General features: G+C 47.9%; 1 protein-coding gene and 1 non-coding gene across 2 annotated transcripts; one reads left to right on the forward strand and one right to left on the reverse strand.

Moving 5' to 3' along the window:
* The first annotated feature begins 79045 nt into the window (after positions 1–79045).
* ino80db (INO80 complex subunit Db) lies at positions 79046–205455 on the forward strand. Its single transcript, XM_038787283.1, is given in 12 exon segments — positions 79046–79192; positions 103239–103485; positions 106352–106587; positions 106590–106621; positions 106623–107145; positions 127921–128026; positions 166034–166258; positions 171223–171332; positions 175241–175374; positions 177805–178016; positions 184430–184587; positions 200872–205455. Coding segments are annotated over 12 exon segments (3189 nt in total). The 5' UTR covers positions 79046–79143; the 3' UTR covers positions 202029–205455.
* Positions 178633–178714, reverse strand: trnas-gcu. The gene has a single exon. It is a non-coding gene; the product is annotated as a tRNA-Ser (tRNA).
* Positions 205456–235515: the final 30060 nt, after the last annotated feature.

Genomic DNA, 235515 nt, shown 5'->3' on the forward strand with positions numbered 1-235515 from the left:
TCTGCTGCCGGACAGCAACAAGGCACGCCCTGGCGTATCTGGACGAGGGTTAGGAGGTGAACGGTGTGCAGCAGCAGCCCGTACAGGAAACCCGTCCGCATAGTGCGAAAAGGCACGGAGGGCATTTCTGCGAGGCAACTAGAATTGTGGGGCACCAGCCCGCGAGGAGGTTTTGGGGCCTGGGACCAATGTGGAATTCCGTCCGGGCAGGGGTTCGCCCAGACGGGATATAACCGCACACCTGCACGTCCTCCAAACCGCGAGTTCCATCGGGTTCGAGAACGACTGTTTTGAAGTCTCGGATGGCATTGGCTGCGAGCCGGATGTCAACCGCCACACATTGTGCAAACTCATGGGGTGTCATCGAGCCCACTCCTCCGCCACCCAGCATGTCCCCGATCCTGGTCACCCCCGGCAACCACAGCTCGCTCCTCCCCCAGCCACTCAAAATGGTATTGGTGGAGGTGCGGATTCCTGAGCAGCGTCTCCCTTACGACCGTCACCAGTCCTGACAGGGGGGAGCTGCGGTGCGAGCCGACGATGTTCCAGACTTTCAGCAGGTCCTAGTAAAAGACAGGCAGCGCTTGCAGAGCGTAACGAAGACCCTGCAGATCTAGGAACAGGAGCTGCACGTCATAATTCAGGCCGTGCAGCTGGTGGAAGAAATGCGTCACCCGGGCACACCATTGTGGTGGGGGCTCAACGTAAAGGTATTGTTGCAGGGTCTGAAGGCGGAAGGTCACCACCTGGGTGCGAAGGCACACCAGCGCCTGGCCGCCCTCCCTAAGCGGGAGACTCAGAACCTCAGCAGCGAACCAGCGACCCAGCGACCCTGCGACCCAGCGACCCAGCGACCCAGCGACCCAGCGACCCTGCGACCCAGCGACCCAGCGACCCTGCGACCCTGCGACCCAGTGACCCAGCGACCCAGTGCAGTCTCTTGTCCCAGAAGAACTCTTACAAGCATTCTCTGGATCTTCTTCACAAAGTCAGGGGGAGGGGTCAAAGTGACCCCTTTGTTGTGGATAGCACTGTGGCTTCACAGCGCCAGGATCCCAGGTTCGATTCCCGGCTTGGGTCACTGTCTGTGTGGAGTCTGCACATCCTCCCCGTGTCTGGGTGTGTTTCCTCCGGGTGCTCCGGTTTCCTCTCACAGTCCAAAGACGTGCAGGTTAGGTGGATTGGCCATGATAAATTGCCCTTAGTGTCCAAAACGGTTAGGAAGGGTTATTGGGTTACGGGTATTAGGGTGGAAGTGAGGGCTTAATTGGGTTGGTGCAGACTCGATGGGCCAAATGGCCTCCTTCTGCACTGTATGTTCTATGTTCTATGACAGGGGTGGGCAAACTACGGCCCGCGGGCCGCATGCGGCCCGCCAAAGGTATTTCTGCGGCCCACCAAGTCATTAAAAAAAAAAAAAAAAAAAATTCCTTTAAAAAAATTGTGAGTCTGCCCTCAGTCCTTCTAGTCGCAGGCAGGCTCAATTGTAAGTCTATTAAAGCCACAGTTTACTTCCTATTGTCTCTCGAGTGAATTGATGGTCACATCAAGGGGCATCTCCCCGGTCGTGATACTTTCCCCCAGGAGCCCCGCATGGTCGCTCACCAGGACATCCCAGAACGCGCTAAAGAACTCCACGGTCTGCCCGTCCAGCCCTGGGGTTTTCTCCCTGGACAGGCTGTCGAGGGTGCCGCTCAGCTCCCCCAGGCTTATAGGGGTATCAAGCCTCCCGGCGCCCTCCGGCCGACCTCCGGCAGGTCCTCCCACAAAACTATGCAAGCATCCTCGGTCGACGGATGCAGAGAGAAAAGGGCACTGTAGAAGCTTCGGATTTGGGCTTGATTCTCCTCCGGATCCGAGACAAGGGACCTGTCATTGTCCAGCAGCATGAGGAGCTGCTGACGGACCCCGCACCTTTTTTCCAGTGAGTATAAGAAGGGGGAGCAGCGGTCCATGTCCGTAAGGATCTGGATCCACGACCTCACATACGCGCCCGTGACCCAACAAGTTGCAGGTCCCGTAGGCCACGAGGGAGTCCACCATCTCGCTGCAGATGGACCCAAAATCATCCCCCGTGCTCCCCCACCGAGCAGCCGTCCTCCTCTGGGCAGTCGCCGTCTGGGATCGAGTCCTCCGCCACATTGAGCGTGGTGGACGGCACGGTCCCACCAACCAGCCCTGGGTCTGACTCGAAACCCACCCCCCGGATCGTCGACAGCCGGGTTCCTCGCAGACTCCTCTAATTGTATCAGGTCAGAGGGAGGTGTCGGCTCAGATCCCTTGTGATGCCGGGAAACCTGATAGACCCGGGAACTGTTCCGGAAAGAACAGGGTGGAGATAGGGACTCCTGGCGTCGGAGGCTGGGATGGAGAGGGGAGGCGCTCCTCTTCACCACCAACCAATGACCCCGAGGTCATGGAGCCGTCACAGCCCTCCGGCGTTGCAAAAAGGAAGGCCACTGGGGTGCACAATGGCACCGGGAGTAATGGGCCCTTGGGGGTCTCGCTCGCACCCGGCCCCGAGGCGTCCTGCTCGGGGGGCTGCGACAGCTCAGGAGTAGACTGATGATGGACTTTGTCTAATCTCATCCGGGGGCACGATGTAATGTCGGGGGACAGGGGTCGTGGCGCCACCCTCTCCGCACCGGGGGGGGGGTCATGATATTTCTCTCCCCTCCCTCCAAGGAGTGCCACCACTTGCAGGGGTGGCCTGCGCTGAAGAAACCTCCATCCTCACAACGCCCCCCCCCCCCCTTCCCTCAACACTTTGCCCCCGGGTTCGAGATGTTGCCATCTTCCGCGCGGGTCTGGAAGCATGTACATCACCGCTCCCCACTGCCCCCCCACCCCCCCTTTCTTGACCTGTGCCAAAACGATGCCGGGGCCAGTACCCGACGCTGAGGCGTCAATGTGCCCGGGATGAGCTTGAGAGTCCGCGGTGGCCCCCAGGCCGGAGGTCCGGGGATGCAGGGGTCTCCAGGCTGACGGGGTCGGAGGTATCTGGAACCATTCCCTGCTTTGCCTTCTTTCGGGTCTTGCGGCCTGGTGGATGCCCTCTCATCCTCCACTCTGGTAGCCGATTGGCCTGTCGGAGCCGGCATGGTGTCCCCCTGTAAGGTTGGGGTGGTAATGCCAATGGAGGGAGAGGGACAGCGGTGCCAGCTGCAGCCGTCTTGGTGTCAGTGGTGGCTTTGGAAGCGTGGCAGTTCTTCCGCACGTGCCCCACCTTCTTGCAGGCGTGGCACCTCATGCCATCCGCAGAACAGAAGATGTGGAAGGTCGCCCCTAGATGGGAGACCTCGAATCCCTCCCTCTAATATATCCTCCCAGGCCAAGCAGATGAAAGCCTGTAGTTGGAGGTGGGAGAGGAGGAGCTCGGTGGGGAGGTACGGTGGGACATTGGACAATATGACCCGCTCGGCAGTGGTCCCAAGAGGGTTCACTGCAAGGGGCAGCACGGTGGCGCAGTGGTTACAATTGTTGCCTCACGGCACCGAGGTCCCTGGTTCGATCCCGGCTCTGGGTCACTGTCCGTGTGGATTTTGCACATCCTCCCCATGTTTGTGTGGGTTTTGCCCCCACAACCCAAAGGATGTGCAGGGTGTCATAATATACACACAGGTATATGATGGTGCACAGACAGGCAGTGATTGACTCACAGGATGACCAGTGAACACACAGAACACAGCAGCCAATCGCTAGACAGGACACGGCCACTATAAAGCCAGAGGGCACTAGTTTTCCCGCTCTCTTGGGATGCAGCCTCTGAGACAGTTAGAGCCTGTGAGCAACAACTAGAACATCCACCATGTGGTAGGAAGATAGTCTGGTCAGGTTAGCCTCAGGTCTCCAGTCAACTCAGCATAGTGTCAACCCACAGTTAAAGTATGTATAATAGTTAAGAGTTCAGTAAAATAGAGTTGCATTTCTTCAAGTGTTGGAAGCCTGTCTCTCTCACTGCTACAGTAAAACACAGTCCTCGCAGACCCAGCTTACCATACCCACCACATCACAGGGTAGGTGGATTGGCCACGCTGAATTTCCCCTTAATTGGAAAAAATGAATTGGGTACTCTAAAAAAAAATTTTTTTAAAGATGGGGTTACAGGGTTATGGAAATAGGAAAAAAAAAAGAGGGTCCACTGCCACGTGGGTCCTGCTCACTGCGAACCCCTTTTCAAGGGCGAGGTGAACTGCCCTCTCGACCCTCAGGAAGAACACGACTTTCCCGTACATTCGAGAGGCAGCCACAATGGCCAAGCGGCCGACGATCCTGGCTATCGCGGTAACGCACGCCTCTATGGTGATGGTGGGGTGAACGTAGCACTTTACGCCCAACTTTTGGGTCAGCAATCGGAAAGGTGGCGGGTCTGTAGTGGAGTAGTGGAGGCCGAAGAAGCCACCACCCCCCGCATAGGTGGCTGTGGTCGGCCCCGCCACTGGGGTAGGTGGAGTGGCCATCAGGGCAAGTGCCACGCCCACCCAAATGTGGGCTTTACAGTGTCGTAATAAAAAGAGAACAGACAGTGGGGGAGGGGACAATATGGGAAGAGCGAGGTGGAATGACGTACTCTCCGCCTAGGAATATACAGAGGAGCGAGACAAGGAAGGAAAGAGAGAGCAAGGGACACACTGGGAGGAGGTCAGCAACACAGGAGGGTGGAATGGTGCCTGAAGTGGGAGACTCCTGAGACACCGGTGAAGCTGGAGGGTGGGAGGATTGGGGAGTGTTGTGTTATTGACCCTGGGGTAATACGGACTGCAACTGGATGCAGTTAGACTGGAAAGCAGACTCCAAACTAGACGTTGGTTCAAAATGTGCTAACTCTAACTAACTAGACCAGACTATTAGACCAGACTAGCTCTGAGCCACGTGTAGAAGGTGCTAAATGATATATACACCTTGACTGTCACTACAGTTGTCACCAGTGGAAAGAGGCGTAGTGCTGATGCCTGGTGTGTTTTATAGTAGAAAGCCCTCCTCTAGTGTTCTGTCTAGTGATTGGTTGTGTTCTATCCTGTGTGTTGATTGGCTAACCTGGGTGTCTATCACTGCCTGTCATTACCTCATGATGTCCATGAGTGCATATTATGACATCCCGCCCCTTTAAAAAAAATTTTGTCGGTTGCTTGGAGCATATACAACACATATATATATATATACACACAGATATAACTATTTACAGTGAATGGCGAGTGAATGCATTTGTACATGTAAGGTGTCTAGCATGCAGATACAGAATAATATGTACAAAAGAAATGTCTATAAGTCCAATCTCTGGGGCTGGCGTTGGATCCTTGCCAACCGCCGGAGAGGTGGAGGTGGGGACGACGGCGCCTTGACAGGCGGGATTGCAGCCAGAGTGGTGGCCTCGTGGAGCAAGGTGTCCGGATAAGGCATAACGACAGCTGGAAAAGTGAGATCCAGTGGTGGGCAGGCAAGTTTGCGTAGTGCCCTTCTGTTGCACCTGACAATGAAGCCATCAGCCATACGAACCACAAACAATCTGGGAGCAGTCTGTCGAACAACAACAGCTGGAGTTGACCAGCCTCCATCAGGTAACTTGATGTGAACAGCATCTTCCGGAGAGAGCACAGGCAGATCAGTAGCATGAGCATCGTATGTCAGCTTTTGCCGGTTTTCTGAGTTGCTGCACCTTTTGCAGCACTGGGAGGTGATCCAGGTCTGGTAAATGAATGGCCGGAACAGTCGTCCTCTGGATCCGTGGTGCTGCCAGGATAAGAATCCAGTATCCCTTGCTGCACACACCGAACGCGTTTGCGTTGGAACTGGGATCACTGGCCCACGATCGGAGGTGCAGACCTGCACAAGGCTGCATAATAGCCAGGTTTCCCACAATTTAAACATCGCCTGCCTCTTGCAGGCCATTGCCACTTTAAGTGGGCGGTGCCGCAGTTCAGGCACGTCATGACGTTGACGTCATTACGCTCTGTTGCACGTTCTGGGTGAGTGTGTTTAGCACTCAATTTGGCTCTGTTTTGTTACTTAGCTCTGGAGTCGCCAGGTATCGTTTAAGATACCGCCACAAGTTTCAAGGTCAAGTTCAAAGCAATAAACCATACACCAATTAGTAAGTTCAAACAACTAAGTTTATTATAATACAATTATAATACTACCCATGCACAACGCTAAGATGATTAAACTATTCCTACCACTAAATAAACCAATACTTATCTCAAAGGGAACTGCCGGATCAGGGACAAGGCCTCTTGCTCTGCTCTGGTCTGCAGACTTCAGGTTGGTACGGGTTAAAAAGGGGTCAGGAGTGTCTATCTCTGGTAGTGATCGTTGTGAGACACTTACTTGCTGGCGGCTGCTGTCCTAAACCTCTCCTCTCTCTCATTCAAGGTCCTCTTTGGCAAAAGCTGATCGAGATGCTGGTCCAGAGAGGAGGGCTGGTTAAGAAGAACAAACTATGTGTGGGACCTGTCTTTTATAGGTCCCAGGGCTTCACGCCCTTTTGGGCGGACCCCTTTACCTGCTCGGAATCGATTGGGTCTCTTCCCAATCTATTTGTTTGAATCCCCCCAATACCCAGGCTATCTCTCGGCTACTGGGCGGGCCTTCAGGTGCTTTGTTTTCAAACCTAGCTGGTGCCGGGGTGTCTGGTTTCCCATACACTGTTGCAATCACTTCTCTATTTGTGTCCATTGTCCCTGGGATCGTTCCATTGCTATGTTAACTATCCCGGAGATTGCCTCATTAGTATGCGGAATGTTCGTTTCGGTGCTGTCTGCTCTCTTAGCAGACATAATACACTGGCTTGGTGCAGCCTGCTTGTGCTGTAAACATTGTCCATTTTAACCTGCAAGCTTTGCGTTCCTCCATTTTGTATTTAGGGAATGGCCAACTTCAGTGGCTACAGCTCCATGCGTCATCGCACATGCGCAGTGCTGTCAGCCACCCTCCGCACCTGCCCAGTCTCGTCTTCGGCCGCTTCATTCTCCCGTCCCTGCTGCGCATGCGTGGGACCCCGGGAAAAGCGCGCGAAATGGCCGCCTTCATCGATACTAAGGCGCCGCATCCGGGCGATGGCCTGTACACTCTCTGCCTCGTGGGAGGCAAGTTGGTCCTGTTCTGCCGATTTAAAGCTGGAATAGCGACTTTTTTCCTGTTCATGCACTTTACACGTCTCGATTGCGACTGGCAGGGTCATGTGTTTTATTTTCAGGAGCTGCTCCCGCAGGGCATCGGAGTGGACCCCAAACACGATCTGATCCCTGATGAGGGAACCAGCGGTGTTACCGTAGTTGCAGGATTGCGCTATTATACGGAGATGAGTTAGAAAGGATTGGAAAGGCTCATCCTTACCCTGAAGGCGTTGCTGGAAGACATAGCGCTCAAAGCTCTCGTTTGTTTCGACTTCACAGTGACTGTCAAATGTGGCTAGAACGGTCTTGAATTTGGTCTTGTCCTCGGCGTCGGCAAAAGTGAGTGAGTTGAAGATTTGGATGGCCTGGTCCCCCGCAGTCGATAGGAGCAACGCGATTTTTCTGGCATCGGATGCATCCTCGAGGCCCAAGGCCTCAATGTAGAGAAGGAACTTCTGCTTGAAGACCCGCCAGTTGGCGCGGAGATTGCCGGAGGTGCGTAGCTGTGGAGGGGCCTGGATCTTCTCCATACCGCTGGAAGTTACTTGCTGGTCGTCACTGAATTATTCAAGGTAAATTACTTAGATGAAGTAGATGCCTGGTATCATGTCGTGTTATTGACCCTGGGTAACACGGACTGCAACTGGATGCAGTTAGACTGGAAAGTAGATTCCAAACTTAGGTATTGGTTCAAGACGATTTATTGAACTTCTGTAACAGTGAACACAGCTGGCTGTGGGTTGACACTCTACTAATCTAAGTGTGCTAACTATAACTAACCAGACCAGACTAGCTCTGATCCACGTGTAGAAGGTGCTGACTGATATACACACCCTGACTGTCACTACAGTTGTCACCAGTGGAAAGAGGCGGAGTGCTGATGCCTGGTGGGTTTTATAGTTGGAAGCCTCCCTCTAGTGTTCTGTCTAGTCATTGGTTGTGTTCTATCCTGTGTGTTGATTGGCTAACCTGGGTGTCTATCACTGCCTGTCTTTACCTCATGATGTGCACGAGTGCATATTATGACAGGGAGTAAAGGCAGATCTTCTTCCCAGGAAGGGGCCCAGCACAAAAATACAGTCCGTGCTCTCCCCCTAGGTCAACCATACTGAGGTAAGTGACACTGGTTTAAAGAAGTCTTCGGCCCAAGTTGGGCTCAGCAAAATACAGTCTGTGCTCCACTCTCGAACGACCACCAAATGGAACCAATCTCCTCCCTGCTGGTGTATGGGGGTCTTCATCCCGGGAGGGGCCCAGCAATCACTTGATATCCCCGTCCTGAAACAAGCTCACCAGATGGAATGAAGAAGGCCTGACAGATGGGAGAAGTGGGCAGGGCCGGGCCCAAAGCCCAGGAGGAGCCCAGCAAACAAACAGTATAAAGGGGCTTTATTCGCACCTTGTTTTTGCAGCCACCTTCGTGTTGTTGTTGTTATTTCTTTCCTCCTTCTTCTCTCCGTCCTCTCTCCTTCCCTTTCACTCTCCTCCCTCTCTCCTTCCTTTCCTGCAGGCAAGTCAGCAACAGCCAGCACTGGAAATAACACTCAGCAACAGAGACAGAGAGCAGCTGCAGCCACTCAAGGTGGATTGGCCACGCTAAATTGCCCCTTAATTGGGAAAAAAAAGAATTGGGTACTCTAAATTTATAAAACAAAAGTGAAATTGGAACAGAATACCAGAAGACGTGAATAAACTTGCAGCATGGGTCTTTAATTAGAAATTTTATTTCAATATATACAAATGTGAAGTGGTGCATTTTGGTCAAAATACCAAAGCAAAAAGAAGGTAGGAAGAATAAGGAAACCTCATATTACCTGGAGATCGTGAATCTCAATGCGCTAGAGAATAAGGCATCCAGGGCTACATTTGCTATTAACAGAGAAGCATGTCGATACGGCCAGAAGATATATCAAACCATGCACTGAAGTTTAATTCTAGAGACATGGAATTTAAAAGCAGGGAAGTCATGTTAAGCTTGTATAGGACCTGCATAGGTCACACTTGGAGTACACTATGCAAAGTTCTGGCTTCTACATTTTAATAATGATGTTGAGGCACTGGGGAATGTGCAAATAAAAAGATTCACAAGAATAACACCAGACTTGAGCAGTTCTAACAATGAGAAAAGTTAGATTTTTCCCGAGAAAAGGAGACTGGATTTAATGTGGATAGCAGTGATGTTGTCCAACAGCTGGAAAACTGGTGGAAACCTCCCATCCCCCCAGTGATGGGCTGAATTAAATGAAAAAGCTCAGAGGTGACTTGATAAAGTAATGAAAGTGTTTGTTAGGGTAGATCTGGATTTCCACTTTTACAGGTTTCAAAAGCGAGGGGCCATAAATATAACACAATCACCAGGAGAGAATTTCATAGAAACCTTGATAGCCGGAGAGTGGTTAGAGTATGGAACACATAGTAATAATGAGTAGTTGAGGCAAATAGCAGAGCTGCATTCAAGGGGAATCCTTGGGGAACTAAATAGAAGATATCCTGACAGGATTAGAGGAAGAGGGGGATGGGAGAAGGCTCTTGTGGAGCATAAACACTGACATAGTGCAATTAGGTTGACTGGCCTGTTTCTGCTGTGCAGTTGAAATACTGAACTGCGATATTGAATTGCAGCTTAAGTCATGCATTTAATTAGCAAAAATCATTCTGATGTCAGTGAAAGATAACTGTCCAAAATTATTTTACGACAGTCCGCATCAATACTTGGTCCAGTTAAATTACTCACCCATTAAAACAAACAGATCAGCATGTGTACAAATTGATATAATATCACTCATGACTACAGGATGCCCCAAAGTGTGTTAATATCAAAGAAATAGTTTATGACATGCAGTCATTTGTTTTCTGAAAATATACTTGATTCATACAATTTTTAAAAGTACATTACATAACAGCTCAAATTTGACATTATAAAAAGTGCAAAACAATACAGTAGGTGACACTCTGAGATCCCTCGCTACTTTTAGCTGTTATATTTCCAATTTTCATTTTGTTTCAAATGTACAGCGCAAGGGATTTTACATGGATTCCAGTCCCTTGGTGTACTTTTGGCGGGAGGGCCTTTGACCTTTCTACATCGAGCTTGCGCTGCCCCAGGCTTTAGTGTGTCCCTCAGCACGTCATCCTGGAGTGTGTCAGCCTACAGCATTGAGTTATTGACAGCTTCTTGCACTGGAAGGCCAACACGATTTGGGGAGACCAAAGAGCATCTTTCACCAAGTAGATGGTCCTCCAGCAGAAGTTCATGTTTATGGAGGTGATGCGACCATCAATTCACTCAAGACACGAGTGGAAGTAAACTGTGGCTTTAATTGACTTACAACTGAGCCTGCCAGCGACCAGAAGAACTGAGGGCAGGCTCACAAGACCTCAGCACTTTATACTTCCGGCAGTGGGAGGAGCCATGGGCGGAGCCAAGAGTGGAGCCCTATACAAGCTCCTCATCTCCCCCTGTGGGCAGAGCCATGCAACGGCTCACAGATGGAGCCCACAGGGACACAGTGATACACAGTGTGAATTATACGCATTATACATTCACCACAGGAGGAGGGGGCTGAAGGGTGGGTCAGTAAATTTGCTGATGACAGCAAGATTGCTGGAGTAGTGGATGAGGTGGGGGGCTGTTGTAGGCTGCAAAGAGACATTGATAGGATGCAGAGCTGGGCCGAAAAATGGCAGATGGAGTTTAACCCTGATAAGTGCGAGGTGATTCATTTTGGTGGAAACATTTGAATGCGGATTACAGGGTCAATGGCAGGGCTCTGAGGAATGTGGAGGAACAGAGAGATCCTGGGCTTCATGTCCACAGATCTCTGAAGTTGCCACTCAAGTGGATAGAGCCGTGACAAAGGCCGATAGTGTGTTCGTGTTTATTAACAGGGGGCTTGAGTTTAAGAGCCGCGGGGTTATGCTGCAACTGTACATGACCCTGGTGAGACCACATTTGGAGTATTGTGTGCAGTTCTGGTCACCTCATTATAGGAAGGATGTGGAAGCATTGGAAAGGGTGCAAAGGCGATTTACCAGGATGCTGCCTGGTTTGCAGGATAGGTCTTATGAGGAAAGGGTGATGGAGCTAATGCTTTTCTCTTTGGAGCGGAGGAGGATGAGAGGTGACTTAATAGAGGTTTATAAGATGATGAGGGGGATAGATAGAGTGGACGTTCAGAGACTATTTTCTCGGGTGGATGTAGCTGTTATAAGGGGGCATAACTATAAGGTTCAGGGTGGGAGATATAGGGGGATGTCCAAGGTAGGTTCTTTACTCAGAGAGTGGTTCGGGTGTGGAATGGACTGCCTGCTGTGATAGTGGAGTCGGACACTTTAGGAACTTTCAAGCAGTTATTGGATAGGCACATGGAGCACACCAGAATGGCAGGGAGTGGGATAGCTTGATCTTGGTTTCGGACAATGCTCGGCACAACATTGAGGGCTGAAGGGTTTGTTCTGTGCTGTACTGTTCTATGTTCTATGTTCTATCTCAGTGTGCACCCCTGGGAGCAGCCCATGGGGCATTAAGCCCTGTGTTAAGGAGCTGGCCAGGATGAACTTCTAAATACCCACTGCATTCTAAACCTGCTTTGCAATGGCACATTCCAGAGGAGATGGGCCAATAGTCTTTTCCCTGTTGCTTCAATGCAGGAAGTATCTGATGAGAACAGTCCTTCTCACCACCAGCCAAACTATGTCTTGGCATTCATTTGAAAATTCTGGTGATGAGGAATTCTGCCAAAACAAATAAAAACAGACAATGCTGGATAAACTCAGCAGGGCTGGCAGCATCTGTGGAGAGAGAAACAGCGTTAACATTTTGAGTCCGTACCACACTTCATCAGATCTGTCATACGGACCTGAAATGTTGGGCAGCATTTTCCAGCTCTTCCCGCTGACAGGATTTTCCGGCACCAACGAAGTTGACCATCCACTGCGGGTTCCCCAGCGGTGTGGCAAACAAGCAATTCCACAACGAGCGCATCAGATCTAAGATCTGCAGCCTGCCACATCCAGCCGTGAATGGTGATGGACAATTCAACAACTGTTGCTCTTTTTAAAGAGTGAAATACTATCCCACCAGCGTCACCAATAATGTTGCCAAATTAATTAGATCTGGCAGTTATTAATGATAATATTGCTTTTCAGAGTCGCCAGGTATCAAATGATACCACCACAATGCTTTACTCTGGATATCAATTAAAGACCAAACAACCAGTTAGTCAGTTCAAGTTCAAAGATAGTTTATTTATACACAAGGATTACTTCGACATGCAACATAAAACACTACAAGTTAAATTACACCTAACAACTACAATAACCTATACTTAACTTCAGGGAAACCAGCTCTGTGCAGATGGACAAGGCCTTTGTTCGGATCTTGCGTGGCTGGGTGGAAGAAGTGGCTTCGTTTCTGCTGGGCTCATCCGTCTGGTAGCGATTGTTGGTCTTGAACTTGTCTTCTGGTCGTAATGCTACACTTGGTTTGAGGCGTAGGCTGGGGCCAAGAGAGACCGAACACATGGCTGTGACTCTTTTTATTCCTCTGGGATTTCGCGCTCTTTGGGGCAGTCCTTAGCTTTGGACCCAATAATGGATCACTGCCATCGATTTTGGCCAATAAAGGGGCGTGTGCCTTGATGGCTGGGCGTGTCCTGAGCGGTCATTGACCTTGGCTGTTTGGGCTTTCTTAACAAAGGGAGTGGCGCTGGTTAGTCTGCATCTGTATCGGTTACCTGAGTACAGTCCTTTTGTTTTGGGAAATGGGCCATTAGGATGCAAACGAGCAGGGGTTTCGATCGCATCTAGCTATCTGGGCTGCAAATACACACACAAGCTCTGAGTGTGCCTGAGTCCTGGGTTGGTCATAATTCCCATGGTCCTTTGCAGGTGGCCATCTGAGATGGCTATACAACTCACTGAAGGAAGAGGCTCCACAAATATCCCTATCCTCAATCCGCAATGATGGAAGAGTCTAGCATGTATGCGCAAAAGTCAAGCCTGAGACATTTGCAACAACCTTCAGCCAGAAGTGCCGAGTTGATAATCATCTCAGACTCCTGAGGTCCCCAGCATCACAGAAGTCAGTCTTCAAACAATACGATTCACTCCACGTGATATCAAGAAAAGGCTGAAGGCACTGGATACTGCTAGGCTATGGTTCCTGACTTGTGCTCCAAAACTTGTCGCACCCCTCCCCAAGCTGTCCCAGTACAGCTACAACACTGGCATCTACCTGGCAATGTTGAAAATTGTCCAGGTATCTCCTGTACACAAGAAACAGGACAAATCCAACCCAGCCAACTACCATCCAATCAGTCTACTCTCCACTATCAGCAAAGGGATGGAAGAGTCATCAACAGTACTATCAAGCGGCACTTATTCAGCTCACGGACACCTGCTCACGGACACTCAGTTTGGGTTCTGCCAGGTTCTTCAGCTCCTGACCTCATTATAACCTTGGTTCAAACATAGACAAAAGAGGTGAATGTGAGAGGTGAGGTGAGAGTGACTGCCCTTGACATCAAAGCAGCATTTGACCGAGTATGGCATCAAGGAACCCTATCGAAACTGGAGTCAATGGGAATCAGGGGGAAATCCCTCCGCTGGTTAAAGTCACACCTTATATAAAGGAAGATGGTTGTAGTGGTTGGAGGTCAATGATCTCAGCTCCAGGACATCACTGCAGTTCCTCAGGGTAGTGTCCTAGACCCAACCATATTCAGCTGCTTCATCAATGACCTCCCTTCCATCATAAGGTCAGAAGTGGGGATGTTTGCGGATGACTGCACAATGTTCAGCAACATTTGCAACTCCTCAGATAATGAAGCAGTCCATGTCAAAATGCAGCAAGACCTGGACAATATCCAGACTTGGGCTGACAAGTGGCAATGTTACATTTGCGTCACACAAGTGCCAGACAATGAACATCTCTTACATAACCACCGCCCCATGATATTCAATGGCATTACCATTGCTGAATCTACCACAATCAACATCCTGGTGGTTATCATTGATCAGAAACTGAACTGGGCTGTTTAGCACAGGGCTAATTGCTGGCTTTGAAAGCAAACCAAGGCAAGCCAGCAGCACGGTTCGATTCCCGTAACAGCCTCACCGAACAGGCGCCGGAATGTGGCGACTAGGGACTTTTCACAGTAACTTCATTTGAAGCCTACTCGTGACAATAAGCGATTTTCATTTTCATTTCATTTCATATTAATACTGAGGCTACCAGGGCAGGTCAAAGGCTAGGAGTCCTACAGCGAATAACTTACCTCCTGACCCCTCAAAGCCTGTCGACCATCTACAAAGCACAAGTCACTAGCGTATTGGAATACTCTCCACTTGCCTGGACGAGTGCAGCTCCAACAACACTCAAGAAGCTCAACAACATCCAAGACAAAGCAGCCCGCTTCATTGCTCCTCCTTCCACAATCATTCAAACCCTCCACCAAAGATGAACAATGGCATCTATGTGTACCATCTACATATGCACTGCAGGAACCGGCCAAAGTTCCTTTGACAGCACTTTCCAAACCCATGGCCACTACCACCTGGAAGAAAAAGAGCAGCAGCTACCTGGTACCCCATCACTTGGAGGTTCCCCTCCAAGTCACTCACCAACCTGACTTAGAAATATATCGCCATTATTTCACTGTTGCAAGGACAACATCTTAAAACTCCCTCCCTAACAGCACAGTGGGTGTACCTACACCTCAAAGGCTGCAGTGGTTCAATGAGGCAACTTACCACCACCTTCTGAAGGGCAACTAGGGCTGGGCAACAAATGCTGGTCTAACCAGCGACGCCCACATCCCATAAATTATTTTTTTTTTAAGCCATACAAAAGCTCAGACTTCGGTGAGACTGGAAGCTCCACCCAGCAACTCCCTGCATCTGCCATAGCAAAACCTGCCATGGTGTGGAGGCGGTGCAGAGAATTCTGGATGTTAATGCTTGTTATGTTCTTGTCATATATCCTAATTTATGGGGCAGCACGGTGGCACAGTGGTTAGCATTGCTGCCTGTGGCGCTGAGGACCTGGTTCGGATCCCGGCCCTGGGTCACTGTCCGTGTGGAGTTTGCACATTCTCCATGTGTCTGCGTGGGTTTCACCCCCACAACCCAAAGATGTGCAGGTTAGGCGGATTGGCCACGCTAAATTGCCCCTTAATTGGAAAAAAAATAATTGGGTACTCTGAATTATAAAAAAATATATATCCTAATTTATTACAGGAACACTTGTGGCTAAATCTATAAATGATTTATTAACATTAACTGTGGGTAAACTATATACAAGACAACAGATGAAAAACAGTAAAATCATGCCAAGAAACCTCTCTCTTCAACTTCCTCCAGCCAGACCCAGGTCCGCTGACTTTAATATTCACTTGTATACTCGTGAGACTCCTAGTGGTTGTTGTGTTTGGCTTTCGATGTCTTGCAAAGAAATCCACCAAACACCTAGACTTGTCCAAACCAGGATCTTTATTGAATCACACATGCTAAGTTTGCGATCTGTTACAAAGCAGGTTATCATGGAGTTTCATTGTATTCCTCTGGAATGACACCTAGCACGACTGTTCACTTGTATATCTTACTGCCATCTGCCGATGGCCGGATGTGCCCCCACTTATAATGGAGTCCCTTGTTACATGACCATTGACTTGAGACCGCATGGTGTGTTTGCACCTCCACCTACTGGTTGGCGATCGCACACCGTTCATCTATGATATTGCTTACAGGCATATTACCACATCCCCCTTCCTCACAAAACATTAAGATTTGTTTGTAACTAATATGGATCTTTTAACTTTATACAATCCTGATATTGTCTAACAATGTGAATTGGTTTAACTAGTGTGTCCATAAACATGATAGGTGCTGGTTTAACACTGTGGGCTAAACAGCTGGATTGTAATGCAGAACAAAGCCATCAGCCCGGGTTCAATTCCTGTACCGGCCTCCCGAACAGGTGCCGGAATGTGGCAACTAGGGGCTTTACACAGTAACTTCATTGAAGGCTACTTGTGACAATTAGCAATTATTATTATGATATGCCTGGCCAGTGTCTGTCTCTTTTGCACAGATCATTGTGCCTCCCTCACAGGATCAACTCTGTGACCATTTAGGCTGTTGCCAGCCTCATCGAAGACTGGTTTATGTGCCGGCCTCTTGCTCCTTCTCCTCTTTGGTCTGTGCATTTGGAAGGCCTGTGTTCATGACTGCCACGTTTGCATCACCAACCTCTTTCTTTTGCGTTTCCTGCCATGACACTGTTTGCTGCTTCTCTTTGTTTCTATTTCTGGTTTGTTAGTGGAATGAGCTAGCTCTCCCAGTCTTCTCCTCTTCTCTTTATTTTGAGAATGTGATGTCGTAGTTTCTTTTGTTTCTTGCTTTTGTGTTTTGACTTAGCAGCCTCTGGTGTGCTCAGAGGTCTGCGGAGTTTCAGGTGAACCCTGAGGGGGCGATGCGTCATCATTGGGTAGTGTGACACGTCGACTTCTGCAGCCTCACCGACATGTTGATGCGCCTCAGTCTCTGATGCTTGGTAGAGGGTTGGAACTGCAGCAACAGGTGCCGCCCTTTCATGGCTCGCAGGAGCATCGCTCACTCGCTCTTCGTCACTGGAGATTATGATGCTCTCTGTTCGTGATGATCCAGGCATTGCGTCATCTTGGTCAAATTCAAGAACGTATAAGTACTCTGTTGAATGGCATATTGAGATTGTAATCAGCTCCTCCTCTTGGTCAGTCTCGGAGTTGCCATTCATTCAGTATCCTAGTTGCTGTTATCGTATTCATCATCGATGTCTTCCCATTCATCGTCAGTGTCCTCAAGGATCTCCACGGTTTCAGTTTGGAGTCATCAAACTCTCCAACATCAGAGTCGCTGTCATCATCTGGATTATCAATGTCTTCCCACTCATCCTTAGTGTACTTGATGATCTGGGAATCGACTACAGGAAAAAATTCAAAAACCTGGAACGAGTCACCATGGGCGAGATTCTCCGCAAATGCGGAGAGTGTAAAGGCTGCCGTGAAACTGGCCGTGGAAATAGTGCGTCCCTTTTGGACGCAGGCCCGACGATCGGTGGGCACCGATCGCGGGCCTTTCCCCTCCCGAGCACAACGGTGGTGCTCCCACCCCCAAACGGGCCTCTGGATGCCCAGGTGTGCCCCAGGATGCAAGCAGGGTGTTTGCTGCCGTGAAAAATGGGCGTAAGGCCCGGCCGCTCGGCCCATCGGCCGCAGATAATCGCCGCTCGCCGTTAAAAATGGCGAGCGGCGACTCGTGACATGGGCGGCGCGGGGGGGGAGAAATAGCGGGAGGGCATGAAAAAATGCCGGGAGGCCCTCCCGCTATTCTCCCAACCGCGTGGTCAGCGGAGAATCGCGCCCGTACCTCTGGAGCCAGTTTCTCCAATATTGGGATAATTTCTTCAGTTTGTAGCTGGTCATTGGCGGATCCTTTGTGGCATCAGCAGCTTCATTTTTTCTATTTTTGAGTGCACTATCTCCAGCTCCCACTCTTCTCACTGTCCAGCATGGTCTGGGCGTCCAACTCATCATTCCGTCCAACCACTGGAGTAGCGCTTCTTGAGCCTTTTCATTGAGCCGTCGTTGCTCCTGTGAGAAAGATCTACACGTAGTTCATAGTTGTCTTCATCTGTCTCACCTTCAATGTCATCACTTCCCGCATCATTGTCAAAATCTTCAAACATATATTTGTAGTAGTCATCATCAGATTCAGCATCGTCTGCAATGATTTCTCCTGTAAAATACAACATTTCACACGGAATTATATGTTCATGTAGTAGGCTGCCAAGCTCAATGTCAGCCTTGAGTTTGGCTGCTAAATGTTGGCTTAATATTCTACGCTGTGGAATTTCAGGGGGACCGAAGAAATTAAAGAACGATTCAATTGGTACAGTTTTCGTAACTGTTCTGCAAGTGCTTCGACCTTTGTGCTTCAGTTTTGTTTGAATTGTTTTCACCATTACATATCTGCCCTCCTTCCAGTCAAATTTGTAGCCTGTGCACCCCAGGATTTGTGGTTCACCACAGAATGAATTAAGCGCTCGCAAATCTATCTGATATACTTTCGTGATCACCTCATTTGTGAAATACTCATTGGGCTTGAATTTAAACTCCAGAGTGAAGCTCCACGGCTTCTCATGCTCTGTCCATTTAACCTTCACATCTTGCAGATGCTTTAATACGGGCTCATCATGCTCCTGTAACATGTCACTGAGCACATGCATGTTCTTGAAGACTTAACCAGAATTGCGGAATGCTCGTTGGCTGATCCGCCTCCTCGTCTGATTTGTCATCCTCCACCTGGATTTCTTCCGAATCCACGTAAACCGTGCACACTGTGATATCTTGTAGGGATCTGTAGTATTCAGCTGGCCAGCTGTCTTCTGGGACACATAGTCGCTCACTAAATTCAGGGATTCACATAATCTGCTCCTATGATGGAGTCAATGTCCATGTCCTGCAATATGAATCAGTAACGTGTACCTCATGTCTTCCACGGAAAGCACAAGTTTGCATGTACCGAGGGCCTCCATTGTTCTTGTTCCGAAGTAGACCGGCAGCCCTGGCCGATTAGTAACTTTCAGCTGCGTGTTCATCTTTTGCAAAGCAGACTGACTGAGGAGGTTGGCTCTTGTTTTAGGATCAAAGTTTCATTGTAATATTGAATTGTTCAGTAACACCATTGATTCCCATCTAGTTTTAATGGTTTCCGGAGCGATCTTACTAGCTTCAGTCGAAATTAAAATTTTGTTTTAATTATTTTTGTTTGGACTCTTCTGGTCCTTGGCTGCGATGAGATCGATGAAAAACTGTTCTTCAGTATTTATCTCATCAACTACATTTACTGATCTTATATGGTCCATTGTAGGACGAGCAAAACATTGTTTTGCAAAGTGCCCAACACGGCTGCACCTGGAAGAGTCTATTCCAAAGGCCAGACATTTCCATGGGGCATGTCAAGTGCCAGACTTTTGGCACAGATATCGGTGGCGGCTCCTGTCGGCCACTTAAATTGGCCGATTGCCCTGAGACCACATTTCTTATGAATGTGTAACAGTGCTAATGCCGCTGGCGTCTTCTTCTGAGTGCCGCCAAAATCTTTTGAGCAGAGTATGCAGATTCTCTGTACAGCTATCTCGCTCGCTTGTCAAACCTTTACTGCCTGTTCCAGCACCAAATTGTCCTCCTGCCTTTCCCAGAGCTTACCATTAGCTGCACCAAAGAGAATTTGGTCACGAATCAAAGAAGATTTCAGGCACTTGAAGTTGCATGACTGGGCCTTCAGCCTCAAGTCAGTGACAAAACTGTCAAACGGTACACCAGGTTTTCGGGTATGCATACAGAACATGTATCGCTCAAACATGTTATCCTTTGTAGGGGAGCAATGCCGATAAAAGTGCATAACAACTTCATCATATTTCTTGCAATCCTCCTCATTGTCGAAAGCAAACAGATTCTACAGTTCAATTGCTTGTGGACCTGCCACCGTTAGCAATGTGATTCGCCTTTCATCAGGCTGGGCTAGGGTCGAAACATTGAGATTGAACTGCTGCTTGAATGCCGCCAGTTTTCATCTACATTACCGGATATCTGAAGCTGGTGAGGGGCTCTCAGTCCAACCATCTCAAGCTTCAGCATCTTCTAGTGCGTTGAGTCGCCTCAGGTTGCAGTTCACCAGATCGGTCTGTCAGCCGAATGCTTAACGTTGTCACTGCCGTTGTTACCTTCAAATGTTTAGCATTCATGGTACCATGCTGTTTTTGGCTTTTGATAACTTGCAACTGAATCCACCAAACACCTTAACTAGTCCAAACCAGGATCTTTATTGAATCACACGTGGTAAGATAGCGATCTGTTACAGAGCAGGTTATCTTTTTTTATCTTCTTTTTTCTTAAATTTAGAGTATCCAATTCATTTTTTTTTCCAATTAAGGGGTAATTTAGCGTGCCCAATCCACCTGAACATCTTTGGGTTGTGGGGGTGAAACCCAGGCAAACACGGGGAGAACGTGCAAACTCTACACGGCAGTGACCCAGGGTCGGTATCGAACCTGGGACCTCAGTGCCGTGAGGCAGCAGTGCTACCACTGTGCCACTGTGCTGCCCTGCAGAGCAGGTTATCATGGAGTTTCTCTGTACTCCTCTGGAACTACACCGAGCATGAATGTCCACCTGTATGTCTTACAACCATCTCTGACAACCATGGCACTATGTGCCCCCACTTACATTGGACTCCCTTGTCACATGATCACTGTCTTGACCACGTGGTGTATCTTTTTAAAAAATAAATTTAGAGTACCCAATTATTTTTTTCCAATTAAGGGGCTATTTAGCATGGCCAATCCACCTACCCTGCACATCTAGAACATAGAACATAGAACAGTACAGCACAGAACAGGCCCTTCGGCCCTCGATGTTGCGCCGAACAATGATCACCCTACTCAACCCCACGTATCCACCCGTAACCCAACAACCCCCCACTTAACCTTACTTTTTAAGGACACTACGGGCAATTTAGCATGGCCAATCCACCTAACCCGCACATCTTTGGACTGTGGGAGGAAACCGGAGCACCCGGAGGAAACCCACGCACACACGGGGAGGACGTGCAGACTCCGCACAGACAGTGACCCAGCCGGGAACCGAACCTGGGACCCTGGAGCTGTGAAGCATTTATGCTAACCACCATGCTACCGTGCTGCCATCTTTGGGTTGTGTGGGTGAAACCCACGCAGAAATGGGTCAAAATATGCAAACTCCACACGGACAGTGACCCAAGGCTGGGATTCAAACCCGGATCCTCAGCACCGCAGTCCCAGTGCTGACCACTGCACCACATGCTGCCCTCACATGGTGTATCTTCACCACCACCTACTGGTTGGAGATCGCACACGATCCATCTATGATATTGCTTACAGGCATATCACCACAGTGGTCAGTCAGAGAATTACAGCACAACCATGATATCATTACATCCCCTTTCTACAAAAGAATAAATTAATACATTATCATCAGTATATTTACATGTGATATCAGTATTATGCTCAGGAACTGCTGATCTATCTGTCGCTGCAGCTTGCATTGATTCTGATGTAGATTCGTCATCCATCACGTTGTTGTGAAAGTTTTCTCTGGTTTACAAAGAGTGTGTCATGATTTTTTCTTTAAACCAACCTGTATGTCCATTGCAGGAATGAGGTGCAACTTCTTCAAGTACAATGCCTTTTTTCGGCCAATTGCCTGAATCTTCTACTCTCACAATGTCATCATTACTCAGAGGTGGTACAGTCCGAAACTCTCTATCATGTAACTGCTTTTGTTTCTCTTTAAAGTTTTGCAGTACCACTGCATTCTCTTCCTTCTTTTCAAGTATGGAAATGTCGTACGCAACTTTCTATTAATGAGTAACTCTGCTGGTGATCTATCATGTGACAATGGCGATGCTCTGTAACTCAATAGTACGTGGTATGGATCAGATTCACTGTCCATTGCTTTTTTCAACAATTGCTTAACAATATGTATACCTCTTCTGTGGCGGCCATACGCTGGTAGGTCCGTGTTTTCGGCAGCTCCCGCCGCTAATGGACTAACGTGCCTTTAAGGAGCTTTGACGGCCCCTTTTCGATGCAACCCGGCAGGCAAACGGCACTAGAAGGCTTCCCAACAGCAGTTTATGGAGGTGACCAGGAGCAGGACGGCCAAACAACGACCAGTGAGAAGCGGCAGGAACAGGCGCGGGATCAGAAAATGGCGCCGGCTTGATCAGGCAGCGTGTGCCCAGCGGTTCGCGGGAACAGCAGGAGTTCCTCAGAAGTGGCTTTGCTGACCTAAAAACGGAGAGCTAACCCCCATGAAGGCCTCAATGGAGAAAATTGTTGGAGACCCAGAAAATGCAGGAGATGATGATCACAACGAGATTGAGAAAAAGGTCTTGGATAACGAAGATGAGATACTGGCCTGGCGTCAGGGTGAGGCACACGACGCCCTAACATAAGAGGAGGCAGGAGAGGCTGGAAGACCTTGAAAACAGGTCCAGGAGGCAGAACCTGCGCAGTCTGGGTCATACCTGAGGGTGCGGAGGGGTCGGATGCGAGTGCATTTGTGAACACGTTATTGGGGACCCCGATGGGGTCAGGAGCATTCCCTCGGCCCTCTGGAACTGGATGGGGTGCACAGAGTCCTTGAAAGGAAGCCCAAAACGAATGAACCGCTGAGGGTCATGGTGGTACGGTTCCACCGCTTCTCAGATAAGGAACGAGTCCTGCGATGGGCTAAAAAGGAGTGGAGCAGCAGGTGGGAGAACAGCGGAATCCACATCTACCAGGACCTGGGAGCAGAACTGGCCAAGAGTCGCGCTGGATTCAACTGTGCTAAGGCGGCCCTCCACAGCAAAGGGGTGAAGTTTGGGCTGTTGCATCCGTGCGAGGCTGTGGGTCACGTATCAAGATCATCACCATTACTTTGATACACCGGACGAGGCGTGGACTTTTATCAAGCAAGAAAGGTTGGACTCAACCTAAAGGAAAGCCACACAGGGACGTGACTCTGGTGGGGATGGTAATTGGCAAGTAGCAAGAGAAAGATCCGCTACAGTGTGGATCATATAGACCGATATCGCTCCTGAACGTAGACATCAAACTGCTGCCAAGATATTAGCTGCTAGGATTGAGAACTGTGTCCCTGGGTTGATAGGGGAGGATCAGACAGGCTTTGTCAAGGGCAGGCAATTGAACTCCAATGTACGGAGGCTCCTAAACATCATCATGATGCCCTCAGAGGAAGGGGGAGGCAGAAGTTGCGGCGGCGATGGATGCAGAGAAGGCCTTTGACCGGGTGGAATGGAAGTACCTGTGGGAAGTGCTAAGAGAGGTTCGGATTCGGTGAGGGTTCATAGGTTGGGTCCAGCTACTCTACCAGGCCCCTGTGGCAAGTGTGTGCACGAACAGGGTGAGGTCGGAATACTTTAGGCTCCACCGGGGGACAGGCAGGGGTACCCCCTCTCCCCGTTATTATTCGCCCTTGTGATAGTCATAGAGTCATAGTCATAGAGAGCCGCTGGCTATAGCGCTGCGGACTTGAAAGAACTGGCAGGGGCTTGTTCGGGGTGGGGGTGGAGGAGCATCGGGTCTCGCTTTATGTGGATGATCGTGTTCCGGTACATTTCGGATCCCACTAGAGTGGATGGGGGGTCATGCAGATTCTGAGGGACTTTGGCAATTTCTCAGGGTACAAAACTAAACAAGAAGAAAAGCGAGACATTCGTGAAATAAGCTAAGGGCAGGAAAAGGGACTGGGGGAGCTTCCGCTGAAGTTGGTTGAGATAGAGCTTTCGGTACCTAGGGATACAGGTGGCTCGAAAGTGGGATGCCCTCCAGAAGCTTAATCTATCTCGGCTGGTAGAGCATGCGAAAGAGATCTGTAGCTACTTTCTGCTATGGTGCCGTAGGGTAAATCAGATAATTGCATCGGTTCCTCTTGTTTGCTTGCAACAATGTGCCTGCATGTGTCACAACAACTGGCCATCCTGTCAACATCCTGGTTTATACCTGGCCAGTAAACAGAGCCACAAGCTCTCCAATTACTTTTCCAATCCCAAGATGTCCTTTGTGTATCCTCTTTAATACATCCTTGCGAAGAGACTGAGGTACGACAATAGTGTTCAAAATAAGTACAACTCCATTAATGATGCTGAGTTCAGATCTTACCCTATAGAACTCCATACATTGACCTCTGGGCCAGTGTGAGTTGATGTTCCTCATCACCTCTTGAAAAGTTGGATCCTTCCTTGTCTCTTCTTGGATTTCACGTAGTTACGTATCTGATACTGGTATTATGTGGAAATAAGATAGACACGCAAATCTACATCTTCAGTAATCTCACCACCAATACTTTGCAGTGGCACTCTCGATAATGCATCTGCTAAGAACAAATATTTGCTTGGCGTGTGGATGAGATTGAAGTCATAGCGTTGTAACTTAATCATCAACCTCTGAATGCGTGGAGATATCTGGTTAAGATTTTTTTTGATAATGTTAAGCGAAGGATGATGATCTGTCTCACCTGGCCAAATGGAAGCCCATAGACGTAGTCGTGGAATTTCTCCAAGCCTACAACTAAACTCAGGCATTCTTTTTCAATTTGGGCGTATCTCTGCTCTGTTGTTGTCATAGATTGTGATGCATACGCGATTGGTTTGCAATCTGGTCATGCTTGAGATACAGAAGAACTGCTCCCAGACCATCTTTGGACGTGTCCGTTGGCACTTTAATCTGTTCAGATGGATCACAAAATGCGAAAACTGGCATGGTGGTCCGTGAAGTCTTGAGCTTCTACCACTCTTGCTCAGTCCAAGTGAAATTTGTTGTCTGCAGGAGATCACGTAGGTATGTTGTTTTTGCTGACTGGTTTGGAATGAATTTCCCGATAAAATTGATCATACCCATGACTCTTAAATTGGTTTTCTTGTTGTGTGGTTTTGGCATGTTAAGAATTGCTTGGATTTTTCAGGTTCAATGCCATGCGATGAGAGCTTGTCACCTAGGAATATGACCTCAGTTATTCCAAATTGGCACCTTTGTTTGTTGAGTTTCAGCCCATTTCTCCTGATGCTCGTTAGAACTTTAAACAACCTCATATTTTGCTCTTCTATGGTTGAGCCCCAAACTATAATATTATCATCGTACACAGGTACACATTCGATGCCTTCGATTATGTGCTCCATGGCACGGTAAAAATTTCTGATCCCGAAATTATTAATAATAATAACAATAAATAATCATCTTTATTGTCACAAGTAGGCTTACATTAACACTGCAATGACGTTACTGTGAAAATCCCCTATTCGCCACACTACGGCGCCTGTACATGGAGGGAGAATTCGGAACGTCCAAATTACCTAACAGCATGTCTTTCGGGACTTGTGGGAGGAAACCGGAGCACCTGGAGGAAACCCACTCAGACTCTGCACAGACAGTGACCCAAGCCGGGAATCGAACCTGGGACCCTCAGACTGTGAAGCAACAGTGCTAACCACTGTGCTACCGTGCCACCCACAAAGCAGTACCATCCAAATGCTGTATTGCAAATGCAGTGTTTTGTATTTATTTCCTCTAGCTTTGGTTGTCAGAAACACTGAGATGCATCAAGTTTCATAAAGAATTGTGCACTAGCCATCTCAGATGTGATTTCCTCACGCTTCGGTATTTGGTAATGTTCTCTTTTGATTTTCTTATTATGATGTTTTGGTTCCATTCATATGCAAATTTCGCCATTCTTTTTCTTTACACAAACCATGGAGTTTTCCCAGTTGGCAGGTTCTTCTATCTTTCTGATCACTTTTAATTGTGTCATTCCTTCTAGCTCCTTTTTGAGGTGATCCCAAAGAGGTGCAGGTACTCTTCTTGGTGCCTGTATGACAGGTTTTGCATCCCCTTTGAGTTGTATCTTGTAAGTGAATGGTAGTGTACCAAAACCTGTGAACACATCACTGAATTTGCTGCTAATGTTCTGAGAATGGTTGGAGTGTAGATCCAATCCATTGTGGATGCTGTATACCAACTGCACTAGACCTAATTCTTCACAGGACTGATCACCCATTAATGAATCCAAGCTCTTGGTACAATATTGAGTGAAATGGAATAAACCGTGTTTTTCACATTTAATGCTTGAACCATTATGATCGCTCAAAGATAATTTTTGATTTAATCTAATCGGCTGAATTTGTAAATTTTTTCTTTAAAATTTAGAGTACCCAATTCATTTTTTCCAATTAAGGGCAATTTAGCGTGGCCAATCCACCCACCCTGCACATCTTTGGTTTGTGGGGGTGAAACCTGAATTTTAGATTTTTAAAATCTAAATTGGCTTTGGCACCAGTGTCTAACTTCAATCGGACCACTGTACTGTTCACTTCACAACCTCATTTATTTTAAATGGAGTATCAGTTTGCATGTTTTTAAGTGTTGGAGAATTTTATGATGTCTCCAAAATATTATTCTTCGGTGTTATTACTCCAACAAACAATGATGTTTCATCACTGGAGACTGTGTCTTCCACTGTATTGACTGGGCTGGGGTTGAGCTCAGAATAACAATTCTGAGCAAAGTGATTTTTACCTTTGCATCTGAAACACACTTTCCAAACACTGGACACTGCCTTAATTTGTGTCTTTGACCACATTGTTTACACAGAAATAGTTTATCCTGATCTTCAACTTGTTTGTTGGTGTATGAGTTGCTGCAGGAACTTTCCCGCCTTTTTTTTTAAGTTCCCCGCCTTTTTGGGAAAAGGGCAGTAACCAGAATTTTCTCCTCCAAAAAGACACTGCCATTACTGAGAAACATTTTAGAATGCTGTGCTGCTAGCTAGTGAGCCTGACAAATCTTAACTGTTTGTTTCAAAGACAGCTCTGATTCCCTCAGCAACCTTCCCTCAGCTTTTTTTCATTCACACCAAACATAATCTGGTCCCGAATCATGGAAGATTCCACCGCAGAAAACATACAGGTTTGACCTTTTAACTTTAGATCAGTGATGAACTGACCTATGGATTCTTCTGTCTTCTCTAAACATGATCTAAATACATAGCTGTCATGTGCGGGTCCCTTAAGAAATGGGTGTTTAACAAATAGCTGCAGTGATGTCATTGTGTGGGTGGACCTGGAATGTGATTCTGTCTTTTACTTTTGTTTTCAGCTGGAAGCTGCTTTGTGTCTTGGTTTCATTTTCAGTTGGGGGCTGCATTCAAGCAAGGTGTATTTTGATTTGTCTCTCTGCCTACTAAAGAATGTCTCCAGATCACGTGATGATTTCAAAGTAATACCTGTTTCTGTAAGGAATGCAAACCTACTGTCTTTGTTAAAAAGGATTTTTGGAAAGGCGAATGTGCTGTCGGCGGAGGATCTTCGGCGGCGGCAGCGGCGGCGACAGAGGGGCTTGGCGGCAGTGGCGACCGAGGGGCTTGGCGGCGGCGGTGACAGAGGGGCTTGGCGGCAGCGGCGGCGGTGACAGAGGGGCTTGGCGGCAGCGGTGACAGAGGGGCTTGGCGGCAGCGGCGGCGGCGACAGAGGGGCTTGGCGGCAGCGGCGGCGGTGACAGAGGGGCTTGGCGGCAGCGGCGGCGGCGACAGAGGGGCTTGGCGGCAGCGGCGGCGGTGACAGAGGGGCTTGGCGGCGGCGGTGACAGAGGGGCTTGGCGGCGGCGGTGACAGAGGGGCTTGGCGGCAGCGGCGGCGGCGACAGAGGGGCTTGGCGGCAGCGGCGGCGGTGACAGAGGGGCTTGGCGGCGGCGGTGACAGAGGGGCTTGGCGGCGGCGGTGACAGAGGGGCTTGGCGGCGGCGGTGACAGAGGGGCTTGGCGGCAGCGGCGACAGAGGGGCTTGGCGGCAGTGGCGACAGAGGGGCTTGGCGGCAGCGGTGACAGAGGGGCTTGGCGGCAGCGGCGGCGGCCACAGAGGGGCTTGGCGGCAGCGGCGGCGGCGACAGAGGGGCTTGGCGGCAGCGGCGACAGAGGGGCTTGGCGGCAGCGGCGGCGGCAGCAGAGGGGCTTGGCGGCAGCGGCGGCAGCAGAGGGGCTCGGCGGGGCAGGATCGGTGCGGCAGCGACAGGTCCAACCCCCCCCCTCCCCCCAGCGCAGGCCAGGAGCGGCGCAGCAGCGGCAGGCCCACCCCCCCCCCCCCCCCCCACCCCCCAAACGCAGGCTAGGAGCGGTGCGGCAGGGACCGAAGGGGGGCCCAGCCGGCGGCAGCGACCAGGAGGACGCTGGATGCGAAGTGCGGCAGCGGGGACCGGCCCAACCCCCCCCCCCCCCACCCCACCCACCCAAACGGCAGCGACCACCACGTGGCAAGAACAAAGGGACTGGGCAAAAGCCTCTCTCTCTCTCTCCTGGGTGAGTGAGGAGAGAGGAAGGGGGAGAGAAAACAAAAAAGGACTTTTATTTCTTTTTTTTTAAACCCAAAAGAAAGCTGTTAAAGAGAGAGGGAGGGAAAATAGAGCCTGCAAATGGGAAGGGCACGCCATCCGAGTCTACGAGGATCTTGGAGCGGACATAACTAAGAGACGGGCTGAGTTCAACAGAGTGAAAGCAGCTCTCTACAAGAGCAAAGTGCGTTTTGGTATGCTGTACCCAGCAAAACTCTGGGTCACATACCAAAACAAGGAATATTTCTTTACAGCCCCTGCTGAGGCGAATAGGTTCGTCGAGGAGCACGGGCTGGAAAAACGCCAGGGGAGGTAGGGACGAGGGGCCCATGGCAAGGAGAAACGACACGCTGACGGGGGGGTGGGGAGGGGCGAGGCAAAGCCAGCCCCCTCCCCCCAGGCAGGAACACCCAGAGCAAAAAACAACCCACTGCCCAAGGGACCACTCCAGGTGGGAGGCCAGGCCCCAGCACGAGGGAACGGGAGTATTGGAGAAGGGAGAGCAGGCGAGAGGGGCGCAGGGTAAGGTGGAGGAGGAGCGGGCAGAAAACCGTAGAGGCCAGGCAGAGGAGAAGCGGGACAGCAACCTCCGAGAGGGGAGCCACTGTACCAGCAGGAAAGCTAGCGACGGGGGCATGCAACAAAGCAGGGCCGCGGCGCACCCCCAACAGGGGGGAAGGCGCCAGGCAGGGGAGGGGGGGATCACCCATCAAAGTCGGGAGAGCAAATGGGGACAGGAATAGGGGATAGAGGGGCAAAGGAGGGGTATACAGGGGAGGGGAGAAAAGGGAGAGAGTGGGGGGGGGGGGGGGGGGGGGGGCACTCAGGGTGCGAGAGACCAGGGAGGGGAAATGCGGGGACAAAGGGAAAAAATAGGCCAGAAAAGGAACAGGGCCACAAAGTGCCACAACCAAGGGCTCGGAACAGGGAACCGCTGCAAGCACCCACCCAGTACGGTCTGTGGGCGAAGGGGGCCCCCGGAGTGCAGGGGACTACCCGCGTGGCGGACACACAGTGGACGGCCATGGCGGGTGCCCCCGGGACAAGGGGAAACCCCGGAGCGCAGAGACCCGACCGCATGGGGAGAGCAGTGATAGTGGCCATCCTGGACGGCCCCCTAACAAAGGGAAACCCCAGAGGGCAGGGGCGCGTCCACCGGACAAATATGGTTAATCCCACAGGAGCGAGGGGGCAGAAGCCCCCCACCAGGATAATCACCTGAAACGTAAGGGGACTTAACGGCCCAGTGAAGAGAGCTAGAGTCCTCACCCACCTCAGAAACATGAGGGCCGACATAGTCATCCTCCAAGAGACGCACCTGAGGGAGCAGGACCAACTGTGGGTAAGAAAGGGCTGGGTGGGACAAACCTATCATTCCTGCTATGGGACAAGGGCCAGGGGGGTGGCAATCCTGATCGGCAAGAGGACAAGGTTTAGGGCGACAAAGACGGTTACAGACCCAGGGGGGCGGTATGTCATGGTCAGCGGGGCCCTGGATGGGGCGCCGGTAGTTCTAGTCAACGTGTACGCGCCCAACTGGGACGACACGAGCTTCATCCAAAAGACCATGGCAGAAATCCCGGACATAGCGACGCACCGACTAATCATGGGGGGGGGAGACTTCAACTGTGTACAGGATCCAAAGACGGACAGATCAAACCCCAAAACGGGGAAAACCTCAAGCATGGCAAGGGAACTCAGTCACTATATGGAGCAGATGGGAGCAGTGGACCCCTGGAGATTCGCCCACCCGGGGGAGAAATAATTCTCCTTCTTCTCCCCAGTACACAACGTGTACACCAGAATTGACTTCTTTGTGGTGGGGAAAACGGTGCTTCCAGGGATAGACAAGGTGGAATACTCCGCAATTGTGATATCAGACCACGCCCCACACTACATGGACGTGCGGCTGGAGACGGGAAGAGCCCAGCGCCCCACATGGAGGTTGGACGGTGCCTTACTAGCTGACAAGGCCTTCAGCGAAAGGATAGTGCGGGCCATAGCGGAGTACATGGAGAACAACCAAAACAGGGAGGTCTCATCCTCCACGTTCTGGGAAGCGCTTAAGGCCGTACTAAGAGGGGAAATCATTGCCTTCAAAGCGCAAAGAGATAGGGAGGAAAGGGTGGCTAGGCAGAAGCTGGTCGACTCCATACTGCAGGTAGACCGTAAATACTCCTAGGCCCCGACCGTAGAGCTCCTGGCGGAGAGCAAAGAACTACAAAGGAACTTTGACCTGCTCTCCACCAGGAAAACAGTACACCAACTCCGCTAGGAACGCGGGGCCCTGTACGAACACGGAGACAAAGCCAGCCGCCTGTTGGCACACCAGCTGAGAAAGCACCAGAGATATTGCGCAAATCAGGGGCACCGGAGGCATGTTGGAAACAGAACCAGAGAGGATTAACGAAACCTTCAAGGCCTTCTACCAAGAGCTGTACACCTCAGAGCCCCCAACGGGGAAGGCTGGGATGAACCGGTTCCTTGATGGACTGGACATACCAGTCGTGGGAGAGGGCAGAAAACGGGATCTGGAAGCACCACTAGCACTGGGAGAGATCATGGACAGCATTAGCTCCATGCAGATGGGGAAGGCGCCGGGAACGGACGGATTCCCGGCGGACTTCTACAAAAAATTCACGACAGCGCTGGCCCCGCACCTGCGGGAGATGTTCACAGACGCGCTAGCTAGGTGCACACTGCCACCCACGTTAGCACAGGCCTCAATCTTGCTGATACCTAAGAAAGACAAAGACCCAACGGAATGTGGGTCATACAGACCCATATCTCTGCTGAACGCAGACGCCAAAATACTGGCCAAAATCCTAGCCAAAAGGCTAGAAGACTGTGTACCTGAGGTGGTGACAGAGGACCAGACGGGCTTCGTCAAAGGTAGACAGCTTACCTCGAACATCAGGCGCCTGCTGAACGTGATAATGACCCCCTCCGGGGAGAGAACACAAGAGGTGATCGTCTCCCTGGACGCAGAAAAGGCCTTCGACAGAGTCGAATGGAAATACCTCATAGAGGTACTGGAGCGGTTCGGGCTTGGAACAGGGTTCACCGCTTGGGTAAAGCTCCTATACAACGCTCCCATGGCGAGTGTACGGACCAACAATACCAACTCCCAATACTTCCAGCTGCACAGGGGCACCAGACAAGGATGCCCACTGTCCCCGCTGCTGTTCGCACTAGCAATCGAACCGCTAGCAATCGCGCTCAGGGCAGCAAAAATTGGAGGGGGATCCGAAGGGGAGGCAGAGAGCACAGAGTCTCACTCTATGCAGATGATCTGCTCCTCTACATCTCGGACCCACAAAGCAGCATGGACGGAATCATCGCGCTCCTGAAAGAGTTTGGAGCCTTCTCGGGTTACAAACTCAACATGAGCAAAAGTGAGATCTTCCCAGTACACCAGCAAGGGGGGAGGGGGGGGGGGGGGGGGGGGGGGGGTGCAGCACTAGAGGGGCTGCCGTTCAAACAAGCCCGACACAAATTCCGCTACCTGGGGATCCAAATAGCCCATGACTGGAAAGGGATCCACAAATGGAACCTCACCAGCCTGACGGAGGAAGTTTAAAAGGACCTGCAAAGATGGAACACACTCCCGCTCTCCCTCGCGGGGAGAGTCCAGGCGATCAAAATGAACGTACTGCCCAGGTTCCTCTTCCTGTTTAGATCCATTCCGATCTACATCCCCAAGGCCTTTTTCAAAGCGCTGGACAAACTTATCATGGCGTTCGTATGGGGGGGGGGGGGGGGGGTAAAAATGCTAGGATCCCAAAGAAGGTCCAACAAAAAACAAAATCCAGGGGGGGGCTAGCCCTCCCGAATCTACAATTCTACCACTGGGCGGCAACAGTCGAGCGAGTAAGGGGATGGATCCAGGAGCCAGAAGCCGAGTGGGTGCGTGCGGAGGAGGCCTCCTGCGTGGAGACCTCCCTCCGGGCCCTCGCCATGGCAGCACTCCCATCCCCACCCAAAAAACACTCCAGCAGCCCAGTGGTGACAGCCACCCTCCAATCCTGGAACCAACTGCGGCAGCAATTTGGCCTGACCAAAATGTCGGACAAGGCTCCCATCTGCAACAACCATAGGTTCACACCAGCACTGACTGACGCCACCTTCAAAAGGTGGAGGCAGGACGGGGGGGGGGGGGGGTTACGGGTTCATTATGGGGGTTTGATGGCAAGCTAAAGCCCAAAACCAAACTATAAACAAATGCCTATAAACATGTGCCTCGGCCATATTGGGGAATGTAAAATATTAGGGGCAGTGCGGTAGCATGGTGGTTAGCATAAATGCTTCACAGCTCCAGGGTCCCAGGTTCGATTCCCGGCTGGGTCACTGTCTGTGCGGAGTCTGCACGTCCTCCCCGTGTGTGCGTGGGTTTCCTCCGGGTGCTCCGGTTTCCTCCCACAGTCCAAAGATGTGCGGGTTAGGTGGATTGGCTATGCTAAATTGCCCGTAGTATCCTAAAAATTAAGGTTAAGGGGGGGTTTTCTTGGGTTACGGGTATAGGGTGGATACGTGGGTTTGAGTAGGGTGATCATTGCTCGGCACAACATCGAGGGCCGAACGGCCTGTTCTGTGCTGTACTGTTCTATGTTCTATGTATGCCGGCTAAAGGGGGCAGCCACAATTGTTGTTATGAAGATGCTTACCTGTAAATATACATGTTAAATTTTTGTGTTTTCTTTTTTTCTCTCTAATAATTTGTAATTTGTCATATATAAAATATGAAAACTCAATAAAAAACATTTATAAAAAAAAAGGATTTTTGACCTTCGGATGTTGTTAGGAAAGTTATTAAGGGTTACCTATAGAATATTGTATCTGTGGGGATTATCAGTGTTGGTAGTTAAGAAGATGTTTATTGTGTGTTCATAAAAATGTTATCTAGATTCATAGAATAAATATTGTTTTTGTTTAAAATACTTTATTTCTCTGCTGCATTACACCTGTAAAGTGGGCCCTTGTGATCCCCATAACCAAAATCGATTAAACGTTGTGGCCAGGTGAACTCCATGATATACTTTGATGTTTTCTAAACCCTGGCCCATAATATAGTGTTCATAAATTTCATTCTTTCTGGGGCTGCAATGGGCATCAAATCTTTGAATGACTTCGTTAAAATTTTTACTATCGTCATCGTTTGCAAATTTATATGTGTTAAACAAAGCAATTACTTATTTCATAGAATTTACAGTGCAGAAGGAGGCCATTCGGCCCATCGAGTCTGCACCGGCTCTTGGAATGTGCACTCTACGCAAGCCCATACTTCCACCCTATCCCCATAACCCAGTAACCCCACCTAACACTAAGGGCAATTTGGACCCTGAGGGCAATTTAGCCTGGCCAATTCACCTAACCTGCACATCTTTGGACTGTGGGAGGAAACCAGAGCACCTGGAGGAAACCCACGCACATACGTGGAGAACGTGCAGACCACACACAGTGACCCAAGCCGGGATTCGAACCTGGGACCCTGGAGCTGTGAAGATTTATGCTAACCACTATGCTACCGTGCTACCTTATGGCCCTGCTGCTGTTAGGAGCATGGCTACCTTATGTGAATCTGATTGATCTTCAAAATTTACTTCAGTAAGAAACAGATTGAATTGTTGTTTACACACTTGCCAGTTGCTGTCCACATTAACATTAAAGCTGAGACTCTTAGGTGGCTTCAATGACTCCATGCTGTTAATTCCACAGTATGGAAAATATTCAGAGCTCTGAGACAGACTGATAGGTTTTATTTTTCTCAGTGTGTAATATCATCCAAACCTGGTACCATGTTATGTTCTTGACGGATGTCATAATTTTTTTATTTTAAAAAAAATTTAGATTACCCAATTATTTTTTACAATTAAGGGGCAATTTAGCATGGCCAATCCACCTACTCTGCACATTTTTTTTGGGTTGTGGGGGCGAAACCCACGCAGACACGGGGAGAATGTGCAAACTCCACACGGACAGTGACCCGGAGCCGGGATCGAACCTGGGACCTCAGCGCCGTGAGGCAGTTGTGCTAACCACTAGGCCACCATGCTACCCTGGATGTCATAATTTATTGCAAGAACACTTGAAGCTAAAGCAATAAATGATTTATTATTAACATTAACTGTGGGTAAATTATATGCAAGACAACAGATGAAAGACAGTAAAATCACACTAAGGAACTTCTCTCTTCAACTTTGTCCATTCAGTCCCCGGTTAGCTGACTTTAACATTCATTCATATACTAGTGAGACACATAGTGGTTGGTCGGTGAATGACAATACAACCATAATACTGTATTACTACAATGCTGTTTCTCCCTCAACAGATGCTGCCAGATCTGCCAAGTCACCCAGAAATTTTCTGTTTCAGTATCAAATTTCCAGCATCTGCAACATTTTGCTTTTAATCTGCTAAATTACATTGATAATCTGCTCAGGGAACCATGGTTCATGGCTCCGCGGTGCCAGAGACCCGGATTCGATTCCAGCCTTGGATGGCTGTCTATGTGGAGTTTGCACATTCTCCCCGTGTCTGCTTGGGTTTCCTCCGAAAGCTCCGTTTTCCTCCCATAATCCAAAGATGTGGAGGTTAGGTGAATTGACCATACTAAATTGCTCCTTAGTGACCAAAGATGTGGAAGTTAGGTGAATTGACCATGCTAAATTGCTCCTTAGTGACCAAAGATGTGGAGGTTAGGTGAATTGACCATGCTAAATTGCCCCTTAGTGACCAAAGATGTGTAGGTTAGGTAGTGGGAATAGGGCGGGGAGTGGGCCCAAATAGGGTGCTCTTTTGGAGGGTCTGTGCAGACTTGATGGGCCAAATGGCCTTCTTCTGCACATAAGATCTCCTCATCGGGGCCCTCAAGGGTGTTATGTCCGGACCACTGCCTGCTGGGCCTGTGGTCAAAGGTGTTTCTCTGCATATTTTTTTTTCATGAGGGGTAGGTGGTATGTGGCCTGGTCCAACTAAATAGAGTTTTTCACAGCAACATGGATAGACCCATCCTTCACAAGACAAGGAATGGAAAGAACCTCCGCACAGACTCACACTTGGTTTGTATCTATTGAGTTGTGACAATTATGAGGTTATTCTATTATTATGTTTTTGGACTGTAGCTTTAAATTTAAATCAATGAAGGTGATCATGTGACCTGTCCTGTGGTCTGTCTATCATTGGTGGTTGGATTATTAAAAATCAAAGGAAGGTTTAGATTGATATACTGAGAGGAAAGTGCAAGGTATTTATGCTTGGAGACAATGACAGTAGTCTCTGAGTTTGCAATGAGTCTTCTTTGTGTCTCCCAAAGTCCATAGAAACATCGATACAAACATAAGAATTAGGAGTAGGCCGTTTGGCTCCTCGAGCCTGCTCAACCATTTAAAGGATCATGGCTCCTCTGATTGTGGCCTCATGGCCATTACCCTCCCTTCCCCGATGCTTTTTCATTCCCTTGTTGGTGAAGAATCTATCTACTTCCTGCAAAATAGTCAAAATCCCTGTTTATACATCTTTGGGAAGAACGTTCCACAGACTGTTAGGATACGGACCAGACACCAACATTTATTCAGAACACCAAACAATTTTTTAATTTGTAAAACTGTGAGGAAAGGATAATTCACCCCAGGAGTGATGACTCCGATCAATGAGTAACTTTTATGTTAAAACAAACTTTAATTTAAATGCAGAATCATCCACATTAACAATGATCAGTTAAACAGTTCTTAAACACAGGAAACATGTAAACTTACTATCTATAACCTGTACTAATTCCAATTAAGTAACCCATTACACTTCAAATGCCACTTTTAAATAAAGTTAAAAAACAGATTACTTGCTCAGTTGTTCAGAGACTTTTTGAGAGGGAGAGACCTATTCAGGAGCAGAACCAGTACACCTCTGCTCAACCTAGCAGCATTTGGAAAAACTGCTGTTCAAGTTAAAATTCTTCTGTCTGGATTTCTGGACTCTAGATTTTGTTTATTGTCACGTGTACCAAGGTACAGTGAAAAGTATTTTTCTGCGAGCAGCTCAACAGATTATTAAGTACATGAAAATAAAATAAAATAAATACATAGTAGGGCAACACAAGGTATACAATGTAACTACATAGTCACAGGCATCGGGTGAAGCATACAGGGGTGTAGTGTTAATCAGGTCAGTCCATAATAGTGTCGTTTAGGAGTCTGGTAACAGCGGGGAAGAAGCTGTTTTAGAGTCTGTTTGTGCCTGTTCTTAGACTTTTGTATCTCCTGCCCAATGGAAGAAGTTGGAAGAGTGAGTAAGCCAGGTGGGAGGGGTCTTTGATTATCCTGTCCGCTTTCCCCAGGCAACGGGAGGTGCAGATGGAGTCATTGGATGGGAGGCAGATTTGTGTGATGGACTTGGCTGTGTTCACAACTCTCTGAAGTTTCTTGCTGTCTTGGGCCGAGCAGTTGCCAGGCTGTGATGCAGCCAGATAGGATGCTTCCTGTGGTGCATCTGTAAAAGTTGGTAAGAGTTAATGTGGACATGCCGGGACTCAAATCCTGTGGCAAATTGCAAAACTACAGACAGACCTGGTTCCTCCCATTGATTACATCATCTGTATCCCACTAAAATGTCACTTGACCTGCTTAGCTCGGACTAAATACAGCCCCTCAATATCTACTCTCCAGGGAATCTCCAGCAAAATAACAATGTTTCATTAGCCCTCCATATGTAAACAATTAAATAATAACAATAATAATTTTTATTGTCACAAGTAGGCTTACATTAACACTGCAATGAAGTTACTGTGAAAAGCTGCTAGTCACCACATTCCGGCACCTGTTCAGGTCATAGGGGGAGAATTCAGAATGTCCAATTCACCTAACAGCATGTCTTTCGAGACTTGTGGGAGGAAACCGGAGCACCCGGAGGAAACCGATGCAGACACAGGGAGGACATGCAGACTCCGCACAGACAGTGACCCAAGCTGGGAATCAAACCTGGGACCCTCTCGCTGTAAAGCAACAATGCTAACTACTGGATAAAAGAAAATTACTGCGAATGCTGGAATCTGAAACGATAGGAAAAATGCTGGAAAATCTCAGCAAGTCTGGCAGCATTTGTAGGGAGAGAAAAGAGCTAACGTTTTGAGTCCGATGACTCTTTGTCAAAGCTAACAGACAGAGAGAGTGGGAAATATTTATACTGTGGAGTGAGAATGAAAGATGAGTCATAGCCACAGAAACCCAGGGAAATCGGGTGCTAATGGCCACAGAAACCAAGGAGAAAGAGTGTTAATGGCAGTCTCCGGAGAGGACAAAAGATGTGAAAGGTCAAACAGCAGGGAAACTAACATCAGAGGATGAACTGTAGGTGTGGGGGGAGGGGAAGGGGGAAGCAAAGAGGAGAAAGGTGCAGGAAAGAAAGAAATGGTAAAAGACAGTTAAAATGAAATGAAAACAAATGGGTTGAGGTGGGGCTGATCATCTGAAGTTGTTGAATTCGATGTTCAGGCCGGAAGGCTGTAGCGTGCCTAACCGGAAGATGAGATGTTGTTCCTCCAGTTTGCGTTGCGCTTCACTGGAACATTGCAGCAGGCGAAGAACAGATATGTGGGCATGGGAGCAGGGTCTTCTGTTAAAATGGCAAGCAACAGGAAGGTCAGGATTCTGAATGCGCACAGACCAAAGATGCTCAGCAAAGCGATCACCCAGTGCTACTGTGCTTCCCTAGCAGTGGTTAGAAACAACCATGATCTCACCTTTACGGCTCTTTAATTACAGCTTTAGCTGACACACAACATTACTGCAACAAATATATACCTTAACCCAGATTTATAAAAACCTGACTGCAACAAATATGAAATATAGTATAGAACAATTTCAACATTCATCACAAGATGCATGAGAGAATCTTTCTTCCTCATCTCTGCCTTAAATGGGAGATCTCTTCTTTTGAAACTGTGTTCTTTGGCTCTGCTTGCACCCACAAGGGGAAATATTATTCCTGCATCCACCCTATCAAGTCACCTCACAATCTTTATGTTTCAATAAGATCATGTCTCATTCTTCTAAACTCCATCGGTACAGGCCCAATCCAACCACCTTTTCCCCATATGATAAACCCCGCATCCCAAGTATCAGTTGAGTGCAACGTCTCTGAACTGCTTCCAATACTACAATGATCCTTCTCAAACAAGGAGACCAAAACTGTATCAGTACTCCAGACTGGGCCGCACGGTAGCACAGTGGTTAGTACAGTTACTTCACCAGGGTTCCAGGTTTGATTCCTGGCTCGGGTCACTGTCTGTGCGGAGTCTGCACATTCTCCCTGTGTCTGCGTGGGTTTCCTTTGAGTGCTCCGGTTTCCTCCCACAGTCCAAAGATGTGCAGGTTAGATGGATTGGCCAACATAAATTGCCCTTAGTGTTAAAAAGGTTGGGTGGGGTTACGGGCGTATGTGGGGTGCTCTTTCCAAAGGCCAGTGCAGACTCGATGGGCCGAATGGCCTCCTTCTGCACTGTTAATTCTATATGTTTTCACCAATGCCCAGTACAACTGTGGCAAATATCCCTACTTTTCTATTCATTTCCCTTGTAGTAGAAAACAACATTCCATTTGCCTTCCTAATCGCTTGCTGTACCTGAATACTACCCTTTTGTGATTCATGTACCTGGACATCCAGGTCCCTCTATTCCACAAATTTCCACAATCTACCCATTTGGATAATTTAGCACTGGGATGATCTTGGGCATGCAAGGACTGCTATATGAGGAAATATTTAACAATAGGTTGCATTTGAACCCCATGGAATTAAGAAAAATGAGAGATGGTATGATTCAAACATATTACATTCTTAAGGAGTTAGATGTGGTAAATGTGAAGAGGATGTTTCCACTCAAGGGAGAGTGTAGGACCAGGGGCAGAGTGGCAGAATAAGGGGGTGCTTATTTAAGATGAATTTGAGAATGAATTTCTTCTCTCAAAGAGTGGTGAATTTTTGGAATTCTTTACCCCAGGAAGTTGTGGTGGCTGAGTTCTTGAACGTTTTCAAGGCTGAGATTGATAGGTTTTTAACCAATAGGGGAATTAAGGGTTATAGAGATTAGGCAGGAAAGTGGACATTGTGAGTGTTAGATCAGCCATGATCTTATTAAATGGTGGAGCAGGCTTAAAGGGCTAAAAGGCTTATTGCTGTTCCTATTTCATATGGTCTTAATATGCTGATTTTCTGTTGTTCCTGACAAAGTGGACAAGTTCAGACGTCCCTCTCCTGAAGTCCCAGATAGGTATTGAAGGTTCTGAGGTGTGAACAACTGTGCTAAAAACCGCCCATTTATTTCTAAAATTAAAGGGAGTTGGGGTGAAGAATAGGTAATCAGAAGTTCTATCTAAATGCCTGGTTAATATGTTTCATTTTGACATAGGAAAGCCATTTTTGAGATCAGGTTACAGGCTTCCCACAAATCAAAGAATATCATAGACAAACCGCAGTTCTGCGTAGTCAGCCAAGAGAAAGGTTGCATGACTTAGCAGGCTACCACAGCCGGATGCAAGAGCGAGACAGTGTCTCGTCAAAGAGATACATTATGCAGTCATCTAACGATTTTGGGAGATTTGTTCTGGCATGGCCGGGGGGAGGATGAATCATTGGAACAGACTTGTGGTAGATTTAAGAAATTATCTCAAAACCGAGGAAAGCATAGGGTGTCCTTATATGCCGATGACTTGCTGCTGTATGTATCGGAACCGAGTGCGTCGATAGGAGGAATATTGGAGCTACTGCGAGTATTTGGGTCTTTCTCGGGGTACAAGCTGAACCTGGACAAGAGTGAGTATTTTGTGGTGCCTCGGGTGGGGGCAGGGGTGGGGGGGCTGCCATTCTGTAGGGCAGGGACTCACTTTAGGTATCTGGGGGTGCAGGTGGCCCGAGAGTGGGGGAGGCTTCGCAGGTACAACATCATTAGTTTGGTGGGGAGAGTGAAAGCCGATCTGGCAAGGTGGGATGGTCTCCCTCTGTCACTGGCGGGTTGGGTACAGGCGGTTAAAATGAATGTGTTGCCGCGATTTCTGTTTATTTTTCAATGGGCCTACCGATTTTCTTGCCAAAGGCTTTTTTCAGGGAGATTGAGGGAAGGATTACCTCGTTCATATGGGGAGGGAAGGTGGCCAGAGTGAGAAAGGTGCTGCTACAGAGGGGAAGGCAGAAGGTGCGGAGCTGGGTCAGAGGGGTTGATTCCCAGTGAGTCAGAATGGAGGAAAGTTTGTGCAGGGGATGGGACTGAAAGCACTAGCAACAGCGCCGCTCCCGATAGCTCCGGGGAAATACTCAAGGAGTCTGGTAATAGTAGCTTCATTGAAAATCTGGAGGCAGTTTCGCCAATACTTCGGGTTGGGGGCAGGGTCAAGGGAAATGCCGATTCGGGGGAACCACAGATTTGAGCCAGGGAAGTGGGATGGAAGTTTTCAGAAATGGGAAGAGAAGGGGATTAAGACGCTAAAAGATTTGTTTCTTAGGGGTCGGTTTACAGGATTGAGGGAGCTGGAAGCGAAGTATGGGCTGGAGCAGGGAGAAATGTTTAGATACATGCAGGTTCGGGATTTTGCCAGGAAGGAGATACTGAGCTTTCCGGAGGGACCGGCCTCCACATTGCTGGAGGAGGTGCTGATGGCGAGGGGACTGGAGAAGGAGTTAGTGTCAGCGGTGTACGGAGCTAGTTTGGAAGAGGATAAGGACCACTGGAAGGGATCAAAGCAAAGTGGGAGGAAGAGCTGGGAGAGGTTATAGAGGAGGGGGTCCGGTATGAGGTGCTCTGGAGAGTAAATGCCTCACCTCATGTGCGAGGTTGGGGCTGATACAGCTCAAGGTGGTACATAGATCGCACCTCACAAGAGCGAGGATGAGCCGATTCTTTGAAGGAGTAGAAGATGTGTGTGAGCGAGGGGGGGGGGGGGGGGGGGGCTATTCACATTCATATGTTTTGGTCTTGTCCAAAGCTAGAGGATTACTGGAAGGAGGTGTTTAGGGTAATTTCCAAGGTGGTGCATGTGAAACTGGACCCGGGTCCCCGGGAGGCCATATTCGGGGTGTCGGACCAGCCAGGGTTGGAAACGGGAGCGGAGGAAGATATCGTAGCCTTCGCCTCGTTGATTGTCCGAAGACGGATCCTGCTGGGATGGAGAGCAGCCTCTCCACCCTGTGCCCTGGTGTGGTGGGGGGACCTGTTGGAATACTTGACCCTTGAGATGGTTAAGTTTGAACTGAGGGGAAGGACGGAGGGGTTCTACAATTCATGGGCATTATTCATTATGCGCTTTCAAGAACTGGATAACATCGAACATTAGTTGGGGGGGATGAGTGGGAGGGTTGGGGGGAGGTGTGTATTAAGGGTGACTATGGGTGATCCCTGATGCCTTTATGTCATTTGTTTATGTAAACATGCGGGTTAATGTTTGGGGTTTGGTGGGAGGATGGGATCGTTGTTATTGATATGGGGATTGACATATTTGTTGCTGATTATTGCTTATTGTTGGTGGGTGTAAATTCGGCAGAAAATGTGAAAAAGGAAGGGAATAAAAATTTTTTTTTTTAAACTGAGGAAAGCACCTGGAGATGGTTACTTGAACTTGTAACTCAGCAAAGGGGGAAATGGAACCTATTGGAATCTGGGAGTAACTGTGCACTGTTTGCTGTAGCAACTGCAATTCTTTGGAGAGGGGCGATGCATAATTAAAAAAATAAATAAATTTAGAGTACCCAATTATTATTTTTCCAATTAAGGGGCAATTTAACGTGGCCAAACCACCTCACCTGTACATCTTTGGGTTGTGGGGGTGAAACCCACGCAGACACAGATAGAATGTGCAACCTCCACACAGACAGTGATCTGCAGCTGGGATCGAACCCGGATCCTCAGTGCCGTAAGCAGCAGTGCTAACCACTGCATCACCATGCCACCACTGGGGGAAATGCGTAATAAGTATAAAAGGGGAATGTTTCTCTCTAAAGTTTAAAGTAAAAGTTGCCGACAGAAAATGTTGCCAATAGTGAATTTGGTCATTTGTTATCGTAAAAGTTTTAAAACATGAAATCTTGCGTCATTCTTTCAGTTAGTAACCGGCGGTTTGCATCTCTTTTGAAAGTTGTTGGTCTCTACAGGAATCATAACAGACCGTTCATGTACAGCTTAATTCAGCTGCACCAAAAGCTGGCCATCAGGGTGAAAGTGACACTGGGAATGTTTTTTTTTACCCCCTTTGCATATAAATTTGCACAACATAGCCCTGCAGTCATGGTCCATTTTCAATTGCAGAGGAGTAGGGCATGGGCCAGATCTGTGCCACCAAGAGTGCCTCACACCTGGTGACAATTTCCTTGCCCAAATTAGAGAGGGAATGTCACTCCTAGATGCCCAGTTTCTGCTTCACTATGAATGTGTGCTCTTTACAGTTTTTTGGCGTGTGCCTCCAGCCCCTCCAAACCTTAACTCGAGTACCATCATGCCACCTGATCTGATAGTGAAGGAGACAGAGAATCAGTTGGCCTAGTTTCCAAAGAACATGGCCTTGCTCTTGCCATGATTTACTTTGGCCATTGAGGCCAGTTCAAACTGGTCACAGATGCATATCGGTGTGCATATTTAGAAGGTTAAGGGGGTTAATGGGGGATCTGATCAAAGTATTCAAGATGTTAACAGGGAAAGATAGGGTAGATAAACTATTTCCACTGGTTGGAGATTCTAATAGTCTAGAAATTAGGGCTAGACTGTTCAGGAGAGATGGTGGGAAAAACATCTTCACTCAAAGGGTGGTAGAAGTTTCGAACTCTGTCCTACAAACAGCAGTTGAAGCTGGATCAGTTGTTAATTTAAATCTGAGCTCGAAGAAACCCCCCACCAGGTTAGTCACCTGGAACATAAAGGGACTTAACGGCCCAGTGAAAAGATCCAGAGGCTTTGTCCACCTGAGGAGCCTGAAGGCAGACATAGTCTACCTACAGGAGACACACTTGAAGGAGAAGGACAGATTACTGGTAAGGAAAGGATGGGTGGGATAGACGTACCATTCATGTTACGGGACGAGGGCTAGGGTAGTAGCCATACTGATCAGCAAGAGGATGAGATTTAAAGAGACCAGGACGGTTACGGACCCAGGGGCACGGTACGTCATGGTCATCGGTGTCCTGGAAGGGGCAACAGTGGTGCTGCTGAATGTGTACACTCCCAACTGGGACGACACAGACTTTATAAAAAAGACCATGGCAGAAATCCCCGACATTGACACACATCGACTGATTATGGGGGCCAACTTTAACTGCATACAGGACCCACTGACCGACCGATCAAACCCCAGAACGGGGGAAAAGACAGTCATGGCTGGGAAATTGTGAGCATTCAAGGAGCAGATGGGGGTGGTGGACACATGGAGGTTTCTGCACCCGTGAGAAAAGGAATTCTCTTTCTTCTCGCAGGTGCACAGGGTGTACATCCGCATCAACGTCTTTGCAGTGGGGAAATCGGTGCTTCCAGGAATCATAGGAGCGGAATACTCCATGATTGTCATCTGTGACCACGCTCCACATTACATGGATGTGAGGATGGAGACGGGCCGTGCCCAGCACCCACATGGTGGCTAGACATGGACCTCTTGGCCGACAAGGCCTTCTGCCAGAAAACATCGCGAGCTGTAGGCGATTACTTAAATAACAACCAAAATGGGGAAGTTTCACCCTCCACGTTCTGGGAGGCACTGAAGGCCGTGTTTAGAGGAAAGATTATAGCCTACAAGGCATGCAGAGATAGGGAAGAGAGGGCGGCCTGGCAGCAGCTGGTCGACTCCATCTTGTAGTTCGACAGAAAGTACTCCGAGGCCCCGACAGTAGAGCTGCTGGCAGAGGAAAAAGCTACAAATGGACTTCAACCTGTATCCACCAGGAAAGGAGTGTACCAACTCCGCCAAACACGGAGGACCTTCATAGAACATTGGAACAAGGCTGGCCGCCTATTGGCTCACCAGCTGAGAAAGCAGGCAGCCACGAGGGAAATAGCACAGGTAAAGGATAGCAGAGGCAGACTTGGGGAAGGATACAGCTAGAGGGGCTCCCATTTAAAATAGCCCAACATAGATTCCGATACTTGAGGATCCAAATAGCCAAAGACTAGACATGAATCCACAAGTCCTGTGACGAGCTGCGTCAGTACCTGCTCGACAAGGACATCGCCTCGAGCAGGACTACCAGCTACAACCCCAGGGGGAATGAGCAGGTGGAGAGGGAGAACGCGACGGTCTGGAAGACCATCCTACTGACCCTCCAGTCCAGGAATCTCCCGACCTCTCATTGGCAGGAGGTTCTCCCCGACGCGCTCCATGCAATTAGGTCCCTCCTATGCACCGCCACCAACCAGACCCCCCACAAACGACTATTTGTTTTCTCTAGGGGCACTACCACAGAGGCTTAGCTCCCATCCTGGTTGAGGACACCGTGCCCGGTTCTCCTCCGGAAGCACGTCCGGACACACAAAACAGACCCGCTAGTAGAGAGTGCTACTGCTTCATTCGAACCCCCAATACGCCTTTATTGAATACCCCGATGGCCATCAGGACACCGTTTCCCTCCGGGATCTGGAACCTGCAGGATCCACCACCACCCCACCACCGCCGAGGCACCCCTCACACTACACCCCACCCAACCCCCCACGCCCTGCGACCCCGCGCCTATAGGTTCCCTGCCCACGCTCGGCGCCCCCGCGCCTATAGGTTTCCTGCGCCCCCCGTTGCCCGTCGCACCGGTCAGGAATGAAGCTCGGGCCGAAACACCCCCCCCCCCCCCCCCCAGAGTCCACTCTCATACCCACACCGATCGTCACCACCCAGCCGCCCGAAGAGGCTGCAACCCCGGTGCTCCGCCGATCCCAAAGGATGACTCGGCCACCGGTCCGGCTCAACTTGTAGACCTGTCACCCCCGCCGGACTTGATTTTTTTTACAGGGGGTGAATTCATACTGTATTGTAATTCCCACTGTATTGCATTGCATTATGTCCTTGTAGGCTCTGTATGTGAGCCGTTGCACGGATCTGCCCATAGGAGGAGATGAGGAGCTTGTACAGGGCTCCACCCTTGGCCCCTCCCACTACCGGATGTATAAAGTGCTGCAGCCGTAAGCCTGCTCTCAGTTCTTCTGTTCACAGGCAGGCTCAGTTGTAAGACTATTAAAACCATAGTTTACTTCCAATCGTGTCTCTAGTGAATTGATGGTCACATCAGAACCTGACTAGCCTGATGGAGAAAGTTAAAACAGACCGACAGAGGTGGGACCCACTCCCATTCTCCCTGGAGGGGAGAGTGCAGACGATCAAAATAAACGTGCTGCCGAGGTTCCTCTTCTTGTTTAGCTCCATAGTCATCTTCATCCCCAAGACCTTCTTCCAAAATGTAGACAGCTTAATCATGCCATTTGTATGTGTGTGTAGGTGGGGGTTAGGAATCCGAGAGTTCCCAAACCAACACTGCAAAGGAGGAAAATCAAAGGCGGCCAGGCATTACCAAACCTGTAGTACTACCACTGGGCAGAAATGGTGGAGAGAGTGAGGGGATGGGTACACAAATCCAGTTCAGAATGGGTGCGGATGGAGGAGGCCTCCTGCAAAGGGATGAGCTTCCGGGCCCTGGCTACAGTAGCACTCTCATCTCCCTCGGCAAAATATGCATCAAGCCCAGTGGTAGCAGCTACACTGAAAACGTGGGCCCAATTGAGACAGCACTTCGGGCTGGTTAAAATGTTCCCCATCTTCGGCAACCACAGATTCCGACCAGCCATGCTCGACACCATATTTAAGAAATGGAGACAGGATGGGGGCACGCTGACAGTTAGGAACTTTTACATAGGGAACAGACTAGCGATGTTGAACAATCTGACGGAGGAATGGGAACTAACGACAGGACAGGAAATGAGACACCTACAGATAAAACACTTCCTCTGCAAAGAGACAGTAGGGTACCCCTGGGCAAGGAGACCACACTATTAGAGGACCTGATGAACATGGACAGTAAAGAAGGGGTCTCTGTGGGATAATATACGGAAAGCGACCAGACAATCTCCCACAGAGTCCCCCTTCTTTACTGTCCATGTTCATCAGGTCCTCTAATAGTGTGGAGTCCGGGCCCAGGGGTACCCTACTGCCTCTTTGGCTACCGGACAGAGCTTGAACACCACTAGACGAGACCAGACGGAAATGGGGGAACGAATTGGGGACAAAAGTGGATTGGGGACTCTGGAGCGAAGCATTGAGCAGGGCCAACTCCACCTCCTCCTGCGCAAAGCTCAGCCTCATGCAGTTCAAAGTGGTGCACAGAGCACACCTCACCAGAACCCGAATGAGCAGGTTCTTCCTGGAGGTGGAGGATAAATGTAAACGGTGCCAGAGGGGCCTAGCCAACCACACCCACATGTTCTGGGCATGCTCCAAGCTTGCTGGGTTCTGGACAGCCTTCTCCGAGGCAATGTCCAAGGTTGTGGGGGTGAGGATGAAGCCATGCCCAAATGTGGCAATCTTCAGGGCATCAGAGCAGCCAGAGCTACATATGGGGAAGAGGGTCAACGCCCTGGCTTTTGTTTCCCTAATCGCACGCCGGAGAATCCTGCTCGGCTGGCGATCAGCAGCAGCATTCACAGCTCCAGGCTGGCTAGCTGACCTTTTGGAATTTCACCACCTGGAAAAGATTAAATATGCCACCCAAGAGTCGGAGGAAGGCTTCCTAACTGTGTGGGGGCAGTTCGTTGGCATGTCCCAAAATCTGTTTGAGGCCAGCAACAATGAGTAGATAGGGAAACTGGAAAGTTTAAAAAAAAGAGGAAAAGAAAGACAAGGAGGAACCACAAGAACATGCAACCTGGGGGGGGGGGGGGGGGGGGGGGGGAAGAGCTGGAGAGCCACAAAAGAGGCAACCACCTCCCCCCAGCCACAGGAGGGACATGGTCAAAGCCGATTGGGGGGGCGGGGGGGGGGGGGGGGGGAGAAAAGAAAGGGGGGGAAAGGGGAACACCCCCCCCAGACCGACTTGGGAGGGCACAAGGGGGGTGGGCAGGAGGGAGGCAGGGAGAGGTGGGCTCGGGGTAGGGAAGACTGCACACCAAATTGGATGGCAGCAGACTGTATATAGGAAAATTCAAGAGAAGAAAAGGACAAACCTTTCTGTTTTGTACAGTAAATGAACACGAACGATAATGGATATAATTTTTAAAAATACCACAATTTAATTTTTAAAAAAAATCTGAGATAGATAGGATTTTGTTAAGCAAAGTTATTAGGGTCTGGGCCAAAGGTAGGTGTGTGAAGTTAGATCACAGATCAGCCATGATCTCAATCAATGGCGGGACAGGCTCGAGGTGCTGAACAGCCTACTCCTGTTCCTATGTACCTATGTGCATCAAAAGCGGGTCATAGCAGAAGATGGCCATGTTGTCCATGTACAGAAAGGCTTAGACTGGAGAATCCCGCTTCGGACACCATCAAGTAGGCTTCGTAGTCCAGAGCATGTTAAGAGTAATTCTTTATTCACAACTCATAACTATGCATATATTTACATTGGAGGGTACAGGTGTTAAGTCAGCTTTGTCTACAGGAATAGTGCCAGAAGACTGGAGGATAGCAAATGTTGTCTCCTTGTTCAAGAAGGGGAGTAAGGATAATAACCCCGGTAACTATAGACCAGTGAGCCTTACTTCTGTTGTGGGAAAAGTCTTGAAAAGGTTTATAAGAGATAGGATGTAAAATCATCTGGAAAGGAATAATATGATTAGAGATAATAATAATTTGAGTTCTTCGAGAAGGTGACCAAACAGGTTGATGAGGGTAAAGCAGTTGATGTGGTGTATATGGATTTCAGTAAAGCGTTTGATAAGGTTCCCCACGGTAGGCTATTGCAGAAAATACAGAGGCATGGGATTCAGGGTGATTTAGCAGTTTGGATCAGAAATTGGCTAGTTGATAGAAGGTAAAGGGTGGTGATTGATGGGAAATGTTCTGACTGGTGTCCAGTTACTAGTGGTGTACCGCAAGGATCTGTTTTGGGGCCATTGCGGTTTGTCATTTTTATAAATGACCTGGAGGAGGGCGTAGAAGGATGGGTGAGTAAATTTGCAGATGACACTAAAGTCGGTGGAGTTGTGGACAGTGCAGAAGGATGTTACAAGTTACAGAGGGACATTGATAAGCTGCAGAGCTGGGCTGACAGGTGGCAAATGGAGTTTAATGCAGAAAAGTGTGAGGTGATTCATTTTGGAAGGAATAACAGAAAGGCAGAGTACTGGGCTAATGGTAAGATTCTTGATAGTGTGGACGAGCTGAGAGATCTCGGTGTCCATGTCCATAGATCCCTGAAAGTTGCCACCTGAAGGTTAAGAGGTAATTGAGGCACACAAGATGATCAGAGGATTAGATAGGGTGGACATTGAGAGCCTTTTTCCTCGGATGGTGATGTCCAGCATGAGGGGACATAGCTTTAAATTGAGGGGAGATAGATATAGGACTGATGTCAGAGGTAGGTTCTTTACTCAGAGAGTAGTAAGGGCGTGGAATGCCCTGCTTGCAACAGTAGTAGACTCACCAACACGAAAGGCATTCAAATGGTCATTGGATAGACATATGGACGATAAGGTAATAGTGTAGAGGGACTTTAGAGGGGTTTCACAGGACGGCGCAACATCGAGGGCCGAAGGGCCTGTACTGCGCTGTAAAGTTCAATGTTCTAAGAATCCGCTGTTGTTAAATGTGAGAGTATTGCAAAACCCAGAAGAGTAACTTGGAATACAGATTCTGAGTGCTGTATATTTTCAATTTTATAAACTGTGAGAAAAGTACGTGAACTAGGGAGGAATAGTCCAGTATTTGTGTGAACAATTAATAAAAAAATTTATTATCTTAAAAGGAACAAAACCCACACACACAAGTGTCCCTCGTGAGACCCACGGGGACACATTAATCGATCTTTCCATGGGATACATAGAATACGGGATTCCCGCTAGTGGGCGGAGCCCACCCACCTGGGGCTCGTAAACTTGCCCTTTCAAAGCCAACCCGGACTGGGACTGGCACTTCTGGTAGTCCCAACTTTGATCTTTGAGTTGCAAGCTGCATTGCAGCCTTTACTTTACATTAACTAAATAAGTGTGATTCAACTTACCTTCTAAAGCCTCCTGAGCTTTTAGAGCAAGAAAGACTATAATACCCCACAGCACGCAAGTACACGGATGGCTATACACACTCAGTATTACACAAAATTACCCCTTGGTTCCCAACTACCTACATTCCCTGAACTCGGAGGCATTCTTTGTTCCCAAACAACATCCAATATTATGTAACTATGAGCTAAATCTAGCAAAGAATTACCCGCACTGGTTATGTGGCCATGTTTGGGGAAACCGTCTTCAGTTTCAGCAAAGGCCTAATCCGCGCGGTTCAAGTTTTGATCTTAACTGGTTGCCTGCTTAGCAATAACTTGCTTTCCGGACACTGTTTCTGCAGCTGGGTGTGGCGGATGGTAGCTGTGTGTGTTTGTCTCCCCTTTCTCCCAGTCACTGATATACCATTCTCTCCCTTTGATGTTATCCATTCTGTGGAATCGACTTTTGGAATATATGTGTCAATTTCATTATCTCCACTTTGAAATGAACTTTTCTAAACCTCCTTTGTTTTCTTCTAGTCACAAAGGCTGTTTACCTCACTGATATGCAAATTAGCATCTCAACATCTCTTCGATATCTCCCAGTTTTATTTTCTATTATGGCAATTTCATTTTTTCAATCTTAATTTTCTACAAGTCTTAACACAGATATGGAGCTACCTCCAGTCTTAGCCTTTACTAACTCTTGTCCAACTCAAGACTGACACTGACTCTGGGTGGTGTGCCTTCTTGCATCATTTTGTGAGTGTTACTGTACTCAGTCCCACATTAACCCTTTATTTACCAGTGTCTGACACAACTTAAACCTGGGTATCGCTGCTGTCTGGGGTCAGCACCTTCCAAACTTGCAACATCTCGAAGGACAAGGGCAGCAGATGCAGTGCACACCACTACCTGCAAGCTCCCCTCCGAGTCACACACCATCCTGACTTGGAACTATGTCATCGTTCCTTCACGGTCACTGGCTCAAAGTACTGGAGCTTCCTTAATAGCACAAACGGTGTACCTACACCAAATGGACTTCAGCGGTTCAAGAAGGATGCACACCACTACATTCTCAAGGGCAATCAAGGAGGGGCAATAAAAATGCGGGCCCAGTCAGTGGTGCTCAACTTCAGAAGATATGTCTGTGTTCATCTCAATGGACTCAGCAAATAATAGCACATGAACAAAAAAGGCCAGGTGGATAGCCCTGCCTGACTCCAGAATTGATGTGAAACTTTTGAATTCCTGCCTATTGAGCGTGTTGCCATGCTGTATTGTAGGAAACATAGGGACCAGTTTGCTCACAGCAAGGTTGCACAAACAGCACTATGAGATTGAGCAGCTGATTTGTTGTGATGTCAGTTGAGGATAAGTTCTTTTCAAAATAGTGCCTTGGGACCTTTTATATCTACCCAAGAGGGCAGATGGGTCCTCAGTTTTAGATGTCATCCACAAGGCCAGAACAAATTCAGACACAAACTAACAAATTGGGTATAATTACTGAAATTCACAATGCCCATTGCAGCACTGGAATTCACAGTTTAGATAAACTTTACTCATTGTCTGATGAATGCTGGCTGACTCAGCACCTTAATAAATTTTATTCAAGCTTTGGCCCTGAATAAATATAAAGGCCTGTAGCATGAACAGTGTATTTGAATGAAAAGAAAGATTCACATTTATGTGCCACCTTATGTCCCGATAGGACATCCCAAAGTACCTTACAGTCACTTAAGTACTTTTGAAGCAGTCATATTTACAATGCAATAATCATGTATTTGTACACAGCAAGGCCCCACAGGCATACCTCCTGCTGCATTCCAAAAATGATGGTTCCTTCTGCCAGTTAGCCCAAGCATTCATGTATGAGATGTGACAGTGCAAGACCAGCCAGAAGTGGAAGTATTCCTACACCTGACCTTATCTGCACACAATTCCAGTAGGGTTTGGGGTGTTAACCTCAGCTTTGTGGTCAGCACTCCTCCCTCAAAGTTAGAAGGTTGTTGGTTCAAGAAGGTTTCAGAGACTTGAACACAGAGCCTAGGCTGACACTCCAAGACAGAACAGAGGGTATCAGGCCACAAGATGACTTGAGTACATTATTATTTCAGCACCGTGTTCTGATGATAAAAAGGTGCCACTATTACTGATCTTCAAGCAAAAATCAGGACCAAAAGTTGAAAGTCCACATGGATTCTTGTTCACGGACATCCTAAAGGATATATGAATGAAGAAGAGATACAGCTGTGGCTGGAGATAGCTTGGTCAAAGTGTCGAGGCAGACTTTCGAATAACAACAACTCTACTCGTACGTGACTAGTTCCGGACACATATAACTGAGGCCACAGAAAGGATGGTTGTGCAATTGAAGGCACAGCAAGCAGTGACTCCAGATTGTCATGCCTGCCAATCACATGCCCCAATTTGTTTTTATAAACACGCCATTTAAAGCATTCATGTGGGAGGAGTAGGCCGAATGAATGGAGGCTTCACATGACTGCTTAACACCAGCAAAGGGCAAATGATGCAGCCCACCATTTCACAGGTGTGCGCGTGAGAAATTTGTGATGATTAGCGAAACATGAGACAATTGTAAATCATTCAAGAAATGCAGTATCAGCAATATTCCCAATGGCTGTGAAGTTGATGTACTATTTGAAGAAAGAGAGTTTACAGAACACCAGTGATGATGGGTGACAGCAGTGATGAGAATAATTTAAGCTCCTATGATTAGTTTCTATTGGGGCGAAAGGATCAAAGGATATGGGGGGGGGGGGGAGCGGGATCAGGCTATTGAATTGATGATCAGCCATGATCTTAATGAATGGCGGAGCAGGCTTGAAGTGCCGAATGGCCTCCTCCTGCTTCTATTTTCTATGTCTATGTTTCTATAAGACTTCATGCTGCATTGTTTTTGTCCCAGAATGGTAAATGTTAACAGTATTGTGTCTCAATTGGGTCTCAAGCTGTAATTTTCTTTTTATAAATTTAGAGTACCCAATTCATTTTTTCCAATTAAGGGGCAATTTAGCGTTGCCATCCACCTACCCTGCACATCTTTGGGTTGTGGGGGTGAAACTCACGCAAACATGGGGAGAATGTGCAAACTCCACACGGACAGTGACCCAGAGCCGGGATCGAACCTGGGACCTCAGCTCAGTGAGGCGGCAATGCTAACCACTGCGCCATCGTGCTGCCCCCTCAATCTGTAATGATCCTTGTTTACAGTTATATTTTGTGCTGTTTCATTCTGTGATAGCAAATTTTAATATTAAATACCTATATTTCTCAAATATTCTTTTTCCTGGATCTTTCTTTTTAAAATGGTAGTGTGTCTTATGGTCTGGTCCAACTTATAGCCTGGCAAATGTGGTAATTGGCTGCATGTGCTTTCGGACAATATAAATGGAAGTCTTTAAATCATTGGATAATGAGCCATGAGACTTTCTTCATCAATAACTATCTTGCAATGGCCCTTTATCTGCCCTGGTTGATGATGGGGCTGATTTCAGTTGCAATTAAATTATTCATTAATTTTACCAGTTTCTTATATGTTAATGCAGATGAGTAACAATTTTCTTTACCTTCTTTGTTCGACTCCAATTGACCCAGAAGAACCTTTGTGACACAGGAGCTAAATGTAATGATCTAAACCTGGGAGAGGATGAGCATTGGAGCTGTGACACAGAAGGTGAAGGAGTATTGAATTAGACAGAACAACACTTCAAGGACTGTTGGGTCTGACCAGGATGAAATATGGGACAATTCAAGACGTTTATGAAACAGCACTGATAGTCCATTTGGAAGGGAAACTCTTTAGCTCACCAGTACATCTATCCTCATTGATTTTCCAGTTAAGTATCCCACTTCTCCAGTCAGTGCCCCCATTTCTAGTCCACTGAACCCAGTGCCCCCATTGATGAGGTATGACCAGCAGTAAAAAGATTTGGTAAACTCCAATCGGAGAGCATTACTCGTGGCTCAGTCACCAGCAATCTTCTCCTCTGAATCAGAGTCCCACTCTGGAATCTACCTCTGTTTATCTCTCGATCCAATGATTAAAGAAGATTGTCTGGTCCTGACCACATTGTTGGTCGCGGGGCCTTATTGCTGCATTTGGGGAGATGGTGGTGTAGTAATAATAATCTTTGTTGTCACAAGTAGGCTTACATTAACACTGCAATGAAGTTACTGTGAAAAGCCCCTAGTCGCCACATTCCGGTGCCTGTTTGGGTACACAAAGGGAGAAACCAGAGCATCCGGAGGAAACCCACGCAGACACAGGGAGAATGTGTAGACTCCGCACAGACAGTGACCCAAGTGGGAATCCAACCAGGGACCCTGGTGCTGTGAAGCAACGTGCTAACCACTGTGCTACCATGCTGCCCACAATAGCACAATAAAACAATACTTGTACCACTAACAAATTGTAAACGGTTAACAACTAGAATACGAGAGCTAACACAAAATGCAACTATCCACAATTCCTCACTTGAGGCTCCCTAAGGTTGCAGTGTCATGTGGTTCTACTGCCATCTGCTGGTTGGAGGTCTAACATACTAACATACATAAATTTCTTATGCATATCATTCCAGGCATTTTCAATTCACATTCACTTGATAAGACAATTAAGACACACAGGTAAAAACATTATCAATCACTTGTTCATATACACTTTTGAATAAATCAAATAGGCAAATTGACTAAATAATAACCTCAAACTACAGTTAAGATTATAAAGCAAACTTATAAAATTAACAATTATAATATTCCTGATATTCGCATGTCCATTCCATGTTCGGCATAGGGAGCCTCTACTCTTGTAAATAACGATCAGCTGAGCTGTAACAATTTGGCATCATCGCCATGGCGAGTGTGCTCCTCCAGTGCCTGTTTCAGTTGGCTGTTGCTTCACCTGAGCTCAGCGCAAGCTGGACCACTCCTCCCGCCCATCCGGGAGACCTCGTCTTTCTCCTCCCCGCACCAACCGCCGGTCGCTACTGCCTCCCCGTTCTTTTCAGGAAAAGAGAAAACAAAATCCACCCGACCGAGTGAACGCATTGAGCTTGCTTGCGTGCTCGCCCGCATCCAAGCAGCAGTCGAAGGGACTGGAGGCGCCTGCGCAGTAGGGGGACCAGCTGCCCATCCCCCCCCCAAACCCCCCCGCCTGTAGCCGCCCGGAGCTAGCCCAGCCAGCACAGCGAGCCAGCCAGCCAACGGTAAGCGGCCGCCACAGCGCCTCCACAGCCCAGGCCTTGTATATCCACGGACTCACTTTGCAAGCGGCACCCGGGATTAGGCGCTTCCAGCCGGGCGGCGGTTTGCAAATTTAGACCGGGGATCGAGAGGTGGGTTCCGGGGTGGGCGGGTAAAGTCTCCATTTTATGTTATTTTAACCGCGCCCGCTCCGGTTTCCGCCTCCGCTTTCCCCTCCTTTATTTTATTTATGTTAAAATGTCGAGATGGTGGCGGGACTGCGGGAGGGAGGGGGTAGCGGGCCGGGAAGGGAGGGGTGGTTAAAGAGGGGGGAGGTTGTTGTCCGCTCGGCCTGAGCGGAGGGAGGGTGTTTTTTTGTGGGCTTTTATTCCGGTTGATTGTCGGATGCAGCCTCTCTTGGGCCGTGCGGCCTAACTTTCTTCCCTTTGTGTGCCGAGGGGCCACTTGACACCCACTGACCTAAACCCCCCCCCCCCCCCCCCCCCCCCGCAACTGAGAGAGCGAGAAGGCGGGCCAGAGCCTGTCGGTCTAGGCCTCATGAGGGGCAGCTTGAGGAGCTGGGAGTGCGGGGCCTCGGGTGCTCCTCCCTACCCATCCCTCCTCCCGGCTTCTTTGTCTACAGGCCGCTGGGAGGCAGGGCTGCTGGGTTTGTCGGTGCCTGTGGGCACACACACAGGGCTGTACTGTACACAGGGAATGGGTCACAGGCACAGATTTCATCCTTGACAGTCCAGTGGACCAGACAGCGACCTACTGATAGTTAGATTCCACCCACTCCCTCTCCTTACACGCAGGTATTAGTTGTACAGAGACAGTGATCCTTTTCCAGTCACACCTCCCAAGGTATGTAGTGATCTCTGTGAAACGAAACACACGTTTTGAAGATCTTTCCGTGTATTTGTACACAGAACAAACCTTAGTTGTACAGAGGTTTTCTTTTGGATTTATATACCTACAGACTTTGGTCATGCAGTGATCTTGCATTCATACTTGCATAAGTGACACAGTGGTTAGCACTGCTGCCTCACAGTGCCAGGTTCGATTCTGACCTTGGGTGACTGTGTGGAGTTTCCACGTTTTCTCACAGTACAAAGATGTGCTTCGTTCAGTGAATTGGCCATGCTAAAATTTTATTTTGGTGTCCAGAGGTGGGCAGGTTAGGTGAGGTGGTGGAATTAAGAGGACAGGGTGGTGAGTGGGCTGAACTGTGGGTGCACTTTTGGAGGGTCAGTGCAGACCCAATGAGCCAAATGTAGGGATTTAATGGATTATGTATACCTCCAGCTCCTTATTTTGAAGGTAGCTCTCTGATAATTCTATACGTACAGACTTTTGCCATATTAAAAGGTCTGCTTTAGATATGTGTGCATTTGAACTTCAGTTGTGCAGAAATTTCCCTCCTAAGCGCTTCCTCGCACATATTTTTTTAATGTGTAGAGGTGTCCACTTCAGTTAAATGTACATCTTTGCCATAAGCAATAGCAGAAGTTAGTCTTACTGCCCTATGAGAGTGCTTTGTCATTCAGTGAGATCACGGCTGAACTACAACATCAAGTCCACTTTTCCACCATGTCCCTTTGTGTCCAGAAATCTATTGATCTCAGTCTTCAATATACTCAATGGTGACCTATCCACAGGGCTCTGGGATACAGAATTCCAAAAATATAACCCTCTGAGTGAAGTCATTTCTCTCATCTTCCCTAAGTAGCTGACCCCTTTTCTGAAAACTCTTGACTCCCATAGTTCTATATAGCAACGGAAACAGTTTTTCAGCATCCACCTGCATGGTTATATATTTACACAGATCTTTGAGGAACTTCACTTGTAATTGCACTTAGATTTTGGAGAGTGAGTCAGGCAGAGATCCACCTCCCAATTATATCTGCTTGTAGCAAGAAAGAGTCCCATTATAGTTGTACAAAGGTCTTGGATAGAGTGCTATTCTTTCTGTATTTGCTTGTAGATTTTAGTTGCAGGTGAATCAATGTCCTATACAGTTGAAGTGCGAGCTTAATCCCATTAGAATTGTTCAAAGAAATCTTTCAAATCCCAGTTGTCTTGTGCTTCAGTTTCTTTTTTTTTAAATTCTAAATTTCGAGTATCCAATTCTTGTTGTCACAATTAAGGGGCAAATTAGCATGGCCAATCCACCTACCCTGCACATATTTTTGGGTTGTGGGAGTGAGTCCCATGCAGACACTGGGACATTGTGCAAACTTCACATAGACAGGGGACTGGGATCGAACCCTGATCCTCGGTGCTGTGAGGCAACAGTGCTAACCACTGCACCTCCATGCTGCCCCTTTGTGCTTCAATTTTGAACTGATTCAGAATACGTAAGTGAGTCTGACTTTGTTATAGATGAGTATATTTAGTGAAATGTGCAAGTCCTCAAGCAGGAAAATTAATATTGAGTGCTCAATCAGGCTGGACCTCTTTATTGGCAAATGAAAGTTTCATTCATGTTCAGTCTCCATCTGCTCAACGTGTTTGGAGCTGTTTAGATTTTCTTTCACCGTGACTTTATCTGATGCTGGGCTGGCTAAGCAGAAATACTGAATTGGGTGGTGATGTTAAGTGAGCCAGTCTGTCTGGTTAGTGTGAGGATTGTGCATAAGTCTCATTCCAGATCTTATGTTGTACAGAAAACGTCCGACATTGTTATGACAATAGAGCAAGCCTGAAAAGGTGCTTCAGTTGAACTTTTATTGAAGTCGATCGGAGAGAAAGTTGGTCTGTGGGTTGAATGAGAGGAGATGGGAGCCAGGTGTGATGTCTTTGCCATGGTATAGGTAACATGATGCAGTGGCTGCATCATTTAACTGGAAAGTTGTACCATTTGCACACTTTTACGAAATTCTACATAGTACATAGAACATACAGTGCAGAAGGAGGCCATTCGGCCCATCGAGTCTGCACCGACCCACTTAAGCCCTCACTTCCCCCCTATCCCCGTAACCGAAGAAGCCATCCTAACCTTTGTTTTTGGACACTAAGGGTAATTTATCATGGCCAGTCCACCTAACCTGCACGTCTTTGGACTGTGGGAGGAAACCAGAGTACCCGGAGGAAACCCACGTAGACTCGGGGAGAACGTGCAGACTCTGCACAGACAGTGACTAAGCGGGGAATCGAACCTGTGACCCTGGCGCTATGAAGCCACAGTGCCCAGTTAGTAACTTTTTAAAAAATTATTTAGAGTACCCAATTAATTTTCCCCCATTAACGGGCAATTTAGCATGGCCAATCGACCTCTCCTGCATATCTTTGGGTTGTGGGGGCGAAACCTTTGCAAACACTGGGGGATGTACAAACTTCACACGGACAGTGACCCAGATTCGGGATCGAACTTGGGACCTCGGTGCCGTGAGGCAGCAGTGCTAACCACTGCGCCACCGTGCTGTCCTTCAGTTAGTAACTTAATTGTGTATGTCAACCCAGTGAATGCAGTGACATTATGACGATGCTTTCATTCTCATTACACACTCGTTCACCCATCAACCCTGTGCTCACTGATCGTTATTTCCTGGTCTGGTAATGTGTCGATTTTGCACATTCTCATCCTCATCTTTCAAATCCCCCATGGCTTTTCCCATCTCTATCTCTGTAATCTCCTCTCGCTCAATGACCCTGCGAAAACTCTGCCTTCCTCCAACTTTGCTTGCTCCCACATCTTCACTTTGGCATTCAGCTACCTCACCATTAAAATCTGGTGTTCCTTCCTTAAACCTCTCCAGCTCTGCTCTCTTTCCTCCTATTAAGTAACTGCTCTTTGACCAAGCTTGTGGTCACTTTACAGAATACCTCCTCCCTTGGCATGGCTCAAATATTGCTCGATAACCTCCCCGTGAAGCACTTTGGGGCATTTTACTAAGTTTAAATATTTGCATGTTGTTTCAAGTTAGAATTTACTGTTATGAAAACTGAGTTTGAAGTGCAGTGGCCGAAGTTCTTATATTTACTTCACTGCTCCACTGCCATGCTGATTTGGCGTGGGATCACCCAAAGTCTAAACTAGCCTGTTTAAAACAGTGATAGTAGCGTTTCATTTTTCAGTTCTACACAGCAGTCACTGCTGAAAACTCTGCACAGAGCTAGGACATCACAATATCTGAGCAAGCTAAATGACTGCAGGGTTTCGCAAACAAAAGTCATGCACCAGCTTCATGTCCATGCTGACTTGATGCTGTTCTTTGCACAAGGTGCTGAATTAAACAGATATTTGGTTGGCCCACTTGTATACATTGAATTGTAGTATCAGGAGTAGTTGGACGCGGATCCTAGCTTGTAGGTAGGTTCCCCAAGGGGTGAGTTCCTGCTCTCGGCCAGACTCTGGCGGGGGGGGGTGGGGGGAAGAGAGACGCATGCCAGGAAGGTGGTCGCTGGTATTCTGAGAAGATTAGATGGTTCTCCGTACTTATAAACAATGGGGACAGAAAATTGACAAGCAAGTCATCTATGATCTGTTATAGCTTAGGTGCCTTGTGCACAAGACACACACGAGGGTGTGTTTCAATGCAAAAGAAGAATTGGACTGATAAGCCCCATTCCATGTGGCATTTGGACTGCATGTAGTCTGGGATTTGTATCCTGTGATTTCTTCAGTTGAGCTGCCTAGATAGATAATTTGAAGAGGATGGCACTGGCCTGATGTTAGGCGAATTGAGTTCCACTGCATCGTAAACCTATTTGATCATATTGATAATTATGTTATCATACCCATGCTGCTGTTACCTCAGCTGATCACAGCAGACCTCTCCCAAGGCTGTGAATCAAACCTTCTGGTCCATTCAGATCAGCTGCACAGTGGCATCAGCAACTGAACCATTGAGAACTATACTGTGCCTCTAATATTTGTCCTTAAATTCACTCCTTTGGTACATGGTGCATGACCACAATCAGGAGAGAATTGGTGCTTAAGCAAACCATGGTTTCATCTTAAAACAAGAGAGTTATTGGGCAGTCCCATTGTTATTGTCTTGAGATTGTCCCTGTAAAATCCCTTGCTCCTGTAATGCCGGCTCAAACTGCTTGGGCTACAATCATTTCTGGATTACCTGTTCATCCACCAAGCCCATCTGGAACATGTGAGGGTGTTGAGCAAGAACTAGAGTGGCTGCAGCCTGCTACTATTTGCTGTGTGAGCAGACACGTGAGGAACAGCAACTTTGGTAAAGTTTTGGTGGTCTGCCATTTGAATGTGGAACAGTCGTGAGGTGGCCAGCTCCTTGGCTTGGTGCTGCCATTCAGTTGGATTGTGGTTGACCTGTACTTTAACTCATTTGACCCATCATGCCTAACAAACTCTCAGAGTTTTGGATTTGCACTATGACTAACCATCGGAAAAAGGTTAGTGTCCTTCTGAGAATAGGAGAGCAAGGGTTCAGAGAAACCATACAGCCATATGAAATAAAATGTGTCCCTTAACTGTATTTTGCTGTGGATGCACATTGTCTTTTCACCTGCTTTGTTTAATATGGAAGTTGTTTTTCAAAAGTTACTAAAATTGGGCAGTCACTTGTCTTCACAGATGTGTCTAGAAGTGCCAAGGGGGAGGAATGTCAGAGGAAAGCTATGAATCACTGCCAGTTGTTTCTTACTGTGGTTTGAATTTGCGTGAAATAGTATCAGCATCACTTGCATCTGATGTCAGTGCGCAGTCCAGATGAGATGAAAGACTATTGCTGTTTATTTTCCTTTACCTCTTCCATGTTATCTTGAGGCTTGACTCTGCCAATCATCTCATCAGCACCCTCCCATCTTCCACCTTGCATAAACTTCGGCTCATCGAAAACAAGGTCTCCCAAATAATCATCTCATCTGAAAGACAGCACCCCCGTCAGTGCTACACTCAGTACTGGCAAAGGCCTTAAATTTGGGTTCATGTATCTGGAGTGAGGCTTGAACCCACAACCATCTGGCTCACGTAGGGGTGCTACATGCTGAACTGTGTCTGACAGCTCTGTGTTTGACAGGGGTGTAAGTACTGCTGTTATCGTTATCACTTTGAGGCTTGTCAGTGGTCAGCTGTTGGAAGAATCTAGATGGTGATTGTTGGTCTACCATTCAACTGTGGACAGCATTGCAGATGAACCTAATCCTGTTCACACGGTGTCTCCATACACATGCAGGGGCCATCGGCTGCAGGAATTCTGTTTCCACCCCTTCACCTCAAACCATGAGACCATGAGGTTTTTCTGAGCTATACCTCTCACTGGTACAAACATCATTGGGGAACCAAACTAATTATGCTTCTTCATTTGCCGATTCTTCCCCTCACTTTTGTCAAACACTTTGACCACTTTGAATATGACTAAGTTTGGGCACCACTCTGTGTGCTCTACCCCAATGCCATGCCAGGTTGGGGCCCCAACACTATGGATGATTTGGCACCCCAACACTATGGATGATTTGGCACTGCAAATATTCAGATAAACAGCAGCGTGCTTAGTAATGCTTGAGCCCAGATACAAAAGTGGACTGGAAAGTTAAGTGGGAAGCTATGTGGCTCTGTGTTCCAAGAGGGAGGAGTTTGAGTGCTGAGGGAGGTGAAACTGGGGAAGAGAGGGTGGTGGAGGGAGAGACTGGATTTTAACTCTTGTTCCATTTCGAGATGAAGCATCCTGTAAGACTTGTGCTGACTGTACAATTCAGGTTGCACATTGCAATGTTGTATGGCTGAGGGTCTCAAAGAACGATTGTGAACAGTGCTATTTACTTCGTAACGACCAGTGTCCTGATGAGTCTTGACAGCAATGCAGATCACACCTGACCACTAATCTGCAGGTAGGCCTGTCGGCATCATCACTCTCTTCTCCCTGTCTGTTACAGCTCTTGTATTATTCTTCAGTGTTACCCAGTTCTACTGGGTAACTTGGAAACTAACTGTTTGAGGGTGAAAGCTATCCTCCAACATTTCATTTCTTCTCTTGCGCTCTGTTACTTTGTCCCTCTGTGAGGTGAGGTCTCCTGGTGGTGCTCAACTTTGGGCTGGTGGTGCTCAACATTGTACACTAAGAATCTGATTAGAGCACTACGCTGCGCAGCACCCTGTGAGAAAATGCTCAAGTCTCAGTCCTGAGTAACTCGGCCTCTGACGCAGAACGTTTGGGGTGGGTGGGGTTCAAGTTCCACTGCATGGACCTGAATATATCATCTAGGCTAAATCACCGCGTGCCAGTACAAAGAGAGTGCTGCACTGTCTGATATGCTGTTTTTTGGATGAGACCTCAAAATGAAACCATGCCTACCATCTCAGGTAGATAGGTAAAAGTTTCCTTGATGCTAGTTCAGAAAAAAGCAGGGGTGTTCCCCTGGTTGTCTTGGCCAATGTTTCTATCTCTCATTCAACATCCAGAAACAGGTGATCTGTCCACTGATGTTTTGTGGAATCTTTTTGTGTGCAAATTTGTTACTGCACTTGTTATACCCCACTTTACAGCAGTGATGACATATCAAAAGTACTTGACAGAGCGGTCATCTGGACTCAAGTTAGCATTTTTCTCTCCTCCAGATGCGCCAGACCCGGCGATATTTTCCAGCATTTTATCTTTTGGTATCAAAGTACTCATTGGTGGTGAAACATGCGGGGTTGTCCCACCATCTAAATGCAAGTTCTAATTTCTTGGACAAATAACCCACCATTGCCTCAGTGCTTTTGTGAAAACAGGTGGTCAGCAGATAAAACCAAGGGCTATGATGCTCACTGGAATTTCCGTTGCCATTTCAATCCTGTGGATTTTTCTTTAGACCTGCACATTGTCTCTTGGGTTCTCGGGCAGGTTGTGATATGTCATTTGTGGAGTCGCTGGGCGTGCCGCACAGTGGTTAGCACTACTGACTCAACGCTGAGGACCCGGGTTCGATCCCAGCCCTGGGCTACTCTCCATGCGAAGTTTGCACATTTTCCCTGTGTCTGCATGGGTCTCACCCCACAACCCGAAGATGTGCTGGTAAGTGAATTGGCCACACTAAATTGCCCCTGAATTGGACAAAAAGAAAGAATTGGGCACTCTAAATTTATTTTAAAAACCAGTCGCTGGTACAACTTTTGACTCTGTGATTACCCTGTCTGGCTGTGAAAGCACTTGTTTGCCAATATGAAAAATGAATTGAAAATTGCTTATTGTCACGAGTAGGCTTCAATGAAGTTACTGTGAAAAGTTTCTTTTAAATAAATTTAGAGTTCATTTTTTCCAATTAAGGGGCAATTTAGCATATTCAATCCACCTACCATGTACATCTTTGGGTTGTGGAGGGCGAAACCCACGCAAACACGGGGAGAATGTGCAAACTCCACACGGACAGTGACCCAGAGCCAGGATCGAACCTGGAACCTCGCACCGTGAGACTGCAGTCCTACCACTGAGCCACTGTGCTGCCCTCCATGAGGTAGTTTTAAGATGGTCTCTAAAGAGCATTAGCATGGTCTGTTGTGTAAGATGGGCTGAGGTGGGTGATTAATGCTGGATATCTTTCTAGAAATGAGCGATAGAAGTGAAAGTTCTGGACGGCAAACTAGTTAGAAGTGGAGGAGTCAGTGATCAGCAGGTAGACCAGTAATCTATACACATTGAATAATCAACGTGTCAGGTACTGCGAAGGAAGTGAAGATTGGACTAGGCAGGTAGAAGAGGTGCAGATGTATTGACAGGTGTAATGCTTGGATCCCAAAATAGTCTAACGTCCTTTGCCATGGTTTGCACATGAAGGATTGGCACTTTTAGAATTTTGGTGGCTGGCGAGAGCTTCTGTAAAGCAACACATTCAATCACTCGACTCTTGGCTGTTCCACGCCCTGTTATACTCCTAAATTTCTGCATCACTATCTTACTAAGATCTCAAACCTGCTGCTTTTAGCTCTCTCAGATTCTAATTCCCTTTGGCTGTGAGATGTCTTGGGATATTTTACTATGTTAAAGGTTCTGTCTAAATGCAATTTGTTAATCAAATGCTGAACCCTGTCATCAGATTTTACTCTCTCCATCTCTAACTTGCTTCTGTCCGACATCATTCCAAGATTTGTGCATCATCATATTCTTGTTTCTTGTGCTCCTTTGATTTCTGTGCCTTCAGCTGCCTCGGCCTGAAACTCTAGAATTCCAATCCCCACCCTAAATGCCTCTGTGCTGTACTGATGTCTCCTTAAAGTCGATCTCTTCCAGCTTCATTATGATTCCTCATGCATCCTATATTGTTCTGTCATGTTTTGTTTATTAACGTTCCTGTGAAGCACATTGGAATTATTTGGCTAAAAGTTGCTGTGTAAGTGCACTGTGAAAAATATGTGCAGGTCACACCTTGATTACGTTGTGTGAAGGAGTGTCACTTACATAGACAATGTTCCAATAACTCTTGAGGCATAACAGGATGGTTCAGTTCTGAAAACCAGCTGCTGTCTGATATCCCGTTTGGGATGAATTCATGAAGCTAAATTGGGTTAAATTAATATGCCATTTTCAGGCAGTAGCCAAAGCCAGGCTGACTGCAGTAGTCACCACCACAAAATCAATTCCCAGCTAATAGTCCAGAGGGGACTGTTTGATGCTCTGTTCCCAAACTGTTCTTTTCTATTTGCTAGCTATGTACTAAGCTATTCTGGCCTAATCAAAAAGAACAACATCTTCAATGTAGTGTTTAAACTACTGGATTCATAATCCGGAGGCCTGGAACATAATCCAAAGAATGTTCATTCAATTTCTCCCACAGCAGTTTGAGAATTTGAGTTCAGTTCAAAATATTGGTAAACTGACCATGCAGCTGCTGGATTGTCATAGAAACTCAAACTGGCTTTCAAAATGAAACCTTGCTCAGTCTGATCGAATGTGACTCCCAATTCCAAACCAACATTGGCCGAGAAAGCCACACAGTGCATTGGAAACTCTGGATAGGAAATATGCATGCATCGTTCACAATCTCTAGTCTACTTGAGAGGAGTTTGGGTCAGTTCCCCATGGATCCATACTTCTGGATGAGCTGATAATCGACGAGTAATGTATTCAACCTAAAACAGCAAAGCTGTTCCCTTTCCCACTACTTGTGTTTCTCCACTGGATCAGCACAATATATGAAGTACAATTTGAAACTGACAAGAGTCCCACCAATGTGAAAATACTGAGGCATGTGCTTAGCAAGGGATATAATAATGAACACACTGACTCGAACTGGAGCAGAGTAACCCAGAAATCTAAATAGTGAGAACAAGTACTGGAAAAGTGCACATTAACAAACAGGAAGACTGCTTTCTCCATTTTCCCCAAAGCCTGTGATGTGGTGTTGGCATTTAATGAATAGGAATGAAGCAAATTTACCAGCTATAATGGAATTACGAACTGCAATGCAAGAAGGCAGAACCCATTGGCAAATGTTACATGGCTAGTTTCATTCTCTGCATGACTGGCAAGTCGTAGCTGTGTAGCATCTGCTTTGTAATATAATGATTTAAGGGATTTCCCACTTTGGCAAAAGCAGAGGCCAGTGGTACATTAATATTTTTTGGAAGTATTTTTCTCCGCGACTACCCCGAAGAGACAGGCTTCTATAAATTGTACATTCTGTACAATTCTGTATCTGTATTATTGTTTCAACATTTTGAGATGAAATTTGATACCGAGCCACGTGAGATATTCAGACAAGTAACCAAAGTATTGGTCAACGGGCAGAGACTTAAGAGTGAGAGGTGGATGCTTCAAGGTAGCATTTAGTGTTTGTCTGTGGGGGGGGGGAGGGGGGGGGGAGGTGAGGTGGGGAGGGGAGGAGGAGGGGGGAGGAGGAGGGGGGAGGAGGAGGGGGGAGGAGGAGGGGGAGGAGGAGGAGGGGGGAGGAGGAGGGGGAGGAGGAGGGGGGAGGAGGAGGGGGAGGAGGAGGAGGAGGGGGGAGGAGGAGGAGGGGGGGGAGAGGGGGGAGGAGGAGGGGGGAGGAGGAGGGGGGAGGAGGAGGGGGGAGGAGGAGGGGGGAGGAGGAGGGGGAGGAGGAGGAGGGGGGAGGAGGAGGGGGGAGGAGGGGGGAGGAGGAGGAGGGGGGAGGAGGGGGGAGGAGGAGGAGGGGGGAGGAGGAGGGAGGAGGAGGGGGGAGGAGGAGTGGAATATGAGGGTTCTGCTCGTTCTGTTGAATGGAGCAGTTTTGAAATAGCTTTTTCAGGGCTGAGATGATTTGGAGGAGCATTTAAATCAAACAAGAGTTTAGCACATACAGCCAGAACTCTGGAATCAGTCCACAAGGCTTTATAATTAACTAGTCAGATATCCTTTTGGAAATAATGCTTGCAATTTCAGTCACTGAGGATGTTCATGAATGGGAAAGTGGAGAGAAGTCAGGAGGTAATGGGGGGTGGACTTCAGTAAGAGAGATGTGCATCAATAGCAGATGAAACCTGAATATTAACTTAGCGCTTAAACCTGAAGAGCATGAATTTAAATTGAAGTAGAGTAGATTTAAAACAAATATTTAAAAAAACATAGCACATGGGACTGTAACTTGACATGGTTGGTACATGTGTTATTGGAATTGAAGGTGCAATTGGGTGTGAGGTCGAATGCCAGAGGATGAGAAATGTAGGTTTACAGCACCGAAGGAGCTTATTTGGTCCACTGTGTCCATGCTGGCTGCAAAACAACCATCCGGTCTATCCTATGTTCCATTTCTTGGCCCATAGCCCTGTAGTTTGTGGCACCTCAAGTGCACATCCAAATATTTTTTAAATAAAATGTGTAATGAGGGTTCCCAACTCTCGCCACCTTCTGGGTGAAAATGTTTCTCCTAATTCCCTTCCATCAACTACTTTCAAGTTGTGCCTCCTGATTATTGACCTCTCTGCTAATGGAAATAGGTCCTTTCTGCATGCTAGTAGGCCCTTAACTTGATCAACCTCAATTGCATCTCCCTTCAGCATCTTCTGTTTGAAAGAAGACAATTTCAAGCAAATCCAATCTTTGCTCAAGCTAAAATTCTCCTGCTAACATCCTCTTAAATTCTGTCCTGTTTACTTTCTGGTATGGTCAGAAAATCCTTTGGTGACACAAATTTATGCAATACTCTATTGTGGCCTAACTAGCCTTTATGCAGTTCTTTTAAAAAAAAAAAAAAAATTTTTTCGAGTACCGAATTCATTTTTTCCAATTAAGGGGCAATTTAGCATGGCCAATCCACTTACCCTGCACATCTTTGGGTTGTGGGTGCGAAACCCACGCAAACACAGGGAGAATGTGCAAACTCCACACGGACAGTGACCCAGAACCGGGATCGAACCTGGGACCTCGGCACCGTGAGGCAATAGGGCAAACCCACTGCGCCACTGTGCTGCCCTGCCTTTTATGCAGTTCTAAAGTAACCTCCCTGATCTTGCATTGAGCAGTAGAGGACAGGAAACCACCTTGACCACCTTGTTTACCGATTCTTCTACCTTCACGGATTTGTAGGTATACACTCCAAGATTCCTTGTTTCTCTACAATATCATCTTTTGTGTATTCATAATGCATTGCCTGCCACCTGTCCTGATTGAATTCCATTTGTCGTTTTTCTACCCACCTAACTAATCCTTTGGCATCTTCCTTCAGTCCACAACTTTCTCCTCACTATAAATCACATGGCCAATTTTAGGATAATCTGAAAATTTGTTCCTCCTACATTTAAACCTAAACCATTGATAGTTAATGCAAGCAGCAAGGGACCGAGTACTGAGTTCTGCAGAGCTCCACTCGAAACAGCCATGTAGTTGCAAAAACGTTTTGTCAACCGTTACCCTTTGCTTCCTGTCACTGAGCTAATTTTGAACCCAACTTGTCACTTTCCATAGAGAAAAGTAAATTACTGCGGATGCTGGAATTTGAAACAAAAACAAAATGCTGGACAATCTGAGCAGGCCTAACAGCACCTGTGGTGTCTGGATGACTCTTTGTCCAAGATTGTCCAGCATTTTCTGTTTTTGTCACTTTCCATTGTTTCTCGAGAGTCTATTTTTTGGTGAGTCTACCAGTAGACCAGTTGGTGGAGCGGGCAGACAAGTGGCAGATCAAGTTCAATGCTGAGATTTTTTATCTGAGGCAATGCAGTTTGGTAGGAAGAACATAGACAATATAATAGAAAGGGTGCAATAGCAGAGGGGCTTGGATGGATTATTGAAAGCCGCACAGGTGGAGAGGGCAGTTAGGAAAGCATACAGCATCCAGGATTTTGTTTTTTTTTAAATAAACATTTTATTGAGGTATTTTTGGTATTGAAACAACAACAAAATAAACAATGTACATGAAACTATAAACACAGTGCAAAGCCGTCTCCCTTCCTTACAGGTCCCACCTTTATTAACCCCCCTACTCTTAAGCTAAACTAACCCCTCCCCCACTTCTGCTGACGATTAATTTTCCGCGAAGAAGTCGACAAACGGTTTCCACCTCCGAGTGAACCCTAACAGTGACCCTCTCAAGGCGAACTTGATTTTCTCCAAACAGAGAAAGCTAGCCATGTCTGATGACATCTGCAAACCCCTGCCAGAATCCCCTGAGCTTTGGGCATGTCCAAAACATGTGGACATGGTTTGCTGGTCCTCCTGCACATTTTGCACACCTATCTTCCACCCCAAAGAATCTGCTCATCCGGGCCACTGTCATGTGAGCCCAGTGAACGATCTTGAATTGTATCAGGCTGAGCCTGGCACATGTTGTGCACGTGTTGACTCTACTCGACGTGTCTGCCCACAGACCATCCTCTATCGCTCCTCCTCCCACTTGTGCTTCAGCTCCTCGGTCTGCGTCTCCTCTGACCCTATAAGGTCCTTGTAAATGTCAGAGACGCTCCCTTCTCCTACCCACCCTCTGGAAACTACCCTGTCCTGAAACCCCCTTAGCGGTAGGAGTGGGAAGGTTGACACCTGTTTACGTAGGAATTCCCGCACCTGCAGATAACTGAATTTTGTTTCCCCTCGCCAACCCAAACATCCTCCTCCAGTGCCCTCGTACTCCGAAAGCTCCGCTCTTAACACTATCCCCTATCCTCTCAATCCCTGCTCTCCGCCATACTCTGGAACTTCCCATCCATACTTCCCGGGGCAAACCGGTGATTCTTACAGATTGGGGACCAAGATTTTGGCGACCAGAATTGAGGACTGTGCACCGGATGTAATTGTGGAGGACCAAACCGGATTTGTAAAGGGGAGGCAGCTGGTGGCCAACATAAGAAGGCAGCTCAATGTGATTATGACGCCCCCGGAGAGTAGGGAGGTAGAGATAGTGGTAGCCATGGATGCTGAAAAGGCTTTTGACCGGGTTACCTGGGATTATTTGTGGGAGGTACTAGGACGGTTCGGGTTCGGGGCGGGGTTCATCGACTGGGTTAGGCTATTGTATCAGGCCCCGGAGGCGAGTGTAAGGACGGACAGGACGATACCGGACTGCTTTAGACTGCACCGTGGGACAAGACTGGGCTGTCCTCTCTCCCCACTGCTGTTTGCGTTGGCCATAGAGCCGCTGGCAATTGCACTGAGAGCTTCTCGGGGCTGGAAAGGGCTGGTCTGGTGGGGTGGGGGGGGGTGGGGGTGGGTGGGGGTGGGGTTGGGGTGGGGGGGGGGGGTGGGGGGGGGGGGTGGGGTGGGGGGGGGTGGGGGGGGGGTGGGGGGGGTGGAACATAGAGTCTCGTTATACGCAGATGCTCTGCTGTTATATGTATCGGACCCAATGGTGGGGATGGATGGTATTCTGGGAACTCTGAGGGAATTTGGTCAGTTCTCCGGATACAAACTGAACATGGCTAAGAGCGAGTTGTTTGTAATTCAGGCGAGGGGGCAGGAGAGTACGCTGAAGGGGTTGCCGTTCAGGCTAGTGGGGGAGAGTTTCCAATATTTGGGGATTCGGGTGGCACGGGACTGGGGCAGGTTGCATAAGCTTAACCTGTCCCGACTGGTGGAACGAGTGAGGGAGGAGGTCCGGAGGTGGGATGCGCTCCCGCTGTTATTGGCGAGGAGGGTGCAGACTGTTAAGATGACGATTCTCTCGCGGTTCTTGTTTGTTTTTCAGTGTCTCCCCATCTTTATCCCGTGGTCCTTCTTTGAGAGGCTGAATAAAATTATTCTGGGAATTGTATGGGCAGGGAAGTCCCTGCGGGTGAAGAGGGTGATGTTTGAAAGGAGCAGAGGAGAAGGGGGGCTGGCATTGCCTAACTTCAGCAACTATTACTGGGCGGCCAACATAGCGATGATAAGGAAATGGGTGGTGGGTGCGGGGTCGGTTTGGGAGCGAATGGAGGCTGCTTTGAGTAGGGGCACTAGCTTAGCAGCTCTGGTCACGGCGCCTCTGCCGCTTCCGCCGGCACAGTACTCCACCAGCCCGATAGTGGTGGCGGCTCTTCGGATCTGGGGCCAGTGGAGGAGGCATGTAGGGGAGGTAAGAGCATCGGTGTGGACCCCAATCTGCGGCATCCACCAATTTGCCCCGGGGAACATGGACGGGGGGTATCGACTGTGGAGGAGGACAGGGATTGTGAGGATGGGGGATCTGTTCCTGGAAGGGAGCTTTCCAAGCATGAGGACGCTGGAGGAGACGTTTTAGGCTGGAGAGAGGGAATGACTTTAGATACTTGCAGGTGAAGGATTTTGTACGCAGATCTGGTGCCGTCCTTCCCACATCTCCCGCCGAAGCGGAGGCAGGACAGGGTAGTTTCTCGGGCAGAGGTTAATTTTCAGACGTCTACAAGGAGCTAATGAGAGCTGAGGATACGCAGACCGAGGACCTGAAGCTTAAGTGGGAGGAGGAGCTCGGGTGGCGGGGTGGTGGGGGGAAGCTGGAGGATGGTATTTGGGCAGAAGCCCTGAGCAGAAGTAACACGACCGCAACATGCGCCAGGCTCAGCCTGATCCAGTTTAAGGTCGTGCACCGGGCCCACATGACGGTGGCTCCGGACGAGCAGATTCTTCGGGCTGGAGGAGAAGTATGCTAGATGTGCCGGAGAGCCGGCTAACCATGTACACATGTTCTGGTCATGCCCTAAACTCCGGAGGTATTGGCAGGGATTTGCAGATGTCATATCCCGGGTATTGAAAACTGGGGTGGTAATGAGCCCGGATGGTGGCAAAACCCGGGAGTCCAGGAAGAGAGAGAGGCCGACGTTCTGGCCTTTGCTTCCCTGGTAGCTCGGCACTAGTACTGTTAGCATGGAGGGTCTCAAAGCCCCGAGGGCTGAGGTATGGCTATCTGACATGGCGAGCTTTCTTGGCCTAGAAAAGGTCAAGATCGCCTTGAAAGGTTCGCTTTTTCGGGTGTCGCCCGAAGGTGGCAGCCATTTATCGACTTCTTCGCAGACTCTCAGGGCTGGTGGGGCTGGTGGAATACCGTGCCTGCAGGAGCGGCAGAGGCGCAGTTACCAACGCCCCCAAACTGGTGCCCTTGCATGAAGCCCGCCTCACATCGCTCCATGCTGACCCCATCCCCCACCATCCACTTCCTGATGATGTCTATATTTGCTGCCCCAGTAATAGTTACTAAAATTTGGCAGCGCCAGCCCGCCCCTCTCCCCACTGCTCAAGCATTACCCTTCGTATCGTGGGGTTTTGCCCGCCCACAAGAAGCCAGTGATCACTTTGTTGACCATTTAAAAAGGACCCGCGAATAAAGATGGGGAGACACTGAAATACAAACAGGAATCTCGGAAGGACCGTCATCTTCACCATCTGCACCTTCCAGCTAATGACATGGAAGCGCGTCTCCCATCTTTGAAAATCGTCCTTCACTTTGGTCTACCAGTCGGGCCAGATTTAATTTAAGCAGCTGGTCCCATTCCCGCGCCACTTGAATGCCTAGGTTACCTAAACGTCCCCTAGTAATCTAACGGCAGCTCCCCCAATCGCCCCTCATGTCCCCTCGCCTGGACCGCAAACATCTCACTTTTCCCCATATTTAGCTAATACCCCGAAAATCCTCTATTCCCTAGATCCTCATCCGGACTTTGTTAATAGTGGCATAGAGACGAAAGCAAGGAGCTTATTATTTTTTTCTTATATAAATTTATGTATACCCCAATTCATTTTTTTCCAATTAAGGGCAATTTTAGCTGGCTACCCACCTACACTGCACATCTTTGGGTTTGTGGGGGCGAAACCCATGCACAACACGGGGAGAATGGCACCACGGACAGTGTAGCCGGGGGTCGAACCTGGGACCTCGGGCCGTGGGGCTGCAGGGCTAACCCCTGAGGCACCATGCTGCACTAAGGAGCAAGGAGATTTATCACAAGACCAAAGTTCGACCTCAGCTGGAATATTGGCACAGTTCTGGCTGCCCACTAAAAAAAGGATGTGGATGCCTTGGAGATAATACAGATGAGGTTTACAAGAATGATTCCAGGATGAGAAACTTCAGCTATGAGGATAGTTTGGAGAGATTGGAACTGTCCTCCTCGGAGAGGAGAGGGTAAAAGGAGATTTGATAAAGGTGTTTAAAAATCATGAGGGGGCTGGACAGCGTAGAAAGGACAAAACTGTTCCTGCTCATGAAAGGATCCAGAACGAGGGGGCACAGATTTTAAAGTGATTTGTAAAAGATACAAATGCGAAGAGAAACAACTTTTTCATACAGCGAGTGGTTCCAAGTCTGAATGCAGTGCCTGGAAGTGTAGTTGGAGGATGGTTTAATCGAAGGCATTCAATGAGGGCATTAGATGAAATGTGCAGGGTTATGGGGAAAAGGCATGAAAGGTCATGATGCTCTTTTGGAGAGCAGGTGCAGACACAGTGGACTGAATGGCCTCCTTCTGCACTGTAACAATTCTGTGATTCTATGTTGCGACCCAATCAAAAGCCTTGGTAAATCCATTAGAGTACATCAGAGTTCCTCTGATCAACCTCCACGGTAGCACAAGTGGTTAGCAGTGTGGCTTCACAGCGCGAGGGTCACAGGTTCGATTCCCTGCTGGGTCACTGTCTGTGTGGAGTCTGCACGTTCTCCCCGTGTCTGTGTGGGTTTACTCCGGGTGCTCCAGTTTCCTCCCACAGTCCAAAGATATGCAGGTTAGGTGGATTGGCCATGCTAAATTGCCCTTTGTGTCCAAAAAGGTTAGGAGGGGTTATTGGGTTACGGGGATAGGGTGGAAATGAGGACTTAAGTGGGTCGGTGCAGACTCGATGGGCTGAATGGCCTCCTTCTGCACTGTCTATTCTATGTTCCCTTGTTAAATCCTTCCTTAACATATTTGTGCTGACTGTTTTTGATTAATCCGTTCCCTTCCAAATGACAATTTATACTCTTAGAATTTATTCTAATCATTGGCTGACCACAAAGATTTGTTGCTTGCTTCTTTTCTCATACTTGAGGTTTTCCCTTCTTGACTGTTAATTTATTTCCCGAATGCACTTTTGTCTTAATTGGTGCCATTGAATCTACGTTCCCTTATAACGATGGAACTTTGTTTTCATTTTAACCCAGTCCTCTTGTCTCTTTCACTCACTCTGTCCACTGAAACTTGGGTCTGCTGATGAGTAAAAGTGTTGTACTCGTTACAGTGGCTAGGTTCATTTCTTTTAGCCATTGTCAACAATAACCTTTCCTCCCTGTTTAACAAGCTGTGGTTTTGACTCTCCCATGGTGAACAGCGTGAAAGCAAAGTCTGAGCAGAGTAAGGGACCTTGAGTAACTGTTGTGATGACCTTTATTTGTCTGGTGTCTGATGATCAGGTCCGGGTGCAGATACAAACACTGTTTCCCCACTGCTTTCCACAGAGGATTCGGGGATTATGGGGAGAAGGCAGGAGAATGGGATGAGAAACACGTCAGCCATGGGCTGAATGGCCTAATTCTGGTCCTCTGTCTTATGGTCTTGTGCTTCAGTGCAATTATCTAATCGAGATCTGTGGTCAGGCAGCTGATCAGGTTAACTGCCTCAGCTCTTATGAGCCAGACTTGGTACTGTCAACCTCCATGTCCCCAGGGGAAAATCATCCAGTGTTTTCCTTCCCGACCGATTTATTCAGTCAGCTCGATTGAAAGGTGCACGTATAAGAATGTATAGTGATGGTGTGCCTGTGCTTGTTCTTCTAGGTGGTAGAGGTTATGGCTTTGGGAGGTGCTGTTGAAGAAAACATGGCGCGACAGAGGATGTTACAAGTTTATTTCAACTAGTGCACACTTTGTGGGTCAGGTATTGCAATCTTTAATATTAATGGAGGCGATGTTGGTAGAATGGTGCATTCTGCTTGATTTCTGGGAAGGGCCGCAGAGCTGTATGCTTTCACTGACAGTACTGCCTACCTATTAACGACTGGTTTCTGGGCTTAGATCTTTAGAATTGTTTGGAGGCAGTTTCTATTTCAAACCTGCTTCCTTTGCAAGTGGTCAATTAACCTGGTGTGTGCGAGGGAGAAGTTCAGCAACAAAAAGGCAAAATCAATGAAACTACTGAGAAATTGTGCAGTTAATGCATTTCATGAGATTGTGGCCAGGACCTCCCTTGATTAAAGAGGATAAGCTTTCACAAATGTTTTATTTGTTAGCGTGTGGGCCAGGTTCACATTTATTGGCCACCCCGAGTTGCCCTGAGAGAGATTCAGATCCGAATGGCTTCACACAATTTCCAAGGGCAGTTGAGAATCAACTACGTCAGTGTAGGACTGGAGACACATGTTGGCCAGACAGGGTAAGAACTCCAGGTTTCCTTCCCTTCAGGTCTTTAACGAACCATTTGGGTATTTATGATGATCCGACAACTTTAGTCGCTTTTATGGCTGCCAACTATTTACTTTCAGATTTTTCTAGCAAAATTCAAATGCTGAGATTTGAACTCCATTTGCTGAATTATTGCCCCCTTAGTGCTGCCAGCGTCAGTCATTTCACTTCACTTTGCCGCTGGTGATGTCCAATGAAATCCCTGCAACATTCAAACATTTGATTATTATTTAATTTCATGGATGCCATTTGGGAATTATCACAGTTTCCGATTGGGGAAAGAGGCCTTGACAGAATGTTCACACTGAGGATGTTTTCTTAATGAGCAGCCAGTCTTAATGATCTGTTTAATTCCCAGGTAGGGGTTTGATAGGTGGTGGGAAAGTGTGGAGCTGGTGTTGGTATCTAGGTTCTGGTACTGGGTCTGTGACATCAGTTGTGGCACAGTGGGTGGCATTCTCGCCTCTGAGCCAGAAGACCGTGGGTTCAAGTCTCATTTCAGACTTGAGCACAGAATCGTGGCTGACAACACCACTGCAGTACCAAAGGACAGAATGTTGTACTGTGGTAGAATTTGTTCAAGAAGAATAATGCGCATTTATACTGTGCCCTTTAACTTTGTGAAATGTCCCAACAAGCATGAGTGTGATCAGACTGGTGAACAAAAACTTAGTCAAACTGGTAGTCTTTTCAAGCAGAAGAGAGCAGTGGAGAGGTCTCAGGAGAGAAGTCAGCACCACAAATGGCAAAATCAATGCAAACTACTGAGAAATTGTGCACCTGTGCAGTTAATGCCTTTCATGAGATTGTGGCCTTGACCTCCCTTGATTGAAGAGGATAAGCTTTCACAAATGTTTTATTTGTTAGCGTGTGGGCCAGGTTCACATTTATTGGCCACTCCTAGTTGCCCTGAGAGAGATTCAGGTCTGAATGGCTGTCACACAATTTCCAAGGGCAGTTAGGAATCAACTATGTCAGTGTAGGGAGTGGAGACACATGTTGGCCAGACAGGTGGTAAGAACTCCAGGTTTCCTTCCCTTCAGGTCTTTAACGAACCATTTGGTATTTATAATGATCCGACAACTTTAGTCGCTTTATGGCTGCCAACTATTTATTTTCAGATTTTTCTAGCAAAATTCAAATGCTGGGATTTGAACTCCATTTGGCTGAATCCTGTCTGTTTTTTAATGTTACTTGCCCCAGTTCACTATAAACAAGTCGGACATGCCACTGTTCTAAATGCAACTGGGGATTAAAGGCTGTCACTACAAACATTTTCCTGCTGCTGTCCATATTTTCTGGCTCTGTGGCTTCATTGAATCTTTCGAGAGTTACCTGGAGTATTTTAGGAAAGGGTATTAATTATACACACACTCGATCAGATTTGTTCACAGATTGCAGCAAGATGGAATGGTGTGATATGGTCCTGAATTCGCATGAACTGTGACAAAACACAGTTTTTTTTTTGGATTATAGATTTTCCCTCCTAAACCTGGGGTTACATAACACTAGTGTTACAGGCTCATTTGTAAAAGGCAACTATTTTAAGAAATTATAAAGAATATCATAAGACCTGTAACTGCTTAATCCTATGTCTTTTCTCATGATATTGACGTTTTGAGACTAACATTAGTACACAACACTTGGAAAAGTGCTTTGAGTTCCTCTGAAGAAGGAAAGTTTCGAATTGTACAATGGCGGGTGGCATCTCGTTTTCACTTTCTGTCTAGGAGGGAACTAAGTTTTCCTTATCAAATCTGAACCTATGGCGGTGCAGTGGTTAGCACTGCTGCCTCACGACTTGAGGACCTGGGTCGATCACGGCCCCAGGTCACTGTCCTTGCGGAGTTTGCACATTCTCCCCATGTCTGCATGGGTCTCAACCCCCACAACCCAAAGCTGTGCAGGGTACGTGAATTGGCCATGCTAAATTGCTCCTAAATTGGAACAAAAATGGTACTTTAAATTTATTTTAAAAATCAAACCTGACCTGCATGTGACTCCAGTCCCACCAATGAGATTGATTCCTGAGCTGCTGTCCTGAGCTAGCTGAACATGCCCCGCAAGTGATAATAATGGCGGTCTTGTCACTGACTCTCACCCCTGATGGTTAGCTACTTGGGAACAATAGTATAGTGTTATGTTACTGGGCTAGTAAATCCAGAGGCCTGGACTAATGATTTGGAAATTAAGTTCAAACCCAACCTCTGCAGCTGGGGAGTTTAAATTCGAGTTAATTAAATAAAGCTAGCATTAATGATGTACAGGAACTTACCTCATTGGAAGCACTAGGTATGTTTTTTGTCTCCTTATTTGAAATAAAGATACATTGCATTAGAAACAGTTCAGAAAGATTCATATGACTCATTTCTGTGATAAGCTTCTTTTCTGAAAGCTGAGACTGGACAAGTTGGGCCGAGACCCATGGGATTTAGTGAATGAGAGGTGATCATGTAGAATATGTAAGATTCTGAGGGGGTATATAGAGGGTACGGTACCAGACGGATGTTTCCACATATGGGAGAGAGGATAATAGCGGTGGACAGTTTAAGAATACGAGGTCAAACTCCTTTAAGATGAGAATAATTTTCTCTGAAGGTCGGTAGTATGTGTATGACTTCCGCAGAAAGCAGCGGAGGCAGGGTCATTGAATCTAGTCGAAGCAGAGGTTCTGGCAGGCTTTGGTAGGCAAGGGAGTTGTGGGTTATGGGGGGGACAGATGACAAAGTGGATTGGGACCACAACCAGATCAGCCGTGATCTTGTTGAAGGAGGAATGTTGATGATCGAGAAGGCTCAAAGGACTGATTGGCCGTTGCCTGCTCTTGAGTCTATATTCCTAGACCATGTAACTATCTGATTGTCAGAATAAAAACCAACTAATTCACCAGTGTCATTTCAAGAAAATCTGCCGCTCTTACGCAATCTGACCTCTTTGTAACAGCCACAACAAGTAGTTCTGTCTTAATTGCCCTCTGGAATCATTTTGGAGGGGCAGGTTAAATGAGCATTAAATGCGATCTTGCCAGTAACACTTTCATCCTCTGAATGCGTTGTTAAAAGCGTAGGTTTGTACTCCGACCTCTGTGGTGGGACTTGAACTCTGGACCTTGTCGTTCAGAAGTGATGGATGCTATCACAGAGCCAGCACAGAGAGAGCTGGCAGATGGGCTGTCATCAGGGACTCTCTTCATCATACTGTTGGAAATATTTGCATTAATGTGACTTGTTGTCAACCTGACTTTTTTTTTGTTCCTGGCTGAACAACGGTGACAACGACGATGAGAGCTGGCTGGTTGAAGCCGCTGAGTGCGATATGTTGGGGCAGCTGAATTGACATCATAGAGGCAGTCATTAACACACAGGACGCTACAGCAATCCTGTCAGCCCAGCAATGTGTGTGTACTCTCTTTCATGACTCTGGGCTCTGTGACAGTCTTGAATCAGTTCATGCAGTGATGTGATTAATATTTATTCTCTCTATCAGATTTATATTTATTCATATCCTCGTCTCTTGAGGAAGTTATCGTATATGGGTGGCATGGTAGCACAGTGGTTTGCACTGTTGCTTCACGGCAAACAGTGATCCGGGTCCGATTTCCCGGCTTGGGTCACTGTCTGTGTGTAGTCTGCCCGTTCTCCCCATGTCTGCGTGGGTTTCCTCCGGATGTTCTGTTTTTCTCCCACAAAAGTGAAAGCCGTGCTTGTCAGGGTGAATTGGACATTCTGAATTCTCCCTCAGTGTATCTGAACAAGCACCGCAGTGTGGCGACTAGGGGATTTTCACAGTAACTTCATTACAGTATGAATGTAAGCCTGCTTGTGAGACTAATAAAGATTATAATTATCTACTGGTAGAATGTGTCCTCATAATTGTCACCAAACAGAATCTGACCTTTGAATTTGTGCACAATTTTTTTTATGGCCAGAAGGGAGCATCTGATCTGTTTTTGGAAGGACACCCTCTATCAAATATAAACTTATATTTATATTCCATCCTGCAAGTCACAATGTCGCAGTTAAAAGAAAAACATTAACTACAAGGGTAGTTCTCCCACTGTGTTCAAGTGAATTCTCCCTCTGTGTACCTGAATGGGTGCCGGAATGTGTCGACTAGGGGATTTTCACAGTAACTTCATTGCGGTGTTAATGTAAGCCTACTTGTGACACTGATAAAGATTATTATTATTATTAAGGTAAGAAGAAAATATTAGGAGGGGGGTGATCAAAAGGAAAGTCAGAAATGGATTTTAAGGAGAGCCTTCAAAGGAAGTGGGAAATGTAGAGAGGTTGGGGGAGGGAATTCCAGAGCATGAGGCATTAAGAGCTGAATGCCAACATGATGTGGCAAAAGGAGGGGGCAATGCAGAAGAAAGGAGAGTTGTGTCTTTGTTGAGTCTGGAGTCTTTAGTCTGGGGTTTTATAAAAATATATGGAGTGGCATGGCCTCATTTAAATGAGAGGGTGGATTAGCAGGGCTAAATGGAGAACAGGGTGCAGGCAGCAGAGTTTGGGGCGAGCTGGTATACAGATCCTGTACATTTGAGAGGCCAGCCAGGTGAATTGGCATGAAGTGAATTGTGAGCAGCAGGTGCTCAGGCTGATATTATGGAAGAGGAACCCAAATAAGGGCAGTTGAAATAAAGCAGAGATATTGGAAGGGAATGTAATGGTCAATACTGTTGGTGGCTGCAGAAAGGGTAGAGGAAGTGCAGCGAAGTCAGATTGCAATGCATTGCAAGTACTGTAAGGAGTCAAAATTAAAAAAAAAAATTGCTGTGGTATGTAGGCTTTCCTGGCAAAAGCCAACATTTACTGCCCATTCCCAATTGCCGGTGGTTTCACGGCGTTCAGCACTGTTCGCAACTCCTCGGATGCTGAAACGGGATGTGTTTAGGTGCAGTGAGATCTGGACAGTATCTGGGTTTTGGCTAGCGGGTAGCATTCGCACCGTACAGGTGCTGGGCAGTGGGCATCTCTAGCGGGAGAGGGTCTGGCGTTGCCCTTGATGTTCATAGTGTACCACCCACTGTCAGCAACCTGGGGTGTTGGCTGGAGGCTGAGCTGGACTGCCCATGTGGGTGCTGTGGCTGCAAGAGCAGGTTGGAGGCTTGGAGTCCTGCGGTGAGTAACTTGAGTCCTGACTCAAAGTCTGTCCACAATCTATGGGGTGTGCGTGTCGTGAGTAGCTTTCCGCTTGTCTGGATGAATGCATCTCCGGCAAAGTTCTGGAGGCTCGGCGCCATCTGGCATACGGTGGGCGGTCTGTTTGATTGGCACTCCTTCCACAAACATTCACTTTCACCACCACCAATGAACAGTAGCAGCAGTACGTACCATTTACAAGATACTCTGCAGGACTCACCAAGGCTCCTTTTAGGCAGCACCTTCCAAGCCCATGGCAACTACCATCTAGAAGGACAAGTGCAGCAGATTCCTGGAACACCACCACATGCACCATCCTGACTTGGAAATAAATCACTGTTTCTTCACTACTGTTGGGTCAAAATCCTAGAACCCCTCGCCTAACAGCACTGTGGTTGTACCTACACTATTGGTCTTGCAGCAGTTCAAAAAGGCGGCTCACCACCACCGTCTCGATGACAATTAGAGTTGGGCAATAAATGCTGGCCGGGCCTGCAAATAAATATTTTTAAAAATTGCCCATGCAAAGGTTGTGCAGGTCAACTCCTTTTGCTGCTGTAATCCATGTGGTGTAGGGCCAACCTGAATGGAGTTGGGGATTAACAGCATTAATTTCGGAGGTGACGATATATTCTTGGGATTTGGAAACGAAGGATAGGTTGGAGTTTGCGAGGATAAAAGGTTCAGGCGTTTTTGCGGGAATATGTTTTCTTTATTGGGAAGGAGGAGAATTGTATCCGAGAAGAGGGAACCATTTAAAATATCAGCTAGCACGGAGGGCTATAGAGAAGTTGAATGGTCAGCTGTTTTGTGTCACTTGATGCGGAACTAGAGATGGATCTTGTGGACAAGATCAGCTTGGCGGGCGAGTGAGAGGAGAAACTTTGTAGGGAGGCAATGTATTAAATCTAAGTGGTGTCACCATAGAGTTGGCAAACTATATGGGAGGTTTAGCCAGTGGTAACTGTGTGTTAATTGCATTTAATTTGAGGCAGGTGGTGGACTCTTAGACACTGACTGCAGTTTTTGGTTTAGGGGGTGCTTGCTTGAATCTGTAACTGTCAATGAATTTGTATGGAAGTATGTAAAAATTGGCTCCAGTTATCCTTTTATCGACTGGCTTTCTGGAATAGAGCTAGCAACACCCTTTTAAAATCGGAGGTGAATTGCAGGATTATCTGTATGTAGTCGTGGCAATGGTGCCCTTTCACGTGGGCTCACTTATTTGGCTAGTATCCGATTGAGACAGCCCAAGATCAGGTTTCCTACTCCTGATGATTATCCATGACCCTGGCTGGAAAATGAATGTGTAACGAGGAAAAGGTTGCATTGGCATTTCAATAGTACTTGCAGCTGAGGCTCATTAACAACAAGAGGCCAATAGAACATACAGTGCAGAAGGAGGCCATTCGACCATCGAGTCTGCGCCGACCCACTTAAACCCTCACTTCCACCCTATCCCCGTAACCCAGTTACCCCTCCGAACTCTTTTGGGTACTAAGGGCAATTTATCATGGCCAATCCACCTAACCTGCACGGCATTGGACTGTGGGAGGAAACGGGAGGACCCGGAGGAAACCCACGCAGACACGGGGAGAACTCCTGCAGATTCCTCGCAGACAGTGTCCCAGCGGAGAATCGAACCTGGGACCCTGGTGCTGTGAAGCCACAGTGCTAGCCACTTGTGCTATCGTGAGTTACTGGAGGATGAAGGGAGCCTGAGGAAGGGAGAAAATGGATGGGAAACAGAGCAGGAGGGTTTCTTGTGTGAGTTGTGTGAGGTATAAACCAAAGAAAAGGGAACACGTCTTTCACACCATTGAAGGCTTGCTCATAGCTAATTCATCTGGCTTTTATTACATGCAATCTAGTTGCTACATCATGAAAATGAAAATCGCTTATTGTCACAAGTAGGCTTCAATGAAGTTACTGTGAAAAGCCCGTAGACGCCAAATTCCGGCGCCTGTTCAGGGAGGCTGGTACAGGAATTGAACCGTGCTGCTGGCCTGCCTGGGTCTGCTTTAAAAGCCAGCGATTTAGCCCAGTGTGCTAAACCAGCCCCTATCAGGCACCGGTGGTGAATGTAAGGACCAACCGGGTTCGATCAGAGTATTTTAGTCTCTGCAGGGGGAAAAGGCAGGGGTGTCCACTCTCCCCACTACTGTTTGCCCTGGCCATAGAGCCTTTGGCAATGGTGCTGAGGGCATTGAACATTTGGTGGGGGCTAGTGAGAGGGGGGGTGGAACATAGGGTCTCCTCTACGTTGATGATTTACTCCTTTTATATAACAGACCCGTTGGGGAGAATCGCAGGAATTATGGGAATACTGGAGGAATTTGGCCGGTTCTCAGGTTACAAACTGAATATGGGCAAGAATATTGGGCAGCGTGGGTAGCACAAGTGGATAGCACTGTGGCTTCACAGCGCCAGGGTCACACGTTCGATTCCCTGCTGGGTCACTGTCTGTGCGGAGTCTGCACGTTCGCCCCGTGTCTGCGTGGGTTTCTTCCAGGTGCTCCAGTTGCCTCCCACAGTCCAAAGTTGAGCAGGTTAGGTGGATTGGCCATGATAAATTGCCCTTAGTGACCAAAAAGGTTAGGAGGGATTACAGGGATAGGGTGGAAGTGAGGGCTCAAGTGGGTCAGTGCAGAATGGCCTCCTTCTGCACTGTTTGTTCTATGTAAGTGAGGTTTTTGCGATCCAGGCAAGGGGGGAGGAGTGGAGACTGAGGGAGATGCCGTTCAAAGTGGTGGGAAGGAATTTTACGTACCTGGGGATTCGGGTGGCAAGGGACTAGGGGCAGCTTCATAAACTAAATTTGGGCAGGGTGATTGAGCAAATGAAAGGGCACTTCCCTAGGTGGGATGTACTCCCGCTGTCATTGGCGGGGAGGGTACAGACTGTGAAGATGACAGTCCTCCTGACATTGCTGTTTGTGTTTCAGTGTCTCCCAATCTTCGTCCCCATGGCATTTTATAGGAAGGTGAATGCGACGATCTCGGGTTTTATCTGGGCTGGGAAAGCCCTGAGGGTGAAGGTCCTTCTTGAGCGGGGGTGCGGTGAGGGGGGCTTGGCCCTTCCGAACTTTATTAACTATTATTGGGCGGCCAATATTTTGATGATTAGGAAATGGGTAGTGGGGGAGGGGTTGGTGTTGGAGCGAGTGGAGGCAGCATCTTGTAAAGGCACGAGTCTGAAGGCTCAACTAACGGCAACTTTGCCGTTCTCGCCGGCTAGTTACTCCACAAGTCCAGTGATAGTGGCAGCCCTGAGAATGTGGGGGCAACGGAGGCAACACATGAGACTGGAGGGAGCGTCGGTATGGTCACTGATCTGTGATAATCACAAGTTTTCTCTGGGGAGGATTTAGAGATGGCAGTGGTTAGAGATTTGGGGATCTCTTCATTGAGGAGGGTTTCCTGAGCTTGGAGGAGCCAGAGGAGGAGTTTGAGTTACCGGGTGGGAACGGATTGCAGTTCCTGCGGGTACGGGATTTTGTCCAAAGGCAGGTTCCAAGCTTCCCTCGCCTTCCTCTAAGGGACTACAGGATAAAGTGATGTCTAAAACAGGGGTTGGGGAGGGGAGGGTCTCTGAAATATATAAGGAACTGATGGAGTGAGAAGGGGTCCCAATCGGGGAGGTGAAGAGGAAGTGGGAGGAAGAATTGGGAGGGGAGTTGGAAGTCGGACTATGGGAGAAGGCCCTGAGGAGAGTCAATGCATCCTTGTCATGTACCAGGCTCAGCATGATCAGTTCAAGGTGGTCCAAAGGGCTCACATGATGGTGGCCCGGATGAGTAGGTTTTTTGAGGAGGTGTAGGACAGGTGTGGGCGGTGCAGGGAAGCCCAGCGAATCATATACCTATGTTTTGGGCGTGTCCGAAGCTGAGGGGATTTTGGCAGGGATTCTCGTATGTCATATTAGAGGTCCTGGAAGGAAGGGTGACTCTGAATCCAGAGGTGGCAATATTTGGAGTGTCGGAAGATCTGGGAGCCCAGCGGGGGGACGAGAGGCCGATGTTTTGGCCTTTGCCTCCCTGATGGCCCAGAGACGGATTTTGCTGGGATGAAGGGACTCGGAGCCTCCAAAGCCTGGGTTTGTGGGTCAGTGAAACGGCAGGGTTTCTTAGGCTAGAGAAGATTAGGTTCGCCTTAAGGGGTTCACTGCAGGGGTTCGCTCGGAGGTGGCAGCCTTTCATCGACTTATTTAAGGAAAACTGACCGTCAGCAGGAGGGGGTGGGGGGCATGGAAGTGAAGAATAAGGGCAGGGAATCTTAATATATGGGTAGCTAGGAGTTAGAGCGGGGGGAAGTTGGATACGTTATTGTGGGGTTTTTGTGTGTGTTGGACTGCTCTGTTTAGAATGTTCAAATGTTAGAATTAGAAATGCCTCAATAAAATATTTTCTAAAGTACGTCATTTGCTGTAGAGCACTTTGACATGTGCTGAAGTTGTAAACAATGCGATTATGAATACAAGTTTATTCATTTTTGTACTGTGGCTGTCACTTGATTGGAATCACTTAGGGTAAGGGGGGCAGTGGTATCAGACTTGTATTGGATAAATTCACAGCATTGAGCTACCTTGCGCGCATTAAACTATTAAATAATAAGCCCAGAGTGGGTAACCACTGCAATTTACAGATGACACTGCTACGACTCTCGCCAACGTTTACAGATGCACGCACCATTGAAAGCATTCTTTCTGGTTGTATCACAGCTTGATATGGTTCCTGCTCTGCTCAAGACTGCAGGAAACTACAAAAGGTCGTGAATGTAGCCCAGTCCACCGTGCAAACCAGCCTCCCATCCATTGACTCAGTCTATAATTCACGCTGACTTGGAAAGGCAACCAGCATAATTAAGGACCCCACGCACCACGGACATACTCTCTTCCACCGTCTTCCGTCAGGAAAAAGATACAAAAGTTTGAGGTCACGTACCAACCGACTCAAGAACAGCTTCTTCCCTGCTGCCAACAGACTTTTGAATGGACCTACCTCGTATTAAGTTGATCTTTTCTCTACATCCTAGTTATGACTGTAACATTACATTCTGTAGTCTCTCTTTCCTTCCCTATGTACGGTATGCGTTGTCTGTATAGCATGCAAGCAACAAAACTTTTCACTATATTAATACATGTGACAATAATAAATCAAAGCTTTGAGTAGATCTCTGTAAGGTAAGGTAAAGTTGCCATAGTCCCACATGACCATAGACTGATTTCACCTTTTGAGGGGGGAGAGCTGACTGGTGGTTTAACCTGAGGATCACCGCACCTCAGGTGAGGGGCAAGGTTGAGAAGGCCGGGCCTTCATGAATAGCCTCAGTATGGGAATTGAACCCACGCTGCTGGCCTTGTTCTGCATCGTAAACCAGCTGTCTAGCCCACTGAGTTGAATCGACCCCCATTGCAATTAAATCATTGACTTGTTATCATCAAGTGCTTTTAAAACTTTTTGAAAGATAGACTTTTAATCACATTTGTTGTATAATTTTTATTAGACTGTGAATTGAACTTTTTCCAGCGACTGTTAAATGTGTGCACATACTGAGTGGCTGTTTTTGTGTCCTATTACTCGCAATAGCTGAATTATCATCTTTGTGGTTCCAAAGTGGAATTAATAGCTTTGCAGAAGCGTTACTCTGAATATTCACATTTTCCTGAAGCAAATTTTGAAAGGTTCAATATTTTCTTCGGTGCTATTTAACCAGCAGCCTTCTGAAAGGAGTTTACACTGAGTTGTCGCTGGTGCACGCAGCACAGTGGTTAGCACTGTAGATTCACAGCGCCAGGGTCCCAGGTTCGATTCCCAGCTTGGGTCACTGTCTGTGCGGAGTCTGTATGTTCTCTCCGTGTCTGCATGGGTTTCCTCCGGGAGCTCCGGTTTATATGTCCCGAAAGACGTGCTGTTAGGTAATTTGGACATTCTGAATTCTCCCTCTGTGTATCCGAACAAGCGCCGGAATGTGGCGACTAGGGGCTTTTCACAGTAACTTCATTGCAGTGTTAATGTAAGCCTACTTATGACAATAAATATTATTATAATAGTCTCGGAGGCCTCGTAAGATTTTAACCCACTCGTGTTGCAGTTAAACCTGTTGTCCACAAGGATTTTAATAAGGATCAACGGAACATGGGTGAGCATCGTGCACTACATTTACCCGAAGCGAGAAAGAAAGCTAGCAAAGCTGTACAATGCAATGGTGAAGTAGCTATGCATATGGGCTTGTCATTGCTGGTGGTTGCCATGCAAATAACGTGAAATTATGTCCAAAGTGTGTTGCATAGAGGTTTTCTTTTACAAGATCGAAGTATATGGAAATAAATAACTTCTATTCAGAGTTAGATGGATTTTTGATAGACAATGGAGTTTAGGGGAATTGAGACTACAACCGGTTCAGCCGTGATCTTATTGAAAGGCAGAGCAGACTCAAAGGGCCGAATGGCCTGTTCCTAAATCCCATGTTTCTGCACCTGACCTTGCACAACAGCAGGACGCCTGTAGAGCTTGACAGCCAAGGAAATACTTTTGAAGTGTTGTCACTGTTGTTCTGAAGGTAATTTGACAGCCAATTTGCACACAGCAAATTCCCACGAACTGCAGTGAAATAGTCTGTGCTTTAGTGATGTTGATTGAAGGGCAAAAATTGACTGGACTATGGGGAGAATGCCCAGTTGGGTCATTCTGTCTTTTGCATCCAAAACTGATTGTCATGATTGTATATGCACTGTCGTCATCCGTTGCAATGGTGATGCCAATGATTTAATAGATAATTGATTAGGCTGCCGAGGAGATGAACATTTGAAGCCAGGAAAGGGGAGCTGCACTCCGTGAGTTAATGGCACAATACTTAACAAAACCAAAACGTGGATCTTGATGTGAAATTAATAAACAATTAGTATTTGGTGTGGTATTGCCAGTGATAGATGAATGCACACACGCATAAGTTTTTTTTTGTTGGTCTAGATGAGAAAATCCACACGGGTAGTACATGGGTGTGTGGGTATACACATACATGCAATGGGACAGTATACTGAATGCATGTTTTGTATATACAGTATGTGAATAATGTATGTTGTCTCTGTGTTGAATATGTGACTTTTTTAATCAATTATTCACATTTATGAATGAGGTGCTGTTTGCTGTGTAACCTGCTGTTCTCTTGTCCCTGCATAGTAGACGTTATATTGTGCCTTATTTATCTCTATGGGGTGCCTGCAATGGATTGCTTTTTAAAATAAATTTAGAGTACCCAATTAATTTTTTCCAATTAAGGGGCAATTTAGTGTGGCCAATCCACCTACCCTGCACATCTTTTGGGTTGTGGGGGCGAAACCCATGCATACATAGGGAGAATGCGCAAATGTCACACGGACAATGACCCAGAGCCGGGATTGAACCTGGGACCTTGGCGCCGTGAGACAGCAGTGCTAATCACTGTGCCGCCCGCAATGGATTACTTTTTGAAATGTTTTCTAGTAAGTATTAATTTGACTGAATACAGACGTATGAATTAGGAGTAAGGCACTCGCCCCCTCGAAACCTCAACCCCGCATCCCTGCCTACCCCAATAACCTTTCATTCCCTTGTTACTCAAGAATCTGTCTAGCCCAGCCTTAAAAATATTCAGAAACTCTGCCTCCACCATGATTTGAGGAGGTGAGTTCCAGAGACTCATGACTGAGAAAAAAATTCTCCTCATCTCTGTATGAAATGAGTGACCTCCTATTTTTAAACCGTGACCTCTAGTTCTAGATATGCCCACAGTAGGAACACTCGCTCCATATCCACCCTGTCAAGTCTTCTCAGGGCATTCAAGGTTTCAATCAAGTCACCTCTTACTCTTCAAAATTCCAGTGAATTGTCGCATTTATGCCTTCAATAAAGATACCAATACTGTGCACAGTACTCCGGATGTGGTCTCACTAGTGCCCACATAACTGCTGCATAAACTCCTGACTTTTGAATTCCGTTCTCCTTGCAATAAATAATGACATTCTATCAGCTTCCCTGATTACCTGCTGTACCTGCATACTAGTCTTTTATGATTCATGCACTAGGACACCCAGATCCTTCTGAATTAGTTCCTCAATCTTTCACCATTTAGTTTATTTTTTATCCTTCCTGTGAAAGTGGATCATTTAACATATGCCGCATTATACTCCATTTGCCAGATTTTTGCCCACTCACAACTTTTTTTAAATAAATATTTTTATTCTCCTTTTTCATATTTTCTCAAAATTTACAACAACAGATAATCAACAATAACAACCAGTATAATGGCAATCCCATAGCCAACAATCCCCTTATCCCACCACCCTCAAACAGCTCCCAATTTTTTGAATACAAAACGGCAATGAAAAAGAATCATTAATAACTTATACATTCCAAACTGCACCCTCTCCCCAATGTTCGATTTCATCCAATTCATGAAAATGCATGATGAACAAGGCCCATGAGGTGTAGAACCCTTCCACCCTCCCCGTCAGCTCAAACTTTACTTTCTTGAGGGTTAAGAACTTCAGCTGATCCCCCCCCCCCCCCTCCCCCCGCCACGCCAAGGCATAGGGTGGAGAAGCCGACCTCCAACCCAACAGAATTTGCCTTTGGGCGATTCCCAAGGGGAAGGCCAAGACATCTACCTCCACACCCGCTTCCAACCCTGACGGATCCGACACCCCGAATATGGCTTCCACTCGCTTAACTTAGCTATGTCCCTTTGTAGCCTCATATCCTCTTCACAGTTTACTTTCCTTTCTTTGTGTATTTTAATGTATTTGTTCTAAACTTATATTAAATGTTACTAAACAGAAACTATTCAGGAGCTAACTCCCCAACACACAACTATGCAGTTTGTACAAATTTTTCCCTTTTTCACCCCCCCCCTCGCGCCGAATAGCTCCTCAAAGACAACCACGAACACCCCCCACCTTGCCTCGAAGCCCTCTGCTGAACCTCTTAATTCGTTCGTGACCTTTTCTAGCTAAGAAAACCACAAGTTCCCCAGTCAGGTCGCCACCCCTGGCGGCGTTTCTGGCTGCCACTCCAACAGAATTCTTCGCTGGGCAATCAGAGAGGCAAAGGCCCCAACGTTGGTCCTCCTCCCCTACATCAACTCCGGCTTCTCTGATATCCAAAAAATCGCCACTATCCTTGTTAACACTGTGGGCATACCCGCCCAGAATCTCTCCAACTTTCCGCAGCCCCAGAATGTATGTGCGTGATACGCTGGTCCCCGCCCACACTTCTCACACCCGTCTGTCACTCCCTGGAAGAACCCACTCATTCTTGCCCGAGATCATATGTACCCTGTGGACAACCTTGAACTGTATCTGGCTCATCCTTGCGCATGAGGAGGTCACATTTTGGAACTCTTTCCAAACATTCCGCATGAAGTCCCTTACCTAACCTAAACTCACTTCCTCTGGGGAGCTCTACCCTCTCTTTTAGTTCCTCTATACTGGCAAATCCCTCACCTTCTCTCCGCTTCTTCTATGTACCCCACCCCCTTGAAACCGTCGTTTTCGCACAGTGGCGCCAGCACCAACATCCCTTCTATCCTGAAATGCCTCCTCAGCTGATTCCAGACCGTTACTGTGGACTTTACCATCGCGCTCTCCGCATATGTCTGTGGCGCTGTCGGCAATGCCGCTGTCACCATAGCCTTCAAGCTGGACCCCCAACAGAATTCTTCCTCCGTCTAAACCCATTCTGCCCCCTCCTTCTCACCGCGACCTAACCTTCTCCACGTTTGCCACCCAGTAATAGTGTAGCAGGTTGAACAACGCCACCCCTCCCTTCTGTCTCTGTAACAGGATCCTCTTAACCCGTGGCGCCTTCCCTACCCATACAAAGTCTGAGATAATCATATCCAGTTTTTGAACGAAGGCCCTCGGTACAAAGATCGGAAGTGTCTGGAATCTAACAGGAACCTCGGCAGGATGTACATCTTCACCGCTTGGACCCTCCCTGCCAAAGTCGGGTGTAATGAGTCCCATCTCTTCAGATCCTCCCTCACCTCCTCCATCAGCTTTGTTAGATTCCATTTATGTAGCATCATATGTAGCACCCATTCCCTCGCTACCTGAATCCCCAGATATCTAAACCTGTCTCTCGCCGACCCAACCTTTTCACTGGGAATACTTCACTTTCCCCTCCATTTAGCTTATAGCTCAAGAACGCCCTAAACTTCCCAGTTTAGCAGACGCATGATCCTCTCCATGCTTTCCAGTGGGTCGGAAACATACAATAGTAGGTCGTCTGCGTACAGTGACACCCAATGCTCCCTTCGTCCCCTCGTAATCCCTAGCCGTTCTCTGGACCCCCTTAAGCCATTGCCACAGGCTCTATTGCTAACGCAAACAACAGCGGCAGTGGGCACCCCTACCACCTTCTCCTGTGCAGTTTTGTGAGCCCATGTCGTTGGTCCACACACTCTCTCCTTCGGTGCCACATATAACAGGCCACAGACTTCGGCCTAAACACGAACCTTCCCAAGACCTCAAACAGGTACCGCCAATCCACCTGGTCAAATGCCTTCTCCGCATCCATTTAAAAAAAAATAATTTTTATTGAGATTTTCAAAAACATATCAAAAACAGAAAATAACAACAAGAAAACAGTATTAACAACAACAACAAAAGAAAAACACAATAACCCGCAAAACCAAACACCCACCCCCCGGGTTGCTGCTGCTGCTGGCCTATTTTCCTACCGTTCTGCCAGGAAGTCCAGGAAAGGCTGCCACCGCCTAAAGAAACCCTGTACTGATCCCCTCAGGGCAAATTTCACCCTCTCCAATTTAATAAACCCCGCCATATCATTGATCCAGGCCTCCACGCTTGGGGGCCTCGCATCCTTCCATTGAAGCAAAATCCTCCGCCGGGCTACTAGGGACGCAAAGGCCAGAACACCGGCCTCTTTCGCCTTCTGCACTCCCGGCTCCACTGCAACCCCAAAAATTGCGAGTCCCCAGCCTGGCTTGACCCTGGATCCTACCACCCTCAACACCGTCCTTGCTACCCCCTTCCAAAACTCCCCCAGCGCTGGGCATGCCCAGAACATATGGGCGTGGTTCACTGGGCTCCCCGAGCACCTAGCACACCTGTCTTCGCTCCCAAAAAACCTACTCATCTTCGTCCCGGTCATGTGGGCCCTGTGCAGCACCTTGAACTGTATGAGGCTAAGCCTCGCACAGGAAAAGGAGGAATTCACTCTTTCCAGGGCATCCGCCCACGTCCCCTCCTCAATCTCCTCACCCAGCTCCTCCTCCCATTTACCCTCAGCTCCTCCACCGAGGCCTCATCCACCTCCTGCATGATGTGGTACACGTCTGAAATCCTTACCCACTTACGCACCATCGCTGCGTTGGCAGCCCAGTAGTACCCACAGAGGTTGGGCAACGCCAGACCCCCCCTTTCCCTGCCCCGCTCCAAAAACACACTTCTCACCCTCGGAGTCCCATGCGCCCATACAAATCCTGTAATACTCCTGTTAACCCTCCTAAAAAAGGCCTTCGGGATAAGGATGGGGAGGCACTGGAACAGGAACAAAAACCTCTGGAGCACCGTCATCTTGATGGACTGCACCCTGCCCGCCAGCGACAGCGGCAACATGTCCCATCTTTTAAACTCCTCCTCCATTTGCTCCACCAGCCTAGTGAGGTTAAGCTTGTGAAGGGACCCCCAGCTCCTAGCCACCTGGGCTCCCAGGTACCGAAAGCTCCTCCCTGCCCTTTTCAGCGGGAGCCTACCAATCCCCTCCTCTTGATCCCCCGGGTGCACGACGAACAGCTCACTCTTACCCAGGTTGAGCTTGTATCCAGAAAAGCCCCCAAATTCCCTAAGGATCTTCATCACCTCCGGCATTCCCCCCACTGGGTCCGCCACATATAGCAACAAGTCATCTGCGTATAAGACACTCGGTGCTCCTCCCCACCCCGCACCAGACCCCTCCAATTCCTCGACTCCCTCAATGCCAGGGGCTCAATTGCCAACGCAAAGAGCACAGGGGACACCCTTGTCTCGTCCCCCGGTACAACCGAAGGTACTCCGATCTCCTCCTATTCGTGGCTACGCTCACCATCAGGGCCTCGTATAACAGCCTCACCCAACTGACAAACCCCTCCCCAAACCTATCCAACACCTCTCACAGATACCCCCACTCAACCCTATCAAAGGCCTTCTCCGTGTCTAATGCTACCACTATCTCCGCCTCCCCTTCTACCACCGGCATCATTATGACATTCAGAAGCCTACGTATATTGGTGTTCAACTGCCTTCCCTTCACAAACCCCGTCTGGTCCTCATGAATGACCCCCGGCACACAGTCCTCTATCCTTGAGGCCAAGATCTTTGCCAACAGCTTGGCATCCACATTTAACAATGAGATCGGCCTATATGATCCACACTGCAGGGGGTCCTTGTCCCGTTTAACGATCAAGGAAATCAGCGCCCGTGACATAGTCGGGGGCAAAGCCCCCCCCCCCCCCCCCCCCCCCGCCTCGTTAAAGGTCCTAACCAGCAGGGGACCCAACAGGTCTGCATACATTTTATAAAATTCGACCGGACACCCATCCGGCCCCGGCGCCTTCCCCGACTGCATGCTGCCTATCCCTTTGACCAGCTCAATCGGCGCCCCCAGCCCCTCCACCTGTCCCTCCTCCACCTTCGGAAATCGCAGCCTGTCCAAAAAGTGCCTGCATCGTCCCAATTTGGGGCATAGACATTCACCAGCACCACCCGCTCCCCTTGCAACTTGCCGCTCACCATCACATACCTCCCTCCACTGTCAGCCACCACCGTTGATGCCTCAAACGACACCCTTTTTCCCACCAGAATCGCCACCCCCCCGATTTTTTTTGCATCCAGCCCCGAATGAAACACCTGGCCTACCCAGCCCTTCCTCAGTCTAACCTGGTCCGCCATCTTCAGGTGCGTCTTCTGAAGCATAGTCACGTCCGCCTTCAGCCCCTTCAGGTGCGTAAACACCCGGGCCTGTTTGACCGGCCCATTCAGCCCCCTCACATTCCAAGTTATCAGCCGGATCGGAGGGCTCCCTGTCCCCCTCCCCTACCGACTAGCCATAACCCGTCCCCTGCCCGTCCCAGGCCAGCGCCCCCCACTCGGTCCGTTCCCCACGGCGGCAAACCCCCACCCCGGCCCCCCCTGCATACTCCAGCTCCTCCCTGGCCATTTCAGCAGCAACCCGGTACCCCCCCCCCCCCCAAGGCTAGGAGCCCTCCCAGCACTCCCGTGAGCCAGCTAACTTCTGCTCACCCCGGCGACTCCCGCCACACCTCTGACCATCCCCCCCCCCCCCAACGTGGGGCTACTCCTCCTCCCCCAGGCCCATCAGCAGACCCTCCTTCTCCCCCTCCTGCTTTCGCGCGGGAAAAAAGCCCGCGCTTCTCAGCTCCGACCCCGCCCCCATCCACCCACAACGCGGGAAACAGAAGAAAAGCCCGTGCTTTCCCTCTGCCTGACCCCACCCAAGCAAAAAAGACAGCACCCCACCCGCCCAAGAAACAACCCACAACCAACTTAAAACAGCATAAAACAGAGACCCTTCCCACCAAAGGTTAACACAGTTATTTACAAACCCCCGACCCTCAGTCAGAGTCCAACTTCTCAGCCTGCACAAAGGCCCACGCCTCCTCCGGGGGCTCAAAATAAAAGTGCCGGTCCTTGTAAGTGACCTACAGACGCGTCGGCTGTAACATGCCAAACTTCATGTTGGGGATCCTCTCGGAAGGAGCGATCACAATATGGTGGAATTTAAAATACAGATGGAGGGTGAGAAAGTAAAATCAAATACTAGTGTTTTGCGTTTAAACAAAGGAGAGTACAATGGGATGAGAGAAGAACTAGCTAAGGTAGACTGGGAGCTAAGACTTTATGGTGGAACAGTTGAGGAACAGTGGAGAACCTTCCAAGCGATTTTTCACAGTGCTCAGCAAAGGTTTATACCAACAAAAAGGAAGGACGGTAGAAAGAGGGAAAATCGACCGTGGATATCTATGGAAATAAGGGAGAGTATCAAATTGAAGGAAAAAGCATATAAAGTGGCAAAGATTGCTGGGAGATTAGAGGACTGGGAAATCTTGAGGGGGCAACAGAAAGCTACTAAAAAAGCTATAAAGAAGAGTAAGGTAGAGAATGAGAGTAAACTTGCTCAGAATATAAAAACAGACAGTAAAAGTTTTTACAAATATATAAGACAAAAAAGAGTGGCTAAGGTAAATATTGGTCCTTCAGAGGATGAGAAGGGAGTTTTAATAATGGGAAATGAAGAAATGGCTGAGGAACTGAACAGGTTTTTTGGGTCGGTCTTCACAGTGGAAGACACAAATAACATGCCAGCGACTGATAGAAATGAGGCTATGACAGGTGAGGACCTTGAGAGGATTGTTATCACTAAGGAGGTAGTGATGGGCAAGCTAATGGGGCTAAAGGTAGACAAGTCTCCTGGCCCTGATGGAATGCATCCCAGAGTGCTAAAAGAGATGGCTAGGGAAATTGCAGATGCACTAGTGATAATTTACCGAAATTCACTAGACTCTGGGGTGGTCCCGGTGGATTGGAAATTAGCAAACGTGACGCCACTGTTTAAAAAAGGAGGTAGGCAGAAAGCAGGAAATTATAGGCCAGTGAGCTTAACTTCGGTATTAGGGAAGATGCTGGAATCTATCATCAAGGAAGAAATTGCGAGGCATCTGGATAGAAATTGTCCCATTGGGCAGACGCAGCATGGGTTCGTAAAGGGCAGGTCATGCCTAACTAATTTAATGGAATTTTTTGAGGACATTACCAGTGCAGTAGATAACGGGGAGCCGATGGATGTGGTATATCTGGATTTCCAGAAAGCCTTTGACAAGGTGCCACACAAAAGGTTGCTGCATAAGATAAAGATGCATGGCATTAAGGGTAAAGTATGGATAGAGGATTGGTTAATTAATAGAAAGCAAAGAGTGGGGATTAATGGGTGTTTCTCTGGTTGGCAATCAGTAGCTATTGGTGTCCCTCAGGGATCCGTGTTGGGCCCACAATTGTTTACAATTTACATAGATGATTTGGAGTTGTGGACCAAGGGCAATGTGTCCAAGTTTGCAGATGACACTAAGATGAGTGGTAAAGCGAAAAGTGCAGAGGATACTGGAAGTCTGCAGAGGGATTTGGATAGGTTAAGTGAATGGGCTAGGGTCTGGCAGATGGAATACAATGTTGACAAATGTGAGGTTATCCATTTTGGTAGGAATAACAGCAAACGGGATTATTATTTAAACGATAAAATATTAAAGCATGCCGCTGTTCAGAGAGACTTGGGTGTGCTAGTGCATGAGTCACAGAAGGTTGGTTTACAAGTGCAACAGGTGATTAAGAAGGCAAATGGAATTTTGTCCTTCATTGCTAGAGGGATGGAGTTTAAGACTAGGGAGGTTATGTTGCAATTGTATACGGTGTTAGTGAGACCACACCTGGAGTATTGTGTTCAGTTTTGGTCTCCTTACTTGAGAAAGGACGTACTGGCGCTGGAGGGTGTGCAGAGGAGATTCACTAGGTTAATCCCAGAGCTGAAGGGGTTGGATTATGAGGAGAGGTTGAGTAGACTGGGACTGTACTCATTGGAATTTAGAAGGATGAGGGGGGATCTTATAGAAACATTTAAAATTATGAAGGGAATAGATAGGATAGATGCGGGCAGGTTGTTTCCACTGGCGGGTGACAGCAGAACTAGGAGACAGTCCTAAATCTACTTCCCCTTATTTTGAGGCTGAGTTTAGGAGGAACTTCTTCACCCAAAGGGTTGTGAATCTATGGAATTCCTTGCCCAGTGAAGCAGTTGAGGCTCCTTCATTACATGTTTTTAAGGTAAAGATAGATAGTTTTTTGAAGAATAAAGGGATTAAGGGTTATGGTGTTTGGGCCGGAAAGTGGAGCTGAGTCCACAAAAGATCAGCCATGATCTAATTGAATGGCGGAGCAGGCTCGAGGGGCCAGGTGGCCTACTCCTGTTCCTAGTTCTTATGTTCACACTCTTTCTGTGGAGCACCACCTTCGTCCGGTTGTACCCGGCCCTCCGCTTAGCCACCTCCGCACTCCAGTCCTGGTAGATCCGCACTACCGTGTTCTCCCACTTGCTGCTCCGCTCCTTCTTGGCCCACCTAAGCACGCACTCTCAGTCAATGAACCGCACCAGCACCGCCCATGGTGGCTCATTCGGCTTGGGCCTCCTGGCCAGTATTCTATGGGCCCCCTCTAGCTCCAGGGGCCCCTGGAAGGACCCAGCTCCCATCAGCGAGTTCAACAAAACGACCACATAGGCCCCCAGGTCTGACCCCTCCAGCCCCTCCGTGAGGCCCAGGATCTGCAAATTCTTCTGCCTCGACTGGTTCTCCATCTCCTCGAACCGCTCCTGCCACTTCTTATGGAGTGCCTCATGCATCTCCACCTTTACCGCGAGGGCCGCGGCCTCATCCTCTCTTTCGGAGGCTTGTTGTCGGAGCTCCCAGATCTCCACCCCCTGGGCTGCCTGCGTTGCCAGCAGCTTGTCCGCATTTGCCTTCAGCGAGTCTAGCAGCTCCACTTTTAGCTCCTGAAAACATCGCTGGAGAGTCTCCTGCTGCACCTGCGCCCACTGCCTCCATTCCTCGAGGCCTCTGCCAGACGCCGTCTTGATTCTCTTCCCCCGCTTTTTCTTAGGCGCTGCCACCGCTATTTTGCTAGCCCCACTCTTGGTCAACACCATAGACCACTGAGGATCCGCTGCAGACACCTTCCCACGTCGGGACCATCGAGCAAGTACCGCTGGGGGCCCTTAAAAGAGCCCAAAAGTCCGTTCCTGGCGGGAGCTGCCGAACGTGCGGCTTAGCTCCGCATTGCTGCAACCGGAAGTCCCTTCTCCGCATCCATGGACACCACTACTTCCGGTACCTGAGCTCTTGACGGGGTCATGACCACATTTAACAGTCTCTTTATATTACTAGAAAGTTGCCTGCCCTTTACGAACCCTGTCTGGTCCTCCTTAACAATCCCTGGGACACATCTTTCCAACCTTCCTGCCACCAAATTCGCAAGCACTTTCACATCCGTCAGCGATATCCGCCTAGACGACAGATGTTCCACTGGGTATTTCCCCTTCTTTGGCATTAATGTGATCATTGCCTGCGCCATCGTCTCCGGCAGCTCCCCCATCTCCAACGTCTCATTAAACGCCTCTAAGATATGTGGTGCCAGGTCCGTTGCAAACTCCTTATAAAATCTGCTGGGTAACCATCGGGCCCCGGGGCCTTCCCCGAGTTCACGTCCCTTATACTGTCCAATACCTCCCTAGCCACAAGGGCTCCTCTAGCGCCTGCCTCTTCTCTTCCTCCAAATGTGGAAACTACAGTTTGTCCAAAAACCGTCCCAGGTCCCCCTCTTCAATCCTCAGGTCCGCCCTGTACAGCTCCTTCTAATTCCTAAGCGCCTTGTTTATCTTCCCCGGCTCCTGACACCAGTCTGTATCTATCTGCCCTTGGCTCTAGGACACAATTAAAATCTCTTCCCATAATTAACTGGTGCGTGGCCAAGTCTGGGATCGCTGCCAGCAATCCCCTCATAAACCCTACATCGTCCTAATTCGGTGCATTTACCAGTACTACCGGTGTCCCCTCTAATACCCCACTCAGCATCGCATATGTTCCACTTGAGCCCCTCATTCCTTTGCTTTCACAAACCCCATTTTCTTGCTCATCAAAATGGCCACCCCAGCGACTTTGAATCAAACCCCGAGTGGAAAACCTGTCTCACCTATCCCGTTCTTAGTCTAACCTGGTCCTTCACACGGAGATGCGTCTCCTGCAGAAAGACTACCTCTGCTTTTAAATTCCTTTGTTGCGCAAAGCCCCGAGATCGCTTCACCGGTCCATTGAGCCCTCGTACGTTCCATGTTATCTGCCGTATTGAGGGCTTACACCTCCATTCCCCTCCACCGTCCTCTCCTTTTGTCTCTACCCACATTAAATTCATCCTGTACCTGACCCATCCAAGGTGGCTCCTTTCTCCGCTGCTGACCATGTTTCTTCTCCAACCTCACCGTGCCGCATTTCCTCCCATCTCAATTAATGATATCGTAGTTATGGATCCTCTCGGAAGGAGCGATCACAGTATGGTTGAATTTAAAATAAAGATAGAGGGTGAGAAGGTAAAATCCAATACCAGTGTCTTGTGCTTAAACAAAGGACACTGCAATGGGATGAGGGAGGCGTTGGCAAAGGTAGACTGGGGGCAAAGACTTTATGGTTTGGCAATAGAGAAACAGTGGTGGGCCTTTCAAGCGATTTTTCACAGTGCTCAGCAAAAGTTTATATATATATTTAATCTTTAGCGTCACATGTAGGTTTACATTAACATTGCAATTAAGTAACTGAATATCCCCTAGTCGCAACACCACTGCGCCTGTTCGGGTACACTGAGGGAGAATTCAGAATGTCCAAATCATCTAGCAAGGATGTGTTTCGGGATTTGTGGAAGGAAACCGGAGCACTCGGAGAAAACCCAGGCAGGCACTGGGAGAGTGCGCAGACTCCGCACAGACAGTGATCCAAATGACCCAAGCCGGGAATTGAACCCGAATTGAAAGAAAAAGCATTCAAAGCGGCAAACATTAGTGGGAAACTGGAACATTGTGAAATCTTTAAATGTCAACAGAAAGCCACAAAAAAGCTATCAAGAAAAGTAAGATAGATTATGAGAGTAAACGTGCTCAGAATATAAAACAGGTAGCAAACATTTCTATAAATCTATTAAATTAAAAAGAGTGGCAAAGTGAACTTTGGTCCTTGCGAGGATGAGAAGGGGGATTTAATAATGGGAAATGAGGAAATGGCCGAGGCATTGAATGGGTATTTTGTTTTGGTCTTCACAGTGGAAATGAAAATGAAAAAATGAAATTAAAATTGCTTATTGTCACAAGTAGACTTGAAATTAAGTTACTTGAAAAGCCCCTCGTCACCACATTCCAGCGCCTGTTTGGGGAGGCTGGTACGGCAATTGAACCGTGCTACTGGCCTGCCTTGGTCTGCTTTAAAAGCTAGCTCTTTAGCCCTGTGCGTACATAACATGCCAGTAATTGATGTAAAGGAAGCTATGGCACATGAGGATCTAAAACCGATCATCATCACTAAGGAGGTAGTGTTGGGCAAACTAATGAGGCTAAAGGTAGATAAGTCTCCTGACCCTGATGGAATGCATTCGAGGGTACTAAAAGATAAGGTTGGGGGGGGGGGAATAGCAAATGCGCTTGTGATGATTTACAAAAATTTGCTGAACTCTGGGGTGGTTCTGGTAGATTGGAAAACAGCAAATGTGATGCCACTGTTTAAAAAAGGGATAGACAAAAGGTGAGTGACGAGAGGCCGGTTAGTTTAACTTCTGCGTGAGAAAATGCTTGAATCTGTCATCAAGGAAGAAATAGTGAGAAATCGGGATATACATTGTCCCATTGGGCAGATACAGCATGGGTTCATGAGCAGGTCATGTTTATCGAATTTATTGGATTTCTTTGAGGACATTATGGGTGCGGTGGACAACGGGGAACCGGTGGATGTGGTGTGTCTGGATTTCCAAAAGGCATTTGACAAGGCGCCGCACAAAAGGCTGCTGCATAAGATAAAGGTGCATGGCATTACGGGTAATATATTAGCATGGATAGAGGATTGGGTAACTAATAGAAAGCAAAGAGTGGGGATAAATGGATGTTTTTTTGGATGGTGATCAGTGGCTAGTGGTGTGCCTCTGGATCAGTTTTGGACTGGGACCTCAATTGTTTACAATTTTCAGAGATGATTTGAGTTTAGGAACAAGTGCAATGTGTCAAAGGGTTTCAGGTGACACTATAAGATGAAATGGTAGAGTAAACTGCAGAGGACACAAAGCCTGCAGAGGGATATAAATTTAGTGAATGGGCAAGGGGTCTGGCAGATGGAGTACAATGTTGGTAAATGTGAGGTCATCCATGTTGGTAGGAATAACAGTAAAATGACTATTTAACCTGGTAAAAAAAATGGCAGCATGCTGCTGTGCAGAGGGACCGGGTGTCCTCGTGCATGAATCACAAAAAAGTTGGTTTGCTGGTGGCAGCAGGTAATTATGAAGGCAAATGGAAATTTGGTCCTTCATTGCTGGAGGGATTGAGTTCAAAAACACGGAGGTTAGGTCGCATTTGGATAAGGAGCTAGTGAGGCCACACCTGGAGTACTGTGTACCATTTTGGTCTCATAACTGGAGAAAAGGACGATATACTGGCACTGGAGGGGGTGCAGAGAAGATTCACTAAGTTGAATTCCAGAGTTGAGAGATGGCTTATGGGGAGAAACTGAGTAGCACTGGCACTATTACTCATGCAATTTAGAAGAATGAGAAACATGTAAAATTATGAAGGGAATAGATAAGATAGAAGTAAGGGACGTTGTTTCCACTGGCGGAATGAAAACTAGAACTGATGGGGCCATAGCCTCAAAATAGGGGGAGCAGATTTCAGACTGAGTTGAGGAGGAACTGCTTCATCCAAAGGGTTGTGAATCTGTGGAATTACTTGTCCAGTGAAGCAGTTGAGGCTATCTTGTTGAATGATTTTCAGGCAAAGATAGATAGATTTTTGAACGGTAAAGGAATTAAGGGTTATGGAGTGGGCAAGTAAGTGGAGCTGAGTCCACAGAAAGATCAGCCATGATCTTATTGAATGGCGGAGCTGGCTCGAGGGGCCAGATGACCTACTTCTGCTCCTTGTTCTTGTGTAACCCAGTTGCTTCTACATCCGTGCTTCCCGAACTGTAGGTCATCTCTCCCTAATGTGCTAATACTATGATTAATTAACAGAGCCAACCCACCACCTTTTCTTAACTTCCTGTCCTTACTGAATGTCACACATTCTTCAAAATTAATATCCCAATCTATATCATCCTTGTGATCAATGTAGGAATTTTAGATGTATTGTATTATAGGTGTTATTTGTAGTAAGGGTTAAAAGCCTGGGTTTGAGTGTGTTTGACTGCTGCAGTCATGTTTTAAAAGAATCTCCAAATGAAAGTTTGGAGTGAGGTGTGCAATTAAACCATCATAAAACACTTGGGCGAATGCAATTTTTTTGGATGCTTCAGTGGTATTTGGACAGACTGAGTGAGTGGACACATGATGGCAGATACAGTATAACATGGATAAATGTGAGGTTATTCTCTTCGGTAACAAAAATAGGAAGACAGATTATTAATTGAATTAAATTGGGAGAGGCGACGAAACCTTGATGTCCTTGTGCATTAGTCACTGAAATTAAGCACACTGGTACAGCAGGCAGTAAAGAAGGCAAATGGTATGTTGGCCTTCATAGCGAGAGGATTTGAGTTTAGGAATAGATATGTTTTACTGCAATTGCATAGGGCATTGGTGAGGCCACACCTTGAGTATTGTGTACAGTTTTGGTGACCTTATCTGAGCAAGGATGCTCTTGCTATGGAGGGAGTGCAGCGAAGGCTTGCCAGGCTGATTCCTGGGATGGCAGGACTGTCATATGGGGAGCGGCAAGGGGTTCGAATCCCGGCCCTGGGTCACTGTCCATGTGGAGTTTGCACATTCTCCACGTGTCTGCGTGGGTTTCGCCCTCACAACCCAAAGATGTGCAGGGTAGGTGGATTGGCCACGTTAAATTACCCCTTAATTGGAAAAAATAATTGTGTACTCTAAATTGATTTAAAAAAAGGATTGTCATATGGGGAGAGACTAAGTCAGTTGGGATTATATTCATTGGAGTTTAGAAGAGAGAGAAAGGATCTCATGGAAACTCATAAATTTCTAACAGGATTAGACAGGGTAGATTCAGAAAGAATGCCCCCGATGGTGGGGTAGTCGAGAATTAGGGGTCATAGTTTGAGGATTTTAAGTCTGAGGTGAGGAGAAATTTCTTCACCCAGAGAGTGGTGAATCTGTGGAATTCACTACCAAATAAAGCTGTTGAGACCAAAATATTGTGTAATTTCAAGAAGGAAGTAGATATAGCCCCTGGAGCTAAAGGGATCAAAGCATATGAGGGAAGACGGGATCAGGGTATTGAACTTGATGATTAGCCATGATCATGATTGGCAGAGCAGACCCGAAGGGCCTTCTCCTGCTTCTATTTTCTATATTTCTTGATGAAATCACTCCTGGAGCGGGGTATCCTTTCCTCACTGTTTTACAAAATTAAAATAAAATATTGCGTCTCTGTCCAGTATCGCAGCCACTGTTGGGGGTCTGGTCTGGGATCGTAATACCCTGTAACCATGTCGCTATAATGGCTATCAGATCGTACTTATTAATTTATGTTTGCATTATTGGTTCAACTCTTCTTTTTCTTTGATTTGAATGTTCCGTACGTTTAGATACAGATTCTTTAGTTTTGTCTTTTTATTATTTTTGTCACGTTTAGCCTTATCTGTTGATTTGCTCTTCAATTTGTATTCTGTCCCTCCCTGTCATGATCTGTTTATCATTTCCTTTATTAGTCCCTATCTCTCTTGCCCTGTCTCCAGCTATTTGGTTCACCACATATTCTCAGATTTGATCTTTGCCCCATTATTATATTTGAAACCCTGTCTCACTGAGCTAAATCGCTGGCTTTTAAAGCAGACCAAGCAGGCCAGCAGCACGGTTCGATTCCCGTACCAGCCTCCCCGGACAGGCGCCGGAATGTGGCGACTAGGGGCTTTTCACAGTAACTTCATTGAAGCCTACTCGTGACAATAAGCGATTTTCATTTCATTTTATTTTCATACTTTCCTTGTTATGCAGCTCACTAGAACAACAACTCCTGCACACAATGAAAATGCACAAGTTCTCAGTTGAGTTGCATTGATGAATGTAGCTGAGGTAGGTGTATGCTCAAGCTCAATGGCAGATGCTCCTAGAAGATAGGGGCTGAAGTCCATTGCTTGGCCAAAGTTGAACAAGCGTTAATCTATATTTAACTGTGATAAACTTGAGCTGGGAGTCTGATGCAGGTGCTAAGTTTGCTGAACTGTATAATGTCTCAACACTGTGTCTTGAAACTGTAAAAATTCAGCCCATCAGACTGAACTTCCTGAGTCTGGCCTCCCCTCTTCAAGATCTTGATCAGTCATACTTCTCAGTTTATGTTCTGGGAACAGGGGTTGGTAGTGAAACTAATGTTAAACTCTGGATTGAGCTGGATCCCATGACCAGTCCTCCGGGTCAAGGTTCCTCCTAATATTGTACTGACAATGCCCTTGAGTCTAATCTCAGGCAAGTGAGGATAAAACAGGCCCATCCTAAACCAATTTTCAGCCAATTAAGTACTTTTGAAGTGTCATCACTGTTGTAGTGGAGGAAATAGTTTGTGTACAACAAGTTTCCACAAATCTACAATTATTGACCAGACCATCTAAATTTTAGAGGTTGGCTGAGAGAAACAAATACTGTCTCGGGTGCCACGGAGTACTCATCTCCAAAATAGTGCCACAGGATCTTTTGGTTCTGCCTGAGGGGGCAGGCGGCGCTTCGGTTTAACATCCAGACCGTATGATGGCACCTCTGACAATAGCAGCACTCGCCCACTTGGCCTGGATTTTGTGTTCAAGTCCTGAACCTTCTGACTCATGTCCAATTGTTACCCACTGAGCCATGGGTATAGAGCAGCATTTGAGTATGCTTCCTCCAGATCACAATCCCGCGATACCTGCTCAAAACGGCATCAGTGCAGATGTCGGGCAAGGAGAGGGTCAAGTTCAGTTGTGATTTCCCCCCCCCCCACATACTTGTTGGATTAGCTCGTAAATGGTTTGTGTTCAAATAAAACCACAGATGATCCATTTGGATGAGCTAGTCAAGGGCTGTCGCTGTTTAGAGCTGTGCCTTAAGAGAACAAACTGGGGGTGAGATTCCATCATGTCCTCTTCTATTCACATGGCTGTTGTTGACCCCAGTTGCACCGTAATTGCCTTTTTTCAGTCGCAGCTTGTACCTAACACTCTGCCTTGCCGTTTCTCTGCAGCTAATGTTCACAAGGAGAAGAATCACGTGATGTATGAAGGCAAACACATACACTTCTCAGAGGTCGATAACAAGCCACTGTGCTCCTACAGTCCCAAGCTCTGCAAACAGCGCCGACTCAACGGCTACGCATTCTGCATCCGCCACGTTCTGGAGGACAAAACTGCCCCTTTCAAGCAATGTGAATTTGTAGCCAAGTACAACAGCCAGCGGTGCACGAACCCTATCCCGAAATCTGAAGACCGAAGGCAAGTCGACCTTTTATAAACTGTGTAAAAGCAGGAAAGGTGGGAGAGTGTCATTTTAACCATACACACCCATCTGAAAACTGATGAGATTGAATGTAATGTTGCTTTTACACACATGTGATTTTACCAGTCAACGGTAATATTGGACAGGGTGTAAATCTGATGTCCTGCACGATGAGTTAACTAACGTATCTCCAGTTTCTCAGATCACATTGAATCAATGCAATAAAATGATTTCTAAAAAGGCTCGAGTGGATGGAATCTCGCTAGTTACATGCTAGTGTGCGTAATTATTTTATTGGTAGCAAAGAGCTACTGCTCTTTTCGGCCGCATTTGGAGTATTGCGTACAGTTCTGGTCGCCTCATTATAGGAAGGACGTGGAAGCTTTGGAACGGGTACAGAGGAGATTTACCAGGATGTTGCCTGGTATGGAGGGAAAATCTTATGAGGAAAGGCTGATGGACTTGAGGTTGTTTTTGTTAGAGAGAAGAAGGTTAAGAGGTGACTTAATAGAGGCATACAAAATGATCAGAGGGTTAGATAGGGTGGACAGTGAGTGCCTTCTCCCGCGGATGGAGGTGGCTAGCACGAGGGGACATAGCCTTAAATTGAGGGGTAATAGATATAGGACAGACGTCAGAGGTAGGTTTTTTACGCAAAGAGTGGTGAGGCCGTGGAATGCCCTACCTGCAACAGTAGTGAACTCGCTAACATTGAGGGCATTTAAAAGTTTATTGGATAAGCATATGGATGATAATGGCATAGTGTAGGTTAGTTGGCCTTTAGTTTTTGACTTCCCATGTCGGTGCAACATCGTGGGCCGAAGGGCCTGTACTGCGCTGTATCGTTCTATGTTCTATGTTCTATGCTGTGTGAACCGTGTGTCATCAAATTGTTTGGATTGTTGCCTATTGCAACAATGTTTGTGAGCTTGTGAAAAAGGGATTGCGTTGAGAATGAAGAAACCGAGAAAGACCTCTAATTGAGTTTGTGTTTATTATAAAGCTGAACCTTGCCCGTTTCTACTTAAATGGAATTCTAAATTCTATGGGATTAATGGTCTCCTGAATGGGGAAAAAAAGTGAGCTTACTTTTCACAAAAGCCTGCTTCGAACAGTTGGCTAATCATTGTGTTATTGTTAGAATCATAGGTAATTGAAGAAGCTCTGAGCGTTGACCAGGGTACCACATACTTTGTTTGTATCTGCTCTTCACTCCACTGCCTGCTAACATGGTTGCCCCCTTGCTGTTCCCTTGTTTTACAAGGATACACATTTTATCTTAAAATAATTTATTTGGTTGCACCAACACATGACTTCTTCGCTCTTGTTTCTTAATCTGAGGTCGGAGTTATTTTGTCATATTTATTTTCTCTCTCTCACATCTTGGTGACCTAAATTGTTGAAGTATCCACATTGTTATTTGCACTGTTGCCCCACATCTTCTTTTCAACTGTTCCACTGGGCCATTGTGTTGTGCAGCTCAGAGTGTCAGTGCCATTTGTTGCTGAAAGAATTTGGGAAAACTCAACGAGTATGTACATGCACCTTTCTCCCTGCTTACTACCCCACCAAATGGTAAAGCATGTCGATGCGGACTGGCTTGAGGACAGTTTTTTCCCTTTTGTGTTTCCCTGCTGCCTTTCCAAGAGCTTGCATTGTCCATTTGGTTTTCATATTGCACAACACGTTTATTATATGTCTAATTCATCCTAGCTTTTTTCCACCACCAGTGGTTGCTCCATATCCAGCAGTACCTCATCATTGCACGGTGGTTTGCAGATCTTTTTGAATGGTGGACTCCGCTACCGAAATTGGTGCATACTCCATCCTAACCCTGAAAAGCCAGCACCAGCCACTTGAGCGAAAGTTAATATTGCAGAATTATATTTAGCTCATTCAGGTCCAGCAACAGAAATAACATGTGAATAAGTCAACAGTAGCGAAAGAAAAAATCTTTACAAACACAAATCTTGGCTGGACATTTTTCTTTCTGCAGCAATGAAGAGCTGAGGGGGTGGTCAAGGTCAAGGTCTTCAAAGTGATGATCTAGGGAAGGTGTTTCCATTTATTAGTGGGCCCAAAACCTGGGGATATATATGTAACTATATATAGAAGACAGTCACTCATCAATCCAATAGGGGATTCTAGAGAAATATCTTTACCTGCAGAGTGGTTCAAATGTGAAAATCATTGCCTCATGGAATAGTTGGGACAAATGGTGCAGATGAATCTAAGGGTGGGTTTAAGATAAACCCATGAAGAGAGAAAGGAGTAGAAGGTTATGTGATGGGGTTAGATAAGTTATGGTGCGAGGAGAGTTAGGTGATCTTTAGCAAAGGCACAGACTTGCTGGGTTAAGTGCCTATTTCATACAAGTTCTGTGTAATTCGTGATACACAACTCAAAGCTCTAGCCACAATCTCCAAGTTGGGAGGAGACATTTAATTGGAACTGCTGTAATCTTTTTCATGGTAGAAATGGAGTAGCTGTCCATCTGGAGTTTGCACATTCTCCCTAGTGTCTGCGTGGATCTGACCCCCACACCCAAAAATATGTGCAGGGTATTGTGGAATGGCCACACTAAGTGCCCCTTAATTAGAAAAAAAAAATTGGTTACTCTACATTAGAAAACAAAAAAAAGAAGTGGATGTAGCAGAAAATGTCTCCACGTCCACCATGTCATGTTTCTGAATCTTGGATGAGAGCAATGGCAGTGCTGGGATATTTATGCCAAGTTAGATCATGGTCCTGGCACCCAGTGCCCTAAGAATATGGAGCTCACCTGGAGCAAGGTCTTGTACTTTGTGTTGTAGTGATTGTTCCCTTACTGTGCTGATTCTTTCTTTCTTCCTTCTCTGACAGATACTGCAACAGTCACCTGCAAGTCCTCGGTTTGGTGCCCAAAAAGGAGCGGAAGAAAAAGAATGAGCAGCTAGAGGACGTGCGCTCCAGACTGCACCCTGATGCTACCATGGCAGTCAGCCTGGCAGTGCCCTCACTGGCCTTGAAGGCTGCAAATGGTTTGAACGGGCCAACACGATCCCCACAGAGGCCACGGTTGACTCTCCAATACTTGGAGCATGAGCTCGACGACCCGTTTGCTTTCCTGATGATGATGACTGCATCCTGAGGAAAGGGGACTGTCAAACGGAAGCTTCAGACCAACTCGTTGCAGCAAGCGACTGCTGCGAGAGCCCGAGACTTCAGACTGCAAACAGAGCACTTTATCCCCCATATCACACCATTACGGCCGCTGTTCCCTGGCACTCCCCCTCTCTCTAGCCCCCCCCGACCCGTCGGACTGTCGCAGGGCCTGCTATGCAATCCACCCCCATCCCCGACTCCCAGCTTGCCGCAAGCGGCGGCTCACTGTATTGCTACAACAACGCCAGCCTCTCACTCGCCAAATGGAAAGACCCACCGGTCTGCTTCGCCGCCGCAGCAAACGCCACCACCACCGCCACCTCCACAGCCGACCCAACCCTCGCCTGACGTGACAGTAAAGGACTCCCTCCGGCCCGATGTGGTTGTCCTCAAAGCTTCAAGCTCCACGCCGGCCTGCAAGCAGCACTTGGCCTGTGTAAGCAGGCTGCAGAGACTAGCAAAGCTCTGCGCTGAGAAACAACTGTTGCACCGGGATCTCTTCCCACATTTAGGTAGGTGTGCGCGCGGAATGCAGTCCTTTATCACATACTGCTCCTCAGGGCAGCCAAGTAACTCCCTGGGTAGCCAGGTTGATGCAGTGAAAACAAACAGCAATTAATTAAAATAAATATTATGCACCAAAACAATATGGGCCTCCCAGAGATGGCCCATAAAAGTTTCCAAGACTGATACCAGAACTGAGGTTATAACTAGCAAGAAAGATTAAACCAACGAGGGCTCTTTTCTCCATTGTTGAGAATTCTGAGGGATGACCTGATGGAGATCTTGATGATTATGAGACGGTTTAGTGGGTACACCTACAGCAAATGTTTCCACTGGTTGGGCAGTCCGAAACTAGGTGCCATAAATACAAGTTATTGGCTAAGAAGGAATTCTGGGAGGAACTTCTTTGCTGCTCGCGAATGGTGCAAATATGGTACTTGCTGCCTTATGCAGTGGTTGAAGTGAATGGAATAGATGGTAAAGGGGGAAACTACATATGTACATGAGGGAGAAAGGAATAGAAGGGCATATGGATAGATTAACTGAAGAAGGATATGTGGAGCATAAACACTCGGAAAGACTTGTTGGGTCGAATGATTTTATTTTGTGCTGTATATTCTTGTAAATTCAGATTGTTCTTTTCATCCCCAAAGTTGCCGCCCTCTGTTTTGCACCTTTTCTCCTCCACCTTCCCTGAAGGAGTTAACTTGGGTCTGGTTCCTTAAGCCCAGTCTTTGTAAAAATGGTAAGAAGTCTTACAACACCAGGTTAAAGTCCAACAGGTTTGTTTCAAACACGAGCTTTCGGAGCACGGCTCCTTCTTCAGGTGAATTCACCTGAAGAAGGAGCCGTGCTCCGAAAGCTCGTGTTTGAAACAAACCTGTTGGACTTTAACCTGGTGTTGTAAGACTTCTTACTGTGCTCACCCCAGTCCAACGCCGGCATCTCCACATCTTTGTAAAAATGGTGCTAGCTTCAAGTTTAATCCTTGATGCTGAGTGCCAGGCAGCTTTTTGAAAAAATCCTTCATGGAATGTGGGTGTTGCTGCCTCAGCCAGCATTTATCACCCATCCCAAATTGCCGTCGAGGCGGTGGAGGTAAGCTGCTGGGTTGATTTTCTGCAGTCTGCCGAGGACCCAGGTTTGATCCCGGCTCCGGGCCACTGTCCGAGTTGAGTTTGCACATTCTCCCCGTGTCAGTGTGGGTCTCATCCCCACAACCCAAAGACGTGCAGGGTAGGTGGATTGGCCATGCTAAATTGCACCTTAATTGGGAAAAAAAGAATTGGGCATTCTAAATTTCTTTTAAAAAAAGATCTTCTGCAGTCCATGTGGTGTAGGTACTCCTATAATGCTGTGAGGAAGGGGAGTTTGGCTCAGAGATTGTGAAGGAACGGCCATATAGTTCCAAGTCAGGATGACAGCACAAATGGATAGCGCTGTGGCTTCACAGTGCCAGGGTCAAAGGTTCGATTCCCCGCTGGGTCACTATCTGTGCGAAGTCTGCATGTTCTCCCCGTGTCTATGTGGGTTTCCTCCGGGTGCTCCGGTTTCCTCCCACAGCCCAAAGACGTGCAGGTTAGGTGGATTGGCCATGATAAATTGCCCTTAGTGACCAAAAAGGTTAGGAGGGGTTATTGGGTTACAGGGATAGGGTGGAATTAGGCGTTAGTGGGCCTCTCTCCAGTGGGTCGGTGCAGACTCGATGGGCTCCTGCACTGTATGTTTTATGTTCTATGGTGTTTGTCTTGGAGGTGAACTTGCAGGTGGTAGTGTTTCCATGCATTTGCTGTCCTTGTTCTTCAAGGTGATAGAGGTCACTGATTTGGAAGGTGCTGTTGAAGGAGCGTTGGTGATTTGGTGTAGTGCATCTTGTGGATGATGCACATTGATGGTACACAGCATGACCGCCATGAAATTGGGGGACATCTGAGGGAAGCTTGTGTTTTTTCCACATCCATATGGGTGCACTGACCGCAAAGATCACTGGAAAGTAATACTAGCTGGCAGCCTGACTGCTTTGATGTTGTAAAGTCGCAATTAGAGGAGATGGCGGTAGAGAGAAGGCAAGGTGGAATGAAATCGGGGACAAGTGAAGATGCCAGTGGTGGAGCAAGGGCAATTGATATGTGTGATTTGCTTTTGATTTGAATTTCCTTCACTTTTTTTCCTGTCCTCGCCCATTTTACTCCGTGTCATAATTTACTTTGTCTTGATCAGACAGAGACACAATCCTCTTCCTGTGTTTATACACAGTTTGTATTGAGCTGCAACAAGACTGTTAGTGTGACACCCAGTATGCATTCTGGTAGTCACCATAGTGAGTCAGTATTGCCTGAGAGTGGTATGGCCAGATGGTCACTGAAACACACTTTTTTCTAAATGTATGATAGCTTCATTGTGTTTGGTTCTGAGATTGTACTGGCTTTTGTTTGCCCCTGAGAGCTTAGAGTAAATATTTTACACAGAACAGGTTGTTGGAGGGCGGCACATTGGTTAGCACTGCTGCCCCATGGCGCCAAGGACCTGGGTTTGATCCTGGACCAGGGCCACTGTCCATGTGGACTTGCACATTCTACCCTTGTCTGTGTGGGTCTCACCCCTACAACCCAAAAAGATGTGCAGGTGACCATGCTAAATTGCCCCTTAATTGGAAAACAAAGAATTGGGTACTCAAATTTTTATTCAAAAAACGGATTGTTGGGAGTGTGTAATGTTTTGCAACCAGGGAATGGTTGAAACTGAAACCATTACATAGTTTAAGGGGAAAGCTTTATATAAACATTGGAAGTAAAGGAAGGGTACGGAATAATTCCTGTGTCAAAGAGCTAGCAGAGGTAGAAGGGGCCGTGTGGTCTCTTGTGTTAAACCTATGCGTTTCTAACCTTGTCATGTGTGGGTAGAACATGCTCTCTGTGTCAAATGTCATGTGGATTTTTTTACAAACACACGACTATCTCTTGGCTGGTTATGGAACCAAATTGTTTTGCGAAGTGGCTGTCACATTTCACATATTACAACAGTGATGAGACATCAAAAGAAAAGTACGTCATTGGCTGTGAAGTGACTTGGGACATCCGAAGGTTGTGCATGGTGCTGTTCTGCAAGCCTTTGTCTCCTTTATTTTTATTTAATTTAGTCGGGCAGGTGTAGAAAGAGCTGACACTGTTTCCAGAAGGAATAAGAGATGGACATTCCAGAGGAGGTTTGGTTAGTATTGCAACCTTCACTCGTACACTTGAGGGTGGCAGTCATTGGTGTTGATTTGTGTTTTTTTGGAAAATCCAAAAGCATGTCAAGTGTGAGCTCCTTTCATAGAATGAAGCTTTGCCTTGAAGAACTGTGGACAATGAACTGCACGTGAATAAACTCATCCAGTTAATGTTCATCGTGCCCAATGGTACTCGACCAGTGTTAGCCTTTCACCACCAGTTTTGTGGAACAAATTCAGTGAGCAGTCACTTCATGGTTGGCAGTGAAGTGAATGCCAAGTCACTTGTTGGGACTTGGCACTGGTTCGGGCAGTGGTTTGGGCAAAGGCAATGCGATTGAAGTTTACATTCTCTGTTCTGCTTTTCTGGGTAGGGTGAAAGTGAAGGAAGAATTCACTGCCTGAAAGGGTAGTGGACGCAGATTCAATTGCAGCTTCAAAAAGAATATTGGCTATACAATTAAAAAGAAGCTAGTTGCAGAGGTATGGGGAAAGATTATGGAGTGGGCTTCACTGATGATCTTTGAAAGAGCTGGCATAGCTTGAATGGGCAAATGGCCCTCTGTGAAATATTCTAAGATACTGCTGAGTTAATTAAATACAGAAAACAAGATTTCATAAAAGTTGATGCCCATCATCCTTTATAAGAAAAGGATGATCACAGAATGCTGAGACCTCCTTAATATGCGGGGTCTTTAGGAAGCAACGTGATACTCTGACCTGGCGATAAAATGCTGTTGAACATTATTCTCAGCCACTAGTGTGATTGAGGTCAGCAACTGGGAGACTCTTATTCTCCATGTTAATCTCACAGACGTGACACAAAACCAAAGGCCAGCATTGATCCTTCAGTTAAGTGCAAAGCGCCTCAAGCTGATAGTTGAAATAAAATGGGGTACATCTCCCTGGCCTCCTGGCCAATAATGCTTCCACAATCAACATCACATCACTTCACTTAAAAGGAAAACATGGCCCAGTCATGATAGTGTTGCTGTTTGTAAAACCTTGCTGTGCGCAAATTGGCTGCTGTGCTTCCTACACTAGAGTAGCGAAAGCATTTCAAAAGTATTTCACTCGCTATAAAGCACTGAGATGCCCTGAGATTGAAAATGGCACCATATAAATGCAAGTTCTTCCTTCTCGTAACTGGCTGCAGTGATTTTGCAATTTGTGTTTCAGGCCCCACTTGAATTCAAGCTATGGCAACAATATACTGGTTGCTGTCACAGAAACTTGGTTAACGCTTTAACTCTGGGAGGTAGAAGAGTAGTTGAAATGAAAATGAAATTAAATGAAAATCGCTTATTGTCACAAGTAGGCTTCAAATGAAGTTACTGTGAAAAGCCCCTAGTCGCCTGTTCGGGGAGGCTGGTACGGGAATTGAACCGTGCTGCTGGCCTGCCTTGGTCTGCTTTAAAAGCCAGCTATTTAGTCCAGTGTACTATCCCAGCCCCATCTAGTTGGCAATAGGCAGGTGCCCACATCAGGAAAATGTCAAAACTATTTTCCAGTCTCCGTGTCATTTATAAGAGGCTAACTTTTTAAGGTATGCTCAGACTAACTTTTTAAGATGCAGAGGTTAATTTAAAATGAAATGGGAATGCTTGGTGTCACTTGTTGATGGGGACAGTAATTTTCATGGTCAGCATGTAATGGGGACAGTAACGCTAGGGGGTCAGTTATGTTTAGGGAACAGTAACTCTAGGGGTCAAGTGTGAAGGGCGACAGTAACTTTCAAAAAATATTATTTTTGTTCAGGACATTTTCATTTTATAAAAAGAAAACCGTTTTCTATCCAACATTATACATTTCTCATTATACAACACCCCATTCACCATAACACATCATATTCCCTAATGTATAACAAACAACATAAGTAGCACCCACCCACTGACGCTTACCAACTCTAAAATGGAGATGAACAGCCTCCACGTCGAGTAAACCCCTCCTCCCGACCCCTAATGGCAAATTTATCTTCTCCAAATGTAAAAATTCCGTTAGGTCACTCACCCAACCCGTCGTCCTTGTGACCTTCGGAGCCAGCCACCCTAAAAAGATCCTGTTCCGAGCTTCTGGAGGCAAAGGTCAATGCGTCAGTTCCCTCTCCCTTCCTGCACTCCCAGATCTTCGAAACCTCAAATATCGACAACCATTCGAGGCCACCTTCAATAAACAATAAGCAGTAACGAATACAATGCCAATCCCATATCAACAGCAGCCCGCATGTTAAATAAACAAATAACAAAAAGGAATCGGGAAATCGCCCATAATCACCATTAACACATACAGTTCACCCTTCCCCCTAATGTTTGATGTTATCCAATTCTTGAAAGTGCATACGAGTAACGCCCATGAATTGTAGAATCCCTCCATCCTTCCCTTCAGTTCAAACTTAACCTTCTCAAGAGTTAAGAATTCCAACAGTTCCCCCCCGCCATGCCAGGGCACGGGGTGGAGCGGTTGCCTCCATTCCAAGCAGGATGCCTCTTCGGGCGATCAACGAGGTGAGGCTCACATCTGCATCTGCACCTGTTCCAACCCCTCGGCCGGTCCGACACCCCGAATATGGCTCCTGAGTGCCCGGGTCCAGGTTCATGTGTACCTCTTTAGAGATTACCTTAAAAACCTCCTTCCAGTAATCCAGCTTTGGACAGGACCAAAACATATGAACGTGATTCCCCCCACAAACGTTCACACACATCTTCTACCCCCTCAAAGAACCGGCCTCATTCTTGCCCTTGTGAGGTGTGCTCTACATCCCACTTTCAGCTGTATCAGCCCCAACCTCGCGCACAAGGTTGGAGGCGTTCACTCTCCGGAGCACCCGCACCAGAACCCCTCATACCCTCCTCCCAACTCTTTCTCCCACTTTCCTTTGATCACTTCCAGTAGTGCCTTCTCCTCTTCCAAAATAGCTCCGTAAACCGCCCACACTCCCCCCTTCTCCAGTCCCCCTGTTGTCAGCACCTCCTCCAGCAATGTGAAGTCCGGCACCACCGGAAAGCTCTGCATCTCCTTCCTGGCAAAATTTCGAACCTGCATGTATCTAAATATTTCCCCCTGCTCCAGCCCACACTTTGCTCCCAGTTCCTTCAATCCTGCAAACCGACTCCCAAGAAAAAACCTTTTAGTGTCTTAATCCCCTTCTCCTCCCATTTCCGAAAATTTCTGACCCACTTCTCTGGCTCAAATCTGTGGTTCCCCCGAATCGGTATTTCCCATGACCCTGCCCCAACCCGAAGGGTCCCCAAAATTCTCAATGAAGCTCTTCTGACCGGACTCCCTGATATTTCCCGGGGCCATCGGGAGCGGTGCTGTTGCTAGCGCCTTCAATTCCGACCCCCTACACAAGCTCTTCTCCATTCTGACCCACTGGGAATCAACCCCTCTGACTCAGCTCCGCACCTCCACATTCGCCGTCGAGTAATAATACATCAGGTCGGAAGACCCAAACCCGCTGCCTGCCTTCCCCTCTGTAGTAGCACCTTTCTAACTCTGGCCACCTTCCCACCCCATATGAATGAAGAAATCCTTCCTCAATTTAAAAAAAAATGAAAAAATGCCTTTCGCAGGAAAATCGGCAGGCATTGGAAAATAAACAGGAATCATGGCAACACGTTCATTTTAACTGCCTGTACCCGACCCACCAGTGACAGAGGGAGACCATCCCACCGTGCCAGATCAGCTTTCACCCTCCCTACCAAACTAGAAATGTTGTATCTACGGAGCTCCCCCTAATCCCGAGCCTCCTGTACCCATGTATCTAAAGTGAGTCCCTGACCTACGGAATGGCAGCACACACACACACACACACACACACACACACCCACCCCCCCCCCCCCCCCCCCCGCGCACTATTCCTTCCCATACCCACCGAACTTTTTAATGCGATGGCCAACAGCTCAGTCGCGAGTGCAAGCAGCAGGGTGGACAGAGGACATCGTGCCTAGTCCCACGTCAGAGAGAAAAGTATCTGGAGCTGATGTTATTTGTGTGGACACTTGCCCGTGGCTCTTGTACAGTAGCTTTACGTTGACCAATCCCAAACCGCTCCAGAACTGCCATCAAGAACTCCCATTCTACCCGGTCAAACGCTTTCTCAGTGTCCGCTGCCACAACCACCTCTGTTTCCTTCCCCTCCGTCGGTGCCATAACCACGTTCAATACCCTCCTGACGTTCGGAAAGAGGTGCCTCCCTCTCCCAAACCCTGTCTGATCTTCACCTATCACCTTCGGGAGGCATTGCTCCAGCCTACCTGCCAGTACCTTTGCCAATACCTTTGCTTCTACGCTTAAAAGTGATATGGGCCTATACGACCCACGCTACGTCGGATCCTTACCTTTAAGCAACAGGAAAATCGATGCCTGCCCCAAAGTTTATGCTAACACCCCCTTCCTTATTGCCTCCTCAAATATCCCCACCATCAGGGTGGGATATTAAGGATAAGAGTAGTTTATCCGTACATTTTTAATAATATTTCACCGCAATCCCATCTGGCCCTGCCACCTTCCCCGACTGCATCCTCCCAGTCGCATCTTTTATCTCCTGCTCCACTATTGCTCTTTCTAATGCAGTCCTGTCCCCCTCCCCTAACCTCGGGTACTCCAGCCCATCTAGAAATTCCTGCATATCCCGGTCTCCCCCAAGTGGCTCTGATCTATACAACCTCTCATAGATTTCCTCAAAGACCTTGTTAATCTGAGCCGGAGCCACCACCAACTTCCCTGCCCTGTCCTGCACCTGAACAATTTCCCTTGCCGCCGCCTCCCTCCAAAGCTGACCTGCTAACATACTTCTCTCTCTAATTGTAAACTGCACCCCTTGCTCACCTCAATTGGCATACTGCCTTCCTGGTCAAAGCTTAGCTGCAGTTCCTTCCTCTTTTCCAACTTCATTGGGTCCCCATCTTCTGCATCACTCATATCTACCTCCAGCATCTCCTCTATTACCCTCTGCAGCTCCAGCCTCTCCTCTTTGTCCGCCCTAGCCTTAATTGAGCTCACCTCTCCCTCACCACCGCCTTTGGAGCCTCCCTAACAACTGATTTGATTTTGATTTGATTTGATTTGATTTGATTTATTGCCTTCGATACCTCACCCATACGGTTGAAACTCACATATTCCTCAATTACTTTTTCAATTTTATCACAGAACCCTCAGTCCCACATCTAATTTCCACCGCGGTCTCTGTACTATCCCCTTCTCGAGTATCCTCCCCCGCCCCCGGACGGGATTCAACTTTGTTTTTAAGGAGCAATTTAGCGTGGCCAACCCTGCATATATTTGGGTTGTGTGGGTGAGACCCACGCAGACACGGGGATTTAATGCAAACTCCACACCGACAGTGACCCGGGACTGGGATTGAACCCGGGTCCTCGGAGGTATGAAGCAACAGTGCTAACCACTGCCGCCCGGGCACCATACAACATTTGCAACAGTGCCTGGGAATACTGCATGCGACGGAGTGTGGGTCGTATAGGCCCACATCACTTTTAAGCGTAGAAGCAAAGGTATTGGCGAAGGTACTGGCAGGTAGGCTGGAGCAAAGCCTCCCGAAGGTGATAGGTGAAGATCAGACAGGGTTTGGGAGAGGGAGGCACCTCTTTCCGAACGTCAGGAGGGTATTGAACGTGGTTATGGCACCGACGGAGGGGAAGGAAACAGTGCCACCAGTATTCCCAGGTACCGAAAACTCGACTTGATCAAATAAAACAGCAACTTCACCAGTCCTTGTACCTGGAAACATACCGGGAACGCCTCACTTTTGCCCACATTTAGTTTATACCCCAAAAAGAGCCAAATGTAGTCAAAATCTCCATAATCTTATTCCTACTGGAGCTTGGGTCCGTCACATACAACAAGTTGTCCGCATGTAGGGACATTCTGTGTTCCACAACCTCTCTTTTTATTCTCTCCCCCCCCCCCCCCCCCAACCCCACTCCATCGATACCCTAAGTGCCATCGCCAACAGTTCAATTGTCAATGCAAACAGCAAAGGCAAGTGGACATCCCTGCCTTCTCCCCGTATAATCAAAAATACCCAAACTTGTTCGTGCGAGCCCAAGCCTGTACAACAACCAAATCCAGCTGATGAACCCCAGTCCAAAACCAAAGCTCCCAGTACCTCAAAGGTACTCTCACTTAACCCGGTCAAACGCCTTCTCCGCGTCCATAGATAATATCACCTCTGTTTCCTGGCCTGTCAGAGGCGTCATCACCACATTCAATATTGGATGACAATTGTCACCCCTTCACGAAGCCTGTCTGGTCCTCCACTATCACCCCCGATACACAATCCTCCAGACATGTTGCCAACACCTTGGCAAACAAGTTTGCATCCGCATTTAACAATGATATCGGTCGGCAAGAACCTCACTCCTCTGGATCCTTATCATTTTTCAAATTGAGCGAAATCTATGCTTGTGCCAACGTGGGCAGGAGTTTCCACTGGCTAACAAATCATTGAACATTTCCTCCAGATGAGGCCCTAACCACCACCCCCCCCCCAAACCCGGTACGGACCCGGATAGAAGGCCTCAAACACCATTCACTGTACCTGGGTTATAGATCTCTTTGCCCCTGGAGTCCTTTACCTGCCTGAACTCCCTCTTAACCGCCAGCCATTTCAACTGGTGTGCGAACAGCCTACTGGCCTTGTCCACACATTCATAAAATACCCACTCGTATCTAGCGCAACTGACCAACCGCCTTCCCTGTCGACAACTGTTGAAACTCCACTTGGAGCTTCTTCCTCTTCTTTAAGGTATTGTAAGGTATTGGGGTACCCAATTAAGGTATTGGGCCTCACTGTAGCATGGTGGTTAGCATCAATGCTTCACAGCTCCAGGGTCCCAGGTTCGATTCCCGGCTGGGTCACTGTCTGTGTGGAGTCTGCACGTCCTCCCCGTGTGTGCGTGGGTTTCCTCCGGGTGCTCCGGTTTCCTCCCACAGTCCAAAGATGTGCGGGTTAGGTGGATTGGCCATGCTAAATTGCCCGTAGTGTAAGGTTAATGGGGGGATTGTTGGGTTACGGGTATACGGGTTACGTGGGTTTAAGTAGGGTGATCATTGCTCGGCACAACATCGAGGGCCGAAGGGCCTGTTCTGTGCTGTACTGTTCTATTTCTATTTCTAACTCCTCCTCTGGGGTGGCTGAATACTGCCGGTCCACTACCAAAATGAACTCCACCAACCTGTGTCTTTCCTTTCTCTCCACCATCTCCCTATGTACCTTGATTGAGATTAGCTCCCCCCTAATTACCTCCTTCAATGCCTCCCAAAACATGGACGGAGAGACCTTACTTTTATTAAACTCGACACGCGTGCCTATTGCCGCCCCAATCCTCTCTCTTGGCCCCTTATCCGCCGAAAGTGCCATGTTGAAGCAGCATGGCGATCTCCGAGTGCCCAACGTCTCCACGTACAAATCCATTAAATGCGACACGAGATCCGACATAACAATTGCTGAATGTTCCGATTCCATCACCCCAGGAAACAATACCTTATCAATAACCAAAAAGTTGAAATCGGAGTATACATGGTCTACATGCGGAAATGAAGAAAATTCCTTCGCCCTCAGATGCCTAAACCTCCATGGATTCACACACCCCATCCACTCCATGAACCCCAGCAATTCCTTTGCCGTCCCCAACACCTTCAGGGAGTTGGGGCACGACTGATCCATCCTGGGATCAAACGCACAATTAAAATTCCCTCCTATAATCAACCAATGTGTATCCAAATCCAGAACCCTCGTCAACACTGTAATACATTCCATATCATCCCAGGTAAGGGCATACACATTCATTCACCACAGGAGCTCCCTCCAGCCTTCCAATCTTCATTGGACATCTTCCCCCAGATCCCCTACTATATTACTCGCCGAAAGAGCCACCCTTTTGGCTTTTTAGAAAATCTTTTATTAAGGCATTTATAATTTTAACATTTCAAATTCAGAGACCCAACACACACAAAAATCCCACAAAAACATTCCCAAGCCCCCGCCCCAAAGCATAAACCCTAATTACCCATACATTGGTTTTCCTACCCTTATTCCACACTTCTTCCATGCCTCCCCTTCTCCCACCCCCCCTGCTGACGGTCAATTTTCCTTGAAGAAGTCGATGAACGGCTACCACCTCCGAGCGAACCCCTGTAGTGAACCCCTTAAGGCAAACTTAATTTTCTCTAGCCTAAGAAACCCTGCCATGTCACTGACCCAAACCCCTGACTTTGGAGGCTCTGAGTCCCTCCATCCCAACAGAATCTGTCTCCGGGCCACCAGGGAGGCAAAGGCCAAAACATTGGCCTATTTCCCCCAAAGCCACCCATTTGTTGATGAGCACAGCAGTCCCCCTTGTCTTCATATCCCAACTCAAATGGAACTCTTTTTCACCCACCCTCTGTCCCCATTAACACACTAACCCCTAGAGTTACTCTATCCATTAACACACAGACACCGAGGTACTCCTCCATTAACACACTTAACAAGAGTTGCTGTACCCATTTACACACTGACCCACAAAATTACTGTCCCCATTAGCTGACTGACCCCTAGAGTTACAGCCTCCATTAACACATTGACTCCTGGTTTTAGTCTCCATTAACAAACTGACCCTGCGAGTTACTGTCCCCATTAACATATTGACCTCTAGAGTTACAGTCTCCATTAACCCCCTCCCCCAACCCGAGGCGTCATGGTGGCTCAGTGGTTAGCACTGCTGCCTCATGGCACTCCGAACCCGGAATCGATCCTGGCCCCGGGTCACTGTCTGTGTGGAGTTTGCACATTCTCCCCGTGTCTGCATGGGTTTTGCCCCCACAACCCAAAGAAATGCAGGTCAGGTGGATTGGCCATGTTAAATTACACCTTAATTGAAAAGAAATTATTGGGTACCCTCAATTTATAAGAAAAAACAGACTTACCCCTACAGTTACAGTCTCCATTAACAGTTTGACCATTACAGTTACAGCCTCCATTAATACACTGATTCCTTATGTTAGTCTTCATTAACACACTGACCCACTAGAGTTACTGTCCCCATTAACAAACGGGCCCCTAATGCTACAGTCTCCATTAACAGACTGATGCCTGGAGATACTGTCACCATTAACAGACTGACCCCTGGAGTTACTGTCTCCCTTAACGCACTGACTCCGAGAGTTACCATCCCCCTTAACGCACTGACCCCTAGAGTTATCATCCCCCTAAACGCACTGACCCCTGGAGTTACTGTCTCCCTTAACGCACTGACCCCTGGAGTTACTGTCTCCCTTAACGCACTGACCCCTGGAGTTACTGTCTCCCTTAACGCACTGGCCCCTGGAGTTACTGTCTCCCTTAACGCACTGACCCCTGGAGTTACTGTCCCCCTTAACACACTGACCCCTGGAGTTACTGTCCCCCTTAACGCACTGACCTCTGGAGTTACTGTTCCCCTTAACGCACTGACCCCTGGAGTTACTGTCTCCCTTAACGCACTGACCCCTGGAGTTACTGTCTCCCTTAACGCACTGACCCCTGGAGTTACTGTCCCCCTTAACGCACTGACCCCTGGAGTTACTGTCCCCCTTAACACACTGACCCCTGGAGTTACTGTCCCCCTTAACGCACTGACCTCTGGAGTTACTGTTCCCCTTAACGCACTGACCCCTGGAGTTACTGTCTCCCTTAAAGCACTGACCCCTAGAGGTATCATCCCCCTCAACGCACTGACCCTTGGAGTTACTGTCTCCCTTAACGCACTGACCCCTAGAGTTATCATCCCCCTTAACGCACTGACCCCTGGAGTTACTGTCTACCTTAACGCACTGACCCCTAGAGTTATTGTCTCCCTTAACGCACTGACTCCGAGAGTTACCATCCCCCTTAACGCACTGACCCCTAGAGTTATCATCCCCCTTAACGCACTGACCCCTGGAGTTATTGTCTCCCTTAACGCACTGACTCCGAGAGTTATCATCCCCCTTAACGCACTGACCCCTGGAGTTACTGTTCCCCTTAACGCACTGACCCCTGGAGTTACTGTCTCCCTTAACGCACTGACCCCTGGAGTTACTGTCCCCCTTAATGCACTGACCCCTGGAGTTACTGTCCCCCTTAACGCACTGACCCCTGGAGTTACTGTTCCCCTTAACGCACTGACCCCTGGAGTTACTGTCTCCCTTAACGCACTGACCCCTGGAGTTACTGTCCCCCTTAATGCACTGACCCCTGGAGTTACTGTCCCCCTTAACGCACTGACCCCTGGAGTTACTGTCCCCCTTAACGCACTGACCCCTGGAGTTACTGTCCCCCTTAACGCACTGACCCCTGAAGTTACTCTCCCCTTTAACGCACTGTCCCCTGGAGTTATTGTCCCCCTTAACGCACTGATCCATGGAGCTACCGTCCCCCTTAACGCGCTGACCCCTGGAGTTACCGTCCCCCTTAACGCACTGACCCCTGGAGTTACCATCCCCCTTAACGCACTGACCCCTAGAGTTACCATCCCCCTTAACGCACTGACCTCTGGAGTTACTGTCTCCCTTAACGCAGTGACCCATGGAATTACTGTCCTCCTCAATGCACTGTCCCCTGCAATTACTGCCTGCCTTAACGCACTGACCTCTGGAGTTACTGTCTCCCTTAACGCAGTGACCCATGGAATTACTGTCCTCCTCAATGCACTGTCCCCTGCAATTACTGCCTGCGTTAACGCACTGACCCCTGGAGTTACTGTCCCCATTAGCCCATGGACTCCAGGGGTCAGTGTGTTAATGTGGAACGATCCTCTAGGGGTTAGTGTTTTAATTGAGATGGTAAGCCTCTGGGGTCAGTGTGTAAATGGTGACCCTGACCCGCGGGATCACTGTATTAATGGGGACGCTGACTCTTGGGTACGTGTGTTAATGGGGGTGCTGGCTCTTGGGATCTGTGTGTTAATAGGGACGCTGACTCTCTGGGTCAGTGTGTTTATGGGGACGCTGACTCTCTGGGTCAGTGTGTTTATGGGGACGCTGACTCTCGGGGTCAGTGTGTTTATGGGACTCTGACTCTTGGTCAGTGTGTTTATGGGGACGCTGACTCTCGGGGTCAGTGTGTTTATGGGGACGCTGACTCTCGGGGTCAGTGTGTTTATGGGACTCTGACTCTTGGTCAGTGTGTTTATGGGGACGCTGACTCTTGGTCAGTGTGTTTATGGGGACGCTGACTCTCGGGGTCAGTGTGTTTATGAAGACGCTGACTCTTGGTCAGTGTGTTTATGGGGACACTGACACTCGGGGTCAGTTTGTTTATGGGGACGCTGCCTCTCAGTCAGTGTGTTTATGGGGACGCTGACTCTCGGGGTCAGTGTGTTTATGGGGATGCTGACTCGGGGTCAGTTTGTTTATGGGGACGCTGACTCTCAGGGTCAGTGTGTTTATGGGGACGCTGACTCTCAGGGTCAGTGTGTTTATGAAGACGCTGACTCTCGGTGTCAGTGTGTTTATGGGGGACGCTGACTCTTGGGGTCAGTGTCTTTATGGGGACGCTGACTCTCGGGGTCAGTGTGTTTATGGGGACGCTGACTCTCAGGGTCAGTGTGTTTATGGGGACGCTGACTCTCAGGGTCAGTGTGTTTATGAAGACGCTGACTCTCGGTGTCAGTGTGTTTCTGGGGACGCTGACTCTCTGGGTCAGTGTGTTTATGGGACGCTGACTCTCTGGGTCAGTGTGTTTATGGGACGCTGACTCTCTGGGTCAGTGTGTTTATGGGGACGCTGACTCTTGGTCAGTGTGTTTATGAAGACGCTGACTCTCGGGGTCAGTGTGTTTATGGGGACGCTGCCTCTCAGTCAGTGTGTTTATGGGGACGCTGACTCTCGGTCAGTGTGTTTGTGGGGATGTTGACTCTCAGGGTCAGTGTGTTTATGGGGACGCTGACTCTCGGTGTCAGTGTGTTTATGGGGATGCTGACTCTCGGTGTCAGTGTGTTTATGGGGACGCTGACTCTCAGGGTCAGTGTGTTTATGGGGACGCTGACTCTCGGTGTCAGTGTGTTTATGGGGACGCTGACTCTTGGTCAGTGTGTTTATGGGGACACTGACTCTCGGGGTCAGTGTGTTTATGGGGACGCTACCTTTCGGGCTCAGTGTGTTTATGGGGACTCTGACTCTCGGGGTCAGTATGTTTATGGGGACGCTGACTCCCAGTCAGTGTGTTTATGGGGACGCTGACTCTCTGGGTCAGTGTGTTTATGGGGACGCTGACTCTCAGGGTCAGTGTGTTTATGGGGACGCTGACTCTCAGTCAGTGTGTTTATGGGGACGCTGACTCTCGGGGTCAGTGTGTTTATGGGGATGCTGACTCGGGGTCAGTTTGTTTATGGGGACGCTGACTCTCAGGGTCGGTGTGTTTATGGGGACGCTGACTCTCAGGGTCAGTGTGTTTATGGGGATGCTGACTCTCGGGGTCAGTGTGTTTATGGGGACGCTGACTCTCGGGGTCAGTGTGTTTATGGGGACGCTGACTCTCGGGGTCAGTGTGTTTATGGGGATGCTGACTCGGGGTCAGTGTGTTTATGGGGATGCTGACTCGGGGTCAGTTTGTTTATGGGGACGCTGACTCTCAGGGTCGGTGTGTTTATGGGGACGCTGACTCTCGGGGTCAGTGTGTTTATGGGGACGCTGACTCTCGGGGTCAGTGTGTTTATGGGGATGCTGACTCGGGGTCAGTTTGTTTATGGGGACGCTGACTCTCAGGGTCAGTGTGTTTATGAAGACGCTGACTCTCGGTGTCAGTGTGTTTATGGGGGATGCTGACTCGGGGTCAGTGTGTTTATGGGGACACTGGCTCTCGGTGTCAGTGTGTTTATGGGGACGCTGACTCTCTGGGTCAGTGTGTTTATGAAGACGCTGACTCTTGGTCAGTGTGTTTATGGGGACACTGACACTCGGGGTCAGTTTGTTTATGGGGACGCTGCCTCTCAGTCAGTGTGTTTATGGGGACGCTGACTCTCGGGGTCAGTGTGTTTATGGGGATGCTGACTCGGGGTCAGTTTGTTTATGGGGACGCTGACTCTCAGGGTCAGTGTGTTTATGGGGACGCTGACTCTCGGGGTCAGTGTGTTTATGAAGACGCTGACTCTCGGTGTCAGTGTGTTTATGGGGACGCTGACTCTCAGGGTCAGTGTGTTTATGAAGACGCTGACTCTTGGTCAGTGTGTTTATGGGGACGCTCCCTCTCGGGCTCAGTGTGTTTATGAAGACGCTGACTCTCGGTGTCAGTGTGTTTATGGGGACGCTGACTCTCAGGGTCAGTGTGTTTATGAAGACGCTGACTCTCTGTGTCAGTGTGTTTATGGGGACGCTGACTCTCGGGGTCAGTGTGTTTATGAAGACGCTGACTCTTGGTCAGTGTGTTTATGAAGACGCTGACTCTCAGGGTCAGTGTGTTTATGAAGACGCTGACTCTTGGTCAGTGTGTTTATGGGGACGCTCCCTCTCGGGCTCAGTGTGTTTATGAAGACGCTGACTCTCGGTGTCAGTGTGTTTATGGGGACGCTGACTCTCAGGGTCAGTGTGTTTATGGGGACGCTGACTCTCGGTGTCAGTGTGTTTATGGGGACGCTCCCTCTCGGGCTCAGTGTGTTTATGAAGACGCTGACTCTCGGTGTCAGTGTGTTTATGGGGACGCTGACTCTCTGGGTCAGTGTGTTTATGGGGACGCTGACTCTCGGGGTCAGTGTGTTTATGGGGACGCTGACTCTCAGTCAGTGTGTTTATGGGGACGCTGACTCTCGGTGTCAGTGTGTTTATGGGGACGCTGACTCTTGGGATCAGTGTATTTATGGGGGACGCTGACTCTCAGGGTCAGTGTGTTTATGGGGAGGCTGACTCTCAGGGTCAGTGTGTTTATGGGGACGCTGACTCTCGGGGTTAGTGTGTTTATGGGGACGCTGACTCGGTGTCAGTGTGTTTATGGGGAGGCTGACTCTCAGGGTCAGTGTGTTTATGGGGACGCTGACTCTCGGGGTTAGTGTGTTTATGGGGACGCTGACTCTCAGGGTCAGTGTGTTTATGGGGACGCTGACTCTCGGGGTCAGTGTGTTTATGGGGACGCTGACTCTCAGGGTCAGTGTGTTTATGGGGACGCTGACTCTCGGGGTCAGTGTGTTTATGGGGACGCTGCCTCTCAGTCAGTGTGTTTATGGGGACGCTGACTCTCAGGGTCAGTGTGTTTATGGGGACGCTGACTCTCGGGGTCAGTGTGTTTATGAAGACGCTGACTCTTGGTCAGTGTGTTTATGGGGACACTGACTCTCGGGGTCAGTGTGTTTATGGGGACGCTGACTCTCTGGGTCAGTGTGTTTATGGGGACGCTGACTCTCAGGGTCAGTGTGTTTATGGGGACGCTGACTCTCAGTCAGTGTGTTTATGGGGACACTGACTCTCGGGCTCAGTGTGTTTATGGGGACTCTGACTCTCGGGGTCAGTATGTTTATGGGGATGCTGACTCCCAGTCAGTGTGTTTATGGGGACGCTGACTCTCTGGGTCAGTGTGTTTATGGGGACGCTGACTCTCAGGGTCAGTGTGTTTATGGGGACGCTGACTCTCGGGGTCAGTGTGTTTATGGGGATGCTGACTCGGGGTCAGTTTGTTTATGGGGACGCTGACTCTCAGGGTCGGTGTGTTTATGGGGACGCTGACTCTCAGGGTCAGTGTGTTTATGGGGACGCTGACTCTCGGGGCCAGTGTGTTTATGGGGACGCTGACTCTCGGGGTCAGTGTGTTTATGGGGATGCTGACTCGGGGTCAGTGTGTTTATGGGGATGCTGACTCGGGGTCAGTTTGTTTATGGGGACGCTGACTCTCAGGGTCGGTGTGTTTATGGGGACGCTGACTCTCGGGGTCAGTGTGTTTATGGGGACGCTGACTCTCGGGGTCAGTGTGTTTATGGGGATGCTGACTCGGGGTCAGTTTGTTTATGGGGACGCTGACTCTCAGGGTCAGTGTGTTTATGGGGACACTGACTCTCAGGGTCAGTGTGTTTATGGGGACACTGACTCTCAGGGTCAGTGTGTTTATGAAGACGCTGACTCTCGGTGTCAGTGTGTTTATGGGGGATGCTGACTCGGGGTCAGTGTGTTTATGGGGACACTGACTCTCGGGGTCAGTGTGTTTATGGGGACGCTGCCTCTCGGGCTCAGTGTGTTTATGGGGACGCTGACTCTTGGTCAGTGTGTTTATGGGGACACTGACTCTCGGGGTCAGTGTGTTTATGGGGACTCTGACTCTCGGGGTCAGTATGTTTATGGGGACGCTGACTCTCAGTCAGTGTGTTTATGGGGACGCTGGCTCTTGGGGTCAGTGTGTTTATGGGGACGCTGACTCTCGGGGTCATTGTGTTTATGGGGACGCTGACTCTCGGGGTCAGTGTGTTTATGGGCACGCTGCCTCTCGGGCTCAGTGTGTTTATGGGGATGCTGACTCGGGGTCAGTTTGTTTTTGGGGACGCTGACTCTCAGCGTCAGTGTGTTTCTGGGGACGCTGACTCTTAGCGTCAGTGTGTTTATGGGGACGCTGACTCTCGGGGTTAGTGTGTTTATGGGGACGCTGACTCTCGGGGTCAGTGTGTTTATGGGGAGGCTGACTCTCAGGGTCAGTGTGTTTATGGGGACGCTGACTCTCGGGGTTAGTGTGTTTATGGGGACGCTGACTCTCGGGGTCAGTGTGTTTATGGGGACGCTGACTCTCGGGGTCAGTGTGTTTATGGGGACGCTGACTCTTTGGATCAGTGTATTTATGGGGGACGCTAACTCTCGGGGTCAGTGTGTTTATGAAGACGCTGACTATTGGTCAGTGTGTTTATGGGGAGGCTGACTCGGGGTCAGTGTGTTTATGAAGACGCTGACTCTTGGTCAGTGTGTTTATGGGGACACTGACTCTCGGGGTCAGTGTGTTTATGGGGACGCTGACTCTCGGGTCAGTGTGTTTATGGGCACGCTGCCTCTCGGGCTCAGTGTGTTTATGGGGACTCTGACTCTCGGGGTCAGTATGTTTATGGGGACGCTGACTCTCAGTCAGTGTGTTTATGGGGACGCTGACTCTCGGGGTCAGTGTGTTTATGGGGATGCTGACTCGGGGTCAGTTTGTTTATGGGGACGCTGACTCTCAGGGTCAGTGTGTTTATGGGGACGCTGACTCTCAGGGTCAGTGTGTTTATGGGGACGCTGACTCTCGGGGTTAGTGTGTTTATGGGGACGCTGACTCTCGGGGTCAGTGTGTTTATGGGGAGGGTGACTCTCAGGGTCAGTGTGTTTATGGGGACGCTGACTCTCGGGGTTAGTGTGTTTATAGGGAAGCTGACTCTCGGGGTCATTGTGTTTATGGGGACGCTGACTCTCGGGGTCAGTGTGTTTATGGGGACGCTGACTCTTGGGATCAGTGTATTTATGGGGGACGCTAACTCTCGGGGTCAGTGTGTTCATGGGGACGCTGACTCTTGGGATCAGTGTGTTTATGGGGGACGCTAACTCTCGGGGTCAGTGTGTTTATGGGGGAGGCTGACTCTCCGAATCGGTGTGTTTATGGGGACGCTGACATTCGGGATCAGTGTGTTTATGGGGACGCTGACTCTCGGGATCAGTGTGTTTATGGGGACACTGATTCAGTGTTTTACTTGGGAGTCCCTGACTTTTGGGGTCAGGTTGTTATTGGGGACTCTGATTCTTGGGCTCAGTGGGTTGATGGGAACACTAACCTTAGGGGGTCAGGTTGTTACAGGAGATTGAGCGTTGGGAGTTACTCTCCCAATGAACACACTGACCCCAAGACATACTGTCCCCATTAACGCACTGACCCCAGGGGTTACTGACCCCAGGGGCCCATTAATGTGCACAGTAACGCAAGGCGTTATTTTTCACCAAGTCTAACTCTATTATTGTATTTCTGGAGTCAATAACTTTGGGCCAATACCTGCTGTGAAGCAAGATTGTGTCCCTAGTTGTAAGTGCATAGAACATACAACCTGCAGTGCCGAAGGAGGCCAATCGCCCCATCGTGTCTGCACCGAACCACCTCAGCCCCCACTTCCACCTTTTCCTCGTAACCCAATAACCCCTCCTAACTTTTTTTTTGGTCACTAAGGGCAATTTACCATGGCCAATCCACCTAACCTGCACATCTTTGGACTGTGGGAGGAAACCGGAGCACCCGGAGGAAACCCACGCAGACACGGGGAGAACGTGCAGACTCCGCACAGACAGTGACCCAGCGGGGAATCGGATCTGGGACCCTGGCACTGTGAAGCCACAGTGATATCCACTTGTGCTACTGTGATGATTGGTCATGGGTCTCTACTGTCCTATGAAATATCATTAATTGGATTCATTCTTGTTCATTTTGCTTATCTGTTTTGAAATCTTTAAGCATTGCACTTTGTCATGGTACCTTTATTAAATGATTCCTGAGTTTTTACATGCTCTACGATGTGGGTGTTCATCCCACATGTCCCCTTCACTATCACTTGGAAAGGCTTCCCTGGATCGCCAGTGTAATGCTTTGCGTCCTGCCTTGGGTTCAATGCGATGACATTCTTCTCGTCTACAGGGCTAGACTGGTCTGAGGACAGCGAGGAAGAGGAGGAAGATGAACGTGTGCCTCCTTGCCAATATGCATGGACGTTGCGGGACAAGTGGTCAGCTATTCGGCCCGAGTGAGTACCATCCGGGTAATCATTCAGCAACTTGTTGGGCCCCTGGTCTGGGAACTGATAACTTGGCGTTATAGGCACGTTTTAACTTTCTACTGCAATAAACCCGTCAACGTACCTGTGACATATACAGGGCATGCACATTTCAAATAAGGAATGATGTCTTGCTGGTGTACGTCTTTGATCTCCTTGATTGGTTAGATGGCAATTTATGTGCACAATTCAGGTCTCCATGTGACAAAAAGGGCACAAATACAGGAGAAAATGTAAAAAAAATTTACAAGGGTTGTACCAGAGCAAGAGGATGTAATAATATGGAAAGACTGAATGACTGGGGCTCTATTCTTTTGAATAGTGGAGGCTGCGAGGTGACGTAACAAGAAATGTTTATAATAATAAAGGGGTTTATTGGGGTGGACGTAGAGAAGGGGCCTCCACAGTGGGTAGTTGAAAACTCGGGGTTGTAAAGATAACACAGTCGCTAATAGATCCTGTTGGGAATTCAGGAAAAATTACTGTACTCAGTGTGTCATTAGAATGTGGAACTTGCTAACACAAGGAGTCATTCAGATACATACCAGAGATGCATTTAAGGGGTAGTTAGGTATGTCCACTGAGGAGAAAGGGATAAAAGGATATGCTGATCGGGTTAGATGAAGTAAGGTGGGAGGAAGCTAGTGTGTAGCATGATAGCAGAGTTTCTAGACTGAATGGATTGCTTCTGTGCTGTCTCTCCCATGCAGTTGTCCTAGTGGGCAGGTTCTGATTTTTGCTGCTGTTTTTTTCTTAAAACTTGGACATCTCATGCCCTTTTGCTACTGTGATCTGGATTCAAATCCAGCTTCGCTTATTTGGCCGGAGGACTCCTGCATCTATTGGCTGCAAATATATTCAGGCTACCACCGCACTTGTTCTCTAGTATGGACCTGCAGCAGAACACTGTCGCTAATCTGTACTCCGAGTGAGGGCACAAGAAGAACCGGGGTAGTTATTGTGGGGAATGTCATACCAGAGAAGGATGATTTATCCGTTACCGTCTTGTGTTTCTCATCTGTATGCTGCCCCTTTGAAATGTCACCCAGAAACTCAGCATCAGTTTCCACATACATTCTGCCAACACCACTCTCTATCTCATCAACGTTTTTCTCAACTTCTTCACAATCAATTCCTAGTTTGTCAGTCGACCTGTCTGACTTCCAGTACTGGATGAGCAGAAATTGCCTCCAATTAAACATTTGGAAGACTGAAGCCAATGTCTTCGATTCCCGCCACAAACTCTTCCCTTGCTTTCAATCTCAACCCTCTTCCTGGAACTGTCAGAGGCTGAACCACATTTGTTATCATGTTTGACCTTGTTGAGCTTCCAATCAATATCCCATCTCATTAAGATTGTTGTTTGCATCACTGGCTTTGTTTAGGTGGGCAAGAGCCAGCGAGTAAGGAAGGTAATGCTTGAGCAGAGTCGGGGAGAGGGCGGTCTGGCGCTGCCAAAATTTAGTAACTATTACTGGGCAGGGAATATAGCCATGATCAGGAAGTGGGGGTGGGGGGAGGGTCGGCATGGGAGTGTATGGAGGCAGCTTCATGCAAGGGCACCAGTCTGGGGGCGTTGGTAACTGCGCCTCTGCCGTTCCCGCTGGCATGGTACTCCACCAGCCCCGTGGTAGTGGCGGCGGCCCTGATCATCTGGGGGCAATGGAGGAGACATGTGGGAGCAGAGGGAGCATCGGTCTGGTCCCCAATCTGTAATAATCACCGGTTTGCCCCGGGAAGTATGGATGGGGGTTTTGGATATGTTTATTGAGGGGAGCTTTCCGAGTATGAGGGCGCTGGAGGAGAAGTTTGGGTTGGCGAGGGAAAGCAAATTCAGGTATCTGCAGGTGCGTGAATTCCTGCGTAAACACATGTCAACTTTCTCACTCCTATCAGTAAGGGGGATTCAGGACAGGGTAGTTTCCAGAGGGTGGGTAGGGGAAGAGAGTGTCTCTGACATTTACAAGGACCTTATAGGGTCAGAGGAGACGCAGACCGAGGAACTGAAGCACGATTGGGAGGAGGAGCTGTGAGGAGAGATAGAGGATGATCTATCGGCGGACGCATTGAGTAGAGTCAACACGTGCGCAACATGTGCCAGGCTCAGCCTGATACAATTTAAGGTTGTTCACCGGGCTCACATGACAGTGGCCCGGATGAGCAGATTCTTTGGGGTGGAAGATAGGTGTGCAAAATGTGCAGGAGGACCAGCGAACCATGTCCACATGTTCTGGGCATGTCCGAAGCTTAGGGGATTTTGGCAGGGGTTTGCAGATGTCATGTCCACGGTATTAAAAACAAGGGTGGCACCGAGTCCAGAGGTGGCGATTTTCAGGGTGTTGGAAGACCCGGGAATCCAGGAGGAGAAAGAGGCAGACGTTCTGGCCTTTGCTTCCCTGGTAGCCCGGAGATGGATACTATTATCTTGGAGGAACTCATAGCCCCCGAAGTTGGGGACCTGGCTATTGGACATGGCTAGCCTTTTCTGTTTGGAGAAAATAAAGTTCGCCTTGAGAGGGTCACTGTTATGGTTCACCCGGAGGTGGCACCTCTGTAATATTACCTGACTCCATGCCTGTCATGTGATCCTCTATGGCTTGTTACTTTTAGATTTAACTGCCCCAACTCTCTGCTATTTTCCATGAGGTCTTCCAAAACTAATCAAGTTCTAACTCTCACCAAACTCCATCCACCTATCACTCTGATGTACGTTGGCTCCCAATTAAGCAACATCTCATTTTTAAAGCCTCATCCTTGTTTTCACATCCCTCTCATGACTTTGCCCCCCTTTGCCCTCTGTAGTCTTCTCCAGTCCCAGAAGATATCGCTGAAGCCTCTTATAATTCCATCCCCTTAAGCATTCCTGATTTGAAATGCTCCACCGTTGGAGGTTATATCTTCAGCTGCCAAGGCCCTAAGCTCCGAATGTAAAGGGACTGACCGCTAACATGAAAGGGAATCCAAAAGTCTTCTATTGGCATATAAATAGTAAAAGAGTGGAAAGAGAAGATGGAAGGACCAAAAAGGGGATTTATTCATGCAGCCGGGGACAAAACTGAGCTATTAAATGAATACCCCTTTACCAAAGGCGGCACGGTGGTGCAGTGGTTAGCACTGCTGCCTCGCAGCGCCAAGGTCCCAGGCTCAATTCGCACCTTGGGTGACTTGTGGAGTTTGCAGGAGAGTCTGTGTGGGTTTCCTCCAAGTGCTCTGGTTTCCTCCCACAGTCCAAAGATGTGCAGGTTAGGTGGATTGGATATTCTAAATTGTCTCTTGGTGTACAAAACGGTTAGGTAACGGGAGAGTGGGCCTGGGTGGGGTGCTCTTTCAGAGGGTCGGTGCGGACTCGATGGACCAATGGCCTCCTTCTGCACTGAAGGGATTCTTTGGAGAGACTGTGCAGGCCATGGTTGAAGAGGAGGTATTGCAGATACTTGAAGGGCTTAATATTGATAAGGCGGTGGTATTAGATAGGCTGTCAGTATTAAAAGTTAATGGGGGGGGTAGTTACCCTAGTTCAACAAACCCTAGTTGGACCCCTTCATAATTTTAAAGACTCTATTTGAACAAGGTTTAACCTTCTCTTCAACTTCTCAGTCTTTCCTGACCGTTTTTGTCTCAATTCTGGTATCATCCTTGTGGGTCTAATTTGCTCCTTCTCCAGTGTCTGATGTGGACATTGGAATTGTTTATTGCTTTCCCATGGGTGATCAAATGAAGGTACTACATAAGTTTTCCAAGTAACCTGGGTTGATTGGATTTTTGGATCATTCTTTTTCTGCATGGTGCACTTGCAGTGTCACAAGATCAGAAATTGGAGGGAAAAATGGAGTGAAGACTTTTCAGGTTTCCTCAGAATTGGAACAACAATTCAGATGTAAGATCCACAGACAGAAGTTAAAATTCTGTTTCTTTCTGCACAGATTCTTCCTGGCCTCCTGCTTGTTTCCAGCATTTTCTGCTCTTGCTTCAGATTTTCAGCATCTAGTATTTTGCTCTTTGTTCAGTACAGCAAAATCGCTGCTTATTTGCAAATTGATGTCTGTCGCATTTCTTTAATACAAAGAATCCATACGTGAGCAGAAGCTGCAGCCTTGTAATAACAGACGGTGTCAGTAAAAGCTAAAAGACCAACTAAGCACTTGACAGTGAAGTACAATTTTCAAATGAAAGAGTTATACTTTTACTGAAGAATTTCTAACCCTGTGTATGGTATCAAAAACTTTCCTCGAATGCCTTGGTCCTTTTGTTGTTTAGAATGGAGGTTCCTTATGACAAGTGCACAGAACAATAGAGATCAGTTTGTTCCTTGCATATTTTCTGAGAGAACAGGATTAATTAAATATCTAAACTCTTCCTGGCATCACCGTGGTTTACTTTTGAAAAGGATTTGGATCCCAAAAGGGTACTGTAAAGCACTTTACAGTCAATTGAGTACCTTTGAAATGTAGTCACTGTTGTATTATATTGGAAACTAACAGCCAAGTTGCACACAGCAAAGTCCCACTAACAGCAGTGAGATAATGACCAGTCATCTGTTTTAGTGCTGTTTATTGAGGGATAAATAATGGTCAGGAGTCCATGGGAACTTCTCTGCTGTCAGATTGTCATAAAAATCTAACTGGCTCACAGTCCGATATATTGGGATCCTTTTAAATTTAGCTCCGAGCGCAATTGGGGCTTGGATTTAATATCTTATCTGAAAGTTGGCAATAATGCTGTACTCCTACACTGGAGTGACAGATTAGATCATTATGTCTGGAGTGGGGCTTGAACCAAACATCTCCTGACCCCAACGAAAGTGGAACCCAGTGACTTCTTGTCAATGTTATTCAGAATCGGACTTGTACTCTGTGCAAACGCAGGACAAGCATTATTATGAAAGCAAACACCATATTATTTCCAGGCACAATATATATGCAGTTAGTTCTGGGCATTCTTTGAAGGATGGAGCTGATTCAGGACCAAAAAGGCTTGGAGGCAGAAGGCACGATTGGGGTACTAAATGAGCACTTTGGCAGCTGCTTCCTTGGTCAAGACAGTGCAAAGTCACGAGTGAAAGAAGCGGTAGTTGATATAATGGATGGGCTAAAAATTGGTGAACCGGAGGTCTCTTGAGTTTTTCCGACCATAATTGCTCCATCATTGCTGGCCATGCTTAAGTTGTCTAAGATCATGTCTCTCTTCTCTCTCTTCTCTCTCTTCTCTCTCTCTTCTCTCTCTTCTCTCTCTTCTCTCTCTTCTCTCTCTTCTCTCTCTTCTCTCTCTTCTCTCTCTTCTCTCTCTTCTCTCTTCTCTCCCCCCCGGCTCCCTCCATGCTTCAGTTGTCTAAGACCCCCACCCCCTTCCGGAAGGCATCCCTTAAAACTTGTTCTTTTGATCTACTTTTTCATCATCTGGCCCCTGACCCCATATCTCCTTTGTGGCTCTGTGACATACCTTGTTTTATAAAGCTCCTGTGAAATGCCTTGGGACGTTTAATTATGTTAAAGATGCCATATGAATGTAAGTCATTGTATCAGAAAGGCTGGTTGTACTTAAAGTTCATAAGTCACCAGGACTGATGGGATGCCTCCGAGGATGCTGAGGGAAGTAAGGATGAACATTTAGGAGGTACTGGCTACCACCTTCCAATCTTCCTTTGATAAAGATTGCAAATGTTACACCCTTGATTAAAAATGGTTAAACCCAGCAACTGCATGTAATCTGAGAGTCTGACACATGCAGAATTAATGTGGGATTTCTTCAAGACATATATTGTTCTTTAATCAACACTGCTCGAACACTCAAGACGGTAAATTTAATCCCAGTGGTAAAAGTTTTAAAAGAATAAACAAAATTAACAGGAATGGTGTGGATGAGTTAAAGAAAGCAAAAGGCAAATAATGTTTAACTGACTGGATAGACTTTTTTGATGAGGCAACAGAGGGTCGGCAGGGTAAAAATAGACTTCCAAGAGTCGGTGAATTAAGTGCCACCTAATACATTTGCCAGTAAGGTTGAAGCCCATGAAATAAAAGGGACAGTGACAGCTTGGATACAAAGTTGGTTGAATGAAAGGAAACAGAAAGTAGTGACAAATGGCTGATTTTTCAGACTGGAGGAAGGTATCGAGTGGGATTGTCCAGGAGTCGATACAAAGACCCCTGATAAAAACTTGAACTTTAGTGGACAGGGCAAAATTTGTAGATTATCTAAAAGTTGGAAGTATGGTGAACTGTGAAGAGGATCGTGATAGACTTCAAGAGAATGCAGGCTGTTGAAATGGGCAGGCATATGATGGATGGAATTTAATGCAGAGAAATGTGAAGTGATACATTTTGATAGGAAATAGTGCACAATTGTAACAGGGTACAAGATTAGTGACCCGAGATGTCTGTGCACAGATTGTTAAAGGTGGCAGTGTGGGTTGAGACAGCATTTAAAAAGGCATATGGGATCCTGGGCTTTTTAAATGGAGGCATAGAGTACCAAATTAAGGAGGTTTTGATGGATCTTTTTATAAAACACTGATTCGTCCTCCGAGAGTATTGTGTCCAATTCTGGGCACCATACTAGAGGAAGAATGAGTACAGAAAAGAATTGACTCCAGGAATGTAGGATTGACCTCAATTGTTATTTTTATTATTATTAATTTTTTTTCTGATCTTTTTGTTCTTTTTTATAAATTTAGAGTACCCAATTATTTTTGTTCCAATTAAGGGGCAATTTAGTGTGGCCAGTCCACCTAACTTGCACGTCTTTGGGTTGTGGGGGAGAAATACACGCAGACACAGGGAGAATGTGCAAACTACCTGTGTTTGACCCGGGGCTGGGATCGAGGACCTCAATTGTGTCGATAAACTGAAGCAATTATTTTTTTCCTTTAGAGAAGGTTGAAGGGAAATTTGAGAGAGGTGTTCAAAATCATGAGTAGTATAGACAGAACATAGAGAAACTGCATTGGTGGAACAGTCAAGAACTGAGGACACACTTTGAGTAATTGGCAAGCAAAGTAACAGTGATATGACTAAAATTTTAGTGGTTAGGACCTGAAATATGCTGCGTTGGGAGGAAATTAATTTGTGGCTTTCCAAAAGGGATTGGATAAGCACCTCAAGAGATTAAATTTACGTGGGTATGAGGAAAGATGTGTGATTGGGACCAGCTTAGTTGCTCTTGTAGAATTTCAGTATGAACATGGTGGGCTGAATAGCCTCCTTCTGTACTGTATTCATTTTATGGCTCTATGAAACATACTGGAGATGGTTTCCAGGGATTTGCTGAAAACTTTTCCTGGTCTCCCTGCATTAATAGTGGTGCAGTTGTTGGCCCTTCCAATGGCTATGTGTCCATATCTAGGCCACAATAATAGACACACTTAACGGTGCAACTAAAGCCTGAAGCTGAATGAAACAGATCCTATGGTATATTCCTGAATTAACTAATCGGGTACCAGAAATGGATTTTAGTTTGAGAGTCTAATCAAATCTGATTTCAAAATGATGATTTCAAGCCAATCAATTTCAGTACCTGATCACCATATTTAATTCCTGCTTCACTCCCAGCTATCCTGTCTCTGGGTATCACTCCAGCTCCAGAACACTCACGCTCTTTCTTGGGGTCTTCTGATGTTCATTAACCAATTTTCTAAAATTATCGATGACTTTTTATGCCAGGCTATCAATATAGGTGACCATGAGGCTGTATGGATGGTCGTTTGCACACAGCAAACTCCCACAAACAACAATTAAATAATGGCCGAATAATCTGTTTTTAGGTATTGGTTGAAGGCTAATTCTTAGCCAGGATATCTGGAAAACTTCACTATGCCAAAAGATTTTTGCGTCCACCTGAGAGACGCCTCCATTCAATCTTTGATTTGAAAGATGGCACCTCTATCAGCAGCGCTTCCTCAGTACTGTGCTGTAATGCTACCTTAAATTATGTGCTAAAATCTATGGAGTGGGACTTGAGCTCACAACTGTTTGACTCTAGCAAGAGTTGGGACGGTGAAACTTGCAAGTTATCAACAAGTGGAATTTCATTTCTCATGTCAGGTGTCAGCTTTTTGTCTTTGTAACATTTAAGCATGTATCATGGAGCCTCACGGGTCTCAAAGTTTAAATCTGTGTTCCCATATATTTCAAGTTATTGGTTGCACAGCTTGGCATTCTGATTTTGCATTTATCCACAATAGCAGTAGGTACAGTCGGCTGATTTTCCAATATTGGCACAATTAAAATGGGACTAATCAGCAAATAAAGACAGGGTTGCTGGTATCTAATTCATGGACCATAGCTTGGATTCCCCTGCTGCATGTTAATTCCATTGTCCAATATGTATTACAGTCCTAGAAGAACGTTAGCTGTCTAGCATTTAAGATGGGGAATGCTGTATTGCATAGGGTTTACTAAATAATACGAGAAATTGCTTGCGGATAGAAGAGATGAACAATTTCTTTTTTGTTAATAAAATGATTACAATTGTATCAGCTTAGCAGGCTGCCGTATATTGATATATAAACCTTATGATTGTCTTATGTTCAGATTAGAACACCCCCAATCGTGTTAAGGAACAGAGCTATATATTTATTACCTTTCGCACAGGACTTATGAGGAAAAGTTTAGCAGGTTGAGCCTATACTTGTTGGAATTTAGAAGATTGAGAGGTGATGTTAAAACATAGAAGATCCTGTGGAAACTGGAACTTGACAGAATGGATGCTGAGAAACTGTTTCCCCTTGTGGTCGTGACTAGAAATAGGGAGCAGTTTGCAAAAGACTTGCTGTCAAAGCTTTTTATTTTGGGAGCATAGAATATAGAAATAGTGGTAGGCCATTCAGTCCTTCGTGGCTGCTTTGCCATTCAATAAAATCATGGCAGACCTGCGTGTGGTCTAAATTTCACTTTCCTCTTTGCCCCCCCCCCCCCCCCCACACACACACACACACACACACACACACACACACACACACACACACACACACACACACACACACACAACCTTCGACTCCTGAGTCTATTTGTCTCACTCTGCCCTGAATAAGTTCAGTGACCCAGCCTACTCCACTTCCTGAGGAAGAGAATCCCACATACTAATGACCTTCGGAGAAAATAAATTCTCCTCATCTGTCTTAAAAGAGTGACCTCTTATTCTTAAACTGTGTCCACTAGTTGAAGAAGCCAGCTCACCACCACCCTCTGAAGGGCAACTAGGGTTGGACAATAAATACTGGCTGAACCAATGATGCCCATTTACATCCCGTAAATGAATGAGTTGAGTGAACCTTCTCCGTGCTGCTTCTAAGGCAGTTTTTGTTTTCAAATAAGGAGACCGAAACGGCACAATAGTTGTCACCATTCCCTGTACAGCTGCTTCAAAACCTCCCTACTTTTATATTCCATTCCCTTTGCAATAAACGCTAGCATTCCATTTGCCTTTCTGATGGCATTCTATACAGTTGTGATTTACCTACCAAGACACTCCAATCCCTCTGTAGCACCAATTTCTGCAATCTCTCTCCATTTAAGTAGTATACTACTTTATTTTATTCTATTTTACTTTTTATTCTTTCTGGCAAAGTGGACAAGTTCGCATTTTTGCATCTGCTATTTTTTTTGCCCACTCATTTAACCATACCCGTTGCAATCTCTACTTGACAACTTCCTTTCCTCCCCATCTTGGTGTCATTGGCAAATTTAGCTACTATACATTTGGCCCCGTCATCCAAATCACTGATGGATAGTGTTAATAGTTTTTTTTTACATTTAGAGTACCCAATTAATTTTTTCCAATTAAGGGGCAATATAGCGTGGCCAATCCGCCTAGCCTGCACATCTTTGGGTTGTGGGGATGAAACCCACGCAAACACGGGAGAATATGCAAACTCCACACGGACAGTGACCCAGAGCCAGGATCGAACCTGGGACCAAAACGCCGTGAGGCTGCAATGCTAACCAGTGCGCCACCGTGCTGCCCTTGATATTGTTAATAGTTGAGACCCCCAGTACTGATTCCTGTGTTACATCTTGCTAACCTGAAAAAGATCCTTTCATCTCTACTCTCTTTGCTTCCTGTTAGCTAATCAATCCTTTATCCATGCTAATATGTTACTCCATACAGCATGGCCTATTACTTTGTGTTGTAACCCATGATGTGGCACCTTATCAAATGCCTTTTGGAAATCCAAATACACCACATTTACAGGTTCCCTTATCCACCTTGTTTTTTTAAAAATTGAGATACTTTATTCCAAACCTACACAATACAACAAAAACAGTCCAACAAGACAAGTAATTTCACCCCTGCTCCCCCCGTGACAAATAGTTCCTTAAATAAAGTCATGAACGGCCTCCACTGAACTTCAAAGCCCTCTTCTGAACCCCTCAGAGCAAACTTAATCTTCTTCTGCCGGAGAAAGTCATACAAGACCCCCAGCCAAGCCGCCACCCTTGGTGGAGTATCTCCAGTTAAAAAGAATTCTTCACTTGGACATCAGAGCAGTGAAGGCCACGACATTGGCCCCCATTGCCTCCAGGAACTCCGGGCCTATTGAGACCCCAGAAATGCCACCATAGCGTCCAGCTTAACCTCGGCCCCACTATCCTGGGTAATGTCCTGAATACTGCTTCTCAAAAACTCCTCAACTTCTCGCAGCCCCAAAACATGTGAGCATCATTTGCCAGCCCAGCCTGTACTTCTCACATCCATCTGTTACCCCCAAAAGAACCCACTCATCTTTGCCCCAATCATGTCTACCCTGTGCACCACTTTGAACTGAATCAAGCTATTCTCACACAGGAGGCGGTTGAGTCACTCGCCCCATCACTTCGCGCCAGAGTCCCTGTCCTATCTTGCTCCCCAACTCTTCCTTCCACTTGCGTTCTATCCTTATCACCAGTACCATGCCCTGCTCTCCCAACCACCGGTATATGTCCCCAATCCTGCCCTACCCCAAGGTAATCAGAGAGCAGCAGTTGCTCCAATAACGTGTACTCCGGTAGTTGGGGGAATGTCAGCAGCTCCTTTCGCGCAAAGTCCCACACCTGCATGTACCTAAACTCACTTTCCCGTGGTAACTCAAATCTCTCCCGCAACCACTTCTATCCAGCAAACTTCCCCTCCGATAACCTACTCCTAATCCTCTCCAGCCCCCTCTCCGTCCACTTCCCAAAACTCCCATTCCCCTACACTTTCCCCCCGGCTTAAACCTGTGGTTCCCACATAGTGGTGTCAACACCAACATTTTACCCAACTTAAAATGTCCTTCAACTGGTTCCATGTCTTAATAGTTGACCCCACTACTGGTCTCCACGCATACTTCTCTGGGGCCACCACCAGGACCCTCAAACTGGACTTCTCCTCCAACCTAATGCAACCACCCACCCCCCAACCTACGAACACTTTACCTTCTCCACATTCGCAGCCCTGTAGTAACACATGAGATTCGAGAGCTCCAACCCCCCTTTCTGCCTCTGTAGCAGTGCTCGCTTTGCCCTCGGTACCTTTCTTACCCATATGAACTACGGAATCAGTGCCACCACCCTCTAGAAAAAGGCCTTGGGGAGAAAGATTGGGAGGATCTGAAAGACCAACAGGAACCGTGGCAGCACATTCATCTTTACCACCTGCACCTTCCCTGCCAACGTCAAGTGCAAAGTATCTGACCTTTTGAAATTCCCCTTAACCTCCCTCACTAACCCTGTCAAGTTCCACCTGTGCACCGTGGCACACTCATCTGTTACCTCAATCCCCAAATACCTGAACCGCTCTCTTGCCACCTTAAATGGTAATGCCCCCAAATTCCAAATTGGCGCCCTCCCTGCCGCATTCACCGGAAACACCTGGCTGTTCCCAATGTTCAACTTTTAACTGGAGAAGGCCCCGAATCTCTCCAACAGATACATAATTCTACCCATACTGTCCTGCCCTGAGTCCCTTGCCACTCAGCCGATACCCAAAGGGCTATCTCCAAGGGCTCAATTGCTAATGCAAATAATAATGCTGACAGCAGGCATCCCTACCTTGTTCCCAAAATACCCCAAATTTGTCTCATTCGTACGCACACTAGCCACGGGGGATAATTACAGTCAGCAGCTTCCTAATATTACTGGAGAGCTGCCTACCCTTCACAAAGCTAATTTGATCTTCAGAGATGACCTCTGGCACATACCCCTCCAACCTACACGCCAACACCTTTGCCAGTACTTTCACATCTATGTCCAACAAAGAAATGGGCCTATAGGACCCACACTGCAGTGGGTCCTTCCCCTTTTTCGGAATCAACGAGATTGCCTGTGACAACGTTGCTGGCAACTTGCCCTTCTCCACCGTCTCATTGAACAGTCCCAACAAGTGGAGGGCCAACTCTGTCGCAAACTTCTTACAAACTCTGTCGGAAAGCCATCCAGTCCCGGGGCCTTCCCCAACTCCATTCCCCTGATACAATCCATCACCTCACTTTGCCCCAATGGCTCTTCCTGTGCTTGCCTCTTCCTCTCCTTCAGCTTTGGGACCTCCAACCTGTCCAGAAACTGCACCATATTCCCCGCCTCTCCAACCAGCTCAGCCTTATGCAACATCTCGTAGAACACCCTGAACACCTCATTTATTTTAACTGGCTCCGACACCAACGCTCCCTTCGCAGCCTGACACCGCAACGGTGGGCCAACATGCGACTCGCCTTCTCCCCAGACTCGTACTGCTCCCCCCCCCCCCCCCCCCCTTCACCTTCCACAGTTGCCCCTGTTGTCAACATTTCAAACTGCCCCTGCAATTTCTTCCTTTCCGCCAACAACACCTTCGTGGGGGTCACCGAGTGTCTTCTATCTGCCTCAACTATCTTGTCTAATAGCCGCCAGTGAGACTCCCTCCCTCCGCCTATCCCTATGAGCCTTGTACGTAATAATCTCCCCTGGGACCACCACCGTCAAAGCTTCCCAAAACGTTGCCGCCGATATCTCACCATTTGATTAAGCTCCACATTGTTCTTAATCGTCACTCCCGTCTCACAAAATGTACAGAAGTCCAGAATCCGACCTCCACCCAGGCCTGTCCCGAACTAAGCCTCCCATCCAACCAGTGCGGTGCATCATCCGAGATCACAATTTCCACGTATTCCGCTCCTACCATCCCCATCAACAGTGCCTGACTTACCACAAAAAAAATCAACCCTAGAGTACACCCTACACACATGCGAGAAGAAGGAATGCTCCCTTCCTCCCGAGTTTCTGAACCTCCACGGATCCACCATCCCCATCCTTTCCATAAACCCTCCCAGCTCTTTCGTTCTTCTTGACCTTCCTAATAACTTGGGACTCGGCCTGTCCAACTTCGGTTCCATAAAATCCCCTCCCATAATCAGTTGGTGGGAAGTCTGTATTCGCCCCCAGTAACCTCTTTACAAACCCAGCATCGTCCCAGTTAGGTATCCTCTCCAGCACCCCACTCACTATCATATACCCCCCTCCCTGGTCTTGTACCTCCCTGGCCCCAACAAGTTGTTTTCCTGCTCAACAAAATGGCCACCCCCTTGACTTTGAGTCAAATCCCGAGTGAAATACATGTCCGACTCATCCCTTCCTTGGCCTATTCTGATCCTTCACCGGAGATGCAAGAAAATCATCTCCGCTCACAAATCTTCAAATATGCAAATACCTGGGACCTCTTGACCAGTCAGTTTAACCCACGAACATTCCATGTCACAATTATTGCCGGAGGCTTACGTCTCCCCCCCCCCCCCCAAACTTCGGTTCCACTTTGCCCAAATCCACTCTGAACGGGGCCCATCCAAGATGACCCCCCACCCCGCCCATGCCTATGCTCATCCTCCAAACCCACCTCCCAAAAAAAAAACGGGCCAACCCTCCCGGCCTCCTCTCCCACCACACTCCCATTCACTAGCATTGCTTGCTAGTGTGGCGACTCCCGCCCATAGGCCTCATCTCCCCATCCCACCCCCCTACAAATCCCGCTTTAACCTGCGCCACAGGTCCCCAACCACCCTCAAAAACATCAAAACCATCACACAATGCAAAGAGCCCCATAGAACACACCCCTTGCATGAAAAAACACACCAAAAAGCACAAAAACAATCTCCCAAGAAGCAAAAACTGAGGGGGTAGCCCCCCCCCCCCCCCCCCCCCCCCCCCCGCCGCCCGTACAAACTTACAGCTTCTTATCTCCCCACATCAGTAACCCAGAACAGCAGCAAATCCCAACTTTCAACAATTTAACTCCTCCATCCCATTCTCCCCCAACTTAATGGTCCTTGGTAAAGTCATTTGCCTCCTCTGACGTCCCAAAGTAATATTTTCGGCTGTCATAAGTTACCCAGAGTCTTGCTAGATACAGTACCTCAGACCGAATCTGCCTGTACAGCACCGCTTTGGCCTTGTTGAACGCTGCTCAGCTTTTAGCCAGCTCCATGCCAATGCCTTGGTAGATCCAGATTTGATTGCCATCCCATTCACAGGCTTCTGGCCCAAAAACTTGAGCATCGGCATAATCACCACCTGCAGTGGCTCCCCTGTTCTCAGCTTCTGCCTCCAGGACCTATGGGCCCATTCAACCCCTTGGGGCCTTGTTCAACACCACCTCCTCCACCAACGTGGCCTACATCCTCAAAACATAATTTGTGGCGCTCGTTCCCTCCACTCCCTCCGACAAACCCACAATCCGCAAGTTCTGTCATCTGGACCTGTTCTCCTCCACCTTCAACCGCAGCGATTTGTATAGATCTCTCAGGATCCCCACCTCTGCCTCCAAAGATGCACTCTGGTCTGATACCACCTCTTTCACCTTCGAGCCTGAGCTGCCCTGTTGCGACCACTCATTCCATGGTCGCCACTGGAAGTCCCTTATCCACCTTGCTTGTTACTTCCTCAAAAACAAATACATTGGTTAAATAGGCATAGTGACTCTGCCTGATCACATTATGATTTTCTGAGTAATCTGCTATAATCTCCTTAATGATGGATTGTAGCAATTTCCCTTTGACAGATATTAGGCTAACTGGTCTGTAGTTTCCTGCTTTCAGAACTCCCTCCTTTCTTGAATAAACACTAGCTATTTTCCAATTCACTGTGACCGTAGAAGCTAATTTTGGAAGGTTATAACCTTTGCATCTACTATTTCTGCAAACACTTCTTTTAAGACACTTAAGAGGCAGGCCGTGTGGTCCTTGGGTTTGCCAGCCTTTAGATCTAATAGTTTTCTCACCATTTTTTCCCTAGTGATGGTGGTTTGTTTGAAGTTTCCCCTCCTGTTCACCTTTTGATTTTGAAATACCTTTTGGGAAGCTTTCCAAGGCTTCTACAATGAACAGTAAGAAGTCTTGCAACACCAGGTTAAAGGCCAACAGGTTTGTTTCAAATCACTAGCTTTAGGAGCGCAGCTCCTTCATCAGGCGAATGGTCCTCTACAGTGAAGACAGATTCTTCAACGCCCTCCACCATTTCCTTGTTTTCCAGTATTAAATCCTGAGACTCCCCAAAGGACCAACAAAAGCTTTAGCTGCTGTTCCTATTTAAATGCTTCTGGAATCTCTTACTATTTGTTTTTATATTATTTGCTAGCTTTCCATCATAATCAGCTTTCTCCCTCGTTATTTTCCAGGCCATGTTTGCTGGTCAGATTTTAGGAACCAATCTTTGCAGATTTGTTTACAGTGTTGCTCTCAATTTGATACAATTCTTAACTTAATTATTCAGCCACGGATGATGCATCCTTATCAAAGCGTCTTTCTTTCTTACTGGAATAAATCTTTACTAAGAGTCATTAGATAATTTCTTAGAAGTCTGCCAAAGCATCTCTACTGACGTTATTAATGAAGTTTCCCAGTTCACTTTAGCTAGCTCTGCTTTCATACTCTGATGAGAGAGAGAGAGAGAGAAATACAGAACAGAACAGGCCCTTCGGCCCACGATGTTGTGCCGAACTTTTATCCCAGGTTAATCATAGAATTTTGGACACTAAGGGCAATTTATCATGGCCAATCCACCCAACCTGCACATCTTTGGACTGTGGGAGGAAACCCACGCACACACGGGGAGGATGTGCAGACTCCACACAGACAGTGACCCAAGTCGAAATCGATCTTGGGACCCTGGAGCTGTGAAGCAATTGTGCTATCCACAATACTACCGTGCTGCCCTTAAGAACAAATTAATCTACACTCCATTATTCTACCCTAATCCATGTACCTATCCAATAGCCGCTTGAAGGTCCCTAACGTTTCCGACTCAACTACTACCACAGGCAGTTCATTCCATGCCCCCACTACTCTCTGGGTAAAGAACCTACCTCTGACATCCCCCCTATATCTTCCACCATTTATCTTAAATTTATGTCCCCTTGTAATGGTGTGTTCCACCCGGGGGAAAAGTCTCTGACTGTCTACTCTATCTATTCCCCTGATCATCTTATAAACCTCTATCAAGTCGCCCCTCATCCTTCTCCGTTCTAATGAGAAAAAGCCTAGCACCCTCAACCTTTCCTCGTAAGACCTACTCTCCATTCCAGGCAACATCCTGGTAAATCTCCTTTGCACCTTTTCCAAAGCTTCCACATCCTTCCTAAAACGAGGTGACCAGAACTGCACACAGTACTCCAAATGTGGCCTGACCAAGGTTTTGTACAGCTGCATCATCACCTCACGACTCTTAAATTCAATCCCTCTGCTAATGAACGCTAGCACACCATAGGCCTTCTTCACAGCTCTATCCACTTGAGTGGCAACTTTCAAAGATCTATGAACATAGACCCCAAGATCTCTCTGCTCCTCCACATTGCCAAGAACCCTACCGTTAACCTGTAATACTGTATTCCGCATTCATATTTGACCTTCCAAAATGGACAACCTCACACTTGTCAGGGTTAAACTCCATCTGCCACTTCTCAGCCCAGCTCTGCATCCTATCTATGTCTCTTTGAAGCCGACAACAGCCCTCCTCACTATCCACAACTCCACCAATCTTCGTATCATCTGCAAATTTACTGACCCACCCTTCAACTCCCTCATCCAAGTCGTTAATGAAAATCACACACAGCAGAGGACCCAGAACTGATCCCTGTGGTATGCCACTGGCAACTGGGCTCCAGGCTGAATATTTGCCATCCACCACCACTCTCTGTCTTCTATCGGTTAGCCAGTTCGTTATCCAACTGGCCAAATTTCCCACTATCCCATGTCTCCTTAGTTTCTGCATAAGCCTACCATGGGGAACCTTATCAAATGCCTTACTAAAATCCATGTACACCACATCCACTGCTTTACCTTCATCCACATGCTTGGTCACCTCCTCAAAGAAGTCAATAAGACTTGTAAGGCAAGACCTACCCCTCACAAATCCGTGCTGACTATCCCTAATCAAGCAGTGTCTTTCCAGATGCTCAGAAATACTATCCCTCAGTACCCTTTCCATTACTTTGCCTACCACCGAAGTAAGACTAACTGGCCTGTAAATCCCAGGGTTATCCCGATTCCCTTTTTTGAATAGGGGCACGACATTCGCCACTCTCCAATCCTCTGGTAGCACCCCTGTTGACAGCGAGGATGAAAAGATCGTTGCCAACGGCTCTGCAATTTCATTTCTTGCCTCCCATAGAATGCTTGGATATATCCCGTCAGACCCGGGGGACTTGTCTATCCTCAAGTTTTTCAAAATGCCCAACACATCTTCCTTTCTAACAAGTATCTCCTCGAGCTTACCAGTCTGTTTCACACTGTCCTCTCCAACAATATGGCCCCTCTCGTTTGTAAATAATGAAGAAAAATACTTGTTCAAGACCTCTCCTATCTCTTCAGACTCAGTACACAACCTCCTGCTACTGGCCTTGATCGGACCTACCCTCGCTCTAGTCATTCTCATTTTTCTCACATATGTGTAAAAGGCCTTGGGGTTTTCCTTGATCCTACCCGCCAAAGATTTTTCATGCCCTCTCTTAGCTCTCCTAATCCCTTTCTTCAGTTCCCTCCTGGCTATCTTGTATCCCTCCAGCGCCCTGTCTGAACCTTGTTTCCTCAACCTTACATAAGTCTCCTTCTTCCTCTTAACAAGACATTCAACCTCTCTTGTCAACCATGGTTTCCTCACTCGACCATCTCTTCCCTGCCTGACAGGCACATGTATATCAAAAACACGCAGTACCTGTTCCTTGAACAAGTTCCACATTTCACTTGTGTTTCTTGTTTTTCAGTTTCTTGTGACAGCAATTGTATTTACCCTTCCCCCAATTGTAAACCTTGCCCTGTTGCACACACCTATCCCTCTCCATTACTAAAGTGAAAGTCACAGAATTGTGGTCACTACCTCCAAAATGCTCCCCCACTAACAAATCTATCACCTGCCGTGGTTCATTACCAAGTACCAAATCCAATATGGCCTCCCCTCTGGTCGGACAATCTACATACTGTGTTAGAAAAGCTTCCTGGACACACTGCACAAACACTACCCCATAATTACCTATATTCCCTCACGAGGGCAAGGATGAGCAGTTTCTTTGAAGGGGTAGAAGATGTGTGTGAATGTTATTGGGGGGGGGGGCTGCTAATCACGTTCATATGTTTTGGTCCTGTCCAAAGCTAGAGGATTACTGGAAGGAGGTGTTTAGGGTAATTTCCAAGGTGGTGCATGTGAAGCTGGACCTGGGTCCCCGGGAGGCCATATTCGGGGTGTCGGATCAGCCAGGGTTGGAAACGGGTGCGGAGGCAGATATCATAGCCTTCGCCTCGATGATCACCCGAAGGCGGATCCTGTTGGAATGGAGAGCAGCCTCTCCACCCTGTGCCCTGGCGTGGAGGGGGGACCTGTTGGAATACTTGACCTTTGAGAAGGTTAAGTTTGAACTGAGGGGAAGCTCGGAGGGGTTCTACAATTCATGGGCACTAATTATTATGCACTTTCAAGAACTTGATAACATCGAACATTAGTTGGGGGAGGGGGGGGGAAGGGTGGGGGGGGGGGGGGGCTTTGTATGTTGAAGATGGCTATGGGTAATCCCTGATTCCTTTTTATTTCTCTTTGTCATTTGTTTATGTTAACATGCGGGCTGATGTCTGGGCATGGTGGGAGGATGGGATCGTTGTTACTGTTATGGGGTTTGAGATATTTGTTGTTGGTTATTGATTGTTGGGTGTAAATTCGGGAGAAAAATTGTGAAAAAGGAGAATAAAAATATTTTTAAAAAAATAAATAATTACCTATATTCAAGTATGAAACACTAGTCTTAGACCCACACTTCATCCCTTCAAACTGAACATGAAATTCTATCATGTTATGTTGCTGTCTCCTAAAGGTTGCTTTACAATGGGCTTATTGGTGAATCATGTTTCATTGCTCACTGGCGGGTCTAGAATACCCTAATTGGCTGTCGAACATAGTGCTGTCTGAAGTTCTCCCAAATACACTGTGAACCCATTTTTCAGGCTACCTTTGCCAATCTACATGTTGATTGAAGTCACCCATGATTATTGTGGTACCTTTCTCACACAGCCCATTTATTTCTTCCTGTATTCTCTGTCCTGCAGGGTAACTACTGTTTGGGATCCTATAAACTACTCCCATAAATGACCTTTTACTTTTCCTATTTCTTATCTCTACCCAAACTGATTCTGCATCTTGTTCTTTCATGCAAAGATGATCCCTCACTATTGTAACATTTAAACTCTTATTGAGCAGAATTACACTACCACTGTTTCTTTCCTTTCTACCTTTTCATAATGTTAAATACTCTTAAGGGGCAGCACGGTGGCTCAGTGGTTAGCATTAGGACTGTGACGCTGAGGACCCAGGTTTGAATCCCAGCCCTGGGTCACTGTCAGTGTATAGTTTGCTCATTCTGCCCATGTTTGCGTGGGTTTCACCCCCACAACCCAAAGATATGCAAGGTAGGTGGATTGGACACGCTAAATTGCTCCTTAATTGGAAAAATAATAATTGGGTATTCTAAATTTATTTTTTAAAAATACTCTTCAATATTCAGATTCCAGCTGTGGTTGCTCTGCAAGCCTGTCTATCAGGTTCATCCATTTGCATTCAGTCTCCGAGTCTTTAACTTTGTCTTTTTAACCATTTCAGCAATCTCTGACCGTACCCCACCCCTCCCCACATTGTTTAGTTTAAAACCATCTCTACAACCCATCTCTATCACAGAATAATACAGTGCAGAAGAGGCCCTTCGGCCCATCGAGTCTGCACCGACACATGGAAAGCACCTGACCTGTCGAAATAATCCCATTTGCCAGCACTTGACCCATAGTCTTGAATGTTGAGCCATGCCAAGTTCTCATCCAGGTACTTTTTTTTTAAAGGATTTGAGGCAACCCACCTCCCCCCAAAGTTTTTCCTCAAATCCCCCTTCAACCTCCTCCCCCTCACCGTGAACTTGTGTCCCCTCATAACTGACCCCTCAACTAAGGGTAACAGCTACTCCCTTTTCACCCTGTCCTTGCCCCTATGAATCTTTAAAAAAATTTTAGAGTACCCACGAAAACACGGGGAGAATGTGCAAACTCCACATGGACAGTGACCCAGAGCCGGCATTGAACCTGGGACCTCGGCGCCGTGAGGCTGCAGTGCTAACTGCGCCACCATGCTGCCCTTGCCCCTCATAGTCTTGTACACCTCGATCAGGTCACCCCTCGGTCTTCTCTGCTCCAGCTCTACTACCCTAATTATGCGACTCGCCAGCACACTGGTCCCAACATGGTTCAGGTGAAGCCTCTCCCTTAAGTACAGCTTTCGCTTGGCGTTCGTACTGGTGCCATCGCCCCATAAATCAAAAAACATTTTTCCACACCAGTCTTTGAGCCGCACATTAATTTCTCTAATCTTTCTTATCCATAACCAATCGACTCATGACTCGGGCAACAATCCATATATTATTAAGTTTGAAGTTCGAGGGCAGCACGGTGGCCTAGTGGTTAGCACAACCGCTTCACGGCGCTGAGGTCCCAGGTTCGATCCCGGCTCTGGGTCACTGTCCGTGTGGAGTTTGCACGTTCTCCCCGTGTCTGCGTGGGTTTCGCCCCCACAACCCAAAAATGTGCAGAGTAGGTGGATTGGCCACGCTAAATTGCCCTTAATTGGAAAAAAAATTGGCTAATCTAAATTTATAAAAAAAAAGTTTGAAGTTCTGTGTTTAGTTTGGCCACTAGCTGCTCATACTCCCCAAGCAGAACTTCTTTCCTAGTCCTATCTATGTAGTCGGTACCAACTGGATCCTCCCTTTCCTACTACAAGATCCTCTCCAGCCTTGAGCAGATGTCTCTAACCCCAGCACCGGACAGGCAACACTGCTGTCTGGATTCATGCTCTGAGTCGCAAAGAACTGTGTCAATCCCCCTGATTGGACTGTCCTATAATACAGCTACTTTGCTGTTAACTGCTCCCACTTTAATGCTGCTTGTACCATGGGGCACTGGTCAGTTCATTCATCCACCCTAGTGGGGTTCGGAGGCGTGGGACAATGGCAGTGTTTGTTGTCAAGTCACCTTCAGAGCTGGCCTGAAGGATGTTTTGTTTCTCGTAAGACACGTGCCAGATGGTGCTGATGTATGCAGCCAGTATAGGGTTCACCCAGGCGGTTCCAGATTAATTCCTGCAGTGATCTGGAATGCTGATTTGTATAGAGTTGCTCTTTAAGATGCACATGGAGTAAACAACATGAAGCAACCCTACAATGGCACAGTTCTATGAAGGTACAAATAAACTGTATTTTAGGAGGGTTAATCTATCTTGCTATGTAGTCTACAATAACAAGAAAGCAAGGACCGACCGGCAGGAAGTGCTTCTCAGATTGTGCTCCCTGGTTGGTTTGGTTTTCAAAAACTCGTAGCTGAGGTGTTTATGGGTGCATGTTTTTCAGGTCATAGTTACATAGATTGTGTAATTACAAATTGATTTGGGCCATTTTGTTTAATTTAACCTTTGTCCTAGGTTATGTGTTGATATTCTGCAAATAGAATTCACTTCTAGGATATTTCTGATCACTTGGTTAATAGGTCGATCCACCGTAATGGTTGTGAGATTTTGGAGAACAACTGTTTATATGCCAGCTTGGTGCAGTTGATGGTAGATTCCTTCTGGGTTTGGAAGTTGCAGGGTTAAGGAATCTGGATTGGCGAAGGCTTGGTGGGACGAAGGCCATGTTCCTGTGCTGTAATGCTCTTTGTTCTTGGTTGAGGTTTGATTCCAGGATTTAGAATCATCTAGACTGAGACTGCAGTGTAGCACTGAGAGAATGCTGCATCACCGCTGGGACCGGCTTCAGGAGTGGCAACAAACCATTATATTCCTGCTTTATGTTGCATTGGATTGTGTGAGATTTGTTGAGAAAACTGGAATGTTCACGATATGTTTTGACCTCCCATCAACAAAAATATAGCCAACTTAAAATTCATGAAATTGCTGTCGTTGGGCTTTGTTAGCATCGAATGACTTCCATGTTTGTCTGTCCACGTTTGTCGCTTCAATCTTTAAAAAGTCGTATTTGGAAGCACACGGGGAAGTTTCAGTGATCTCTTTGCTTCTAGTGCTTCTAGCTCTTCTTCTTGATAATGCTCCTTAAAACCCATCTATATCCTAATGACTCTTTCACTGACTTTGTTAGGCCTTTCAGATTGCATTCCTTTGCAATGCCTTGGGACGTTTTACCCCATTGAAACGACCATAGTATATAACTGCAACAAAAACAGAAAGTACTGGACAATCTCAGGAAGTCTGACAGCATCTGTGGACTGAAAAGGGAGCTAACGTTTTGGTCTGGATGACTGTTTGTCAAAGCAAAATATAAATGCAATGCAAAATATAAATGCAAATTATTGTTCTTGGTGTAGATTCCGCAGCAGAAACAAAAAGGTTGTTTGTCAAACATAAAGTACAGAGTCTAATCTGACTTCAACACCCTGGAATCTCCTTCCAAATTCCCATGTTCCTAGGACCTGAAAAATTCCAGGTCTGAAGAGAAGGTATTTTAAAAAATACATTTTCAGAAAATATTATAAATGAAATTGAATCTGAAGATTATCATAGAATCCCTACAGCACAGAAGGAGGCCATTCAGCCCTTCGAGTCTGCACCGGCCCTTAGAGCACCCTGGTTCAGCACACGTGTCCATCCTATCCCCATAATCCTGCCTAACCCTTTTGGGCAAGAAGGGGAAATTTAGCATGGCGAATCCACCTAAAGGAGGTAGGCAGAAAGCAGGAAATTATAGGCCAGTGAGTTTAACTTCGGTAATAGGGAAGATGCTGGAATCTATCATCAAGGAAGAAATTGCGAGGCATCTGGATAGAAATTGTCCCATTGGGCAGACGCAGCATGGGTTCGTTAAAGGCAGGTCGTGCCTAACTAATTTAGTGGAATTTTTTGAGGACATTACCAGTGCAGTAGATAACGGGGAGCCGATGGATGTGGTATATCTGGATTTCCAGAAAGCCTTTGACAAGGTGCCACACAAAAGGTTGCTGCATAAGATAAAGATGCATGGCATTAAGGGTAAAGTAGTAGCATGGATAGAGGATTGGTTAATTAATAGAAAGCAAAGAGTTGGGATAAATGGGTGTTTCTCTGGTTGGCAATCAGTAGCTAGTGGTGTCCCTCAGGGATCCGTGTTGGGCCCACAATTGTTCACAATTTACATTGATGATTTGGAGTTGGGGACCAAGGGCAATGTGTCCAAGTTTGCAGATGACACTAAGATGAGTGGTAAAGCGAAAAGTGCAGAGGATACTGGAAGTCTGCAGAGGGATTTGGATAGGTTAAGTGAATGGGCTCGGGTCTGGCAGATGGAATACAATGTTGACAAATGTGAGGTTATCCATTTTGGTAGGAATAACAGCAAACGGGATTATTATTTAAACGATAAAATATTAAAGCATGCCGCTGTTCAGAGAGACTTGGGTGTGCTAGTGCATGAGTCACAGAAGGTTGGTTTACAAGTGCAACATGTGATTAAGAAGGCAAATGGAATTTTGTCCTTCATTGCTAGAGGAATGGAGTTTAAGACTAGGGAGGTTATGTTGCAACTGTATAAGGTGTTAGTGCGGCCACACCTGGAGTATTGTGTTCAGTTTTGGTCTCCTTACTTGAGAAAGGACGTACTGGCGCTGGAGGGTGTGCAGAGGAGATTCACTAGGTTAATCCCAGAGCTGAAGGGGTTGGATTATGAGGAGAGGTTGAGTAGACTGGGACTGTACTCGTTGGAATATAGAAGGATGAGGGGGGATCTTATAGAAACATTTAAAATTATGAAGGGAATAGATAGGATAGATGCGGGCAGGTTGTTTCCACTGGCGGGTGACAGCAGAACTAGGGGACATAGCCTCAAAATAAGGGGAAGTAGATTTAGGACTGAGTTTAGGAGGAACTTCTTCACCCAAAGGGTTGTGAATCTATGGAATTCCTTGCCCAGTGAAGCAGTTGAGGCTCCTTCGGGCCGGAAAGTGGAGCTGAGTCCACAAAAGATCAGCCATGATCTAATTGAATGGCGGAGCAGGCTCGAGGGCCAGATGGCCTACTCCTGCTCCTAGTTCTTATGTTCTTATGTTCTAACCCGCACATCTTTGAACTATGGGAGCAAACCGGAGCACTCGGAGGAAACCCAAGCAGACATGGGGCGAAAATGCAGACTCCAGACAGACAGTCACCCTAAGCCAGAATTGAACCTGGGTCCCTAGAGCTGGGGGACAATAGTGCTAACCACTGTACCATCATGACGCCCCATATGGGTGATCTAATTCAAGTGTGTACCCTGATTAAAAGAGTTGATAGAGTAGAGAAAAGCTCTTTCCTTTTGTGGGGCGTGGAATCCAGCACTAGGAACGTTATCTTAACATTAGAGCAAGACTGTTCAGGAAGCACTTTTTGCACTCCAGACAGTTGAAATCTGGAATCCTTTCTAAAGGCTACTGAAGCTGGAGATCAACTCAAGATTTCAAAACCACGATGGGTAGATTTTTGGTTAAGCATGGGTATCAATGGATTTTGAATTTAAATGCCGTTCGGATGCAGATCAGCCTTGATCTGATTAAATGGCAGAATGGGTTTGATAGCCTGAATGGCCAACTCGTGTTTCTATGGAATTTACTTGCAGGCAAGCTGTTACCTGGAATACATCCTCTCCCTTGGGTGTCTTTTCAATTTTAACAATGCTGAGATTCTGGTTTTGTTCCACATCTGTATATTGGTGGTTAATGAGAATGGAGATTTATTTATCTAATTGCATTAAACCTTGTCACACTGGAGTATTTTCAAAATGCTGTTACAGATTAGTTGGCATGTGGTTTTGCTTTGACGGTTCACTTTTTAAAAATAAATTTAGAGTACGCAAGTATTTGTTTTTCCAATTAAGGGGCAATTTAGTGTGGCCGATCTACCTAGCCTGCACAGCTTTTTGGGTTGCGAGGGTGAGACCCACACAGACACTGGGAGAATGTGCAAACTCCACAAGGATAGTGACCCGGGGTCGGGATCGAACCCGGGTCCTCACACCGTGAGGCAGCAGTGCTAACCACTGCCCACCATGGCGCTTGATGGTTCACTTTTGAAGGAAGAGCAAAGAGCTTTCCATGCTGGCTGCCACCTCCCCATTTTTCATCAAAGTATATCTGCTTCCCACTAACATTTTGATGTTAAATTGTTTCCGTTTACAAACTCGTGTGTTCCAAGAATTATATGATGATGACGGGGATAGATTCCACTCGGCAGCTCGTCCCAGCTAAATAGTTTAGGGGACACAATTTTAAGCTGTGCAAGGGCAGGCAATGATTAGTTATCAGGCTGTCGTTCTTTTCCTAGAGATGAGATTGCCCATGGAGATTCACAGGTGAGAGCTAAACCTGGTTATGGTTACAGTGGAGATAATTTCTTACAGGCTGTTGGTTTGGCACTATGAGGGATTATCAGGGCCAGGCAGAGTTTTGATTGCATCAGGGAGCCAGAGAGGAATTCCCGAGATTATTCCTCCCAAATTGGCTGTTATTTTATCTAGACTTTTACCTCTTGGAGGAAATCATGTGGTTTTTGAGGGGGATCATTTGATATCACGATGGACAAGGTTTCACGATTGTGCTTGACTGGTTGGATGGACCTGATGTTCTTTGCCTGCCTATCGTTGCTCGTGTCCTGAGCTGTGCAAGCTGTTGAACGTGCATGCTTTTAACGTCAACTATTGTTCTTCATTAATCTTCATTTTGACTACATGGTCTTCCAATCTTTGCTGAGCTGGGAGACCATTTTTGACATGTGTTCATTGTTGCTTTTGTAACTTTGTATACGTGCCCAATACTGAAGCTCTCAACTAGAATTTTGCAAGAAATGTGCACCAAGCTTGACCGTTGTTGAGCTAGATATTCTGAAGTAATGCTCCATCAGAATACAGTGCTCTTTCCAAGGGCCAGTGCAGACGTGATGGGCCGAATGGCCTATTGCACTGTAAATTCTATGATTCTATCACCATAGCAGAAGAAAACTTTCTCCACGCTCCCAGATGTAGCAGCTGTGTTTATGAAACTCCTACAAGGCGGTTGCATTGTGAAGTGCACAGGCAATACCAAAGAGCTTGGAAAAGTACAGACCAGAGGTGGGTTCAAAGAAAGTTTAAATTGGGATATTATATCAATGGTGAGAAACTTGGACCTGCAGAGGATCAGAGAGATTTGGAAGTCCCAGAACATGTCATAAAAATCCAGTAGGTGGGTAGAAAAAGCAATCAGAAAGGCTAATGAAAGGTTGGCCTTTACCCGAACCTGGATTGCAAAGAGAAGGAAGTCCTATTTAAGTGGTACAGAGCCTCAGTCGGCCCCATCAGAGAGCTACATTCAGTTCTGGGCACTTCACCTCAGGAAGAAAAATGAAATGAAAATCGCTTATTGTCACGAGTCAGCTTCAATGAAGTTACTGTGAAAAGCCCTAGTCACCACATTCCGGCACCTTTCCGAGAAGGTTGGTACGGGAATCGAACCGTGCTGCTGGCCTGCTTGGTCTGCTTTAAAAGCCAGCGATTTAGCCGAGTGAGCTAAACCAGCCCTGACCAAGACCAAGAATCTATTGGTCTTGGATTGACCGGAATGGTATTGGTGCTGAGGATGTTCAATTATGAAGGCAGATTGCACAAATCTGGTGCATGTGACTTTGAGTGCAGAAGATTGGGGGTAATCTGATTGACGTGTTTAAGATATAGAAATGATTCAATGTGATAAGTAGAGAAGCAAATTGCTCTGGTGGTTGAATTCAAATGAGGGGAAATGGTATTATGATTGGAGCGAAGCGGCTTAGGAGAGAAACCAAGCCAAAGCCAAAAGGCTGTGCATGCTGGGGCAATTCTCTTTCAAGACTGAGAGGTAGATTTCTGTTCGAAAAGCGTGTTGAGGGATATGGAGTCGAGCAGTATAATTTCAGTTGAGGTGCAGATCAGCCATTATCTAATTGTATGACAGAGCAGGCACAAGGGGCTCAATGGACTTCTCCCTTTCCTATGTTCATAGAAACACACCGAGAAAACACAAGGCTGCAGAAGATACCCACACAAATGGCAGCACGGTGGCACAATAGTTATCACTGCTGCCTTGGCGCCAGGGACCCGGGTTCGATTTCGACCTTGGGTGGCTGTGAAGTTTGCACATTATCCCTGTGTCTGCATGGGTTTCCTCCAGGTACTCCCATGAGTGTCCCAACGGCTAGGTGGGGTTATGGGGATCGGGTGGGGAATGGACGTAGGTGGGGTTCCCTTTCAGAGGGTCGGTGCAGACTCGATTGTAGGGATTCTATGGAAGTTTCCAACCCAAACAAGTGAATGAGAGGTGATAATATTAGACAATATCAATGGACACCGATCTTGTTCTGTCACTTTACCTCATTTATATGCAGACACTTAGAGCCATGAATCCACATTCTTTCTTCTGCTGATTCATATCCTATCTCGTGATACTACATGTCCCAGCCAGAATGAAGATGATGGTTAATTCTCCTCATCAATTAATAATAAAATACTTGGCAGTGTCACAAGTAGGATTACATTAACACTGCAATGAAGTTACTGTGAAAAGCCCCTAGTCGCCATAATCCGGCGTCTGTTCGCGTACACAGAGGGAGAATTCAGAATGTCCAGTTCACCTAACAAGCATGTCTTACAAGTCCTGAAACCGGAACATCCGGAGGAAATCAACGCGAACACGGGGAGAAAATGCAGATTACGCACACAGTGATCAAAGCAGGGAATCTAACCTGGATCCCTGACGCTGTGAAGCAAATAATATCTACTTAAACAGTCTCTACAATTGCAGCGAACAAAAATCTTGACCAAAATTGCAATAATGTTTCCATTATTAATTATTCCATTAAGTTAACCACTGTGAGGGGCAGCACGGTGGCGCAGTGGGTTAGCCCTGTTGCCTCATGGCGCCGAGGTCCCAGGTTCGAATCCCGGCTCTGGGTCACTGTCTGTGTGGAGTTTGCACATTCTCCCCGTGTCTGCGTGGGTTTCGCCCCCACAACCCAAAGATGTGCAGAGTAGGTGGATTGGCCTCACTAAATTGCCCCTTAATTGGAAAAATGAATTGGGTATTCTAAATTTATAAAAAAAAAAAGTTAACCACTGTGCTACTGTGCCGACAATAATTTGTGCCTATAAACTACTCTGGGAATGGTTTTATGCGTTTATTGATATTATGCAACAATGCACCACCCGCTGCATTTTGCTGGAGAAACAATCATGCTTTTAGCAGGAAACATTATTGCAATTTTGGTCAAGATTTTTGTTCGCTGCAATTGTAGAGACTGTTTAAGTAGATATTATTTGCTGAGTAAATAGACTCTGCTGTAAGTCTTGTCCAGCACCAACTCATTGGTATACACAGTGGACTGGATCCTCATTCCCTCACTCCATATAATACTTGCAGGTTTCGAGAATTTGGTACAAATGGAAGGTGCTTTTTTTTGGTGGGTTTACTGGATTTCAGCTTCTTGATAACACCCTCCCATGAGTATGCACATCATATAACTGAAATGCAAATGAGCGCGTCCCCGGCTGGCTGTTATTCAATGTCACTGGGGGATGGCAACCTTCAGGGCGGGGCAAGGGGGTTGTACTGGGGGTGCACTTGTGTGAAAAAATATGCCTGGTCCCATTCCTCAGACTGGCTGAGAGCTGCGACAATTTCGGATCCTGTGAAAATGTTGGGTCACAAATGTCCCACAGACGCCCACATTTTGCATGCTCTTCGTGAACCCAGCTCCAATCAGTATTTTTGGTAGGTGCTTTGGAGCAGCAGCGTGTGTGTAGATGTAACAGAAGGACCATTTTCAGAACAAAAAATGAAAACTGTAACTTAAGCAAATAAGTGGCCGATAGGAAAGACTGTAGCTGTGACAGATACGCACATACTGTGAGTTTTGTAAACTTGAACTCATCCATGTGCGCTATCCATATCTTAAACTCGCACAAAGAAACATTCAACCATCGCCTATGTCTTCAAAAAACCTAAAATTGCTCCCAATCTAGTCGCACCTTGATTTTTAAATTCTCATGCCTGTTTTCAAATCCTTCTGTGATCGTGAACCTTCCTATTTCTGTGTTGTGTGCCAGACGTGGGACAGTTAGTCGCACTCTGGCTTTTGAGTTATAACCATTATAGGTTCAGTCCCACTCCAGGACTTCAGCACAAAATCAATGGATGATATTGCAGTGCATTACTGAGGGGGTCTTTAACATGAAGCGTTAAACTAAGGTCCTGCCTCCGCACTCCTGTGGATGTAAACTATCTCATGGCATTATTTCACGGGTGAAATATTTCAGTGAATCAGACTATCTGATCATGACCCCATTACACCACGTTGCTTCACAGCTTCAGGGTCCCAAGTTCGGTTCCCGGCGTGGGTCACTGCCTGTGCGGAGTCTGCACATTCTCCTCGTCTCTGCGTGGGTTTCCTCCGGGTGCTCCGGTTTCCTCCCACAGTCCAAAGATGTGCAGGTCAGGTGGATTGGCCAGGCTAAATTGCCCTCAATGTCCAAAAAGGTTAGGTGGGGTTACGGGAATAGGGTGGAGGGGTGGGCTTAAGTAGAGTGCTCTTTCCAAGGACCAGTGTAGATTTGATGGGTCGAATGACCTCCTGCACTGTAAATTCTATGTTGATGTCTATCTGGTCCCTCGAGCCGGCTCCGCCTTTCAGTAAGAGCATGGCTGATCCTTTTTGTGGACTCAGCTCCACCTTTCCTGCTCACCAAAAGCCTTAATTTCTTTACTATTCAGAAATCTATCTTTGTCTAAAAACAAGCTTCAACTACTTCACTGGACAGGCAATTCCACAGATTCACAACCCTTTGGATGAAGAAGTTCCTCCTCAACTCAGTCCTAAATTTGCTCCGTCTTATTTTGAGGCTATTCCCCCTACTTCTAGTTTCACCCGCCAGTGGAAACAATCTCCCTGATTCTATCCTATCTATTCCCTTCATAATTTTATATGTTCCTATCAGATCTCCCCTCATTCTTCTAAATTCCAATGAGTAAAGTCCCAGTCTACTCGGTGTCTCCTCATAAACGAATCCTCTCAACTCTGGAATCAACCTAGTGAATCTCCTCTTCACCCCCTCTAATGCCTGTACATCTTTCTCAAGTAAGGAGACCAAAACTGCACTCAATACTCCAGGTGTGGTCTCACCAGCTGCCGACACAGCTGTATCATAACCTCCCTTTTTAAACTCGATCTCTCTTGCAATGAAGGACAAAATTCCGTTTGTCGTCTTGATTATCTGCAGCACCAGCAAACCAACTTTTTGCAATTCATGCACAAGGACACCCAGGTCCCTCTGCACAGAAGCATGCTGCAATTATTTACCATTTAAATAATAGTCATTTTGCTGTTATTCCTACCAAAATGGATGACCTCACATTTACCAACATTGTACTCCATCTGCCAGACCCTTGCCCATTCACAGTGACTCGAGCACATAGACCAGTACCAAAGAAGTGCTGCTTTCCCGGAGGTGCCTTTTTCAGGATGGAACTTTAAACCAGGATCTGTCTGCCCCCTCAGGTGGATATAAAAATCCCATGCCTCAATTCAAAGAAGTGTAAGCGAGTTCTCTCCAGCCTCCTAGCCAACATTTATCCCTAAACCAACACCTAAAACAAATGATCTGACCATTGTCATGTTGATTGTGAAAGCTTGCTGTGCACAAATTGGCGGTTGAGTTTCCTACTTGTGGCTACATTTCAAAAGTACTCTATTAGCTGTAAATGCACTGGGGTATCTTAAACGTTGTCAAAGCCACTCTAGAAATATATTTTTTCCATTATTTGTATAGTTGACGGAAGGCATGACTCTACTTGGTGAAGTTAAGTGTTGTCAGAATCCCAAACATAAAAATCATGCCCTCTCTCATCATTCTTTCCTTGGCCCCATTCTTTCTCTCAAGTTCTCTTCCCATTTCCCAGCTCTCCGCTCTCCTTCCTTCCCAGCCCTCCGCTCTCCTTCCTTCCCGTGTCCCTTCCTTAATGCAATTTTGTTTCACTGATGCACTCCCCTTTTCTCTGACCCCTCCACTCCTGTTCTCTTTCCTTCTATCTGCCCTTCCCCGGTGTTCCCTCCTTCCCATTAGTGTCCCTCATTGTGCTTGAGGAATTTGAAGATGCAGACTCAGTATTTTATTGTGGAATAGTTTATGGATATTAGATAATCTTGTAAGAGTGCATCTCTTACTTTATCAACACCATACCTTAACCCTCCAAACCACTGTATACTCTTATATACTCTACTTTGACCTTGGTTGTCACAGAACTGATTGTAAAATGGATAATCAAATTACAAATAAAGCTGGACTTGTTTTCTTGGATTTTTCTCTCCCACAGCCACATTCAGGGTGGCCTGTGCTGTATAATAAATGTTGATCCATTTTAATTGTGATATGAAGCCATAGCAATGCAGTGTATTTGGATTGAAGTTTGAGTGACCTAAACTGTTGGGATTTTTTTATCCCTGGAGTGATAAAAGTAAATTTTTCATCCAAATCTTTGCCAAAGAATGTTGTGTTTATCTGACCACTTTTTGCCATTCCCACACTTGTGTAAAAAAAGCGTAAGAAGGGGCAGCATGGTGGCACAGTACTTATCACAGCTGCCAACAGTGCTGAAGACCCAGGTTCGATCCCAGCCCCAGATCACTGTCTGCGTGGAGTTTGCACATTCTCCACGTGTCTGCGTGGGTTTCAACCCCACAACCCAAAGATGTGCAGGGTAGGTGGATTGGCCATGCTAAATTGCCCCTTAATTGGGAAAAAATAGTTGGGTACTCTAAATTTATTTTTATTTAAAAAAAAATTTAAAAATTTTTATTGAAATTTTTACAAAATATAAACATCTCAACTCTATTAACAAAACAACCGCGGTAACACCCCAAGAACAATACCCACCCAACTTAAAAAGCAACTACAAACAAAAGAAAAAAAACCAAAAGAACACCCAAACAACAAAAGGGAAAGAGATAACACCCGCCACATCCCACAAACCCATGTACACAGTTCTCCCTCCCACCGATCCAAACCCCCCCCCCCTCCCCTGCCTCGCACAGGAAGAGGAGGAATTCACTCTCTCCAGGGCATCCGCCCACGTCCCCTCCTCAATCTCCTCACCCAGCTCCTCTTCCCATTTACCCTTCAGTTCCTCCACCGAGGCCTCGCCTACCTCCTGCATTACGTCCGAAATCCTCCTTCCTCCAACCCACACCCCCGAGAGCAACCGATCCAGCACCCCTCGTGGGGGCAGCAAGGGGAACCCCTCCACCTGCTGCCTGGCAAACGCCCTCACCTGCATGTACCTAAACATGTTCCCCGGGGGGAGCCCAAACTTCCCCTCTAACTCCCCCAAGCTCGCGAACCTCCCCTCCACAAACAGGTCCCTCAACCTCCTAACCCCTGCCCTGTGCCAGCCCAGAAATCCGCCATCAATGCTCCCTGGGACAAACCGATGGTTCCCCCGTATCGGGGCCTCCATCGAGCCCCCCACTTCTCCCCTATATCGTCCCCATTGCCCCCGAATTTTGAGGGTAGCCGCCACCACCGGGCTCGTGGTATACCTTGTTTGGGGGAGCGGCAACGGCGCCGTTACCAGCGCTTCCAGGCTCGTGCCCACACAGGACGCCACCTCCATCCTCTTCCATGCTGCCCCTTCCCCGTCCATTACCCACTTACGCACCATCGCTGCGTTGGCAGCCCAATAGTACCCACAGAGGTTGGGCAACGCCAGCCCCCCCCCTATCCCTGCCCCGTTCCAGGAACACCCTTCTCACCCTCGGAGTCCCATGCGCCCACACAAATCCCGTAATATTCCTGTTGACCCTCCTAAAAAAGGCCTTTGGGATAAGGATGGGGAGGCACTGGAACAGGAACGAAAACCTCGGGAGCACCGTCATCTTAAGGGACTGCACCCTCCCCGCCAGTGACAGCGGTAACATATCCCACCTCTTAAACTCCTCCTCCATCTGCTCCACCAACCTTGTGAGGTTGAGCTTGTGCAGGGCCCCCCAGCTCCTAGCCACCTGGACTCCCAGGTACCTAAAGCTCCTCCCTGCCTGCTTCAGTGGGAGCCTACCAATCCCCTCCTCTTGATCCCCCGGATGCACCACAAACAACTCACTCTTGCCCAGGTTCAACTTATACCCAGAGAAACCCCCGAATTCACTAAGAATCCTCATCACCTCCGGCATCCCCCCCCCACCGGGTCCGCCACATACAGCAACAGGTCGTCCGCATACAGCGACACTCGATGCTCCTCCCCACCCCGCACCAGGCCCCTCCAGTTCCCTGACTCCCTCAATGCCATGGCCAGGGGCTCAATCGCCAACGCGAAGAGCAAGGGGGACAGGGGACACCCCTGTCCCGTCCCCCGGTACAGCCGAAAGTACTCCGACCTCCTCCTATTTGTGGCTACACTCGCCATCGGGGCCTCGTAGAGCAGCCTCACCCACCGGATAAACCCCTCCCCAAACCCAAACCTCTCCAGCACCTCCCACAAATACTCCCACTCAACCCTATCAAAGGCCTTCTCCGCATCCAGTGCCACCACTATCTCCGCCTCCCCTTCCATGGCCGGCATCATAATGCCATTGAGGAGCCTTCGCACGTTCGCATTCAACTGCCTTCCCTTCACAAACCCCGCCTGGTTCTCATGAATGGCCTCGGGCACGCAATCCTCTATCCTAGTGGCCAGGATCTTTGCAGGAGCTTAGCGTCGGCGTTTAGCAGCGAAATCGGCCTATATGACCCGCACTGCAGAGGGTCCTTGTCCCGCTTCAGGATCAAGGAAATCAGCGCCCGTGACATAGTTGGGGGCAAAGCCCCCCCTCCCTTGCCTCATTAAATGTCCGGACTAACAGGGGGCCCAACAGGTCCAAATACCTTTTATAAAATTCCAGCGGAAAACCATCCGGCCCCGGCGCCTTCCCCGACTGCGTGCTCCCTATCCCTCTGACTACCTCCTCCAGCTCGATCGGCGCCCCCAGTCCCTCCACCTGCTCCTCCTCCACCCTCGGGAATCACAGCTTGTCCAAGAAGCGCCCCATTCCACCCCCCTCCACCGGGGGTTCCGACCGGTACAGTTCCCCATAGAAGTCTCTGAAGACCCCATTAACATCTACTCCCCTCCACACCACCTTCCCAGCCTTATCCGTCACTCCCCCAATCTCCCTGGCCGTGTCCCGCTTTCGGAGCTGGTGTGCCAGCATCCTGCTCGCCTTCTCCCCATACTCGTACACCGCCCCCTGTGCTTTCCTCCACTGAGCTTCCGCCTTTCTGGTAGTCAATAGGTCGAATCTGGCCTGAAGGCACGCTTCTCCCCCATCAATCCCTCCTCTGGAGCCTCCGCATATCTCCTATCCACCCGCACCATCTCCCCTATCAGTCTCTCCCTCTCCCTCTGCTCCCCCCTCTCCCTATGGGTTCGGATGGAGATCAATTCCCCCCTCATCACCCGCCTTCAATGCCTCCCAGACCGTCCCCACTCGGACCTCCCCGTTGTCATTGGCCTCAAGGTACCTCTCGATACACCCCCGAACCCTCTCGGCCACCTCCTCATCTGCCAGCAGCCCCACCTCCAAGCGCTAGAGCGGACGTTGGTCCCTCTCTTCCCCCAGTCCGAGGTCCACCCAGTGCGGGGCATGATCTGAAATGGCAATGGCGGAGTATTCCACATCCTCCACCCTCGAAACCAACCCCTGATCAGGACAAAAAAAATCAATCCTCGAGTAGGCCTTATGTACGTGGGAGAAAAACGAGTACTCCCTGGCCCTCGGCCTCGCAAACCTCCAGGGATCCATCCCCCCCCCCCAATCTGGTCCATAAATCCCATCAGCACTTACCCGCCGCCGGCCTCCTACCCATCCGGGACTTGGATCGATCCAATGGGGGATCCAGTACCGTGTTGAAGTCCCCCCCCCCCCCCCATGATCAGGCCTCCCACCTCCAGGGTCCGGAATGCGGCCCAACATACGCCGCATAAACCCCGCATCGTCCCAATTTGGGGCGTAAACATTCACCACCACCACCCGCTCCCCCTGCAGCTTACCACTCACCATCTCCCCCTCCCCCCCCCCGCTCTTGCGCGGGAAAAGAAAACAGCCAGCAACGACCCGCGCTTCTCAGCCCCGGCCCCACCCCCACCATCTCCCAGCGCTTTCGCCCTGCCCGGCCCCGCCTCCTCCAGGGCTACTCCCATTGTCAGTCCTCCCCACCAGCTCCCCGAACTCCCCGTTTACCCCCCTGCCCGAACCCGTCCACCAGACCCCTACAGAAAAACCCATATAGAAAAGACAAATCGATATCACCCCACCCACCCTAAGGCCAACCCACATCTTACATTAAACCAAGCAAATACAAATACAGTATTATACAGCATCCCCCATCTCAGACCCTCAGTTTGAGTCCAATTTCTCGGCCTGCACAAAGGCCCACGTCTCCTCCGGGGACTCAAAATAATGGTGCCTATCCTTATAGGTGACCCACAGACGCGCCGGCTGCAACATGCCGAACTTCACACTCCGTCTATGGAGCACCGCCTTCGTCCGGTTAAACCCGACCCTCCGCCTCCCCACCTCCGCACTCCAGTCCTGGAAGATCCGCAACTCCGTGTTCTCCCACTTGCTGCTCCGCTCCTTCTTGGCCCACCGGAGCACACACTCACGATCCACGAACTGATGAAACCGCACCAACACCGCTCGCGGCGGCTCGTTCGGCTTGGGCCTTCTAGCCAGAATTCTGTGGGCCCCCTCTAACTCCAGGGGCCCCTGGAAGGACCCAGCCCCCATCAGCGAGTTTAACATAACCGCCACATAGGCCGCCAGGTCCGACCCCTCCAGCCCCTCCGTGAGGCCCAGGATCCGCAAATTCCTCCTCCTCGACCGGTTGTCCAGCTCCTCGAACCGCTCCTGCCATCTTTTATGGAGCGCCTCGTGCATCTCCACCTTCCCCGCGATGGCCACGGCCTCATCCTCCCTTTCGGAGGCCTGCTGCTGCAGCTCCCGGATCGCAGCGCCCTGGGCTGTCTGGGTCTCCATCAGCTCCCTGTTGGTTACCTTCAGCGACTCCAGCAGCTCCAATTTAAGCTCCTGGAAGCAGCGCAGCAGAGTCGCCTGCTGCTCCCGAGCCCACCGCCTCAGCTCCTCAAGGCCTCCGCCGGCCGCCATATTGTCTTCCTTCCCCCGCTTTTTCAGGGGTGCTTTCTCCGTTTTTCTCCTTACCCCACTCCTGGTCCGGACCATAGGACCATAAGGATCGACTTCTGTCCTCTTCCCACGTCGGGATTTGCCGACACAGCTCCGTTGGGGGCCCTGAAAAGAGCCCCAAAGTCCATTTTCAGCGAGAGCTGCCGAATGTGTGGCTTAGCTTCGCATTGCCGCCACTGGAAGTCCTAAATTTATTTTTTAAAAGCGTAAGAGAAATTGTCCATTGCTCAGTTGTAGGCTTGCAGTGACTGGATGGTGCACACACCCATCACCTCATTGACCACGTCCACCACCTCATAAGCTACTCTTCTTAGCAGCTGCATTCAGACACGAACAGCCCCAGCAGAAAGTGCTGCAATCAGGTTGACACTCCAGTAATCGGAGGGAGCTCTGTATTGTTGAGGTACCAACTTTCAGAAGAGACACTGAAATCGTTTGAAACTTTCCTGCACCAGTGGTTCAGGTGGAGTTGTCCCGGTGTCCCAGGCAGCATTCATCGCTGATCTTGCAGCAGGGAAGGTATATTAACCAGGGATATCATTGCTATTTGAGGAATCTTGCTGCTTCTGGGATCCTGCAGCACATAAAATAGTCACTATATTTACCTAGATTATTCATCATACTTCAGAGAAACCTATTGTGTGTAAAATATTCTTGTGAGATTTGATGAAACGCTATGAAGAAAAATACACATCTTGAGTTTTTTCACATACCTGGTGTGTTTGATATATGCAGCCAAGAAGTGGGTAGATACAAATCGTCCAAATATTTTGCCTGGGGCATATAATTCAATGTAATAAAACAACCAAGTAGGACTATACAAGACAGTCTAATACTTTGGGTTCTTCAATTAAGACTCACTGCGAGCAACTGTACGGGGGAGGGGTTGTACCCTGGGGATCTTCCTTTACAATTGGCTGAATGGGACTGTTTGGCGGGGGGTGGTGGGGTGGTAACGTGGGCCTTCCCGTTACAGTTCTGAAAATAAGTATAACGGTAACCCCAGCTCCTTCACAAGCCTTTGGGCAAAACAGTGACAGAACGTCATGTGCATAGTGAGAACAAAATAAGGGCTGTGTTTAATTATACCTCTGGTACTAATTGAACAATTGTTATTTGATGAAGTCAGAGCCTGGGAGTGAGTAATGCAGCATTGCAGCTGTTTACATGGCTGAGTGCCTAACTCAATCATGTATAGCACATGCATATTGTTGACACACCTTGTGTTTACTCTGAAAATACATGTGTGAGGGTTAAACTTTGATTCCATTCTTTTGTACAGCCCTGAAGATGAGGTGACGAGCACGAGAGGTTTGAGAATGACACGGCTCTGCACTTACTTGCAGCAAAGACACATGCAGCTGTGTCGTGTGGAGCGAGCAGCAGCGCGCCAGCAGAGGTGCCGGCACGCCTTCCGGAGAGCACTACTGCACGCCGCCAGCAAGGAACCCGACTCCGCTGGGCAGCTGCTTCGGGAACTCAGAACAACGCCCCCCACACAGACCAGGTCAGCTGCTGAACGCTGGCATCGCGAGGCATTGCTTTATGTAGGGATCGGCCAGGGGATAAATCTCTGTGACCTTGCTATCACCACAACCCTTTGGTGGGTGGGGTTTGGTGGAGATGGCAGTTTGACTATAGTAATAATGCCCTTGCCCCATAACACCTTTTGTTATCTCGTTGGCCCTTGTTAATAAAATCTGCTATACTTTGTTATTGAAGAGAGTATTCCCTTTACCTTTATTCAACTAACCACCCAACACCCGCCCACCCGAGGATGTTAAACCATATAGGTTCTGTAAGTTTCTGGTTCAATTCCTTGCCCTACCAACATTTCTACCTCCATCAAATTCACTAGAAAGCAATTAATCTCATTGTTTATTAAGAAAGATTGCCACAGGGCAGCACGGTGACACAGTGGTCAACACTGCTGTCTCACGACGCTGAGGATCCAGGTTCGATCCTGGCCCCATGTCACTGCCCGTTTGGAGTTTGCACGTTCTCCCCGTGTCTGCGTGGGTCTCGCCTCCCCAACCCAAAGATGTGCAGGGTAGGTGGATTGGCCACGCAAAATTGCCCCTTAATTGGAAAAAAAATGATTGGGTACTTTAACTTTTAAAAAAAAGAGAGTTTGCCATGTAGCTACTACATTGCTGCTGTAATGATTATGCAAAGACACCATTTAAATACTTGTCTCCACCACACTACCGTACCCGGTATGTCCGGATGGCTGCTGATTCACTGATTGCTTAGTGACTCCTGTGAGAAACTGAATGAGCTTAGACTTTGGGGAAGTGCAGCTTTGTGCTTGAGCATGATGCTTTCTGTGGTGGACTGGCCTGCAGCCAGCTAATTGTCTAATTTTGTGTAAAGAGTTGCCACCTGCAACTTGAAGGCTGTCAGTAATTGAGGAATCACACCCGAATACTTTCAGATGACAATGGGGTGCCGAGAATTTGAGGGTTCTGAGGAATCTGATTGTTTGGGGTGTTGGGGGGAGAGGAAAGTGTGCAAGAGAAGATTGGAGTAGTCCCGCCAGGACTGATTAAAAATCAGTGTAGTTATTATTTGCTTCAATTTCTTTTCAGCTGTTGCAATATTTTTTAGCTAGAGTATTTTTCTTTACACAATAATTGCTGAAGAGCTCCTGAAGAGACTAAATCATCCTCAAGAGACTATTGAGCATGAAAGTGCAGGAAGCTAGATTAACTCTCACATGCTTAATGTTTAAAGCATTTCTGTTTAATGATGATTAGAGTTAAGCCCCCTCTCTGTTCAGCAGAGGAAATCATTTGATTCTCTCCACAAAAGGTTGTTAGCACCTCTGTGTTCAAACAAGCCAACATTTCCTTCAAGCGGTTTTCCCGAAATTGATTTATTTTCAGTTTATTTTTTTGTGATCCTGGAACGATTTCAGACATTACAAGCTCTTTAGAATTTGCGTTGTCCCGCAGACAAGCACTTAACGCACAGCCAGACTTCTGAACAGACAGCGCATGCTAGTTCTGAGCCTTTGTCCACACAGCTGCATTAATTTTCTTGGAGCAGTTGATCTCTGAGTGGAGACCAACGGTAGCATTTGGTTATTAAACGAGAGGGAATATTTAGATCAAGTCAGGAGTGGAGGGGTCGGGCAAAGAGGGGCGAAGGAAGAAGAATGTGAGGAGGGGGGGAAAGCTCAGTAGGGTGTGTGGGGAAGCTAGGTGACTCCCTATGCATATAAAGGGTTGCGTGCACGCAGAAAGCGATGTTAAATCTACTGTACTTAACTGTTTATCACGTCAAACGTTCAGACTTTTATTCAGCACTCATTGCGAGTTCTGGAGTTAAATGGGCACATGAAATGGTGCTGTGGTGTGAATCCATTATGTTACATTGGAATTATCCATCACTGAGCTGCTTAAAGGCATTACAGGAATTTTATATAATCCAGTGACCCACCCAGTGATTTTAATGAGTAATGGGATTGGGGGAAATTTGAGGATGAAATCTTTTACCGTACAGTCAGGCACTTGGGCTTGTCAGCCGTCCAATTAGTTGGGTTTATTTTAGCCTTCAACCATCTTAATGTAGTGAAGAGTGTCTGAAAATACTGTTGTTGGTATAACGCTAAGCGCCTTGCTCAGTCTGCTGCATTAAACCGCTTGAAAATGCAGCAGCTTAATATTATCTTGGGGCTGTATGTGGGTAATGCAGCATTGTTGCTAAGTGGCTGTTGAGTGCTTCCGAAAGGGAGGTTTAAAGTTAATTCTACTCGAGTGTCTGGATCAGGATTATATTTGGACCAGGAACTCTGCAAGCTATGAAATATGTAAATATTTATATCCCGCCGATTTAATCCATCTTTAATAATTAAAACCCAACAAGCGGATCTGACAGGAAAGTGATTAAACTTGCACCTTACTCTATGTCAGAGTTACTGATTAATATATTGAAATTGGCGCTTTTGTTTGGCATTGCATTTTGTATTGAAATGTTATTTGCCAAGAGAAATTTCATACGAGACTGAATCGAAACACTAATGTAAGCAAGTGATGCATTTATGCAAGATATTGGGCAGACCACTGTTTGAGTATTGCATGAAGCTATGAACAGCCCATTATAGTTGAGGGTGTTCCAGTCATGATGGTACAGTACAGAATGATTATGGCCAGACCAATTGTGAAGAAAAACTTGGTGAAAGTTGACTCATGTTTAAAGGAGAAACTTGAGGCAGGATCAAATAGAGATTTTCAAAATTCTGCAAAGTTTTGATGGGTAAGTTCTGAGGATCTGACGATTCAGCAGAGACTGTCTAAAGGGGAAAGGAACAAGTATTTGTAGAGGGAAAATATCAAATGCTGCAAAGAATGGGCCGAGAAATAGGGTTGAGTAGATAGCTCTGAAGAGCTAGTTGAAACCAGTGAAGGCATTATCCCTATGCTGTATGTATGAATGAATGGAAAATACTTTATTTCATGGGAATCTTCCTTTCTCTCTCTGCAATGGATGATGAATGGAATGTGTAAATGGGGCTCATTTGGAGTTGCTTCTGGGAAGTTAGGAGGGTGTCTTCACAACTTGGAACTGGGGTTTAAATGACGTGAGGTCCCATCCTGGGATGTATTGACGATCTCTGGTATACTTAGTGACATCTTCAAATTAGAAAGAGATGTGATGCCACGCATGGTTGGAACTGGGGGTCAGGCAATGATCAAAATATCTTGTCAGTAGGAGACGGAATTAAAACCAGGTGATTTTAATATAAGGCGAGAAGAGGATCCAGGCAGGGTTGCCGTTCAATCAAATCAGACTGGATTAGACAAATTGAAGCCTGATGGTGACTGGGGAGTAATAGAGAGAGGCAGGTTGTGTGGAGCAGAGTTGTTGTTGGGGTAATTGACAGAAGAAACAGGAGCTGGCAATTGATCATGAGAAGAGTGGGGCAGCAGGTGGCATTGTGGTTAGCACTGCTGCCTCACAGCGCTGAGGTCCCAGGTTAGATCCCGGCCCCGGGTCACTGTCAGTGTGGAGTTTGCACATTCTCCCCATGTCTGTGTGGGTTTCACCCCCACAACCCAAAGATGTGCTGGTTAGGTGGATTGGCCATACTAAATTGCTCCTTAATTGGAAAAAAAATTGGGTAATTTAAATTTTTAAAAAACCATGAGAAGAGTGGGAAAGAGGGATGTGTGTGGTATAGGACATCTGTAATATTGTCCAATTCTGCATGCCACACTTCAGAAATGTTTTCATGGTCTTGATGCCAGAGGATGTAGAGAATCTTTACTACAAGGGTACCACAGATGTGGGACATCTAGAGCAGAGGTTAAGGTTGTTCAAAATCATATTTTGAGCAAGTAAACAAGGAGAAAATGTTTTGATTGCCAAAAGGATCATTAACCAGAAGACACCGATTGAAGATGATTAGCAAAAGAAGCCAGTGTGAGATGAGATTAGCAGCACGTTAAGATCTGAAATGCGCTTCCTGAAGGGGTGGTACAAAGAGATTCAATATTAGCTATAAAAATGTGAAAAGGGAATTGGAAGGATACTTGAAGTGGGATATTTGCAGAGCTATGGGAATTAACAGGGAAGTGGGACCAAGAGCAAACACCAATTAATCCAATGGCCTCCTTCTGTACTGTATGGTTCTATCATCAAATCAGAGTGAAGTGCAGAGGATTATAGAGAATAATATCTTCATTGACGCAAGAATGTTTGTGATACAGCGAATAGATCATCGGCGAAAGAATGAGAAAAGAGATGATCACAATGGGAGAGGGGAAGAGAGTGATTAGAATTAGTGGGGGGGGGGGGGGGGGGGGGAGGAGAATCACTTGACTGTTCAGGTGGATGTTAACGGTCTCAGGGTTTTGAAGAGGAGCTGGGCTTCTCCCAATGACCTGACTAACCCAGAAGCAGATTCCCTGGTTTTGTTGTTTTAGGACCTTGCTGTGGATAAACTGGCTGCAGAGTTTACCTATTGCAACAACTGTCACTGCATTGCAGAATAACTCATTGTGTGCGAAGTGCTTTTAGATTGGGGGCAGCTTTACTGTGATGCCTTGTATTAAGTAAGTAGCTCATGGTGCTCCAGCAACTAGAAATAATTGCTTGATCTAGAGGAGTTATACATTGTGCAAATGTTCAATGATACAAGGAGATTGTGATTTTCATTTTTCTTAAGTGCCCCCCCCCCCCCCCCCCCCAAATTACCATTTTTATGTTTCCTTGTGCTACCCACTATACACCAACTAAGAGAGGCTCTTGTGATGATTTCCACTCGCTGTTGAAAACGACCTTAACACCTATCCCCAATGGCACAGATAGGATCTGGGATCCTAAAGTAGGGAAGATCTGCTTTCTGCCACCTATTCCCTGTCATACTGTGGCATAGTGCATAGAAATCTCTGTGCAACCTGGCCTCAAGACAGGACTAAACATCTCTACTTGTTGAGGGCTGACTAATTTCACTGTCATTCTTTTCAGCATGAAGCAGCCAGACCACAGAGTAGTGGAACCAGCACTATGTACAGGAACCATCAAGGGCCAGCACTGCTCCAACATGTCTCTTCCATACACCAGGCACTGTTTTCAACGTATCCTTAATACTGTCCCTTTCTCAAATGGCTGACATGAAGTTACACTGAATCAAGGATAAAGAGTAGGTCTCAGCGCAAACATTTTTTCAAGAAGGGTTGTTGCGTGATTAGTTTTCAACACCCCTTTTGTCTTGAATGTACAATGAAATTGACAGTTATTGAAGAGCTTTGTTAAAATGTTTTGACGTTTATGTGCAGACATTTTAGAGATTCTTAATACAGTCAGGCAGTCAACATGGTTTTGTGAAAGGGAAATAGTATTTGACAAGAGTCCTTTCAGGCAGTGGCAAGCAGGGTGAATAAAGGGAAACTGAGAGATGTGGCCTACTTGGATTCCTGTAAGGCATTTGATAAGGTGCCACATAAAAAGTAGGGGCTAAATAAGAGATGCCAGATAAGAGCTCATGGTGTTGAAGGTGATACCTCAATCTGGGTAGAGGATTAGCCAACAGGAAACAGTCAGGATAAATGGGTCATTTTCAACTTGGCAGACTATAACTAGTGGAGTGCCACAGAGAGCAGTGCTTGGTCTTCAGCTATTTCAGCAATAATATTAATGACTTGGAACAAGGAACCAAATGTCGTCCAAGCAGATTTGCTGAAAACACAAAATAAATAGGAAAGCAAGTTGAGGAGATACAAAGAGGCCTGCAAAGTGATACTGATGGGTTAAGCGAATAGGCAAAAATTGGCAGATGGGAGTATAATGTGGGGAAAATGTTAGGTTGTCCACTTTGGCAGGAAGAATAGAAAAGCAGGATATTATTTAAATGGAGAGAATGCAGTGGTAGAGGTACATGGGTGTCTTTGTACATGAATCACAAAAAGGTAACACGCAGATGCACCAAGTAATTCGGAATACATGTTACAAAGGGAGTGTAGTTTAAAAGTGGGAAGGGAAAATGCTGGAAAATCTGGAAGGCTGTAGCATGCCTAACCGGAAGATGAGATGTTGTTCCTCCAGTTTGCGTTGCGCTTCACTGGAACATTGCAGCAGGCCAAGCACAGATATGTGGGCATGGGAGCAGGGTCTTTTGTTAAAATTTTTAGCATACTACAGCCTTCCGGCCTGAACATCGAATTCAACAACTTCAGATGATCAGCCCCACCTCGACCCATTTGTTTTCATTTCATTTTAACTGTTCTTTACCATTTCTTTCTTAATATACATTTAATCCCCCCCCCCCCAATCTTATCCACCTTTCTCCTCTTTGCTTCCCCTCTTCTCTCTCTCTCTCTCTCTCTCTCTCTCTCCTCTCTCTCTCTCTCTCTCTCTTCTCCCCCCCCCCCCCCCCCCCCCCCCCCCCCCCAACCTACAGTTCATCCCTGCTGTTTGACCTTTCACATCTTTTGTCTTCTCTGGGGACTGCCATTAACACTCTTTCGCCTTGGCATCTGTGGCCATTAACACGCGGTTTCCCTGGGTTTCTGTGGCTATGACTCATCTTTCATTCTCACTCCACAGTACAGTATAAATATTTTCCACTTTCTCTGTCTGTTAGCTTTGACAAAGAGTTATCGGACTCGAAAAGTTAGCTCTTTTCTCTCCCTACAGATGCTGCCAGACTTGCTGAGATTTTCCAGCATTTTCCCTTTCGTTTCAGATTCCAGTATCTGCAGTAATTTTCTTTTCAAAGTGGGAAGCTTTACTACAGTTGTACAGGGCATTAGTGGGACCACATCTAGAATATTGTGTACAGTTTTGGCCTCTATATAAGGCGGGAAGGAGGCATTGGAAGCAGATCAGGAAAGTCTCACTAGGCTGATTCCTGGGATAAAAAGATTTTCTCATGAGGAAAGGTTGAGCAGATTGGGCCGATATTCATGGGGGTTTAGAACCGTGAACGTGTTGAAATGTACAAGACTCTGAGGGGGCTTGATAAGTGGGATGTTGGGATGTTTCCCCTCATAGGGAAATCTGGAACTAGAGGGCAATGTTTAAAAATGAAGAGTCTCCCATTTAAGAATGAGATTTTTGATCAGGAAGGGGGTCTGGTTATGGGGTGCAGATGGGAAAGTGAAGTTGAGGCCACCAGCAGAACAGCCATGATCAGATTGAATGGCAGAGCAGGCTCGAGGGGCCAAATGATCTACCCCTGCTTTCTTGTGTTCTTCAGGAGACTATTCATGCTAGCTCGGGAACAATCCAAAATTAATCTCTCAATGCATGCTCGCTGCGTAGCTGTATCTCTTGCTGGGCAGATCGGTGGCGCAGTGGTTAGCACTGTTGTCTCACAGCGCCGAGGTCCCAGGTTCGATCCCGGCTCTTGGTCACTGTCCTTGTGGTGTTTGCACATTCTCCCCGTGTTTGCGTGGGTTTCGCCCCCACAACCCAAAGATGTAAAGGATAGGTGAAAAAAAATGAATTGAGTGCTCTAAATTTAAAAAAAAAAAGAAGCTCTATCTCTTACTGTGTTAAGTGTTTATCCAGCCACCCCTAAAATGCCTTGGTCTCTGCCTAAACTATTCGATGTGTCTAACTGTGCTGTATGAAGAAATCCCTCCTACCCTCTCTCTCGCCCTTGATTAGCTCGCTCATCACTTCATTCCTCAACCAGAGGAAATAGATTTTCCCTATTCACCATATCAAAACCTTTCAGGATTTTGAGGGCCTCTATTAAATCTCTTAGCAATTTTTGGCTCCAGCAGAAATAGTCTCTCGAGTTTCTTAAGTTCTTTCTCTTAAATAGTTACCTGCCCCAGTATCACCCTGGTGAATGGTATGCTGTAATATTCTAAGACTTTAATACTCTTTCTATAACAAGGTATCAAAGACTGCATCCAATACACATGTATAATTATTTTCTAAAATCAAAACAGCTGTTGGCATTTTTTGATAGGGGCTTCATCTCAATTACCACAAAATGTGTATTTGAAATCCCAGGCCTTTCAGTTCACCCTTCAATGTCTCTCTTTACTCTTGTCTCTTCTGCAAATATACTACTTCACTCTTGTCTACACAAACTGTCTTCACATTCTGCTAATCTGTCCCCATTCTCCTCCAGTGCTTTACAGTCCTGTCCTACTTGTGTCCTGAGGCAGTTCTAATATCATACTTGCTATGCCCAATACCAAATTATTTAGATCAGCGGAGATTAAAATTGGACCCAACACGAGATACGCAGTTCCAAACCTTCTCTATTTCATGTATTCCCCATTAGCCAGAACACTTTGTTTCGAGTGCATCCACCAATGAGCTGTTTCTCCTGTTGGGTAGATGAAGATTGGGTTAATCTGCTGCTGGAGAAGTCTAGGGCAATTGGACATCACTTTAAAATCAGTGCCAGGACATTCAGGAGGGAAGTTAGAAAGCACTTCTTCGCACAAAGGGTGTTTGAAGTGTGAAACTCTCCCACAAACCCACAAAAAGTATTAGATGCTATCTAAATTAATACCTTCTAATCTGGAATCATTAGATTTTTGCTTGACCAGGGAACCAAGATGCGTGGAAGGATTTAGGATTCAGATCCGCCATGATTTAATTGGGTGAAGTACCCACTGCTCTCCTCCTCTATGTTACAGTGGAAAGGGGGTGGATGGGTTTATAGGAGACATTTTGGAACATTCTCCCTGTTCTTGACTTCAGGCAGTAGATTAGATTGCTGACCAGAAAACCTACTGTTCCCATGCCACCTCCTCGGTAATATGTTTTGAAGACACCGAAGGCGAAAATCCAGAGGGCAGAAGGTAATCTGTAATGGCGCTCAACCTCGCGATGGTCACTTCACAGTGCTAAGACTAAATGACACATTTTGAGACTAGTTTCTCTGATCGTTGACCCTACTTTGTGAAGGCTCGTTTATTGTGGGGGTCTGAATCTCAAGTTGTGGCTGCCTTTCAAAAGAGGTGTATACTGGGTTTCAGTTCCAAGGCTAACAATGTTTCCTTGACCTTGAGCGATTCAGATATCCTATTGAGTCGCTCGCAGCAACTGTTCTCCAGCTGCACGGCCAAGTTCGCAGATGGGCAGCAGTGTTCCATTCCAGTGTTTGACATCACGCACCAGACGCCACTGTGCGAAGAACATGCAAAGAAAATGGTAAATTTCTAGAAAAACTTGTATGTATGTATGTGTTTTGTAAAAACAAAAAAACGGTGAACCTGTGGTTATTAGAGTTGATGCTGGAGGCATAGAAATCGCTGCAGTTTTTTGCACCTGCTGTTGACATCATGCGTTTCTAGGTCAGGATGATTCTTGAGATTAGGAAGTATAGTTGGCTTTTGTGTTTTGATGCAGTGGGATAACTGGCAGCAGGGGCTTCCTTGAACAGAGTGCGCAATGAGATCTAGTGGCGATTTTTAAAACTGAAAGGCTGGGTGAGTCAGGAAAAGTTGTATCATAAAACAGTGGCTTCTTTTTTTAAAAAAAAGTCTTTAATTAACGACAAGGAAATTTTGGACATCCTGAAGTCTCAAAAGGCACTGCAGAAAAAGGCACTGTGAGCTCCAGCTCACAGTCACTGACCTCCGAGAGGGAGAATGTGGAAACGATAACGAACAGGGTATGAGAAATGTATTTGCGCTTAGAGTTGTTGGAGCATGAACTTTATTGCCATAAGTAGTAGCATAGATTGTTGCATTTTTTAAGGAGACTGGAGGGGTGAAGCAGTGATGCAGGAACTTTGGGCAAAAGGTGAGACAGTGGGAGTAGTATTGAGTTGCTCCAACAAAGTAGCACACTTCTGTCCTGTTAAAATCCATGGACATTCAGGTGTTATGTCGAGTGCAAGGTAAAGTTTCCAAAAAATTGCTGCAATGAACAGTCCCAGATCAGATGCAGGTTCCAATAGGTACGCATCTCAACACTGACTACTGCGTTTCATATTAGCAAGATCACCCATTATTGCATCGGTGTGACACTGGCATGAGCCTGGATGTTTTATTTTATTAATATGATATTGGACTGTACAAACTGATTTTGCTAAGAGCCCTTCTCGCTGTTCGAGGGCCCAAACCTCTCGTCAACCCAGGCTGTATTCCAGCCTTGGTCACAGGTGTACTCCAAGCTTTATCCATCTATCACCCAGTTTGAATCGTTAGGACTTGTAGTGGCAATAGATTCCTGCAGGTGGTGCCATTGAGCCATGAGAAGTCACTGCTCTTCTGCTGTGCGTCTGGTTCATAGAATCGTAGAATCCCTACAGTGCAGAAGGAGACCATTTGGCCCTTCGAGTCTGCACCAACTCTCTGAAAGAGCACCCCACCTTGACCCAAACCCCGCACTATTCCTGTAACCCCACCTAGGGCCAATTTAGCATAGCCGATCCACCTGACCTGCACATCTTTGGACTGTGGGAGGCAACCAGCGCACCCGGAGAAACCCCAAGCAAACAAAGTGACCATTTCACTTTTTGTGTAGGCTTGACACAGGAACATGTAACATGGGCTGGCGTTCCAGCTCAATTACAAAAGAATGTTTCACTGTTTCGTTCTCTAAAGTGTCAACTTTTAGCTGTGAAGCCACGCCCCTAATAGTTTGGATGGCTACTAGGAAGCCCAGCCTCTGCATGTGAAGAGTGGTGGGTTGTGCTGAACACAATTCCTCCCATAAGCAATACAGTACTCACATCACCCCAACCCAAACAAATTTGGTCCTTAAACTTTGTTCATGGGTCCTTAGTATACCCAAAATGCATGTCCTTTCTCATTGGGTTACAAGCCATAGGCAGTGCTACTGAATAATTTTCTTTTTTTTTTTAAATTTTGTGAATTTAGAGTACCCAATTCTTTTTTTTTCAATTTAAGGGGCAGTTTAGTGGGGGCAGTTCACCTACCCTACATATCTTTTGGGTTGTGGGGGTGAGGCCCACACAGACATGGGGAGAATGTGCAAACTCAACACAGACAGTGTCCCAGGGCCGGGTTAGAACATTTGGGTAACAAAAAACGTCATGATATAATGTTACCCCAATCCAAGAACAGTGAATGCTGGTGCTCTGGCCTGCACTGAATACAGATCGTTTTCAGTGGAGACTAGTTCTTGTACTTGGGCACTTCCAGATCATTGTCACCACCGTTATAAAAGCACATGCTCTGTCTGTATTTGTGTCTGTCTCTATCTTACCCCAATATGTTCTATTCCTATCATGCCAAACTTCTCCTACCCACCTCCGGTATCTCTCGCTCGAACACTCTCTTGTTCACTCGTGTTCTCTCTCGTTTGTTGCTTCTTTCTCTCGTTTACTCGCTCGCGGTCTCATTCGCTCGCTCACTCGTTCGCTCGCTCACTCTCGTTTGGTCATTTGATCGCTCGTGCTCTAGCATTCGTGAGTGTTCTCGTGAGTTCTCTCGCTATCATTTGCTCATTCATGCTCTCTTTTTCTCTCCCTCTTTCTCTCTCTCCTCTCTCCCTCTCTCTCCCTCCACTCTCTCCCTCTCCTCTCCCTTCCTCTGTTTCTCATGCATATGCAATGACACCTATGTTTCTGTAGGTTTTCAAGTCTTATTTCACATCTTTGTTTTGTCTCAGGATAACTTCTTGCGAGGGGACAGCAATCGGAAAGTCCAGCAACAGAGGAAGCCCAGGAAGAAAACCAAGCCTCCAGCACTTACCAAAAAACACAAGAAGAAGCGGCGGAGAGGGCCACGGAGGCCTCAGAAACCCATTCCTCCAGCGGTGCCCCAAGGCAACCTTTCGATGCCTGCCAGTCTTGGAGTGACCGTCTCAGCCTCTCATATTCGGTAAGCACAAACAGTAGAGGAAGCTGCTTTCTTGCAGACCGTGCCAGAGAACTAAGGTGGTCTCACCTCCTCACTCTTGTTCCTTTTGGGAACAATGCCATTCAAAGACAAGTGAAGAATGCACTCCGTGGAGCGCATGCCTCCACCATGCTCTGTTAACTCAACATTGGTATAATAATTCAGCTCTTCGTGAGGTTTTTCCCTGCTTAGTGGACGCTATTTAACTACAAAACAAAAAATCTGAAGAGTTTCTGTCTTCCTGCAAAAGCTTCAAACCAATCCGCAAACAACAACCTGTTCTGAAAACTCTGCTCATGTTTTGACAGCTATGACAAATTCCACTACAACAGCTGAGACAATCCACAGCAGCCTAATTTAAACCGTATTCTTTTTAAAAAAAGGCAGTTCACCCTGCCTACCAATACTGGTTGTTCCTTGGGGGGAATCATTCTAGGATCCATATAAGAACATAAGAACTAGGAGCAGGAGTAGGCCATCTGGCCCCTCGAGCCTGCTCCGCCATTCAATTAGATCATGGCTGATCTTTTGTAGACTCAGCTCCACTCTCCGGCCCGAACACCATAACCCTTAATCCCTTTAATAAGAACATAAAAATCGACGAGGATGGGATTCGAACCCACGCATGCATAGCACAATGGATTAGCAGTCCATCGCCTTAACCACTCGGCCACCTCGTCCCACAATATATGCATCTTTGCCTAAAATTAATCAGTTCTTGTTTGGGTCATATCCTACCTGTGTATTAAATTTCTTTGATATCTGTCTCTTTTTGGGATGAATTGTTTGTAAACAAACCAAAGGTTCACTCAATTGGCTCCTGGGATGAGGGGATTGAGAAACTGAGGGAGTTCAGAAGAATGAGAGGCGATTTCATTGGAGCCTACACAATTCTGAAGGGACTTGATAGAGTGGAAGCTGAGAGATTGCTTTTGTTGATGGGGGGCACGGTCTCCGGATAAGGGACTGATTATTTAGGACTGAGATGAGGAGAAATTTCTTCACTCAAAGGCTTGTGAATCTTTGGAATTCTCTATTCCAGAGGGTCATAGAGGTTTACATTATGAAAACAGGCCCTTTGGCCCAACTTGTCCATACTGCCCAGTTTTTACCACTAAGTTAGTCCCAATAGCCCGCATTTGGCCCAATGTGCGGGTTAGGTGGATTGGCCATGCTAAATTGCCCGTAGTGTCCTAAAAAGTAAGGTTAAGGGGGGGGTTGTTAGGTTACGGGTATAGGGTGGATATGTGGGTTTGAGAAGGGTGATCATTGCTCGGCACAACATCGAGGGCCGAAGGGCCTGGCCTGTTCTGTGCTGTACTGTTCAATCTATCTAACCCTCTACTGATACTCCAGTCCAGTACTGAGAGAGTGCTGTACTGTCAGAAATGCCATCTTTCAAATTATTTCTTAAACCAAGACTCTGTCTGCCTTCCTGGTACAACTCTATTTTGGAAAAGAGCAGCCACGGTGGCACAGTGGTTAGCACTGCTGCTTCACAGCGCCAGGGACCCGGGTTCAATTCTGGTGTTGGGTGACTGTGAAGTTTGCACATTCTCCCTGTGTCTACGCAGGCTTGCTCTGATTTCCTCCCACAGTCAAAAGCTGTGCCAGTTAGGTCGATTGGCCATGTAAAATTGCCCCTTAGCAAGTTAGGTGGAAGGCAGCATGGTGGTGCAGTGGTTAGTACTGCTGCCTCACGGTGCAGAGGACCCGGGTTCGATCCCAGCCTGGTTCACTTTTTTCTCCAATTAAGGGGCAATTTAATGTGGTCAATCCATCTAATCTGCACATCTTTGGATTTGGGGGTGAAATCCACACAGAAACGGGGAGAATGTGCAAACTCTGCACAGACAGTGACTCGGGGCTGGGATTGAACCTGGGACCTCATTGCCTTAGGCAGCAGAGCAACCTCAGAATCTTTGATATCGTCCCAAACACCATCTCCCAGTATCTCTCTGACATCTTGCAGCCCCAAAACATAAGCGCATGGTTTGCTGGTCCTCGCCCACACTCGTCTGCCACCCCCTGGAAGAACCCACTCATCCTCACCTGAGTTATATGCACTATGCACCACCTTAAACTGAATCAAACCGATCCTTGCACACGAGCAGTCGAATTTACCCTGCGCATTGCCTCACTCTACACTCTACACTCCCCAACCTATCTACCCTCCCACCCCACGCATACATGCCCCCCCCCCCCCCCCCCCCCCCCCCCCCCAGCTTCTCCTCTCATTTCTCCTTAATCCTCACCACCAGCACTCCCCGGCCATCCATACATATCATCAACCCTACCCTCCCTTCCATATCCAAGAGCAGCAAACACTCCAACGTGTTATACTCCAGCAAAGTCCCTCACTTACGTATACCTGAACTCGCTTCACTTCAGCAGCTCCCCGCAGCTCTTCCAGACTTTCAAATCTCTCCTCCAGAGAAAGACGCTTCGCCCCCACCAGCCCCACCTCTCGACCTCCTGTATGTGCCATCCGTCTCCCCCGGTTTAAACCCATGGTTCCCGCATAACGTTGTCAGCACCGACATCCTCTCCATCCTAAGTGTCTCCTTGACTGTTTCCACACCTTAATCGTGGACTGCACCACTGGCTCACCGTGTACCTCCTTGCCGCCAGCAGAAGCGACGCCGTCACCATAGCCCTCAGGCTGGACCCCCGACAGGACTCCTCCATCCTAACCCACTCTAACCTGTTGTCCCTCCCACCACCGCCTCACCTTCTCTGCATTCTCTGCCTAATAGTAATGCAAGCCCCCTTCCTGCCTAGGCCTTCGGGATGCAGATCGGGAGGGTCTGAAGCATAAACAGCAACAGTGGCAAACCGTTAATTTTTACGACCTGGACCCTCCCCACCAATGTCAGGTGCAGCATATCCTATCTCTTAAAGTTCTCCCTAACTTCCCCCACTAACATTGTCAGGTTCCACTTGTGCATCATCGACTACTCCCCCGTCACCTGAACCCTGTCCACTCTGAATGGCAACACCCAAGATTGGCACCCTGACCTGCCACATTCACCAGAAATGCCTCACTCTTTCCGACATTCAACTGCTAGCCGAGAAGGCCCCTGAACCTTTCTACGCTGGGCCCATAATTCTTCCCATACTCTCCAATGGATCCAACACGAATAGCAGCAGGTTGTCTGTGTACAGCAACACCCGTTGTTCCCTACCCTCTTCACAATCCTCTGCCACTCTACTGACCCCCTCAGGCCAATTCCAGCACAAACAACTGCGGCGACAGTGGGCACCTCAGTCTGGTTACCCTGTGCAACCCGAAGCTCCGTAACTAATCTCGATTGTTCGTACATGCGCCACCGGGGCCACATACAACAGATGCACCCACTTCGACCCAAACATTCCCAGAATCACAAACAGGTACCGCCACTCCACTCGGTCGAAAGCATTCTCCGCATCCATAGAGACCACAACCTCTGGTACCCGCTCCTTTGGGGTCATGATCACGTTTAATGACCGCCTAATGTTACTGGAAAGCTGCCTGCCCTTTACGCATCGGTTGGTCCTCTGCAACCACCCCCACCTCATTAATCTTACACGGCTCTGACACTACCTCCCCTTCCCTGACCGTACCCTCAGAATTTCCCTGGATGCGGCTTGCCTCCATAGCTGATGGGCTAGCATACGGCTCGTCTTCTCTCCATATTCATACTGCACCCCCTCACCCTCTGTAGCTGCCCCATTGCCTTCCCCGTCACCAACCTATCAAACTGCCCTGTAACCGCTCTCTCTTCGCCAACCCCTCCTTTGTGGGGGTACTCGAATACTTCCTGCCCACCGTGACTATCTCACCCAACAACTGTCCACACTCCACGCTCCTCCTCCTGTCTCTGTGCACCCTGAACGCGATAACCTCCCCCCAAAACCACTGCCTTCAACCCCTCCCAAAATGTGGCCGCCGATACCTCCCAATTCTGATTCATCTCCACATAATCTCTGATCACCGACTGCACCTTCTCACAGAACCCCTTGTCCGCCAAAAGCTCAGAATCTAACTAACTTCCATCCTGGCCCTCTGCTCCTGCCTCGAGGTAAGTCTGACCTCTAGGCAGTGCGTCGCATGGTCTGAGATCATGATTCCCACATACTCCACTACCACCACCCCCACCAACATCGCTCGGCTCACTACGTAAAAGTCAATTCTAGAGTAACCTCATGTACGTGAGAGAAGGAGTACTCCCTCTTCCCCGGTGCTCCTATGCCTCCACAGATCAACCATACCTATCCTTCCCATAAACCCTCCCAGGTCCTTTGCAATCCTCAACCTTCCCATTGACCCCTTACAAACTTGTTGCCCCTTAAAAAACAATCACAACGACATAATCAGCCCACCCGAGAAAAGGCTCCCCACCCTCCGGCCCCCACAGTACCCACATCTTCCGATCTCTGTTGTTCCAGCTCCTCCATCTCCCATTAACGTTCAGTTAGCACCCAATTGATGGCCTCTGATGAAGTCGTTGGCCTCCCTTGCAGTTTCAAAATAGTACTCCCGGCCGTCTAAAGTCACCCACAGTTTCATTGGGTGCAGTACCCCAAACCGGTTCTGTCTTTGGTATAAAACCAGTTTTGCCTTTTTGAACCCTTTTCGCGAGCTCCGCTCCAATGTCTTGATAGATTTGGTCCTGGTTCCTCTCCCATTTGCAGTTCCGCTTCTCCCTAGCCCATTGCAGGATCTTCTCCTTCTCCACAAACCCATGGAGCCTCAGCTTCAGTGCTCTCGGCATCTGCCTTGGTGGCCTATGCGGCCTGTCCACCACGGGACCTTGTCCAGCACCCCCTCTGCCATCAGCCCTGCCAACATACTTGAGACTTATCTCGTGGTGCCCGTGCCTTCCACGACCTCGGGCAAGCTAACGATACACAGGTTTTGCCTCTGGATCAGTTCTCCTCCCCTACCTTAGCCATTAACAAGTTGCAAAGATCCCCACAGGAGCCCCATCTCCACCTCCAATGCCACCACGCGATCACTGTGATCGGAAATCACCTTCTCCATCTCCTGGATCTGCGACCCCTGTGCCTTCAGCCACATCTCGACTTTCTCCATCGATCTTTTCAGGGGTGTTACTGCTCCCTCGATGGCTTTTGACCAATCCTCATGCATCTCCTTTCGCTGCTGTCAGAACTCTTCTCTAATAAACTCCAGCAACTGCGGCATCTGGGGTTTTCCAACTTGCGCCAACCCTTCCCCCTCCGCCATCTTCCCAGTTGCTACTGTGCCACAGGTTTCCTCCAGTTCCGTGACACGGTCTTTAACCCTTTTCTGCCGGATCTGGTAACCAAGAGCCACTCACGGGGGAACTTCTCCTCTACACCTTCAGCTACACGTTCCTGTCAAAATGACCCCACTTTCAGCTAAAAAGACCTCAAACCAACACCTTCGAGCTGGAGCTGCCCTTTGTGCGACCGCTCAGTCCGTGGCCGCTGCCGGAAGTCTCACTGTACAGATTCTATGAGCAGGGGTGTTCTCCCTGGTGTCTTTTCTTAAATTAAATTTAGAGTGCCTAATTATTTCTTTTTCCCAATTAAGGAGCAATTTAGCATGGCCAATCCACATAACCTGCACATCTTTGGGTTGTGGGGGTGAAACCCATGCAGACACATGGTAAATGTGCAAACACCACACGGACAGTGACCCAAGGCCAGGATTCGAACCTGGGTCCTCCGCACCGTAGGCACCAGTGCTAACAAACATTTATCCCTCAACCAACATCACTGAAATTGGCTATCTGCTCATTATCGCATTGCTGTTCATGGGATCCTGCTGTGCCTCGATCAGCTGCCATGACACTAGTACAATGATAACTATACTTCAAAGAGTACATCATTGGCTATAACACATGGAACATCCTGAAGTCAGAAAAGGTGCTGCTCAAATATGAGTCTTTTTGGTGGGATGCAGTGTGGCTGAAGATCTTTTTCATGTGGAGCACCAGGAACAGTAGGTGTTCAAAATTGCTCCAATATTGATGGCAGTGCTTTCAGCTGTATCTAAAGCTCTGGAATCCCTTCCTATACCTCTCTGCCTCTCTATCTCACCTTCCATTATAACCTGCCACTTTGACCAAGCTTTTGGCCATCTGACCTAATATCTCCTTGTTGGCTCGTTGAGCACATTTTCTGGTATTTTGAGATGTTTAATACATTTAATATAAGTTTTTTTCTGGAGTTACTAAATCCTGCAGCATGACTTCATTAAGGGTCCAGAGCAGTTATGTGTACACTGGGGTAATTTTAAAATCTTATTTTCCTACTTCTGAACATGAGCCTTGTCTCGTGAAGTTTGTTCATTCCTCCAGAAGACCATGTTTATCCTGACACAGCACGGCTATAATTCACCTCTAACCCCTTACCTTTCTGTTTTGCAGGAATTCCTCAACTCCAGAGCTCAGTGCTGATGAAATTCCTGATGACATCACCAATGAGATCACCGATATGCCAAATGACCTGGAACTAAATCAGGAAGAGTTGGCAGAGGTTCTTCAGCGATTGCCTGATGACCTGCAGGACTTTGACCTTTTTGAAGGTGATATTCCACCCAAAGTGCTTCCCTTCTAAACTGTTTCCTGGATTTATCATTTTTGACACCAGCCTGTCTGCCCCTCCCGCAATCCAAATAGGGGTCCTTTTAAGCACTGTTAGGACTGCTCAAATTCTGCGTTCTTTTTATTTTGTTCTTCTCTTGTTGCCGTTGCTTTCAACTATGAACTTATCTGAATGAATTATGTAAAGTAGTTTGTGGCGATGATGCATGGTTTAAAATAATCGCTGTTTAAAGCTAAATCTGTGCCTGGGCCTCTTCTACTGAACTGAGCTTCCACAGGTGATCCAACTTGAAACAGCGCTCTTGCCTTCTCATACCACTGTTTTATCCGTGGAGGCGCTAAAGCCCAAAGGCAGCTGGCTGCATGGGCTTTGGCTGTAAGAGGGTCTAGGTAGTGACCTCTTCATAATGTTTTGAGCTTCCTCATGGCAGCTTCAAGGATAATGTAGACCTCGTCTGACTCAGGGGTTCCCGGACCTTGACCACAACCTTGTCGCTTCTGTCTCCCAGAGCCGCTTCCAATCTTTACTTACTTTACCAAAGATTCATTTCTGCGGATGAAGGACCTGAAGGACCTTAGTGGCCCTCTCCCATCCCAACCACCACCGGTTTTGACATAGAGTGCCACCTGTGTGCCATTTAAAAAATTTTTTTTAAAAGAGTACCCAATTCATTTTTTCCAATTAAAGGGGCAATTTAACGCGGCCAATCCACCTAGCCTGCACATCTTTGGGTTGTGGGGGCGAAACCCACGTAAACATGGGGAGAATGTGCAAACTCCACACGGACAGTGACTCAGGGCCAGGATCGAACCTGGGACCTCGGTATCGTGAGGCAACAGGGCTAACCCACTGCACCACCGTGCTGCCACCTCTATCAATATGACGACAAAATGGTTTATCTGGTTGTTATCACAGTACTGTTTGTGCCATCTTGCTGTGTGTTAATTGATTGCCAGGTTGCCTATGTTACAACAGTGACTGCACTTCAAATGTGTTTTGAAATGCCCCTGGTTGCAAAGGATGCTCCATAAATGCAAGTTCTTTCTTTACAGCCAATGAAAGGTTATTTTCAAGTAGCAATTTCTGTAAGTGTAGGATAAACCGAACCCATATTATGCACAGCAAGATCCCACAAACAGCAAAGAAGATTTGAGCAGTACTTGTTGGATCACAGTGCATGAATATTTTGATTGCATGAGGTTTACCTGATCATGGCAGCTCAGCCAGCCTACCACTAAAACACTGGGGTACAGTACTGGGGTGGGTTACAGGTCTGTCACTGTATAACACGGGTACAGCACTGGGGTGTACAGGTCTGTCACTGTATAACACTGGGGTACAGTATTGGTGAGTGCGGGTCTGTCACTATAACGCTGGGGTACAATACTGATCGGTACAGGTCTGTCACTGTATAACACTGGGGTACAGGTCTGTCATTGTATAACACTGGGGTACAGTTCTGGGGGTACAGGTCTGTCCCTGTATAACACTGGGGAACAGTACTGGTGGGCACAGGGCTGTCACTGTGTAACACTGGGGTACAGTACTGGTGGTCACAGGTCTGTCACTGTTTAGTACGTGTACAGTACTGGTAGGCATAGGTCTGTCACTGAAACACTGGGGTACAGTACTGGTGGGCACAGGTCTGTCACTGTAACAAAGAACAAAGAAAAGTACAGCACAGGAACAGGCCCTCCAAGCCTGCGCCGACCATGCTGCCCATCTAAACTAAAATCTTCTACACTTCCGGGGTCCTTTTCCCTCTATTCCCATCCTATTCATGTAGTTGTCAAGACGCCCCTTAAACGTCACTATCATCCCTGCTTCCACCACCACCTCTGGCAGCGAGTTCCAGGCAATCACGACCCTCTGTGTAAAAAAAACTTGCCTCGTACATCTCCTCTAAATCTTGTCCCTCGCACCTTAAACTTATGCCCCCTAGGAATTGACTCCTCTAGCCTGGGAAAAATCCTCTGACTATCCACTCCGTCTATGCCCCTCATAATTTTGTAGACCTCTATTAGGTCGCACCTCAACCTCCGTCATTCCGGTGAGAACAAATCGAGTTTATTCTTTTTTTTTTAATAAACAATTTTATTGAGGTAGTTTTTGGCTTTATAAACAGTTACAGACATCATCAGAAAGAAAGCAAAAAAAGGCAAAAATGTGCAAACATCCATGTACTTTCAATACTTCAATCATAACATATTGCACAAGCCCGCTCCTCTCCCACCGGTATTACCCGCCATATTTTCCCTCCTACTCTACTCTACCCCCACCCCCTGCTGACGCTCACTCTCCCGCAAAGAAGTCAATAAATGGTTGCCACCTCCGGGCGCACCCCTGCACAGATCCCCTCAAGGCGAACTTAATTTTCTCCATACCCAGGAAACTCGACATGTCCGCAAGCCACAACTTCGGGGGCTTTGAGTCCCTCCACGCCAATAGTATTCGTTGCCGGGCTATCAGGGAAGCAAAGGCCAAAACATCGGCCTCTTTCTCCCCCTGGACCCCCGGGCCCTCCGAAACCCCAAAGATTGTCACCCCTAGACTCATCACCACCCTTGTTTTTAGTACCCGGGACATGACCCCCGCAAATCCCTCCCAGTACCCCCTCGGCTTAGGGCATGCCCAACACATGTGCACGTGGTTCGCTGGACCTCCCGCGCACCTAGCGCATTTGTCCTCTATTCCGAAGAATTTGCTCATCCGAGCCACCGTCATATGGGCCCGGTGAACGACCTTAAATTGAATCAGCCCGAGCCTAGCACATGTCGCGGTCGAATTGACCCTACTCAGGGCCTCTGCCCACAGCCCATCCTCCATTTCCCCGCCTAGCTCCTCCTCCCATTTAAGTTTCAGTTCCTCTGTCTGGGACCCTTCCTCCCTCATGAGCACCTTATATATACCCGAGACTCTACCCTCCTCTTCTTCCCTCCTAGAGACTATTCTGTCGAGGATCCCCATTGGCGGGAGGCGCGGGAAAGATGGGACCTGTCTACGAAAAAAGTCCCGCAACTGTAGGTATCTAAAATCATTTCCCCTTACCAACCCAAATTTCTCCTCCAAGCTCCTCAGACTCGCAAAGCTCCCTTCCAGGAACATATCACCCACCCTTCCCGCCGCCGCCATACTCGGAACCCCCCATCCATACTCACGGGGGCAAACCGATGGTTGTCGCAGATTGGCGCCCAGACAGACGCCCCCATCTCCCCCACATGCCTCCTCCACTGGCCCCATATCCGCAGGGTCGCCACCACTACTGGGTTGGTGGTGTACTTTGCCGGCGGCAGCGGTAGAGGAGCCGTGACCAGGGCTGCCAAGCTGGAGCCCCTGCACGAAGCCGCCTCCACCCGCTCCCAAATAGACCCCGTACCCACCATCCACTCCCTTATCATAGCGATGTTGGCCGCCCAGTAATAATTGATCAGACTCTGCAAAGCCAGCCCTCCCTCGCTGCGGTTCCTCTCCAACATCGCCTTCTTCACCCGCGGGGATTTTCCCGCCCAGACAAAGCTCATGATCAGCCCGTTAACTCTTTTGAAGAAGGACTGTGGGATAAAGATCGGGAGGCACTGAAAAATAAACAAAAATCGAGGGAGGATTGTCATCTTTACAGTCTGCACCCTCCCTGACAGCGGGAGTGCATCCCATCTCCGAAACTCTCCCTTCATTTGCTCCACCATCCTGGCCAAATTTAACTTATGCAGCCTGCCCCAGTCTCGTGCCACCTGGATTCCCAAATACCGGAAATTTTCCTCAACCAGCCTAAACGGTAGCCCTCTCAATCTGTTCTCCTGGCCCCTTGCCTGGACCACAAACATTTCACTCTTGACCGTATTTAATTTGTATCCTGAGAACTGGCCGAACTTCCTCAGCATTCCCAGTATAGTTCCCATCCCGGCCACTGGGTCCGACACATACAGGAGCAGGTTGTCTGCATAAAGAGAAACCCTATGTTCAACCCCGCCCCTCACCATCCCCTTCCAACCCTCTGCGGCTCTCAGCGCAATCGCCAGCGGCTCTATGGCCAGCGCAAACAGCAGCGGGGAGAGCGGGCAGCCCTGTCTGGTCCCTCGGTACAACCTAAAATACTCCAACACTTCTCTGTTGGTCCTGAAGCTGGCCCTCGGGGCCTGATATAATAATTTGATCCAGTCCACCAATCCCTCCCCGAACCCAAACCGTCCGAGCACCTCCCATAGATAGTCCCACTCCACCCGGTCAAAGGCCTTCTCGGCGTCCATTGCCACCACTACCTCCACCTCCCTACCCGCCGGGGGCATCATTATCACATTAAGTAATCTTCTCAGGTTGGCCGCCAGCTGCCTACCTTTCACAAACCCCGTTTGATCCTCCCCAATCACCTCCGGTACACAGTCCTCCATTCTACCCGCCAGTACCTTTGCCAGGAGCTTGGCGTCTACATTAATCAGGGAGATTGGCCTGTAGGACCCGCACGCCTCCGGGTCTTTACCCCGCTTCAATATCAGTGATATGGTGGCTTGTGACATTGTCGGCGGCAGGGTCCCTCTGTCCCTTGCCTCATTAAAAACCCTCGCCAAGACCGGGCCCACCAGCTCAGAGAACTTCCTATAAAACTCTACTGGGTATCCATCCGGCCCCGGGGACTTCCCCGACTGCATGGCCTTTAGGCCCCCCAATACCTCCTCTACTCTAATCGGGGCCCCCAGCTCTTCCACTCGCCCCCCCACCTACTGTTGGGAATGTTAACCCGTCCAGAAACCTTTTCATCCCCTCCGGTTCTTCCGGCGGCTCCGAAGTATACAGCTTACGATAGAAGTCCCGGAATACCTTATTCTATTCTGCCGGGTCCTCCACTTTGCCCCCCCCCCCGTCTCTTACTCTACCTATTTCCCTGGCCGCCTCCCTCCTCCTGAGTTGCTGCGCTAACAGTCTGCTAGCCTTTTCCCCATGCTCGTACACCACTCCCCTCGCCTTCCTAAGCTGTTCCACAGCCCTGCTCGTGGATAGAGCCCCCAGTTCCGCCTGTAGTCTCTGCCTCTCCCTGAGTAAAACCTCCCCGGGGACTCGGCGTGCTCTTCATCTATCCGACCCATTTCCCTGACCAATCTATCCATCTCTGCCCGGTCTGCCTTGGCTCTGTGGGCCCCAATTGAAATCAGCTCCCCCCGCACTACTGCCTTTAGCGCCTCCCACAGGGTCGCCGCTGAGACCTCCCCCGTGTCATTCACCTGCAGGTAATTTTGCATACATCTCCGAAGCCTCTCGCAGATCCCCTCCTCCGACAGCAGTCCCACATCCAGCCTCCATTGCGGGCGTTGATAGCTCGCTCCCCCGAACTGCAGGTCCACCCAATGCGGGGCATGGTCTGAAATGGTAATTGCTGAGTATTCCGTGTTCTTTACATCCCCCATACAGTCCCTTCTTAGTACAAAGAAATCTATCCTGGAATATACTTTGTGGACGTGCGAGTAAAACGAGTAGCCCCTTCCTGTTGGCTGTCTATCTCTCCAGGGGTCCACTGCCCCCATTTGCTCCATAAACCCTTTCAGCTCCCTTGGCATTGCTGAGAGTCTACCCGTTCTGGGACACGACCGATCCAAAGTCGGGTCAAGGACCATGTTAAAGTCCCCTCCCATTATTAGCCTGCGAGAATCCACGTCCGGGATCTTCCCCAGCGCTCTTTTAATGAAGTCCACGTCATCCAAGTTCGGGGCATATATATTCACCAGCACCACTCTTCTCCCCTCCAGTCTGCCCCGTACCATCAGGTATCTGCCCCCCCCTGTCTGCGGATATGCCCTCTGCCTCAAATTGCACGCGCTTGTTGATCATGATTGCCACCCCTCTGGACTTCGAGTCCAAGTCCGAGTGGAAGACCTGGCTAATCCAGCCCTTCCTTAGCCTGGTCTGGTCAGACACTTTCAGATGTGTCTCCTGCAACATAATTACGTCCGCCCTCAGGGCCCGCAAGTGCGCGAACACCCGCGCCCTCTTAACCGGCTCATTCAGTCCCTTGACGTTCCAGGTGATCAGCCTGGTCGGGGGGCACATCCCCCCCCCCCCCCCCCCCCCCCCCCCCCCCCCCCCAACCACCCCGTCGGTCAGCCATAGCCTTTCTCGGGCCGGCCCGTGCGTCGCGCCATTCCTGGCCCGCCCTCTGGCTGCCTCCACCCTCGACCTCCTTTCCGTGCCTTTTTCAAGTCCCCCCCTGTCAGCAGAACAACCCCCCCCCCCCCCCCCCCCCCCCCAACCCCATCCCCCGATACCCCCACCCCTGCCATCTACTGGCTGTAACTTCGCCCCCCAACTGACTCCCTTGACTAGCCAATCTGCTAGCCCGGTGACTCAACACTCCGGCGCCTTCCTGTCTCAGTCCCATTGTTTCCCCGTCCTCCTCCCCACTCCCCGGCGCCCCATCTCCCTCTCCCACCCACTAGGGCAAGCCGGCTCCAGTGTCTTCTGCGAGCTGCACAAAAAGTACAAACCAGCCCAAACAGGAAAACAAAAACAGAAAAAAGAGTAAAAGCACAAATATTAACCCAAAAAACAAACCCCCCCCCCCACCTAAGAAACAAGAGAGATCCCAACAAAAAAAAACAAAAAAAGGGGGAAAGGGGGGGGTTAACCCCCCAAACCAATGTCCATGAACAAAGGAAAGAGTCCCAAATGTTCCGCTTGGCCCCTTTGGCCCAGCAAACCGTTGAGCAGCAGTCCAGACACATTCGGCGTTCCTTCCCACAGTAATCCTCGGGCCCTAATTCACGTCCTTGGGGCCTCCTTTCGGGACCAGCCCCAAGTCCCTCACAAAATCCATCGCTTCTTCGGGCTCGGAGAAGTAGTGGTGTTGACCCTGGTGCGTGACCCATAGACGAGCTGGGAACAGCAGACCAAACTTCACGTGCTTCTTGAACAGCACCTCCTTGACATTCTTAAAGGCTGCTCGCCGCAAGCCACCTCCTGGCTTAGGTCCTGATAAATGCGGAGAACACTGTTGTTCCACGTGCTGGGGGGTCCGCCCGGCCGCCCTGCCTTGCCTGCACTCTGTGTGCCCCCTCCAGCTCCGGCGGTCGCGGAAAGGCTTCGGCCCCCATCAGCTGCTTCAGCAGGTCTGCTACAAACGCTGCAGCATCAGCCCCCTCCGGGAGGCCGACCATCCTCAGATTATTCCTGCGGACTCTATTCTCCAGCTCCTCCACTCTGTCCAGCAGTCTTCTCTGCCGCTCTTTCAGGCCGTCAACTTCTATCGCTGCAACCGTCTGCGCATCCGCCTGCTCCTCCACCGCCTCTCCCAGTGCCTTAACTTTAACATCCTGCGCGTCCAGCCTCTGGTTCAGCTGATCCACCGCTTTCTGGATTGGGTCCAAGCTGTCCCGCTTCAGCACTTCAAAACTGGACTTCATTACCTGGAGCATGTTATCCAGCGCCTGCTGGATTGCTGAGTCCAGGGTCCGTGTGTCTGCCATCTTAGGTCCCAGGTAAGTTTCTTCAGGTCCTTGTCTTTGTCCCTTTTTCTCCTCCTTTTTCTGCCTTCTGGACTCTCGCTGTTCCATATGCCGCAGCCCGCTCCTCAGCGCCTTCGCTGCCGCTTTCCTTCGCCCAGCTCCTTAAATTTTACCTTCTGGGCCTCTGAAGTGGGTCCAAGTTGTCCTGCTTCAGCAACTCCAAAACTTATTTTCTTCTCCTGGAGGAAGGAAGGTCCGTGGGTCCGCCATCTTACTTTCCAGGTCCGTTTCCTCTGCTCCTTGCCTCCGTCTCTCTCTCTCTCTCTCTCTCTCTCTTCCCCTACCTGCTGGCCTCCCACGCTTCCATCGCTGTCAGCCCGCTCTCCAGCCCTTTCCCGGCAGCCTTTTTGCCGCCCCCGAGGTCCCGCTATCGCGGGGAATCGGCTCCAAAGCCCCGCCGGAGTGAGAGCCCACCGAATGTGCGGCTCACTCAGGCATCGCCGCCACCGGAAGTCGAGTTTATTCTTTTTTAAAAAAAAAAAAAAAAAATTTTATTCAAATTTTCTCAATATCAATAGCAAAAAATATCAAGAAAAGAAAGAACAAACAACCGAGTTGCTGCTGCTGGCCTTTCTCTACCGTTCTGCCAGGAAATCTAGGAACGGTTGCCACCTCTTGAAGAACCCCTACACTGACCCCCTTAAGGCAAATTTCACCCTCTCCAATTTAATAAACCCCGCCATATCGTTGATCCAGGCCTCCACGCTTGGGGGCCTCACATCCTTCCACTGAAGAAGAATCCTCCGCCGGGCTACTAGGGACGCAAAGGCCAGAATGCCGGCCTCTTGCGCCTCCTGCACTCCCGGATCCTCTGCAACTCCAAATATTGCGAACCCCCAGCCCGGTTTGACCCTGGATCCTACCACCCTCGACACCGTCCTTGCACCGCCCTTCCAAAATTCCCCCAGCGCTGGGCATGCCCAGAACATAAGGGCATGGTTTGCTGGACTCCCTGAGCACCTAATACACCTGTCCTTGTTCCCAAAAAACCGGCTCATCCTTGTCCCGGTCATGTGAGCCCTATGCAGCACCTTAAACTGTATGAGGCTAAGCCTTGCACAAGAAGAGAAGGAGTTCACCCTTCCTAGGGCGTCTGCCCACGTCCCCTCCTCAATCTCCTCACCCAGCTCCTCCTCCCATTTACCCTTCAGCTCCTCCACCGAGGCCTCGTCTATCTCCTGCATCACTTGGTACGTTGCCGAGATCCTCCCCTCTCCAACCCACACCCCCGAGAGCACCCTGTCCTGGACCCCACGCGGCGGCAACAGAGGGAACTCCGCCACCTGCCGCCTGCCAAACGCCCTTACCTGCATGTACCTAAAGGTGTTCCCCGGGGGGAGCCCGAACTTCCCTTCCAGCACACCCAGGCTCGCAAACTTCCCGTCTACAAACAGATCTCCCAACCTCCTAACACCTGCCCTGTGCCAGCTCAGGAACCCGCCGTCAATTCTCCCCGGGACAAACCGGTGGTTCCCCCGTTTCGGGGACCCCATCGAGGCCCCCACCTCCCCCCTGTGCCGTCTCCATTGCCCCCAAATTTTGAGGGTAGCCGCCACCACCGGACTCGTGGCATACCTCGTTGGAGGGAGTGGCAGCGGCGCCGTTACCAGCGCCTCCAGGCTCGTGCCCACACAGGACACCATCTTCATCCTCTTCCATGCTGCCCCTTCCCCGTCCATCACCCACTTATGCACCATCGCTGCGTTGGCAGCCCAATAATACCCACAGAGGTTGGGTAGCGCCAGCCCCCCCCATCCCTGCCCCACTCCAGGAACACCCTTCTCACCCTCGGGGTCACGTGCGCCCACACAAACCCCGTAATGCTCCTGTTAACCCGCCTGAAAAAGGCCTTTGGGATAAGGATGGGGAGGCACTGGAACAGGAACAGAAATTTCGGGAGCACCGTCATCTTGACTGATTGCACCCTACCGCCAGAGACAGCGGCAGCATGTCCCACCTCTTAAACTCCTCCTCCATTTGCTTCACCAACCTTGTGAGGTTAAGCTTATGCAAGGCCCCCCAGCTCCTGGCCACCTTAACCCCCAAGCACCTGAAGCTCCTCTCCGCCCTTTTTAGGGGGAGCCGACCAATCCCCCCCCTCCTGGTCCCCCGGGTGTACAACGAACAGCTCGCTCTTCCCCAAGTTGCACTTGTACCCTGAGAAATTCCCAAATTCCCTGAGAATCCTCATCACCTCCAGCATTCCCTCCACCGTGTCCGCCACATACAACAATAGGTCATCCGCATAGAGCGACACTCGGTGTTCCTCCCCACCTCGCACCAGCCCCCTCCAGTTCCTCGACTCCCTCAGCGCCATGGCCAGGGGTTCAATTGCCAGCGCAAAAAGCAGGGGAGACAATGAACACCCCTGCCTCGTTCCTCGGTATAACCGGAAATACTCCGACCTCCTCCTATTCGTGGCCACGATCGCCATCGGGGCCTTGTATAACAGCCTCACCCACCTGATAAACCCCTCCCCAAACCCAAACCTCTCTCTAACACCTCCCACAAGTACCCCCACTCAACCCTAACAAAGGCCTTCTCCGCGTCCAACGCCACCACTATCTCCGCTTCCCCTTCCACTGCCGGCATCATTATAACATTCAAGAGCCTTCGTATGTTAGTGTTCAGCTGCCTCCCCTTCACGAACCCCGTTTGATCCTCGTGGATAACCTGCGGAACACAGTCCTCTATACTCGTGGCTAAGATCTTCGGCAACAGCTTGGCATCTACATTTAAGAGTGAGATTGGCCTGTATGACCCACACTGCAGGGGATCCTTGTCCCGCTTAAGGATCAAGGAAATCAGCGCCCGAGACATCGTCGGAGGCAGAGCCCCCCCTTTCCCTTGCCTCGTTGAAGGTCCTAACCAACAGGGGGCCCAACAGGTCTGCATACATTTTGTAGAATTCGACCGGGAACCCATCCGGCCCCGGCGCCTTCCCCGACTGCATGCTCCCTATCCCTTTGACCAGCTCCTCCAGCTCAACCGGCGCCCCCAGTCCTTCCACCTGTCCCTCCTCCACCCCCGGGAATCTCAACCGGTCCAAGAAGCGCCCCATCCCCCCCTCCTCCGCTGGGGGTTCGGACCGATACAGTTCCTCATAAAAGTCCCTGAAGACCCCATTAATGTCTACCCCCCTTCGCACCACATTTCCTCCCCTATCCTTAACTCCACCAATCTCCCTGGCCGCATCCAGCTTACGGAGCTGATGCGCCAGAATCCTGCTCGCCTTCTCCTCATATTCATACACCACTCCCTGTGCCTTCTTCCACTGAGCTTCCACCTTTCTGGTGGTCAACAAGTCGAACTCAGCCTGGAGACTATGCCGCTCCTTCAACAATCCCTCCTCCAGAGCTTCCGTGAATCTCCTGTCCACCCTCACCATCTCCCCCACCAGTCTCTCCCTCTCTCTCTGCTCTCTCCTCTCCCTATGGGCTCGAATGGAGATCAACTCCCCCCTAACCACCGCCTTCAGCGCCTCCAAGACTGTCCCCACCCGGACCTCCCTATTGTCATTGGCCTCCAGGTACCTCTCGATACATCCTCGAACCCGCCTGCCCACCGCCTCGTCCGCCAGCAGCCCCACCTCCAAGAGCCAAAGCGGGCGCTGGTCCATCTCCTCCCCCAGCTCGAGGTCCACCCAGTGCGGGGCATGGTCAGAAATGGCTATCGCCGAATACTCAGCATTCTCCACCCTCGCAATCAGCGCCCTACTCATAACGAAAAAATCAATCCGGGAATAGGCCTTATGCACATGGGAGAAGTATGAAAATTCCCTTGTCCTCGACCTCACAAACCTCCATGGATCCACCCCTCCCATCTGGTCCATAAACCCCCTCAACACCTTAGCCGCCGCTGGCCTCCTCCCCGTCCTGGATCTGGATCGATCCAGTGCCGGGTCCAGCACCGTGTTAAAATCCCCCCCCCATTATCAGGCCCCCCGCCTCCAAATCTGGAATCCGGCCCAACATGCACTGCATGAAACCCGCATTGTCCCAATCCGGGGTGTTTACATTGACCAGCACCACCCGCTCCCCCTACAGCTTACCATCACATACCTCCCGTCACTGTCTGCCACCACATTCGACGCCTCAAACGACACCCTCTTCCCCACCAGGATTGCCACCCCCCGATTTTTTGCATCCAGCCCCGAATGAAACACCTGGCCTACCCATCCCTTCCTCAATCTAACCTGATCCGCCACCTTCAGGTGCTTCTCCTGAAGCATGGCCACATCCGCCTTCAGCCCCTTCAGGTGCGCAAACACGTGGCCCGTTTGACCGGCCCATTCAGTCCCCTCACATTCCAGGTTATCAGCCGGATCAGGGGTAACCTGCCCCCCTCCCCCGCCGACTAGCCATTACCCTTCCTCAGCCCGCCACGTGCCCGTGTCCCCCGCTCAGCCCGTTCCCCACGGCGGCAGGCCCCCATCCCGACCCCTTCCACATACTCCAGTTCCTTCTTGGCCATTCCAGCAGCAACCCGCTGTACCCCCCCGCCCCACCCCCCCCAAGCTAGGACCCCCCCCCAGCTGCATTGCTCCCTCCATTGTACTCCCGCAAGTCAGCTGACTCCTGCTGAGCCCGGCTACTCCCGCCACTTCTCCGACCGGTCCCAGCCTCCACCAGCAGGCTTTCCTCCTCCCCCTCCCACTCTCAAGCGGGAAAAAGACCGCGCTTCCCAGCTCTAGCCCTGCTCCCTTCAACCCTCAGCGTGGGAAAAAGCCCGCGCTTTCCACTTGCCCGACCCCACCTCCTCTACAGCAGCTCCCTTTACCGGCCCGGTCCCCTCGCGGGGCCCCAACCCCCCTTCACACCATCAGCCCCCTGTACTGCAGGTCTGCCCCCCTCCTCGAGCCCATCCAACAAACCCAAGCAGAAAACAGTGCCCCACCCGCCCTGAAAACAACAAAGAACCAACATTAAACAGAGAACCCCCCTCAAAATATAACTCGAGTTTATAACATGCAGACCCCCGCACCCAGCCCTCAGTTTGAGTCCAACTTCTCGGCCTGCACAAAGGCCCACGCCTCCTCCGGGGACTCGAAGTAAAAGTGCCGGCCCTTATAGGTGATCCACAAACACGCCGGCTGTAGCATGCCGAACTTCACTCCCTTCCTGTGCAGCACCGCCTTCGTCCGATTGTACCCGGCCCTCTTCTTTGCCACCTCCGCACTCCAGTCCTGGTAGATCCGCACCACCGCATTCTCCCACCTGCTGCTCCGCTCCTTCGTGGCCCACCTAAGCACACACTCCCGGTCAGCAAACTGATGGAACCGCACTAGCACCGCCTGTGGCGGCTCATTCGGCTTGGGTCTTCTTGCCAATATTCGATGGGCCCCCTCCAGCTCCAGGGGCCCCTGAAAGGACCCATCTCCCATCAGCGAATTTAACATGATGGCCACATAGGCCCCCATGTCTGACCCTTCCAGCCCTTCCCGGAAGGCCCAGGATCCGCAGATTTTTCCGCCTCGACCGGTTCTCTATCTCCTCAAACCTCTCCTGCCATTTTTTATGGAGCGCCTCATGCATCTCCACCTTCATCGCGAGGCCTAAGGTCTCGTCCTCTCTTTTGTCGGATCTCTCAGATCGCCACCCCCTGGGCCGTCTGGGTCTCCAGCAGCTTGTCAATTGAAGCCTTCAACGGCACCAGCAGCTCCGCTTTAAGCTCCCTGAAGCAGCGCTGGAGAGTCTCCTGCTGCTCCTGCGCCCACTGCCTCCATGCCTCCTGGTCTCCGCTCGCTGCCATCTTGTGCTTCTTCCCTCGCTTCTGCTTTGGCGCTGCAACCACTTTCTTACTCGCCCCACTCCTGGTCCAGGCCATATACTGCCGGGGAAATATACTGCTGGCTCCTTCCCACGTCGGGAAACGTCAAAAAAGTACCGCTGAGGGCCCTAAAAAGAGCCCAAAAGTCCGTTCCTTGCGGGAGCTGCCGAACGTGCGACTTAGCTCCGCATAGCCGCAAGCCGCAACCGGAAGTCCAAATCGAGTTTATTCAACCTCTCCTCATAGCTAATGCCCTCCATACATGGGTGTTTCTCTGGTTGGCAATCAGTAGCTAGTGGTGTCCCTCAGGGATCCGTGTTGGGCCCACAATTGTTCACAATTTACATAGATGATTTGGGGTTGGGGACCAAGGGCGATGTGTCCAAGTTTGCAGATGACACTAAGCTGAGTGGTAAAGCGAAAAGTGCAGAGGATACTGGAAGTCTGCAGAGGGATTTGGATAGGTTAAGTGAATGGGCTCGGGTCTGGCAGATGGAATACAATGTTGACAAATGTGAGGTTATCCATTTTGGTAGGAATAACAGCAAACGGGATTATTATTTAAACAATAAAATATTAAAGCATGCCGCTGTTCAGAGAGACTTGGGTGTGCTAGTGCATGAGTCACAGAAGGTTGGTTTACAAGTGCAACAAGTAATTAAGAAGGCAAATGGAATTTTGTCCTTCAGTGCTAGAGGGGTGGAGTTTAAGACTAGGGCGGTTATGTTGCAATTGTATAAGGTGTTAGTGCGGCCACACCTGGAGTATTGTGTTCAGTTTTGGTCTCCTTACTTGAGAAAGGACGTACTGGCGCTGGAGGGTGTGCAGAGGAGATTCACTAGGTTAATCCCAGAGCTGAAGGGATTGGATTATGAGGAGAGGTTGAGTAGACTGGGACTGTACTCGTTGGAATTTAGAAGGATGAGGGGGGATCTTATAGAAACATTTAAAATTATGAAGGGAATAGATAGGATAGATGCGGGCAGGTTGTTTCCACTGGCGGGTGACAGCAGAACTAGGGGACATAGCCTCAAAATAAGGGGAAGTAGATTTAGGACTGAGTTGAGGAGGAACTTCTTCACCCAAAGGGTTGTGAATCTATGGAATTCCTTGCCCAGTGAAGCAGTTGAGGCTCCTTCATTACATGTTTTTAAGGTAAAGATAGATAGTTTTTTGAAGAATAAAGGGATTAAGGGTTATGGTGTTCGGGCCGGAAAGTGGAGCTGAGTCCACAAAAGATCAGCCATGATCTAATTGAATGGCGGAGCAGGCTCGAGGGGCCAGATGGCCTACTCCTGCTCCTAGTTCTTATGTTCTTATACCAGGCAACATCCTGGTAAATCCCTTCTGCACCCTCTCCAAAGCCTCCACATCCTTCTGGTAGTGTGGCGATCAGAATTGAACACTATACTCCGAGTGTGGCCTAACTAAGGTTCTATGCAGCTGCAACATGACTTGCAAATTTTTATACTCAATGCCCCGGCCAATGAAGGCAAGCATGCCGTATGCCTTCTTGACTATCTTTTCTACCTGTGTTGCCACTTTCAGTGACCTGTGGACCTGTACACCAAGATCTCTCTGACTGTCAATACTCTTGAGGGTTCTACCATTCACTGTATATTCCCTACCTGAATTAGACCTTCCAAAATGCATACCTCACATTTGTCCGGATTAAACTCCATCTGCCATCTCGCCACCCAAGTCTCCAAACGATCTAAATCCTGCTTTATCCTCTGACTGTCCTCATTGCTATCCACAATTCCACCAACCTTTGTGTCGTCCACAAGTTTACTAATCAGACCAATTACATTTTCCTCCAAATCATTTATATATTCTATGAACGGCCGAGGTCTCAGCACTGATCCTTGCGGAACACCACTAGTCACAGCCCTCCAATCAGAAAAGCACCTTTCCATTGCTACTCTCTGTCTTCTATGACCTAGCCAGTTCTGTATCCATCTTGGCAGCTCACCTCTGATTCCGCGTGACTTCACCTTTTCTACCAGTCTGCCATGAGGGACCTTGTCAAAGGCCTTACAGAAGTCCATATAGACAACATCGACTGCCCTACCTGCATCAATCATCTTTGTGACCGCTTGAAAAACTCTATCAAGTTAGTGAGACACAACCTCCCCTTCACAAAACTGTGCTGCCTCTCGCTAATACGTCCACTTGCTTCCAAATGGAAGTACATCCTGTCTCGAAGAATTCTCTCCAGTAATTTCCCTACCACTGATGTAAGGCTCACTGGCCTGTAGTTCCCTGGATTATCCTTGCTACCGTTCTTAAACAAAGGAACAATATTGGCTATTCTCCAGTCCTCCGGGACATCACCTGAAGTTAACAATAATAATAATTCTTATTGTCACAAGAAGGCTTCAATGAAGTTACTGTGAAAAGCTCTGTGAAAAGGTGCTGTGTAACACTGGGATTCAGTACTGGTAGGTACAGGTCTGTCACTGTGTAACACTGGGGCACAGTACTGGTGGGCACAGGTCTGTCTTTGCTGGGTACAGATCTGTCTCGGTGTAACTCTGGGGTGCAAGGGCAGCACGGTGGCACAGTGGATAGCCCTGCTGCCTCACTGCACCGAGGTCCCAGGTTCGATCTTGGCTCTGGGTCACTGTCCGTGTGGCGATTGCACATTTTCCCTGTGTATGCGTGGGTTTCGCCCCACAACCTAAAGATGTGCAGGATAGGTGGATTTGCCATGCTAAATTGCCCCTTCATTGGAAAAATGAATTGGGTACTCTAAATTTATAGAAGAAAACTCTGGGGTGCAATACTGGTGGGTACATGGCAGTTACTATGTATCTCTGGCAGATACAGGATTAATTGAAAAAAAGCAACAAGCACTGACGCAATGAAGAACGAGGGAGAATCTGCAACCCAGGAACTCCAAACAGATTTTCCAAGAAAAACTCTTATCAATGTTCTGTGTCATCCAGAAAAACATTTCTACAGTAAAATGATGCCTTTTTTTTGCTCTTGCTTCCCTCCACTAGGCAAAAATGGTGAACTGCTGCCAACTACGGAGGAAGCGGAGGAGCTGGAGCGTGCACTGGAGGCAGTGACGTCGTATGCTGCCTCTCTGGAGTGTCTCAGTTCTATTGGTGAGCTGGCGCAAACAGACGGAGATGGTGACCAGGAGCTATCGGGCAGAGGAATTGGTGTGTTTGTCGCTGCTGCTGCTGCCGGGATGCCAGCTCTTAGCAGGGCTGTCAACAACGAACTGGGAGACCTCCTCAATGGCCGCATCTCCACAGAGAACTTCTCAAGCCTGGAGCTGGATGAGAACCTCCTCCATCACCCGTCTGCACTGTCCAGTCCGGCTGGTTCCCTGGGGAGTCAGGCTCAGGGCACCTATCCTTCCCCTTCAGATGTGGGCCTTTCCTCTGCCACCTTGGTCAATCAGAGTGGGCTTGCGGAGCGGATCCACCACTCCCATTTCCATAGCCTCCGAGGCGATGCCAGTCACACCTCTCCCAGGAGCCACCTGCTTGGCAAAGCCGAGGATCTGATCTCTCCTCGGCCGCACTATGGCAGCGAGCACTCGCGCTCATCCCCATACAGTAGCGAGCATGTGCCATCACCTTATAGCGACAATGTAACCCCTCCCCCCCGACCCCCGCCCTACCCTGGGGACAGCCTCACCACCCCCTATCCCCCTGACGTGACGTTGCTCCCTGCCCACGTCCTGCCAGCCCAACTGGTCAATTCGCGACCCCAGTGGGGTACCATCAGCTTGAGTGACCCGACTTCCTTCGGAAGCCTGATCTCATCTGGGGCCGAGGGCCACCTGCTCTCCACCTCCCTCTCCACCCCTCTCTCCACACCTCACTCGCCCTCCACGCACACAGCCTTCTCCAGCGCCACACCCGGCAGCGCTGTCCTCCTCCCAGGCCTGACTCAGGCTGCCTTCAGTGACGGCGTCGCCACCATGGGACCCTCCTCGCCCCCCGACCTGCCGACATCCAATCCCACCAAGCAGCAGCTCCCCCAGTTCAGCGCTGCCTTCGGCCCGCAGCTCACCTCCCATAGCGGCATTCCCAAGGACGTTCAACCAACCCACAGCTCAATCGCACCCCCGACGGGCTTCTCGGTAACCGCAGCCGCCGCGAGCACGAACAATGTCACAGCTCCATTTAGCACTCCACAGTGAACCTTCTCTGGATTGCTGGACGAAGAGGCCACCTCTTGGCTTTCAAGCAAGGGTCGAGATGTTCCACTGATTTTTCTACGGTGTCTTGGAGCTTTAAGGGTATCGTCTAGTTTTGTTTTTAAAACCTACCTGCGTAAGAGTGGAGGGAGAAAACAGCACTGTAAGCTGGTTTTGGGAGAAAATAACTTGTGACTGGGCAAAGATGCCAGTGATTCCCACCCCCTGTATTTTTATTCATTATGGTTAATGAGGAATTTTACTCATTTATGTTAAGTTCCTCCATCCTTAACCTGTTCATTTGTCTGCCACCTCCAAAGGTAGAGATTCAACCTGCCTTTTGTGATAATTCTGTTGAGATGTTTTTCTTTTGCGTTACTGATCCAGGTCACTTTGCGCGCCTAGTAACTTGGTGTGGCAGACTTTTCCAGTCAAATGTCTCTCACACCCAAGAGCCCCACCCCACCCTACCCCCAGCGCACACCACATTGGTGAATACCCCTATATCACTGGCATCTCTGTCACAATCAGCTTTTTAAAGTGAGCTGGCAGTCAAACCATGTCAAAGATTGAGTGCAGGCCTGAACCCCTGCCTCCCTTTTACAGGACATTGCCATTGCTCACCCGGGTACATTGCCAAGCAGCCACTAGGAGTTCAGGTCACTTTTTTTCCCACCATGCCAGGGCCTTGTGTGCTTTTTGAAAAGGGGGATTGCTGACACTCTTTCCCCCCTTCCTTTTCAGGGCTAAAAGAGCGTAATGCATTCAGTTTGAGTATATTTTTTATGTAAATACATTAGTACATTTTATGACAAGATTACTTATCTATAAATCCATTAATGGCGCACTGTTAAATATCAAACTCAAAGGTAGATGTTTGGCTCATTGAGGCTTTTTATATATAAAAGAAAATCTCACATGCAAAATATAGATTCTGGATTAGATCCCACAGTCTCTGCACGTACGTCTCCCAATGTTGCTGTGAGATTCTTAAGCGAGGTGGCAGCACTAACTTGTCATTTATTTGCTAACGTGCAATCCTGAAACACAGTCTAAAGTCTTCTATGTGTGGACTACTAAAATGGAAATTAGTTCAGCCTGCAAGGCCACTTCAGGGCACTTTTTAAAAAAAAAGATATAATAATTACAGAGGGTCTGAGGTTTAAAGCCATGGTTAGGTGTTATCTTTCCCACCTATTCGAGCATTGCATCTTTATTTTTCTTAGCTTTCCTCTCTGCCTGCTTTTCCCTGGCACCCTCTTCCTTCAATCCTTGGCCACTATCCTGACCCGTGATACCAGCAGGGACGTGCAGAACATGTTTCTTGAGTGAGCAGCATCTGAATACTAACCCCATCAACTCCTTCACCCTCCCCTTTGCACCTATTTATATGAGAGGCACTACAAGATTTGGCAGAAGCAGTTGTGTTTGGTAAAATCACAAGCCCAGCACCTTAGACTTAAAGCAGTCACTCAGTTAACTGGTTGCTGAAGCTTTTGTTCCATATTAATTAGCATGGGGTTGGGGGGCGGGTTGGCATGAAGAGTCTCCCTTTGTTTTTGGTTTTTATCATTGGTGCGAGGGGTAACAGAGGTTATGAAGCCTTTTCTAGGTCTGGAACGAAGGAGAGGCCTGTATTTTTCCTGCTAACTCAGTGACTGTCACACCTGGAATCCTTGTGAAGCAGGGGTCTTGAGACCCGGGTGGAGCATAATCTGCATCAAAGCGCCTTAAGTACGCGGGATCCCGATCCCCCCCGCCCCCTCACACTGGTCTAGCACTTTTGACAGCTGACACTTAGTGGTTAGTTAATATGCAGTCTGGGACTGCTCACCCCGGCTCCCAGAGTTTAGCTGTTTATTGTATTGCCCTGAGATCTGCAAAAACCAGCTGGCACACTTGTGGCACAGTGTAAAGGCAGATAAGGAGTGCCACCCACCGTGTCTACTGCAATGCATCCAGTGTCTTATAATGCCAAATATGTTCGATTTTTAGAGAGTAAACTTTATTTATGACCAAAAAGGTCGGAATGTGTATAAAATGTATTCTACGGGCTGTACTGTTGTGCCTCCTGTAGAATTTTTAAATAATATGCTTCAATAAGCTTGTCCCAGTTTTAAAATTTTTTAAAGTAATCTCATGCCCTGTTTCAAACATACACATATTTGTATATAATGCACAAAATGCATCTATTTACATCTCTCAAACTCCCTTTTCACAAACTGCAGCACTATGATCCTCCTGATGGTAGCACTGATGAGAGAATCTCTCCAGTCCCCACATTAGACACTCGATTGTGACTGCACTGCCTAATCCTCTGTCTATTCCTCCTCACCCATGCTTTCTCTCAAATTAAGGATGAAAGTTGTTGGATGGAACAAATGTTTCTATGAAACCTTGCTTGCTGAATGTCTTGGGCACCAATTTGTGATGAGGAGTGCCCTGGTGAGGAACCCCCCCCCCCCCCCTCCAGTCTAACTCAAAGAATGTGCATAGTACCTCAAGTTACTCTGGTAAAGGTGAGCTTGCTCTACATTAAGTAAAGGACAGATCCAAGGCAGACATGTCTTGTGGAAGGCCTATTGCAGAATGTTAAACAAGCATCTCTCTTTTTGCAAAGAAAATCATGCATTCCCAACCTTTCATTTTAATTTGAACACCCAAAGCTTTGTCAACCTGATGTTCCCTCATCATGGAATATACAATCTACTTGTATATCAGTAGTTTACTTGATTAATTGACATAATTAAGTGATTCATTATTGTGTGATGGTATGAATAGTGATATCTATTTTAACAATATTGTCAGATTTGCATTATAGGGAGGAGGCTGTAGATCTCCACATTTGGTTTGTAGGTGAGTAGCTCTGTCCAGCTAGTCCTGTTGCGTTATAGGATCAGAAAATTATGGGACTTTCAGAGTAGAGTGAGCATCCTAAAATTTTTGCAGGAGAGAAAGAGAATCATGTTTGAAACTCTGGAGAGCAGGGTGCTGGATTTCACTTGTCAACTGACTAGCTGATAGGCGGGAAGTACATTGTTTGTTCCAGACATGATGCTCTTGCCTGACCTGAGGCTGTGCTCCGTTAATTTTCTGTGCATTTGGTGACAGGAGGCAATCTTCGTGTAATAGGTTTCAAAATCTTAATAGATTTTGCAAGCATCTTGTTCAGCAATGCTGACTGAAAAATAAACTCACTCGCTTCTACCCCTAACCCCCTTCCCCAATATGTATAACCACTCCTTCAGAAACCCTTGAGTGTGTGTCCCTCCACCTAATTGTGATGTCTGTATCTTTTCAGTTCTAAACCTTTGGTGACACAGTGGTTAGCACTGCTGCCTCACAACGCCATGGACATGGATTCAATTCCAGACTTGGGTGACTGACTGTGTGGAGTTTGTACATTCTTCCCGTGTGTGCGTAGGATTCCTCCGGATGCTCTGATTTCCTCCCACAGTCTAGAGATGTGCAGGTTAGGTAGATTGGCTATGCTAAATTGTCCCTTCGTGTCCAGAGATGTGCAGATCACTGCGTGGAGTTCCCGGAATAGGGTGAAGGTGTCGACCTGGGTGGGGTGCTCTTTTGGAGGGTCAGTGCAGGCTCGATGGGCCAAATGGCCTCCTGCACTGTGGGGATTCTATGGATTCTAACCCTTCCTTTGATCTTTGCCATGAAAATATATCTCTGACTCCTTGATCTTAGACCACATGTGCAAAATCCTCCTTCCGGGTACCATCTGGCTGTATAGATCCCCCCCCCCCCCCCCCCCCCCCCCCCCCCCCCCCCCGCCCCGCCCGCCCCTCCTGCACCCATCATCTCTTAATTTGGTCCAGCTCACTGACCTAACTACTTTTATTTGACCAAAAAGTGTATTTTATTATTTTTGTGAGGCACATTTCCTCTCCTCAAAGTCCAAGTGAAATGTTAACTGAATTTAGAGAAATTTCTGATTTTGTTTTTTAGTGCCCTGTAGTGTTTAAATCATTAATCTGAATGCTGGTTGCATTTGAAAATGTTGGAATACAAATATATTGCAATTAGGCTTGGTAATACATTGGTGGCTGACCTGTATAGGGAAGTGGATCACTTTGGATGGGTTGCTGCAAGGTGAAGATGAAAAGAAGGATTTGGATAAGGGTTATTCTTGGACACTTCTGTACAATAATAATAATAATCTTTATTGTCACAAGTAGGCTTACGTTAACACTGCAATTAAATTATCATAAATTAGGGCCATCATTAAACACAAGGTCCTTTGGGTAAGCCACCACGTGGCTACTGAATTAGTGTGATCTTAAATTCTGTCTTTAAATCATTCTTCCTTACTTCTGTGACTGTTCCTGTGGAGGAGTGGCACTCTGGAGCCTGGCAATGTGTGACCTGTTGTTGGGTTGTCCATTTTCTGTCTGGGCAGCATGGTAGCATAGTGGATAGCACAATTGCTTCACAACTCCAGGGTCCCAGGTTCGATTCCTGGCTTGGGTCACTGTCTGTGTGGAATCTGCACTTTCTCCCTGTGTGCGTGGGTTTCCTCCGGGTGCTCCGGTTTCCTCCCACAGTCCAAAGATGTGCAGGTTAGGTGAATTGGCCATGCTAAATTGCCCTTAGTGTCCAAAATTGCCCTTAGTGTTGGGTGGGATTACTGAGTTATGGGGATAGGTGGAGGTGTGGGCTTGGGTAGGGTGCTCTTTCCAAGAACCGGTGCAGACTTGATGGGCCGAATGGCCTCTTTCTGCACTGTAAATTCGATGACTGACTGTCGCAAGGTCTTGGACGAAGGACCTATGCCAAGTCTTTGGGAAGTGAACACTTCACAACACTTCTCCAGTTTTCCATTGGAGTAATGCCACTTAAAGTAAGTAGGTTCGATACCTCCACTTGGTCGGTGCCAGTTCTGCCCATGCCCACACATTGCACTTGAATAAACTGGAACTTAAAATAACTCAGTTGATTTCTAGAGCAACCCAGATAGCGAAGAGACCAATAGCAAAGATACGTCTATCGCAACCTTCACCATATTAAGAAAATAAATACATGGTTGATTTGCCGTATCGTTTTGTTTCAGGTCTCTTGGGGAAGAGAAGGAATGTTTGGAGAATACCTCTTGCAGCAGTGTAGGTTTGGGTGTTTCTTTTTGCAGTTCAACGTTTGTAGGTTTAGCATTGATGAAATGGAACCTTTTCTGTGAAAAGGAATCCCTCTAATGTACACATGGCTCAAGAGGCTCAACTTGATAGATTCTGGGAACGTCTACTTTTGTAAACTAAAAATTAATTTGCCCCATCTTTCCCTCCTTGCACTTGATCCTCTGACTGGGCCATTGGTTCCAATAAATAAACTGTATTTAGAATCTGGGAGTTAATCCACAGTGGCTATTTGCTATGCCTTCATCCTGATAAACATTAGTATCAAAAAGTAATTCTGGTGAACATTAAGGATATTTTTGCCTATATATGTTATAAATAATATATATGAGATGTATGCATTGCATTACCTCACAAGATGCAGTTTGTGTAACATGGCTATCCTCCCCATTATTTTTAATTAGCTGGTCTCTTGGACAGAAAGGATAAAATTACCAGTGTTGTCTGGCTTAACGGGAATGTAACCCTGGCTACCACATGGCTACCTTGGGTAGTGAATGGCACAGACAGCAATGAATTGATATGAACATTTACACTTTGGGTGTGTTCTGACATGTGTAGCACAAGACTTTACGTTCAGTGCTTATCAAGGTCATGCTGGAAGCAATTTGAAACCTGAGGGGGACCTGCATCTCTTTTGGGACCTTTGAACAGAGCTGCTGCAGCCGCCTTGAGGTGAATACAACCCCAATTATACGAGCAAGAAGTTTATTTGGGATGTGCAATACATGGAAGCTTGTCCTCTGTTGATGATATGGGTGGTTGTGTTGTCCTTGTGTTGGGGTGAGGGGGCCCCACAGGTCACCAGACAAATTGTTCTATCAGTGAACCACTTTGCTTTCAGTAATGATCCTACCACCTTCAGTTTTATACCAAAGTAGTGGGATGGACAGGATCTATTCCCCTTTTAAAAAATATATTGCTGTATTGAGATATATTTAATATTAAAATTATTGTAATTTTTAAAAAAATATTTCACCAGGGTTTGACACTGCTGGGGTATCCCAGAGTCCACTCTAGTCACCTTTCATTGTGTTGTCAGACAGATTTTTTTCTTGTTGAAATGAATTGTTCCATTCCTTTGATTTTCCCTTCACACCCTCGTGAACCATGCACGGGGCAGAAAAGGCTTGATAGCGCCAGTGTCTCCACTGTTGACTCAGATAATCAGTTCACTAAATGTACTTAAACCCACCAAAACTTAACTCGTCATTACATCAACTGTAACCCCACGGGACCTCTGCTTGTTTTCGTTGAATTTGGCACATAGCATTTGCAGGGAATTACCTGGAATGTACTACGGAACAAAACAAGATCACTAGTCGAGGTTGTTTGGGCAATTGCGCTCTACCTCTCATTAAAAGCCCTGCAGCTCCCAGATAATAAATCTGACTGACAGCAGAATTTTTACCCTATCCTGATGACCACCCTTTGGGTGAGTAAGTGTGATATCAGTTCTAAGTTTGTCTTTCACTAATCCGTCCCCTTGTCTTGCTTCAGTGTAAAAATCCCGTTTACCGTTGCTATTTAATTCATTGGCTTCAGCTGTTGAATGTTCAATTGGTTTGAAGTGTTGGTCATTTCCATTGCCTCTTGGCTAGCATTCTATACCCAGGTAGATATCCGTGTCCACAGAAATCAAGAAAACATGGCCTCTAACCAAATGCCTCCTGTATGTTACACTCAGTATATTTTATTTAATGAGGGAAGGTAGTGTACACCTTGAATGATTGACCTTACGGGGTTATTATGGGGTCTTGTGTGTTTGTTGCATAAACTGCAGTATCCCAGGTCTCCCTCTGGTTTGAAAGTTTTTCTGGGATTTCAGTGATATTGGAATTGGTCTCCCAATTGATGATGTTCAGTCATTCTTTATAATGAAGAAGCTAATGTGACCTTGGGTTGTAATCTGTTACTGTGCAGCCAGGCTAAACATTAGGTGGACTAATTACCTTGTCTTGTGCAAGACCACTTAAAGTGAGGCTGATGAAACAGTAAACTTCCTTTTGCCTATAAAATATGCCTCGTCTTGAGCATCATATGACTGCATCAAAATGTTAGAAAGTGCTCAGGAAGATGGGTGGCTTTGAGCAACAAGAGATCGGTTCCATCAAAGGTGTAAAGCCGACAAAATATGTAATTTCTAATTGAGAGCAAAGCATATTTATTATCACCATTAATCATACAGATATTGGCTGTTTATAACTTGATTGCATCAGTGGTCAGTTTGGCAGTCAAGTCAAAACAATTAAGATGTTGGGTAGGATTGTGCGTTCCCACTTCCATTCCAAGTGAAATGAAGGGCAGCACGGTAGCATTGTGGATAGCACAATCGCTTCACAGCTCCAGGGTCCCAGGTTCAATTCCGGCTTGGGTCACTGTCTGTGCGGAGTCTGCACATCCTCCTCGTGTGTGCGTGGGTTTCCTCCGGGTGCTCCGGTTTCCTCCCACAGTCCAAAGATGTACAAGTTAGATGGATTGGACATGATAAATTGCCCTTAGTGTCCAAAATTGCCCTTAGTGTTGGGTTGGGTTACTGGGTTATTGGGATAGGGTAGAGGTGTTAATCTTGGGTAGGCTCGATGGGCCGAATGGCCTCCTTCTGCGCTGTAAATTCTATGATATCTATGAAATGGTGGAACTGGCTTCTTCGCACCAGCCCATAAATTGGAGAAGTATGTAGAAAGAAAGATCTATACCATGTTTAAACCGATTATTCAATCAACCAAGAAAAGCCTTTGTAACCCATCTTTAAGGAGCTTCATTACGCACTGCTGGACTGTACTGTGGAGTGAATCCCCCCCCCCCCAAAGCTCCCACCCCACGATTGGTTTTCTGATCATGATCTCATCACAAACTAGGTCTTTGTCAAAGCACACCATCAGAAAATTTGTCTTTTTTTTTATAAAAAAAAAAGTGTTTTTAACCTTTCTTTAAACAACACATTGCACAATCTGTGAGCAGGTTTGTGATATGAAACCTTTGACTTGGGGGAGCAATGAAAATATTGCGAAAAAGGGGGCAGGAGGCTTGACAAGTCCCAAAACCTGGAAATTTGATGCTGTAGTGAGCAAATGTGCTTGGCTTCAGGCTTTACTTTAGGACAGAGCTTGTGTTGATGGGATGTAAATCCCCCAAATTTGATTGCCGGACTGAGACCCCACAGGAAGGCTGGTGTAGAAAGTGAAAATGTTGTTCTAATGTTTTTGATCTGCCCTGCAAAGCCTGACAAAGCCAACATCATTATGTAATTGTGGATGTCCTTGCTGGATCAGAAGATGATTGCCAAGTCAGTGTGACAGTTTTATCAGCATGAACTTGACCTGGAGCCATTCAGAAGGACACCATAAACGGTTACTTTAGCCTGCAATGTACAGGGGAGGAAAGGCAGACACAGATACCACAGGTATGGAATCCTGCTTTGTCCATGCTTGATGAATAATGTTGGCGTAGATCAGCATGGATCAGTAGGTCCACAGCTGATGGGGGTCTCTAACACTTGTATGACATGCAGCTTTGTGATAGGAGGGAATATAATGAACACAGACTGTGATGTTCCCTGGTTCGTAAAGACAGATCTTCAGTTAATGACCTTTCCAGTGCTTATGTCCTGGTTTTGGTCATCTTCAGTTGTAGCAGACCTCAGTTATTGTGTTGTGATGACTGCAATAAGCATAATTCATCAAAACGCATTATACCTTTCCTCCCATGGGCATTGGAGTGCATGAGTCAGAAAAAGTACGTATCAACAACACTGTGCCAACCAGTGAGTTGGCGATGAGGCAAGACTGGCAGCGAAGAGAGTACTTAAACAGAGTCTCTCTGAACTATCACAATAGAATCTATGACTAAAATTACAGCAAAGTCCCTTGATAATAGCAGGTCTATTTATCCAACAAAATGTGGTGAGTGGAGGATAGGTCCATAATATAATGTTCATAACAGCAATCCCAACAGCTTAGAGCAGTGAGGTCTCCAGGTACGATTGATGGTTTTGGGGGGATGAGGTTGAGAGGAGGAGAGAGTTAACCCAATCACCTCCATTCCCCTTGGGACATGTAATGTTATATGTAGCCTTTTAATAACCCACTTAAAGTAGGGAGGCAGCAACCTTTAAGCCTATCATTCTTTCTGTACACACACTACCTGTTCATCCCCCTTTAATTAGATTGTCTATTCGATTGATGGAAGCTATTGCTTTCTCCAAAATATTTATTGAATTTTGCAAGATTTTTAATTTTCATGTTGATTGAAAAAAGACATGCTGTTGAAGCTTTTCATCTTTTTCTCATCACGATGGAGAAAGGCAGGGAGGGAGCAACAATTTATACTACACGAGAGCTCCATCGTTGCTCCTTTTTAAATGTGGTGGTATTGCCAATCTGTCCTGATGAGTGCAAGATGAAAAGCATTGACAGCATACCTTTTTTTAGCAGTACTTAAGTTTCATATATATATATATATATGTGTATGTGTAAAGAAGATTTATAAAATCTTATTTTTTTTATGGGGGTGCATTGGTAGAGGGTGAAGGTATGAAAGTTATGCTTGTTTCAATAGAAGCATAAAGCCACCCCAGCACCCTCTCTGTTCTCAGACTGATAAGAAAATGGGCAGGGAGTAGTAATGTGAAATCTTTTTAATGCCATCCTTCTATTTTCGTGGTTTGGAGGGACAAAAATGGCAGCCGAGCAATCAAAGAGGACGATGAGAAGAAAGCGGGAAAATACAAAAACACAAGCTGACTTGGCAAAGCTGTGTAGATTTATGGGATTTTTTTGTGTGTGTGGAGTAGTGAATTATTGGCACAAAAAAAATACCAGCTTCTGCTCCTTTGTTTTAAGATCCTAACCTAAGATGCCAAAGGCTACAGATAAGGATTAGGCACTTCATGTTGAAGGACCAGGTAGTCTGTATTGTCATTGCATTTCTCTTCCCAGTCTCACACTGTACATCATATCCATGTATTTGTGCGACTGTGCTGTTTGCTCAGTAAGTCAGAGGTATGGGCATGCTTGAATGTAGCTCCATGACACTTTCTGCTGCTGCTTTTTTTGTTAAAATGCACGTAGTGACAAAATCACCAGTTTATTTTACAACACCTGCGCAAATATTTTTTTAACTTGCAGCTGAATAGAAGCAGACTTAACCAAACTGTATGTATGTATGTATGTGTGTGTGTGTGTGTGGGGGGGTGAGGATAGAGGAGGAGGAGACATGTCTGGATTGAGTGACCTTTGCCCCTACCCTCTTGTTAGCTTCAATATAACTGCAGAGGGATGGCCAGAGGGATTTTAATGAGTAACTTACTGTGTGCGCGCGTCTGTGCCAATGGTGGTCTCAACAGTATATTTGGGTAAGATATCTTGACATCACTGTGTATTGTGTACGTGTACAAAAGATTGTTTTCCAATTGTCCCATGTGAGGCCTGCCCCCAATCCCAATATCCTCATTCAGGTCTCGCTGTGATCCCTTTGACCACCAGACTTGAAGTCCTATTTCTGTACGGCTTCAATACCATGTAGTAATACTGATGTGGAGATGCCGGCATTGAACTGGGGTGGGCACAGTAAGAAGTCTTACAATACCAGGTTAAAGTCCAACAGGTTTGTTTCGAATCACTATCTTTCGGAGCGCAGGTGATTCACCCGAGGAAGGAGCTGTGCTCTGAAAGCTAGTGATTCAAAACAAACCTGTTGGACTTTAACCTGGTGTTGTATGACTTCTCACTATTTGGTAGTACACATGGGGAGTACTCAAGATATGGCTTATGAATTGAAATTGAATATGACTCATGCTGGTCATGTGTTTTTTAAAACAAGTCAGAGAGGCAACATCAGTAAGGCATTTATTATATGATTTAAAACACCAATGAAAATACTTCCATTTTTTGATGCAATATACTTCATCACCCACCCTAAAATAAGAGTGCATTGTTTATAAAAACATGTATTGAGGTGGGCTGCATGATCCTCTGGTGCCTTTACGAGAGCTCTTATCCATGATCCATACCTTTCTAAAATGAATCTCCCAAGAAAACAGTTTTTCTTGCAAAGAGATGGAGTGGTTTTCTAGTCAAACAAACTTGGTAACACTGCCTTTTGTAGCTATCCTGGCCCTTTTGTTTAACAACTCACAACAACGTTTTTGATTCCCCATTACCCACCGCCTTGGATGTCAGAAAAGTTTTTGAGGCACTGCCCTGTGTAAGCCACCAAACCACAGTTATACTAATGTGCATGCACACATGCTAGCTAAAGTCACCGCCTATTTTCAGATCCTCTTCTGTCATAGATCCAGAAAAATGTATTTATGATTCTATTCAGACATGTAGACATTGAAGCACTTGAGTTTTTATTTAAACCCGCAAGGAGTTGAATGTGGACAGCAGAGTAGGGACTGTTACTGAAGGTGATGCATTCTGTTTGTCTGTCTTGCTCTATATATCATTCTGGAGGAACCATATTGTAAATGATTTTATGGTATGGGATCAGTGTTTTCAGACTACATTTCATGCATTTGATGCATATTACAGGCCAACAAGCTTCTCAAGCACCCATGAAGCCTCTCGACATTTTTTTGGGTGGGAAATATTTACACGTCACTGAGATTTCACAAAGCTAGAAGTAGTGAAATTCCATAGAAATTTAAGTCCACAAACCTAAAGTCTACACCTCCCCGGACCATAACTGGCTTTGTCTCAACGTGCCTCGATTTAAACTTCATCCCCATCCCAGCCTCCACTCACAACATTATGGTTCTCATCCCAGCAGCGCAATTGGTTTGTGAGTATCAGGGATTTCATGGCAAAAAAACAATGGAAGAAAGCAGCCCATGGAAAAACGCAGCAGTCCTACGAACTGCTTCAACATTGACAAACAAGAGGGGTGGCTCAAATTTCTTATACTCAATGAATGTACTGTATTTCTGTTTTTAAATGATAAGGTGAGCTAATAATTAAATTAGTCACCTTTTGTTATTGTCCTTGTTTAATTTGTTTAAGGTATTTTTTGTATACAAAAGTTTACATTTTTATGTATATTTTTCTGTGTACAGACTATGTAATATGTGTATAAACACTGTATGTAATATCTGTATATAGTGTGATAAATGATCTTTGTTTGGATGTACAAATAAAAACTTGCTGTGAAGAAAAACTCTTTAACTCCTGTTATTTTATTTACATATATATACACACACACACTCCTATATATTGGTATATTAATCTTTTTTCAAAGTAAATTCTCTTTTCCCAATTAAGAGGCAGTTTAGTGTGGCCAATGCACCTACCCTGCACCTATGGTTTGGGGCTGAGACGCATGCAGACACTGGGAGAATGTGCAAACTCCACACTGACGGGATGGGATGGAACCCGGGTCCTTGTCGACGTGAGGCAGCAGTGCTAATCACTGCGCCGCCATGTCGCCTGTTGGTATATTAACCTGGTATATTAACCTACCCCATCACATTCATCTTAACTGTCATTAAGTACATGTAGTTAACTAGTATAGTGCCTTCAATGTAGTAAGATGTTTCAAGGTGCTTCGCAAATACATTATCAGGTAAACATTTCACAGTGAGACACCAAAGGAGCGATAGGACAGTTTAAACAAGTAGGTTGTAAGCAGCAACATAAAGCAGTGGAGAAAGATGAGAGGTTTAGAGAAGGATTTCCAGACTTTAGTATTCAAAGGGACGAAGGATTAACTGCCAGTGTGGGAGCCAGCTGTGTGCAAATTCGCCGCCGTGGTTTTTGACTACATTTCATGACTTATTGTGAAGCACATTGCAATGACCTGATGTTGCAATAGGTGCTATATCATTGCAAGTCTTTCTTAACGAGGGTGGAGGAGTAGGATGAACCTCCTTGACCAAGCTTAACATATCTCTTTCTTCAACTCACCACAATTTTGTTGCACTGCTGCGTGGCACCACAGAACCTTTTTTTACATTAAAGGCACTGTAGAAATGTTCTCTGCAATACCACACCACCACCGTTTGCAACTCAATCATTGCTGCTAAATTATCAGACTGCTTATCCAACGTCGAGAACTGGATGAGTGAATATTTCCTTCAATTAAATGCTGGGAAGACTAGGCTTTTTTGGGGGTTCCTGCTCCAAGATCTCCATCCTACTCCCTCGCAGCAGTCTGAGATGAAGTCAGTCCATTTGCAACCTTGGTGCCACATTTGATCCTGAGATGAGCTGCCGCTGACCTATTTGTGCTATCCCCAAGGCTGTCCATTTCCCACTCCATAACATTGCTCGATTTCACCCTCATCTGAGCTCTTTGGCTGCTGAAACCTTCATCCATGCCTTTATTACTGCTAGATTTGACGACGGTGCTCTTCCGGCTGGTCTTTCACATTCTACCCTCTGTGAGGCCATCCAAAACTCCCTGCTGTCCGTGCCCTTATAGCAAGTTTTGTCCACTTAGCACTCCTGTGCTTGCTTAGCCACATTGGCTCCTGGTCTGACGACATTTTGATTTTAAAGTTCTCATCCTTGTTTTCACAACCCTCTGTGGCCTCATTCCTCTGTAACTCCATCAGCTCCTATCCCCCAACCCTCCAAGCTATCTGTGGGCCTCCCTTCCTGGCCTTTTGTGCATTTCTAATTCGAGTTGTTCCACCATTGGTGACCATGACGCGACTTCAGTTGCCCAGGACCCAAGCCCTGGAATTCCTTCCCTACTCCCCTCAGCTTCATTTTCCTCCTCAAAGACGGTCTTAAAACTTTGACCAAGCTTTTGGTCATCTTGGCTAATAACTTCTTATGTGACTCATTGTCATTCTCCGTTTACGTGAAGAGCTTTGGGATGTTGTAAATTAAAGGCAAGACGGATTCTGCATGTATCCACTGGAGTTTAGAAGAGTGAGAGGTGACTTGATTGGAATAATTAAGCCCCTGTGAGGTATTGACAGAGTGGATGTGGAAAGGATGTTTCCTCTTGTGGGTGAATCTAGAGCTAATCGTCACTATTTAAAAGTAAGGGGGTCACTCATTTAAGAGAGAAATGAGGAAGAAAACTTTCTCTAGTGACTAAAGGACAATATTTAATAGCCAACATATATTGGCAGACAATTGCTGACTCTTGACGATGCCTGTCTGATCTTCCAAGATCGCTCATGGGAGGCAGGTTTCCAATCGCAGTGCCAGAACTTTTGCGAGTAACTTAGCGTCTGCATTCAAAAGCAAAATGGGTCGAAACGACCGACATTACGTAGGATCCTTGTCCTTCTTCAGGATCAGGGAAATAGAGACCTGTGCAAGTGTAATCGGTAACAAACCCCGGGACACGGGGTCATTCTACATATCTAATATTAAATGGATCAATTGTCCTGCAAATGTCTTACAACACTCAATGGGGTAGCTGTTAGGGTCAGGGTTAGGGCTTCTGCATGAACCCAATGTGTTTCTTAATTTACTCAGGGCCCAATGGGGATTCCAACTCCTACCACCTTTCGATGTCCACCAATGGGGAGGGTACGACATCCAAAAACTCCATCATGGCCAAACTCTCCTCTGGGAGCTCCGATTTATAGAGATCCTGATCAAATGTTTCAAAAGCAGTGTTGACCTAGGACGGGGTGGAAACCGAACTGCCACCCCAGCTCCTTATCTGCACAATCTCCTGGGAAGCAACCTGCCACATCAGCTGATAAGCTAAAAGGTCACTGGCCTTCTCCCCATATTCATAAAATGTCCGCCTGGCCCATTGCGGCTGGCTCGCCGCCTTGTTGATTGTAATTCTAATTGCATCTGCAGCTTTTGATTACTTGTGAACGTATTATGGTAACCATTCACCACTGTACTACATTGTACCACGTTGTTGCCCATGTGGGTGCCACCTATGGACCATTGTACTGTACTACACTGATTGTATCATGTTGGTGCCCTTGTGGGCTCCGCCCCTGGCTCCACCCCCTTGAGGGGAGGTATAACGAGCAGGTGCCCTGTAGGCGGCCCTCACTAGCAGAACAGTCGCAGGCAGGCACAGTTCTAGTCGATTAAAGCCACTGTTCACTTCAACTCTGTCTTGTATGAATTAATGGTCGCATCATTACTCTCAAGCAATTCCGGAGTTGGGGCAAGCGAACATTGATGTCCACCTCAAGAATGGAGTCCCCCAGCCTCTGCTGCTCCACCCACACAGCCTTTTCAATGTGCGCTTTGTAGGAAATTACCTACCCTTCAACTTCCCGATAACCACCTTAAGGACTTCCCACAATGTAGAAGGTGAGATAGACTCACTTTTATTGAACTTCATATATTTTCCAGTGGTGGAGGACATGCGTTCTCAAAAACCTTTGTCCACCAATAACGCTGTATCGAATCGCCATGACGTTGAGGGGCCTAACTCGTATCAAATCCACAAAATATGGGGCATGATCTGTGATGGAACCATCAATTCACCAGACATGTGTTTCCGATATGAATCTAGGCTTTAATCGACTTACTTCAGAGTCAGCGTGTTACCCGTTGATGAACTCTAAGTGAACTCAGGCTGACTCTGGACAAGGGTATTTATACAGTGGCACTAGGGGGAGGAGTCATGGGCGGAGCAAAGGGTGGAGACCAGTACAAGTTCCTGAGTACTCCCAGAGCTACTCCCCCTAGTGGTAGGATAGCGCTACCGCGCTTACAAAGACAGTGTGAATTATCATATATATATATATATATATACACACTACATTCACCACAATCACCCCCTGCAACAAAAAAATCAAGTCCGGCGGGGTGGTGGCCTACAACGTTAGTCTGTCTGGTGGTCGAATTGTCCGCTGTGATCTGCAGAGCACCGGGGTTGCAGCCTCTTGCGGTGGCTGGATGGGTGTTGTGTGCTGGGGTACGATGGCGGACTCCAGGGAGGGTTGTATCCGAGCTTCATACTCTCCTGGTTCGACTGGGGGCGCGGGTGTGCGGAACTGGTGGAGCGAGCTCAGGAGCATGAGGGGGCGGCAGCATGGGGTGTAGGGTGAGAGGTCCTTCTGTGAGGGTAGAGGAGGCGCTGGATCCGGCGGGTGCCAGATCCCGGAGGGATACCGTGTCCTGACGGCCGTCTGGGAACTCGACGAATGCGTACTGGGGGTTGGAGTGGAACAGGCGCACCTTTTCAACAAGGGGGTTGGTTTTGTGTGCCCTGACGTGTTTCCTCAGAAGTACGGGGCCCGGCGTCCTCAGCCATGCAGGAAGTAAGACCCCCGTGGTAGTGCCCCTGGAAAAAATGAAGAGCCTCTCGTGAGGGGTCTGATTGGTCGCCGTGCACAAAAGGGACCTAATAGCGTGGAGCGCGTCTGGGAGGACTTCCTGCCACTGGGACACTTGGAGCTTTCTAGACCGGAGGGTCAGTAGGACGGTCTTCCTGACCGTCGCGTTCTCCCTCTCCACCTGCCCGTTCCCCCGGGGTTGTAGCTGATAGTCCTGCTCGAGGCAATGCCCTTGTCGAGCAGGCACTGGCGCAGCTTGTCGCTCATGAAAGACGAACCTCGGTCGCTGTGTACGTAGCTGGGGAAACCAAACAGGGTGAAGATGCTATGCAGGGCCCTAATGACTGCGTGGGAGGTCATGTCGGGGAACGGGATAGCGAATGGGAAACGGGAGAACTCGTCTACGACATTTAAAAAGTAAACGTTCTTGTTAGTTGAGGGGAGTGGCCCTTTGAAATCAATCGCGAGGCGTTCAAAGGGCATAGAAGCCTTGATCAGTTGGGCCCTGTCTGGTCTATAGAAGTGCGGTTTGCACTCCGCACAGATCGGGCAGTTCCTGGTGACCTCTTTTACCTCCTCGTTGGAGAAAGGCAGGTTTCGGGCCCTGATGTAGTGGGCAAGCCGGGTGACCCCCGGGTGGCAGAGGTAATTGTGGATGACTTTCAATCGGTCAATCTGCGCGCTGGCGCATGTCCCGCGGGATAGGGCATCCGGAGGCTCGTTGAGCTTCCCGGGTCGTAATTGTAGGTGGAGAGTTCGAATCTCCACCTCAGAATTTTGTCGTTTTAAATTTTGCCCCTTTGCGAGTTGTCGAACATGAAGGCAGCCGATCTTTGGTCGGTGATGAGTGTGAACCTCCTACCTGCGAGGTAGTGCCTCCAGTGACAGATAGCCTCCACAATGGCTTGTGCTTCTTTCTCGACTGAGGAGTGTCGGAGCTCTGAAGCAGAGAGGGTATGGTCTGACTATAGTCGACAACCATGCGGGATTTTCCCCCGGTCTTAACGACCACCACCTGAGCTCTCCAGGGACTATTGCTGGCCTCTATAACTGAGTAGCCTTCGGACCTCTGCTCTGACAAATACCCTATCCTGCAGGCTATACCGCCTGCTACGAGTGGCTATGGGTTTACAGCCCTTTGTGAGATTGGCGAAGAGAGGAGGGGGGGGGAATTCGCAGCGTAGCGAGGCTGCAGATCGTGAGTGGGGGCAGGGGCCCTCCGAAGCTGAGGGTGAGGCTCTTGAGGTTACATTGGAAGTCTAGGCCTAATAAGAGTGGCGCGCAGAGTTCGGGCAAAACGTAGAGTTTGAATTTCGAGTAGCTAGTGCCTCGGATTGTGAGTGTCGCGGCGGTGCGCCCCTGGATCTGGACCTAATGGGAGCCTGAAGCGAGCGAGATAGTTTGCTGCACAGGGAAAACGGGGAGCGAATAGCGTCTTACCAGGTCTGGATGTATGAAGCTCTCCATGCTCCCGGAGTCGAAGAGGCATGGCGTTTTGTACCCGTTGATATGGACCTCTGCCATTGAGTTTCGTAGATTCTTTGGTCGTGATTGGTCCAGGGTGACCGCGCTGAGTTGGGTGTAGTCGGCAGCTCGATGAGCTGTGCTGGAGTGGCCCCGTGATGACTGCCCTCTGAGTTCATAGTCGAATTCGAATTCTTCCGCAGAGTTGTCCGAGCGCGGAGATGCCGACCGGGCCCGTGGATCGCACGTGGCGGGCGGCGAGGAAGATGGCGTCCAAGATGGCGGCCCCCATGAGTCGCACGTGGCCGCCTGCATGGTGGAGGTTTTCCAAGATGGCGGCCCCCATGGATCGCACGTGGCTGGAGAGGGCGGAGTCGGGGCACAGGCCGCAGCATTTCGGGCCCCGCGGGCCTGCGAGTGAGGGGAGCGATTACTTCGAGTCGCTGGGGAGTTGGAAGCTGGGGCCCTTTTAGCGTGGCACACTCTTGCGTAATGGCCTTTTCGCCTTCAGCTGCTGCAGGTTGCGTTGCGGGCCGGGCAGTGGTGCCGTGGCTGCTGGTTCTGGCCGCATAAATGGCAGGCTGGAGCAGCATAGTGGCTGGCTGGAGCAGCATGGTGGCTGGGCGGCCGCGTAGCACAGGCCTGGGGGAGTCGCTGGTCGGGGGCCCATGATTGGGTCGCGGGGTCCGCGGGGAACGAGTTAAGGCTGCGGAAAGAGACCTCCATCGTGGTAGCAGCTTCCACAGTCGTTTCTAAGTCCTGAGCCCCCTTTTCCAGCAGTCGTTGGCGCACATAGTTAGACCTGAGGCTCGCTACAAAAACATCGCGTACCGCAAGTTCCCTGTGTTCAGCCGCGGTAACCGCTTGGTAATTACAGTCATTGGACAAATTATTGAGTTCCCTTAGAAATTCGGCGAGTGATTCTGTAGGCCGCTGGTGGCAAGTCGCGAACACATGGCGAGCGTAAACTTCATTAATAGGCCTTACATAAATTTTATCGAGAACTGCTAGCGCCGCAGTATATGAACCGGCCGAGTTTAGTTGCGTAGAGATTCTGTGGCTCACCGTCGCGGGCAGTAGACCTAGCTTCTGATCCTCTGTCGTTTCGGCTGTGCTCGCTTCTGCCAGGTAGGCCTTGAAGCACCGGATCCATTGGGAGAAGATTTCTTTAGCCTCTACATCCTGCGGGTCGATTTCCAGGCGTCCAGGCTTGAGGGCCGATTCCATAATCGATCTTTACTGTTCTTAAGTCGATTAAATTGATGGAACCATCAATTCACCAGACACGTGTTTCCGATATGAATCTAGGCTTTAATCGACTTACTTCAGAGCCAGCCTGTTACCCGTTTATGAACTCTTAGTGAACTCAAGCTGACTCTGGACAAGGGTATTTATACAGCTGCGCTAGGGGGAGGAGTCGTGGGTGGAGCCCAGTACAAGTTCCTGAGTACTCCCAGAGCTACTCCCCTGGTGGTAGGATAGCGCTACTGCGCTTACAAAGACACTGTGAATTATCATATATACATATATATATTACATTCACCACAGTCAACTAGTGTTGGCAACTCTACAGTCCAGTGATTCTGTGGAATGGTTCATACATACATGTGCGTTTGTTGATTAACTGATTGCCCCGATCCTGAACAGGAATGGTCCCACAACTCCACTGACACTTTGCTGCAGAGGCTCACAGAAGAAGTATGAGCACTGGGGCTGAAGAATAATTGTTGCTCTTGTAGCCAGTGACAGTCAAAGTGAGTAATTTTTGGGGTTTGCTCATTCTGCTGCCCTTTTGCTGAAGACGGTTATTGCTGGGCGTTCCAGAGTCTGCTTGGGGGTAAGCCTGAAGGTGTCATCACATGACCTCCCAACTCATCGTCACCCTGTCACCACACTCATCAATCGGAAAGGCAACATATTAAAGAAAAGGCAGTGCATCAGCCCAATTATGTTTCAGATGCAACATTCTACATGATTTGAGCAGCCTCTGACCCATCTCCCACTTCCTAAGCCTCACAATTGGCAAATGGATGGTCAGCATTACCGTCTGTTCCCCATCTCCCCCGGGCTCTGTGCTACAAAGAACAATGGCCAGGAACAGGCCCTTCGGCCCTCCAATCCTGCGCCGACCATGGTACCTGCCTATACTAAACCCTTAGTCTGCACTTACGGAATCCGTACCCTTCCATTCCTACCCTATTCATATATTTGTCCAGATGTATCTTAAATGCCCCTACCGTACCTGCTCCCATCACCTCCCCAGGCAGCACGTTCCATATATTTACCACCCTCTGTGTTAAAACTTGCCTCGTACATCTGTTCTAAACTTTTCCCGGTGGAGAATCCCGCCCCCTCTGCCCCCTAGTATTTGACTCTCCTACCCTAAGAAAGAGCATCTGAATGTCCACTCTGTCCATGCCACTCATAATCTGGAGGTCCCTCCTTAAACCTCTCCACCTCTCCCTCGATCCTTACAGTTTATGGATAGCATGTGTGGGTAGCATTCTCGCTTTCCTGCATTACACTTCACAAAACACTTCATTGGCTGTAAAGAACTTTGTGACATTCTGAGGTCATAATTTTTAAAAATGTGTTCATGGGATATGGGCATGGCTGGTTAGGCCAGCATTTATTGTCCATCCCTAATTGCCCTTCAGAAGGTGGTGGGGAGCTGTCTTCTTGAACTGCTGTAGTCCATTTGGCGTCGGTACCCCCACTGTGCTGTTAGGGAGGGAGTTCCAGGATTTTGTCCCAGCAACAGTGAAGGAATGGCGATATATTCCTAAGAGTGGATGGTGAGTGACTTGGAGGGGAACCTCCAGGTGGTGGGGTTCCCAGGTATCTGCTGCTCTTGCCCTTCTAGATGGTAATGGTCGTGGTTCTGGAAGGTGTTGTCTAAGGAACCTTGGTGAGTTACTGCAGTGCATCGTGTAGATCTCACACACGGCTGCTAATGTGCATCGTGGTGGAGAGTTTGAATGTTTGTGGAAGGGGGAGCAATCAGTTGGCTGCTTTGTCCTGGATGGTGTCGAGCTTCTTGAGTAGAGTTGGAGCTGCACTCATCCAGGCAAGTGGAGAGTATTTCATTACACTCCTGACTTGTGCCTTGTAGATGGTGGACAGGCTTTGGGGAATCAAGTTAATCACCACAGGATTCCTAGCCTCTGACCTGCTCTGGAAGCCAGAGTATGAATATGGCTAGTCTAGTTCAGTTTCTGGTCAATGATAAGCCCAGGATATTGAATGTGGGAGATTCAGCGATGGTAATTCCATTGAATGTGAAGGGGCAATGGTTAGATTCTATTGGTGGTATGGTAGCACAATGGTTAGCACTGTTGCTTCACAGCACCAGGGGCCCAGATTCGATTCCTGGCTTGAGTCACTGTCTATGCGGAGTTTGCACATTCTCCCTGTGTTTGCGTGGGTTTCCTCTGGGTGCTCCGGTTTCCTCCCAGAAAAGTCCCGCGAGACATGCTTGTTTAGGTGAATTGGACATTCTGAATTCCCCCTCAGTGTACCCGAACATGCACCATAGTGCGGCGACTATGGAGTTTAACAGTAACTTCATTGCAGTGTTACTGTAAGCCTACTTGTGACATTAATAAAGATTATTATTATTATCTTGTTGGAGATAGTCATTGCCTGACACTTGTTTGGTGCAAATGATACTTGTCAGCCCAAGCCTGGATATTGTCCAAGTCTTGCTGCATTTGGACATGGACTGCTTCAGTATCTGAGGAGTCATGAATGGTGCTGAACATTGTGCAGTCAGCAATAAACAGCCCCACAGGGCAGCACGGTGGTGCAGTGGGTTAGAACTGCAGCCTCACGGCGCCAAGGTCACAGGTTAGATCCCGGCTCTGGGCCACTGTCTTTGTAGAACATAGAACAGTACAGCACAGAACAGACCCTTCGGCCCTCGATATTGTGCCGAGCAATGATCACCCCTACTCAAGCCCACATATCCACCCTATACCAGTAACCCAACAACCCCCATTAACCTTATTTTTTTTTAGGACACTAAGGGCAATTTAGCCTGGCCAATCCACCTAACCCGCACGTCTGGACTGTGGGAGGAAACCGGAGCACCCGGAGGAAATCCACGCACACACGGGGAGGACGTGCAGACTCCGCACAGACAGTGACCCAGCCGGGAGTCGAACCTGGGACCCTGGAGCTGTGAAGCATTTATGCTAACCACCATGCTACCGTGCTGCCCTTTCTCCCCGTATTTGCGTGGGTTTTGCCCCACAACCCAAAAAAATGTGCAAGCTAGGTAGATTGGCCACGCTAAATTGCAAATGTTTCTGCAAAACACTGCATGATTTTTTTCAGGTTAAGTCAGGCACTGTTGAAACATTAAGCAGGTCTGGGGGGCATCTGTGGAGAAAGAAACATTTTAATGTTTGAGACTGGTGACAGTTTGTCAGATGAATTCTGACGGAGAGTCACCAACCCATGACCTTGATCCTGCTTCTCTCTCCACAGATGTTGCCAAACCTGCTGAAAATTTCCAATGTGTTCTCTTCTTTGAAAAAATCACCTTTACTGCAAATCTTCATGTTTTAATTGCTGCAAAATTTCTCTGCAGTACCATTAGTAACCACCAAGTGGTGCTGCCCCCCCATGTAACCGACACAGCAGCTGAATGGTAGCAGTTGCAGGGGAGACAGGCGAACAGAAAGGTTTCTCATCAGGCATCATTAAGGTAGAGCTCCTTTACACTTCTAAAGCAGCATGTTGATTGGTGTAAAGGAAGCATGCAATTAAAACTCTCTATCACTGATCCCAGCATAGTAAAGATGCCCTCCTCTGTACTTTGTTGATCAATTTCACCTTGTTGCTTATAATTCAACATTGTCAACTGAATGCAGGAATATTTTGCTGCTTTTCAGAGGCTGGAGAATCTTTGCCAATCGTCAGAGCGATGGAATCCCTAAAGCTCATCTAAGTTATTCCGTCCAAAGTACCAAAACCACCGCGTTTCCCCCACCCCACTGCTTTTCAAAACCAAATCACGGTGGCACAGTGGTTAGCATTGCTGCCTACGGCGCTGAGGACCTGAGTTCAATTCCGGGTCACAGTCAGTGTGCACATTCTCCCTGTGTCTGTGTGGGTCTCACCCCCGCAATCCAAAAGATGTGCTGGTTAGGTGGATTGGCCACTCTTAATTGGAAAAAGAATAATTGGGTACTCTAAATTTCTAATTAAAAATAGTGCGAAGTTACGAACCAGTGCACACGCAGAGCCGGCGTGTGCTCAGAACCCGCGCTCTCCACGTGGAGATGAAAGTTTAACATTCTCAATCACGGATGAGTAACGTTTTGGGGCTGTCAGCTACGATTATGTGTACAACTGCGTTTGCACGGCTAATCGTACTCACGACAGAAGGTGTCCCGAATGACAGGAGTTGCACTGAGAGCTGCCTGCAGGGCAGCAGCTCTATATACCTCCCCCAAGGGGGCGGAGCCAATAAGGGCACCAACATGATACAATGCGGTGTAATAGAATACAATGGTCCATAGGTGGAGCCCACAAGGGCAACAACATAGTACAATGCAATACAGTGGTGAATGGCTGCCACAATACATTCACCACACCCATCAGATTCTTTTGCCAAATATCTTAATTCTGCGTCCTTTGGTTACTGGGCTCCCTGCCACTGGAAACAGTCCCCCCCCCCCGGGTTGCTGCTGCTGCTGACCTTTTGTTTTTACCGTTCTGCCAGGAGATCTAGGAATGGTTGCCATCTCCTGAAAAACCCCTGCACTGACCCCTGCCATATCGTTGACCCAGGCTTCCACGTTTGGGGGCCTCGCATCCTTCCACTGAAGAAGAATCCTCCGCCGGGCTACTAGGGATGCAAAGGCCAGAACACCGGCCTCTTTCGCCTCCGGCACTCCCGGCTCCACTGCAACCCCAAATATTGCGAGTCCCCAGCCTGGAGTCACCCTGGATCCTACCACCCCCGACACCGTCCTTGCTACACCCTTCCAAAATTCCCCTAGCGCTGGGCATGCCCAGAACATGTGGACATGGTTTGCTGGGCTCCCTGAGCACCTAATACACCTGTCCTCGGTCCCAAAAAACCGGCTCATCCTTGTCCCGGTCATATGAGCCCTATGCAGTACCTTAAACTGTATGAGTCTAAGCCTCACACACAAAGAGGAGGAGTTCACCCTTTCTAGGGCATCCGCCCACGTCCCCTCCTCAATCTCCTCACCCAGCTCCTCCTCCCATTTACCTTTCAGCTCCTCCACCGAGGCCTCGTCTACCTCCTGCATCACCTGGTACACTTCCGAGATCCTCCCCTCTCCAACCCATACCCCCGAGAGCACCCTGTCCTGGACCCCACGCGGCGGCAGCAGGGGGAACCCCGCCACCTGCCACCTGACAAACGCCCTTACTTGCATGTACCTAAAGGTGTTCCCCGGGGAGAGCCTGAACTTCCTTTCCAGCTGACCCAGACTCGCAAACTTCCCGTCTATGAACAGGTCCCCCAGCCTCCTGACACCTGCCCTGTGCCAACTCAGGAACCCGCCATCAATTCTCCCCGGAACAAACCGGTGGTTCCCCCGTATCGGGGACCCCATCGAGGCCCCCACCTCCCCCCTGTGCCACCTCCATTGCCCCCAAATCTTGAGGGTAGCTGCCACCACCGGGCTCGTGATATACCTCGTCGGAGGGAGCGGCAGCGGCGCCGTTGCAAGTGCTTCCAGGCTCGTACCCACACAGGATGCCATATCCAGCCTCTTCCATGCTGCCCCCTCCCCGTCCATTACCCACTTACGCACCATCGCTGCGTTGGCAGCCCAATAATACCCACAGAGGTTGGGCAATGCCAGCCCCCCTCCATCCCTGCCCTGCTCCAAGAACACCCGTCTCACCCTTGGAGTCCCGTGTGCCCACACAAACCCCGTAATGCTCCTGTTAACCCGCCTGAAAAAGGCCTTCGGGATAAGGATGGGGTGGCACTGGAACAGGAACAGAATCCTCGGGAGCATTGTCATCTTGACTGACTGCACCCGACCCGCCAAAGACAGCGGCAGCATGTCCCACCTCTTAAACTCCTCCTCCATTTGCTCCACCAACCATCCATAATTATAAACATCTCTATTAAATCTCCTCTCATCCTTCTCTGCTCTAATTACAATTGCTGACTTTAATAATTTAAAAAAAGAAATACATTCCAGAGTGTGAGAGGTTGCAATTTAAGGGTTTAAAAATGAGCGATATTGTAGTGGGAAGAGCAGGACTCTTTATATAATACTCTTAATATAGACAAACATCCCAAGACACTGGGCAGGGACATTGTCTGACTAAAGCGGACCATGAGCCAAATAAGGAGATGTTGGAACAGTGACTAAAAATCTTTGTTAAACTGGTAGGTTTTAAGGAGCCAAGAGCAAAATACCGGGGATTTTGCTGGGAATTCGGAATAAGAATGGAAAATTCTGGAAATACTCAGCAGGTCTGGCAGTGGGGTTGCCAACTCGGGCTGGACATATTCCGGGAGATTTTGCCAGATGTAACGTCACAGAAAGCCGGATGGCGTGGGTGCTGGGTTTATTTGCTGTACAGAGTGAATACAAATCCTACCCCATCCTCTCGTACTGCTGTTGATTATGGGGAGGCGGATGCAGGAGAGGAAGAAATACTGGAAATATCAGTGACAATCAAATCTCAAATGCCAACGGTTCTGCGGTTTACTCTGGTACAGCCGTATCCAACCGCTACTCTCACCCTATACCACAACACCTGGTGCGGACTGGTTAGATCACAAGCCGATTGGCGCCCGCCACGGTTCCTGATTTTCGTCTCTTGCATGATCTAATGGCCGCGTCTCGCTCTTGCTTAAGAGTAACGCGGACGTTAAATCGCGGCAAACGCTTCATGTCCGTATGACTCTTGTTCAGCGTTACCGAGAGGGAGGAATGTGATGTATTTCATACTGTTGGGGGGGGTGGAGTAGTTGGAGTGGAGTAGAAGGTCAGTGATTGATGGAGCTGGGAGAGATTGCAGCAAAGATGTGTAGGTCGTGGCAGGGGAAGGAGCCAGCAGTTAGATAAAGGTGAGATATCAGAACGTGTTAATGTGAAAACAAAAAACAGTGCTCAATGAAAGCAAACTTAAATTAAATGAAAGTCGCCAAAGTCCCAGATGACCATAGGTGACCCCTCCCAAGGTTGAGACGGCAGGGCTTTCATGAGTAACCCCAGCCTGTACGGGGAATTGAACCCGCCACTGCCGGCGTCACTCCGCATCACAAACCAACCATCCAACCAACTAAGCTAATCTGGCCTCCATAAAGAGTATGTGACAGATGGCCTAGGGTGGCGGGGAATGGGGAGGGGGGTGAGCATTGGTACAAAAAATGTTTTGGATAGAAGAAAAAGGCCAAAGGCGATGAGAAAAGTCACAGTCTAAAGTTATTGAACCCAATATTAACTTATTGTCATGTGTTCCTAATCGGAAGATGAGGTGCTCCCCATCCAGTTTGCATTAAGTTTTTTTCTTAAATGTTGATTGAGAGATGAATATTGGCCCGGACACCGGAGATAACTGCCCCTGCTGTTCTTTGTAACAGCACCATGGAACCTTTTGTGCCCTCATGAGGGGGGGGAATATCTCATCCAAAAACACATCGGCCCTAACAATGCAGTATCCCCTCAGTAGTGCAGTGCGTCTCATGATGGAGTTTTGTGCTTACATCCTGGAGTGCGACGTAAAGCCGAAATAGTCACAAGGCTCAGCTTGATCCAATTCAAGCTGATCCACCGGGCCCATAGGACAGTGGCCCGGAGGAGTAGATTCTTTGGGGTAGTGGACAGGTGTGTTAAATGTGCGGGCGGACCAGCGAACCATATCCACATGTTCTGGGCGTGTCCAAAACTTGGGGGATATTGGCAGGGGTTTGCAGACGTCATATCCAGAGTATTGAAAAGAAGGGTGGCAATGAGTCCAGAGGTGGCGAATTTTGGGGTGTTGGAAGATCTGGGACTCCAGGAGGAGAAAGAGGCAGATGTTCTGGCCTTTGCCTCCCTGGTAGCCCAGAGACGGGGATGTTATTAACTTGGAGGGACTCAGGGCAGCACGGTGGCACAGTGGTTAGCACTGCTGCCTACGGCGCTGAGGACCCGGGTTCGAATCCCGGCCCTGGGTCACTGTCCGTGTGGAGTTTGCACATTCTCCCCGTGTCTGCGTGGGTTTCGCCCCCACAACCCAAAGATGTGCAGATTAGGTGAATTGGCCACGCTAAATTGCCCCTTAATTGGAAAAAATAATTGGGTACTCTAAATTTAAAAAAAACTTGGAGGGACTCAAAGCCCCCAAAGTCGGAGACCTGGTTAACCATCATGGCGAGCTTTCTTGGCCTGGAGAAGATTAAGTTCACCTTGAGAGGGTCACTGTCAGGGTTCGCCCGGAGGTGGCAACCATTCATTGACTTCTTTGCGGAGAATTAATTGGCATGGGGGGGTTGGCTAGGGTAGCGTAGAATAGGGGGTTAAATAGGCGGTCTTGGAGAGATGGGAGTCGGTGTTTGCACTACGTTTATTGTTCTTTGTACATTGTTTTTATACTGTTGCTGTTTGTAATGCCAAAAATATCCCATTAAAATTGTTTGTTTAAAAAAAATGCTGAAACATTCGGACTCAGGAGGGAGACCGTTGTCAGCTGAGCCACAGCTGACACAGTTCAGCAATATATATGGTTTCATTGCACCACCCCCCACCACCCCTCCACAAATCCCCATCAGACATTTTACTGAATTAAGACACTACTATTGAAATGCAAGTGATGCGTGAAGAGAATTTTGCCATCAGTTGCTAGATAATCAGTTAGCCACTGGGTGGCGCCCCACACCAAGGCTAGGGAGAGAGACCTGGGGCTGGATTCTCCGTCGGCGGGATCCTCCGTTTCGCCGACAGCGCACTCACGCCCACGGGTATCCCAACGGCGTGGGGGTGCCCACAATGGGAAACCCCGCTGACTGGCTGCCGGGACGGAAAATCCCGCCAATGATTTGTGTTTCAGTTCAGTATCAGCCACTGTCACAACACAACAGCTTCAGAAAATGGGCTTAGTGCTCCCATTTCCATCCTCAGGACCTGCTAACTAAATTCAATCTAGTTTGCTGGATTGGTTTGATAAGCATCCCACCTTGGGAGGGGGAACCACTGGCTGAGAGCAGACCCTGGACAACAGGGGAGTGGTATATAGTGTGTGGTGGCTGGAAGAGGCCATGGCGATGATGGAGCTCTGTCTGACCCAAACCATCAGTCGCACTGATGTTAGAGATGTAAAAAGCCAAGCTGCTCACCGGGAAGTAGTCACTGCTTTTAAAAAAAACTTTACTTAGGATTTGAGTGCTGCTGGCGTGGCCAGCATTTACTGCGCCTCCCTAATTTCCCCTGAATAGGTCGGGATGAGTTGCCTTCTTGAGCGATTGTAGTCCATGTGGTGTAGGTACACCCACAGTATTGTTAGGAGGGAGTTTGACACAGTGGCACTGAAGGAACGGCGGCATAGAATAGAATCCCTACAATACAGAAGGAGGTTATTCAGTCCATCGAGTCTGCACCAACTCTCTGACCGGGCACCCTACCTAGGCCCCCTCCCCCACCCTATCCCTGTAACTCCGCTACCCCACCTAACCTGCCCATCTTTGGACGGTGGGAGGAAGATGGAGCATCCAGAGGAAACCCACCAGACATGGCGGGAGCGTGCAAACTCCATATAATTACCCAAGGGAGATTCAAACAGGGCCCCTGGAACTGTGAGACAGCTGTGCTAACCAGTGTGCCATTTTCTTGTTTTCTTAATTTAGAGTACCCAATTCATTTATTCCAATTAAGGGGCAGTTTAGCGTGGCCAGTCCACCTACTCTGCACATCTTTGGGTTGTGGGGACGAAATCCACGCAAACACTGGGAGAATGTACAAAATCCACACGGACAGTGACCCAGAGCCGGGATCAAACCTGGGACGTCGGTGCCATGAGGCAGCAGTGCTAACCACTGCCTCACCATGCTGCCCCACCCTTCTCTTTTATTTCTTCAGTTTAGGGACTCTTTAACCTGGTGATTGGTATCCACGTGCACCAGGTTAAAAAACATCACAAACTGCAGATCCCTCTCCAGAGGAGCTACTTCTTGACCAATCAATCATGAGCATACTTTCAATGTAGGATGGTGTGTGGTTTGGAAGGCATTTTGTAGGTGGTCATGTTCCCATGCATCTGCTGCCCTTATCATTCTAGGCGATAGAAGGGTTGTTGGTTTGGAAAGCGCTGTCTAACGAGCCTTGGTGAGTTACTGCAGTGCATTTTGTAGATGGTACACTCGGCTGCCACTGTCGGTCAGTGGTGGAGGGAGTAGGTGTTGAAGATGGTGGCTGGGGTGCCAATCAAGCGGGGCTGGTTTGTCCTGGATGGTGTTGAGCTTCTTGAGTGTTGTTGAAGCTGCACTCATCCAGGCAAGTGGAGACTATTCCATCACACTCCTGATTTGAGCCTTGTAGATGGTGGACAGGCTTTGGGGAGTCAGCAGGTGAGTTACTCGCAGCAGGATTCCTAACCTCTGACATGCCATGGTAGCCTCAGTATTTACATGGCTAGTCCGTTCAGTTTGTGGTCGGTGGCAACCCCCAGGATGTTGCCTGAAGTCAGTAGGTCACTCCTCAACATCAACTTGCAGTTATGTAGCACCTTTATTGTAGTAAAACATCCCAATGTGTTTTACAGGAGTGTTATCAGATCAGATTATGTAAGGCTTATGGAGTCAGCTGTTCTTCAGCAGATAGCACTCGCCTCTCTGAGCACTGGCAATCCAGTGCAGTACAGAGGGAGTGCTGCACTGTTGGGGGGGGGGGGGGGGGGGGGGTTCACCTTTTCCATAAGACTTTAAACCAAGGCTCTGTCTTCACTTTCTTAACTCGTCCCATTGCCCTATGCTGAAGAAGTGATGAGGAGTTCTCCCCGGGGTCCCGGCCAATATTTATCCCTCAATCAACATGATTGAGACAGATCACAATGCTGTTGACGGGGGCTTGCTGTGTGTAAAATGGCTGTTGCACTTCCTACATTATGCCAGTGAGTAGAATTCAGGAAGTGTTTCACTGGCTGTCAAGCACTTAGTGACATCCTGTGGTCAGGGAAGGGCTTCTAAAAGTGCTACTTTGTTTCTTTTTGAGACCTTTGGTGGATAATGTATTGAGTGATGTATAAATGATTAATGTAATAGGGCAGCACAGTGACACAGTGGTTAGCACTGCTGCATAAGGCGCTCTGGTCCCAGGTTCGATCCCGGCTCTGGGCCACTGTCTGTGTAGAGTTTCCACATTTTCCCCGTGTCTGCGTGGGTTTCGCCCCCACAACCCAAAGATGTGCAGGCTAGGTGGATTGACCACAGGGATTGGCCCTTAATTGGAAAAAAAAAATAATTGGGTACTCTAAATTTATAAACAAAAATAAATGATGAATGTAGTAATGATATTAAGAGATTCTGGGATATCATTGTCCGCCCCTCACTGTGTGGGGAGAAACTCCTCAGCTTCACACAATGGTGATGGTGCCAGCAATAGGGGGTGGTCACGCCTATAGTGGGTGAATGCGCAGATAACTGCCGAGGCTGAGACATCACACACATTATCTACCTTAAGCTTCAAGGTGCACTTCTCATGCCCTCCAGACATCCCAACATGCTTTGCAGCCATTGAGGCTCTTTCTGAATTCTACTCACTATTGCAAATGTGGCAACCAATCTGTGCACAGCAAGCTCCCACGAACAGCAATGTGATAATGACCAGATTGTCTACTTCTGGTGTTGTTGGTTGAAGAATAAACATTGGCCAAGACACTGATGAGGACTCTTCACCCTCCGCCCCCCCCCCCCCCCCCCACTTTGAAATACAATCAACTCTTGCCACTCGCCAGGAGTTCTGTTCCCATGAAATCTCGTTAACAGCAAAACTGCAAGTAAGAAACATGGTTTTGAACAAGACTCTATTAGATAGGTTCCAGCATTGGTTTGGGCAGCATTGAGGTGCAGTACCTGTATACAATAGACAGGGGAGGGAGCCGGGTTCTCTGACCGTTACATTAATGAAGAACCTGTTCTTCAGTTCTGGGTCCCATTGTAAGAGTCTTTCCTGTTTATTTCCTTTGTTCCATTTATTTTATTTTATTGTTTTGGTCTGTGGACCCATAATCGAGATGTGCCTTTAAGCAGAAGACTCAAAGTTGAAACAGCCTACTTGCCAGGAAACTGTGTTCTTAGGTTTCGTGTTCAGGAGAGGAGAAGCCAGGCTTCTCGGTGCCAGGTGGATCTTAGGAACTGGTTTTGAAGGGAGTCGGTTCGATTGGTTAACTGGCAATCGATGGGTAGGCCAGGGGCAGTGTTCTGCCTGACAATAGTCAGTGATTGGTTCCTACCTGGTTCTTTTTTGAGAGAACTTAGCAGAAGACCTTGGAAGGAAAAGGAACGCTCTATTTTCTCACTCACTCTCTCTGCTTTATTGTTCTGAAAGCGGAGAGTGCCTGGCACATCCTTTGCAATGAACCGGAAATGATGCTGTGTCTGCAGAGAAAGTAGACAACCTTGCCAAAGAAAATTGTCTCAAGCCTAGAAGGAAGAAGTACCAAAATTAAAACCTGATCTCCAGAAAGATAATGGCCAGAAGTCATCCCTGTGCCTCAAAGATCCTTATCCTTTTCTTTTTCATAGAATCCCTAGTGCAGAAGGAGGCCATTTGGCCATCGAGTCTGCACTGACCCTCCAAAAGAGCACCCTGACTAGGCTCAACCTCCCACTCTATCCCCACAACCCCACCTAAGGGCAATCTAGCGTAGCCAATCCACCTAACCTACAAATCTTTGGACTGTGGGAGGAAACCAGAGCACCCAGAGGAAACCCATATAGACACGAGGAGAATGTGAATACTCCACACAGTCACCCGAGGTCGGAATTGAACTCCGTGGCGCTGGGAGGCAGCAGTGCTTTAATATTTTTTTCCCTTTCCACCATCCTTTAAGGGAGGATTTAGGAAAGGGGTCGTAGACAGTCAGTTATATTTTCTATTTGTTTAATTGTAATACTGTACATAATGAAAGGTTACTTGTTTTAAAGCTACAAACCTAGTGACTGTAGTTTATCAGGCTCAGCCAAGGACCTTGGGGATTTTAAATAAAATAAAAGTTTGCCTGTTTGGCGACCCTGGGTCAAGTGGGGCTGGAATGGGCTGCACAATAACCCAGGGTGTTGTGACACCATCCCCCGCACGCCGTTCCCCAACACACCCAACCAAAGTTTTACCGGAAGGCCCTCCTGCCTGACATATCAGCACCTCCTCTGGTCAGAGGTGGGAACTGTCAATTTGCAATGGAGAAAGAGAGTGCGCCTCAAAACCAAATAACCGCGGATAACCGAACGTAGCTCATGCGATGGGCAATGTGGTGCGTGGAGTGCAGAGCGCGGATACGTGGAAACGTGAACTAGGAAGGCACGAACGGTAACTATTTCCTATAGTGACATGTCCACCTGAGGGGACGGGTGGGAGCTCGATGGCTTAGTGCCTCATCCAAAGGCTGGCACCTTGAGCAGTATGTGACTCTCTTGGTACGGCGCTGGAGTGTCAGCCTGGATTATGAGCTGAAAACCCAGATCTGTACTCACAATGTCCTGACTCAGATATGACCGTGCTAATGCTGACTTACAGCTGGCACTATTGTAGGTATCTTATCCCTGGTACAACTCAGATTATGAGGAACTTTAGCAACATAGCTTTGCACTTAAATACCTACAATTCCACATTCTCCCCGTGTTTGTGTGGGTTTCACCCCCACAACGCAAAAGATGTGCTGGGTACGTGGATTGGCTACACTAAATTGTCCCATAATTGGAAAAAATGAATTGGGTACTCTAAATTTAAAAAAGAAATACCTACAATTCTTGACTTGTGCCATCTTTGTGTCTCTCCCTAATTGAAGCCGTTGAACCCAGATTGGATTTATATTCTTATCACACATTTCCCTTACAGATAATGTTCCCTTTGGGAACACAATCCAGGCATCACTGGGAGCGGGGGATGATCTAGGCATTGTCTCTCCCACTCTGAGCACCATTTTGCTGTCCTTCGCTCGTTGCAATCCTCAAGCGAAAAGATAATCTTCACCCACTTGCCTGCCAGGCACAAGTTTGAAAATAAAAAACCTGGTGATACCACGATTCAAAGGAATTGCAATCGTTTCAAGCTGCTTATTTCCCGTTACGCTTTTGTTGGGCACATAATCTCAGTTTCCACAGAGAAAAATGAGATCACACCCTGCTGTGAAATGTTTTTTCAAAATGTTTCTATTGTTTTTCCAGTCCAGAGAAGGTATTTAATCTCTGTTGTCTGCCTACTTTTGTTTTGGGTCCCTGACTATTTTTAGTTTTTTAACGCTGCCTGTTGTGCAATTCAGTAATCATCGTCGAGTCATCTTCATTCCTGTGGCTTCCCACTGAAGTTCCACAATCACAACACTCAAGCGTTCCCTCTCCTCACATGTATTGGCTCCGACTGCTTAATGAGGAGATCTGGTCTGTTCCTCGTCAAACCTTCTAATCTCGCTCCATAAGAAACTGTTTTGGCGGAGTTTGTCTTTTTCTTTGAAGAAGGAATGGTGTTTATGC

The sequence above is a fragment of the Scyliorhinus canicula genome, chromosome 2, assembly GCF_902713615.1.
Source record: "Scyliorhinus canicula chromosome 2, sScyCan1.1, whole genome shotgun sequence".
Lineage (NCBI taxonomy): Eukaryota > Metazoa > Chordata > Chondrichthyes > Carcharhiniformes > Scyliorhinidae > Scyliorhinus > Scyliorhinus canicula.